General features: G+C 42.3%; 1 protein-coding gene across 3 annotated transcripts; it reads right to left on the bottom strand.

Annotated features, from left to right (window-relative positions):
- Positions 1–119,445: 119,445 nt before the first annotated feature.
- SH3GL2 (SH3 domain containing GRB2 like 2, endophilin A1) lies at positions 119,446–262,298 on the bottom strand. Of its 3 annotated transcripts, XM_074953442.1 has the most exons (10): positions 262,039–262,298; positions 217,407–217,540; positions 151,983–152,051; positions 147,911–147,983; positions 133,954–134,097; positions 131,774–131,907; positions 130,086–130,244; positions 128,483–128,586; positions 123,360–123,490; positions 119,446–120,941 (listed from the first exon to the last, which is right to left on the bottom strand). In XM_074953442.1, exons 2-10 carry the CDS (start codon positions 217,452–217,454, stop codon positions 120,742–120,744), a joined length of 1,062 nt encoding a protein of 353 aa, XP_074809543.1. In that variant the 5' UTR covers positions 217,455–217,540; positions 262,039–262,298; the 3' UTR covers positions 119,446–120,741. The 3 variants fall into 3 exon arrangements, with proteins under 3 accessions (XP_074809543.1, XP_074809544.1, XP_074809545.1); XM_074953443.1 differs by lacking the exon at positions 217,407–217,540 and having other exon boundaries at positions 262,039–262,297; XM_074953444.1 differs by lacking the exons at positions 217,407–217,540; positions 262,039–262,298 and adding an exon at positions 256,508–256,637.
- Positions 262,299–288,358: the final 26,060 nt, after the last annotated feature.

Below are 288,358 nucleotides of genomic sequence, written 5' to 3'. Positions count from 1 at the left end.
GTATTTACAGAACTTGCTTTAAATATAGCTCAAATATTCCATTAAACTATACACAGGTTCCACTGCATGTTTTAAACTATGGTGCTCACTGTGCATTCTCAATCCTATGCCAAATGATTAAACCAAATCTTTTCTCTCAATGAATTTTTGTCATGATTATTAGCTTCCTGATGTCAGTCGTGTTACCAATCAAAGAATATTTTTGGCATTAGGCAAACAGAAAGCCTACGAGAGAGGGCTGTTAATAGTATTTTCATGGGCCCCTAAGCACAAATTCAAAGCGTTTTCCCCACGCTTAGACAGCTTTGAAATTAATTTTCTCCAGCAAAATGGTTATTTTATATGGACGGATTCCTGCGACATCTGGGAAATCATACTGGTTGATTAACAATGTCATGATCTGTGTAACCAAAAGCGACCACAAGATATCCCAAGAGTTCAGGAAGCTGTTCCGTTTGGTTGGTCTGATAAACCCTACGTGTACACACACGCACAAAGACAGTCATTTTGCAATTTAAAACTGCTCCTCCATTCTGTGATTTATTTTAATGCAAGGCCTGCTACAATGCAATTAATTTCACTGAGACGAAATACTGGCTTTAAGACACTGGACTAGGCCTAAGAATACCTGGATTCAGTCCTGGCTCTTTCACTGTTTTCCTGTGACACCTTGAGGAAGTCATTTCATCCCCTCTGTGCCTTGGTTTCTCATCTGTTAGATGGGGTAACACCTGCTTCCCCCACCTTTTGGCCGTCTAGTCTATTGAGATTGTCAGGACCTTGAAATAGGTTTACACATTACTGACAAGGCATTGTATAATGGGGCCTTGATTATGGGTGGGGCCTCTGCTTCAGCAAGAGGGAATAGGATACTACACATTTTGGTTTTTTAAATCTGGGAATGCATCCTAATATGGAAAGGGCACAAAGACAAGAATGCACACACATACCAGGAGACACAGATTTCATAGATACCAAGGCCAGAGGGACCACTGTGATCATCCTATAGAATACAGGCCACAGAAATTCCCTGGATTAATTCCTGTTCAAGCTAGAATCAGAACTTGACCTGATACAGTAAGCACAGCAAATCCATTAATGAAACCAATGAGCTGTATCTGTGGTGGCCATCTTAGCCAGCACATTGGGGAATGAACTAGGGACCTCCAGAGTTGAAAGCATATGCTACTACAGTTTGTGCTAGAGAGCCAGGCTCTATAGCAGAGGTGAGCAAACTACGGCCCACAGGACCGTCCTGCCCGGCCCTTGAGCTCCCCACCGGGGAGGCTAGCCAGCCCCCAGCCCCTCCCCCACAGCCTCAGCTTACCATGCCTCCAGCGCGGGAGGGGGCTGCACTGCGGGGGCATGGGAGAGCAGGGAGGGAGGCTCACCTGCAGCCTCAGGGGAGCAGGCAGGTGGTGCAGGAGCATGGCGAGCGCGGGTGGCGGACTCAGAAGGAGCAGCGGGCGGCCGCCCAGCCGCCCGGAGAGAAGCGGAGCTTTGAAGGAGAAACCGCCGCTCCTCTCCGGCTGGGCAGCTGCCCCTGCTCCTTCTGACTCCTCTGCCCATGTTCACAGGGCCACATTCCAAAAGAGGCTTTAGAGGGGGGGTTGGATAGGGGGTGAGGTCCTGGGGGGGGGGGCCTGTCAGGGGGTGGGGGTGTTGATAGGGGTCGGGGCAGTCAGGGGATAGGGAGTGGAGTTCTGGGAGGGGGTGGTCAGGGGACAAGGAGCAGGGGGGGTTGGATGGGTCAGGGGTTCCAAGAGGGGCAGTCAGGGGGTGGGAAGTGGGACGGCGTGGAGGCACAGCCTTCCCTATCCAGTCCTCCATACAGTTTTGGAACCCCGATGTGGCCCTCAGGCTAAAAAGGTTTGTCCACCCCTGCTCTATAGCTAGGAACTAGAACAGACTCTCATGATCAGGCAAAAAGGAGACCTGTAACACACACTGACTAGTGTGTTACATCGGCTGGTGGTCTGACCCTTGCTGTCTAGTCCAACAGTGGGCATTTGAGTTAACCGTGATTAGATTAATGTAACTAAGTCAAAAAAGCAGCAAAAGTTCTTGCGCTTTAGTGTGACCTAAAAAGCACTGAGAAAGCATTATACTTATTTGAAAAGGCCAATTTCTATTTTTACCATGTTTTACTTGGCATATAACTCCTATCAGTGTCAGCTGACCAGCTAATCCTTCTCTCTCATTAGGTGAAAACTTTTTCACATGTCTAGCAGACAAGATGGGCTCCCTATTATGAGACACTGGATTATCTATTAATGCCTCCTACAGTTCTGAAAGATCTCAGGCCTGGTCTACACACACTAATTTTTACCAGTATATTCATTTCATTTCAGGGCGTGATTGACCAAAATCGTTTTGCTGGTAGAGTACTTAGTGTGGATGCAGTTATACACCAGTACAAGTGTGCTTGTCCCAGTATCGTTTATTCCCCTTGTTCTAAGGGACTAGCTATATTGGAATAACACACATTGTACAGGCATAACTACCCACACTGTGCGGAGGCAGGGAGAGATGGGTGTCATACCACTAAATACACTGGCATTGTTAAAGTGGTACCACGTGTGTGTAGAAATACCCATTGTGAAAAGAGCATAGGTTTTCCCCTCTCTCACGAGGAAGTAACATGAATGAGCACTAGTGGACATGTCCATCTAAGGAAAGAATATATTAAGACTGCCCAATGCCAGACATGATCACCACAGGTGAAACCCATATCTCAGTTTCCTGCTTAAACTCCCTCCTCTCCCCCATAAAATTAGTTTCTTCTTTGGGGGAAGGATCCTGGTTTGGGTGTGGTTTGGTTTTTAATATAACCTTCATGGATTCTGGACAGAGATGCTCACTTTAATTCTTGCACCACACCAGAGTACTTCAGCATCGCATTTAGTACTTTTCAGTCGTCCTTCCCCTGCCCCCGCGCCAACTTCAAGCTGCTACCTCTTTATGAGAGAGACATTCTTCCCACCAATAAATGATCATCCATCTTAAACAAAACCTCAGGTACCAGCCTTTGAAAAGCTGCTGGGGGCATCACAGGACATTTAGTATTATTTATTTCTGTTTATGTGACAGGACTGTGCGCACTGTGCTGGGTGCTGTAAAAAACACACAGGAATGCAGGGTGCCAGCCACAACAGAGCTCAAATGCAGAATTATCTGGGGCAAGTAGCCTCCTGTGAAGATCAGTTGTTAAGTGGCTAACAACCACTAACCTGACCAGAACTGTATCCATGCTAGACATGGGATGTCTGTCAGACACAGCAGTATTCCATATATGATGCAGGCAGACCAGGTGCAGTCTCCTGCCAAAGCCCTGGGCCACTTCACATGTGCATCAGTACAGGTCATAATGATTGTTACGTGTATAAGAATGTATTTGGTGTTTAAACTTCATGAAAACTAATGGTATGTCACTTGCATTGTCTTCAATTACCTGCATTCTGTTATAATGTAACAGCAAACATTTACATTATTTACAGAAGTATACACAAATAACCCATCAAATGAGAAAGAAGCCTTTTGGAATGCAAATGAAGAACTAACAGAAAAGACCTAATTTCAAAGCAAGTGCTCATTGTGTGTGATGACTGGACTTAAAGACTCAAAATGCATTCCTCACTCTGTCATCAAAAGGAAAAGCCCATGTGGGTAGTTACACTGTCAGCTTGTTTTCTGTGAGAAGCAGCTATAAGAATGGATTCAAAAAGGATCCTGCATCTGTGGGCTGTTTGGACTCTTACAGGAAGTGTACCAAATGCAAAGCAGAGATCCCCAGAGACAATTTGGGAACCCTGAAAAGACTTTGGGGAAACAGTTTGTTATATCACTGCCACTATTTGGAATTATGAACTCTAACTCACCTGTACATATATTTCACCTGCTTTGACCTCTCAATAACTCTCACATCCTTTTGTTAGCAAAATTACTCATGGGGGAATTCTGCACCACTGCGCATGCATAGAAATTATGTCCCCTGCAGATGTCTTTGCTTCCCCGCAGAAAAATGGCTTTCTAAAGGGGAAGCAAAGGGAAGCCACAGGAGCGGTCAGGTGACTCTCCCAGCAACGTGTTTTGGATGGCCAGGGCAGCCGGCAAATAGGTAAATCACTCTGGGGTAGGAGGCGGGACTGGGGAAGACCTGGCTGGTGGATCCTACCCTGCTCCGGGCTCAGCTGGTCCTCCCGGATGGGCTGGGGAGGACAGGACTTCCTCTTCCCCTGAACGGCATCTGGGGCCAGGTCAGCCCCACCCCCAGATTTCTACCCGAGCTGCATAAAGCTCTGCAAACTCCCCCCTCCCACTTCCTGCGCCCATTGCTCCTCAGCTGCAGGGGGAGGGGTCTCTGTACAGGGAGCTGCTCCCCCATCCACCAAACCCACATGCATCCAGACCCCCTCATACCTAGACCCTCCCACTGAGCCTCGCCTCCCACAACTTAGAAACCCCCACCCCTCCTGATGAGCACCTGGACCACCCCAATGAGCCATCCGCACACAGATCCCCACCCCACTGAGTCACACTCCCCCAGCATCTGGACCCCCCCACTGAGCCCCACAGACCCAGACCCTCCTACCAAGCACTATCCCCCCACACCCAGAACCCCTCCCTGCTGAGCCCCAACCACCTTCACCCCCCTGCCAAGTCACATTACCAATGCACCCAATCCCCCTGCCCCCAACAAGCCCCCATGCATCCAGATCCCCCACTCAGCTGCCTGCACCCAGATTGCCCCACACAGAACCCCCTCAACCCACACCTGGATCCCCCCACACTTCGATCCTGCCTGACCACCCATACCTGGTGCACCTGGCATGGAAGGGCAGGGCTCTCGGGCGTTTCTGGGGCAGGCGCAGTCCTTGCACTGTCTCAGGGTTGGGTTCAGCCTCACCACTGAGTCCACGTACCCAGGGGGAGGAAGGGGGGAGCTGTACAGTGATCTCCCACCTCTGTGCAGCAAGTGGCCTGTGATCCCCAATGCCATACTGGAACCTCCACATTTATCTGACAAATAAAATTTGCAGAATTTTGCAAAATTTTAAAATTGTATGCAGAATTTTAATTTTTTGGCACAGAATGCCCTCAGGAGTAACACTAATAAACCTTTTGTTAGTTTACTATAGAATTGGCTACCAGCGTTGTCTTTGGTGTAAGATCTAGAGTACCAATGATCTGGGGTAAGTGACTGGTCTCTTGGGACTGGGAGCAACCTGATGTGGTGTGATTTTTGGTGTAAGTGACAATTTTATGACAAAGCCCAGTTTGCCTGGGTGGCAAGATAGACTGGAGAGTCTAAGGGGACTGTCTGTGATCCCATGGTAAGACTGCTATAGTGATCCAGGAGTTCACATTTCTCACTGATTTAGTGAAATCTAATTAACACACCTCCAGCTTGGGGTGTGTGTGTGTGTGTTTTCTGACAGTCTGCCCTGAGGTAGGCACTCGCAGTCATGAACCATTCCAGACAGCGTGATACCAAAAGGAACACACACACACACACACGAATGACAGAATTTCTAGATAATTCCTCATTCCAACTCATTTTTCAACCATTGCATTCTTCGTACTTTTTGCAACTAATCTGGGGTTGGGCTGGGTCAGGGGAGCTCTAGACCCAGCCTCCTCCTACAATTAAATCAATTAATTCTAGTCTACCCAAGATCTCAGCACCAGGCAACAACTCTTTCCTGAAATGAACCCTTTATGCAGGTTTCAGCTGCTTGGAGCCAGACGCATACAGACAGACTACATGCATAAGGATCACCTTTCTGCTCTTTTCAAGCAGATTCACTGTCCCTTCCATCTAATTCCACCACACAGCAGTAGAACATAGCTGATTGTGTCCGATTCTTGTTGGACAGCTCCAGGACAATTTATCTTGTTCACATGTCTGATCACTCAAGAGGATCTTCCCAACCTGCCTGAATCTTATTCTATCTGATGGGAATGAGCACCTTCATGTGTGTTTCTGATCCCACATGAGAGGGCATGAGCACTATTACCAGAGTAATGTGTGTCTGACTGACACAATAGGATTGTTTTGAATTTTTCATATTAATACCATGAATTTTTCTTCAGGATTTCAAACTACACTTAACAAACAGTATCCTTTTGTAGCAATTATGCCTTCCTATAGTTCAAGTCCCCTGTCTGTTGTTTTTAAAAGATATGCAACAGTACATTTGTATATCAAAGCAAAGTATGAGGTGATTATACTGTATGGATAAAAATCTAAGAAAAAATATTGTATCTGAATTATTCAAACAGCTAATTCAGTTATCCAAAGATAAACTGCCATGCCAGCAAGAAATGATCGTTATAGCATACAAAAATCTGTTAAATATTTTTCACTGATAAGACCTAATTTGGTGTTTAGAGCTCCTTGACAGTAATGGAACATCAGAACTAAATAGAATGGTAACACAATAGAAGTGGTGAGTTCAGACATGGAGAGAGTTATTAATAAGCCATTTCCTACCACTAATAAATAATCAAATAAAGGCTTGACCCTTAATGGATACAAATAATTCTTACTCTCACAAGTAAGGACTGTGGGATTGGGCATTTTGAGTAAGATTCAGATTCCAGTTTTAAGTTGATTTTTGATAAAGGAATAGGTGGTGGATATTAGAATGCACGTACAGAAAGCTATCAGTGTGTGACAAATGACAACATTAGGTATGAAAATTATGTCAAGTTTATTTAGGATTCAGTGTATTCAAACATATCAGATAAGGGATCTTAGCAGTTAAGAAGAGAAATACTAATTAATCATAATCATTTATAGGAAGAGGTTGGGCATCCACACTATCTCGAAAATAAAAATTCCTTTACCCTTTCGAGAGGTGCAAGCCCATTTAAACAAAAATATGCACATATAATTAGGGTAGAAATTTCAAGCAAACTTACATTGTCCTTGCACAAAGTACGGTGCTAATGATCTCTTTAAGAACACTGGCTTCATCAACAGCCTCCCTTTGTGCATTACACACCCTGTCTCAGAAGAAAGTATTGTTTGCATTAAATTGCTTTCTTTGTAAGCAGGCTTTATTCTTGAAAGCACATGACAATGTTTCAGCTTGATGGCCTTCCCCAGGCTTGAGGTATCCCCTTTTAGTTTGGAGAGTTCTAACTATACTCTTAAAGTGTCTAAGATACGAAGAAACCAAAATGATTCCCGTGTGTGGTTGTTGTTTTTTTAAATAATTATAGTTAGCTTAATTGAATAAAGGTGAATCCATACTATGGAATCTCTGAGAAGGGTTTCAATTACCAAAAACAAACCACCCCTCACCATACTACACCTAGCATTGACAAATTTGTAGTTCTCCCATCACCGTAGTTTCTAGGCTCCAAATCATTTCTTCATTCGTTTCTAGCTGATCAAGTAGAACATGATACATTTACACTCATGCACGCACATATACATACACGTGCACAATTTGTTTCTCTGTAAGCTACTGGTCTCCTTTCACTGAGGACTGGGAGTGGTAACACCCTTTTACTGACTAAATAAAAGGGGAAGTAAAATCATTAACAGATGTTAAAAATTTATTTGGCTACTTCTGACAGGTGAAGTCAGATATTTTATTTTTAAAAATGATACTTTTGGCTTTTTCATTCAATAAATTGATTTAACAAGGTAAGGACTGATAAGGGCGTTTTATATATTATAAACAACAACATATGGCCCTAGAGTGAATACTCTTGTGACTGATCACGTCAGCAAAGTCCCTTGAGTGGCTTATAGCATATTCAACCTGGAACCATCTATTGTATTATTCCACCTGTTAACTAGATAACTATATAAGCTTTCCCACAGTGGGAAGTTAAGACTAACAAAACCAGTTATGTAAGTTACATCATCTCTGCAGTGAGAAATAAATGTAAAAGTGCAGCAACATTGTATGCCTTGCATTGGGGAAACCGCTACAAAGTTTGAAAGCTCCAATCCTCTAAATGTAGAGGATAGTTCTGATTTCAGTCAGAAAGGAATCTGCACAAATAAAACAGTACCTACAAGTCACTCATATTCTTTGCCTGCACCTGTCACTTCACAGTTATTACAGCACATGACTTCCAATGTGAAGTACTGACTTAAACATCAGAATGAAGGGACCCAATAATTAATACCAGATAGTGAAGATTCAGAGACATTGAACTATACTGATAGGCACTACAGGAATTACCATTTCAGTAGCCCCAAACACACGTGTAATTTAAGTAGAGATTCAAAAACACAACTCCAGATCCCTAATGGAAATCTCAATAAAGATTAGCTTGCAAGCCCTTCCCAATTAACACAGAGGCTATTTGCAGGTAAACCAGTTCCAAGAGCAACCTGGGTTCTAACTCCCAGTGGCTAAATCAGCACTTTGTTTTCACTTTTCAATAGCAAGTTTATGGAACTTGACTCTACTGATGTGTTCTACAGAGAAAAAGGAAACCGGTCCATAAAATTCCCAATGGCTAAAAGCAAAACCAGAAAGGTTTGATGGAATTAAGAGCAGATTGCAGGGTGAGTTCCACAGCAGGGAATTCTGTAGTTGATCAGCCCTGTCCTTACCAAGTATCACTTGACGAATTATTTCCAAGCAGTTCTCTGGGTAACTGGGCCTGCAGAAAAAGGAAGAGAGCTGCAGCTTGGTAGCCCACTACAAGAACAACCAGAATGTCCATTGTTAACCCTCTTCAGGGCGAAAAATGAGACCGTTCCCCTCCTTGTTACCACCTGTAATAGGAATCTGTAAAGGATTAGGCCTATTTTATAGTGACTTTCTCCTCTTGGACCAAGTTCTGATCTGCCAGTTCTACTCACTCCTTAGGCTAATTCACCTGAGATACCTCAAGGAATCCAAAAGCCACTTTCAGCAAGGGTATTTCCTTTTAATTAAGCTTTAAACAATATAATTAAAGACTCTTTCCTCAAAGTCTATGTAAGCATAGTATTCCCTCCCCCAAATCTCTCTCTCTTCAACTTTAACTTAACTATCAAGATTTCCTGGCCCGTACCTGAGAATCTCAGCAAAGAGCTCCCAAACAATCTCTCCCTCTTATCTGTTTGGTTCTCTGGAGCAGTTCCTCTCAGAAGTAACTCCAGTAACAGTCCATCAGGTTGACCAACTCAGGTCCCTCAGCTTCCCAGAAGGTGCTACAGCTTTTTTCTTCTGCTTCCTCATTTCCTGCTGCCCCGACCCCTTTTTTAAATAAATAAGCAAGTAAATAAAGAAACAAAGAACTAGATAATAAAGTTCCACCTCTTTTTTTTCAAATGCAGTGGGCAGGGCTACTCAAATAGGTAGGCCAGCTCAAGTACTCTGACCCCAGAGATACAGTATCATTTGCTCTTTCACAGAATCATACATTTTAGATGGTCAGAGTCCTCCATCTATACCCTGCCTGTAAACTTACTGTTATTTATGCAACTAACCACTCTTTATCCACCTACATTACAGTGAACTAAGCTATTCTCTGGGTTACTCCACCAATTCTCCCCCTTTACACATCCATTTTTTCATATTTTAGCACATTGTTTACTTTTATAATCTCTGCCAACTGTGCTGATGTTAAATATATTCTTAGGTAATGTTTGCACCCAGATAACAGTCTTTAAATCCAGTCATCTGTCAAGGGAAAAGTCAAACACTGGTACTGCTTTCACACCTGGTGCTTGAACAAATCCACTGTACTGTACTTTTACAATGCCACACCATGAGTAAGAGTTATCGTTTGCTCGCACAGGAACAGTGATGGGAGAGATCTCACTGAAAAGTCCTCCATTCATCTTTGTCAATAGAGAGACCTCTGCACAGAGTTTAAGATGTGAAAATGGCTATAACCCACCATTCCTACCTAAACTGAAAGCATTTCTCATCAGGCTGTGTCATAGTTCGTTTCCATCCCACCCTCAACAAATACTTGGAAGGAATTTACACCAGCATTTACTTACAGATCTACTGACACTATCTACCTGTCCCATCCCTCTTCACATATATTTTTATGGATATCTATTAGCTGTTCTCCCACAGTTTCTCACTATTTCCCCACTCCATCAGTTCCAACTGCAAATCCTCCATCTACTCCTACCAGCCCAATGATTCCCTCTGTTGACTCTCACCTACCATAGCAAGAAACTACAACAAGAGCAACCAGTTCAACAAATCAGGATCAGTAAGAGCCCTTTAAGCACTGCAAAAGGGCCAATCTAGCACTAATTGGTGTACCAAAAAAAAAATAAATAAAAATAAAGGCAGCATTACTAGGCTCCTCCTTTACTACTTTAACAGCTTCTCAATATCCTCAGTATACTCCTGAAAAGTATCAACTCCTCACTCTCAGAGAGGAAAAAAATAAGAAGGTCACACGTACTTAATACTAAGTTGAAAAAGATAAGAACCCTGTTAATAAGGTAGAGCATTCAAAGAAACCAATATTTATTTAGATTGCAAATCCTCCTCAAAACTGATACTTTGCCACCTCAACACTGAACAGCAAAGATCAGTAGAATACTACAGCAGCCTGGATACACTCTACTCAGGTGAAATAAGAATTTGGTTTAATTTTGATTTCTTTTAAATAGACAAGTAAAATAAGATTAGCTTTTTTCATTTTGATCATCAAGGCACAGCCTGAGAGAAATGCTTCCAGGGCCAGGCAAATAGATCATGTCCTGGGATGAGTTGCAAGCACTTTGGTGGACAAGATTAGAATTCAAAACTATGTTGACAAATTGGAGAACTGGTTCTGAAATCAACAAGACAAAATTCAGTGAACACAAGTGAAAAGTACTAGACTTAAGAAAAAAAAGCAAATGCACAAAGACAAAATGGAGAAGAACTGGATTGGCAGTAGTGCTGCTGAAAAAGATCTGGGAACAATAATGAATCACAAATTGAATATGAGTCAACAGTGTGATGCAATTGTGAAAAAGGCTAATGTTCTAGTGTGTATTAACAGGAGTGTCATATGTAAAACACAGGATGCAACTGTCTCACTCTACCTGGCACCACTGAGGCCCAAGCTGGAGTACTGTGTGCACTTCTAGGTGCCACATTTAAGAAAGATGTTAACAAACTGGAAGAGTCCAGAGGACAGCAACAAAAATGGTAAGCTGTTTAGAAAACTTAAAATCTGGGCATGTTTAGTCTTGAAAAAAGATGGCTATGGGGGGACCTGGTAACAGTCTTCAAATATGTTAAGAGTTATAAAGAGGATGATGTTTATTTGTGCTCCATGTTCACTATAGGTAGGGCAAGTAGTAATCAGCTTAATCTGCAGCAAGGGAGATTTAAGTTGAGGCATTAGGAAAAAACATTATATAAAAATAACATTCAATATAACATTAAATTTTGTAATACTCTTCCAAGGGAGGTTGTAGAATCTCTGTCACTGAAGGTTTTTAAGAACAAATTAGACAAACACCTTTCAGGGATGATCTAGGTATATTTGGTCCTGCCTTAGCGCAGGAAGCTGGACTAGATGACCGCCTGAGCTCCCTTCCAGCCATAGATCTATGATTTTATGCATCATATCAAACAAGTACTCTGAAGACTCATCATTTCTCCATCTGATTTTGTGACTATATGCTCCTTTGAAGTGTGTTTTCTTAGAAAAATTATTTATCAGAAAAGTTGGATGGTTGGAGATTCTTTTGGTTGGTTGGTTGTTTCACACCCTTCCTCCCTCCCTCCCCCCCCACCCCCACTTTCTTTCTTTTCTTTCTTTAAAAAGAGCCTCCAATGAATTCTGAACAAGTCAGGCCACAGACCATACAGTACACATTAATCAGGAGCAGAACATTGCATAGTATACCATACACATGGATTTTGGCATCTTGGTTCTAGCAAGGACTAGAAAAGCAAAGCCTAATTGTTGCTGCTCTTAACTCACACATCTTTCTGATACATGGACAGTAGTCCCACTAACATAGTCAGAGACCTTTTCAAAAGAGTGTATACACTTATTTTCTAGTAGTAGCTACTTTCACTACATCTTTAAACTTACTGCTAATGCAGCTATTCAATGCCTACTTTCTATAAAGCCTCACTATAGCTACAGATAGTCTCAAAATCCTGCACTATTGAAATCAAAGGGAGTTTTGCCATTGACTTCAGTAACACCAGGATTTCACCTCAGACAGCTATACTCTTGACTTAGTTTCCACTTATTCCCTATGCATTCTCAGATGATTCCCAAGCAGAAGCAACATTAAGAAAGTTGTTTTTCTGGCTACTTAAAATACCTTACCGTAGTGCTCAAAATATCACGCAGCTACTGGAATGCGTGCTTCGTTAGCTCCATCACCTCCATCCCGTTGTGGTAAGATCTCTCTCTTGGTGCTATAGTCTGCCATGGGAATGGCTTCACAGAATCCCTAAGACCTTTGGACATCCAAAATCATTGTAATGGGTTCCTCCCAGGGGTTACAGTGCAACACAAGCCATCCCTCACACCACGTGGCAATGCTAAGTCTTGCTGTACACCATTTATGCATTTATTTTGAACTACAGATGCCGTTCTTTTTTAACTATTCTTTAGGCAGTGTTGTCATACAGACATTCTGCTCATCTAAACTCAAAAGTCCACAAGTTATTGCTCTAGATGCAGAGATCACTAGGTGAAATTCTATAGCCTATGTTAAGCACAAGGTCAAATTTCAATGGTCAAAATAATTTTTTCTGGCCTTAAAAAAAAAAAAATCTGTAGACCTAATAAAACAGTCAAAATTCCTGACAAGTAGGCACATACTCCCAGCACCTAGGCACCCTACACCCCTTTCTGAAAGCAGTGGTACTTATGGAGGCCAGAAATACAAGTCAGGAAGGTCCAAATCGTTAACATTTTAAGGGCACACACCCGTTGTTTAAAGCAGTGGTTCTCAACCTATTTACCATTGTGGGCCACATATGCAGCTCTCTCTGTGTTGTGGGCCATGTCTACACAATATATATACTACCTGTATGGCCCTGAGGATATCACATGGGGCCACAGCTGCGTGCTGATTGAGTCGCTGGTTCCACTTCCTAGTACCCAGATTTCCAGGTCTTTGCACTGAAAAGCCTGGACACCTGAAGAAGCAGCTGGAAACAAGGATGACTCCATAAAACCAGGAAGCTCTCTGCAGATGACTAGTATGATCACACTTTGGGAAGGGCTGATCTATACTGTCTTTTTAATATATAGAAATGGGGCAAGGGGGTTGGGAAGGGAAATATGGGATGATTATACATAGAGTTTTTTGTTCCACAGAACCTCTGAATAACTTTGTCAAAATGCCGGTAGAACTCCTACCTGCATAAGGGACCAAATTAATCCATGATTTAACTCCTTCAAACCCAATGATGTCACATCAGGGATGAATTTGGCTCAACTTGTTGCATATTCTGGTGGTTCTAGCATAGCAAGAGAATGTTTAGATACAGAATTAAGCCTTCAGATAGCTGTCTGGCAGTTCCTGATTAACAGGGCAAAAAAACTATTTTAAACCACAAGCCCACACATTAGGGATAATAAAGAATTTGTTCCTGTCAGATGAGGAGATAAATGTGTCTTTTACAAGCTGAAACACTAATTCCTGACTAGGAAAATTCTGACTTGATGCCCAAACTATATTTGGTATATTGTGTCTAAAAGCTTTCTATTGGTTAAAATGCAATGCACTGGAAACAGAGCTCTGATGATACAACCAAATAAAAGGGAAAGATGGACAGTGCTCTGAGCCTCAGGTCTGAACTGCCATTAACCCAATCAATCAAACAGAGCTGGGCGCCTGGCCACCAACCGCTGCTCTCCAGCCACCCAGCTCTGAAGGCAGCACAGAAGTGAGGGAGGCAATTCTGCAGCCACCCTAAGATAACCTTGTGCCCCCCCTGCAACTCCCTTTTGGGTCAGGACCTCCAATTTGAGAAATGCTGTTCTCCCCCGTGAAATCTGTATAGTATAGGGTAAAAGCACATACACACACAAAAAACAAACAGATTTCAGGGAGAGAGATTAGATTTCATGGTCCGTGATGCATTTTTCATGGCCGTGAATTTGGTAGAGCCCTATGTATTAACTAGTACATAGTTTAGTGAGCCCAAAGACATCTGTAGGTGGAAATCTGTCCAATGCATTCACAAAAAAATAAAATTGAGTGTTTTCTTCAAAGGAAAAGTTAAATTGTAAGGTGATGGTCCAAAGTGGGGGTAAGCTATTTGTTTGGTCTCTCATCTGGCAGACTAGCAGCGTTATTCTGGGAAGCAGAAGAGTGAGTGGAGCTGGAAAACTGACTCAAGGTGGGTGGCAGGGAGAGGAAGGGAGATGCAGGGTATAGAGAAGCTGTGGGAAGACAACTAGGGCCCTTCAGCTTGACTTGAGGACCCTTTCTCTTTTTGGGGATAAACTGACAGCCACAGAAGCCCAAGTAAAGTGAGAATTCAAGGTGGGGGGGGGAGAAAATAAATAAATCAAGATTTTGGCAGAGCTCTGTTCAGAAAGATTTGACCAAAAAAGATAAGGAGCAAGAGGAGGAAATAATGACTTATAACAAAGTTCTATTCCGCTTCTAAAGCAAGTGTTTCTGGGTCTATATATTCCTCCCAAGCCACCGTTCCATTCAGAATGCAACATATTGTTTCATATTATTACTCAAAATGCCTCCCATGAGATCAGAGATTCTTTTGCCTGCTTGTTAATGTTCCAAAAGGGCTTGATTAACTGAAAATACAGCTCATGGTCTATTTCATTTTCACAATTAACTCTAAGACTTGTATTTTGGCCTGCTAGCAAGGATGTTACATACCACTAATCTGCGGATAACCTCAGCAGATCCCTGGGTTTACAAAACATTTGTAACTGGCGGGTATATAACAAGTAATTATATATAAATTAGGGCCCTACCAAATTCATGGCCATGAAAAAAAAAAATCACGGATTGTGAAATCTGGTGTCTCCCCAGGAAATCTGGTCTTTTGTATGCTTTTACCCTCTACTGTACAGATTTCACGGAGCCAGAGCAATGTTTCTCAAATTGGGGGTCCTTCCCCAAAAGGAAGTTGCAGGGGGTTGCAACGTTATTTTAGGGGGTCGTGGTATTGCCACCTTTACTTCTGTGCTGCCTTCAGAAGTGGGCAGCCAGAAAGCGATGGCTGTTGGCCGCCACCCTTACTTCTGCGCTGCTGCCTTCGGAGCTGGATGGCTAGAGAGCAGCAGCGGCTGACCAAGGGCCCAGCCCTGCAGGCAGCAGCGCAGAAGTAAGGGTGCCAATACCATACCATGCCATCCTTACTTCTGCACAGCTTCTGGTGGTGGCTCTGCCTTCAGAGCTGGGATCCCGGCCAGCAGCTGCCCAGCTCTGAAGGTAGCACCATTGCCAGCAGAAGTAAGGGTAACAGTACCACTACCCTTCCTACAATAACCTGTGACCCCCCCACAACTCCTTTTTGGGTCAGGACCCCCTACAATTACAACACTGTGAAATTTCTGATTTAAAATAGCTGAAATAATGACATTTATTATTTTTAAAATCCTATGACCATGAAATTTACCAAAATGGCCTGTGAATTTGGTAGGGCCCTCTATATAATGATATAATGTATTAAGGATGCCTCATCTAGGGAGTTTCTATTTTGAAACAGTATTGTATGTATCCATTTCAATCACTGTGTTACACACAGCTCTGTTCTAAATGCCATTTCTTCTCTTATAATGCTCAAACACACACTTCAGTGGAATTGTGGTTTTAGCTAAATAAACCAAACTAGATTGTGATTGTAGTTAATCAAAAATTATACAAATTGGCTATATTCATTTATTCAGTTCACATGAATTATTTACACAAACTGACATGCTTTCCAATTACCTTGAAACTAGACAGTTTTATACTGACTACCTTTAAATAATGATAAATATGTTTTAAAACTTTTTACATACTGTGGTCATGGGGGAAACAATGGAGAATTAACCTACATGAGCTATAATTGCCTCACAAGTTTGCCAGCTTGTTACTCCCAAAGCTTCACATCCATAAACTCATTAAGGAGTCAACTTATTCCGATTTTCTTCAGGTATACCTCAAAGAATATAGTTTTATTATCTCTCAAAACTGGATTGTCAATGTCATAAATATAAAGGGAAGGGTAAACCCCTTTAAAATCCCTCCTGGCCAGAGGAAATCTCCTCTCACCTGTAAAGGGTTAAGAAGCTAAAGGTAACCTCGCTGGCACCTGACTAAAATGACCAATGAGGAGACAAGATACTTTCAAAAGCTGGGAGGAGGGAGAAAAACAAAGGGTCTGTGTGTCTGTCTATATTCTGTCTTTGCCGGGGATAGACCAGGAATGGGGTCTTAGAACTTTTAGTAAGTAATCTAGCTAGGTACATGTTAGATTATGATTTCTTTAAATGGCTGAGAAAAGAATTGTGCTGAATAGAATGACTATTTCTGTCTGTGTATCTTTTTTGTAACTTAAGGTTTTGCCTAGAGGGGTTCTCTATGTTTTGAATCTAATTACCCTGTAAGGTATCTACCATCCTGATTTTACAGGGGGGATTTCTTATTTCTAATTACTTCTATTTTTATTAAAAGTCTTCTTGTAAGAAAACTGAATGCTTTTTCATTGTTCTCAGATCCAAGGGTTTGGGTCTGTGGTCACCTATGCAAATTGGTGAGGCTTTTTATCCAACATTTCCCAGGAAAGGGGGGGTGCAAGTGTTGGGAGGATTGTTCATTGTTCTTAGGATCCAAGGGTCTGGGTCTGTAGTCACCTAGGCAAATTGGTGAGGCTTTTTACCAAACCTTGTCCAGAAAGTGGGGTGCAAGGTTTTGGGAAGTATTTTGGGGGGAAAGACGTGTCCAAACAGCTCTTCCGCAGTAACCAGTATTTGTTTGGGGGTGGTAGCGGCCAATCCAAGGACAAAGGGTGGAATATTTTGTACCTTGGGGAAGTTTTGACCTAAGCTGGTAAAGATAAGCTTAGGAGGTTTTTCATGCAGGTCCCCACATCTGTACCCTAGAGTTCAGAGTGGGGGAGGAACCCTGACAGTCAATTTCCCCATTAAGCTGATGCTGAACAAGATCTCTCATTCCAAATGTTCATATTCCCTTCCACTGTATAAAAGCACTTTTCCCTTTAATTTGTGTTAATATACAGTCACTTGTTGGAGCCCTTCCGCCCCTCTGACATGGCTTCTTTAGCAGTGGCCCCATACTGACTTACCACTTTCTAGATTTTATGGAAAGGTGAAGATACACCTACTTTAGAAGGCACTATGTTCAATCCCACAATTGTTAATTTGAAGTTATCTAATCAATGAGAGCATTCAAGGATGTTTTCTAGGTATTGATGACCTCAGTAAGGCCAAACTTGTGACTGCCTGATCCCACTCCTAAAAACTAGCAAAAGAACCTGCCAGAACTATGTCTGTCTAGAGACTTGACGGACTGCTCCATTCTTTATGGTCTCACTTCAGTTTCAAAGACAAATCTAGACATGAGTTATTCTCTTGCTTCACCTTCCAATACCATTGAACCCAGAAACGGACTGCACCTACAACCCAGGTGCTCTCTCTCTTCTCTCCCAATCTTTCAGATCATTCCCTCAAACCATGGATTTTCCAAACCTCACTCAACTCTGACTTCAGAGGAACCAAGTTAAACCATGGAAAAGGAGAGATCGCAAAGGCAACGACAGGGAAAGTCACCTTCATACCTTCCATAGGAAATAGGAGGCTCTAGTTGTGCCCTTCAACTCTACTTCTCTAGTTCCTTCAGGAGACTCAACAGCATTGACCACCGTAGAGCAATGGCTGAGGTAAGAAGCTCTTGGTTACTGACTTACAAGCTAGCCAGTTTAAAACATCACCGTTCTTTTAGAGTAGCCCTTCTAAAGTAAGAGGTATGGAACCTTCCCTTGTCAATGACAGGCATGCTGAAGGTTTGTATTCAAGTCTAGGAATGGTTGTATCACCTTCCAGCCATTCTACAGTGGGTTTCAGAGGGGCTAAAAATAGACTTTTCTTTTTAATCCAGTACAAGGTGTTCATTTTTCACAACATTAAACGCATATCTCAGGTTCTATAGGACACACTTCAAGAGGGTCAAATAAGTTTGTGATAAAATGGTCTTCATCTCCCCTGGAGCTTTTACAATGGCAATCCCTTAAGCCTTTTTATGAATTCAGCCTTTCACAAGGACATTCTGAAAGACTTTTGTGAACAGAAGGGATAGTCTTACAAATAATACAACTAAATGCTTCTGTAGTACAAGGGAAAGACAATGGAGCAAATAATCAATTTGTAAGCAACTAGAAGACAAGACAATAGGTAAGTCAGCATGGATTTGTCAAGAACAAAACATGTCAAACCAACCTAATATCTTTCATTGACAGGGTAACAAGCCTTGTAGATGGGGCGGGGGGAGGGGGTGAAGAGGGAAAGCAGTAGACATGATAATCTCAACTTTAGATATGGTCTCACATGACCTTCTCATAAGCAAACTAGGAAAATATAGCCTACAGGACCCTATGATAAGGTGGGTGCACAAGTGGCTGGAAAACCATATTTAGAGAGTAGTTCTCAATGGTTCACAATCAAGCTGGAAAGATAGCTATTGGGATCCCACAGGGATCTGTCTGGGGTCCAGTTCTAGTCAGTATTTTCAAAACTGATTTGGATAATGTCAGAGAGTACGTGTATAAAGTCTATGGATGATGCCAAGCCGGGAGGAGTTGCAGGTGCTTTGGAGGCCATGATTAGAATTCAAAATGATCTTGACAAACTGGAAAAATGCCCTGAGATAAATAGGATGAAAATTCCTTAAATGACAAATGCTAAGTACTACTTAGGAAGGAATAATCAATTGCACAAATACAAAATGGAAAAGAACTGCCTATGAAGAAATACTTCAGAAAAAGATCTAGGAGCTAATTGATCACAAACTAAATATGAGTCAACAATGTAATACTGTTGCAAAAAACAAAAAAAAAAACACCACCACTTCCCCCCACATCATTCTGGGATGTATTGGCAGGAGTTTTGTAAGCAAGACACAGGAATTAATTCTTCCATTCTACTCAGAGCTCATAAGGCCTCAACTGGACAATTGTGCCCAGTTCTGGGCATCACACTTTGGAGAAAATGTGGACAAATTGGAGAAACTTTAGTGGAGAGCAACAAAAAATATGAAAGGTCTAGAAAACATGATATATGAGGAAAGATTGAAAAAAAATGGTTTGTTTAGTTTGGAGAAGAGAAGACTGAGGAGGGACATGAGTCTTTAAGTATGTAAAAGGCCGTTATAAAGAGGAGGGTGATAAATGTATCTCCTTATCCATTGAGGACAGGACAAGAAATAATGGACTTACATTTCAGCAAAGGAGGTTTAGGTTGGACATTAGGAAAAAATTCCTAACTGTAAGGGTAGTTAAAAACACTGGAACAAGTTACCTAGGGAAGTTATGGAATCTCCATCACTGGAAGTTTTTAAGAATAGGTTCTACAAACACCTGTCATGGATGGTCTAGATACTACTTAGCCCTGCCTCAGTGCAGTGGACTGGACTAGATGACCTGTGAGGTCCCTTCCAGTCCTACATTTCTATGATTCCTATATATCCAAGTTACAAACAAACCCTAACATTCTTCTGGAAAGCGGTATTGTAATAGTGGATGACTGTTGGTATGTGCACTGTTCCCAGGATATTTACCAGAATTGTGAGGCCAATTGTTTGTTTCCAGGCATCTCAGACTAAAGATGCTAATTCATGTGAATGACACTTTCATTGTTCCACAGAAATATTTCACAGAGCAGGGACTTGAACCTGGGTTTTCCATATCCCAGGTACGCGCTTTAACCTCTGACTTATTGGCTATTCTGAGGCAGGTGGATCTCTCTTGAATTTTTTGTGAAAAAATAATAAAGGTCTCCATTTTGTCCTAATGCAGAACAGGAAACATTTTGAAATCTCATTTCCGTGGGATGGGAAAACAGTTTACTGCCCAGCCCTAGTCAAGAGTTCATGTTAGAGGAATTGAGCAAGGCAGTTCCAGTCCGATAAGCCTTTGAATCCACTTCTCTTAGTTCAATCTTTCTGTATTATAGGAATAGACAGAGGTGTCTATTGCATACAGAAGGGAAAAACCCTCATATTTGCTTCTGATTTATGTATTTATCTTTTCAGTTTGCCTTCCCAAACCTCATATTGGTGCAGGGAGAACCTCAGTGTTATTAGATCCCACTGCTTTCTAAATTTTCACACTATACAAATCCCAGGCAGATGTCTGAAAAACAGGCTAGGGCTTATTTGATTACCAAAAAGCAGACAGGCTGTGGGACCACTAAAGGTACTTGTTACATTAAACAAGATAGATGTGCATTGAATTTTGAAAGCTGTCAGCGGGTTATGGATTCCTCAGGGCATTACTATGTCAGACAACAGTGCTGTAGTGTCTTACCTTACAAAGCTAGGGGGAAGCAGTTCAGAGAGTGAATAACCAATCTGACAATATAACTCTTCAAGTTATGCCAAAATAGGAAGTACAGTCTGTAGAACACAAAACCTTCCTGGGACAAAGCCTGCAGAAGCCAGTGCCTTGTCCAGATGCAATGGCCTGTGGAGAAAAGCCTCTGTAACACCAAGTTATTCTTCAAGTTGAGTCAGCTCCAGAGCTGGATATGCTTGCCAGCCTTCAGACTCACAACAGTGAAATTCTTCATGAGGTTTAAGTCTACAGCAGGAGGGAATATGCCTTGTTTCTGTTCCTCTCTCTTTCATTCCAACTATGTCAGAAGGTGTTGGCAAAAGCAATAAAGCGCTGGCAAGGAAAGTGCCCCTTGACTCTACCCCATAGGCTTTTTCCCAGATCATTGTTTGACTCAATCTTACAAAGATGACCATCAGAAATTGTAGTCTTGGAGAAACTGGATATAGTGACAAGTCAGATAAGAGTGAAGTAAAAACTCTGGAGTGAAGAATTTTCTGATCATAACATGATTGTTAGGGATTCTTTGCAAAATGCAGAAGTTTGGGAGACATTAAATCTTGATCTTGTAAAAATGCAAAATCAACAGATCCTACAACAGTGAGATTTGGAATGGTCTTATGGGCAAAAATCTAAATCCAGAAAAATCATTCTTAGTAGTTAAATGTCTCATCCTAGAATAGTTGGCCAGCAAGGAGGCAGATTGCAAATATACTGCCATTAACACCTATGCTTCTACTTGCTTATTAGTTATTTTGATTACAGTGTAATCTAGAGGCTGCTGCCAAGATAGAGGTTTTCATTGGGCTGGAAACTACATAAATAGATTAAAAGACAGGAGAAAAGATACACTACTATCCTCATTTTACTGGGGATAACAAGAAGAAAAGTTCTGAATGGGAGCCAAAGCTGCCTTCATGACTTGATTTCTGGGTCTGAAGGCTAAAGCAGGAATACATCCCACTTCTATAAGGCCTTTGACTGTGCACGACTTCTGGGACTTCCAGAGACACAGCACAGGACTTGCAGCCCAACGGCAGGGGACTAAAGCGCAGCCACACTGAACCCACCCTTCCCACTCTGTACCCCACTCTCAACACATGCTATACCAGAACTTGCAGAGGGGTCCTTAGAGAACTCTCTTGTGCTGATGGAATTTTCCCCAACCAGATACAAGGATTTTAAGTTCCCTTCACATTGCTCTGGTCTTCTTACCTGCTGTAAAGGACAAGAATCTCAACCATTGTATCTACACTAGAGGAACAAAGCATCTTTCCTCTCTACTCCTTAACATATGTTAGGAAAGGGATTAAGCATATGAAACTACCATATTAGTGACACCTTTTCTGTATTGGGGCTATTAAGTTTAAAGTAATGGAGGAAAGGAGAAAGTTTGTTTTCGTGCATGCATCATTTTCTAAACAGTTTCTTCCGTAGGTGGGAGGAATTTGCAGTTACATCCCAAGGTAACTTTTCTCCCTAACCCATCATCTTAAAAGCAATAGGTAATAGCATTTTTCTACAACTTAGTTTCTCTCTCTCTCCAACAGAATTATCTGTTCTTAAAAATAAAAAAAGATCTGTTTAAACACATCCCAACTAATTGAGGTCCTTCCCCAAAATTCTGCCATTCCCCACTATGGCACTACAAACACTTTCATGCCCTTTTCCACCCTCTGCATCAAATATAGATACATGCTAGTTATTGGAACTTGGTCCTTTGATATCCTCTCAACCTTCTACAGTTCTTGCTTCTTTACTAGAAAAAAGACAAAAGCTTTCCTTCGGTTGGAAAGCTAAGGATTTATCTGTTTCTGGCAGATTAGATAATGCAACTGTGTGGGAGTGGGGGGGGGGGGAGGAGAATTTTCTATCCCTCAGCTCTGGCTTGTCTAAATTTGATCCCTGACCATTTCTATTATGGGCAGCCACTATTGTGTATTCATATCTATTACTAAATCAAAATACTTTAGGTTTAGTATAGCAGCTTTACTAGTAGATATAGTTATAGACTTAGCATGACCAATGTTTCTGTGTTGATTACATTGTTTAGATTACATTACACTGGCACACCTCAGGCGATGTTGAATTTCTGCATCAAATAGTGCAAGTGTAGCTTTTTCTTGTTTATGGCACAGGGTTTTTGAAGCTCACAACATTCGGACAGACACCAAGCTTCTTGTTTATCAAGCTGTTATTCTCCCAACACTGTTGTAGGGGTCCAAAACTTGGACAACCTATAGACACCACTTGAAAGTCCTTGAGAGGCACCATCAATGCTGCCTTTGTAAGATTCTGAAGATCAAATGGGAAGACAGGCACACCAATATTAGTAAAAAGAAAAGGAGTACTTGTGGCACCTTAGAGGCTAAAATTTATTTGAGCACAAGCTTTCGTGAGCTACAGCTCACTTCATCGGATGCATTGAGCTGTAGCTCATGAAAGCTTGTGCTCAAACAAATTCGTTAGTCTCTAAGGTGCCACAAGTACTCCTTTTCTTTTTGCAAATATAGACTAACATGGCTGCTACTCTGAAACCAATATTAGTGTTCTGGAAGAGGCAAAGACCACCAATATCGAGGCAAATGATCATCCGTCAGCAATTCCACTGGACTGGTCATGTTGTCCCCAGATGCCAGACCATCGCCTCCCAAAACAGGTCCTGTTCTCTCAGCTGAAGGAAGGGTACTGTAACATGGGTGGACAATGGAAACGTTATAAGGACTCGCTGAGGGACAACCTAAAAAAGTATAATATTGACATTGACACTTCAGAGACAATTGCCCAGGATCACTTATAATGGAGTGAAGTCCTATCTGATTGTCCCCTGCATTTTGAACTTGCTCGACGACAAGCTGAAGAGGACAAGAGGCGCAAAAGGAAGGATAGACTGGCTTCCAGTCATGGTCAACAGCCTCCTGCTGAGCCTGAAAACATCTGCCCTCATTGTAATAGAGCTTCTGGTTCAAGGATTGGCCTTATTAGCCACTTGAGGACCCATAACTCCCATGGAATATGATCATTCTCGGTAATGAGTGATCGCCCATCTTCATCATCAGATTACATTAACAAGTTTTTTCTCTTTGTTGGCATACTGAACATCCAGAGTAAGCACCTGCATAGGTTTGGTTGATGTTTTTATGTTATGTTAATTTTTTATTAGAGGAAATATTTATTTTGTTTAAACAATAAGCAATGCAATATTTGACAAAGAAAGCAGAATCAAACACCTACACAGAATTCTCTTTGAAACGCTGGCAATGAGTCAAATAGCCCATCCTAAGAATACTTTAACCATCATACTCCATCAGTGGCTGATTTCTAACTAACAGCGATACTTTTTGTGATGAAATATCCTCTCAAAACCTGGTGTACATTCAAGAAGTGACTGAACTATTCTATTATTTCTTCTAGTAAAAAATACTTTAATGTGTATTTAGTGCAATACATCTTCTGAGTGCTTTACAAGTCTATTACTTCTCACAATACTTACTTTAAGTAGGCACAATACCAGCATTTCACATATGGACAATCCAAAGAAGAAGTTTAAAATGATTTACTGAAGGCCACAAAGGGGGACAGTGAAAGCTGGCATGAAATTCAGTTCCTGTGCTCAGATCATTAGTCCATTGTCCCACATATTTCTCCATTTCAATTCTTGGATTGCATTTAGAATATGTATTACATAAATAAAAAATTTAATTTAATTTACTATATTTTCTTTATGGAAAAATGGTCTTATTGTATTTACCTATTGTTATAATGATGCAGATCCTCAGCTGATGTAAATCTCACCAGGTTGGATCTATGCAAATTAAAAACAGCTGAAGATCTGCCCCCCATGAGACAGATGTTTGGAGACAGGGTAGATAGCCTTTAAAATGGAGTGATAACCTATCACCTATAATGTACTTTAGATGGACATCTCTCGATTGTGCTGAAATTGGAATCTACAAATCCATTTCCAGTCAATAAATATATCTATTATTTAACACAGTTGCAGTGAATAATAGAAGTTATAATCAATAGCTATACTGTCTAGTTAATCTTACACTTTGGGTACAGCTCACTGGAGGTTCCAGTGAGTGAATGAGAATCCTTTAGAAATATATTCCCAAATATCCCTTGAAAAGACTTCACGGAAGGGAGTACTGTATATCAAGTTTTCTTCCTAATTAAAACACACCACTACCTTTCCTTATTGATCTAGACAATTACAGTTTAGTACAATTCTAGCATACAACATGCCTTTACAGTTATACTTGGAAATGTGTAAGCAGACTATTAGCCAATTGTGTTCCAATTTACCTATCATACCTGATTTGATATCATACCTGAATGGCTATGGACAGCCTCTCTCATTCATGGAACAATGTTTTTGTAAGGTGTCATTTAATATAATTATGAGGATGTTTAAGAATGTATAAAGAGAGGAAGATCTCCTTCAGATTTAATATAAGAGATAAAATGGCACATGTCAAATCATTACTGCTTGATCCAATAATTCAAAAATCTATTCAGTTATTTACCAGTCCTCTGTTTAAAAACAAACATAAAACACTCATACTCATACTCCTCTTTGTGGAAGGATTATAATAATTAGGGGTTGGCTAGATTAACCGCATTTCCTCAAACCCGTCCTACCGCAGAGGATGTATCACTTATAACAATTACAGAAATGTGTTGTCAGAACTGATGTGCATAATCTGATTGCAGCAAAACGTGCCAGAAGCAGCACAAACTGTTTATAGTTGTCTCCCACTTGAGTCCCAAGTGTACTGATGCTGCTCGATGATCCTGCTACAATTTGCCAATTTACATTAACTTGAGCTAACTTTAGCCTTATTTAAATATAAACCACTTCAGGGAGATCATCACGTACAAAAGGATAAAAACTATTTAGACTTGTTCTGAAACACAATTTAAATAAATGTGCATTGTTGGTAATCTGGAGGAATATAATTTGTAACCCTCAGTTTTGTCCACTCTACTTGAGGCATCTCAGTTTGAATCTCCTTTAAAAGTATGTTTGCTACGCACACAGTAAGGAAAATCCTGTACAGCAAGTCTGCCCAAAATGTGTCTCATGCCAAGTGTGTCCTGAAGAATCCTAAAATCCAGCCCACAATCCACCTCATTCTGAGCAAATCCTTAATAAAGAGTTGCAGCTAGCTGATTCTACATGATTCAACATATACTGCTTCCTTCCTAGCAATTTTCCACCCCATTAGCATACCAATTCATCACAGGATGTCTTGGTCAACAGATGATTATATATATTTGGATCCAAAAATCAGGCCTCCAGAGCTGACTCAGTAAGTGCAAATAAATACATCTTTGGGGCTTCTTGGATGACTTTAATAAAAATGTTCCCATCCACATGTGAGATTTTTAATTCCTGCCTATGACTGAACTATTTTAAGGTCATCATTTCATCCCATCAAGGGGGAGTGTCTGCTGCTTAGAGACAATATCTTACAATACTTTGCATTTCTCTAGTGCCTTCAGAGCTTCAAGTGCTTCGCAATATTAATTTCTACTCATAACAATGTTGGGCCACAAGACCTTGTATGCCAATGAAGGCCACAAGACCTACATTGATGACATCTTCATCATCTGAACCCATGGGAAGGAAACCCTGGAAGAATTCCACCATGATTTCAACAACTTCCACCCCACCATCAACCTCAGCCTGGACCAATCTACACGGGAGGTCCCCTTCCTAGACACCATGGTGCAAATAAGCGACGGTCACGTTATCACGACCCTATACTGAAAACCCACCGACCGCTATGCTTACCTTCATGCCTCTAGCTTCCATCCCGGACACACCACACGAACCGTTGTCTACAGCCAAGCGCTGAGGTAAAACCACATTTGCTCCAACCCCTCAGACAGAGACCAACACCTACAAGATCTTCACCAAGCATTCTCAAAACTATGACACCCGCATGAGGAAATAAGGAAACAGATCAACAGAGCCAGACGTGTACCCAGAAGCCTCCTCCTGCGAGACAAGCCCAAGAGAGAAACCAACAGAACTCCACTGGCCATCACATACAGTCCTCAGCTAAAACCTCTCCAACTCATCAGTGATCTACAACCCATCCTGGACAACGATCCCTCACTTTCACAGGCCCTGGGAGACAGGCCGGTCCTCGCCCACAGACAACCCGCCAATCTGAAGCATATTCTGACCAGCAAAGACACACCGCACCATAGTCATTCTAACTCAGGAACCAATCCATGCAACAAACCTCGATGCCAAGACTGCCCACATATCTACCCCAGCGACACCACCACAGTTTAACCAGATCAGCCACACCATCACCGGTTCATTCACCTGCATGTCCACCAATGTAATATATGCCATTATGTGCCAGCGCTGCCCCTGCTATGTACGTCAGCCAAACTGGACAGTCCCTACGTAAAAGGATAAATGGACACAAATCAAATATTAGGAATGGCAATATACAAAAACCTGTAGGAGAACACTTCAACCTCCCTGGACACACAATAGCAGATTTAAAGGTAGCCATCTTGCAGCAAAAAAAACCTCAGGACCAGACTTCAAAGAGAAACTGCTGAGCTTCAGTTCATTTGCAAATCTGACACCATCAGCTCAGGATTAAACAAAGACTGTGAATGGCTAGCCAACTACAAAAGCAGTTTCTCCTCCCTTGGTGTTCACACATCAACTGCTAGAAGAGGGCCTCATCCCCCCGATTGAGCTAACCTCATTATCCCTAGCCTGATTCTTGCTTGCATATTTATACCTGCCTCTGGAAATTTCCACTACATGCATCCAACAAAGTGGGTATTCACCCATGAAAGCTTATGCTCAAATATGTCTGTTAGTCTATAAGGTGCCACAGGGCTCTTTGCCACTTTTACAGATCCAGACTAACACGTCTACTCCTCTGGTACTTGAAATACCTTGACAACCTGAGCCTAAGTGACTTGCTCAAAGATGCACACAGGAAGCCCAGAGCAAAATTACAGATAAAGTCCAAGTTTTATTACCCAGAGTCCTTTATCTCAACCACCAAGCCATGCGACAGAAGTTAAATACTACTAATGTGAAGACTGTTGGGGACAATATTATTGTGCTGAATTCTAAAGCAAAACTTAAAACATTGCTTAAACTCTTTGATGGTGTTGATGATCTTAGAGTGTTTAATTGTTGGCATTTTAGGATTCTACTAGTAAAACTTCCAGGGTGAAATTTTCAAAAGTAGCCTCTAAAACAGCATCTGTGACTATACAGGTCTTACTTTTGTACCTGTATTTGAATGCCCAATCATCTGCTTGTTTCATGTGCAAGTTAATTTGCATGCACAGCTCAGTTAGTCAAAAGTTTATCCCTATAAATATTGTGCAAGCAAAAACTTAAAACATGAGACATTCCAGACACAATTTTAAAGGCCAAGATGAGGCACCTTAGACAATTTAGCCCCAGTATTATCATCATCATGTTCCCATTATGCCTCTGGAGTTTAAGGCAGTGACTCCACTCCTGTCTGTTTCTGGCAAGTTTTTCAGTGGTTCCCTCCCACCCCAAGTATTGTATTCATTGCTTTAAAAAAAAACAAAAAACACACTTTGCTCAAAGTTTTTAATTGACTAAAAATGACTCCAATTGAGTTAGCGAATAAGCATTTAAACAAGTTTTCACACACACTTTTATGGCAATACAAAAGTGCACAACTATGAACAGAATGAAGGCATCACATCACTCCTTTAATATCACCAAAATCTGCCTTTTCCTATCATCCCTGTCACTAATGCCCTTACCCATACAGTGAAACTCTTGCCTTTACGGCACTGATTTTGCCTAAGTCTTACCTGAGCTGCCTCCAGTTTATCTAAAATACTGCTGGTTCCTTCCTGCCATTCTTTTCACTGACCTCCTTACCTTTAGTGTATTAATGCAAGCTCCTGATCCCCTCTTCCAAGACCTATTCACAGTCTTTCATTCATGTATATCTTTGTTCTCATATCCCTCATACCCTTCCCAGTCCTTTTAACATGGACCTCTTTCTCCCATTTTCAGCTTTTCTGTCATGCCAATCCTTTTGCCTCCAGCAGTTTCTCCTGTACTTCTCTGCCAAGTGTCCTCCCTTCAGCACACTCTTTAGCAATCCTTCCGACGGACTGTCTTTCTAGAACATTTCAGTGTAGGTTTTTCTTAACTCATCCAAGGACTATTCATGAAGGCAGGAAACATGTCTTTCTATATATTTGTAAAGCACCACTGTACAAGCAATTCTTAATAATGAACAGGAGTAATGTAGGTTTCAGAGTAGCATCTGTGTTAGTCTGTATCTGCAAAAAGAAAAGGAGTACTTATGGCACCTTAGAGACTAACAAATTTATGAAGTTCAGTAGTAAATAATATTTCCACAAACCTTTTTTAAATTTAGCCCCCACTGTATGACAGTATGGCTATCAAAATGACAGCATTACTTGGACCAATGGTTTCGCTGGTTGTGGAAGATTTTACTTACTTTTTAACTATCATAGTTTTAGTCTACCTTTTAAAAAAGAAATGCTAAAAACAAATCAATGCTAAGGATCAGTGCTAAAAATAGAATAGAATTAAAAATCAAGACACCACTTTAACACAGCCCGTAGAACATTACAACATAATTCCCTTAGTAGGTCATATACTCTCAGACTGCTATCCAACGTTACATATCATCTGTACTCCGCTATGGGCCAAGGATGTTACAGCAATGTTTACCAGGCATTTCTTCATTTAACCTTAGTGAATGAATACTTTAACAAAGGTGTCTGTTTAACTGCTTTTTACTGTCCAACAGTTGTATCTTTCTGGAATTAATGGTAATTAAGCTGCAGCACATTGTCCACCACATGCACACATGGTTTTATGTAAAAACGAATAATACTGAGAGGCCGTAAAGAAATACATATAGTGCAAACAATATCCCACTATCTTTAATCAATATCCTGAATGCACTTAGTCTAAGCATATTCCTGCATATATTTCACCAATTTACCATGGTCCATGGCTTGCTTGTTTCTTACACATTCAAGCCTAGAGACAATTATTTCCTTTAAACATTTATTTCTAGGCAGAATTTCCTTTTTATTCTGAACTGCAGCTTTGGTTTCCTTTGTGAATTTGTTCAAAAGTACTGGGGGTGGAGAAGCTATAGCTGAGAACAATCCTCTTACATCATAAAATATGCATAAAGGGTCAAGATACATTTGATATGATGCAATATGAGGCTATAAAATACCCCAGAAAGCAAAAACAAGTATCAACATCTAAAACAACAAGATCTAATCTATCACCTTTCTTTAAGACCACACACTCCTCAATTTCTAAGATTTTACACTTTAACCAAATATTTTAATGGCCAAGTGCAGATTTGAATAGAAATGCCTACAGTAAGGCAGTGGGAGGAGAAGGGAATTGACATTTGCCCAAGACTGCAAGTTTCATATCTTTGGCGATTAGGAAAGGAAGTTTCAGAAGATGGGAGGAAGTCGAGTAGGAAATTCAGCTCATCGCCAGACATATACAGATGGGTGAACTGCAAAGACTTAAAAAGAACAGGAGTACTTGTGGCACCTTAGAAACTAACATATGAGCATAAGCTTTTGTGGGCTACAGCCCACTTCATTGGATGCACAGAATGGAACATATGGTAAGAAGATATATGTGTGTCTATATATGTATATACACACACAGAGAGATAAGTTGGAAGTTGCCATACAAACTGTGAGAGGCTAATTAGTTAAGATGCGCTATAATCAGCAGGAGAAAAAAACTTTCGTAGTAATAATCAAGATGGCCCATTTAGACAGTTGACAAGAAGATGTGAGGATACTTAACTTAGGGAAATATATTCAATATGTGTAATGACCCAGCCACTCACAGTCTCTATTCAAACCCAAGTTAATGGTATCTAGTTTGACCTAATAGCAATATCAACAGCTGGGAAGGATACCAGAGCTGCAGAGTGAGCTGGGAGCCTGGGAGAGTGCCACAGCTAGAGATCCCAGGAAAAACTAAATATAGATAACAATGATAGGAGGCAGTGGTGAACAGGGGTAGTGAGATGGCAGAGACTAGCTAAGAACAAGGGAGTATAGCTCACAGACAGCAGGTGCCCATATTGAAAGAGAAAGATACCTGTGTACAAGGTTTCACATCGTTAGGGCTCTAGAGAAAAATTGAGAGGAAACAGTCTTTTACTGCCATCTTAAAGGAGCAAAATCCCTAAAAAGGCTGCTTCAGGCAAATGCAAACAAGGTATCGCAATTTTAGCCTTGGGGAGAGCAGACATGGGTAAACCTCATGGGAGACCCATTTGGAGAAAGTTTGAAGGGGTTGTGTGTTTAAGAGGGCAGCAGGTGCACAGACCTTAGAAAGACACTAAACTGCTGACTAGGGGGATTCCCGTTTGGGGCAGTTCTTAATACAAGTAAAGAGAAAATGTACACTAAAGGCTTGTGAATTGAGCCATTTGGCACTCTGGCCAGAGAAAGCTACATGGCACCATATCAGATGTGGAATTTCCATGGTGAAAGTTGGGAGATGCTCCTAACCCATTGGGCATAATCTCAAAGAGAAGATGGGAGACTATTCCCTATGCTATATTATACCGGAAGAACAAAGAGAGGTGCTGAGGAAAACAAGTGGAGGACACCCAGACAACAGACTCTGGGTTTAGCTACAGGCACGTAAAACCTAAGGACCAAAGACTTCATTGGTCTCTCGACCATGATCCAGCAAAGCACTCAGGGATGAGTGCAACTTCAAGAATATCGTTCGTGCCAGTGTCATCCATTAAAGTTACGCACATGTTTAAGTGCTTTGCTGGATCAAAGCCCACCAATGGGATGGACTGGAAGTATTTCAAGTACTAGACCTGATAATACTTGTGGGGCAAAGTTATCCTTGCACCTGCCCCTTTTGAAATACTAGGACTTAATCTGTGACTAACCTTTTCTACAACTATAAATGGAAGAAACACTTCTGCAGGTGTTTTAAAAAACATTTTAGATATTTCTAAAATTTATAATATGAGTGAAATTTGAGTCAAGAATTTATAGACATTTGAAAAAACATGTAATACACATATATACATTTATTATGTCAGATTTTACATTAGTATGTACTTTATCAAATACATCAGATTTTTCATATATCCTATGTATTTTAAATATTTCAAAAGGGAAAAGGGCAACTGTGTAATATTTAAAATACTATTTAAAGGTTGAAAATATCTTTAATATATTTTTAAAATATGTTTTTTCCATATGGGTAAGAGTTGTATTCAGAAAGTGAATGCACCTGGTCCTCTCTACTAACCAGAGGTTAAATAGGAGGGATTGTAGCTCCCCTACCCTGCTAAATACTAAGAAGCAACCCCCACTCCTTTTTCTTGCTTGACAGAGCAGGACTCCCTCTCCTTTCTGGAAGGTGACGTAACTGCACACCAGGGAATAGAAATTAAGATGGGAACTGCTGGTGTCTGGCTCAAGAACTTTTTGGGGCTCCCAACCTTTCCCACCAGTAGATGGAGCCGCAACAGTGCCTGATGGGGTAAATTAGACATCACTTAGAGAAGAGGAGATGAATAGGGAATAACCAGGGAAAGAGTGAGAATGTCATGTGGCCTCAGACTCTACCTTCCAAGAAAGACTTTACTCAAAATCAGTGGATATCTCGTGCATGTAAAGGGTGGCAGATCAGTATATAAGGAGAAGTATCTGGTGCACTACCATCACTTACAATACACAATATTCCTGTGAAGGAATCATTTAGCCTTTCCCATTACAGTTTGAGGTTTGTCCTGTGATTCAGTGCTGCATGATGGACTTTATTTTATTCTCAGTCGATGTGAGTAGGTTAGAGGGAAGGAAAGTGCTAATTTTTTTTATATGGGGTGACCAGAACTGCACACAGTAGTCAAGGTGTGGGAACACTATGATTTATTCAGTGGCATGTCTTAATTAACCCTTGGGAGGTATGGTATCAATCTTCTTATCTGCATTTTAGAAATGAGTATATTCAGCACAAAATGGTTAAGAGCTCAGTCTTTCACACATATGAGTGCTATCACACATTTCTATGACTGCAGGATCCAACACACAGCAAATCAGTGGGACACCCAGGAACAAAACACAGGAATTCCAACTCCCAACCTCATCATCTTATTTTTAGAAACACATTCAGTATTCCACCATAAAATGGAAATTCCTGAAATGATTCTTCTGCAGATTTACTTGTATTGGTATTCGGTTTCTAATTGTTTCAATGGGACAGAAAAAATAAACAAAACTCCTGAACAGCTCTCAGATAAAACATTAGCAAAACAATTAATTGTCTCACGGCGGGAACACATGCATCTCTTTCATGCTTATAAGTGCAATTTGTTCATTTAATTACATGATTTAATTACTATCTCAGGAAAACAAACAGTTCCTAATCAAATTGTTTGCAGAGGGTACAAGAACATTTTTCCCCTTTACTCTCCTGGGAGACATTTTACCAAAAGATAGTAGTCATCTAAGCTGCTTCATTGCACTTGTATCAATCACCTAGGTTAGATAGCGGCAAAAGAGTCCTGTGGCACCTTATAGACTAAGACGTATTGGAGCATAAGCTTTCGTGGGTGAATACCCACTTCATCGGATGCATCAACATTGCATCCGATGAAGTGGGTATTCACCCACGAAAGCTCATGCTCCAGTACGTCTGTTAGTCTGTAAGGTGCCGCAGGACTCTTTGCCGCTTTTACAGATCCAGACTAACACGGCTACCCCTCTGAAGCAAGGTTAGATAATCAAACTGCAGCAACCTCCAACAGCAATTACATCATGAAATATTTTTTGGTCCTATGAATGCTTGATTAACCACCCACTAAACCATTTTGCCAAGGATCTTGGCAAACAGTTTTACCTTGTACTACTATGTGTCCAGGTTAACCCTGTGATATATCCATTATATATAGCTATGGTTTCTGATGCAAAGACAATAAGACATGTTTGGATTAGTTACACATAATACAGAATCCTGATGAGGGTTTAAACAAACTTTTTATACAGCTTTATATTTTATCTTTGTTCTATGTCCCCTCTTACTTTCTATTATCTTTGGCTGCTAAGATTGTCTAACAAACCTTAGAAGATCTCAGCCTTTAGCTTTTACAAAAAGTACCAACATCAAAATTAGATCCTGTTCCACACAATCAAAGAGCAATCAGCTGCGATTTAGGCATTGTGTGGCAATAGAAGTCACTTAGTATACCAAGTTCTGTATTGAAATAGGCTGCTTTCTTCTATTAGGCTGTGTCCACACTGGGAAAAAGGTGTGTTTTTGAAAACATGTTAACTAATATGTTAATCTTATTATAGATGGGAGTTGACCCCCTACCAACTAAAATATTAGAATACAAATGGCCTTGTTAGGGTTTTGACATGTTTTTAAAACACGTATCTGTTTTCCTTGTGTTCACACTGGAGCTGAGCAAATAACTCATTTTTCAGTTTGCTGGCAGTTCCAACAAAATAAAAAACAAGGTTTCTGATCAAGGTAAACAGAAACTGAAAAGTTTTGCAATTTTCAGCACATTGAAAAAGTTTTTAAAAAATTGTTTCATTTCTCGGCATTTTTAACTTTTAGTTTAATAGAAACAAAGGAAATTAAGGGCTAGATTCACAAAACCAATGGGTGGCGATTGTGGCGGCTGCCCTCTGATTACACTCTCTGGTTGAAGAACTTGAGCCCCTCAGAGGTGAAGGTGAGTGCTCTGACCACCAGACTATTGGTTATTCTGGGGCAGGTCTCTCAATTTCTTCTGCTGAAATTGATTAATCTTTGGAGCAGGAACTTGAACTTGGCACTTCCTCATCCCAGATGAGTGCCCTAGCCAATGGGCTATTGGGTATAAGGACAGCACAACCACCAGCAGTTTTGTTAATGGTATCTAAGTTCTTTAGGAGATAAATGCCATCCAAAAAAGACATCTGAAACTATGTGGCAAATTTACCTAAATTTGCAAACAGTTTGTTGATCTAAAACTGCTTGTTTCAGCAAATAAACTTTTCATGCAAAATATTTTGCCCAGCTCTATTGGACACAGTTTTAATGTAGTCTCAAATTCCACTGTGTCCAGAACAGAGCTGGGAGTAAGAGGAAATCTTTCTTACCCACCCTTGACTGCACATTTTCTTGCTTTCATGGCTCTAATTCAAACCCTTCAAGTTATTTTAACAAACTCGTAGGTTTTCCTTTTTATGTTTTCTTCTAGATATAGGCCCCATGTCACAGAAATGGTATGGCTTATAGATGGAATATACTTTGCAGTAGTAAAACTGCTTGAAAAGGGATGCAGTAAATATTCATGTTAACAGGGTTCCAGCATAGAGAAGTATTTAGAAGTAATTTGTGTAAACACATTTGCAGTGTTATTGTAGCCACGTTGCTTCCAGATATTAGTGAGACGGTAATATCTTTTTTTGGACCAATTTTTTTCTGTGAAAGAAAGAAACTTTCAAGCTACACAAAGCTGTTTGTCAGGTCTAGGAAAGGTACTCAGAGTGTTTAACCATGAAAACATGTCAGTCCATAGTCTCGAAATCCAGGGGAAAGGCTGTGCCACACCCCACAGTGTTTTAAGGATTGTGTTAAAATATCAGATCTCATTCTGTCCAGTGAGCTATTTCATAGGAAAAAGTGCCAATGCTAAAAGTGTGACAGTACAGAATAGCTGTAGCTGCTCCATAATAAAGGTTGAAGGTTGTTTCTCACTCTAATCCTGAGGTCCAGCTTCACCAGAAGAGAGAAATCCCACTGGAATATCATTCCCCATATGTTATGCCAAGGTAGAATTTTTCCTGAAAGTTTGGGGGAAGTTCAAGAAAACAAATATGAAAGTGGTAGTGTTTAAAAGTTTTTGACACTTACCTTAAACTGAAACAAATTATGAGCTTAACCTTTGTATCCTCCCACTTCTTGCATGCAATACATTCTAGATCATCTACTCGAGTTCTGCAAGGACCATTCAATCTCATGGACAAATTATTTGATCTCACAAAGTACACTGGTCAGTTACCCTTTAGAGTTTCAGTACTGGTGGGAGGGATTTCACATACTCCGGGATTTTGTAACACTATGATGGATCTGCTCCAGAGCACATTAAGATGTTCAAGCAGCACACAAGAGAATTCAAGAGAGACTCATCTTCACTGGAACAAGATAAAGTGTGGGGAACGAGCCACTTAGTCTAATCTTCTACAGAAAAGCAAGCCACCATAGTAGTCTTGGAGAAAGCCAAATATGAAAGCATGGGAACAGGACACCCTCTTGAGGGGAGAGACAGTCACTGGAAAGAAAAAGTAAGATAGCTGCCAACTTTCTTCCTTTAAAAGCAAAGAGATGGTCAGTGGCTCACTAAACTTCACCATAAAGATGAGAGATTTATGAGGAGGGGCCACAAAAGTTAAGTAAGCAAACATTAGTAAACCATCACCATTACAGGTATAGCCTCCAGGTAAGGGCCGAGGCTGGCCTAGCAGGCCACTGTAGAGAATCCTACATCGCTGTGGTCCCTGCTGTACAAGTTAGGAACATAAGAACCACTATCTTGGATCAAACTCATGTTCCACCTAGTCCAGTATCCTGTCTCTGACAGTGGCCAGCACCAGATGTTTCAGAGGAAGGTGCAAGAAACCTCACAGTAAGAGCATGTGGGATAATCTGTCCCCCATGCAAGTCTCAATCTAATCCCTAATAGTTAGAGATTATTTTAAGACCTGGAACATGATGTTTTAGAGCCTTTCCAAAACTTTCGTTTTAACATTAACTATAACAACAACAACTCTGGACATTTTTGCTTACCAGATAGGCGCCCAGTACCTCTTTAAATCTTGCTAAATTCTCTGCTTCAATGACATAATATAGCCAGGAGTACCACAGTCCAGAAGTATTGTAAGTAGTATTTTGTTTTATCAGTTATGGACAGAGGCCTTCACTCTCCATGGTCTTGTCTACCTTAGGAAAATTAGCACCCATTATCCACCCCACTGCCCTTCACAGATGGTAGCAATATTGGGGCTACAGCCTGGGCAGGGTGCAGTCATTTTTCTCATGTCACCTCATCCTAATCCTAAACACACACCTAATGCACATGCCTCAGAGAAGCTAGCACAATGCCAACTACAAACTCATCTAACTGAAGCTAACATTCTAGACTCAGCACAATTTGGATTCAGGCTAGGACACAGAAACAAAACTGCCTTTGTGGCACTCATAGATAAATGTCCTCCTATCAGTGGATGGAGGATAGACACCCTTTCATATCCTTCTGGACCTCTCTGCAGCTTACGAAACTACTGACCATGAGATTCTGCTTTCTCACGTGACACAGAGGTCCATGGTAATGTTCTAAAATGGTTTGAATCCTTCCTGGAGGGATGCACCCAATAAGATGTAGTGGGAAATTGTGCCTTCACCACTAGACCCCTCATTAGTAGAGCTCAACGAGGATAAATTCTCTCTCCAGTTTTGTTAAAAAAAAATCTACATGCAATCATTAGGTGAACTGGTCAGACAACATGGACTCAAGTGCCCATAATATGCAGCTGTACCTACCCTTCACCACATGACCACACCACTATCACCAAGGTGGTCCAAGATGAGATCAGCACATGGATGAAGAATGACTGACTGAAGGTGAACCTGAACAAGACAGAGGTGATGCTGGTGGGCACAGAAAAGTTGTTCAAAGAGTTTGCAGCCACAGTGCAGTCTCCATTGGACAAAAATACACACCCAGAATTGGTCAGATCAGTCCATATTCTAGAAATACTCTTAGATTCCTTGCTAATGCTGAGCTCTAACATAGCAGCATCAGCAAGTAATGCTTTCTATCCTCTCTTCTTGGCTAGGAAACACCCTCCCATCCTGGCAAATGAAGACCGGCACCAGTTATTCATGCCTTCATCACATCTCAGCTGGATTACAGCAATGCAACAAACATGGACATAAAGCCTTCAGCACTTTGGAAACCCCAACCAGTATAAAATGCCGCAGCATTGTCTCCTCAGTGATACACGTCACAGTGAACATATCAAACCTGTCCTCCACTCTCTACATTGGCTTCCTGTAGAATCTTAAATCAAAGTTCAAGGTCTCAGTTCTTATCTTTAAACCTAAATTAAAGTACATCTTTTTTGAGATGAGGAGACCACATCTGTATGCAGTATTCAAGATGTGGGAGTACCATGGATTTATATAAGGGCAATAAGATATTCTCCGTCTTATTCTCTATCCCTTTTTTGATGATTCCTAACATCCTGTTTGCTTTTTTGACTGCCGCTGCACACTGCACAGATGTCTTCAGAGAACTATCCACGATGACTCCAAGATCTTTCGGTGCAAAAAAATAACCCGAACTATACATACAATATGATGGGAGCTAATTTAGCTACAACTAATCAGGAGAAAGATCTGATTTTTAACAGAAGTTGGGCACATAGTCCCTCAGACCCCTTTAAATATCCACTGAATTACTAATTAAACCCTTTCTACACTATAGCCACCACCATTGCTAGCAGTGGAGGAGTTGCAACAATAGGGAGCTACAGATTCTAAGTTCACCAGCGGAGATTCAGCCCAGTTGAGTCAACCCAGCACCCGCCACAAGTACTGATTTCACTTTAGAAAAAAAAATTCCCCACCTTGATATCTCTTCCTTGACACAGAGAGAAATGTTCACAATTCAAAATGCCATGTTCTGTTTTACAAGCAGCACAAATTAGAAGCCAAAGCAAGAGGACATCCTAATATGGGATTCAACTAGGCAGAGGCCCTATGTCTCAGAAAGCAAAACATAATAATGACCTTTTTCCATAGTGCCAACATACACTACTGTCAAAAGAATGTGCATTGGCATGGTTCCAGCTTTGGTGTGGTTCCAGGGGAAACCTCACTAGAGGTGCTTCCCCTGGAACACTGTAGCCTTCGTACCCTGAAACAAACTGAACAAGCGTGCATACACACACACACACACAAACACAGCATAGAGTGGGCATTGATACTAAGAGTGCCTGAGAACAAACACAGGATGGAGAGAGGGCATGAACAGTCTCATAATAAAAATGTAGATACAGCATCAGCACCTGGATAAAAAGAAAAAGTACTTTCCTGCATGCGTGACACCTGTCAGGTGACACTTTTAAACCTATTGCTTTAAACACACACACACACACACACACACACACACACACATTAACTGTATGTCATTTCTATTTGTACATAGCTCATCTCAGCACAATGGTCTGCTATCGTAAGGCATTCACTACCTCCTCAGTTCTCCGTCTATAAAATGGGGTAATAGCACTTCTCTACTTCACAGTGGTGTTGCAAGGATAAATATATTAATGATTGTGAGGCTCATTCAGATACCATGATAATGGGGGGCATGTAAGCTCTAAGACAGAGAGATAAATTCCACCTTATTGCACTTGCAGTGTGGCTGCACTTTTTTCTGGCTGCAGCTCTGAATGTCAGGTTTCATGTTAATAGTTGTCACATTCCACTCTGAATGTATATGTGTTCCCCATATACATTCAGAGTGGAATGTGACAGCTATTAACAGACATTTTAAGAAACCATCTAGTGAGAAAATTTTGGTTACAAATTTAAAAAAAAAGAAAAACTAAGTGTACATAAAACTATGCAACACAAAAATGGTAAAATTAAGTTAAAACAAATATTTCACCATTTAATTATCTGAGCTGAACTACGGTATCAACCTCTGAATCTGTAGAAGTGTGCCAGTTTCATACAAAGGGCAGCATTCTCCAAGATGATCAGTTTTCAACACCTTGAAGTATTCCTCTCAAACTTCTTCATTGTAGGTACTCGGCCCCTCTCGGGACTTGTCCATATATATGGGGCAGATGTAATCCATTTATGTAAATGGGTTGATAAGTATAAAGCTGCCTGGAACTTGAAGAGGATCTCAGAGAAACGGTATGAATCATGAAGTCTGAAAAGCACTTTCCCTCAGAACAAACACTGCCTTCAATTAATCATTCCAGCATGGTATAGAAACTCCGTAGATAATTTACTAGTTTACTTTAAGTAGCTTACCTCTTGGCAGCCATCTGCCACTAAACAGAATCGATAAATGCACTGTACAATTCACAGGTGAAGCATTGTCCTAACAATCAGGTGCCTCACAGTAAGCCAAGCAATACCCAGTGCCATTACCTAGAAGCTAAAGGTTAGAAGTAAAGAGGCATTAGAGTGAGCATACCAAACATGGGACTTTTCTTCCAATACTTAGGACTGTGCAGACTTCATGCTCAGTGCTGCAAACATGTAAGCCTGTGTTTAACTGTACTGATATGATTGGTTTCATCGACCTTGCTAGGATCGTTCAGGACTGATGTTACACTCACACACTTCATCATTTGCAAGATCAGGGCCATAGTGATTTGGGGGCAAGGAGAAGGAAGGAGGGTTTAAGAGAAGTTAAGCCTGGAATTAAATTCCAGGCTTTTTAGTGGCCCCATCTTTTTCTGTGTGTGATGTCAGATCACACCTGCTGCAGAGCACCCCTTCGTGTTCTCCACATGCCATGCATGCAGAAGGGCCAGGGCCCTCCAGCCAGGCTCTCTGTAATGTCTGGCTCTTTAGGTGTTACAGAGTCTTTAATGTCTTTCAGCTCATCTGCTCAACAGTATCCCAGGGGCCAATCTTTCAGTGACTGGGTTCTTTTTAGTTCTGACCCTTCTTTCATGGTCCAATTTCCTTCAGACTTTCTTCCAAGGCCCAGTTTCAGTGCAGTTTTGCCCAGTGGGGGCTCACTGCCCAGAGATGTTCCTCTCCTCTACATCCTACCTTTCTCTTCCAAGCCTCCTCTCCTCACTCACTACCATGTCTCCTAACCCCTTTTAATTCCAGCACTTCCTCTTCTTGAGTGCTCTCTCCTCCTGAGCCACACCCGCCCTTGGTGATGGTCAATTACCTTAACCCTTTTAGATGATCCCCATGTCTTAATTACCAATCATTAATCCTTTATTAGCCCCATTCCAGGCTAACTTCTCCCCGTCTCTGGGAGACAGAACAAGGCCCTGTAAAGGGGCCACACCACCCCACATTTTGCAAAATTTGGATTTCACATGGAAACATGCAAAAAAAAAAAAAAAAAAACACAAAAAAAAAAACCCCAACCTTTCCTAATGTCAGATGCTTCCAATTTCAAAAAAAAAAAAAAAAAAAAAAAAGAACGCTATCAAAAGTGTCACATGAGAAGGCTAACTTGTGCCACGCAAAGTTGTCATAGTTGCCACTCACATCCTTCTTGTTGAGCAAGGAGCCATGACATTTGAGGTATTTCATGAAACTGGACCCGTTTTCACAAAACTTAGAAGAAACATGAAAAAGCGTAGTCATTTTATAAACATGCTGTCCATTTTCCCACCAGTAATTCCCCAGAATGAATGTGTATTCATTTACACATGCAGGACTGTCTTCTGCTCTGTGTTCCACTCACCAACCAATCACAAAACATTAAAGCTATAAACACCAATTTTTTACAAATCTAAAAAAAGCATGTCATCATCCATCCATCCAAAGAGTCTTCTGCCTAACTCCCCACCCCAGGATGTAAGGCCAGATATTTATATGGAAAAAAGGGAGGGGTACTTTTCACATTTATGTAGCATAACCCAGATGTTGGCCAGGCATTTCTTTGGAAGTTAATACAGCTTAAAGCTAGACTGACTCCCCCACCTTTCTCTAAAAAATTAACGATGGAAATAAAAAGAAAATGTGTACAGCCATGGAGGGCCAATTTTCACTATTGGAGCTACACAGACGTAGTGAAATTCATTTAAATGAAGTCTGTCTTCTGTGTCAGCTCTCCACAGAAAGACACCTGTGCAATCTAAAGAAAGGATTCTGCAGGCCGTGTGTTTTAGACACAATGGAGACATTATAATCACATCAAAAGCCACAAACAGGAAATTCAGTTCATTCACATCATACATATAAAAATAAATGCAAAGCTAAGTGAAATAATTATTGGCACTTTGCATAAAGCCATTCTCCCACTATTAAATGCCTCATTAAAAGATCTCACATTTATGTGGTTAGTTTTAAAACAGTATTTGTATGGAAATTCTGGAAACATTTTGTCAAATCAAAAGCAATGGTATCAAGCTAGATTCCATGACCCATATCTAAGACTGATGTAATGCAGTCATTATTTATAGTACGCAGCCACATAGGACTGAACAAGCTGAAGCATGGATGCAAGAACAGGATTTGTTTTCCAATATCCATCAGAGAAATTAGAGAGGAGAAAGGCCAGATCACCCAGTCCATCCCCCTGCCATTCTAGAATTCTTCCATACAGCCTAAATACTACTGCTTTATCCAGTGTATATTCTAATAGGTTTAAAGCAATCGGTTTTCCACTACTTCCCTTAGAAGGGCTACTCCACAGTGTAATAGAGCTCAGTGTTTGAATCCAACCTATATCTATCTTTGTTGTCTTAATTCCAAATGACACAAAAAACTTTCTAGTTTTAGAGAACCTCATCACGAGTGCGATGATTTGGGGGATCGGTCTGTACAAATTATGAATCCTGGCTGATTCTGTGAAATTACTACTATGAAAATTTCTGTATCATAAATGCACCTCTGTACATGTATCCACCATGAGTGGGCAGGGCTGTCTCACTTCTCTGCCAGATCAGAGACCATGGCGGTCATTAGAACTCAACAGCCATCTATTCAAGGTAAAGTACCTTGGAATGATGGGTCTGCTACAGCATGGGAAAAGACACTCTCTTCTCCTGTCTGAAAGGAAGAGGAGGGAAGTAGAGACCAGTGGAAAGTTACCAGAACAGGACAAAGGCAGGTGACCAAAGCAAAAGGTTATAAAAGGACCCACTGGACATTTGGGCAAGAGAAGGTGAGAGGACAGACTGGCCAAGGTTAGAGAAAGCAAGCTGACCTAGGAGAATGGCTCCATGTTTCAGAAAAGAAGTCATGTGGCTCCAGAGGAGGGATTGTGAAACTCACAGAAGGTCCTATCCTCAGCCTAAAAAATGCTCTAGTGCGGTGAGGAAACCGAAGCAGGGAAACGCATGTAAGGTTTATTATTTTTTGTATAGATCTGTGAATTTCTCACGTGATAAGTAAAGTGCAGCAAAGTGTTGAACTTCTTTGCAAACGTTCTGTACCTTGTGGCCCCCTGAAGAGGTAACTCAGAAGGCTCCACACTTTGGGTGGAGTTCAGGGAAAAGGTATGCTTCAGCCAGATGCAACTCAAGACAATCTGCTGCTGTAAGCAAAACTCCAGTGTGCTACCCCCATGGGTGAACCCAAATATAGTGGGCTAGGTTGTGTGGTACAGTGGCCAGAGCCCTACAGTTCACTGGGCAGGGGGGTGAGATACAATGTGCGGAGCTCTATACAGGGTCAGAAGAGAGCTCTGTGCAGGGGGCATGGCACTGCTGCTGTGGCTGTTGAAGTGAGTGTGTGCGCTGGTGATGGGGATAGCTCAGAGCAGGCAGTGCTGGTGGTGGCAAGAGAAGGCTGGGCCACAAGCATTCAAAAATAAATAAATACAGATTTTTTTTTCAAATTGTTTCTCCCAGCAATCTGCCTAGTTTGCCTATAGCTAGAGCAGACCCTGGCTTAACCTATGGGAGAGTCTGAGCGTCAAGCACTGGTTCCAGGGGCTGGGTAGGGAACTACATGGTCTCTGTACCCCAAAAGTGCTTAGGGATCCCAAGATAGAGAAAGTTCCTGTGCTCTGTTCAGACTCCAGAAGCTTCAAACTCATGGGATCCAGCAATGGGTCCCCTTGGCAATCTGGTGAGCTGTCAGCAGGGGGAACCCAACCAGATCTGTGATGGTGTCTCAAATCCAAATATGAAGCTATTTTCCAAAGCAATTTAAGATCCCCAGAGCAGACCTTCCTGGTATATTTCCTAAAGATTCTATTTTGTCTCTTCCCCACCTCCATCCCCTTCAAAACATCTCCCTGAGCATACAGTAGGACAGTTATATTGACTGCACAATATCCCCCTCAAAGGACATACAAAATACATAAACACAAAAGTCTGGGCTGACTTTAAAGAATGATTCTTTTGATAGGATCAGATTTCACTTAAATAAGATATTCTTCACTGGCTGTTGTGAACTAATGTTGTATCATTGCTATGTGCTGTTAAAGACATGTCATGTTTCACCCCAATGGTGGCTGCATTTCAGATATGCAAAATGCTTCAAGAAACATGATGAAAGAAGCTATATATAAAGTGTAAGATAGTAAATGAATATTTAAAATACCTGCATGTTTGATTTACTTTTTTGATCATATAAGGCAAAGCTGCATGAATACTGTATATTTTATGCTATTTTGCAGAGGAGCTGCAGCCTTAAATTATGGACCTACTTTGGAAAGTCACTAAAAAATGGCATTCCACATTTATTAGGTCTCCATATTAATTTTCTACCTGCCAGAGCTACAGCCACTACCTCAATCTGATCCAACAACCAAGCTGAATTTGGTCTTCCTCAAGCATCAGCAATGGTAATAAATATCCCTCAGAACAAACTATGTCTTCAATTGTACCTGTGCAGCCGCATTAGATGTCACAGGGCATGTAGAGATTGGTCATTTTAAAAAAGAGACTTTTTCCCCAGAATAGAACTGCAGTTTAATACAAAGAATCTGTTTATATTCATGAGAAGATTTGGGTGGACAAGAAATTGGGTGGAACAGGGCAGCTGGCTCATCACATGAAACTGGGCTTAGCTTTCCTGTTCCACACTAGGTGCTCCCAGCTTGGTCATTTAAGAGGATGGAGCAGAATGTAGGCTATACAAGATTAGTTGGGAGTCACAGCAGACTGAGTCAATCAGGAGAAGGGCAGGAGCGGAGAGCTTCCTGAGACAGACAGTGATTCATGGGAGAAGACTGAAGGCAGGAGAGCAGAAAGAAGGGGTTGCTGGATGGCTCCAGGCCAGAGAGGGCAGAAGGAAGTGGGGAAGCAGTAGATGGACTTACCCACTGATGACTCCATGCTGGAGAGCTGGACCCTGAGGAACAGTGACCGGGCCAGGGGAAGCAAGGGGTGCTCCCAGCAGATAGGCTGTGGGAGTTCCCAGTGGGAAGAGCAGGGTTGCACCTCAGAAGGAAGGGCTGGAGTGGGTTTCCTGGCAGATTGATGGAAGAGACTGGATAAGGAATCTAGTTGTGACAGAAGACACTGGGGGTATGGTGAGCACAAGGATTAGGTGCACTGGGATAATATGGAGTATATTTTGGGACTGTTATGGATTCTTTGCACTATGTTTTGTTAATAAGCTGTGTAGATGGACTAGAAGTCAAACTTGAATGGAGCTACTGGAGACCCAAGAAAGAAACTGAGGCAAGGGTCCACCTGCATGGCTGCCATGAGTGGGAGCCTGGGAAGAGGTCACAAGTTTACCCTGGGCAATAAGACTAACCAAACCTAGGTTACCAAAATTGATGTGGTCACTTTTGACTTCTGAAGAGCATGGTCTTCACAATCAATGCTCCAGTTAACACTGAGAGAGATAAGATATGTGCGGATTCAGAGTGCTCTATCTGCGTGACAATATTGTTAACCCAGCTACTGATAGAAATAGAGAAGAGCAACACCACATACTATACCCTTTGCTCTATGGCACTGACGTCTTGAAATAGGAATCCTGAAGATACTAGTGCAGAACCAAATCCGGTACACACATACAATCTGCTCCTATGCCAAGGAAATTAGACAAATATGATAATATCCTTGCAACAGCCACAATTCACTTGTCTGACAAAAACTAGAGACCGAAGACCAGGTTATGATGTATGAAAAGTGTTTGAATTTAGTTTTTGCATACTTTCTCTGCTGTACAAAAATGTGATCCTTGTAATTCTGTATAAATCATGCACGGTCTATGGATCAGATGTGCATGTTGACCATAAAAATTTGATATTAAATTTACACAAATATTTCCCCCACTGTATCTATATACGGTCTCTCTCTCTCTCTGTGTCAAATTTGGGTGGATTTTCACAGAAATGGCAAAAGGCACATCCCTGACACACGGTCACCATGTTGCCAAATTTCAAGGCCTTGCTCCAAAGCATGGGAGCTTCTCAAAGAAGAGTCATCCGAATTTTTTTAAGTGACAAGACAATTTATTTCTTCTTAACCTCATTCTCTGAAATAGTTCCATTGTTTTGGCTGAAACTTTCAAAAAAATCAGCCTGAGGCAGACACCCCTTATGGAAAACTTCAGCTCAGTTTAAGTTTAGCAAAATTATAAGCAACTAAAAACAGTCTCATGGTTGAAATCTTCAGGTTTCACACATCCTTAACAGGAAGTGTTACTAGCACCGCACACATTAATGGATGTTGCTGTAAAGAAAATATTCTCCCACATGGCTCACACCTTCATCACATAGTATAACAAGATCTGCAACTACTATGCAGTAAAGCTCAAAAAGAGAGGTCATCTATTAAAGAAGACAAACATCTAATTAGCTTGTAAGCTTTCCAGGGCAAGAAGCATCTTTTTATGCATTTGTACAACACCTTCGTAACAGAAGCTTGATCCAGGCCGCAAAATACTATCATAATTCACATAATACACGTACATCAAATTAGGCAGATAGATACTAATGATTTCCGAGGCTATGTTGTTTTGTAATAAAGATTTTAAAAAAATCAAGAGGGACATTTTGATATTTGACTAGATAATTTAAGTTTGCTATCCTCATAGGATTCTGTCTCCAAGTCATTTTTGGAGATAAAAATTGTCTTTACATCCTATATGTTTTAAGGCTGAAGTTGTTTGATCTTTCAACCCAACTAACTTCCTAATTGTAATGTGAACCTAGTCTTCAAAATGTATGGATCGCAAAAGCATCTCTATTGACAGTGAGTTACCCTACTTAAAATTGGACGTAGTTTTTAATTATGTCATTCTTCTGTGTAGTGGAATACAAATCAACGTGTCCTTGGAGTAGACTAGCATGAAGTAAATATAGCATGGAAAAGAAGGCAAAGCTAGATGTAATCTTCTGTGGCTTTCAATGGGTAATGTTACTACACTACAAACATGTTTAGCAAAAGGATGTCCTTCACTCCCAAGAATAGCTTCCTATGCCACTTGTTAATATTTTATTATAGTGCCTAGAGGCCCCAATAGGGATCAGTGTATTGTGCACATTTAGCACCTAGCACAAAGCGAGATGTAGTCCCTGCAAAGAGCTTACGATTTAAATGCACAACACAGAGAGGGGAAACAGGAAGTATAATGACAACATCAAAGAGATTAAGCGGCTTTCCCAAAATCATATAGGAAGCCTGTAGCAGAGCCAGAAATTGAATCCAGATCTTGAGTCCAGCACCATCAGCGTAATACTTCGATGAAATTAAAGAGTCAGTTTAGCTTCTTGATCCCAAAAATTCAGGAGTCAGAAATCTGCTTTATTTTCTGTTATCTGACACTTCTAGCCTTCATAATTCCTGGGGGAATCTTATTAAACCCAATAAACAGTTCAATTTTATTTTCATATCAATGTGGGGAGAGAGAGGGCTTTGCATGTTAACTTTTACTAAAACATGATATTTTAATGCCATTTAAACCCTTGGTTCATGGTCAAGATAGAATTTAATGCAGAAAAACCCAAATATTAATATCTACATTATTTATGCAATGCCAAGAAATTGTAAACTCTTCAAGGCAGGGGCCATCTTTTAATTGCGTGTGTGCTCTGTGCCTAGCATAATGGGGCTCTGATCCTCACCTGGGGACTCTTGCTAGCACTTTACCAAAAAAAAAACAAACAACACTGTGCTGGGGTGGCCCCAAGAAAAGTTTTTCACCAATGCAAACCATCTAAATGTAAAAATTGAAGGCAGCCATACAGTGAAGAGGCAATGCCAAATTCCACTACTTCCATTGTTACATTGAGTATCTAAACGAATTTCAATTTAGAGTTAAATATTCAACATAAGAGCCAAAGAAAACTTCACTGCATTTCTATTGCAGCTCTAACCCAGCCCCTCTGTGCCCTGTAGAACTACTCCACGGACTCTGAGACATGATTGGAATAATCTGAAAAAAAAATCCTTATACAAAAAGCAAGGGGTTACTTTGATCCCCTCAAAGAAAAGTTGCTTTGGAAGCAGAGGAAAGCTGAGACCCAGATAAACAGAGCGAGAGCAGGTGTGCAGAAGCAGGATAAGTAGGGACAGAACCCAGTGTCACAAGGCAGATCTGATTGGTGTAGGGTCAGGGCTGAGGAGGGTGATAAGGGAGGAGTAGGCAGGAGTTCCACCAGGGAATCCAGGCTAATGTGGCTTTAATAACCTGTGGAATAAGGTGCAGGGCTTACTTTGTCTCTAAAAACAAGTCTCTTCCAGCATCAGTTTCCATATCATGGTGCAATCTGAAGACATTTACCAAAGCAGCCTAATATGTAAGCGCACCAATACTATAATAGTAGTATTTTGCCCAAGTGTACTTTGGTGATGCACTTATGAGCCAGTCCAGAGAGGATCATACTTCTACATCTACACTTCCATTATTTTGTCTGTAACTATGATTTTCTTCACAGACCTCAGTGTTATTTCTCAAGCCTGGGAAATTAACTGATACCTTAAAAACACAATGATCAAAGATTCACACACACAGCTGAAAGTGATTTCAAAAACTGTTTGTCCCAAGAGCACTGAATGAGGATCCCCTAACTACACTCCCTGAAGTAAAATCTCTGCAACAGTGAATTCATGACTAAGCAAAGTAAATTACTTTGAAGAGCATGCAAGTGAGTGTAAATTATACTCATGAGAAACCCGTTGACACAGCCCACTTCAGCACACTACTCTCAGAAAATGAAATACTCATTTGAAAACACAGACAGGATACGACCAAAGTTATTCTATTTCTTGGAAACATTTCCTCCCCATAAGAAGATAAAAACCTGCACTCCTGACATTCAGCAAAGCTTAATAGTACGCAACTTTTATTATAAAGACCCTCCCATCCTCCCTTCCTGAGAGTTATAAAACTAACCTCAATTTGAGTTTCAAAGACCTTTGCTAGGAAAGCATGACTGTAATACAGGGCCATTTATAAAAAGTGATTGCACAAAAATCAGCCATCGCTGATGTTCATGTTAGTGTGTCTGGCTATAGATCAGGAAGGGAGGGGATAAGACTGCAGAAGGTAGTGTTCTGTTTTGGACACACAAGTTTGTAAGAACTGACTATTATTTCTTCTCTGTAGTTTGATGAAGGCCTTTTTGAGAACTGGGGAACCCATTGTGGCACCATACCTAGAACTTAAGATATTTGGTACAGGGACCCTGTCTATCTAAGCTCTGTCCTATACAGGTTCTTGTATCACTTTCATCCAAGCAGTATCCACCACCTTTCAGTAGGTGCATTAAGCAACCTTACTACCATTGGCCACAGGTGGCTCATTTGCGCTCCCCATTGGGAGACCTGTGTTTACAATCTAGAGTTAGTTTTGATGGTGTTTCTTGGTTTTCTTGAACAAGACACGCAACATATCAGCAAAATGTTACATATACAAATACAAAACTAGTTAGCTGCATGCTCACCTTTTGTTAACCCAGGGTCCTTTCTGCCTGCCTGCCTCCCCACAACAACAGCTCCCCTCTTTCACAGGATGAGCCGAGACCTGATGACATCCCACCCGCCAGCATGCAAGTTTCCAGCCCCACAGTGGCACTTCTAAAGAAAGCCTCTGTAGGTGCCCCCACTTACGCGCTGCTACAGGTGTTTCTAGCAACAGCCAGGAAGCCTGTCTACTCCCACGCCCCAGGTGAGGCAGGGGCTCCTGCCCTGCATGGTACATTTGAAGAGGATGGGCCACTTGGCGCCTGGGCTGGAGGCAGGGTGTGAAAGGGGTGCTGCTACTGTTGTCCTGCCTCGGGAGGAGGGCACCTGCCCCAGATGGTGCCTGGAGGATAGCATAGGCCTCCCAGACCTTAGTCAAAGCTGAGGGGCATAGCCTGACCCGGATTTGCCTGCAGAGGTTGTGACCCTGTCCCCAGGAGATGTGCGGGGCTCCTGATCCCGCGCGGTGCCCCCAGAAGTAAAGAGTCCCCGCTGGGGCCAGGTGTGAGGAGAGCGGGAACCCCAAACCCGGCTGCTCCTCCCCCCATCCCAGCTGCTCCCGCGGCAGCTGCCAAGAGGTGCCGGCTGCCCAGCCCACAAACCTGCCGAGAAGGCAGCCGCTCGGGGCACACGCGGGACTTGCCGGCCGCCCCGGGTGGAGGAGGAGGAGGAGCCGCCCCGGCCGGCACAAAGCGCGCGCGGTGCGCGGGGGCTGAGCGCCCGCGGGGGCTGGGCGCGCGCCGGACTCGGGTCGAGCCAGCCCCGCAGCCAGCAAGAGCCGCCCCGCGCCCGCCCTGGCGGGGAACCTGCTGCGGGCGGCGCGATGCCCCGCGGGGAGAGGCGCGGAACAGCCGGGCGCTGCGGCGGCCGCCCCTCGGTAACGGGGGCGGCTGGAGAGAACCGTGCCCGGCCGCCCACGGGGGCTGCAGAGCGAAGCGCAGCGCGCGAGAGGCTAGCCGAGGAAAGGGGAAGCAACTTCTCTTACCTGCGTAGCGGAGCACAGGAGCCACAAGGTGGCTGAGAGGATGGGGGTCATAGTAGCCCAGCTGCGCTGCCCCCCTGGCGCGGACATCCTCTCCCCGGCCCCGGGGAGAGGGGGTGAAAAGCTGCCAGGAAACCCCTCCTCACCTCGGACCTCCTGCCTTAGTCCGTCCAGAGGCGACTGCAGCTGCTCCGGCTCACGCTTCCCTTCTGGTGGCGCAGCTCAAGCTTCAAGTGGCTCTCCCTTGGTGGCAAGGCACTCTGTCCATGGGGCATAGGCAGGTTTGTGGGGGGGGGGGGGTCGGGGGTGCTGCTTATCCTGGCTCAGGAGGGCAGGATAACGTGTTGAAACGCTTCCCCCTGCTCCTCCCCTCCTCGTGTCAGGGCTGCTAGAAGGCGGAGAGTAACAGACACCGATCCGCCCGGAGCTGCTGCAGCGGTGTTAATTTCAGGATTCAAGCGCCTAAAACACATTGTTACTAAATTTATAAGTTTGCTGAGCGGGCGGCTGGCTGGGGAGGGACTGGCCCCACCTTGCGCGCCTTAAAGAGACACCGCTGCTTTCCCTGGAGGGCTGAGGTTTTCATCTCACCCACTGTCACTCTCCTCCACTTCAGCTCTGGAGGCTTCCCCCACTCCCCATCTCTCTCTCTCCTACAGCTGAGCTATTCATCCTATTGCCTTTCAACTGAAAAAATCTGAGATTCCTACTGGATCCCACAGCATTCCTAGCCAGACACCGTAACTAGGATTAACCCCAGATCCAGTAGGATTTCGGGTGGTAAGTAAGGGGATTCCAAGTGAGGAAATTCACCAGTCCTGTGGTATTTGAAATGAGAAACTGCAACTGGAATTTCAAAAGGAAAATCGTGTGATATTGCTGTCAACAGTCTAACTAGGGGCTCCCGTTTAAAACAAACAAATAATCCCTAGTTTGAGATCAATCCCCTAGACCAGTGTTCAACTGGTGTGGTTGGGTGGGAGGAAAGCCAGGAGTTTAAAGTCATGCAGGGAATCATAGCCCAGGAAATTATTTTAAATTAGCTGATGCTTGGTGCAAAGCAAAGGCCAAATATTTCCTATTAAGTGTTTTTATGAATCCACGAGAACGATGTCTTGTAAGGAACATTTAGCAGCATGCAGAGAGAGGTGGTGAATTCCCATGGGAGGCAGGGAAATCCCCTGGCTGCCCTGCCTGCAGTCTGGTAATGGAATTTTAACAAGGGTCTGGCAGGAGCCTCTGAGAGCCAGGACCTTATAGTATTTCAGAAGAGAAACTTGTAATTGGGGAATCCACTGACCCTGTAGTATTGTTTCTATGAGCAAGGGAAATGCATATTAAGCTAGAGAACAGTTTATCATCCCTGCACTAATTCACACCTGCTAGTTGTCCCTATGAATAGAGGCAAAGGCCCTATTGTTGTAAGATACAGTACTGTCATCAGTATTGTGTTTTGCTCTCCAAACAAAACTCACATTTTCTCTTCATCATTACAGCAGACCAGGAGAATCCCTCTTTCTCTCCTAAAATGTCTCCTCTTGTAGATATTTTTTTTCTGGTATATTTCCTCTGGTGGTGGTGGTGTTGAAAGCTCTCTACCACAGAGTACATTTTTACCCAGGAAGTTTTCTAGAGGATTACAACATTTGTCTTCCCATTTCTTGGCAGGATGGATATAATAGGAATCTATCATTCAACAAAATCTCTCCTTTAGCTAGTATACAGTCTCATTAATTCCAATGAGTTCTTGAGCTAATTTGGTCAGACAAATATTTAAAAAAAGAGTACCAGTCAGTTAAGGAGGACTGTGATCCTGCAAACACTTACACAAGTGCTTAGCTTTAAGCATGATGTGAGTAGTCCAATTGAATTCATATGGGACAGATAATAAGCACAAGCCTAGGATAGGCTTTGGAATAAGATTCTCCTGATCTGTTCTCATTGGTCATACTTTCATAAGAAGCACTCTGATCCCCAATCATCACTGCCTGCTCCCTGTGGAGTCTTTTGCACCTGTTCAACATGGTTACTAGATCAGAATGGTAGTTTTGCATGCTCACTTTACACTGGTGTAAATAACTACACAGCATGCAAGACAATGGAGAATCTGATTCCCAGATGGCAGTCTAAAGTCCCAGGCCTGCAACCACTTATGCTCATGCTTAACTACAATTATGTGAGCAGCCTTGTTGTCTTCAAAGTGCTTATAAATATACATATTTAGGCACTTAATTAGACCTGGTCTGATTTGTAGAAGTGCTAATTAGCCTCAAATCCCACTGAAGTCAGCACAGCAGTTGCTCAGCACCTCTGAAAGTCAAGCCATTTCTAGTCAGGTGCCTACCTATGGATTTATTAGCCTAACTTTAGGCACTCAGGTTTGAAAATGTTGGCTTGAATGTACAGCCACACATCTGCCAATGGAAAAGTCACAAAACAAACTAGCAATCAGACAGGAATATCAACCTGGATGAATTTGTGTTGGCAGCTTGTGAAAGGTTCAGTGTATCTCCCATAAGTCTCTTCCAAAACCACAAGAAACTGTATTATTATTATTGTGCACATTTCTAAAGCTGCCACCATGTGTTTATGTGAATGCTCCCATAGCATCTGGGCATATAGTATTTACATACTTGGATTATCCCTGGAAAATGCACACCTCATCGAGGAGCCAAATAAATCATATGGGAATCCTAACTAAAACTATATGGTGATGAAGCAGCATGTGGATGTGGATTAAAGACTGCCTCATCTTTCTTCATCTTTTACATATTATGTCAGCCATTGTTGAGACATATTTTTGCCCCATGAAGAGAAAGCAAGATGGTTTTCATGTTTAGATTTAAATGTGTATTCCTAGCAACTATTTTCTATTGGGATTCATACCTTGTTTCATTTAATAATTTTCTACAATCTGTTGTTAATATGATAAACACCCCCCAAAAATACAGTAGCTAAAATTAAAAATAGCAAGTGCTTATTCAAATACACCCACATAAAATCCACTAAGTGTGTGTACGGTGAATAAACTGCTAGCTTCCCTTGTTTACTTAAAAAAATACTGTTGAGTGAATATGTAAACTTTGTTTGCAGTTCTTATTTTTATTCGCACATAATTCTTGAGGTTGAAACTCCTACAGCTTTGGAATAATGTGGATAGAAATATGCCATAGAAAATGCATGGTCCAAGAAAAGTGATTTGGCTGAACAGAACATGACACCTAGTTTGTTAGGAATGAGCGGTTTACCTCACTAGCAGATTTCATATTGCCAGATAAGCTTATCTGCTTAAAGAAATAATGACCAACAGAGAGGGCATTACCTGGCATTTAAATTACTGGTTGAAACAGGGACTGAGGCTTCAAGGCAAAACCAAGGTGGACATTAAATACCAGGAAACTCCTTCTTTGTTGACAGTTACTGATGTTATAAATAATGTGATAATAGCATTGCACAGGCGCTGTTACCAACTCTCACATGTAACCTTTTGGGGAAGGTGACTGAGATTGCAGTGGCTATTCAGGTGCACTTAGACTACTTTGGCTTTCATCGGGAGCTGAGACCACCCTGATTAGGGTCATGAGTACATTTCCTGTGGATAGTAGAGCTATAGCTACCGGTTATATTGGCCATGCTGGATCTCTCTGCAGCTTCTGATACAAAGGACGCTGGGCTCTTGCTTTGGTGACAAAGATACATTGCTGCTGTGCCTAGAACCACCCTCCATTTTTTCCAGTGATACACAGAAGAAAAGGTCACTGTCTTGCCTTCTGTTTTTAAATCACACATGAGGCCACTTGGCAAGATGATTTCTAATAATGAGATAGAGTAGGAAGATGCTCATTGTTCATATTCTGTGAAGTCTGATCTCTGGGAATGTTTGAACAATATTGCCAACTGAATGTATCAACGCTCCTTCAGCAGCAGCCCTTGAATCTGGGAAACAGAAGGTTTGGAATTAAGTTTGAGAACCCCCGATTCAGGATGGAATGAAGTTTGAGAACCCCGGATTTAGATAAAGAGGCTCATGCCTATGTGACTCCTCTTGTTCAGGGGAACTGAGTCAGGTTAAGAACTATGATGTCAATTTCGGCCAGACCTTTAGCTTGACAAGCCATGTGGTTTGGCATGGTATTAAAGTGCTTTTTTCCCCCACCAAGTGTGCCATTTGTGCAGGCTGCACTCTTATTTAGAACACAATAACCTTGAGCCCTCATGATGACCGTGGTAATTATAGGACTGTCAGTCTGACATTGATCCAGGATATGATAATGGAACAACTCATATGGGACTCAAATAATAAGGAATTAAACAAGGATAATATAATTAATGCCAATCAACATGGGTTTATGGAAAATAGATCCTGACAGACTAACTTGATATTTTTATGAGATTATGAATTTGATAGATAAAGATAATAGTTTTGATGTTATATACTTGGACTTTTGTAGGGGTTTAACTTGGTACTGCGTGATATTTTGATTAAAAAACTAGCATGGCACACCGTGACACTAAGCATCCCTGTATTCACACCCTTCATACCATTGTAATAATCTTTGAACAAAATGTGCCTTGAGGGGTATCATTTGAAAACTAATAACTCACTGATCATTAATATTCTTGTGATGCATGTACTCAATGGGTATGAAGGGTTATGGAATTATAACTATCAAGTATGTCAGGGAGTTGTTAAACAGGTCTGTCCTAAACAAAACAATGTGTGTTTACCTCAATTTTCATATAAAGCAGTAAACAGACCCATCCAGGTAACAAGATGTGGAGGCCAACTTCCCATTAACAAGAGGGGGGCAAGATAGCATGGCATCTACATTCAGCAGGACAGAGAAGCTTGGTCTGGGTTTTACTTTTCAGAAAAATCCGTTTAAAAGGTTTACTGGTCTATAAAGATGGGGTTGAACCTCAAGTGATAAGTAATTGAATCCAGTGGTTGTATACAATATTATTGTATTATAAGAGTGCATAGTGAGGTCGTTTCTGAAAGCTAATGACACAGTGGTGATTAATATCACTGTGACATGTTTGTATCACCACCATATATTGGAATTATGGATACTCATAGATATTAAGTTGTACAGTTTGCCCAAACTGGAGAGAATGTCACAGCTATCTACCAGTCTCCTATGTAAATTAAGCATGATGTGACCAGATACACCTGAAGCTTCATTTACCTACAAATCAACAGGGGGATAGGAAGCCCAAAGGAAGTGAAAAACACCCCTGCTTCTTGAAACAAGTTTCTTGGGCGTTGGAAAATATAAGCAAGGACAGAAACCATCTTTGTCATCCATCCTAGACAGAAAGGGAACAGAGCCTTTACAGGCTGAGAAAGATGGGACTTTCAACCAAGGGGGTGTGGGAGGGTGAAGAAGTGTCTGGAACTGAATATAGATGAGAAACCTGCGTAAACAAAGATCTTTCACCTAAGATGACAAGGGAAACCAACAGCTTGTATTTGTAGAAGGTCCTGACTGAGGGAAAGTCAACTGTGGCTGGGAAGAAAATGACTGATGAGAGAAACCATCTTGAAAAAAGCCTGTGTTTTACTAAATTAAGTTGTAGACTTTTAGATGCATGTTTTCACTTTTATTTGCTTATAACCTTTTCTAACTTTATTCCTTTTACTTAGCATCACTTAACGTATGTCCTATGATTAATAATTTTGTTAGAAAGCAACTCAGTGTGGTATTTAAAAGGAAGGGTGTATTCACCCCAGTTAAGTTAATAAACTGTGATGTGGTTTTGTTTCTTTACAGGAGCAATGAACCATATGATTTCTCTGAATTGTCCAGGAGAGAGCTGGACATTGCAGAGCACATAGTTTTGGGAATATGCAGGACTGGGAGTGTATTAGGGTCACCCTGCAAATAGTAACCGAGGCTGGTGGAAGCCAGAGAGTTAGCCAGGCTATTGGGGTTACTGCTGATGAATCAGGGCTGTAGCACACAGACACTCAGGGTGTGACCTGCAAGCTGGTAGGCTGCTTGAGTGGCCTGTGTGGGAGCTGCAGCAGCAAAGCATTGTGAGATTCCCAAGGTTACAGGGTATGTGGTGACAACCCCGCATTGTTCTGAATTTGCACCACAAAATATATTTAGACTTCTATAGGTGTTTGACTTGGCATTGCATGACATTTTGATTAAAAACTGGAATGATATAAAATTAACATGATACACATTAAATAGATTAAAAGATGACTATCTGATAGCTTTCAAAATGTAATTGTGAACAGGGAATCAACATTGTACAGGCATCTTTCTAGTGAGGTCCTGCAGGGATTGGTTCTTGGTCCCATGCTATTTAACATTTTTATTAACAACCTGGAAGAATACATATCATCATGACAAATAAAGTTTGCAGATGTCACAAAAATTGGGGGAATACTAAATAATAAAGAAGACAGGTCACTGCTACAGAGTGAGCTGGATCGCTTGGCAAACTGAGAGAAAGCAAACAACATATATTTTAATATGGCTAAATGTAAAGGTGTCAAGGTTCCTCCCCCACTCTGAACTCTAGGGTACAGATGTGGGGACCTGCATGAAAACCTCCTAAGCTTACTTTTACCAGCTTAGGTTAAAACTTCCCCAAGGAACAAATTAATTTTATCCTTTGTCCTTGGAATATCCACTGCCACCACCAAACTCTAACTCGGTTTACTGGGAAACGTAGTTTGGACACGTCTTTCCCCCCAAAATCCTCCCAACCCTTGCACCCCACTTCCTGGGAAAGGTTTGGTAAAACTCCTCACCAGTTTGCATAGGTGACCACAGACCCAAACCCTTGGATCTGAGAACAATGAAAAAGCATTCAGTTTTCTTACAAGAAGACTTTTAACAGAAATAGAAGTAGATAGAAGTAAAGGAATCACCCCTGTAAAATCAGGATGGTTATACCTTACAGGGTAATTAGATTCAAAACATAGAGAATCCCTCTAGGCAAAACCTTAAGTTACAAAAAAGACACAGACAGAAATAGTCATTCTATTCAGCACAATTCTTTTCTCAGCCATTTAAAGAAATCATAATCTAACGCATACCTAGCTAGATAACTTACTAAAAGTTTTAAGACTCCACTCCTGGTCTATCCCCAGCAAAAGCAGCATATAGACAGACCCACAGACTCTTTGTTTCTCTCCCTCCTCCCAGCTTTTGAAAGTATCTTGTCTCCTCATTGGTCATTTTGGTCAGGTGCCAGCGAGGTTACCTTTAGCTTCTTAACCCTTTACAGGTGAGAGGATTTTTCCTCTGGCCAGGAGGGATTTTAAAGGAGTTTATCCTTCCCTTTATATTTATGACAAAAGGCATATATCTAGGAACAGAGAACATAGGCCATATTTACAGCATTGGGGACTCAGTTCTGGGAAGTATGATTCTCAAAAAGATTTGGGGCTCATGGTGGATAATTAGCTCTACATATGCTCCCTGTACACTCTGTGGCCAAAAGGGCTAATGCAATTCTTGGGTGCATAAACAAGGGAAGTAGAGAGGTTATTTTACCTCTGTATTGGTGCAACTGCTTCTGGAATACTGTGTCCACTATTCAAGAAGGATGTTGATAAATTGGAGAGGATTCAGAGAAGAACCACAAGAATGACTAAAGAATGAGAAAACTTGCCTTATAGTGACTGAGCTCCTGGAGTCTGTCTATTTATCTTAACAAAGAGAAGGTTAAAGGGTGATTTGATTACAGTCTATAAGTACCCACCTGGGAACAAATATTTGATAAGGGGCTCTTCAATCTATCAGACAAAGATACAGCATTATCCAATGGTTGGAAGTTCAAGCTAGACGATTCAGATTGGAAATAAGGGGTACATTTTTAATTATGAGGATAACTAACTATTGGAAGTGGTGAATGGGTGAATTCTCCATCAATGGCAATTTTAAAAGGAAGACTGGATATTTTTCTAACAGATATGTTATTTTGGGGAAGTTCTATGTTCTGCGTTATACAGGGGTCAGACTAAATGATCACACTGGTCCCTTCTGGCTTTGGAATCTATGAAACAAAATAAGCTCATGACCATAAGACATGATTACTGTAATTCCCTCTTTCTCAAGCTGTGAGCAGGCCTTTTCCATCACTGCTGTTTCTGCAGAATGCTGCAGCATGTTTCCTCACACATTTGCCTCTGTAAATTTATTATGCATACCCTACATTCTTTACAGAGGCTGTCTGTAAAATGGTAGATTGATTTTAAGTTGCATTGCTGGGACACACAGCTCTTTGTGGTATAGGCCACAGCAACACCATGGCACAACTGTCCAAGTGCCCCTTAGTACCATAATGCCAATGGGAGTTGATATTCCTGAACACTACGCCTGAGGTTCTCAGAACTTTGCAAGATCAGATTTTTACAACCAGATTTTTCAATTGCTCAGAAGAGTGCAGCTTCCATTTAGCATTTAAATAAGGGACCAGAATTCAAGAGATAATCACTCAGCAGCATCCATTGTGGACACTGAAATCTTTTAAAAATCTGGTCTCTTAACATGATGCCTAAAATGGGAGCTGAGCTCTTTTGCTTCTGCTTGTGTGCTCTGAGCGTTCTGAAAATCTGACCATTAGTGTCTCACCCAAGGTTAAACAGAATGAAGCCCTGCTTTCCTATATTTCGGATGACTACTCGCCATGGACATTGAAGATTGCATGGCAATTTTTGTAAGAACAGAGTTTGCCCTGCAGACTTGTCCAAATTTTCCCTTTCCCTTATGGTTGATAGCTAAAGGGCTGTTTGCAGGTTGATTGCAACCATCTTCCCCAAAAGCAGTGGCATTTCAGATGTGCACTGGGGTAGTTTGAGATGAACGGCACTTAGTAAATGTAAGTTATTATTGGTTAATGCCACTTCCTCTAAGTCCTTGAAAAAGGCAAACCACACTGGTTTCTTTACAGTAAGATGTTCAACTTTGAACTAATTAATTTAAAAATCATATTCATAAATGTTCTTCAAATTTCTATATTCCATGTTTATTAATTTCCCATTATTTAACATAATTAATGACCAGCAAAAAAGGCATTTCTTGGCAGTTAACATCTGCTTGGTTTTGGCCTCAGCCTTCTGTCAGATGTTAAATAATCAAACAGAGAGGGCATTTCAGTAAACAACCATAACTTACAGTATGAAATTTTTCAGTGAGTTAAAGATCTCAATCCTGACAAACTGGATATCATTTTCTATTCTGCCAAGTCATCTTTCCTGTATTAGGCTGTCTCTGTGGTATATTCCCGTCCACATTATTCCACAGCTGTAGGAGTTTCAACCCCTAGAATTATGTGCTAATAAAAAGAAGAATGTTTACATCTTCACCCAACCATTTAACATAAACAAAGGAAGCAAGTTGTTGGCTAAACACACATCTCCTGGATTTAATGTGGCTGTATTTGAATCCGCACTTGTCTTTTAATTTTAGCTACTATATATATTTTTTCACCTGTCCATTGTAGCCCTGATCCAACACCCAATGAATTCAGTCATAGTCTTCCCATTGACTTCAGCAGATTTTGGAGCATGTCCTATATGAACATCAGAATGTGGAATAGGAATCCCAGCAGAAAATAGCTGCTAGGAATTCACATTCAAAATTTAAACATTAAAACTAAGTCTTTTTCACAGGGGCAAAAAAAAGTCTCAATGTTATCTGTAACTTATCAATAGGTTATCTTTTCATTTTGCAATCTACAGTTTACTTGAAGAGGTCTAGAGAGCAAGCCAGAGAGAAGGGGGCTAAAATGAACTACTAGCACTCACTAATTGGATAAAATATTAGTATGTTTGGAACATGTACACTTAATCTCTTTAAGTTGGCTTGGCTAAATCTCAAACTCAAAGTGTGACATTTGTTTTTCTTAAAACATTAAAAAATGACATTGCAAACTGTTAAAAGGTTAAACAATATAGTGCAGCTTCAGTATTATTTTTTTTTTAAATCCTTGCTTGCATCATGGAAGAAAACCTGTTCTTTATATAAAAGCTCCCAAAAGGGACTGCATCTAAAACACTTAACATTCCAAAGTATAACAACATATATAAACTGTGCTGGGTGAGGCTTTCTGGGTGAGGCTTAACCAGCCACATAAAATCTAGGATTAATAACAATCAAGAATTGTTGAAATTGTCACTCACTGTGTTTAAAGATCTCTCCAAATCATAGTCTTGGACACAAATGGTGAGCGTTGGAGGTATGCAAAGTATTAAGGTATGAAGTGCTTCAGTTGCAGGTACAGTATTGCAAGGTTTTCTTCTAAGATTCTATATTGACATATCTGGGTAACTAGGATCCAGTTTTTAGAAAACAGATATAATGTACTGACCGATAATTATTAAAAAGCTTGCACTTTATCACTGGGGACCACATGACTACCACAGAAATCAGATGGCAAAAGGGACAATAAGTGTCAAAAGCTACATACTTAACATAGAAGCAGAGTGTGTCATCAAAGTATCTCAGAAAGAATTGTCCTAAGCCGTGATGACTACAAAGCAGGTGCACAGGAAGGGACACCTTAGAAATACCAGCGGAGATCCCGTATGTTGCTGGCCAATGGTAAAAACACCAACAAGTTCCCTAAGTATCAGGTGGGATTTCCAAAGACAACTAAGGGAATTAGCTATCCAGCTCCCATTAAAAGTTACTGGAATTTGGGCACCTAACTCCATTAGGTTCTTATTAAAATCTCAGCCCAGATGCATTTTAGCTCTTCATACGTGCACAAAAAAGCGCTATTACAGATAGGAAACTCAAGACCTCCTCATTTCAGGTCAACCGTACGAGACAGCATGATCCAGCGGATAGGACACTGGACATCAAGTCTGGACAACTGAGTTCTAATCATGGCTCTGCAAATGACCTGCTGTGTGACCTTGAGCAAGTCTCTTCACCTCTGTGTCTGTGGTTCTCAGTCTGTCTTCTCTGTTTAGATTGTAAGCTCTTTGATGTAGGGTTTGCCTCAGTCCATGTGCCTGCACAGCACCTAGGACAATGGGGCCTCAATCTTGATGGAAGCCGCCAAGTGCTAGAGAATCACAAATAATATCAGCACCACCATTGCTATGAGAAACTCTGGTGTGGCTTATTAATGTTTCTTTAGCTCATTTAGAAACTTCTGCCTGTAATATCCATGAGCAGTTTGAATCATCCCTGAGTATAGTAGGATGCAGGGACCCCAGTAACAGAAAACCTGCTTGGATGGGAATTGTGGTGGTCCAAGGTACCCCCAATATTTACTTCACTGAAGTCCTACATCTAGCCAGGGCAACCCCAAAAGTCAGTGGTGGGGGCAAGGGAGTGAGTGACCAGCCAGGAGATATGTTGATTATGGGCATTTCATGAGCAGCCTCTGGGAGCAGAGCTTCACTGTCCTTAAAGCAGAGGGAGGACAGGGGTGCAAGAATTGCCTGCCCCCACACAGGTGGATTCCTTTTGGTATTGGGATATGAAATCAACCTCCTTAACCAAATGGATGAACTCAAACAAGCAAGACACTATTGATCTGCTTGTTAAGAGCCCACTGCAAGGGGGCAGAGCAGAGACACCCCAGGGGGAGCATTAACACACATCGTACCCCAAGTAATACAAACTCTCTCAGGGATGCTCCATGCACGCAGAGTATAAACATGCTGTGCCATCCATTAGGGAGTGCAGCTTGATCTTCTCCCTCCTTCCCTAGTACACTGGCCTTGTTCCACATGCTGGTGTGGGAACCTCTCCTCACGCTCTTTCAAGTGACTTTCTCAACCAGTGGAGGACAACACAAGCAGGACTTCTATTGTGAACAACCCTGTTCAGGCCACGCAAGGGGCAGCAGTGAATAGCCTTCCCTCTCTCCTACTTGCTTGCACAAGGCCACTTGCAATATAGCCCTAAGTGTTTTAACACAATGCATGATATATCCAATACAGGAAGTTTAAATGGCATGGGAAACATTCTAGTGATACAGTAGTTCTCAGACAGTTATACATTCCAGCACAAAAGGCAGTTTTCTTCTATATTAGAATGGCATTCTGACATGAGCCAAATATTTTTGCATATTTTGGTATGTTTTCCTTCATTACAACATCATCCAGGCATAGGAGTAACTAGTGCGAGTGTGTGCGCTTACAGGCATACCTGGAAAACTCATAGTTGAACTACGGTACTTATTCCAAAACAAACAGCTGCAACTCCTACACTCTGTGTCAGAGTATCTGGAATATGCCCCTTGGAGCTTGTTTTTGAATGTTTCTTAATAGTCTTATGTCTCACAATAGAAGCAGGCAGTCCAATTTGCCTTCTAAGAAACTTTTCAATATTATGAGCTTTTACTTATATTCTCACCCATACTTTCTATCTGGTTGCAGTCAAAAGCAAAATAGTCTTCCTTACTTTGAAGTAACTTATCTGCAGTTTCCTCTTACAGCACCAAAAGATGGCAATGACTTCTTTTAACCTGCTGTTTCAGCTCCTTTTAGAATACTATCTAATAATCTGTTGCATATAATCTAGATCTATTTGTTTTAAGTCAGTAAACAGACATTGCTTAAAGACAGACAAATGATGAGGACATATTTATAAATTAAACACACCAATATGTCCTCTTCATTATTTATCACTCACCCAGTCTTTGTGTCCTCAGCAAACTTTATTAGTAATGATTTTATGTTTTCTTACAGGACATTGCTAAAATGTTAAATAGCACAGGGCTGAGCACTGATCCTTGCAGGACACACCCGCTCAATGTTGTTTCCCCATTTACAATCACATTTTCAGACCTATCAATGAGCCAGTTTTAATCCATTTAATGTGTCCCATTTTGATTGGGTCACTCTAGTTTTTTAATTAAAATACTGTGCAGTTCTAAGTTAAATGTCTTACAGTAGTCTATTATATAGTACTATTACCTTTATCAACCAAACTCGTAATCTCATCAAGAAAGATAAAATTAGGTTGACAAGATTTGTTTCCATAAACCCATACTGACTGTCTTTAATGCTGATGGCAATAGATTTCTTCTTATGTCCCTTTGTTTCCCTTATCAATTTTCTACAATAACCAGTTTCTTTTCCCATTTGTTCTAATATATATATCATGCTGCTCTCTCATCCCGTCTGAGCCAGTGTGGTGGGGTGGGGTTTCTTTAAGCATGAGAAGCCTGTAGTATTGAGGCTTTTGGGGCATCTAGTAAAAATGTTCTTAAACAGTTCTCAATAATCATTCAGATTTTTCTGTTTAAATTCCTTCTCCCTTCTAATTTGACTTATTATTGTTTCAGCTTTGTGAAATTGCCCCTTTTGAAAAACCAAGTACATATAAATATTACTGGTTTGGACTTTATTCTGTTGGCACATAAGAAGCATAATCAAGTAGAGATCATTTGCATCTAAGGAACCACTAATTTTTAGTTGAGTACCAGCAGTTCATTAAGAGAATCTTTTGCCTTGCGTCTTCTTTTGTCCATGGGACAGGAAGGACCTCCAGGAAGACCATTTGGACATTCTTCTCCTTTAATACCTTTCAGAGTTCTCTGAAGTCATCTATAATCTGTGAGATATTCTGCAATCATGCTGACCTCCTAATACTCAATGTACCAGGCCTGATCTATGAGAGGTGCTGATCACCCACTGCTCCAAATGAAGTTAATGGGAGCTGTGAATACTCAGTATCTCTGAAAATCAGGCCCATCAATGCTGTTCATTGGCCTGATTCTCCTCTCACACCTGAGTAATTTAAATAACTTCAGTGGAGTTACTCCTGATTTGCAGTGGTGCAAGATCAAAAAGTCAGGCCCAGCACATGTACCTTTACCAGATTCTGTCATTTGAGGGAATGTAGAGATTCTATGGAAAAATTGTCTGCATGGAATCTCTTTTAAGATGTGTTTCTTTACCTAGCATGTACAGTGCATGCATAGTGAAAACATTTACCTTCATCAATGGCATGAAGAAATAACTGAAATGTTTTTCTTTTTGCCAGTAATAATAGAACAGGGGCTTATTTTAGTCTGAAAAACCAAAGCAATCTGAACAGTTTAGACAATCTTAAGTAACCTTCCTTTGGAACTGAGAAGCACTTCACAATTCTGTGTTAAAATGCAAAAGTAAAATAAAGCAGAAATCCTGTTATCTGTACTAATTCTTGTGAAAACGGAAGCAGTAGCCAACAATAATGCATGTTATATCTTGATAGTTTGAAGCAGGACGTTATGAAATTCTACAGGTGCATTTGACTTTCTGGAACAGTGCTTGGAAAAACTTTATCTCTTCCCTATTAGAGCAACAATAATAATTCTGCATTAGTGATCATGAGCTGATTCGCTGAGGAGTGAGCTGCAGATTGGAAACACAGCTTATGCTACTAGTGACAGAGCGCTGTGAAAAAGAAATCTATTTCCCTAATTAATATACTGCTTGTAGATCCCTGTTAATTTGCAGAATAAACAGACATTTCAATGAGAAACTACTTTTAGAACTGGCTGCAAGTGCTTTGGACAATAGGATTACAATTCAAAATGATCTGGACAAACTGGAGAAATAGTCTGAAGTAAATAGGATGAAATTAAATAAGGAGAAATCCAAAGTACACCACTTAGGAAGGAACAATCAGTTGCACACATACAAAATGGGAAACGAGTATCTAGGAAGGAGTATTGCAGACAGGGATCTGGGGGTCATAGTGGATCACAAGCAAAATAGGAGTCAAAAGTGCAACACGGTTGCAAAAAAAGCAAACATCATTCTGGGATGTGTTAGCAGCAGTGTTGTAAGCAAGACACGAGAAGTAATTCTTCTGCTCTATTCCGTGCTGATTAGGTCTCAACTGGAGTTGTGTGTCCAGTTCTGGATGCCACATTTGAGGAAAGATGTGGACAACAGTATATTAATGAGGCCAAGAGCATACTAATGGCTTGTCTCCAAGGAGAGTCACTGCATGGGAAGCCAGAGTGTGAATTTACAGTGCACCAGCTTGCACAGTAACTCGCCACATTCTGGGATTGTCACTGTGCTGTAGCAGTGTCCACACAATGAGTTACTGCAAGGCAAGTGGATGTGCTGTAGCTTCAGATCCTGTCTTGCTGTGCAGTAACTTGCCTCATAGACATACTCTTAGGGCTTGTCTACACTACATGCTGGATCAGCGGGCAGCGATTGATCCAGCAGGTTCGAGTTATCGTGTCTAGTATAGACGCGATAAATCAACGCTGAGCGCTCTCCTGTCGACTCCAGCACTCCACCAGAATGAGGAGCACAAGTGCAGTCAACAGGAGAGTGTCAGCTGTCGACTTACTGCAGTGAAGACACCACGGTAAGTAGATCTAAGTACGTTGACTTCAGCTACACTATTCATGTAGCTGAAGTTGCGTATCTTAGATCGACCCCGTGTGGTGGTGTAGACAAGCCCTTAGAATCAGAAAAGGGCTAGACATTTTACGTGGAAAATGAGAATATCTATAGTCCTGTAAGAATAGGATACAAAAAATTATAAGGGATGTGTGTCTTCATGCGTTAGGGCATAAACAAAAAGCAGAGGAAAAATGAAAGGGTGAGACATGAGGAATAAGGTATCCACATTGCAAATGCTACCCCTACCACTGGTATTAACACCCTTCTTGATAGTCTCAGCAGAGAGGCAAAGGAATAGTTATAGATACTGAACTACCCTCTCACTCCCTCTATGGTCAAGGCAGAGATATATGAATAGAGCTGTGTGTGGTAGCTGGTGCTACTGTCTGTCCAGTGAAAGCATTTCTGACGAGAACATTTGAACAATGTTTTAAAATCACTTGCATCTGATAAGAGCACAGTTTTGATTTATGCTAATTATTTAACCTACTACAATAAAATAAGTATAGCTTCTGTTTGTCAGGGTTTATTAATTTCATGGAGGGGGTGTTATTTTAAAGAATTTTTAATTTTTTATGTGTATGTCCAAAGAAATCAGGGTTTTTCAAAGCTTTCTTTTACTGTAATGAGTAACGTGTATTACACTAAATACCACTGTAAAGAGTAATGTATTGAGTAATCTCTTCCCTAGTGTGCTTTCACGTAGTACAGTTTCAAATAGAACTATGTTAAAGTACCCTAAGAAGCCTTTAGTGCACACTAGCAGGGTCCACATGAACCAATTAACGTGTAACACTTTAGTGCACTTTAGAAATCGTACCCTTGTAGTCCACAACACTGTTCCAAGTACACAAGCCCTTAGAAACAAATAACCATTTCTGATGTCCTTCCGATATTTACTGGATAAATACCCTTTTTTTAAAATCTGGGTGTTTTATCAGAAGACCGCCTTCCCCCCACACTCCACCCCAATAAAAGCACAAACAGCTCTATTTTCAAGAATAGTCAAGCCATAAAAATCACACCAGCTTTTGATGAACTGTACATGAACATTTGCATGTTCAAAGCTCTGACATGTTAAAAAACAATTAATCATAAGTTCCAAATAATACAAAATAGTTCTATTTATGTAAGAACTTTACGTAGGAATTTGTACATGTATTTTGATTGATGGTTTGGAACAGAAATTGCATGTGCACATTCTTAGAATTTTCTCAGTAACTTTTCTCTTTGTGCTCTAAGTACATCAAACATACAGAATGGACTTTAACAAAACTCCAGACATTAATGGCCATGCACTGCCCTCCATCTGCACACCCAACTCCGATCAAAATTATTATATGTACTATGGTAGCACCCAAACTGGAGATCCCAATCTGGATTGTGGGCCCATTGTGCTGGGGACTGTACAAACATACAGTAGAAGACAGTTCCTGCTTCAGGAAACTTACATTTAGTCCATGGGACTCTTGCATCAGGAATGAGAAAAATTGCATTGACCTTGGGTTGTAGGGGACATTGACGCACTCACACCTGGAAAGAAACAAAATATTGATCTCAAACATTTAGAAGCAATTAAAGCCTACAACGATGAAGAACATTTTTGGTGCAAGGTGTGTGTGTCTGATCACACTGAAAACTTATCCACATAACAGGTAAAGCATGAATAATGGTGGTGCTGCCTTCCCCACCACTATGCCTGGAGAAACCTCTGCTGGAGTGAGAAGTTAGTTCAAGCTCCAGGGCTCATTCAGCCTTTGGTCTGTTGGCTGAGGGTGCCTACAAATAGCGTCAACTTCATTCTGGACACTCGCTTATTTGAAACAGGAGTCCCAGACTAGTGCCATAAACTCATTGCACACAACAAGTCAATAAAGAGTAATCATACAGCAACAAGAATAGTCCAGGGTGCGTAGGAAATTTTGGAAAAATGAACCACGTTATAAACTATTTCCCTCTTCTTTAAAAGAGAAAAAGCCAGAATCTGGACCCCTGTGGAAAGCTGGAGTAAAATGGACCTTGCACAGGAAAACTATAAATCTAGAAACAGACTTCTCCACCATGGAGTACCAGTGCAGGTGCTGCACAACCCATACATGGGTCCTTTGATCAGTGGAGCCACATGGCTGTGGATCCTTTGGCCACATCTCACTTTTCTCCCAGGCCTCGCTTAGCTGCATCAACTCCCTACTGCTGCTACATAAACAGGTTGCGGACATGTAACAATCACATGCAATAGGAGAGGTCAATGGGAGATGCAGGTGAAGAGCAAGTGCTTTGTACTTCTGGGGATGTGGCTATACATTTGCAGTTGCCTATTCACAAATACGTAACATTCAACACTGCAATTTCACATACAAATATTCATCCATGCCACCCCTCACCCACTTTGCAAATGGCAATTTTTGCATGTACAATGAAAAGTGAACTCTAACTCAGATTAATTAAAAATCTCCTGCATGCAAACATTGCAGCTAACAGGAATTGGCACATCCAATAACATTTGCTAAACTCTGTGTTAGCCTTGCAAGCTAAATGTGTTTTTTGGAAAATTTGCTCCTGAGATCACACTTTGAAATGTCTCCAAAAGCTGAAATACCCTTATCAAAGACTTCACTACAATGGGACTACCATCCCACTTAAATGAATTGTATATTTCATTGGGGGTGAGGGGGAGGAGAAGTGTGGGAGGGAAAGCTCAGAGTTCACTTGGAGTGTTAATCTTAAGAGTTAGAGGGTCTTTGTGAATTTACTTGTTTGTGCAGCATTCCACACTTTCCTAAGAAAGCCTATTGTGGAAGATGCCTAACTCCGACATGAACGGAGCCCTTCAGGGCTAAATCAAAATCAATACTCAGACTGAGTGAATCACGAAAGACATGTTTCATTATATTGCCAAGAGATATTAATTTCAAAATATATTAAAAGGCTACATCTACATCTAAAGAGACAATTTTAAAGACTCAGTTTTCCCTTTCTTTTTAGACTTAACCAATTATGCGTAACTTGCTTGCCAGAAGCGATTACATTTTTAGATGTAATGGAACAAAAAGTTAAAGGACCTTAAATGGTTAGGAATATATTGAGTATTACAGATAGTGTTCACATATTTTCCATAGATAGTCTCCTCCTTTTATCTGTACCCAATTTTATCAAAAGAAAATGAGCATTGCCAAATCATTTCTTATAAGATCTTTACAACAATGAAAAACAACAATTTAGAAAAAGAGATGGCAAAGGACAGATGGAAAAACCAATCTTTTTTAAAAAAAGAATTCAAGATTTTACATCCGGAAGACTACAGGAATATTTTAGCACTGATATTCTGCCAAACAATTACATGATCAACTGTACTACTCTGACTTTAGATTCCACTTCTTCCTAATCACTATGAGAGTGTGTTAAAATCTGTCCCAGACAAAAATTTATTACCCACTTACACTTATTCAGCAGGCTTTGAAATATACTAGTGGACCGTTTTTGGAGAGCAGGTGTCTAACATCAAAAATAAAAACCAAAAAAACCTCCACAGCCATTGACTGAGAGAGACAGCAGAGGGACTGAATGAAATGAAGGCTAAACTGTACTTATAGTAGGCTGACAGGCCCATAAAGATCAGGGTTGACGCACATTGGCAGAGTAATGTATGTGTCCTGCTGCTGCCTGTGCTGTACTTCTTCTATGGGCCGCACTTTCCAATGCCGTGGAAATGGTGCCTGTCAGGAACATTGGTCACAAATCTCCTTCTGATTATACTGGTGTAAATCTGGAATAACTCCTCTGACTAATGAGGAAACTGGTGTAACCAAGAAAAGAATTTGAGCCATTAAATGAAAAATTAAAATAACTAGAGAAAGAGCATGTATTAAGATGAACTGGTTAAAAATTTAGTAACCTAAGGTGTTATGTTTATGCATCTTTTGTACATGTTTTATAATTTTTCTTTTAATACCTAGCTCTTATATAGCATTTTTCAATCAATTGATCTCAAAGCACTTTATAAAAGGAGGTATGTATCATTATCCCCATTTTACATATGGGAAAACTGAAGCACTGAGAGGTGATGCAATTTGCCCAAGGTGTAATAAACCACTGAAAATATGGGATTAGAATGGATATGCTGGCAAATGTTTAACCATAGATGGCAGCATTGCTATATACAGGACCAGATCCTAGCTGGTGTAAATCAGTGTAGCTTCACTGACTTCAGTGGAGCCACGTAAATTTATGCCAGCTGAAGATCTGGCCCTATACTTTTACAGTTTTAAACCATGTTTTTAGAATTAAATCTAGTTTTGGAGCTGTCAGGTCTCATTTCAAGAAAGTACTTTAGTGCTTGCTTAATAGAGCTGGTTGGAAAATAGGAAAAAAATTATACTTTATCAGGAATTCAAATTTTGATTTATTTTTATCAGCTACAAGCTGGCTGAAAAAAAGGGGTGATTGCTTGTGAAAATGTTTGAAAAAAAGGTCATTATTTTCGTGCTCAAAAACTTTAAATTTTTGGCCAGCTCTCATCTTTAATGTTAATTGCACAGTTAAATCCCATTGACTTCAATAGGATTTAAACACATGCATAGCTTTAACCATGTGCTTAAGTGCTTTACTGAACAGAGATACTTTCCTGAATCAGGACCTCAGTGTGGGGGTAAAAAAATGCTTTTTAAATCTCATATGCTTGTCCCTGATCCTGGGCCATCCTTGTTCTTCATGTCAGCTAGAGCAGCCTTCAGGCCCTTCTAAATGGTGCTGACTGCCAAAGACCTAAAGAACCATTGCAGGAGCAAGTGATCAGCCAGGCATAAAGGAGCTGTGGTTACACCCTTTATCCCAGCCATAGAGGCATCTCAGAGGAGGTTGCTTTAGTGCCCTGCTGCAGGGGAATCCTTCAATGACTGTGTAAGCAGCTTGACACTGGCAGGGTGGTGTAAAGCTGTCCCCAAAGACTAGAGCATCAGACCCCGTTGGCTTTTGTGTCAAGGTGTTTTTAAAATCATGTAAGCTGTAGAAAGGGGCATCTGAAATCCCTTGGGCAAAACAAACTACACGTCCTAAGGGAGAGTAAATTTCAGGTAATGAACAAGACAGGAGTGATCAAGAGAGAAACTTGTTGGACTGAAAACAACAGCTTTAAGAGCACAGCCTGTGATTAGTGCACAGGAGTGCCCACATACCTTACTTGTGTATGTGATTTCAGAGAAATGCTGAAAGTAAAAAAAAATGACCATCTGCCAGTAAAAATGACTCTGAAGTGGTTGGCAACCTCAGCTGTAGCCATTTCCCATTTACTTAACATTATAAACATTTCAAAAGATTTAAACTATTTCCTGTGCTTCATGGTATGGCCTCCCACACCCGAACTACTTTACATCATCATGCTAGAATGTACTACAGGGAATATTCACTATTCAGCAAGGATCAGTTTTATTTAAGCACAACTGCATGGTTTTTAGGAAGCTTCTTTGTACATTAATTTTACATTCAGACACTCCTTAAATCGCTGTACTTCAGTTCGATAGGATATTTATGGCCTGATTTTCAAAGGCGCAGGGGCACCAGCTGCTGCTGTTGATTACAACGAGAGCTGGAGTTGTCCAGAATCTTTGAATAATCAGGCCATTTAGCATATTTTATTACTGTAATTTTGTTACAGCCCACTTATTCTTTGATATAAAGGACGCTTTCAGGCAGTATTGTACTGTATACCATTTGCAATATACAATTATGTACATTTGTTTATAGTATGGTAGCATCTAAAGGGCCTCAAATCAAGATTGGGGCCCCATTGTGCTGGATTGCTGTATGAACTTGACCCGATTGGAAAATGGGTTTTCTTTCCTGTGAAAAAAGTTGAGTTTTTGGTGAAAAGTTTAAAACCAAAATATTGCAGCTCTTATTTCAATTCTGAAATGCTGCTGCAATGCCTCATGGGAATTGTAGGTTGGGTGCTTCATGCTGCCATTCTCATCTATAGGCTGGGCTCCCTTGCTGAGCTACATCTTCCATGATGCACCACAGTTTCCCCTCCTGGTGAGGGCAGGCCATGAATCATGACAATACCGTCATGGCTGCAATGTTTTATGGGAGATGTAGTTTGCCTTGGGTTCCCAGAATCAAAATATTTCTGGTTTTGGCTGAAAACTCCCTTCTCCTCCTCCCCCCATCCCCGAGCATGCAGAGTTTTTGTTTGTTTTTGTTTTTGTTTTAAAACAGAAACTCAAAATTTTTCTCAGAAAACTTACGTTTAACAAAGCTGCGTCCAAAAGCATTTCACCAGAGAATTACAGCTCACAAAGCAGATTTTTTGCACACAATTTCTGTTACTCAAAAACCTAATTTTTCATTGAAAAATAGTTGACATAAAATTTGCTACCAACCCTTGTATAAACTTAGAAGAGACAGCCCCTGCCCCTGAGAGATGGTTCTAAAGGTCTAATTTTTTCTCCTTTTTTCCTTTAGTTCCAAAGGCCTAGTACATCCCACAAATCATCGTATAACCTGCTTTGAATAAAAGCATCCTGTTTGTGAAGAACATTGGACTGTCACCTATTTCAAGTAATTTCACCTGAAGATAAACAATGCAGTCCAAAGATATATGCTGAAATAGATGCTACAGGCGCTATATAAAATAAAATAGCTAGTCTAGTAAATAAATATGGCATGAACCAACACCCCAGATCAAAGCACTTCTGAACTTCAGATCCAGATCCAAACTTCACAGCTTAACCTCTCTGCTTATCTCTACTCATGAAACACAACAACACTTGTATGGTACTGATGAAAATGAGAATAGCAGGTTTAAGTAATCAGCTGTCACATTCTCATAAGATACTGCAATTCACTCATGTAAACCCTAGTGTAACAATAATAGGAATTATCCATATTAGTCTCTGTGCACTAAGGCATGAATCCATCAGTAGAATAGCACCTTGTTCATTGTACCACTTGATGTTTCTGTTTTTCCTTTTTGATCATTTAAACATAATGTCAATGGACTCAGTCCTGGACCCTTTTATACAGTCTTATATACTGTGGTATAACCAGTGGTTCATGGACGTCAGAGGGCATGTAAATTGGCTGTGCACCAGGCCAGCTAATCCTAGAGAAGTTGACCTACTGAGAGGCAGTAAGGGAAGAGATTCTGCACCTGTGCTGCAATCTGCAGGCACAGACCTGCTGGGGTATTACTAATACCTACCTAATAATATCTCAGATATTCTGAGAGACCAACCATATTCTCCAACTGGCAAAAGAGCAGGCTGGAGGCTTGTGGTTTTGGTGGCTCTATCTCCAGGTGATCAGAAACATAGGTACCCATAGGTCTTCAAGGGCAACTTATTTGCTTGCAAGTGCAGGGATTAAGGACCATCACATAAGGATAGATGTTTGGTAAAAATTACAAGGTTTAACCAAGTTGCAGGCAGAAACCTGTCACCAAAAAAAGGCATCTGGAGTTTTGCCAGCATGGTTTGTGGGTTAGCACTAACACAATGCTAAAACAACTACAAGATATGACACTACAAAAAACAAAAACACCACTCTATGTACCAATAACCAAGGCTGTCAACCAGTGTGAACCAAGCACTATAAATCACCTCACAGAGGTGCTTGAGGCTTCAGTAATCAATGTTTGTAAACACACCAAGTTTCTCAAATGAAAGGCTCTATAAAAACAAAAGTTAATATTATGAATTTCCAAGATTACATAGAAAAAAGTAGTTCCATAACTTACTAGATCTGCGCTCTGTAGGAATGTTCTCCATGTAGAGAACCCACACACATCCTTTTAACAGCCAGGTCTTAGCAGCCCTACAGGTGATGTTTTGCCCACTGGATGTTGAACATGCTTGCATGTACCGTAATAGGAAGTTAGTGCACGGACACATGTCAATATGTCCAAATGGGGTCCATGTTATTATATAGCAGAATCTGTACCTTACACAGCACTCTGGCACAAAGAGGTGTCTCTCTGCCAGTGAGTAACATTCAGTGTTATAAGAGTGCTCTACAAAAGATATACAAAATAATAATACGGAGAGATGCACCAAACTGTTGGTACTCTAAGAATATGCAGCATTGTTAATGAATGTTCAAGTCCTCAAGAGTTACTCACATTTATAGGAAATACATGGCAGATCAGCCTCAGCACAATACTCAGTCCTAATTCTTTCATTTCTATGTTCTGCATTCACATCCCAAGCTGTGGTGGTCGGCTGTGCCCATGTCCACGCTGAAGAGATGGAGCAAAAGGCATGCCAGAATCTTAGGCAGAGATGAGGCTCACTATCTCTCTGCCTCTGAGTTTCATAGCTAATGATAGGAAAGAATCATACATTTCTTATTAGCATTGAAACATTAACGAGGATCTCTCCAAAAAGATGTGAGAGCGAAACAGGATCACACAGTGTTTCAGACCAGAGAGACAATGTAAAAAGCACATATGTAGACAATGGGATTTTCCGTGTAGGTGCTGAAGTCTTCAGGCTCCTTAACCTTTCACTACTTGCTGTGTCTTTACCAGTATCAGTCAACCTTTTGGTAATACCTACAGGTTTAGTAGCTTTTGCTTCCTTCTCCCTGTAGTCAAAAACAGATTTGTCTTTTGAGAACAAAAGACAGTGAATTATCCTGAAGACTTCTTAATATCTTAAATAAATCAAAGTTTATTAGAAAATGGAGAGAAATCAGATGAAATATAAACAAGATGAAAGATGCTTAGGTCTAAACCTACCCTCAGACTTCACTCAGGTAGGCCAAAACTTTTGGGAACAGAAAAAAATCTTGGGCTATATCCTCAGCTTCAGTAAAATGACATAGCTCCCATTAGGGACTCGTTTATCTAGAGTTCCTGTCTTTGTGTCAGCCTTTTATGGTGGGTCAAAGTCTTTCACTAGCTCTTAGTTTTTGGGATGCTGTGATGCTATTTCAAAATCAATGACCAACCTCTATATCATTCCCTTCCTATACTCCTGATAATCTTTCAAATCAAAGCATGAATCTGAATTTCCATTTTAGCCCTGAAGTCCTATGTTGGATTCATAAAATGTTTGCTCATGTCCAATACTTTTGGAAAGCAAAATAATCCTTGATCCCTTCCCCATACAATAGCCATGACATAACATTTATTGAAAGCTCTCCTCTCTGTAGTTATTGTTCCAATTTCCTCTCGGCATTTCAGAAGGCCCTTTATTATATTAAGATGCTTGGATACTGTGGTGAATGGAGCTATATAAGTACTTAAAATAGATAGAAAGAAGAATAGCCAATATTGCATAGCCCTCCGTTGCACAATTCATTTGCATATTATCCCCTCATGTGCCTATGGCACCCATGGATGTATTTTCTTGAATGGTCAGACAGCCATTCCCTTTCAGCCCCACTCTTAATGGCAACTCATAAGCCACTGGTCCGCATCGGGAGCAGTGTGGTGCCACACTGCACCAGCTGGAGCTAAGGGCAGCATTTTGTCTCCCTGGTATCCCTGGTTTGGAGTAGGAATGCTCCCATGAGCTACTATGCTGACAGGAATACAACGTGCACTCTGCCAGCTGGTCCAGGATGAGGTGTGCTACAAGGGCATGACTCTGTCTCCTCTCCACCCCTTTTAAAGGTTCTAGCAGTTTATACTGGTGCAGTCCTTGCTTCATGGACTGCAGTTGTGGCTGGACCCTGTATACAGGGTGTAAAGGGAGGAGGAATTTCCTTGTACTTTCCTCCCTTGTATACTTGTGCTGGCAGAGTCAGGTCCAAAGTGACTATCTTTCTTTTCAATTCCTTATTCTTAATAGCACCATGTTATCTCAAATACAGTTTCTGGTTGGATGGTATCCACTCCACTAGAGCAGCCACAATAACTTAGGTTTGTTGTTGTGGGAGGGAGGAAAGAAAGTAAGGGGGAGAAAAAGAGAAACACCAGCATGCTTGATGCAGGAGGAAAGCCTGCTTGTGTTTAATACATTGGAGAAATTGTTCAAGAACAGCCCATCCATGTGAAAAATATTACCCTTATATTGCTGCCAAATTCAGTAAGGCCTAGTCTGATCGGCTGTGTAAGTGCCAATCCTATGAATTAAAACTGCCGGGATGTGGTTTCAACTTATACACCCAATTTTTCCAAGACTATAGAACATTTGGGAGAGAATAAAACTTGCTTATTTAAATCAGCTCCTTTACTCTTGTCTATTTGCTCCAACCAAATTTTTTTAAGGACATTGTTATTTGGCAAGTTCTACAAAATCAGCACCTAATTCCAGGAGCTGGAATACTGACATCACATAATCAAAAGGGACCTAACAGTACTTTAAAAATTACATGAGAATTATGTATTTTCATTCATATTGAACTCTCCTTCCCAAGAACCACTGCCCTCTATGCCCTCACCTCCCCAAAAATATGTTTTCTAATAGGAGGGTTACAGCAGAATTAAAATACTCTACTGAGCAACCACCTCTCCTGCCCCAGGCTGAATAGCAACTCTAAGTAGGGGGGGAACCATTAGGGACCTGGGTATTTTTGTAATGTGGTGACATGCATGACATGATATATGAGCTATGTATGCATGTAGGTGACAGGTATGCATGTTGTGCCATGGTGCTTCTTGTTTAAAAGCAGACAAGATTGGAAAATACATGAGAGGCATAGAGGAAAAATTTTTAGTTTACTGCCCTGCTCATCAGAATGGAACCAGACAGAAGACTGGAAGCACAGTACAACGTGAACACACCTGTGTAGCAAAACACAGCTGGTACAGGTATCCATTGGGCTACACGTCATGGCAGCACCCTTTAAACAAGAGTGCTGCATAAAGCATTTTTTTCCATTTGAATTGGACTAAATCCCAAGCTATATAAAATGTTGACATGAAATCAAAAAGGAAACTTTTGTCTAGTAAGCTGGGCGCATTCTGGACAGGTTGAGTGCATGCAAGTGCTTTGTAAGGAAGTGTTCTTTTACTATAAAACCTTAAAATATATATTCCATAAATGTAAATAGAAAGGGATATTCACTTACAACATGCCTTCCCCCTCTCTAAAAATAAAAGTATTAAAAATAAACTGATGAAAGCAGCAGCAAGGAAGCACTTTTTCTTTTAAAGCGAATCCACATCCATGCCATTCTGTCATAAAAGAATAACGCTTGTCCAAAACAGACCAACTGGGACACTAATATACATGGAGCTTGCTCCTACTCCCAATGGCAACATTCCTCTTGACTGCAATAGGAGCAGGAGCAGTCCCAGGGTGAAGAGGAATAGGAAGATTCAAGCCTCTTCAGATCCCCAGCCTAGAATTAAACATATTCTAATTAGCTTATAAAAGTTCTCAGCTGCTGAACTAAATCAATGCACACGTACCTCTTTTCCTTTGGGGTTTTGGGCAAAGTTCCACTGAGGTCTACTCCAGGAAACTCCTACTGCGATTGAGGGTAGACTAGGGTCATAAGTCCTGCAGGTTTATACTGGCTTGGTTTTGATTTCTGACTACATCACCTACGATTTTACATACCTAATGTCAACTCTCATTTCTGGCCGAAAAGTTCTCCATTGCAATTGGTAGCAAGTCTTGATAATTCCCTAAAACCTTGCAAAAACACTAGCAATAAGCTCAAACAAATTTTGAATTGCCACTAAACCTAGAGAAGCTGGTGGTCTGAAAGTGTTAGATTAAATAATCTCCCTAGATACATATCAAACCAACGTTTGAGCATATATTATTTGGAATGAACTTGTATATTTTTGTGAGATATTTAGCCATTCAAACTAAGTAATCATTACTAATGGGGAAGTTCACAAATGACAAAAAAAGGGCAGGGTAAAGGTTTTTGTTATAAGAATGCTTGTTCCTTGTTTAGATATTCACTTAGTCATATCAATTATACTCTCATTAAAAAATAAAAATGGGAATAACATTCCATTTTTGGAACTAAAACTTACTCAGAAAGCAATCATATAGCACACAGAAGACCTAATCAGGGCGAGGCTGTTGGTTTGGTCAACAGATGCAGCATTTCAGAAGAAACAAGAGTAACATGCTTCATTTGTCTACTGTCATCCAGGTTCTCATCACACTGGTGAAACCAGATGCCAAGCCAAGAACTCACATAGGCCTCTGCCACAAGAGGACTAATGAATTCCCATCCAAGGCAATGTTATGTTCAGAGAAGTAGGGAGGGCCATATCCTCTTCTCATGTAAATGGGCACATCTTCTTTGAATTAAATGGAGTTTTGCCCCTTTACACTGACAAGAATTAGACTCTGAAACTACCTATTCCATTATCTAGTCCATCCCCCAGCCAATGCATTGTCGTTTCCTAATCCAATACATTTTGCAGTACTTGATTCAGCCTAATGTTAAAAGTTTCACACTATTGGGCTTTCACTATGTCCCTTGCCCTTGGGAGTTTCTTCCCCAGTTGGTCAATCTATTTTTCCCTTTTTTCATTTAATCTCATTACTTTGAGATATATCGCATGGTGTCACCCAACACAATTAACTCTCCTGACTTACTGTTTATTTTCAACAATTTCAGGGAATTTCCTTCTCAAAATTTCAGAGAAAAGCAGGTTCCTCTTTTCACTGTGTTAACCTGTACATATATTATTGTTCTGTAAGATGTCTCACACTTTTTTCAAGAAGGGCAGAATTAGGCAAACAGGTGTCTTTGAAGTACCTCGTGTAACATTTGATATGGGATGGTGTACCATTCATGGTGTAGCCCTCTGGTGCATTGTGCGCTAGATGGAGAGGACAGAATTTCATCTTGACTGCCCCTTTTTATGCCTCTCTGTTACAGCTGTGTGGAGGGTGTGAGTTCTATTTTGCCAAAAAGATTATGAGATTTCATAATCTGACTTTGTCATGAATTGAAACAAAAGCCAAAGATATCAAAATTCTCCATAAAAGGAAAATTAAAAAAAGGTTGATCTAAATATTTTGTTTTGACTATATTATATTATACATATAATAATATAATAAAATTAAAAACAAAAAAAGTCTTTTCAAGATGAAAATTGAAATGTTTCATACTGAAAATGTTGAAATGGGACCTTTTGACACTGTTGGAACTTTTTGTCTCTCGTTTTCTTTCAAAATGGAATTGCAGCGAAGTCCTCTGATCAAGCCAATTTCACAAAGCATTTCAGTTTCAATGGATCTGCAGATTCTGATGGAATAGGGTTCTGTCAAAATTTCTCCAACCACAGATATACTATTTGTGCTATGGGATTTATTGTTTCATGAGCTAAAGAGGTTTTCAAGTTTTCCTATGTGGCCAGAGAGCGAGTTGTTTCTTGTTTGAATTCTCACACATGCACATTGTGGGCAAAGTTCTCTGCATCAAGCTGGGCCAATTTACATCAGCAGAGAATCTGGCCTTATTTAATATCTTGCTAAATCTTAGTTGCTCCAGATAAATATTTTCAGCCTTCTCACCATCATTAGCATTAAGACCTTTCTTCTTCACAAACACTAACAAATTTATCTCAACAACACTCCTGTGAGGTAATTAAGTATTATTAGCCCCATTTTACAGGTCGGAGGACAAAGGCATGGAGGAGTTAGGAATTTGCCCAAGTCACAGTGGAAGTCAGGTGTCAGAACTGGTATTATAGAATTAAGGACTTCCTGCCTGCCAGCTTGATACTTTCATTGCTAGCTGACACCTCTGCCATACTCTCTGAAAGTAATGACCATCTGTGATCATTTAAAGTCACATTTATTTTTTGTGAGTGTAAGAGTATCAGCTTTGATGTTCAGGTCAAATTCAAATGTGGCCAATGCTTTTTGCCTGCTTCAATTCTCTGAAGTTCCAACTGGATACAACAGCCAAAATTTTGCTGTCTTACACACTCCAAGTCAAATACATGCATTTCTTATAAGTCAGGACACTGCCAGCGGGGAATCACACAGGCTCTTCTACTGCTGCTAACATGGCTGGCCAGGATTCTTTGAATGTTCCTTCAAAACTTTACTGATAGATACAGGGTTTTAACTCATTTTGTTTTTCTCCTTTTCACTCTGCCCCTCTCCCAGCATCTAGAAGATTTAAAGGGCTAGTCCTACCATGTTGGCTACCCCCTCCTGCTACTGTCACCTAGCCCTCTCATCTGCATGTCTTCCCCACAACAGTAGCAGCCTTCACAGAAATGCAAAGTGCCTCTTGCCGATGACAAAGACAAGAGTAAAAGGAGAAGGGAAGACATGCATCCTACCTCCACACCAGAAATCACTACTCCAGCAGCAACCTTCATCAACTACTTCTGCTAAAGGACCATCCTGCAAATCTTCTGACCTATAGCACAGCACTGCCAGACCCCCAGGATCTGGAGAAAGAGAACACCAACCCCTTCACAAGGATTTCAAACTACATTACCCCAGCCCTTGCCAAACCCCAGCTATCACTGGGTTGAGGAGACTTTTCCCATGAACCAGGATAAATTCTAGAACACCACACTCTAGCATAAATCCTAAAACCACGCATTCAAAGCCAATTGTTCAATTAACAACAATGTGAAACAGCAGAGTACAAGAAAACAACAGCTGGAAGTTGCTGAATGCAAGGTCAGTCATCAAACCAGCAGTGTCATTTTGGACAAAGTACCTGACCTTCCTTATATTGCTGAGATATGCCACCTCCAATTGCACCCTCATACAGCTAGTCCACATGGGATACCCTATGTCACAAGTCAAGACAGATTCCAGAATCCAGCAGAAAAAAAAAGAAAAGAGGAGGTGGAGAAGTAGTTCCACTCCAGCCTCAGCTACAGAAGACATTCCATCTCAGGGGAAAATATTAGAGTATATCCATATGATTTGTGAGGTGGAGGACAAGAGACACCTATAACTGCTAATGATGTACAGACCACCAGATGGAAACCCTGTCCCCCAGATTCCTTGTCCTCAGTGACCTCACCTTTCACATAGACAATCTCAAGATCACAGTAGTACTTGATCTCATGGCCTACAGGGAAATCATGGGATTCTCCCAGGCAGCCACTGGATCTACACATGCAGCCAGATATATGTTGGATCCTAACTTTAACCTAGGTCTGGATATTGGAGAAGTCATCAGCATACTAGTCTCCTTGCCTGATCACCACCTCATCCAGGCAAAGATCAAAATCTTTCCCACTTCTTATCAGGGGGGTGAGCAACCAAAGCTGGTTTGCCCTGGCCACGTCAAAGACTGAATTTTGATTGATGAACCACCATAACAGCTGAGCTTCTCTGGGACAGTGGGGATCAGAAAGCCCAGGATGAAGCACATGGGAGCTTAGGACAAAACAGTCTCAGTCAAGGGAATCTTTCAGAGAAGATTAAGTGAATCCCGAGGCTGACCATCTTTAGAAAACAATGCAAAACCTTCCTGTTAGAGAAGATCTTTCCATCACAGAGAATGTCTTTCCATCGTAAGTGACTGTAACATGGCACACAGTCTCCACACTCTGATGTCCAGAAATCTCTTAGGCTCACTAGGGAGTGGCTTCTCCATATTATTTATTTATATTCCCACCACCAATACAACCTTGTGCAGCTAAGTATTTACAATAGTTTCTTGCTCTTTTTCACAGGGCCAGAGAAGAACAGATTTCCCTCCCTTAGGACCTCAGAACATGCTGAGATTAGCTAACCCAATCCTCTCTCTGCTACTTCCTTCCTATCTTCTTTTATAGCCCTCAGCTGATGGCTAATTGGTTCATCAGCCCCCAGATTGATCAGCTAATTAACCACATATTCCCCAATCAGCCTTCTCCAGGGAAACTAATTGGTGCCTAACTGATTAGAAGACTGGCTCACTTGTTAACCTCCAGCACTCAATCACAAGGATGCTCACAATATGGATGGATACCCCTTCTATTGCCTAACTCCTACCATCTCTCTCCTGCACCCAATAATAAACAAACTATCCCAAATATAGCTTTGACCCTGAAAAGAGGGAAGAACGAGACAGACTCCATAAAGTCCACTAGGGACTTCACTGTTGCTATTGTCTGTATGTGGAAGACACTCTGATGCTCCCATACAAAACCATTGGATTAGATTCTGTCCTAAACTGTTGTGAAGCATTATTGTGCACTGTTAAATTGCATGCTGAGTTGTGCCCCAGAGGAGACCACCTGTTTAGTGCTGTGCAAAGCTGATTCCTGCAAGCAGTATATACAGTTAACACCATCTGCTGGAAAAGTTTGTAAATCATTTGAATGTGTTTTCAGACACAAAATGTTTTAAAATAGAAAATCATTGCTGTAGCATGCTGGAACTTATGTTGTGTGAGGAATGTCCAGTATGATGGTGGACAAAGCTTATAAAGTACAAGATCTAGGGATACTTAAAAACTGACTTAGTACAACAAGTGAATAATGAATGGCTTTTAATATAGGACTAGCCTTAAGCACAAGTCCCAGAACTGCAGCCCCTGTGCAGAGGGGAGTACAGAGACTATTACTGGGATGTTACCATGATCACCTTGCCTGAAGTGGGAGGGGAGTAGGTGGAGGCATGGCTCTTCCTTCTACGTGCTGACAAACGTTGAGGGCCAGCTACACTAGGAGCACACCTTAAAGGGGTGGTACAGGTTGCACTCCTCCCAGTCCAATTGAGAAGCCTCCTGCTTCTCCTCAGTGGCCAGTGCAGCTCCATGCTTCCCCCAACAGAGCAGTGTGGCCAAATGCCACAGATTGAGCTTGCATATATAGATTAGAATGGTGGAACTATAGAAGAAGACAAACAAGTCCCAGTTCCCACACAGGACCGTTTACCTAATCCACATTCTTACTTGGAGTCCCCACAAATTGTAAGGCTGGCCCTCCTTTACAGCCCAGTTCTGCTAACCTTACTTACTTTGAATAGGTTTCAGAGTAGCAGCCGTGTTAGTCTGTATCCGCAAAAAGAAAAGGAGTACTTGTGGCACCTTAGAGACTAACAAATTTATTTGAGCATAAGCTTTCGTGAGCTACAGCTCACTTCATCGGAGTAACTCATCATGCCAGTATCCCCACTGAGTTCAATGTGACAATTTGTGAAGGAGGGCACTGCTCAGAATGAACGGGGTGGCTGAATCCAGCCCTATCAAAGAGAACAGTGTGATCCTGAACCAGTTTTATTAAATGTGTGCACAGTGCAAAGAGTGCAGTAGGATTTTAACTACCACACTCCCATTGCAAGTAAGTTTTCAAATTACTATACTAAAACAAAAAGACAGGTACTGCTTTTTCTCTCCCTCATTAAATATCTGCTTTACAGACATACGTATCCCTGGTTAAACAATACAGGACATTGCAAGTAGATGCTTAATACAAAACTGGGCTCTATAAAGCAAGAAGTCAGAATGTTGTGGTTTTGGCTGTGGAGCCTCACCGGACTTCAGCAGTTCAATTTCTGGAGCCCAAGCATGATTCCGGTGCCAAACATTTGTCTGCACACAGTTCCCGTTCAGCTCAGACTCAGTTTTGTCTACATCCCTGTGACTTAGAGGAAGGCACCCGTCCTCCTAGCCCCACATGTGGAAAGTGTCCCATGTGAATGAAATCATACTGACTGGATTTAACAGGCTCTAAGTGAACACAGATCCTCGGACACGGGAGACACAGAAAGAATGAAAAAAAGCAACCCACCATTCTACAGCTAATGATTTTCTATTGGGAAAGCAAAGTCACAAGTGTCATGGCTTCCGGTATTCTGCTCACAGGTGTTTCCAAATCTGGCTCCTGATTATTACCACCTGCTGTTTGTTTTTGCAGGGGATGAGTATGTTTAGAGATTAGATAATACATCTTCTCCATTTGTTTATGTCCCACATGATGAGGAGTGTTTTTCATCTAGACCCTCTTCCTAGATGAAAATCCCCACACTACATAGCCTCAATCAAAAGAACAATTACTTACACATTTATTAGCTATTGTAGCATACTGTATTTATTGTTCAAATTCAATATGTTGACACAGAAACACACACCCACATTTTTGGCTTTCAGGCCCTCATCAGGGGGATAGTTTTATTAAAAAACAAAAAAAAAACCAAAAAAGCCTGGGTTTTTTTGGTACAGCTAAGACAGGTGGTGATGTCATCAAGTTATCCCATAAGGATTATTTTTCCCAGGCTCATTTTCATAAAATGTTCAAACTAGGTATCTGTCAATCAAAGATAACAGCACATGCAACTCAGTTGCAATTATTAATGTTTACAAAACAAGCAATAAATCAGCCACAAATGATAGTTCAACAACTCTAGTTCCTTGCCCCCCTAGATACCATGTCCCCATTCCTGTCCCAGTCTACTCTCTGGTCCCCTCAGCTCCACATCCCAATTCCTTTCCCATTATGCTCCTTATTCCCCATATCCTCCCTATCCCCCCTCAGCTTTTCATTCTAGATTTCCCCCCCCCGCCGCTCAGTTCCTTTTTCCAGTCTCCCCTGTTGTCACTCTCAAGGCCTGGCTCCTTACCCCTATGCATTCCATTCAGGCTGCTCCTCTTCCATACCTGACCACCATCTTCAGCAGCATTGTGAGCACAGGAGAGAATCTCCCTGCCCTTAATTCCTGTGCCCAGAGCCACATCAGTCTCCAGAAGCTAGGAAAAGCAATTTCAGGGAAAGTCCTGCAGCCCTGGGCTGAAGCATGTTCAGTGCACATGGAATCTTTGGAGAATTTAACTGCCAAATTCCAACAAGTCCCTGTTGAACATGTGGAAGATGAGATTATCAGAGGCTCATAATTTATCCAAATTTGGGCAGATGTTCACAGTGATGGCAAAAGGCACATCCCTGACACCAGAACAATTGTCCTGCCAAATTTCCAGTCCTTGCTCCAAAGCATGGAGGCTCTAGAGCTTCTCAACAAAACACATGAGAATTTTTAACATGAGCAGAACAATATATATTTCCCCTATCCTTGTTCTGAGTACCTGCACTGCCTATACCATCCATGGAAGTTCGTACTTGTGAGCAGAAGACTGAAGTCAAGAGCTGCCCTGTGGATCTGAGAGGAAAATACAGCCTATAAAAAGTATTGCATGCACAAATGAAAACAAATCCAGATCTGGAGGCAGTGTACAACTGCATATTCAACACAATTCAGTGCTGTATTTGGCACCTGAGTTTAATGAACATATTTGTTTATTTCACTACTGAGGGCTTTTTTAGACAGCGTGACAATGTGCACTCTACAGGGGTGTTGCGCACTAACTGGCTCATGAAGACCCTGCTAGCATGCGCTAAAAGTTCCCTAGTGTATGTTAACATACAACTATGTGCATGCCAGCAGGCCATGTGCAATGCACAACAGTTGGTACACTTTAGAATTCACCATCCTCTAGTGTGTATTGCTTCATCATCTAGAGCAGTGGTTCTTAACCTGGGGTGCACGCACCCCCTGGGAGTGCGAGATGCCCTTTCTGGGGGTGCGAGACATGCAAGATTTTTTTAGAAGGTAAATCATCGAAAACACAAATTAAGCACAGGCACGTAAGTACAACTACTTTGTTTTATCAAATCTATATATTTATTAACATTATACATTTTTTTAATGATCACTGTAATATAAAAACAAAAAATATATCTAGGTTTAAAGAACTGACCTACTTCAATGATTTTTGGTAAGGGGTGCAAGAACATATTTTGAGAACCAAAGGGGTGCAGGCTGCAGTAAAAGTTAAGAACTACTGATCTAGAGAGACAAGCCATAAGATGATGATTTACTTGGAAAGAACAGCTGATAAATTATTGCAAATTGAATTACCCTGGAATACATTTAAATTTCAAGTCAGAATGAATGAAAATGAGAGATTTTCAAACTAACAAAATATTATTTTAAAACCTGTAAAGATGGGCAAAACACCCCTCATGTCTCAAAAAACACATATATAAGTGAAATAAACAAAACCAAAGTATAAGATAACATAAAAAGTAAAGCAGAAGAATTCTAATTAAACATAGGCCCAAACAAAAATCCAACATCTGGACACTCCAAACCCTGAGGAAGTTACAGTATCAAAATCCAGACTTTGCAGCTGCCTTGTAACAAGTTGAAGCAAAACCCTGGATCTGAAAACATATGAATTTTAAAGACATTTGGATCTGGATTCAAACTTCACAGCTCTGGCCCATCTATAACTATAATAAACATGTTTCAGAGTAGCAGCCATGTTAGTCTGTATTTGCAAAAAGAAAAGGAGTACTTGTGGCACCTTAGAGACTAACAAATTTATTTGAGCATAAGCTTTCGTGAGCTACAGCTCACTTCATCGGATGCATCCGATGAAGTGAGCTATAGTTCACGAAAGCTTATGCTCAAATAAATTTGTTAGTCTCTAAGGTGCCACAAGTACTCCTTTTCTTTTTATAATAAACATGTTTTCGACATGTCTGATCCACTAACACATACTTAAGCTTTGTGGGGCACAAAAGAAAGGTGTTACCACACCATTCTCTTCATACCGGTAAGGAACTCCAGAAAATTAGCCCACTTTGTTTCTGCTTAAGTCGCAATCATGCACGCACCTACATATATTTGTAACTTTTCACACTGTGAGTAGTCCATTGAAACTAAGCTACATAAAGTAAATCACATGTGCAAGTGTTTGCAGGATCTGTTCTCGGTTACAGGTCTGTATATGCATAAGAGTAGAGCTGTCTGAATAAAGGCTTTTTTGGTTAGCTAGCAACTCTGGGGTAGGAAAAATGGGGCAAAATTGTGTAGGTCAAACAAACTAAATATTTTGTTCTGACAAAAATTTAAAAAAAATCATTTTGATTTTGACCAATTGTTTGATTTTTAAAAAAACATTAAAGCAAATTTTTAAACAAACTCATTTTGATCCAAAAACTCAAAATGTTTTATTTTGAAAGAGTAAAAATGAAATATTACAATTTTTAAAGTTTTTTTTCTGCCAAAACAATTTGCCAAAACCAAAACAAATTCATGAAACATCTGTCTCACCGAAACTGTATTTTTTGCCTAGCTCTTAGTCTCCTATATTTCTGAAGTAACCTAGTGCTTCTCTCACTCTGGTATGTGTATAGCAGGACGCATTTGCTAGGCACAATGGAAACATTGAACGTCACCTATTGAATTAAGCGTCTCTTTATAGTGTGTGTTTTCTCACACAAGAGTCAGAATTCTCAACACTCTTTCTAAACTTTTTCAAAAAATCTTGAAGATATATGGTATTCACCAAAATATTTTCCAGTTTAAGATAAGAACCTTTTCTGTTTGAACAGAAATATGAGCAAAGAACACTTCCTTATTTCCTTGTTTACTGTCATACAGATCCATTCATCCTGTCATGCTGGAGATGAAAACAAAGCTTGTTCAAGTGTGGGTGGATTCTTTTTAAAGCCAATTATTTCACAGAGTGGGTGAACTACAATCGTGCCATAAAAAATACTTCACAAAACACAAGAGACTGACCACAGAGCTCAGAGACTAACAAATTCTGACCAAAAATTAAATCCATAAGACCTGAACCCCACTGTAATATGTGTGGGACACACAGGTACACTGCTGAGAGAGCCTGACCTTTATTATCTGCCCCAATCTCCTCAGAAGGATGACCCTAGTTTCAAAGGGGTGATACTACTGTCACACAATGGGGGTTAGTATCCACCAAATCCAGTGGTTGCTCTTCCCCTGCCTCCACCCCCACAGCCATTCCTGAGTATACAGAAAGGTATGCCTGGGATTCTCTTTGCAATGCTTTGATCTCTCGTATGGAGAAAACATGCCAGTCAAAACCATGGAGACCTGCCAAGTATTTTTGGTATTTGGAGGATGCTTGGTGTTCGTCTCTGACTTTAAAGTGAAATTCAGTCCCTGTTGCAGATGGCTAACATACGGCCTCATGATGCTCACGTTGGCCCAAAGGGTAAAATTCACGTTGGTGTGGAGAGACTGCATTTAAGCTTGTGGGGGCCAAATCCTGCTCTTGTTGAGGCAAATCTCCCATTGACTTCAATGGGAGCAAAACAGGATTCTTAATGTGGGGGATTAAGTAGTATGCAAACAGTATAAGGACTATACATCACTGATGCCCTCGTGCCCAGCTCAAGTGGGACTTAAATTGTGCGTGGGCCTTGCTCTGGCATTCTCCACAGGAATGAATTTCACCTTAAATGCAGAGATGGGCTTTGAAGACTATCCCAAATGCTAAGAACACTCCGAGGGTCCTTGCTTAGATTGATTAGTGTAGAGAAAACAAAGAGCAAATAAGAAGGAAACCAATTTTCTACAGCCCAAAAAACATTCACCCCCCCCATTGAAGCATATGAGAAAAGGCTTTAAAACACAAACACACACACACACACACACACACCCGTAGAACTTGCTTTAAGAGGGTTTTTTTTAATGCCCGTTGAGAAAGATATGCATCAAGCAGTAATGCCAATCACTCAAAAATCATGAACTGGGCCTCAAAAAGAAATCTCATGATTTTGGCTTTTACAATTGTGGGATTCTTCTATTTTTTGAGGATGCACATTTTTGGGTCACATTTTCTAGCTTTTCTCTGATGCTGAGAGTTGGCGGCACTAATTAAGTGAGCCAAAACACCAGCAGAGAAATGATCTAATTCCTGTAGTCTCACCATATAGCACTGAAATCATGTCAGAAGTATCGGCATGGAGAACCTCTTCTCGAATGTTGATTCAAAATGGGATTAGCACTGAACATAATATCCCCCTCCCCACCATCCTTTGGTTTATATAATAAGAGCTGGCAGCAGGTGCAGCACCAAAATAGACTTCAGATCATTTAGGCTGAAGTTCATGTCAAGGCACAGGTGTGTAAGTAATTTAAGTTTTGAGGTTTAGAGGAGGGCAAGGAACTAGCTATTGAGTGTTAGTCCCAAGGGTCCTTTTACATTGGCACCAGTATGTTCAACCAAGTCAGCACAAAGGGATTGGATTATTTCAGAACTGAGGAGAAGGAGCCAGGACATTACTTGATTGCACGAGGCGAGACTCTTTTCACTGAAGATCAGGTAAGACGAGTGAAATTTAGATCCTCAGTAATCATGATTAAGGTAATAGGATAACGTGCATCTGCTCCCACTGGAGTCTGCTACTGTAGCCCTTAACTATCCTTTGCCCATTGAAACATGAAGCAAAACATAGGGTTACTGTTCTATGTATTAGTAGTTAAATTGCCTACTTTTCAAACTAGCAATGCTTCATGAGTGATGTGGAAATTAGGGGAGGGGGAAATGCCTCCTTTCAAATGTATCACTCACCCCTCGTATCTGCAGCCATTTCATTTACAAGATGAATAGATGCAATTAAAGTGGATAGCAGACCTAAAGTTTAAGACAGTGGCAGCAGAATGGATGCCAATTCATGTCATATAATGAGTGATATCTCAGAAGACTGGTAATGAGATATGGTGCTTTTTACGTTTAGCTCAGTCATCTCAGCCCAATTCCAAATGGACAGACTCCCTAGCATAAAAGCTATAATAACTGGCAATACTAACTGACATCCTTGTTAGCAGTTTCAGCAGAGAAACCTAGAACTTAATGATCCTAGAGACTGAGCTACCCTCTTACCCTTAGAAGTGATCCGACAGTTTAGGATTGAGAATAATTAATAAGGCAGTAAGGGGAAGTTTGCTCCGCCATTGGATCTGCCTTTCCACTACTGGTACCGCTCATGAGCACTCAAAGAAAATACATAATAGTGCATTATAGATGTCTTCACATTTTTTTAAAAATCAGTATTGGAGCTTGGAAAGTGACAGAAAGGCCAACATGAAACCACAACAAATAGAACAATACAGACAAACAAAATGTAATACACTCAGGCATTTTAACCATGGTGGGCTAGTGACTAGAGCACTGGGGACTCAGGAGACATAGGTCCTATTCACAGTTTTGCCACTGGCCCTGGCTAAGTCACCTCTCCTCTCTGTGCTTCTGTTTCCCCATCTGTAAAATAGCAATGATATTTACCTTCTTAGTAAAGCAATTTGAGGTCTGTTGCTTATCTAGCTGTTCAAAGCTAAGTATTACTAATTGTTTACTAGAATATGGTAGCTGACTCTTATTCCAGACGTTGTGCCAAATTTCACATTGTGTAATTAAGGTACAAAAAAATCTAATAATTCAGTGTATCCAGATATGCAGGACTGGCTGAGCAATGCTCAGTGCAGAGCTGGCTTGAAGAAGTGCAAATCTGGCATTATGCCATTATTGTGGATCTCTGGTTGTGGGGGCATTCTGGCCACCTTTGTAAGTTAGTGCAGCTTCATAGCTACTCTAAACTAAAAGCCTGGTTGCTTATGGTCCTAAGGGTTGGTTCCAGTAGCTGGGAAAACTTGGAGCACAGATTTCAGAGGCTGTAGCCATGTTAGTCTGTAGCAGTAAAAACAACGAGGACCCAACCACATCAGCCACACCATCAAGGGCTTGTTCACCTGCACATCTACCAATGTGATATATGCCATCATGTGCCAGCAATTCCCCACTGCCATGTACAGTGGCCAAACTGGACAGTCTCTACGTGAAAGAATAAATGGACACAAATCAGACACCAAGAACTGTAACATTCAAAAACCAGTAGGAGAGCACTTCAATCTCCCTGGACACTCAATAACAGACTTAAAAGTCGCCATTCTTCAACAAAAAAACCTTCAAAAACAGACTTCAGTGAGAAACTGCAGAACTGGAATTAATTTGCAAACTTGACACCCTCAAATTAGGCCTGAATAAAGACTGGGAGTAGCTGGGTCACTACAAAAAATAATTTTCCCTCTGTTGATACTCAAACCTTCTTGGCAACTGCTGGGAATGGGCCACATTCACCTTGATTGAATTGGCCTCATTAGCACTGACCCCCGCCCCCCCTCCACTTGGTAAGGCAACTCCCATCTTTTCATGTGCTGTATATTTATACCTGCTTACTGTATTTTCCACTCCATGCACCTGATGAAGTGGCTTATATCCCACGAAAGCTTATGCCCAAATAAATCTGTTAGTCTCTTAGATGCCACAAGGACTCCTCATTTTTTCTGGAGCACAGAGATGCTCCAGCCATGGCCCCTATGCTGGGCACTGTGAGGAGGGGTTAGCTCACACCAACTGGAGATTCCACTTAGGGGGTATGATCCTGCACCACTGGAGTCAGTGGTAGATTTGCTATTCATTTGAACAGAATCAGGATTGAGGCCATGCTGGGGGAATTCCCAGATAGCTAATTAAACTGGATTAATGATGCCTTTGCTCTGTCAGTTCAGCACAGAGGGAATTTAGCAGACCCAATAATTGTCCCAGAGTTGTTCTGCATGTTAAAATATTTATCTTATTTCATACATGGCAAGCTGAAAACAAAGTAAAAAACACTTATTAAAATAAATACACGAGCAAAGTCTGAGTAGTTTGTCAGATTTCTAATTGTAATCACACAAACCAAATGGGATTTATTACTTCTTTCAGGCTAAGATTTTGGCTGCAGTGTTTACTACTCAAAAGGTGCAGAAAAGTAAGAAAAGGAACAGTACTGCAATGAGGTTAGTGCTGCCTTGCTAAATAACCCTCTTCTAGGGAAACTCTCACGGATTCTGTACAAAGGACACCTGGTCACAAAGATCCCAAATCCACACCTGAAAGATTCCTTACAGGATTGTGTTGTGAACAATTTCATAGCATTCCTCAAGGTCAGTGAGAGTTAAATTTAGTAAGAGAAATTAGTCTGGATTAAAAAAAATTCCCCTTCAAAGTTCTTCTGTTAAAGTGTGATTTTCATACTGGAGTCCCTCAATAGGAGACTATCCTGCCACTTGTCTCAAGGATCCATCCCCGAGAAAGAAGCCTCCTACCTTAAGTGACCACTTTAAAAAGTATCCCTCAGCTTTCTAGTGCAGTTTTGTTTGACTGGCAATTAAAGGCATCCACTGCTAGGAGACCAATCTTTGTTGATCTCTTGGGTGGTCACTTCAGACCGGTTTCTCTATATTTATATGCAAAATAATTTAGCTGGCCCATCATTTTCTATATTTCATTTGTAATTTATTATCTGACGTATTTCTGCTTAGATAAGAACTTATTCCCTGACAACCATAATCCTACATTTGTGACACTGCATTGTGTTGCCATAGAAATTAACATAGTGTTACAAATAAAGGTTATTACAACTTGATCCAGTGATCTAGCCGGAAGACGCTATGGACTGGAAAGGAGCAAAGGTCTATTAAACACAGATATCAGTAACTAATAAACAGGGCAAGAACAGTTTTGAGAAAGATGTGACTGCATTGTAAGTGGATTTGGGTGATAAATTTGACACAATTATAATGTTTCCTCTATTATAAGTTGTATTTTATCGCTTGATCCTATTCTGGCAAAAATCCCACTGATTTTAATAATGCAGGATCAGGCCTTTAAAGAAAAAAAGGTCATATTTCAAGTTGAAAGAGGATTTGGAGAGACTGTGAGCAGTGGAATACGCATTAATGGTCCTTTGGGTAGCCTACATCTCCTAGAAAACTGTCACTGTCTTATGTGTATGCATATTGTTGAAAAGCACCCAGATACAGTTGATACATCCATAATGATCCATCAACTCAGACATGAGTTCTTGGAAGGGGAGACAAAAGACAGTAATGGGTGGAGGGAAGAGATTAACAAGAAGTAGGGTTGCCAACTTTCTAATAGCACAAAACCGAACACCCCTGCCCCACCCAATGCCTCGCCCCTTCTCTGAGGTTCTGCCCCCACTCGCTCCATTCCCCCTCCTTCCGTCACTTGCTCTCCCCCACCCTCACTCACTTTCATCGGGCTGGGGTAGGGGGTTGCGGTGTGGGAGGGTGAGGTGAGGGCTCTGGCTGTGGGGGGTGGGCTCTGGCATGGGGCCAGGAATGAGGGACTTGGGGTGCAGGAGGATCTGGGCTGGGGCAGGGGCTTGGGGTGCGGGGGAGGTGAGGGCTCTGGGAGGGAGTTTGGGTGCGGGAGGGAACTCCAGGCTGGGGCAGAGGGCTCTGGGGTGGGGCCGGGGATGAGAGGGTTGGGGTGCAGGAGGGGATTCTGGGATGGGGCAGGGGTTGAGTATGGGGGGGTTGAGGGCTCCAGCTGGTAGTGTGGGCTCTGGGGTGGGGCCAGGTATGAGGGGTTTGGGATGCAGGAGGGGGCTCGGTCCAGGTATGAGGGGTTTGGGATGCACGAGGGGGCTCGGTCCAGGGATGAGGGATTTGGGATGCAGGAGGGGGCTCAGGGCTGGGGTAGGGGGTTGGCCTGGAGGAAGTATGGTGTGCGGACTCTGGGAGGGAGTTTGGGTGTGGGAGGGGCCTCTGGGCTGGGGCAGGAGGTTGGAGTGCTGGAGGAGATGTGGGGTCTTGGCAGCCTTACCATGGCTCCCAGGAAGCAGTTGCCAGGTCTCTGTGGCCCCTAGATGCATGGGAGGCGCCGCAGCACTGCATGGTGCCCTCACACCCCCAGGCACTGCCCTGCAGCTCCCATTGGTCACGGTTCCCAGCCAATAGGAGCTGCAGACCCAGCACTTGGCTGGGGGTAGCATGTGGAGCCTCCCTGCACCTACGGGCCACAGGGATCTGGGAGCTGCGCAGACCCAACGCAGGTAGGAAGCCTGTGTTAGCCTCAGGCCCCCGCTGTGCTGCTGACCAGACTTTTAACGGCCCAGTCAGCAGTGCTGACCGGAGCCACCGGGGTCCGTTTTTCACTGGCATTGGGCATTCTGGTAAAAAAATGGACACCTGGCAACCCTAGCAAGAAGCCCTGAATATGGTTGAAGTCATTTCAAAATGGAACTGATGGGTGGGGAGAAGGCATCCCAGGAAATATTATTTTGCAGTGAAACGTCAACTTCTAACCTATTCGCAAAAAGAAAAGGAGTACTTGTGGCACCTTAGAGACTAACCAATTTGTTTGAGCATAAGCTTTCGTGAGCCACGAAAGCTTATGCTCAGATAAATTGGTTAGTCTCTAACGTGCCACAAGTACTCCTTTTCTTTTTGCTAATACAGACTAACACGGCTGTTACTCTGAAACCATTCTAACCTATTGTGGGCTAAACCAGACTGCTGTGCAGTGTAGTATCCCTTTCAACGAGCGAAGCAATAGAACGCTAGAGTTAGAATGTTCTAGAAGATTCTGAAAATTTCCATTGAAGTTAGGATTTGACAGTTGGACTTCAAATGTTGGTTCTTAGAATGTAGGGCCCCTGAAACCCTGCCAATTAGGGCAGAATGTATCCAACGTGGCCTTGAGGAAGGAAAGTTCTGAGCTAAGAGAGAGGAGTTTTGAGGGTTAGTTGACTCTGTGTGAAATAACACATGGGTTGTTCTCAGGTGGGAAAGGAAAGGCAGACCAAAAGAAATGGGAAGGATAGGACAGAAAGTAGCTAGGCAAAGAGAAGACTAAAAAGGCAGAATGGAGAAAAAGAGTTTAAAATGTATTTATTTGCCTGAGGGAAGAGACTACACACTGAGAAAATGTAGGGATGGAACCAAACAGGCTTTTACCTGCAGAACACTTGAAAGAAAAACTAATGGAGACAATAATTTATTTAGTCCTGAATTCTGTTGTCATTAAAAAGGAGCTCAGAGCAGGCACATCGCCTTATAGATATGCAGTTTTGACACTTGCTAAAGTTATATCAGACATTAGATGTGGCCCTCCCTCTGGCACAGAAACATAAGCTCCTGCAGACTCCTCAAGTCCAACACATCAGGTGAATTTACAAAACACTGTGCCAACTAGGATTGGCTGCAGAGCTGAACTGTATTGTCACATAGCTTTGAGACCTTAAGACGAAATGGAACTAGATGAATAAATGGCTATTCAGGAGCTCAATAACCCGGTCACACAGTGTGATACAATGTAAAACAACAAGAACAAGGATGTGCTGTACGCCTGTTAGATTAAACGTGGTCAGTAAAAACTATTCTCCACTATGTTACAGGGGATGTTCTCAGAGTGGCATGCTATTTCATGTTCTCTCGTCATTTCCAGCCAGGAGGAATGCGTATAAGCAGACTAAACAGGGTTTAGACTTTAATATTCTGTCAGACTCTCTTGCAGGTAGTGCTCGGTGTGCCAGGCAAGTATTTCGCTAATAACAGGCATAATTGGAAAAGATCTATTAGAACACTGAGTCTAGGATGCTAAATACAGGATTTAGGGACTGACCCAAAGACCACTGAGGTCAGCTGAAAGATGTCCATTGAGTTTAATAGGCTTTGGAAGACATATCAAATCCACACTTTGTCTTAGGGCTAGTCTACACTACGGTGCTACATTGGTGCTCTCCTTTCAGGATAATTACTCCCCCTCAACGAGACATGAAAGGTATGTTGGTGGGAGAGCGTCTCCCACTGATGTAGTGTGATGTAGACACCACTTTCAGTAGATGTTACTGACGTTGCTCAGAAGGGTGGCTTTTCACCCAAGATGAAGAAAATAAATAAATGGAAGGATTATTCTTTACAGGTACAACAGCTGTGTTATTGTTCAGCCATGGAGGACTCAGATGCCCATTCATACATAATGGTCAGAGTTGGAGCAAATTGGCATTTAGAACTAAGGGAAAGAAATGATAAAGTAATTAGCATGCATATATAGCAGCATTCCTTAGTAGCTCTTAAAGTGCTTAACAAAGGTGGGTGGCATAGGGAAACCGAGGCACAGGGAGGTTAAGTGAGTCAATGCCAGAACCAGGAATAGATCCCAGGTCTCTTGGTGCATAGTTATTGAAACATTTGGCAAATTATGTAAGCCATTTGTTGACCAAAAGGAGATGCAGAGAAAGTAGATAATAATTTAGGGTGAAGAATATAGATCAATCACTGAGATGGGTAGGTCTGTTGTATGCAGGTGGATTACATATTTTGTAATATTTCTTTTTTTCTACAATGAAGTATTTCGTCCCTGATCTAGAGAATCCCAGGGTACAGGGCCTATTTACAGTAATCACTTACCATACTGGTATAATGTGGAAAAAATTGGAATAAGCAAATTCAGGAGAGATGAAAACTGTGTCATGAATGCCTAATGGACAGTATCAGAATCTATTGGCCAGATTTTGAAAGATCTCAGTTATATAAATGTAAATTTGGAGAAACACAAGTGAAACTAATTGTTATTCTGGATTTACTTTGGTGTTACAGAGATGAGAATCTGACCCAGTGTAAATGAATGATCCCTCTGAATGATACAGAAAGTGTTTTTAATTAAAGAGAAACCAAAACTGGAACAAACCACTTGTCTGGAGACCACCTCCCCTACTGGAATTGTAAGGGTGTGGATGAAATACAACATGGTTTGAAACCACGTGTGGTTCTGGTTTTGCAAAATCAAAACCCAAATAAGGAGATTTTGCAAAACAAAAAGCACGCCTGGTATTAGCACAGAATACATATGATTGACTTACCTCTCTAAAGGTATGATGCCTAGGGATACAAATTACTGCAGATTTCTTCTTGCATATTTTTTAAGAGTAGGCAATCCACGAATGAAACATTTTAGGGAAGAAAAATGAGAGTTAACTACAGGACTATTAGAAAGTTTAAATTCTTATTACCACCTGGTAACTAGTAAGATAAATTTGTAGTAAATGGAATTGTGAGTATAATGTGGAGTTTTGATTTTACCTAAACTAATGTCTGTGTAACGTTTGGGAAATGTAAAAGCGCTATTTTAGTGCCATTTATAAAATGAACAATTAAAGATATGCTGAATGTCTAGATATTAGATAATACATTACAGTACCTGGTATATAGTGTGGTGTAGCAGTTAGACTAAACAAAGGACTTGAGACAAGGGTTCACTTCTCAACTCTGCCAATGACACAATGTGTGACATGGAGCTCTGATTTCTGCCTCAGATCTATCCTCTGACGGGTTACTTTGAAAATCTTGGGGGGGAAAGCATAATGAGTGCAAAGTATTAAGGCTAAAGTATTACAGCCACTCATGAAAAGTGAATACAACTTAGATTTTTCAATAGTTAATAGGTGCTTTCATTGGAACAAAGCAAAAAATGAAACAACATATTAAACACTTCTTAGTGCAAACAATATTTCCCTCTTCATCTCTGAGAATCTTGCAAGGCAGTTTGACTGGATGGCACGTAAGCCTTTCCACTGCACTAAGGTATGTGCAGATATCTATTCCTCTCTGCCTTGGCCTAGTGCCAATGGCTTAAAATTGTTAGTAGCAAGGAGGAAGACAAAACCTACCTAGTTTTACATGAGAATGGGCGTGATATCATTTGTTAAAAGATCCCTTTTTCTTCCTTTTGGCCTTCTTGTCATCCCTCAATTGTCATCGCCCCAGCCAAAAGCCTGTCTGATCTTTTACATTATATTCTTTTCTCATTTACACTTACTTAAAAAATGGTATGCAATACTCTACTTCAACGGTTCCCCACACTTTTGTCTCTTTTTTTATACTGGGTAGACGAGAGAACGCATTTTTCTTTCCCTTGCTACATCAAAAAGAACTAGGACAATGGAGCTTCTTTTATAAACCGAAAATATGCAGAGAATTCAGAAGGTGTGCTAATGTTGCTTGGACTAGGAATGTTTCTTATAACAGAAAAATGAGAGCGCTTACACATGAGCAAGCCAGAGATCCTAAATATGATAACGTTAAGAGTTATTCCACTGTGCAGGTAGAACATAAGGTTACAAGGTTTCCAAATATTGTGGATGAATTTAGTGCAGTTCCAGTTAATGTGCTGTAGCATTCATTAAATGATTTTAAAGGTATGTTCTGTGTGGGGAATAGATTTCCTGGTTCCTCAGTTACAACAGAAACTTTTATGTCAGAAACTGAAACAGATTGAGCCAGATACATTTTCAGTTAAGAATATGGGGGGAGAATACGATGCTGAAAATGTTTGCATCCATCATGCCAAATGGCTTTTTTCCATGTTGTAACCTCTGCTAGAAATGTACATTTTAAAAAAGAAGAAAATATAGCAAATTGACATGTGAGAATCTGAGGCTCACAAAGCACTGACTAAGGCTAAGTATTTTAGAGGGAAATTCAGTGCAAGCTTTATCAACAATGTATCTCAGTCCTGCCCCACATCGCCTTTGTTTTCCAAGCTCTTGAGCAAAGGTTGCCAGTCACAGTCAGTCATACTGTAGCAGGGTAGACACCTGGTCAGGCCCAGAAGGATTTAAATCAGCTCTGAGAGAGGGCTGTTGCAGAAGAAAGGCAGCAGGGCTGATTGGGGAAGCAGCCTCAGCTGGGGGTCATGCCCCAATCAGGGCCCAGCTGGCTCTATAAAGGCTGTAAACCAGGAGCAGAAGAGTACTCTCTCTACCTCTGAGAGGGAGAGACTTGGCTGCAGAGACCTGAATAGAGGACCTAGTTTGGAGCAGGGCTGAGGAAAGGCCAAGGGAGCTGGGGAGCTCTGGCCTAGGAAAGCCCCAAGTTGCAGGCCTATTAGGCATGGGGATTGCAGGGATAGGCAGAGGCAGCAGGTCCAAACCCAACCTTGCCGGTGATGAGTGGCTCATACTGCAGTCTGCCCCAGGGCATGGGGGCTAGCTGGTGACTGGTAGGAGCCTGTGACCTGAGATGAGGTAGGGATAGTGGGTGGAGGGTTCCCCTGGGAGGGGGAGACCCAGAACTGTGGGGTACTGCCAGGGGGCAGCACCCAGTGAAAGGGGTCCTGGGGTCCTGGGAGGGACATGGGTGCCAGCAGCAAGGTGAGACGCTGGCTTGAAGAGGGCGCTCTGGAGGCTGGTGAGCTAATTCTCTGAAATGACCAGCAGGAGGTGCTGCCAGTGAGTCTGTGTCCGGTTACACATACCATATTAAATTATGTAGGTGAATGTGTAGTTAAATGCTAATTAGGGGGCATGGTAAGGCATATACTTGGGATTGTTTGTGTCTGAGTAAATGCAATTTTTTTATTAGAGGATACTTGTCAAGTAGTGGGACAGATGGTGCATAACAGGAGTTAATGGTGGCATAGTTTGCACCAATACAGTGAATGTGTAATATGAAAACCTAGACAGAACTTTACCTGCACAAGTCTCCTACTGCACAGACCGCTTCTACTCACTCCCCCCTTTCCCTGCCATCTATTCAGCCATGCCACAGAGCTCAACCAGGTGATGTTCACATGAACTGACTATTGCAGGCTTAAACAGAGTGGGAGACCCATTTGTTTTCCTCCTATCCTTCTGAGATATTGGGATCTCACTACTCTCATTCCTTTGGGCCACTGAGCAGAGGAGGTCTGACCTGATCCTGGATCTACATACCCACGTGAAATGATTCCAAGAGCACACCTATTCAGGGGGAAAAAAAAACTCATCTTAATTAGCTTAGCTATTTCATGAGTTCTGTTCACACTGAAAGATCAACCCCCTGTGCATATTTGCAGACAGAAAAACAATCTGGCAATTTTTGGAAAACTAGTTAAACCATATCCACTGTGATTTAAATTGCAAGTTAAAACAACTTAAAAATCGGTATTCATTCTGGATTGAAGAGATACATCTTCTTTATCACTAAGAAGTTCTGCCTTAGAAATGTTCATCTGTAGCTTTTTAAACATTCCTCCTATAGCTATCTATTTAGTTTGCCTCCCACTCTCAGAAGTTAAACTCTAATATTGTCACTGCAAATTGGTATAAAGGCACTATGCCTATGATACGTTTTCTCTGTGACATTCAGTAGATTGTTATGACTGCTACTATGAAAGGCAAGTTTGGGGGAATCTCACTTGACATGCTTCATAATATATTGCTCCCAGTGTGGAATTACAACAGCACTTTATGTTGGCTTTCCTATTACTGCAGAAAATGTCAGTATGACAACTTCAGAGAACATAAGGGAAAAAGATGGAGAAATTAAGAATTGAACAAAGGATCCTAAAGTTGGAATTATCAGGGCAGAATTATCCATCTTCTCTAGTATCCAGCCTTACTGTGGCCAGATACTTCTAAGAAATCCCATAAAAAGACATTCTGGAATAACCTCTAGTCCTTATTACTATTATTTGTGTTACAATAGCACCTAAAATATGTGGGAAGGGAGTGAAAATTGTCAAGTAATTCAAAGTCAGGTCCTCGTTTATATATATATAAAAAATAGGAAATATGCTTTAAAGTGCATGAGATACACTTAGTGAGATGGCCTCTTTCTAGCATGGTGGGAAACTATTTCCCCAATTTTCCTGAGCATATAATTTAAAAAAAGGGGAGGGGAGCGGTGTCTCTAGACTTGCTCAGAATCATTGAATTGATAATGTAATTAATGGACCTGGAAAATTCCATTACAGTTAAAAGAATAAAAAATAAATTTTACCTTTCATAGGCTCATATTTGCCCCTTAAATCCTACTGGCATTACCAACCCTTCCAAGCAGAACAGCGTGCCTGTCCATTGCACCTGTGGAAAAAAAAACAAACCCCACTACAGCACCAGTGAACACTCAGACTCTTCAACAGTGACTGACCAGCCCATTCACCAGCACTCAGACTTCTCAGGCAAAAAGAATTACTCCAAAAAAGTCAACTTCATATGACAGGAAACTCAGTGGCTGAGGAATTGGCCAGTCCCTAAGCCTAGGGAGACAACAGCATGTAGAGCAGGGGATTTCCTTAACCAATCTGGTAGTGTGGGAGCAATGCTATTTATTCCCAGGCAAAAAGAAAGCTCCAATGGGCCACATCATGACTAGTAGGCTGCAGATGCCAGAAAGAATGTGAGCCACAGAAATTTGCCCATGGGTTGCTGGGTGGCTGCTCTATTGCAGCCTTTTGAGAGCATGACCATATGATTTCTATGCACAAACAGAGGCAATCTTCTCCTGTAAGCCTGCTGGGTTTACTGAGTTCACAGCTAGGGAATGTTCATTCTGAGGCAGATAAATCCTATCCCTGTTTAGTTTCTGCTACTTCCATGTCATCCAGTCTTAATTACTTTCTTGGAGTTTACCAAACTCACACCAGGAAGGCTATATCTAGTTACGTATATTTTATTGTTGTTTTACAAAAACACATGAGGAGGTGACTACATACCTGTGGTGTTTAACATGCCCTACAAGTTCTTATTCCTGAGTATTCCAAACTCTACCCCAGCACACAGGTTGAATCAAATTGATAGAAAACAACTTGGTGTCCTCTAAGGACTGAAAGATGTTAATCTTTTAGGGACCGTATAACAATTATGTTATGTCAGACACTTTATAACTATACCAATTACCCTGGGTGGTAGGATGGATAAAATAAGAAGTAGTTCTTAAATGAAGGCTCCTAGAAGGTATGAGAAGAATGCAATCCAGTTGCAGGAAATTCTGGGGCTCACACAAAAACAACTTCAGTCCCTGTCTGTCATAATAAAACCATGCTACTTGTTAAATAAATAAATAGTTTTGGCAAGGATATTAATGCAATTGACTTTGGCAAGAACCACCCAAACAGAAGAAATGTGGTTTGAACATGTGGGGGAGAATGGCTCTCCTATCATTAGTCTAAGACTTCTATCCCATCAAATGAAAACTCATTAAATACAATTTATTGAGGGATCAACTTTAGTGGTTACATCAGGGGACCAAGAGTGAAGAATCCTGAGTTCTATTCCTGATTTCACATCTAGCTTTCATCTGACTTTTGAAAATGTCACTGATGGCCTCATCTTCAGAGGTGTTGAGCAGTCAGCTGTGGTTGTGGATGCTTACCACCTCTGAAAAAAATTAGGCCATTAGAGGGGAATTTTCTAAGGCCCTTTGGGTGCTCTGCAGAGAAGTAGTTGGTCAGCTTTGGGTCTTCAGAACGCAAAGGGAAGTTTCAGAGCAGAACACGGTTAGTGCTCGTTCACTGAAAACATGCTCACTTTGCAGTCAGGTCCTTAACACCCCGTAAAACTTCATGGGCTCTTTTGAAAATCCTGGGAGCTCAGCCAACATGGGTACAGCCAATTGGTTATTTAACTGGCTGCCCACTCCTGGGATTCTCAGATATCACTACTCTAGGACATTGCTGTCTCACTAATTCAAGAAGCCTCAGTCTTCCCCCTCCCTTTCTAAGGTCCTCAAGACACGTCAGCACCTCTCTGATACGGCATCTGCACACCTGGAACAGGAACAGTGCAATGACCTCAGCAGGTCTTGAACTGGTGGAGAAGGCTCAGATATAGATGGGGCAAAGGGAACAGGAATTGGTCACTGTTTTTGTTAAAAAGTAATAATAAGGCAAGTTCTCTCATTCTGTAGTTGAGTGTGACAGAAATAGGATTAAACTACATAATGGGCAGATGCAAATATGCACTGTGATGCCCATCTAGGAGCTCAGGTGGGAGCTGCACACCCAAAGGATTTTCAGAGCTAGTGATTGGCTTTACCCAAGTTGGCTGAGCAACCTGGATTGTCAAAAAAGCTGATGAAGTTTTACTGGGTGCTGAGGGCATGATGGCAATGCATATGAGGTGCACATTATAGAATCATAGAAATGTAGGACTGGAAGGGACCTTGAGAAGTCATCTAGTCCAGTCCCCTTCACTGAGACAGGACCATGTAAACCTAGACAGGTGTTTGTTCAACCTGTTCTTAAAATCCTCCAATGACAGGGATTCCACAACCTCCCTTGGAAGCCTATTCCAGCCCTTACCTGCCCTTATAGTTGGAAATTTTTTCCTAATATCTAATCTCAATCTCCCTTCTGCAGATTACTACTTATCCTACCATTAATGGACATAGAGAAAACAATTGATCATCATCCTCTTATAACAGTCTTCAAATATGTTAAGGGCTGTTATCAGGTGTCTCCCCCCCCCCCCATTTTTCTTTTCTCAAGCCTAAATGTGCCTGTTTTTTTAACCTTTCCTCATAGATCAGGTTTTCTAAACCTTTTGTCATTTTTAGTAAAGTACATATGCAAATAGGGCAATGGTAGGTAAGAGGTGTAAAAAGGACTATTTTCAGACTTCATTAGAGAGTCAGGGTTTGGGGCAGATATGGGTGATGACAGAAGATGAAAGGGCAAGAGCTAGCCTAATTGCGTAGAGCCAGAACTTGATATCATAATTACAGAATTGATCCTCCTCTAGGAAAAGCTACTGGGCAAATGCTCCAGGCCCATATAAAGCAAAAGATGTGGCGTTAATGTGTAAACGGGATAAGTGCTGTGGTAGCAATGGCATAACAGAAGAGTTGTGGCATGATCTTGGATTCTACACTGTGCTATTTGTGTGCAGTCATTAACAGAAGAGTATATTTTTGTTGACTTCCTTCCCCACACTTTGCCATCTCTTTGTTTACTTGTCTATCCTAGTGAGGATAGACAAGGCACGGCTCCTGCAGCACAGCCTCTCATTTCCCCTTCAGATACATTGCAAAGGGGCATGATAGACTCTAGGGACTGAAAAAAGAAAAGAAGTACTTGTGGCACCTTAGAGACTAACCAATTTATTTGAGCATAAGCTTTCACGAGCTACAGCTCACTTCATCGGATGCATGTAGCTCACGAAAGCTTATGCTCAAATAAATTGGTTAGTCTCTAAGGTGCCACAAGTACTCCTTTTCTTTTTGCGAATACAGACTAACACGGCTGTTACTCTGAAACCTGTCATTATCTAGGGACTGAGTCTATCGGTAGCGCTGTATGATATGTGTCTCTGTAATGTTGGGGAAAGTCCCCTGAGGCTCCTAGCCCATGTTGAGAGAGTAAGGACTCCACTTCCTTCCCGTGTCACTTCGTGACGCATGCAGTTTACTCTTTTCTGCCTTCCCTAATCTAATCCTATAAATCCTCAGTAAATCCACTCACCCCCACACTTTCTCTCAAAAGTATGTGTGGGGTGGATCCTAGTCCTGGGAGTTGTCAGTTTTAAGGATGCACAACAATGAGGAGCTGCTGTTTCAGCAACTTAACTTGTGCCTCCTGGTGTAGATATGCCACGGACATGACTATTTTAGAGTACTCCTTGAGGCTCCTTGTGCATTTATCCCCAAGACCAAACCCCCACCATTTGGAAAGCTTAAGGCAGTGGGTGCTCAGATAACTTGGGCACAGCCAAAAAACAGCATAAAAAACCCGTGGGTGCCCAATGCCTTCTTGAGCCTTTCGATAGCTACCTGAATGAATATTTGAGCCTATCCCCAACCTTTTGAAAATGTTGATCTCAATTGCTCTATGCCTCAGGGGCCCCACTTGTAAAGTAGATATAACAGAAATTCTTCCCTCCACAACTGTTTTAATTAATATTTGCAATTAAGTGTGAGGCTTAATTAATGCTTGTTATATAAGGTGTTATATACATGCAAAGTACTAATGTTATAATACCTTCTGGGCAACAGTGACTGGAACACCCACAACTTTCCTTGTAAATGAAGGCTGATGAATGCATTTCATGATGAATACTTTGCACTTGACCAAATAGTTGCAGAAGTGATTCCTATTATTTATCTCTTCTGACAGTGAGCATCTGCAATTCTGTTATCATAGCAGGGGAGGAAGAAAAAAAATCCACCAAGCATGTGTGCGCCTGACTAAAATTATAAAGCTTCAAGCTGGAAGGGACTGTGCTGTAGCAGCTACAGATAACTAAATGTAATTTTATTACAGCAGATGGATGGTCTTAATAGCAGGGTGCTAGTCAGCTGCCCCATTTCCTGTCTTTTTCAACTGTTAAATGGATTGCATTAGCTAATGCTCAAAATGTATATGTAAAATGCTTCCATTCTGACACTGAGTACTACTATAGTAAGTGTTAGCCATTTTCATGAGTTGTTTATTTAAATATCCGCGTTTCATTCAGCAAATGCAAGAGCAGTCTTTGTTGCCTTCCTACATTTGACTTTGCACAGTAGCCCTTGGAAAAATTAGTGAGACCCCCTGCTTTTGTTAATAAAAATCTATTTAAAACTTTAAGCTAAAAGAAAATATAAACCTTCAAGTTAAATCATATTCAAATAAAATGCCAGAGTGCCCTCTACTGGCTGTTAAACACCAAGCAACAGGAAAATGAAGATTTTGTAACCAATGTAGAATCGTGGGCTGAATGTTAAGAACTAAATCGCAGGTGCTTTTATGGTGAAACATTGTGTAACAGTTACACAGATTTGGTTCCCTCTCATTTGTGCTCAAGGAGTGGAGAAGGGAAAGGCAGCATGTAGCTTGAAGAGGTGACTGACTGTTCTCCAAAGACTGCTGATAGGGTCTGTACATGAATCATATGGATCTTGCAGCAATCAGAATTTAATCATTATGCAGCAACAACTGGAAATATCCTTTGTAGGGTATGAAAATAGAAATCAAGTATGTCCCATTACACTTTATAAAGCTTGTGGGACTTCATCCCCAAAAATTCATTGTGACCTTCTCCCCCTCCCCGATCTAAAGCAATCCCACCCCAATCCCATTCCCTGGGGATCAATGATAATTATGGGCACTAGCCTATGGTTAATTTGGTAAACAGGTTTATAATTTGAACACAGAAAGAAATCTCCTCAGACACCAGGCTGAGGTCCCTGACATAGCATGTAATTTGCTGAAAATGGCAAGTGTGCTGTTTCTCAGCACTGCACATTTGCAACATGGCATAAATTTATAACAGTGAGTAATTAACCATTGGAACAATTTACCAAGTGTCTTGATGGATTCACCATCACTGACAATTTTTACAAAATTGGATTTAAAAAATAAAAAAAAAATACTCTAGAAATTTGGGGGAAGATCTATGGGCTGCATCATACAGGAGGTCAGACTAGATAACCACACTGGTCCCTTATCACCTTGAAATCTATGGCTGGGGAGCGTTTTAGAAATAGACTGCAGACAAGGCAGTCACTGTGCTGCCAATTTGACCTACAAGCAGTCTTTTACTGAGAGAATGACAACTTGCTTACAATGCTACAAGTTAGGTTCTCTGCAGGTATAGGTGGAACCTGTTTATTGTAAAGTTGCAACTAGTAGTAACCCCCCCTCCCCCCAGAATTTATGGAACCCTTCACTTGTAGGGAGGGAGGGACACTTATCTTTCAACTTAGCTTTCCCTCAGTAACATCTTTATCCACTCTTTCAAACCAGAAATCTACAAACAAATGAAATCTATTTCTATTTTTTACATGCTGGGAAGAAGGAAAAAAAGACATTGTTGCTATTATTTATATTTTTAAACACTTGCTAAGTATTCAGATATTGACGGGTGGGAGGGCTACATTTGTACCTAAAGACAAACAATCCTATGAAGTTCATTCTCTCTCACACACACACGCTAAAGCAATGGCTTTGAATCCAAGTCTTCTAGAAACCTACCAGATACATTCTTAATTTGCAGGGCGTTAGTACCACCTGCTGCTCAGCAGTCTCTAAGACTACAATACAGGAAAACCTGCAGCTTGATTTCATTTGGGGCCCTCTAACCTTTTATTACACCCTTGCTGCCTAATATTTCTATAACCTTGGTGAAAGAGCTGAGGTAGAACTTGAGCCAGGTTTCTTGCCTAGGGCAACTACAGCAGTTTTTATTTATCTGCATAAATAATATTTGCACAGAGAAAATGGTCTTCAGAGCCTACCAGGGTCACTCCCTGCAGGTGTTTATCTGGCTCCCCCCATTATTTGAGTGGCGTAGAAATATTAATTTATTTCTCACTGTCTCTGTGAGGCAGGGAATTAGTAGTTCCATTTTACACCTGGTGAACTGAGACACAGAGAGATTAAGTGACTTGCCTCCCACGGTCACACAAACATTTCTCTGTTACCTCAGGGACTTGAAACTATGTTGCCTAAGTTACATGCCAAGTGCCTGGGCTACATCCTTCTGCTACATAGTATCAGTTTGTATAGGGGCAGTCTGAGGCTGAGTGACCTGAGGTACATCCTCTGCACCAAGAGACTCGCAGGGCAGCCCACATATTAACGTTTAAATGCTCAGAGATGAAAGCAAATGGTAGCAACTGAAAGGAAGAATTTCAGCTAGATCATGAGCCCATAGCTTTCTGCAGCTCTCAAAGGCTTCTCCTTCAGCAGTATTCCCAGGATCCAAACTCTTCTCAGCCTTTCTGCAATCTCATCAGGTTACCATCAATGTTACCTCTTACAGGGAGGTGTCTGGTCCTGCCTTTATCACTTCTCCTCTTGTGTCCTAGATACCTCAGACAAACAAGAGGGTGTTAAAATGCTGTCAGGCACAGTCAAACTCTCTCCTATTTCCTCAATGTCCATTACTTGTTCTCCGTGGGCACTGGGTCTGACTACAATCTGCAGACTAAGTGAGCTGATGAGCCATCTTGTCATCACCTTTACTTTCCCAGTGCTCATCACTCAGAAGCTGAACTCAATAGAAGGCCAGAAGGTCACTCTGATATGTGAATATGCTGCACTTACAGACTCATTTAATTCAGGCCTCACTGTAACAGAAGAGTGATATGCTGCAGTCCAAGTCGATCATTCTCACCCAGATAGTTTCACTCAATAGTTCAAGTCTGCATTATTTCGAAAAATAACCCAGGAAACATCCCAGTCACGAGCTGTTTGTATGCACTGGAATGCAAGTGCCATTCTAGTGCCTCAACCACAAGACTATCCTTCCTTTAGGTGCTGAGAAAAGGGAAGAGGGGTTGTATTGCAACTTGTGTTTTACTCTACTGTGGAAGTGCTGAGATAAACAGAGTGCCTGATTCTGATTTCACTTTGTTTAGGGGTTAAGACAAAAGAAAGTACAGGAGAAGCACAACTCTGGTCCCATTGTTAAAATGAGATAAGACAAGTAAGAGCTTCCCTCCTAGGATTCCCCTTGGTCTTTAGCTGGTGAGGCAGGGGCATCTGAAGAGAATGTAGTAGAAAAAGATGGAGCCTGGTTTGGGGGAGTTTCTGGGTCTTGAAACTTTCCTCATCAGCTAATGGAGCAGCAGAGGGATCTGATGAAGTGTCCTAGGTGGGAGTCCTTTATCCACCTCCTTCTCCCAGATGATCTGTCCCCTTAGGTGCCTGTCTTCACCTTTTAGGTGCCTAAACATATTTTAAAACCTGGCCCTCAGAGTACAGTGATCGGTGTTGTATAAAGCCATAATTAGTCCCCAGATTGTTCCCCTTGCTGCAGGCTGCTGTCAGAAGGTAAAAATGACACCTCATTCCCATATGATTTCAAGACCTCTGACAGCCACTATAAATTTAAGTTCTCCTTGTATGTTGATGTACTTTAATCACTAATTTTACAGCATCAGAACGCCATTGATCAGTAAAAGAGCTCAGGTTGTTTAGGACCGCTGAGAATTTTTATTTCACAAACTACTTAGGGCATTAGGAGCCCAACTTTACCTACCCAAATTTGAAAATTTTGGCCAAAGATACTTAGCCACCTTTGTAAACCACTTTCAGTTCTATGGAAGAAAAGGTCTGAATAAATGTTTGATTATTATGGGTATCTGGGCTTTCCTCTGAAGTATCCTATGTAGACCATTCTCAGACAGGTTACTAGACTATATGGATCATTGTTCTGTCCTGGTAAAGCAAATCCAACAGTTCTGATTATAGGAAGTTCATGCATGAACAGCTAGTGTGGTAGTTAACAGGATTTTTGAGCACTGAAAAGTTCAATCATAAAATAAAGGAAGCATGAAACATACAAGAGGTTATTTACACACAAAAAGTTTACATTCCTTTTGGGCTAATTTTCACATTTTGCTTTAAATTACATGGTGTGTACTGTGAACTTGAAAGAGAGAGTTTAATAAAATGGCATTCAGTTGTGTCCTGTTGTAGACCTGAAATCAGAATTATACATGGATTTATCAAATCAACAAAACAATATACTCAGTCAACACCAATAGTTTGTTATACAGAATTAAAAAATAAATTAAAAAAAATCAATACCGGATGGAGAAACAGTTAAGCTAATAGCTGACTCAAACCAGTAAGGAAAAGCTTTCCTGTGCACTAAAACCTGTGGGCCAGTTCCTTAGCTTGTGTCAAGTGGCATACCTCAATCGACCCTGATGATGCTATGCCGATTTCCACCCGGTTGAGAATATGACCCAATGTGGTTAAATCTTTGTAACTAGGACAGAAACTTCAGTCTTCATTCTGCAGCATGAGAAAACGATCAGTTAAAACAAAGAATATTTTTATGTAGACATTAGTTTTGCCACTAGAGGGCAATCAAGTTTTCACAGTGTGAAGTATATACTCCAGCATTAATTCATGCCAGATGCAAGCCCTTTAAAGGCAATGTGGGATGTATTTCACTGTATTTGTCACATAAAGGACTCTGACAGCCTTGCTCACAAGGAGTGGCATTTACATGCTCCAGTGGTCCCACTGACTTCAAAGGGGACTCCTGGAATAAGAATGTGCTACTCAGTGCAGGGTTAAAGTAAAGTGGAGCTCCCCCAGTCTCATCCCAACACACAATTTGTGCTTAAAACAAAGAGTGCACTCCCTCTTCTCCCTGTCTTGGGATAGCAGCACTCCCCGACAGCACCCATTCTTTCATGGCTCCTGCTAAGAGAGCTTCCCTCCTTATTTCAGTTTGCACTAACCACTGACTCAGTAGCTTCAGCACAGGGCCCAAAACATTGGTAACAAACTACCTTGGGTCTGCAGAGATTCTCAACCCCCCCATCTTTGGGGAGATAAATTGTAGAATTAGCCCCAGGGGGACTGCTGCAGCATTTTTTAGTTTGCTCCCCTCGGTGTGTCTGATCAGGAGCCAGTATGAGGGAAGGCAGGGGCACAGCCCTATCTCCTCCCTAACCCTTTGGGATAGGTGCACTGTCAGGGACATCACTTGTGACTGGTTGTGTATGAGACAGAGATGCACTCAATCTGGCCCATTGCAGGGGTGTGTGTGAACTATTTAGAGTTCAAAACAAAATACCAAGCAGGAGTAGTATGTAGTGAATACAATATAGCTGGAAAAGGGCAAACATGGGAAGGAGGGTGCCAGTTCACACCCCAACAGCCATGGCTAAAATAGTCACTAATTTCATATTATAAGGGCATGGCTCCCAACGTTTTCCTGGGAAGGGCCCCTGTGAGGGGGCCACTTGTTTCCAGTGAGAGCCTCCTGTTGGGTGTGTCTGCACCTGTACTCTCTGCTCACAGGGTCCCCTGTTGGCAGTTAAGCTCTCAAGCAGGTTTCCGCTAACTCAGCCCTCCGGCCAAGCCACACACACTCTGTAGGTGTATAACAAAACAGACTCCTTCCATGGTACACACTGTCTCTTACAGTGCCCTTAGCTATGTCTCTATTGCTAGCCCTGTACCTGGGCTCAGTCCTCAGTCAGTCCAACAGCGGCCTATCCCAATACACTCAGTTAGCATCTTCAGCCCTCTCAGTTCAGTCTCCTTGTGGGTGGTATTAAAGTGCATAAATGCTGACCCTATTTAGGGTCTTCAGCCTGCTCCATGGGCCTGTTTAGATCCCCCCTCTTCAGGACTTTGGCCACTCTACCAGTGGGTGGGTAGACCCAGACCCACCCACTACTCTGGGTCCTGACCCAGTGACCCTATAAATAGCAGCTCCATGCTGCATCTCTCTTAATCTGCAGCTACTGTTTCATGGGCCACTTCCCCACAACCCCTGTTTTACCTTCACCCGTAAACTAGGGCTGAAGAAGCCGACCAAGAATGCCGTCCTTGCTCCAGCCAGCAACTGCTCTGTCTAGGTACTGTGGCCAGCCAGGAACACCATCCTTACTTTTTATAGGAGCCTGCTGGGCTCTGATTGGCTGCTCCCTGCAGCCTCTCTAGGCAGGCTGGAGGACCAACTCTACTGCTGTCTTTTTGGGGTAAGGTGTGGTAGGACCAGGATTCCTCCAGCAGGGGTTCAAAGGGCCTAATACACCCTGTCACAACTCCCCATGGGGTGGACTGGTCAATGGGCATCTCCTATCTTCCCATCACCCTTCTCACCATGTCCTGATACAGTGGCTGCCATCTCTGCTTCTTTCTATGCCATTTCTCTCGTTTCTCCTTTTCTGTCGTCCTCCCCTCATCTTTTTCTTTTTACTAGTTTTTTCCATGTGGTTTTTATTTTCCTTACTCTTCTCTTCCCAGTTTGCCTCTGGTTGCTCCAGTTCCATCCTAGTCCTCATTCAACAAAAGACTACTTTTGGCCACCCCGGGATGATCTGACTGTCAGAGTAGTGCTTATTCACTAATATTTCTAGTTCTTCTTGTTTATTCCCCATTCTTCTTGCATTAGTATACAGACATCTAAGATACGGATTTGATTTCCCCTCTATGTTCCCTATTGCCTCTGCTATGATTGCCTGTGCTCCCCTCTGTCAGCCCCAGATTCCAACCATTCTCCCAGGTCTCCATGTTTTTTTTTATTTACCTGTGGGCTTTTGTCTCTTGTCCCCACTTAACCTAATTTAAAGCCTTCCTGACTAGGTTAGCCTGTCTGTATCCAAAGATATTCTTACCTTTCCTTGATTGGTGCACTCCTGCCTTGAGTGCAGGGGCCTGGACTAGATGATCTATTGAGCTCCCTGTCAGTCCTACACTTATATGGCTCTATGAATACTGTGGAAGCAGAAAGGAGAAGAGTGAGCCAGCAGGTTCTTTTCTAGGCCTCCAGCCCTGTACATGGCAGCTGTTGCTACCACCAGCTACACTGGGGGTCAAAATAGCAGCAGGAAGGAAAGGACTTCCAACTGCCTCACCCAATCACACAACAGCAGGTTTGAACTGTGTGCGTGGGTGGGATGGTATATGGTGTCTTGCAGTCTCCTGCCCCGGTTTTCTTTGCCTCTCCCCAGCACCACCCCCCTTTTATTCCTCTGGCATCCCCCAGCTTGGGAAATACTGATTTAACACACCCAAGAGAGAATTGCAGCCATTTGGACAAGGCTAGCAGGGAACTTGTCATTTAAAAGTCTCAAGGTTAAAGCTTGAGGCAAATGTAACCCATAGATTAATCAATCACTAATGGATGGCAGAAGCATCTCTGATTTTGAAAGTGTCTTTCCTATTTGAACCTCTTCCCCAAAATGAACACATTTCCCATAACAGGCTGGAAATCAAAGCTGAAAATAAAATAGAACTGGGCAAAACGTAAAGTTGGAGGCTAAATCCAAAGAAGACCAAAGCCAAGAAAAGTCCCGCCAGCACTCCAGTGATCCACGTAAGCAGGGGAAGATACAGAATATTAAAATTAGAAACATTTATATAAGTTTCTGCAAAAGCAATGTATGGGGGGGGCAGAAGGTGGGGTCATATGCTCCCCCCTCCCCGATTGCTCGGTCACATGATGTAGAAAGCCCCCTCCCTGCACTGGAGCTGAGCCTGCGAGCTGTGCTGAGCAGGGAGAGGCAGAGGCAGGGGCAGGAGGAGCCAATGCTTTCCAAAAAGGGGTGGGGGGGCTGCTTTCTGAGGGGGAGGGGAGTTGCCTTGGGTGGCATGAGTCAAGCTGTTTGAGGGTTGTGCCCCCCACTGCCAGGAAATATTATTAAAATACTCTCATTGATTTGCCCTAAATTCATGCACAGCTAGCCAACCTACTGTCAGCCATTCCACCCTAGCCTAGCTTCTGCAGTAACTGCCTGGCCCACCTTTCCAAACTAGCACTAACAGCTTGAAGTGCCATTAATCACAAAATGATTTTCCAAGTTACACCTATTCACAAACTAGTCAGATACATGAGTAACTTTCACACTGAAATTCACTGGTAGTCTTACTTTCAATAGACTCTGTGTCTGTTTGTCTCTCTAAGGTATTTCTAAGGCACCCATCACCCTCTGTACAGCTACCACAGTGTAAAAAACAATGTAGAATTATTTCATTCTTCCTTGATGTCATTTTGTTCTCGCTTGCTGTCATTCACTAGCTGATGTGTTAGCACATTGGATTCAAATATAGATCACTTGAGAAATTAATTAGAGGGATGTCGAGACAATTATTAACTTTGGATGAATTTTCAACCAAATACTCCAGGATTAAAAACAGAATGAAGACATATAGCAAATATGATTATGTAGCTGAGCAAGACCCAGCTGTGTAATTCTAGCTAGGGTTTCATTATTAAGATTGTCAGAAGCCCCCTAGTGTGATGTCTTTACAGTTCCAAGTAAGCTATTCATTAATTTGGGGGTCTGTTAGTACTGGACACTTAAAGGTAAACAACATGGAGAACACACCACAGTGCACAGCCATAGTAAATCGTAACAAGGCTATTTACATGTTCCATTTGCATCCAAACTCCCCAGGCTTACATCAAGAATACACTTGGCCCTTGGAGGGCAAGTGTTTGTTTTATTTGAATCCTACTCTTAAAAGTGTTTTGGGAACTGATAAGTTTGTGAGGTTTTTAATAACGAGGAATAGAAGGGAAAGGTGAAAGCCCCATTGTGACCCTACGAGCCCCTTTATGCCAACTGGCAAAGGGCACCCCCAACATACTGTTGTCAGACTATTTAACCAAACAGTGTCTTCTAAGGTATCAGATAAAAACTGGTGACACACTGGTCATTAATATTACTGAGTGATGTATATACGGTTAACATGTAAAGGATTATGTACATTTCTAAAATATGTTCAGACCAAGCAACCTCAGTAGAGCAGATAAACAGGTTTGTCATACAAAGGAATGTTGTTTTGCTTCTTTGCCTGCATCTCTAATGTAAATTAAATTAGGTGAGGCCAGAGCCAATGGAAGTACCTTTACATCTAAGGTAAACAACTGATTAAGCCTATCGAAAAAGCACATTGATCAGAGGATAGGGAAGACAGCTACACACCAGCAGTGCAGAGGAACTTTGTTTGGGTTTACTTTTCCAAGAATATATTTCAAAGGTTTACTGAACTATAAAAAAGGGCGGGAGAGACCCCCTTTGTTGTCCATCACTTACAGAACAAAGGCAACAGCACCCTCTGATTCTGATCCTCTGGGCTGAAGGTTTTGGTATGCTAGTAATTTGATGTGAGAACTGCTTAGGCAAAGATTTTAACTTGCTAAAATTGAGTTTTAGTCACTAGAGAGCATGGGTTGTTTTGGTTTTGTTTGTAACTATATGTAATAGGGTTTACAAATCCCATACTGAACACAGACAGAGAGGGAAGGAGAGTCTCTTCTGTTTACAAGCAAGCCGCTGCCAGAGCGGCCAATCGTGGAGGCAGGCCCCCATAGCTGCAACTATTAGAGGAAATAGAGCCTGCTATAAAGGGAAGAGGAGGCATAAAGTCCTGGGAGTAACAAGGTGGTGACAGCCCTGCATCAGGCTGCCTCCAAGAAAAAAGCCAGGTGACTGGCAGAGATGACAAACCTAGAACACGACAGGCTAATCTGTTAAGCAGGGTGATGGTCCCATCACTGACAGCATACTAAGGGGGGATAGTCTAGTGAAGCTGAGAGACCCAAGAGGCTGTGACACCATACCTGTGCCTTTTCCTCTTGCTTAGTATCAGTTAAATCTGTGTTCTTTGTTAATAAACTTTGTTTTACTATAAACCATCTAACTGCAGTTATACTGAAATAAAGACGGACTCCTCTGCTAATTTAACAGGCTGGTTTGTGTACTGTCTCTTTGGAGGCAGCAAACGTAATTTCTGTGAGTGGCCAGTGAGACGGATGGGCCACTGCAGAGAGATGTCTCTGGAGAATGTGGGCACTGGGATTCATTCATTGTTACCTGTGAGACAAGGTTAAGACCAGCAATGTCTTGAGGAGTTTGCTGGTGTGGCGGATAGACTGGCATGTCAGAGCTGACAAAGTTTAAATTCCAGCAAATCCCCCACCCCCCTGTTAAGGCAGAGGGGTGACACTGGCTTATGGTTCTGGATGTGCTGAACAGAGCCTGACACCCACATAACCTCAGTGTATAACTTAATATGTAAGGACATTTTGATACATTCTGCTGCTAATATTTCAGTTTCAGGATTTTCTATTTCCCTCTTTGAGGCAATGCATTCATTGAAGTGCCAGGTCCGGCAATGAGGTATTATGAAATGTTCCTTAAGGTTACATGTACCCTGCAAAGAAAGGTGACAACAGAAGTCGAAGTCTACCAGTTACTGCGGAAGCCTTTCTCCAGCAGTAGAGGATCAGGCATGCTTCTGGAAGCTGACAGCCATGTGGTTCCACACCTAAAGCTTTGAAGTACCTGAAGCAATAATGAAAGAGGAGCAAGCAGCTTCTTGATTTAAGTGTCTCTTCATCCTGCCCATGAGCCTCTGGAAGACATGTGATCTCTTATTTCATCCAGGAAAGGTACTGGAAGGACTTTAACTCTTCACAACCCATGATAATCTTTGAAGCCTAGAACCCTGAAATCTGCCTAAGCCTCTTAATAAAGGGCTTGATTTTGCCACCCTTACTCATGGACTAAACTGCATCTTAGTGTGAGTAAGGGTAGCAGTGTGGGGCCTACAATGGCTGGCAGTGCTGAGTACTAGTTAGCCTTCTGCTGGAATCAGATGCAAACTTAAGTCTTTCAGAATATCGCCTTACCATTGCACCATCTGGAGCAAACATTGCAGCACAAATAAAAAAAAGGTTTCACTGGCTGAGATCCCAACATTGAGTAACACCTGACTTCAAATGGGATCACTTGTGCGGTAGGATACTATTTCCCTTGAGTAAGGGTATCAGCATCTGGCTCTTTGTTTTGGGTTAGAGAGCTCAGCATTTGCACTTTTCTTTTGCCAATAACCACCAGCTTAAACACACCATGTTACTGATGTAAGTTCACCTGTTATCAAAGATACTTTGTTAAACTGCACATCTGCAATCTACAGCCTCACAGCACTGCACCATGGTCAAACCCTCTGCAGTAGACTCTTCTCATGCTCTCTATCATAAATGAAACAGGGCATTAAAGAGGTTTCACTTTGTTACGGGAAAACGTAATCTACTTCTGCCCTGGCATGCAAATAATGTATACTATGTATTGATTGCTGATTGCTTGGCAAAAAAATTATATAAAAAAAATTGAGTCGTCTTATAAGCCAATCCTCAGGATTGAAACAACAGCTGACCGATTCTCCAACCCTTACTCACTTTCAGTAGTATTTTACTTCGAGTCATCCCAGGTTTTAGGAAGGGATGAGAAGCTGAGGATGTGTATGGCAAGAAACCACCCTGGCTTAACCAGGAGATCTTCACTGATCTAAAAATCAACTAGTCCTACAAAAAGTGGAAACTAGGACAAATTACAAAGGATGAATATAAACAAACATCACAAGTATGTAGGGACAAAATTAGAAAGGCCAAGGCACGAAATGAGATCAATCTAGCTAGAGACAAAGGGTAACAAGAAACCATTCTACAAATACATTAGAAGCAAGAGGAAAACCAAGAACAGGATAGGCCTGTTACTCAATGAGATGGGAAAAACAATAACAGAAAATGTGGAAATGGCAAAAGTGATAAATGACTTCTTTGTTTCGGTTTTCACCAAGATGGTTGGTGGTGATTGGACATCTAACACAGTGAATGCCAGTGAAAATGTGGTAGGATGAGAGACTAAAATAGGAAAAGAACAAGTTAAAAATTACTTAGACAAGTTAGATGTCTTCAAGTCACCAGGGCCTGATCAAATGCATCCTAGAATACTCAAGGAGCTGACTGAGGAGATATCTGAGCCATTAGCTATTATCTTTGAAAAGTCATAGAAAACAGGAGAAATTCCAGATGTCTGGAGAAGGGGCAAATATAGTGCCCATCTATAAACTAAGGGAATAAAATAAGGGAATTACAGACCAGTCAGCTTAACTTCTGTACCAGGAAAGATAATAGAGCAAATAATTAAGCAATCAATTTGCAAAACATCTAGAAGATAATAAGGTGATAAGAAACAATCAGCACGAATTTGTCAAGAACAAAATAGTCTCAAACCAACCTGATAGCTTTCTTTGACAGGGTAGCAAGCCTTGTGGATGGGGGGGCGGGAAGTGGTAGACATGGTATATCTTGACTTTCGAGTAAAGCTTTTGATACTATCTCGCATGATCTTCTCATAAACAAACTAGGGAAATGCAACTGATGGAGCTACTATAAGGTGGGTGCATAACTGGCAGGAAAATTGTTCCCAGAGAGTAGTCAGTTGTTCACAGTCATGCTGGAAGGGCATAATGAGTGGAGTTCTGCAGGGATCAGTTCTGGGTCTGGTTCTGTTCAATATCTTCAATGATTTAGAACAGGGGTCAGCAACCTATGGCACGTGTGCCAAACACAGCAGGCGAGCCGATTTTTAATGGCACGCTGCTGCCTGCCAGGTCCCAGCCGCCAGCCCAGCTCAGCTGGCTGCTGAACCCAGGCCGGGACCCCGGCAGGCAGCAGCGTGCCATTAAAACTCCTGCCCACCCCGGTCCACTCTTCTCTGCCTCCCTCCTTGCCCCGGAAGGGGCAGGGTGAAGAAGCTTGGTCCTGCCAGCTGCTGCTGCAGGGCAGGCAAGCTCCCCCTTCCCCTGCCTCTTCCCCCAGCGTGCTGCATTCCTGCCCCATCTCCTCTCCCTGCAGCCGATCAGCTGATGGCCCTCGTGGGGGAGGGGGAGAAGCAGAGCTGCAGCACACTCGCTGCTTCCGGGAGGAGGCAGAGAAGAGGTGGGGACGGGGCCTTGGGGGAAGGGGGTGGAATCAGGGCATATCCCCTCCAGCCACCTGCCGTGAGCCACTCTGGACAGGGGGCTGGGAGCACCCCCATGACCCCAGCCCACAGCCCCAGCCCTCTGCCCTGACTCTTGCACCCCCTACACCCCCTGCCCTGACTCTTGCACCCCCCACATTCCCACCCCCACCCTGAGCACCAAACGGGAGCTCCTGCACACACACCCCCACATTCCCACCTGCACTCCTTGCACCAAATGGGAGCTGCCCAGGTAAGCGCTCCACACCCAAACCTCCTGCCCCAACCCTGAGCCACCTCCCTCATTCTAGCTCTTGGCCAGGCCCTACACTCCAACCCCCAGCCTACTCCTTCACCCCCAGCCCTGTGCTCAGTGCACTCCCACCCTCAGCTCAGTGCAGAGAGAGAGAGAGGAAGAGAATGGGCTAAAACCAGGGAGAAGGTATGTAGGCAGGGCCGGGATCCCAGACTGGCAGCGGGCTGAGTCTGGGGTCCCGGCCGCTGGCCCCGCTCAGCCCGCTTCCAGTCTGGGGTTCCGGTTGCCAGGGTCCCGGCCGCAGGCCCTGCTCAGCCCGCTGCCGGCTTAGGTGAACAGAACCCCAGGCTGGCAGCGGGCTGAGCGGGCCAGCGGCATAAGATCAGCATTTTAATTTAATTTTAAATGAAGCTTCTTAAACATTTTGAAAACCTTGTTTACATATGACAATAGTTTAGTTATATAAGATATAGACTTATAGAGAGAGACCCTCTAAAAAACATTAAAATGTATTACTGGCACGCAAAACCTTAAAATTAAAGTGAATACATGAAGACTCGGCATACCACTTCTGAAAGGTTGCCGACCCCTGATTTAGAAAATGGCATAGAGAGTATACTTATAAAGTTTGTGGATGATACCAAGCTGGGAGGGGTTGCAAGTGCTTTGGAGGATAAGATTAAAATTTAAAATGATCTGGACAAACTGGAGAAATGATCTGAAGTAAACAGGATGAAATTCAATTCTGACAAACGCAAAGTACTCCATTTAGGAAGGAACAATCAGTTGCACACATACAAAATGGGAAATGGCTGCCTAGGAAGGAGTACTGCAGACAGGGATCTGGGGGGTCATAGTGGATCACAAGCTAAATATGAGTCAACAGTGTAATACTGTTGCAAAAAAAGCCAATATCATTCTGGGATGTATTAGCAGGAGTGTTGTAAGCACGACAAGTGAAGTAATTCATCTGCTCTACTCCACGCTGATTAGACCTCAACTTATGGCCAGTTCTGGGTGCCACATTTCAGGAAAGATGTGGACAAATTGGAGAAAGTCCAGAGAAGAGCAACAAAAATGATTAAAGGTCTAGAAAACATGACCTATGAGGGAAGATTGAAAAAATTAGGTTTGTTAAGTCTGGAAAAGAGAAGACTAAGAGGGGACATGATAACAGTTTTCAAGTACATAAAAGGTTGTTACAAGGAGGAGGGTGAAAAATTGTTGCTCTTAACCTCTGAGGACAGGACAGGAAGCAATGAGCTTAAAATTGCAGCAAGGAAGATTTATGTTGGACATTAGGAAAAACTTGCTGTTAAGGTGGTTAAGCACTGGAATAAATTGCCTAGGGAGGTTGTGGAATCTCCATCACTGAAGATTTTTAAGAGCAGGTTAGACAAACACCTGTAAGTGTTTTGCAAAGCTTCCTTATTTTTTCAGTGGGGAGTCAGTGGGTGTAGGAAGATTGGTGAAGGATTTGTATGATGTACCTTTGTTTTTATTTAATTTAAAAATGTCCATCATAAATGCAACGCCTGAGATGAGTTATACTAACTTGACACCAATTTGGTCTGCATCATTCTGTTTGTGGGCAGCTGATCTGGTAGCACAGATGATGTAGAAGCTGTGAAACGGAGGGTACAATTATGAATGGGAACATATTTAGAGATGAATTTTGCCCTTATTTACTCCTAAACTATTCCTAGGAAAATTAACGAGAGCTGCATCCGAGAGGAGGAGTGAGCCGCTAGCCTGTAAGATTCTTGTTAGCGTGCATACAGATATATATACACAGCAAGCAACTGAATAAAAATAAAGACTATTAAAAATAAGACTCTGAAACACAATATTGATATAAAAGAAAGAAATCAGAACTCACCTTGTCTTTAAGCCTTAGTAAGTGAGTTGCAATCCGCAGCCTTTAATGATAGGTATTGTGTCTCCAGAAGATTGCAGGCTGATGCATCACACTGAGCATGACATTCAATTAATAGGCTGAATGCTTGTCTTATCCTGTTTACTTGGATCACTCTAGTTATGGCTCTGACCCTGCTCTGACCACGCTCCCATTGACTTTGATAGAGGCAGTGTTGGGTCTGATAATACTAAAATAAAGGGAATTTTATGCTTTAGGATCGCCGCTCACTTTTAATGAATACGCTTTCTGAAATAAGACACTGAATGAACCAGCACGTAGCACCACCATTGTTCTTATACAAAGAGAAAATTAATTCACAGCATCATTCTGGTTATTCTGTCAGCATTATTTATTTGAAATATCAATACTTTCCACAATATAGTTTATACATCAAGCAGTAGGATTGCCTTCATTTCATGGGATCCAGTACGGAAGTGGCACATCCAAAGCAGCACATTCAACCTCTGAAAGTGTCTGTACAATTTAGATAAATAGAACTCTGGATAACTAAACTAATAGAACTTTTACAACTGTTACAAAAAGAATGCTGATAAGCTAGGCACAGCACTGTACACACAAAATGCAGGAAGGGTGGGGAAGATTAAAGAACGAACTAAACTTATGGGAAACATTTTTGCGTATACGGCCACAAGTCTTTAATTGCTCAGCACAAAAATTAATTTTATTTAGTCCTCATTGAGGGCAGAATATGCACAAATGATGTTCAAAACACACAAAGTAGACAAAAATAAAAAGGACTGTTGGTTGTTGGTTTTTTCCCCGTGTATGAGTGTACTGAAGGCTCCCAGTGCTTGAATGGTGTGATTTTGTGCCAAAACTTTACATGAAATACATAACAGTTATGATAGTTTTATTCCCCACCCTGCCCTCTTGCTGGCATTTTGTTTATTGTGTTCAAAGTTTCTGAACAGCAGACACATTTGGCTTGTAACCCAAGCTCTTTATTACTGGCCTTTTCTTTTTATAGTTTGCAATTTACCTGAAGATTGAACAGGCCTGTTATTAACAATCCAGAATATAAAACCAGTTGCAGGTAGGCAGCACATACAGTACAATGGTAGCTCACTTTCAGAGAAACTGTAGGGTCAACATTATACTGGCTCGCTGAGAACAGTAACTGATTCTAAATCATTTTGATCAGAAGACACAATGCTGGTGAGTCAATATTAGACCTGCGTGAGCCGTATCCTTGTAAAGGGAAAGACGGAATGTAAAGAACTTTTCCCCTCTTTTTTATCAAGAACTAAGACTTAAAAGTAATACAGTGGTGATAGGCATTATCTTCCCAACAACATACTGGATTTCCTCTACTTCACTGAGTCATCACTTTTGCTTGCCATTGTTTCCCCAATACTATACAAACAATGGCTCTGGTTACCGCGGGCTGGCACACCATAGTATACAAATCCGCATGCCACGTTGTGCTGCCTCAGAAGATACCACGCATCACCACTATGCCGCATGACAACACGTAAACCCAAGATGCTCAGTGGGGCTTGATGACTTCAACCACTGCAGTTTGCACTTGTGAGGTGTAGTAAGCAGCAGTTTGAAAGCAGTGGTATCAACATGACTATCTGGGTCAAGAGGTGGTGAGTCAGCGATCCTAATGGGGCAAAGGTACCAGAATATCCACATAATTGATAGGGAAGAAGCCCGACTGGCCATGAAGCATCCCTTCATACCAGTTCTCATCAATCTGGTTAGTGAGGGTAATGACATCACCCTCTTTAAAGCCCAACTCCCCTTCATTTTCAGGGTCAAAGTCATACAGAGCTCGGCAGCATGGCTGATCCATTGGAATACCTAAAAAGAAGGGACACAATGAAACAGTGCTTAGAAATCTTGTTAACTACAGACTCTCCTGGTTATTATCATTAGCATGTTTCACCATTTCTATTACAATTCCCATTGCATTTACGGCTCCTTGACATCATCCAAAACTAGAACCAATAAAATGCCCTCAACGCAGAGATCAATTTATGGTACAGGTACTTCTCAGACTCCCATATCTGAAGCTTTGTTAACTGGGTGTTCTAGAACCCCGAAAATAACAAGCTAAGCCAGGTCTACGTTTAAGTGTTGCCAACATAAATCTGTCAGTTTGGGGTGTGATTTTTTTCATGACAAAGCAAAAGTCCTAATGTAGATGCAGTTATACTGACATAAAAGTACTCTTCTTGGTATAGCTCAGACCATGTCTACACTACAGACTTCTGACAACACAGCGATGCTGGTCAGGAGTGTGAAGAGGTGTGATCCCCAGGCAACATAGTTATTGCAGCAGAAGCCCCCAGTGTAGACACAGTTATATTGGCAAAACTTCACTTTTAATAGCTTGTTTCACTCAGGGCATGGGGGGCGGTGACAGTTGGTTTACTATACAGACACAAAGCACAGCTTTGCAGGGGTAGATATGTCCACACTAGGAGCACTTATATGGTACACTGGTGTTCCTCGTGGGCATGGATCATCGTTCCTGTCACACTCACCATCAGGACCCAGCCCAAGCTGGGGAAGCTAATGATCCAACCAGCAGACCAAATTCAGTGATGAGTCCTGGTCATGTGCCACCTGAAGCACGCTGCACATACGCCAAGAAGAACTGGGATTCCTATACCAGTAGAGCATTTTCTAGTGTAGACATGTCACTGAGGGAACTAGCATAAACAATACAAGCAAGAGCACTTGTTTTTTTGCTGGTACAACTGTATCTACATTAGGAGGGATGGCAGTATAGATACACCTGTACAGCTATAGTGGCAAAACTTTTAAATGTAAACAAGGCCTAAGTCCTTGAGACTCTTTTTTTCCAATTCTCTCCCATTCTCATTTTTGTGGTAAGTGGTTTCTGAAGAGCCTCTTATTCTACAACTTTCAAAGCATTAAACTCTCTGGAGGTGCTCAGCAATTCACATGATGGGGCTCCTACTGAGGAACCGTGGCAACCTATTCTTAGCAAAGTGTCCGAGTGAAATGGCAGTATCTACCATGAGAGAAAAATCTAGTTTGTGGAACATACAGCATCGTCTGCATTTAACTCTTTTTGTATTTCTGTTTCTGTAGCAGAAAAGAGGTAAACTTACATCACATCAGTCCTAGTCCCAGCACAAAAAAAAAAGTGAAGAAAGAATAGCTGGTGTCGTGACTGGAAGAGCATTAGTAAGTCACAGGCTGCACTCACGCACTAGGAATCCGTATCTCATCCCCTCTGGCACTGTGCGGGTGAGGAGGGGTGTTTGAAATTACAAGGCAGCTTCTAGCTGCTGTTACAGAATACAAAATGGAAGTGATGTTGTGCATCCACACTGAGGATGTCAAACATGCACATCAAGATCTGACGGGGAGGAAGGAAATCCTGATTACAGAACTAGGGGGAGTAAACATCCAATCCTGCAAGGTGGTGTGTGCTTGCAATTCCCATTGGTGTCAATGGGAGTAGAGGGTACTCAGGGCCTTGCAAGATTGGGTTCAGGGAGAGAGAACTCCCTTTATCATAATGTGTGATGACAAAGTATTCCTGTAAGGAGCAAAGTGATGTCATCTTAACATGTGAACATTTTAAACAAAGCGATTACTTAAGTTACTAATAAGACATTTGTCACTGTTTATGCACTTTGTTTAATTTGCATTTCTCTCATCTGAACAATGAACATCAGTTCCACTTTTGTTCATAGTCATTTTCACTTTCAAGATCGGCTAAAATATCTGAGTTTCAAAGACTGCATAGGAGTGCTTTTTGGGTGGGGGAAGAAGGGGGGAGCAGCGTGATACATGTTCATGGAAATCTTTCAATTGACCTCTAGGTTTTCTAAGTATCCATTTTTACAAAATCTAAATTTTAAGGAAAATTTTATGTGACACCATCCCTTTAGGATGCTGTGATTGATGGAATCACTGGCCACTAAGCCACATATTTAATAAAATGGATCATCCTCCTGTCTAGGTGCTTGTACTATACCTAACAACATAGTATCTGAGCCCTTTATAAAGAGAACAGTGCCAGAGTTGGCCATTGGAGTAATTCCTTTAGTGTAATTGATAGTTTAGTTTCAATAGCTTTGCCCTCTTCTCCCTTATACCTTTACCCCCTCCACCCTTCACTATGGCTGGTTGTATTCTGGTTGTGGGAAAGCTAAGTTGAAAAAGTGAACTACATGTTTTTGCATCATAGCAAAAGATTCAGACAGACAAGACTACATTCTCCTTCCTCCTTCCTTTTACCTGTTGGTTTTGGGGTGCTGGTCTGGGATATCCCTCCATTGTACTGGGTATTCTCACCACTGGAAAAATCAAGACTCATACGGGGTTTTGGCTGGTATTCTCTTCTGGGCTGAGTTGATGCTTCTTTTATTCTGAAAAATGTGAAGAAAGTTAAATATACAGAGCTAGTTTCTTGTCAACAGACCACACACTGAGATTAGTAAAAGATGGAGGTTTTTCTTCCTTTACTGCAAGGCTGAAGTTCAGGCTCAGTATTGGGCCACACTAAACAGAGTTTGGTATATGGAGTGGCCTCCAGCTGCTAGGTTAGTCTGCACTACAAAAAGCACATCATTTGACATCACTGTGTGGGGCTGCTAATTTTCTCTCCCACTATGAATTAGCATATTAGACTGGTTTGCCTTTGACTCATAGGCCTTGTCTTCAATGGCTACAAAAGGTGCATTTTTTAGCTCCAGATAACTAACACAGGTGACCTATCCTGAGGTAAAAACACAGAGAAGACCAGGTACTTTCATTTTTGCTGTGAGGCAAGCTCACCAAGGTCAACCCCTGCAAGCGGTATAAGGCTGTTTATTTCACTGTAAAACTGAAGTGCCTATTCTTCACTGTGTTTTCACCTCAGGATAGCTCATGCATGTTAGATACTTCCAGGTTAAACACACACATTTTTTTTTTTTTAGCAGTTAGGACAAGACCATAGTGAAGGGAGGCTCTTATGAAAGGAAAGGACAAACAACATAGCCTCAGGGATGTATAGTGAGGGCAGGTGCTGCACAAGCATCTCTAGCCAGCTCTTCAGCTTGATTCTGACCCACAAGATCTTTGCTGTTCCACTCCTGGGCCTCACCTGAACAAAGGTGCTGCTTTTTGAGAGGAGAACAAGGGTGGATAAGGGTGAGATTACCATATTGATTTTCAGGACCAAAGTAATTTCATTTGTAAATGGGGACAATTATCTCACAGAAGGGGCCACAACTGCAATAGATACCCATTCTCCCAATGGCAATGTTATGCATTGTTCAACTCAATTAATGATTCTTTTCATTATAAGGTGATAAGTAAACAGTCTACATGGATTTGTCAAGAGCAAATCATGTCAAAACCTTATATCCTTCTTTGACAGGGTAACAAGCCTTGTGGATAGGGGGAAAGCAGTAGATGTGATATATCTTGACTTCAGTACAGCTTTGAATACTGTCTCACAACCTTCTCATAAACAAACTAGGGAAATATAGCCTAGTCAAACCTGCTATAAGGTGGGTGCCCAACTGGTTGGAAAACTGTCCTCAGAGAATACTTATCAACGGTTCACTGTCAAGCTGGAAGGGCATGTTAAGTGGGGTCCTGCAGGGATCTGTCCTGAGTTCGGTTCTATTCAATATCTTCATAAATGATTTGGATAAAGGCATAGGGAGTATGCATATAAAGTATGTGGATGATACCAAGCACTTTGGAGGACAGGATTAGAATTCAAAATGATCTTGACAAACTGGAGAAATGGTCTGAAATAAATAGGATGAAATTCATTAAGGACAAATGCAAAGTATTACACTTAGGAAGGAATAATCAATTGCACAAACACAAAGTAGGAAATGAATGCCTGGGAAGGGGTATTGCAGACAAAGATCTGGGGTTTATAGTGGATCACAAATGAAATGAGAGTCCAAAATGTAATACTATTGCAAAAGGCAGCAAACATCATTCTGGGATGTATTAGAAGGAGCATCATAAGCCAGATACATGAAGTAATTTTTCCACTCAGCACTGTGTCATTAGAAGTTTTTAAGAACAAGTTCGACAAACACCTGTCAGGGATGGTCTAGTTAATACTTAGTCCTGCCCCAGTGCAGGGGACTGGACTAGATGACCTTTTGAGGTCTTTCCAGTCCTACATTTCTGTGATTCTGACTGCTAAAAATAAAAATCTCTAGAAAAAGAATTTCAAATGGCAGGGGCTAAATCCAGGAAGATGGTGACTCAATGGGAGCTGCATATGCTATGTGCCTCTCAGGAGTTAGCTCAGAGACTTCACTGGGAACTATACCTGAGTAAAAACCTTTGGATAGGACTCAGTAAGAGTTTTGTTTCAGTAATGTTGCTCAAACTTTGGTTTGAGCCAGGTTTGCTGCCATTAGTGCTAATGGTACAAAGCACATATATTAATATGTCTGCTATATGGCTTTTGTTGAAAATTCCTCTCTCACTTATGGCAGTTCTGATTCTTATATCCAGGGTCTGATCACCCTTTAAAATATTAATAATACTCAGCCCCAGATAGGTCTTTTCCTCTTCAGAGTGCTATAAAAGCATTAACTAAATAATAGAGGTGGTCAAACATTTGATGAAAATATGTGAAAATAGTCATTAAAATGTTTTGCTCTTTTTTGACCAGTTTATAGAGAGGAGTTAATATTTTGCAAAAATTCAAAGTTTTGATGAAAAATTCTCAATCAGCTCTACTAATTAATCTTCACAAAGCTTATGTGAGGGAGGCAAGTATCATTTCCTCTCAAATTGTGAAACCAAGGCAGACAGGTTTAGTGACATGTCGAAAACCACACAGAGCCAGCATCAGAGCTAGGACAAGAACTCACAAGCACTGGCTCCCAGAGTGATGGCCAAACCACTCTACCATGCGAGTGTCTTCAAAAGCGTGATCTAAGCCTGTTTTTAATTTTTTCATTAAGATTAAAATGAAAAGACCAGTCCAGTATTGTAAACTCTCATGATTTTATTGCAAGTATCATGAGGTTCAGTATTTTTCTTACAGCCCCAGCTCCTGGAATGATGTCATTTCATGGAAATCTCAGCTTTCATTTAAAAAACAAAACAAAAAATACACATTTCTAGCCCACATGGTTGCAGCAGAAAGCTTGGAAATGTGACCTGTGTGTACCCCAAAAGCTCAGAAAACAGGGCAAATAAAAAGAATGCAACATTAAAATCTCATGATTGTTTAAGCCAATATCATGACTGCTGGGGACTTGACTCATAGATTTTGAACTCTTGGGGCTAGCAATACTGGGAGACCTGGGCTGGACTCTCAGTTCTTGTTTCAGGCTGGAAGAGGCTGGGAGTAGAAAGTGCACCTTGCCCCTAGAGGTAGGAAGGGCCCGCTTTGCATTCTTCAGCGCCAATACCTCAGGTTGATTAAGAGGTGGTAGCGATGGGATCTTTAGGAGCCAGAAGGTTTGTGGCCATGAAAAATGAGTGACCTAGGGGAGGCAGATGGGTGTCATTCCCAAATGAAACCCTTTTCAATGGGAAGTGCTGCTATATCTTGAAAAGTGACTGTAAAATTGGCATTGAGAGATTACATGTTTGTCTCTCAGTGACTGGGTATCAAATCAGCTCAGTTTACAAGTAAAAAGCTTTCCCCCCATCGTGGTTGCTTTGCAGTGTACAGGAAATTCATTTCAGTTCTTTGCTACTTGCATAACACCATCAGTAAAAAAATCACGTAGGTCCAATTCTGCCATTAATGACACCTGTACAAGCCTATGGGTGTGAAGGTTGCGCAAACCCAGGTGTAATCGAGGCATAACTGCTAGAAAATGTGGCTGGAAAGGTGTAATCAAGGCATAATTTGTTCTGCAGAATCTTTATTACTGGTGATGATGAACAGTAACATATTTAAGCCATTGCTGCTGACCAGACTGATGCAAGGAGCTCGAGATGCTGAAAGCATCCTGACCAGTTATATAAACAAGGTAAAAAATTGAGACATTTACCAGACATGTGAAGAGAGCAGAGGGGGACCTGCACTGGGCTAGAGGCTGGCTGGCTGTGGGTCTTAAAGGGAGAGGAGGCATGTCCACTTTGGCATGTGCTTGTAACATAACATCTGGACTGTGACCCAACATGTCTGATCATTTTAATGCTTCTACACAATGCGTGAATTACGGTATTCATTCAGAATGGCTTGGAAATCCTTCTTTGCTGGCTGCTTACACTGTTCTGCAAACTGCAGCCAAAACCACCCTGCCAAGCAGTCTAACGGCCATAACAAGTTCTGTACATTATGCTCAAGCTGCAACTGAGCTAAGACAAATGTAGGAGTCAGGACAGTATAGGATGTGTGTGCTAGCAAATGTGTGCGTTAGCAAATAATGAAATGGCAAGGCCTAGTGTTACTAGAAACTAGACTTATAGCATTGATAGCAGAAAATAAAAAACATGAAGACTTTGCTTTGTATTAAGTTTACTGAATGTGCGAGAACACTATATTAACATTAGCAGCTGTTCAGATTTATGGTCACTTCCTTCCATGTCCAAGATTTTAGGAGAAGAGTCATTCAGGATTAAATGGAACCAGAGAAGGCAAATAAATCCCTTGCGTTATTATCTGACTTTCTCTCAGATCTGTTTTCCAAAGTGTGTGTGGGGGGGGGGGGCCGGGGGGTGGATGAGAGATTTTCTTTTTAAACAGCAATTGTCCTCTTTTCAAATGGAACCAATCTGTTTAATCTAGTTGCAAAGAACTGCATAAGTAACAACAGGTTTGTAACATTAAAAAGACATGGTCAGTTCTGAGAGGATATGCACAGCCACAGGGGAGTAGTGGAACGGGGCAAACTCAATGTGACAACTCCTGTACGAATGGTGGCAGATCATGGGGATCCTCAAGACCCCTTTTGGGTCATGGAGTTCACTGTGTGTGCAGGGTGATGGGGAACAGGATAAAAAGATATTGTCCTTCAATTAGGATAATTTACAACCCCTTTGTTTTTTAGAAAGCCAATGCAAAACTGATACATGCCAAGGCTCTGATTCCTGAAAGCAGATTAAGTCCATCCATCCAGCAAAGCACTTAAACATATGCTTAACTCCCATCACTTCAACTGGACAGAAGCACATGCTTTCAGTTAAGCACATGCTTTACTGAATAGGAGAGTTTTTTCTCTGAATTGGGGCCTAAGTCAAGGAGCACTTGAATAAAAGTGCATAATTTTACTTACTAATGTCTCCAGCCAACATGAACATAGACTTGCAACGGTCTTAAATGACAGCACTATTATGATTGTAAAATGGAAAAGATCTTTTAAATGTCTTACATCCAGCACATATTTTGCCTTTGTAAGAAGAGTAAATTCCAGAGTCTGATGAGAAGTGAATGTTACCTCTCTTCCAACTTGGCAGTAACTTGCTGTAGGATCTGTGTTGCCTGTCTGTGGTACTTCAGCTGGGCTTCTACAAGAGCAGAAAGCTGACTCACTTGTTCAATCTGAGGATCAACATGAAAAATCAAGTCTTAGTTCAATACTGTTGAGCAGCAGTATTCAAACAGCTTCCACGGAACATTACTGCGCTGACACTGCAAAGGTACCTTTCCTTTCTCTCCCTAATCTTGGCTCCTCTTTGTAAGTCAGATAATAACTAGGGACCAGTTAAGCTTGGCTTATCTATTTGTTACTGCATATGGTTAGGCCACATATATGGGGCCTGCAGCTACAGCTCTTTCTCAGCTGATCACCTCCATGGGCTTAGTCACATGTGCAAGGGGCCTCAAGACCTACCTCATTCTGAGAATTCTGCGTACAGAAGAACGAGAAAAGGGCAATACGGAGGGAAGGCAGAAGGAACCTGCCCTCACATTGTGCAGCCTGAGTTTGAGGCATGCAGAATGACGAGGGCCATAGCTCTGCTTTCCTTACACACAGGGCAGTAGAGCTGGCTGGCCACATAGGGAAAGAGTAAAGTGCCCCTCAAAATGGGGTGTAAGTAGTGGAAGTGCAGTCACTGTCTCTTCCTTAGGGAGAACGCCTCCCAGTGCTCCCTCTGGGGCAACGTGACTCCCCACAGAACTTCTTGACAGTGTCAGAATGGTACAATCTAGGTCAAAACAAACTAGCCAAGTGGGGCTAGATAGAAAAATTAGTGAAATAAAAAAAAGATATCCAGACTGTATTGTGCAGTTACCCTTTTCACTTGTATGCACTCCAAGACAGCTATATTTATTTTTATGTACATAGTTTCAGTTATATTAAAGCTGCTTTCCACTGCTCTGGCAGTATACAGGGGCCTTAAAGTGGGTATGAATTTAAATCTAAATAAGTCCACTCATTTATTTATTTCACTTGAAACACTGAATCTGTAGATTCAAGTGCATAGAAAATAAATAGAATATATTTCAGTTTAGAGGAATTCTTTCCTCCAAAAGAAGGAGTAACATTGACTTCTTTCGATTTTGCAGTTTTCAACCTTATTTATGAAGGGAAAAAAGACTCCAGTCTCTTTGGTTTCAGTTAATGCTACTAATTTTTCCAGCATAACGCTCAAGTCTCACCTATTCTATAAGCAGAAGTTACATTGCCAAGCCATGTTTGAGTAGTCATGTACCAGAGTTTATGGGAAATCATGACTTGTGGACAAGCATTTATATAATTCTGATCATGGAAATACTCTTTCTTTTGCCATAAATAACCTTAAACTGTTAGTGAGAATGAAATATTAACAGTGGAATAATTTCTCTCTCTCAGGTATTTATATGGCCCCCTTTAGCATAATATCTGAGTCTCTCACAATCCCCTGTGAGGTAGGAAAGTGCTATTATTCCCATTTTCCAGATGAGGAACTGATCAACAGAAAGGCTGAAAGATCGAAGTCACACATGAAGTCTGTGGTGGAGCAGGGACTTAAAGTCAGTCTAGTGCCCTCACCACTGGACCATTCTTCCTCTCATTTCAAAACTCGGTTCAGAACATAAATAAGGGATTTCCTTACATCCATCTCCAGAAGGTTATACATGCTTGACTCGGCTATTTCTTTGGACTCATCAAATTTCTCCAGAGCTTGGCGTAGCTCCTCATCAGGAAGCCTGCCTTGTCTTTTCTTTTTGTAATCAAAGTCCAGGCGTCGACCTTCCATTTTCTTCAGGTGGTGCTGAAAAATATGAAAGGGAAATAGTGTATATATGATGGAAACTGTTTCCCAACTCCTCTTTCTTTGCTTTAAGTCCACTACATTCAGTCAGTCAACAGAGGTTGAAAATATATGCTGCCAATCTACTATACATCACACTTTTACCAGAGTAAAGGAGTACAGAAAAGCGAGGTAGGTTTACACTTCAAAGGGAGCACCATGGCATTTCATGTCAAAACATCAAAGCAGCTCCATCACAAAGTAATTTATAGAAAGAGTACACAATGGCAAATTGCAGTGACGCCTGGAAACATGAGAGCTGATAGTAATTTATAGTTTTATTTATAATCTAGAATTATCTGCATATTGTGCATATCCCCCAGGAGTTTAGGAACAATTTTTTCTTTACATTCTAGTTTTCTTTCCCTGTACAGATGAGGGGATAATTTTCGCAGTTCTCACAAGATCAGCAGTGCATCTTAATTTCTGAGTGATTTATTAACTTGCCAGACATCGCTGCTGTCACTATACGTAGTTAGCAAATTCCATATTAGGTTCACTAAAGTATTTTTTAAAAGAGCAGGTTAGAGAAACACCTGTCAAGAATGGTCTAGATAATACTTAGCCTTGCCATAAGTGCAGGGGACTGGACAAGGTGACCTTTTGAGGTCCCTTCCATTCCTATGATTACCAATGCCACTGCTGGCCCAGGGGCCGAGAAAGTAAAGCACTAAAGCATGACTATTTTAGGTTTTCATTACCAAAATACAAGAAATAACTTGTGATCTGACATGATTCACTCAGCAAACATTAAGCAAACTTTTAAAACGTCAAGGTACCCTTCTGAGGCCCCAATTCTACACTTACACATACGCTTAACTTTATCCCGGGGGGGTGTCATTGAATGCACATGTGTGAAGTTACACACATGTGTAAGGGTTTGCAGAATTGGGACCCAAATTTATACCGACAATTGTGTGTGTGATATCACTTGCACCAGCAAAAAACAAATGTGTGTGTATATACAGCATTTGCACCTGCAAATAAAGTAGCTGGCTGACCACCTAATTTGCACATGCAAATGAAGATTGTGTTTCAAATTCTGGGGAGTTTGTGGGTGCAAATCGCCAAGCATATAAAACTACAAGTGCAAATTCAGAGGCAGCTATTCAAAATCTGGATCTTAGGTAAGCCATCATTAACACTGGCCTAAATTATTTAAATGCACACTAGAAAATCACTTATAATTTGTAAGTGAATGTTTTATGCTAGAATTAGAATACAGCAGCAAGGCCTGCACAATAATGGATTTTTCAAGACAGACAATGTAGTTTGGCACTAAAAATAATGTTGGCATTTTGCTCCTGAACATTTTAAAAAGCCACTGAATGGAAGAAAATTGATTTGACTTTTATTATTCAAAGAGAAAAAATGAGGCCTTTTAGAGATTTACAAAGACCTTGAGCCTCACAGCTGAAGCAAGAGTCTTGAAAATATACAGGGTGTTTATCTGGCTTTCCAAAATCATGCAACTCCATCTCTGGCAATACCTGTATTTCTCTCAGATCTTTATCATGGAGATTCTGCAGGGGATCTATGAAGTTCTGCTTCACTTCAATGTCCAAAGAATCTTTGACTTCAGAAAGCTCTCTCATAGCTTCCCCAACATCACCAAGGGCTGGGCCTGGAATAGAAGAGTATGTCTAGTTTACCTTAAATACAAACAGTGGGATGTGGTGCTGCATTAATACAGAACAGAGCCAAGACATAGAGCTCAATTAAGAATAAAATTTAATCTTCAGTTTTAAATACATGGCAGAAAAATGAGGCATTGTGGGAAGGCCACAATTGATGTTACAGTTTTGCAGCCACAGAAATCGAACTGTACTTCAGAATCCAAGCTCCTTTTAAAAAAATAAATAAATAAATCAAAGGCCCATATGGTGGTAAAAGAAAACCTGCCAGAGATAAACTATCTATACCTGATGCAGTGTTGTCTTCGGTAGCCTGCAGATTCTGTGAAACAGTCATTCTACAAGAGGTCTGACCAGCCCTATTAATTTTAAATGGGGTGTGTTGACTCTGACCATTTATATGTCAAAATCGTTAGCAATGTCACTGCTGAGCATTTTATCAGAAACATCATACTGACAATCTGACAAACTGACTACTTATCCTGTAATTTACGATATCCTAGTGACAAAACCTCCAGAAACAACTTCTAAAATGCAATTACTCACAGCCCAGTAAAGAATTATTCAGTGCTCTGAAAATTCAGATTTTAAGGACAGTGCAAAATAAAATTAATATTAAAAGCAGAGGGTATCCCCTGTACTGGCTATATTATTGATTTTTATATTTAATTCAATAAATTATTATTATTGCTGGGAGAGATGATTGTCATTGCACACCCAGTGTAGCCACCAAACACCAGTGGTTTTGAACCTCCCCCACAACTGTGGTCCACAAAAACTACTCTTCTGATCTGTCCCATGAAGCAGTAGCAGAGAATCCAAACCTGGTTTGATACTTGGAATGGAGGAAGAGAGTCGAATTTTAAATAAATTGTTTATGAAACTAGGACCTGCACACCAAAAAAAGTAAGCCTGCCGAACAACAAATCCCAGTCATTAGCTTTGTCTTCCAAACAGAGGACCTCACCAACATATCATATAACCAGAGAGCCTGCTCTAGGCATTCAGAGGAATGATGACTAATACCTAGAAGCAGCATTACTAGGTAGGACCTATGGTATAGCGATGCTGCCTTTTGCCTACATAGCAGTTTGTTAAAAAGATGGTTTGAAATTTAGCATGAGAGAGAGAGAGCTGATTTTTAAAAAAGCCAGCACTGTTCAGCAGAATCAGTCCATGGCTGCTAAATTAATTAGTAGGTAATTTGGGTCTAGGAGGTTTAAACCAAACCAGAAGATACCTTTCTTCTGCAGATGTCTTCATGTCCAGGAATAGAATTTTATTAAAGCTTAGAATAGAAGAGAATTTTCAAGCTGTTGCTAGTGTATAACTGACTGCACAGAGCTCCACACAAATGGGCTATGGAGATACAACGAGAACCTGTTGTGGATGTGAGCTCACTGATTAGGCTGAAGATGACCTCCACTGATGAAAAGTATCTTCAGTATTCCTTACCCAGCAAAACTCCCAGTGACTTCAATGGGAGTTTTGATGGATAATGAATGAGAAAAGCGTGTGGACTAGTACCCTAAAATGTAGCAGCAGAAAGACCAGGTAGAGTGAGAGGAATTAACATTTTCAACTCATTATTGTACATTGGATTTTTATTTGTTGTTAGCCTTTATTCCATATCTACAGTGAAGGTAGGGACATCCTCCTGTAAGGAGTCTGAGGACAGGCGAGCTTTTAGCATGACTGTAGGAGGACATGAACTCCCTATAATAGTATAGCTTCTGACCATTCAACTCTTTTGGTCACAATGCATCATTACAATGTACACAGTAAGGCAGTATAAAGCCTATCTAGATATCACCCCAAATGAAAATGGCTTGGCTTTCACCAGTAAGAAAACAATCTCTACTTCCCATCCTGGGAAGACATTGGATCTACGTCATCTTGATTGACATAGGCCTGCTCGGAATTGAACAGTCTGACAGTATCTGGGCTTTGCATTTATTGCAGGCTGTTCTTCAAAGTTCTTACTCTACACAAGCACTAATATACTCGCATAATTTAAAGGGAAGAAACCACATTACCAAAGTTGCATTCATCTCCGAGTTCTCTTCCAAACTTCAGCATAGCTTCTGCCAATAAGGCCTCAGCCTGAGGGTAGCCTGGTCCTTTTTCCTGCCCTCGAATTTTTGACATTGTGTTGATCATGTTGAGTTTAGCTCTGGAAGCTGCAAGCAGACCAATAACAGAGTTACCAAAGGGCAGTAAATGGGGGTATAGACTGTATAAGTACTGCATCTTAAATTGCAATATGTAGAGTATGGGAGAGCTCCCTTGTGTTCTCAAAAAAAAAAAAAAGGAAGAATTACTAAGCTACTTGTAACATGTTCAAAGTACAATAGAAGTTGCTACTGAACATGTATGTTAGATAAATTGAAGATTCACTCTCAATGTTCAGCAAATTTTTGGAGAGGAGGGGTGAAATCCTGGCCCCACTGATATCAACAGAAATTTTGCCATTGACATCAGAGGTGACTTAATTTGACCTGGGATGTTCACTGGATTTCAAGAGAACAAAAAAAGCCCCAGGAACAGTCTAGAGACTAGTCCCTGTTACCCATTGCATCTCAGGGTTGGGGAAAATGAAGGAAGCTCTAAACCATTTACATTCTCCCAGTCTTCAGGTCACTGGGCAACAGTCCAGTCTCATGGTGCAATCTAGACTCATTTACCAAAAGGCTGTTACAGCAGCTGGGAACCAGCAGGGTATGCTAACTCCCCTGTCACACTCCCATATGCCCAGTCATATGCCCTATACTGCAGCTGTGGTGGTGAAGAGGGGGCATAGAAACCACTATGTTGGCCCTACTACTCTTGGGAAATCCTTAGACAGCCAGTTAAGCCATCACTGCAGCAGCTTTGCACCAGTGGATGGCCAAAGATGATGCAGTAGGGGCCAGAATCTGGTCCTCCATATTTCCTAGATGTAATATGTTTTTCTCTCTTTATTGAATATAACATATATCAAATATTATCTCAGAATATATGGGCATATAAAAGCCTGCAATCCCCTCGTTATTTTTACTAGGATTTTGGGAAGACACCTGGGTTGATATGAAAAAGAAATTGTGTTACAGCTCATATTTCCCTCCAATACACCGTTGCAAAAAACTCCCCCCCCCCCCGGCCCAAACAGTGATTGTTTAATAAGACACCTGGATTATCAGAATTGATAAAAACAAAAATAAAGATGAAGAAATTAACTAATTCAATAGCCCATATCGTGTGGTGAATGCTGCCACTGCAGAAAGAGTTTAAGAATGGCATATACAGTGTGCTTTCATAGAATCATAGACGATTAGGATTGGAAGAGACCTCAGGAGGTCATCTAGTCCAACCCCCTCCATCCCTCTAAGGATGGAGATTCCACCACCTCCCTAGGGAACTCATTCCAGTGCTTCACCACCCTCCGAGTGAAATACCGTTTCCTAATATCCAATCTAGACCTCCCCCACTGCAACTTGAGACCATTGCTCCTTGTTCCGTCATCTGCCACCGCTGAGAACAGCCTAGCTCCAGCCTCTTTGGAACCCCGCTTCAGGTAATTGAAGGCTGCTATCAGATCGCCCCTCACTCTTCTCTTCTGCAGACTAAACAACCCAGTTCCCTCTTCATAAGTCATGTGCCCTAGCCCTGTGATCATTTTCATTGCCCGCTGCTGGACTCTCTCCAATTTGTCCACATCCTTTCTGTAGTGGGGGCCCAAAACTGAACACAATACTCCCAATGTGGCCTCACCCAGTGCTGAATAGAGGGGAATAATTACTTCCCTCGATCTGCTGGCAAGCTCCTACTAATGCAGCCCAGTATGCTGTTAGCCTTCTTGGCAACAAGGGCACACTGCTGACTCATATCCAGCTTCTCATCCACTGTAATCCCCAGGTCCTTTTCTGCAGAACTGCAGCTTAGCCAGTCGGTCCCCAGCCTGTAGCGGTGCATGGGATTCTTCTGTCCTAAGTGCAGGACTCTGCACTTGTCCTTGTTGAACTTCATCAGATTTCTTTTGGCCCAATCCTAAAATTTGTCTGGGTCACTCTGGACCCTATCCCTACCCTCCAGCATATCTACCTCTTCCCCCAGCTTAGTGTCATCTGCGAACTTACTGAGGGTACATTGTATTATATTTCTAATGTTGTATTATATTTCTAATTTTGTCAACTACAATAAATAAGCAATTGTACCATTGTAAACCATTGCACAATAGGGAAAAAATTTAAACCAGAAAACAAACCTACATTTGAATATTTCTATGCGTCTGATCTGATTTAAATTCAGAAGAGCAAAAGCAATTCAAAATTAAGGAGGATATGCCATCTGTAATCCTCCCTGTTGTGCATCAGTATTGCAGCACAGATGTCAGATTATTCAGTATTTGGACACCACAGCAGTACATAAGCACAATGGATCCAAGAAGTTTTTACTCTTCGCTTAATTCACTCTTAGTTGAAATACTATGAATGAAGATCTGGAGACTGCTGCTTATCACATTGTGCCATTTATGTGCTAAAACCAGGAAATTGCCTGTCTACATATTTTGCCTGTGAAGAACATTATGAAAGAGTAGTGTATTTTTAGCATAGTGTATGTTTTTGCAGAGTCCTCTCACTACTCAAAAGTGCCACTGTACCATGCTACTCTGAATTTTTGATGCTTTCTGGTCCCAAACTGTACAGAACTACAGGCAGAAGACTGACAATCCAATGAAAGAGACTCAATTTTAATGAGGTGTCCACAGCACACTCCACCTCTATGCCGCAAAAGGGAGCATTCTTCTGCTATTGCTGGGTTGGAAGATGTCTGACACTTTATTCTCTTAGGGCCTGATCCAAAGTTCATTGAAGTCAATGAAAAGATTCCCGTTGTCTTCAAAGGGCTTTGAATCAGGTCCTTAAGATGCAAGGGTACAAAAAAAAAGAGCAGTCTGCTAGTCCTCATGTTACCCCCTGGATAATGATCCTGAGATGGGTGAGGAGAAGAAAAGAAACTGGGGAACTATGGGAAAGAAAAGACGAGGGCTCTGACAACTGAACATAATGGAGAAAACAGAAGGGGGAAAAGATAAGAGAGAAAATATTGGAACATGAAGAAATAAAAAGTACAGATAGCCGAGAAAGGGAAAGACAAAGAGGAGGCAGTAAGGTGTATTTAAATGGGAAACAAGGGGAATATTTTTAAGAAAGAAAAGGAGAAAGGAGACACGAAAAAGGGAAAAAACACGAGAATAAATAAAAGGAGGGGGCACACTCTGGCCAGATAGGAAGGTAGGGGGAGGGGGATCAAAAGCAGAGAAGAGAAGAGAATTGTCAAGGCTGATTCCTGACTCCGTTACTTCGAGTGCAGAAGCTGGGGGCCTGCAAGGGTTCTAAAAATTAATACTGGCCACTCCAGGTTTGTATTAAACTCCCAAGGTCACAGTTTCTCTCTGACCTTGGATGGGCAGATGCTGCCACCACCCAAGTGCAAAAAACCCCTTTGGACCCAGGAAGGAGCACTTGGGAACTCCTCCCTGTGGGATACCCTCAAGCCCCTTCATTTTCTGATCTACTTACAAATCTAAAATTTCAAATGAGTAGTCTCTAGGTATGATCTGATGGGTTTTCATACAAGTAGAAAACTAACAGGGATTTTACAGTTAACTGGCTGGCTAGGTGTTCACAAAAGGGAGCTACACCCCTTCATTTATCACAAGAATGATGAAATGTGGAGATGAAAAGGAGAGTAGGGGAAGGGGACAAATAGATGAACAACAGAGGAAATCAAGCATGACAAATACATTAATGAATTCATACAATGATAAAGCCAGAAAGGACCATTGTGATCAAAAACATGTCACCTGTAAAGGAATTTGAACCCTGGATCTGCAGATTAAGAAATTGATTCTCTACCAAGAGAGGGATCCATATTAATCCATGTTCCTACATTTCATAATCTGCTGACATGATACTAAACACAAACACAGTCTGTGTCTGCACAGTGTTTAACACTGTATTCTAACACAATGTAATTTTCCAGTGTGTATAGACCAGTTCTTCACATCTCATTCACTTTGGCAGAGAACTCACAACACTGAAATATATAAATAAGAACAACAATTAGTTTAAAAAGCTGCCATAATAGAGTTTAAAACAAACATTGCCAGCGGCTTCAATTTCTCACTGTTTATATCTGATGTCACATTCCTTCTGCATTACTGTTTTTTTAAGTTAGCCACATTCAACCCTGAACTTTAATTGTATTAATTTTTTGTCCCCTTCAATCTCCCATTAGGTTATTTTCATGGTTAGGCAGTTCTGTAATTATTTTTTTCATTTGTGATATCTTCAAACCCAACTTCCCTTTCAGTAAATTCATTGCTCTTCTGTTAACAATATGCTCTCTTTTCCCTGGAGTGAGAGTTTGTTAGCTTTCGAGTAAGGCTGATCAGTAATGCAAAATCAAGCTTGCCCCACCCCCAGGCAAGACTGGGCTACAACAGGCCAGAGTGGCTGCATGGAATGGCAGCCAATCAGAGAGAGCCTGTGGGGGAGCCAATCAGTGCTGAGCTGAGGGAACCCAGGAGAGAAGCCATCAGTTTCTCCCAGATCTTCAGAGGGGAATGTCTGTCTCCTGAGCTAAGGAGAACAGCACCTTGGACAGCGCAGTGTTGGGCAGGCTCGGGGGAGCAGAGGAACGCTCCAGCCCGATACCTGTCAGACTCTGGGCCTGACCGGAAGGGCCTAGAGGGTGCAAGGGGTCAGAGGGGACGGATAGATGAGGGGAGAGAAGGAGGGTGGAGAGGCTGCCACCAGGGTAGTGGGTGGGGCTGGGTCCCCACCCTTGTACAGCACCTGGCCGTGGAAGAGTGGCCGTGATAGACTGCAGCCAGCCCTTGAGCAAAGGGACTAGACCTTTGGGGGTTGTGGTTGGCCACTGAGGCAGGAGCGAACCGGAAAGACTGCTGTTAACAACCCCCCCTCCCTGTGGAAGGGGGGCACTGCCGGAGGGCAGTGTCCTGAAGTGGACATCGCTGAGTGGGGAGCAACGTGAGTCCAGATACCAGCACAGCAGATGATGGATGGGACACCACCAGCAGAGGGAGCTCCGCAACGGACAGAGTTAATTTCCAGATGTGCCAGTAGGAGGAGTTGCGGTGGTGAGCCTCAACCCCGTCACACACAGCATCACGAAAAGCTTGTCCTATTTCCCATTTCTTCATTCCAAGTATATACCAATGTCAGGTAAAAGATTTTTTTAAAATTTGAAATTAAAAACTAACTCTGTCAAACTGAAGTTTTGCTAAACTCTCACATCCCAGCCTGCAGAATCAGATCTCCTCAGGGTGCATCATATTAATCAGTAGAGCTCTATTTCATCTCAACCTTCCCCCCCTCCCAGCCCCAACAAAAGATATTTTATTGAAGAAAATAAGTTTGTGCAGAAAATGTTTGTCTCCTTAGAAATTTTCTGAATTTTCAATCAAAATCCAAACCAAACAGGAAATGTTTCTGTTTACAAAAGCCCATAAACCTTTGTTTTGTTTTCTGAGAACTGGCACTTTTATGGTATCTCATCAAAAAACAAAAACAACAACAAAAATCATTGTAAGAGGAAATTTGGGGAATTTTAAAAAAAATTCTGGGAGAAAAAAAATAGTGTTTCTCAACCAGTTCTATTTACAAAGCAGACTTCCAATGAAGCCATGGCCAGATTCATTGTTAGCTCCAGTTGCTTTATGCCTCTCTTGCTTTGCAAAGCAACTGTAACCAAGCAGTTAAGTTGGGTGTATGGCTACCTTTGCACTGCCAGATAGCTGCAGAGCAGCTGGAGCTTGTGGCTGAATCTGGATCACACTGTTGAATGCCTCAGGCTTGAAAGGGGAGCTAACAATTTTACTACTATGTCCATAACATGTATCAAGCTTATTGCTTTCTCTGCAGAGTGCTTGTTGATGATGATGAGCAATGAAGCTTTGGCCCCTATAATAAACAGTGCTCCATCTGTTGACATAAAAGCCACTTTAATTACCATTGCTTTCTGTTTAGTGCTTCTTAAACTCATAAATATCCTTCTCTCCTGTTTTCATCATCAGCGGCAGTGCCATTAAATTATCTTCGCTACCGCTGTGGTCTTACACACAAATATCTCCAATTAAGCTGTGCCAGTCACATTCTTTGATTCATCAAATTGGAGGGAATCTGTATCATGCCAATTCAAGTAATTTTCCAGTAGTTAGAAGACCGACAGTGATGCAGCATTCCTGGTCACTGTATTTGCACACAATTGTATGTCATTAACAGAAAACACAGGGCCTAATTTTCCTCTTGTGCTAGTTTTACACTGGCATAACTCCATTGACTTCAGTGGAGTTGTCACTGATATGCACTGGTGTAAGTGAAGGGAGAATCAAGCCCTTAATTTCATGGGTTATTTTGGAAATCTTTGAACTGGGTTTGAATTGTTTAAGTTACTGCCTCATTTATGACTGCACCATCACTGACTACTTTCTCATGTTTGGCAACTACGTTCTGAAAGGCCTTTCAGTGGTAGCCTTCTATTCTTTTAATAGTTTTGAAATAATGTCTGCTGAGAGAGAGATCAAAGATAATTTACGGCCTAGCTTTGCAGACTCCTATTTTTAGGATACTCCACTTCCAATATCTGCTGCACTATGGCGAAGTTATGCCCAGATCACTGCCTCTGGTAAAAGTGGTGTTGGTTTAGCATGAAAGAGGGACACGCTCCTCCATGAGTCTTGTCAGCAATCCTTCCTGTTCCCCACTCTTCGCGAAAACCAACTTTTTGGGTTCTATTTGGAAGGTCGAGCTCAGTCACTCATGATCCCATTTCACTTGCTTATCTTTGAACAAGAAGTTACTGCAAGCCTCTGTTCCCTTCCCCAATTCATTGCCAGGGTCTCTTCCCTCCTCCCTCCCCCCCCCCCCGATGGCAGTGACTGTAGTAAGGAAGAGCAGCTACCTGAACACTACAGGACAGCTTCATTACACTGTCTCCTCTCCACATAAGCTCATTGTAGGGCAAAAAGAGCTGCTGTAGCCCCTTGTCCCTTCTCCCAGTCCTCTGCAGGCTAGGCTGGCCAGCCCTGCATCTTCCTTTTTGCACTCAGAGCAGGAAGACCTGAGAAGAGGGAAGAGGCACGGAAACAGATAATTTGCCCCATTCACAGGCCAGGGATCTTCACCCTCTTCCTTCAGCTTGGAGGGCCTGCAATTCTGCTCTGTTGCATTCCCCTCACTTGGCTGCACTAGCTGGTCTCTGTCAGATACTGCCTCCAATTCCCAACTGTTCAATTGTGCTGACTGCAGCCTCTGAGACTGTGGTGGCTCACATGGAAACAGCTCCCAGCCCCACAGAGAAGGCAGCACTTCATAAAAAAAATAACTTTCCTATTCTCCTCACAGCACAATTTGAGTCAATACTTGAACGTGAGTAGAATAGAGGCATCTACTTTGTTTTTTGCAGGTTTTTTGTTTGAACCAAAAGTAGTGTCAGCCGGAGTCATAGCTCCTCACCTCTCAGCAGCAGGCAGCATGGTGAAGTAAAAACTGACAGTACTGACTGCAGCACAGATTGGACTTTCTAGGAGCTAGGGATGTTATTTATTCAGGTTATGACTATAACCATAGGAGTTGTGTTAGCAGCTCTCCCTACTGCTAGCAGAGAACTACCAGAAATGCAGCTGCTAGAAGGATAGGGTCCTCCCTGGCATAACTCCTCACCTTTGCTGTAACCACCAGCTATGCCTTTCCCATCCAGTGTTACAGCGGGAGGCAGGCTCCTGCAAGATTCCTGCCTGTGTCACGATGTGAGGCAGAGGAAAGGAACCACTGAAACACAAGCACACGCCTGTGTCATAGTATGAGAACATCTGCACACCAACCCGCTGCTGACTGCTTCTGTGTCATGGTAGGAACACAACAGGAAGGAGGAAAGGTGGTAGCAGGGAGACCACTCCAAATCCCTCTGCCCCCTCCTGTGCATTTCTATGGGGAAGAGACTTCTGTGACTATATAAAGTTGAAATAAAAATTTGTGTGTGGGGAGCTGCCTAAAGTGGGAATTGAGCACACAAGTGAAGACTGCACTGCATAGGAGCACCCAAGAGATCTAACTGCTTTTGTCAGTAGATTTGCTAGCTTTCTCCAGCAAGCCTCATGGCACGGTAGGGGCAGTCAGAAGTAATGAAAATATGTTAGCTGTCTATTAATTATACATGTTTACATCACTGTTAGATTATTGATCTGTTTCACACAGCATATGGAATTCTTACAGGATTCATATATAGTGTTGATACATTACATATGACTCAAATGTTCCAGCTCTAGAATATTTAAAATAGATTTTTATGATTTTGCCTTGGTTCCTCTTGGTTAAGCTGCCTAACTGTTGCAAGTGCTGTCTGTTCTTTCTGTCTGATCTCTGCAAGCCAACCATTGCAACACTCATAAATGGACCATTCTATCACACTAGTCCAGTGTTTCTCAACGACCAGTCCCTGGACCAGCACTGGGGCTCCTGAGATCTCCCCGACACAGTGCAGGAAGGCAACAAGCTGGTCCCTGATAGCAAAAAGATTGAGAAACAGTGCACTAGTCTATCCTTCCACCAAACCTGAGTCTTCTGAGTGCCTGTAGCTCCAATCCAACAATGAGCTCCATGCTGGCAGATCCTGTGTGAGCATGGAACCTTACTAAAGCACTGTGCAGCACCAAGGCCCGAGGAAGGAATCCTGTAAGGTGCGGAGGCCATGTGTGTATTTTTAAACACTGAGCTAAGATTTTCAGAAGTGACTTGGGGTTCTTCAGATTTTGGGTGCTCAACTCAAGAGATCTTTAAAGGGACTGATTTTTCCAAAAGTGCTTGGCATCTCACCTCAGCAAATTGGCCCCTTTTAGATGACTCAGGTTGGACCCCCAAGAGACTGAGGCACCCCAAATCATTCGCACTGCTGAGAATCTTGGCCAGGATCCAGAATATAACCAATGTAGGCTCCCATTCAGCAAATATTTCCAGAACTATGTTTTAGAATCACATTTGTAAGATCTGATTTTGTTTCTCTTTTCTGTGTATATATGTTACCAGTCACATTTGCATGCTGCAGAGGTAAGACCCACAAAAGAGGAAGATACGACACCTTAATACTTACTCACTCAAGGAGAAGGAAAATTGGCCAATTACCCTGATAAGAAATTTGTCTGGTTAATGGCCTTTTATTTTATTTTATGCTATGGCAGATGTCTACACACTTCTGTAGACACACAAACCCATTCAGCTGTTAGCTAATTATTGCACAATATGCCTCAAAGAATATTATTTATTCAAATGAAAGCAACAAGACCCAGGGACTAAGTCTTATGTCACACAAACTGGTTTTATACTACTGCAACTGACTTCACAGTTACTCCATGGTGATTTCAGTGGAGTTACAACTGATGTATACAAGATCAGAATCAGCCTCTAGGTTCTTCTACAATGCAGTCTTTTTAGCAGGGTAATAAGAGAGTGGAAGGGTAATCTGATGGCTAGGGCACTCTAGGACTTGGGGGACCTGGGTTCAAGTCCCTGCTCCACCACAGACTTTCTCCATGACTTTGGGCAAGTCACTTAGGCACTCTGGGTCTCAATGCCCTGCTTATCAAATGGGGCTTATAGCACTTCCATACCTTACAGGATGTTGTAGGAAGATGCATACATTAATGATGATGAGGTGCTCAGATAAGATGGCAATAGGGGCACATAAGGATCTAAGATAGAACGAACAGGTCTTGGCGCACTAGTTAGGGAACAGAGGTGCAAAGACTACATCTACACTGGAATAAAAGACCTGTGCTACAGCTGTGGGTGGACCAGGTGAGCTCGCTCAGACTTGTGGGGCTAAAAATTGCTGTGGGTCATTCAGGCTTGGGCTGGAGCCTGAGCTCTGGGACCCACCCCCCTCACAGGGTTCCAGCCTGAGCCTGAAAGTCTATACAGCAATTTTACAGCCCCGGTCCAATGACCCCGAGTCAGCTGACCTGGGGCAGCCACCGGTGTTTAAATGCTGTATATACATACCCAGAAAGGCTAAATGACTTGCCCAGGATCACACAGGAAATCTGTGGCAAAGCAGTGGTTGGTACCCAAGTGTCCCAAGTACCAGGCTACTGCTTTAACCGGTGGACCACGTTTTCTCTCAAGACTTCCTTCCGATTTTATTCCTGTCTGGTATTTATATATCCTTTAAGACAACCCACTAAAGCTAAGCAACAGCTTTCCAGACTAAATTGAACTTGGATAAAGGTAAGGTAACTCACGTTGACAAAAACAGCCAAACTTTTCACATGTACTGGCTTGGCCAAGTTCTTCTCATAGTAAGTCATTGGTGTTACTGAGAGACTGCTGTAGCTGTGTATGATCTTATGGGAGCCTCTGATGTAAAATGTTTAAGAGTTATGAAGCCTAATGGAAATACTTTGACTATCCCCGTGAACAGTTTGGCTTATCCCAGGTAGCTCAATAGAGATATCTGCTCAGAGTGCAGTGGCAGTTAGAAAAGGAAACTGGATGTGTGAGGTCTGTTAAAAAAATGCAGTTTGTCTGAAGGCATTATAGTGGCAATGGACCACTTTTTTGACACTGCTATGTTCACCTGAATTTAAGAAACATGTAGGCTGGAATTTTCAAAGAAGCCTCATGAATTAGGTATGTGTGGATGAGATGGCTGCCCCCCTGTCCCATCTTGTGGCTGGGTGTCTCTGTTCTGCCTTTATTCTCCCTCTTCCATGCCCTTTTACAGAGACCCCACACACTTGCTTGTCCAATTACCACTCTTATAGGGGCTTAGGTTTATTCTGATAACTCAAAAGTAGAATTCAGAGTCCAAGGCATAGCTCTTACCTCAGAGCCTGGTGAGTGAAAGGGTTCCTTCATCTAGCCTTTTCCCTTTTTTCAATGAGTTTTAAGGGGATGATTCACCTGGGTTTCAGCTTGCCACTAACTCCCCTGTAGACTTACAGAGTCAGCTCCCTCAAGCAACTGCTTCAGCTCTCTTATAAGGAACCAGCTGCTTGTGGTTCCCTCCCCTCGCCAGATGTCTCTGGTTAGCTTGTCTGGCAAGCCTACCCCACCTTCAAGTCCCCTGCAGGCATCTCCCTCTCCCAGTGCTCAGAACCCCATCAAATTTCAATGGGAACAGAGTGCTGAAGTCCCTTTGAAAATCTGAGCCATAACTGAGATTGAAAACAGTCAGATAAGAGCAACAAAGATGGTTTATGTGAAGTACAGTGGGGTTTACATATGATGGGAGAGGCAAAAATTAGGATTATTCAGTCTTGAAAGAAAAGGAAGAGTTAGATGGATTGATTTAATGGTAAAGTTCAAAGGGTTTGGCTTTTCAAATTTGTTTTAAATCTCCAAGATTCCAAATGTTGATAAAACAATATGTAGCCATTGCTCACAAATGTATTGAGTGCTGTAGATGAACAAAAAATTACCCTAAAATATTTGCTGCCTTGCTAAGGGCCCAAGATAAAACCCTTTGATCTCAATGGAAGTCTTTCTACGGACCTCAGTGGGCTCTGGATCAGGCTGTAATGGTACCTTTTCACAGGAACAGAAGACCTGTGACATGGCCACGGCTGGCCCAGGCCAGCTAACTCAGGCTCTGAGGCTAAAAATTGTCGCATAGGTATTGGATGGAGCCCAAGCTCTGGGACCCTCCATCCTCGCAGGGTCCCAGAACTTGGGCTCCAGTCCAAGCCCAAATATCTACACAGCAGTTTTTCAGCCCTGGAGTCTGAGCCCCATGAGCCTGAGTCCGCAGACCTAGGCCAGAACGGGGTTTGTTTAATCCATGTGTAGACATCCCCTAGACAATGAAAAATTTAGAACTGTATCATTCCAGGTTTCTCTGTCAACCCAGGTTTGAAATAACTTTCCCATTCTAAAGCCCTATCTTGATTTCCCTCACATATAGTATTTCTGATGCCACTCACAAGGTAGGAGTCTCAGGTTCTTTTTGGGAAGGGTAATTTTATTAAAATACAGTGACAGCTATACTTTAAAGTAACACTCACTCAGTGGGTAGCACTAGACTATAACTCAGGTTATATGGGTTCTAGTCCCAGCTCTATCATCATTGTAGGACTCTCAGCAATCGCTTTCCCTCCCTATGCCTAAGTTTTCCTATCTATAAAATGGAGATAATGATAGTGAGTCCTTGATAAAGCACTTTGAGATTTACAGATGAAACATCTTATGCAAGAGGTAGGCATGATTAGCATCTCCTTTTTTGCATTCTTAAAATCAAGTTTTTAAACTTTCAGCAAAACCTTTTCAGTTCACTTTTAAGATCCTGATGCAAATATTCATCCGTTTCTACTTTCTAGATTGTTCCATAATATGAGAGTGGAGGATCAGTGAATTTAATTATAATCAAATCTCATGCTCAGACACTGCAGTAGTCAGCAGAAAGCATCTGAAATGAAACCAATACAACAGATTAACCTTCCTGGGCAACCTCCTTTTTTAAACAACTATGCAAACCATCCTGAAATGTATTGAGTGCAACTCTATTTTACCTATTTTAGGAAATTACCTCAATTAAGCAAGTAATTTTTGTGAAGTCTTTGAATGGTCACATGAGAGAGACTTCACCAAGCTCGGCTGAAAATTCAGGAGAACCCCACACCACTTATTCACCCACATTTTAACTCCCAGTGTAGCCTACATTGATTAATTGCTGGCTACTGGGAAGGACAGAAAACTATACTTTATAATTTGAAACGGATGGCTGTAATTCTGAATAATCTGATGCTACTGTTGGCACAACTGGCCTTGGTACTAGAGAAACCATCACCACCACCTGATCTCATTTAATGTAGTTCACTCCAATGTAACTCCATTAACTTTGTGTTAATCCTAATTTACACCAGCATAACTGAGATCAGAATCAACACATGTATGTGCAAGAGACACATACACACAATACACTGAAACATACTCCACTGGAATATACCAAAAAAAAGCCTAGTTCCCAAGAGAAGTGTAGTGACGCGGTGTGGTGCCCCACCACCCCACTGAGGGAAGAACCTCCCCAGACACAAAAGCAGGCTGAGCCAGTGGATCCTGCACCCCCCCCAAAGAGGTTGAGGCTCAGGACAGGAAGTAGAAAAACCCAACCCCAGAGCTCAGTTGGGCGACAGCAGCCGGAGAGGCCAGACACCCGTGGCCTGGCTCCGGCTTGGGAGACCCGGTAAGCCGCGGCCGACCCGAGGACTGGCCGGACCGGCCAATGCCGGACGCTGACCGACGCCCAGAGGAGTGGCCAAGTCTACCCCTCGCCAGCTACCCAGAGGAGCGGCCAAGTCTACCCCTCGCCAGCTACCCAGAGGAGCAGCCAAGTCTACCCCTCGCCGGTAGACCCAGGTACCCTCTAGAGGGAGTCCGGAAGTAGCCCGGGGGCAGCAGACCCCAGTCTGGCAGCAGCACTGCCAGAGCCAATGTCAGTGTGTTGTGGCCAGGATCCCCACTGACACAGCAGCGAGTCTTCGACCACTGCTAGGACCTCGGGCTGGGACACAGTGGAGTGGGTGGGCCTGCATCCCCCTGCCACCCACCTCGTGGGTGGCAGTCTCCCCCTGGTTGCTAAAGCTAGGAGCCTGGTCTTATATTGACTATTTGCTCAGCCTCTGCCTGAGGGTCTGAGCCCCTGACTGTTTCTTTGCTGCCCTGCCCTGTCCCAGGGCATGGGCTTATATCGAACTGCTTTCAGGACCCAGCCTGAAGGCCTGGGCCATAGACTGGGTATTCCCCAATCCAGTAGAGAGCGTAGTGAGGCGATGTGTTGCCCCACCAAGCGACAAGCCCCAGCTGAGTTCCCTTACAAGAAGGGTGGTTAAGCAGTACAGTGGCAAAGGCTACTGACAAAGTATTCTCTAAACTAGAACAACCAAGAAACGGTAAACATCTTTAAAGCATACTGCGACTCAGTTAGAAGTTTCATTACCTGGGTTGGGCTGAAGATATTCTACTGTCTTGGTCATTATTTCCATCACAGCCCTGCTGGTGACGTCTACTTTCTGAAATTATAATGAGAAAAATACAAAAAAGGAGAGACACACAAGACAGACAAAAGTGAAATTTTGAAGAAAACTCATTTTTCTTCTTCTTAGGTTTATTCCTCTGAGGATTCTTGTTGGAGAAGGTGAGTGATAAGTGTAGCAGCGGTGCTGGGCGGGGTGATTATAAGATAACACAACTGGTGAACTGTTATACTGCACAAACAAGCCATCTCCTGAGCTGGAGCAGAACCACATGTTTGTAGGCCCAGCTCCCAAGGAGATTCCAAACCCTAAGCAGCAACAAGAGCGAAGCAGTGGTACAAGGAAAAAAGAGATATCTTTTTCTTCAAGGGAGAGCTAGCCATGGTAATCCATACCTTCCTGCTGGACTACTAGTTTCTCTACGTCTGACCATGTAACTCCCTGCAGTTGGTCTCCTGAGAGGGCCTGACTGGTGAGCTGCTATCACACCAGTACATCATACCCTGCACAGGCTTCCCAGCCAAAAGCCGTTTTTCTCTAGCCAGTGATGCCAGACTCAAATACCCCTCCTCATTTTACAGTCAGCTGAATAATCTGCCTCTGGAGATGAACTGAGGCCATATTACAGAAATCCAGAAAAACATGCTGCCCTTCTTTAGAATCAGACGACATGTTCTCACTTGTATGATGGCAGAAGTTTGTTACTGTGCAAAGGTCCCGAAGCGTCAATATAACCTCAACATATTGGCTGCTGTAAGAAGTCTGCCATGCACCTGGGGTTTTGTGGCTCTTTGAGGTTCTCTTTGGATACGAACAGTAAGTTATCCTGAGTAATCTCACTTTCTTTTCACAACAGCAGCAATTCACAAACTACCAACATATTTATTTTGACTTTATAAATACACCTGTAACACAGCAAAGAACAAACGATAGGTCATGCTCAAAATCATCTCAGAAATACCTCTCCCAAGCACGCTTTCACCTTCAGTTATGTTGGGACTCTGGCTTTGTTTCCAAGAGTATAGATTTGAATTGGGTTCACAGTAAACTTCTCTGTTACAATTGCTCATATTGTTGGAGTCAGTGAGTTCTCATGTACCTTTTTGATATCTGTTCTTGCACCCATTTTCTTTTTAAAAACTTAATTGTTTCTCATGTGATGGGAGCCTTTTTTAAATTGTAGGTTCTCCATTAGCTTTTCAATAAAGTTATATTGGGAAAATGTGTAATGATATTTTATGTTTAAAGAAATACTTATTTTATAATTTATTTCTTTAACAAGAAGAAAAGAATGGTTTGAGATCCCAGATCCATAAGGGTCAGATATATTTGACTCTGAGCATCCTCAAAACCCACTATTTCCTTGGGTGTTCCAGGTAGTCAGCACTTGCCAGGGGCTATGCAGCACCTCTCAGGATCAGGCCCAAACAGAAATATGTTGTTCTGAGTCTGCTTCCATAGATCTGTGGTTCTCTATTACATATTGTGCATGCTGCACTTACGCAAATACATTGTTGTACTTCTCTACAGTACATCTTCTGTCCTGCAGAGTAAATTTCTCCAAATACTACATTTTTATTTAAAATTTAAAAAAAAAAAAATCACCTGAGATGAGCTAGTCACAGCTTCCTCTGCCTGCCCTCCCTCCCATAGTATCTTGTCTTTATCATCTGCCAGCTCTGGCTCCTTCCCAATAGTGAAGGGCAGCATGGATTAGCTGACCTTCCTGGTACCAAGCCCAGAAGTGGCTCTGTGTTGAAGAGCTGGGTAGCAGAGCATGTAAAACAGGCAGGGACTATGCATCAGGGGAGAGAACATTTCCAGTGTTTACTGAAGGGCTGGAAGCGAGCATCTTGGATAATGAAGACGGAGAGGAGTTTTCTCCGCTCCAATCCCTCACTTTAGCATTCTCAAGAAGAGTAATCTCATCCTTACATTTCTAAGCCTCACAACACTTCTGTGGAAGGTAAAGTTGGTGAACAATTTTGTTTTTAAAATGTACTTATTTGTAATGTTTAATTCCACCATGCTCGTATGGAGCCTTCACAGCTGAGAAGACTGATCAGGGAGTACAGAATCTCACCTGTTGACCATGTGTTGCAATCCAGATAGATCATAACACGTTAGTTACTGTGGCATATCATGGTAGCTCAGTGACCTATGGAATACGAACTGATGATCCTTTCCTAGCAGAGTGCTGTCCATATGAACAAACACCTCTAGATTTGGCTCTAATTGGCAACCATATCAGCAATCTTTGCAGAGAGCATTGAATGAATGGCCATGGGGACTGAGCTGGTCACTTCTAGAGCTGGTCCCTCTATGTCAGAGTTGAAGAACTATGGTGTGGGTTGGTGCATATGACTTTGCTGTTCTGTGGATAAACAATAGATTTCATTCTCTGGGGGTGCCAATCTCACACTGTTCACAAGCATAAAATGGAACTCACCCTTAACTAAAGCATTGTCCTAGTTTCCATTATAAATCTCCCACTAGTTTTCAACTGCTGAGAACCTTCTAAAACAAATTCTGTTTTTGATGATAATTTCTATGTTTTGCCTCAGTGCAAAGCAGGAGCAAAATAAATTCTACAGATGTTTAGTGATGTGAGCAAGGAAAGGCCCCCACTTATGCTTTTCCTCTATGTTCAGGATGACATTTTTGCAGAGAGAGGGAGAGCTAAGCATACAGGTGTGGAGTGTTCACCCCTCTAGATGAAAGATTGTGTGTATACACTGTCATGGGATACATCACTCACCACTGGTCTGGAGCCTCCTCCTGGTCACTCAGGGGATTAGCTCTTGAGGCAGACTCCTCCTTCCGCAGTTTGTACACCATTGCTCTGACTCACACTATAGTCTGCTGACCCTTTCTCGCTCCAGAAACTGCAGTGTGCTCTTCACAGCTTAGCCCTCTGGCTAGGTCACTCAGCATTTCCCTCCTTCTGGGGTACAGTCCTTCAATCCTCTGTCACTCCCACGGTGACCCAGGCAGTATTCCAGTTCACTGCCCCACTGTTCTATGCCACACCCTCAGTGCCTTGTAGAGGAACCTGGGCCTACCCCCTATTCCGGGTTCCGGTCCAGGGACCCTCAACTCAGCAGTTCTGGGCTTTCCACTGTCACTGCTTCCTCCGTTGACTGCTTCCCTACCCCCCGTCTCCCCTCCTGTCCCTGGGTGTATCAACTCCAACCCCTGCTTCCACTTTCCAGGAAGTGACTGCAGCCTGCATGCCTCTGAAGCCTCCAAATACTCCTCTGTTTTCCCAGGGAGTGACTGGCCTTTCCCAGCAGCAGCCCTGTCTGTTACCAGCTACCTGGCTTTATAGCCCTCCCCACCATTCCTGCCCAGCTAAGCCTGCTTTCAGTTAGCTTCCTGCTCTCCTCCAGGTGCAGTCTGTAGAGGTAATTGGCCTACCTGGCCATCTTAACTCCCGTCAGTCCTGTGTTGGGTGGACTCCCCATTACATACACCCACACAGTATTGTAATCCCTTTTCTTCCAAGAGGGATTCACAGCCATGGGAAGGCAGGTGCTGTTGTCACTTTCAGCCTCCGTGGATTTTCTGATGGGGGAAGGTATATCTTAACTGCAGCTCTAGATCCAAAGGAGCTCTGCCCAGTGAAGGCTGCTTGGGGGGATGCTCTGAAATTGCAAATATCCTAAGCATCTTGGATACATTCTTTCCTCAGCCAGCTCTGCCCCTCTTGACTGGCCTCAATGAGCTGAGGATTGTGGGATCTTTGTGCCATAAGAATATCCATCCATCCAGGCAAACTTTCTGCTTCCAGGGGTCCACTACAGTGGATTAACTCAGGGCTAAATTGAGGCAGATATCACTGATCTCTGCATGTAATATTTGTTATTTATATTTCTTGATTAGAAAGTAAAAGGGGGTAACAGACCATAAGTGCAACTCTGCTGTATAATGATTTAGGAATATAAGTCAGGAGACTCATGCTGCTAAATCACTTATCTTTTTATGGTGGATGTAAAAACAAAAACACAAAAAACTAATACTTATGTTCAGACTTACCCTCTCCATTTCTTTGAAGTCATCATCTAACTTAGTTCCTTCTGCACCTCCAACCTTCTCACTGACTTTCTGTGGATTAAAAACAAAAGGTAAGATCAGAGATGACTGAAGATCTACCCAGAATTCTCATATATACATTGGTTTCCAGTGCAAAGGTATTTTCCTATAAGAAACTAGCTGGTATAGTGTGACCAGATGCATCAGCCAATCACCTCTGCAGAACTGAGTTTAAATATATGACCTATGTCAGGAGTGAAAAATAGCTTTGTGGTCTATTCTCTTAGGTCTCAATCCTACATTACTGTCAATGGGATTACACATGGTGTGTGAAAGAAAGCACACACAAGTCTTTGCAGGATTGGGGCTCTACTCCTTTACCTCTCGGGGGCATGAACCCAGGATCTCAAAGAACAAGTCTTTACTGCTTGAACTAAAAGGACCATATCCATTACCGCTGAGCAGAATCAGCCTCAGAATCCCCTATAAGCACTCTAGCTACTTGAAGGGGGCAAACAGCCACACAGCTTGTTAGGATGAGTTGCACACTCCCCCTGGACAGGGATGCTCCCTCCTGACCTTCAGATGCATACCTGGCTCAAGCCAGAACTCAGCCTCATATCATTGGAAATCAAATTTACATCCCAATTTTTCCCTACATAAAAGAAACATCCATAGAAAATCATTCTCATACCATGCCTGGGCTTGTAGTAACTACATGAACCAACACTTATATCAGAAAGCAGTGGTGGTCATATGAGATATGTATAAAAATATTAAACTTGATGAAATTTCAGTTGAAATAAGGAATAAAGTGAACTCTGGTGACATAGCTTTGACAAGTCTTCATTTCTCACAAAATGCTCAGTGTGGAGATGATTTGGAAATGATTTTGTGCTATCCTTTCATTTTCCTGATTCATGTTGGAACATATTAAATGGAGTTTCCCTTTCTCGTCAACAATACGAATGATAACGGATTGTATTGGTGACTGTTATACAGCACCAGTCACCAATGAATCTGTAGGAAACTCACTGTTATAGCACTGTTTGTCACAACGGGCTAAATTTATGACTGGTGTCACAGAAGTCAATTAGATGGATTTGACCCACTGCCTGTTCTCATCATACACTGTGTCTGCATTTCTCATACTAAATTACACACTATTTTCAGTTTTTCACTGTAATTTGCAATTCATTATACTGTACATCATTTAATTGTACATATTCTTCTATGAGTCTGATTCTGATCTCTCTTATACTGGTATAAAACAAGTGTAACTACTGAATTCAGTAATGTTACTCCTGTTATACAGGTGTAAATGAAATCAGAATAACACTTGTGTTTCCACTTGGTTTCAACCACTCTGTTTACTTTTTGGCTAGCTTGGCACTAAGCAGAGGGAGACCTCAGGGGCGGTGCAGTCTGGCATTTTACTGTTTCATTAGAGGGGGGCACAAGTCCCCCTTTCTATACTTGCCTATGGTGAACAAGATCCAGAAATGTGATTAATCTCATCAAGTTCATTCATTCTTGTAAATCAGCAGTGCTGCAAGGTACCCGCACTTGAGCACTTACTAATGCAGAGCCATTGCACACACAACATTACCTACCAAATAGGAAACAGTTGTAGCTTCTCTGTTTATTGTCAACTCCTCATTGAGTAGTAGCCAAAACCTGACTAGTACAGCTTCATTCAGCTCTGTTAATCATGCACCAATACTAGGTGGCTTCCACAAAAAAAAAAAAAAAAAAAAAAAAAAGGAGAGGAAGCACTTTACTTATCTCATTTCCCCAATAAAGACTGGATGGGCAGAGCTGAAAAGCTTCCATTCAGACACACTCCTGCTGTTACTCTGAATGCAGATGATTCTGTGTGGTCTGCACTACTGAATCGACATGAACAAGCATTCAAATAAGAAAAAACGGTTACCTACCTTTTCGTAACTGTTGTTCGAGATGTATTTCTCATGTCCATTCCATTCTAGGTGTGCGCGCGTCCACGTGCACAGTTGTCGGAGACTTCTGCCTTAGCAGTATCCTTAGGGCCGGCTGTGACGCACTCTGGAGTGCCGCGCTCATGCCGTGGTATATCAGGCACACTGGCCCTACACCCTCTCAATTCCTTCTTGCCGACAACTCCGACAGAGGGGTGGGAGGGCAGGTAATGGAATGGACACGAGCAACACATCTCGAAGAACAGTTACGAAAAAGTAGGTAACCGTTTTTTCTTCTTTGAGTGCTAGCTCATGTCGATTCCATTCTAGGTGACTCACAAGCAGTAGCTACAGAGGTGGGCTCGGAGTTCATCGCTTGGTGGCTTGCAGTGATCAGGGCCTGCTGGGTCAGTGCATAGTGGGATGTAAAGGTATGGACCAACAACCAGGTGGCCACCCTACATATGTCCTGGATAGGCACTTGGGCCAAAAAGGCTGCCAAAGAGGCCTGCACCCTGATAGAGTGGGTGGTGATGATCACTGGGGGCAGCACCTTTGCTTGATCATAGCAAAAACGAATGCAGGCAGTGATCCAGGAGGAAATTCTCCGAGTGGAAACAGGGTGACCTTTCATCCTGTCGGCCACAGCAATGAATAATTGCATCGACTTATGGAATGGCTTCGTCCTTTCAATGTACAAGGCCAGAGCCTTCCTGATGTTCAGGGCATGTAGCCTGCGCTCCTCCTCTGACTAATGCAGCTTTGGAAAGAAGACCAGTAAGTAAATGTCTTGGCTCAAATGAAACTGAGAGACCACCTTAGGAAGGAAGGCCAGATGAGGTCTTAGCTGGACCTGTCCTTGTAGAAAATCATGTAAGGTGGCTTTGAGGTGAGCATCTGAATCTTGGATATCCAGAAGGTCGATGTAACCGCAAGCAGGAATGCGACCTTCCAGGAGAGGAGGAGGAGAGAGCAGGAAGCCAAAAGCTCAAAGGAGGGACCCATGAGCCGTGATAGCACCAGATTCAAGTCCCACGGAGGAACAAAGGATCCCTGATGTGCAGGTAGAGGTGCTCCAGGCCCTTGAGGAATCTGGCTGTGGTATCCTGAGAGAAAACTGACCTGCCTTCAAGTGGTAGATGGAAGGCCAAGATGGCCACTAGATGGACCTTGATGGATGAGAGCAACAAGCCCTGAAGCTTGAGGTGCATACGGTAGTCTAGAATCACCTGCAATGGGGCTTGCTTGGGACAGACCCCCTTATTTACCATCCAGCAGGTGAATTCCTTCCATTTGGCCAGGTAGGTGCCCCTGGTGGAGGACTTTCTACTGCCCAACAGAACTTGCCGTTCTTGCGCATTTAGCCATGCAGCAGCCAAGCCGTCAGATGAAGAGGTGCAGAAGACTGCCATGGTTCTGGAACAACAGGTCTTCCCTGAGCACCATCTGTGATAGGGTTTTGCCACAAAGAGATCCAGCAGCATGCTGAACCAGTCTTGGTGCGGCCACACTAGCGCTATGAGGATGACCTTTGTCCTGTCCTGCTTGATCTTCATGAGGACCCTGGGCAGCATGGCACTGGAGGGAAGGCGTACATCAGAGCCCCCAATCACAGGAGCAGGAAAGCATCTGACAGGGATCTCCTGTCCCTGCCCTGGAACGAACAGAAGACGTGGCATTTTCTGTTCTGCCTAGATGCAAATAGGTCCACCTGGGGAGTTCCCCACCTGCGGAAGATAGAACTGACCACCTCCGGGTGAAGGGACCACTCATGAGGAGAATGTCCTGCTGAGGCTTTCCGCCCAAGCTTTCCTGGCCCCCGGGAGGTGAGCGGCCACGAGATGGATGTCGTGCTGCAGGCAGAAATCCCAGAGCCGGAGCACTTCCTGACATAGGACAGACGACCTGGCTTCCCCCGCTTGTTGATATAGAAGACCGTGGCTGTGTTGTCCATTAGGTGTTGAACCACCTTGCCTTGTATGTGAGGCCAAAAGGCTTGGCAGGCTAGGTGAATCACCTGAGTTCCCTGATGTTGAGGTGCAGGGATTGATGACCATGAGTACTGAGATCGCCTGAGTGTGCTCCCCAACCCAGGTCTGAAGCGTCAGAGACAAGAGTCACCGACAAGACTGGGGGAGTGAATGGGACTTCCTCCAGTGCCAGTGTAGGATCTTTTTCCACCAGGTAAAAGACAGTATGCTATCTGGAATCCTGATCACCCGGTCCATACTGTGCTGGTTGGGGACTGTGCTGGATGATGCCAGCCACACCTGTAGGGGCCTGAGGCGGAGTCACACATGCCGGATCATGTAAGTGCATGCTGCCATGTGACCCAACAGTCTCAGGCAGGTGTGGGCAGTGGTGAGTGGTTGGGCACGCAGAGACAAGATGAGGTCCACCATGGCTTGGAACAGAGTCTTGGGGAGGAAGGCTTTGGCTCGAGTGGAGTCAAGTACAGCCCAAATGAATTCTCTACGTTGCACTGGGGTGAGGGTCAACTTTTTGTTGTTTATTATTAGGTGCAGGTCGTCGCAGGTGGAACAGTCCAGATTGAGATGCCTCCGCACCTGATCTGAGGACCGGCCCCTTAGGGGGAAGAGTCAATGGAGACGACACCAAATATGAGTCCCAGGAGGATACAGGATGGGTTGAAGAGGATTATAAGGGAGAATAGGAATGGAAAGAATTTGCAGCCAGAGGGAACAGGGGCTAGACTGGAGAATAGCACAGTCACCAGGAAAAGGCAGGTCTACGTGATCGGGGACTCTTTACTGAGGAGAATAGACAGGCCTGTAACCAGAGCTGATCCAGAGGATAGAAGGGTGTGCTGTCTTCCAGGTGCTAAGATACGGGATGTAGACCTGAGGTTGAAAAGGATCCTAAAGGGAGCGGGAAAGAATCCCCTAATTATCCTTCATGTGGGAACAAATGATATGGCTAGATTCTCGCTGGAACGTATCAAGGGGGACTATGCTAGGCTGGGGAAGACGCTTAAGGAAATCGAGGCTCAGGTGATCTTTAGTGGGATTCTGCCTGTTCCTAGAGAAGGGCAACAAAGTTGTGACAAGATTATGACTATACAGATGGCTTAGGCAGTGGTGCTATAAGGAGGGCTTTGGGATGTATGGCCACTGGGAGGCGTTCATGGACAGAGGACAGTTCTCTCAGGATGGACTTCATCTGAGTAAGGAAGGAAATAGACTTCTAGGATGGAGGCTGGCACAACTGATTAAGAGAGCTTTAAACTAGGAATTTGGGGGGGATGGTTGGGAGATATCCAGGTAATCTCCATGCCGGATTTTAGCATTGAGAGGAAAGAAAACAAAGTAAGAAAGGATACAGCCGTGGGTAGGAGAATGGACATAAGGAGGAAGGGCAGTGCGGATACCAGTCTAATTGGTCATACTGGCTATAGAATGACCGTGTCTAATCAGGTACAGAATGTGAGTGAGGCCAAACAGCAAAAATTAAGATGTTTGTACACCAATGCGAGGAACCTAGGTAATAAAATGGAGGAACTAGAGCTACTGGTGCAGGAAGTGAAAACAGATAGTATAGGGATAACAGAAACATGGTGTAATAGTAGTCATGACTGGACTACAGTATTGAAGGGCATATGCTGTTTAGGAAAGACAGAAATAAAGGTACAGGTGGTGGAGTAGCATTGTAGATCAATGATGAGGTAGAATGTAAAGAAATAAGAAGCGATGGAATGGATAAAACAGAGTCCGTCTGGGCAAAAATCACATTGAGGAAGAAAACTACTCGAGCCTCCCCTGTGATAGTGCTTGGGGTGTGCTATAGACCGCTGGGAATCTAATTTTGATATGGATAGAGCCCTCTTTAATGAAGTAAATACTAATGGAAACTGCGTGATCATGGGAGACTAACTTCCCAGATATAGACTGGAGGACGAGTGCTAGTAATAATAATAGGGCTCAGATTTTCCTAGATGCGATAGCTGATGGAGTCCTTCATTAAGTAGTTGCTGAACCGACTAGAGGGGATGCCATTTTAGATTTAGTTTTGTTGTGTAGTGAGGACCTCATAGAAGAAATGGTTGTAGGGGACAATCTTGGTTCAAGTGATCATGAGCTAATTCAGTGCAAACTGAATGGAAGGATAAACAAAAATAAATCTGCGACTAGGGTTTTTGATTTCAAAAGGGCTGACTTTCAAAAATTAAGGAAATTAGTTAGGGAAGTGGATTGGACTGAAGAATTTATGGATCTAAAGGCAGAGGAGGCCTGGGATTACTTTAAGTCAAAACTGCAGAAGCTATCGGAAGCCTGCATCCCAAGAAAGGGGAAAAATTCATAGGCAGGAAATGTAGACCAAGCTGGATGAGCAAGCATCTCAGAGAGGTGATTAAGAAAAAGCAGAAAGCATGCAGGGAGTGGAAGATGGGAGGGATCAGAAAGGAAAGCTACCTTGTTGAGGTCAGAATATGTAGGGATAAAGTGAGACAGGCTAAAAGTCAAGTAGAGTTGGACCTTGCAAAGGGAATTAAAACCAATAGTAAAAGGTTCTATAGCCATATAAATAAGAAGAAAACCAAGAAAGAAGTGGGACCGCTAAACACTGAGAATGGAGTGGAGGTCAAGGATAATCTAGGCATGGCCCAATATCTAAACAAATACTTTGCCTCAGTCTTTAATAAGGCTAATGAGGGTCTTAGGGACAATGGTAGCATGACAAATGGGAATGAGGATATGGAGGTAGATGTTACTATATCTAAGGTAGAAGCGAAACTCGAACCGCTTAATGGGACTAAATCGGAGGGCCCAGATAATCTTCATCCAAGAATATTAAAGGAATTGGCATATGAAATGGCAAGCCCAGTGGCAAGAATTTTTAATGAATCTGTAAACTCAGGTGTTGTGCCATATGAGTGGAGAATTACTAACATAGTTCCTGTTTTTAAGAAAGGAAAAAAGGTAATCCGGGTAACTACAGGCCTGCTGGTTTGACATCTGTAGTATGCAAGGTCTTGGAAAAAATTTTGAAGGAGAAAGTAATTAAGGCCATTGAGGTCAATGGTAAATGGGACAAAATACAACATGGTTTTACAAAAGGTAGATTGTGCCAAACCAACCTGATCTCCTTCTTTGAGAAAGTAACAGATTTTTTAGACAAAGGAAATGCAGTGGATCTAATTTACCTAGATTTCAGTAAGGCGTTTGATGCCGTGCCACATGGGGAATTATTAGTTAAATTGGAAAAGATGGGGATCAATATGAAAATTGAAAGGTGGATAAGGAATTGGTTAACAGGGAGACTACAGTGGGTCATACTGAAAAGGTGAACTGTCAGGCTGGAGGGAGGTTACCAGTGGAATTCCTCAGGGATCGGTTTTGGGACCAATCTTTTTATTACTGATCTTGGCACAAAAAGTGGGAGTATGCTCATAAAGTTTGCGGATGATACAAAGCTGGGAGGTATTGCCAATTTAGAGAGAGACTGGGCTATCATACAGGAAGATCTGGATGACCTTGTAAACTGGAGTAATAGTAATAGGATGAAATTTAATAGTGAGAAGTGTAAGGTCATGCATTTAGGGACTAATAAGAATTTTAGTTATGAGCTGGGGACATATCAATTAGAAGTAACGGAGGAGGAGAAGGACCTTGGAGTATTGGTTGACCACAGGATGACTATGAGCCGCCAACGTGATATGGCCGTGAAAAAAGCTAATGTGGTCTTGGGATGCATTAGGCGAGGTATTTCCAGTAGAGATAAGGAGGTTTTAGTACCGTTATACAAGGCACTGGTGAGACCTCACCTGGAATACCGTGTGCAGTTCTGGACTCCCATGTTTAAGAAGGATGAATTCAAACTAGAACAGGTACAAAGAAGGGCTACTTGGATGATCTGAGGAATGGAAAACCTGTCTTATGAGAGGAGACTCAAGGAGCTTGGCTTGTTTAGCCTAACCAAAAGAAGGCTGAGGGGAGATATGATTGCTCTCTATAAATATATCTAACTACTAAACTTCAACTAACTAAATCACTGACTGACTAACAAAGGAGAATGATCTGAACAGTGACAAACTGCTAATGCTCTTGCTAAGCAAGATCAGGAGTTCCAACTAGCCGTCACAGGTGGTAAGAAAGAACTGAGAGGGCATAGGGCTGGCAGTGCCTGATGCACTGCGGCAGGAGCGCGGCCCTCCAGTGTGGATACCGCTAAAGCAAAAGTACACCGCACACACCTAAAATGGAATTGACATGAGCAAGCACTCGAAGAAGAACTACTGCAACAAAAGGGTGTCCCAAGGCCCAATTTGGATCTGAACATAAATCAACAGTAACCCCACTGAAGTCAGTGGAACTACGCACCAGATCATAGCTCTAGTGAGATCGGATTTGGGCCCTATACTTTTAACTTGCAACTGTGTTTTTGATAACCTGCTCTGACACTTGTTTGCCAACTGCAATGGGTGCTATGGAGGAAGGATAGTGACAGCACATTTTCTCCACAAGCAGAGCCCATACTATAGCCATTATCATTTCACAAAGTAATTCAGAACTGTTCTGTACAACTACGCTACACAGAATTCGCAAAGACTATAACATGACATACTGTAAGCATCCCTGACTGTAGGCGTTGCATATGTGAGACTGATTCCATAGGAACACTGGCTTGCTGAAGGGAAATGAAAACGTCTTATTTACAACATGTTTTTTTTTTATTAGCAGGACGCATTACGAAGAGTTAGGATATATAAAGAAATTAAATATGGGATGCTTGCCTATATTAGCCTTTCTTACAATTCACTTGAATGCACAAATCTAGATGAGTTTTTTTTAATTAAAAAAAAGAGAACAATGAGGCTGCTATAAGGACACAGATCCAGTTTTTAAAAATCTAACTGGAGGGATTTGCATCTGTTGATGTAAATGAGCCCTTTTACAACAACTGAGGATCTGAGCCACTAGGAGTGAATTACACACCTATCTTAGGGCACTCAAGAAAAAAAAGAGGGAAAGAGGTTTCTTTGAAAGTGTAAATTCACTAACTGCCCTTTTCCTGGTTATATTCTCCATATTGTTTTACCAGCATATAAGAATACAACATCACCATAAGTTGGTTCTCTTTTATACAGCCTTATAATTCCATTTGATTCGGTTAGCCAAAGCCAGTTAATGTCCTTTGAAAATATTATGCCAATTAAATCAATTGGCTTCGCAGGCTCATGTACAATCTTTCCACTTTCATCTTAAATTGTGCCAGTACCCTGTAGTTGAAAAAAGGGCCAGTAGAAAAACATGCAGGTAAGACATGGAAGGGATGGTATTCATGTTTTTTTTTTTACTCAAACTAAAAAATGACATGGACAATGAAAGTACACTCCACCCCCGGCTGAGTGCATGAGAAAGCCATTCTACAGAGCCTGGCCTGATCTCACTTCCATGGATTATAACCTTTATATCCCCACTATCTTCAGTGGAATTACTCCAGAATTACACTGGTGCAAGCAAAAACAGAAGCAGAGTTAGAAAATGGATCCTCATCTTTTTTATGTTTGTCATACCCAAACAATGCAAAATGTATTTGCTTCCAGTCCAGAGGGATGATTTCAGATCAAAAAGAAAGAACAAAAGAAGAAGAAATGCAAAATTTCCATGAAAGAAAAAGCGAAGTCTCTCTCCCACTCAAAAAAACTTCTCATGAATCCTCTCACAGCCCTGTCCCCATCAGTCAGACATTTTACTTTTAAAGTAGTAGTATACAAAAAACAGAATCACAGCTACATGCTGGGAGTAATAGTCACAGCTCAGGAAGGTACGCATGAGAATATAGTTACAGTAGAACCTCAGAGTTACAAATACCAGAGTTACAAACTGACCAATCACACACCACATTTGGAACCGGAAGTATGCAATCAGGCAGCAGCAGAGCCAATGAAAAAAAAGGCAAATACAGTATTGCTAAACGTAAATGAATAAAAAAAAACAGAAAACTAGCATTTTTCTTCTGCATAGTAAAGTTTCAAAAGTTGTATTAAGTCAATGTTCAGTTGTAAACTTTTAAAAGATCAACCATAATGTTTTGTTCAGAGCTACAAACATTTTGGAGTTATGAACAATCTCCATTCCTGAAGTGTTCATAACTCTGAGGTTCTACTGTATTAGTATTAAATCATCATCTGACGTGGATAGCAACCTCACACATAAAAGCACATCTTCAGTCAGCCTGATCAGAAATGTACCTTTGTATTCATCAATATACAATTATCAAGATATATAGTTTTTAATTGAAGTACTGTGTGGAATTTTTCTTGCATTTGAGAAAAAAAATCTATTGAAAAAGCCTTGTCAAAATAACAGGCACAAATTGCAGGAGGAAATAATTCTCCCCCAAGCAAATCTTACAAATAGTTAGTCCCACATTTCAGAATGTAAATATCCTGCACTCTGCAGGAATGTATATTCACTGGGGATTTTAAACTACACAGATTCCTTTGTGGGAGTTTGCTAAAGAAGTTTGAGTCCTAGAAAGTCAATGCAAATTTCCCTAAGAATTCCATAAAAACTGAGAAAATGTTCTGAGTAAGAAAATAACCAGAACACTTGATGGGACAATGGGAGAGAGAGTTACAAATATACAAGTTCCAATACCAAACTTAGGAAGAAAAAAAAGGGGGGGGGGGCCTTTGCAGGCTCACAAGGCTAGCTACATCCATACCTGTCCATGTGTGCAGACAGTTACTCAATGAAACACATTAAGCACCTGCATTTGTGCCTTTGAAAATCAGGCTCAAAATTCCTCCCTAGGTTTCAGAACCTGTGATTTGTCATAAGAACAAACTCTTAGTTTTCAGAGAAGAACCATATGGATGAAGGAGTATTAAATATTATACTCCATCTGCACAAGAAGCTGTTTAGCAGTCTAACCTAATTATGCAGGGGAAACAATCCCAACCTCCAAAATCACAAGTCTTGATTCTGTCTCTTACATGGTTACTTGTTTTAGAACACTGTTTGATTTAGTTTCTGAAGGCAATTAAGCTGAGCCAGAGAGGAATAAGAGTCATACAAGAATGCGATCAGTTTAAAATGTACGGAAGATTCTTTGCCAGAACTGAGCTGTCCTAGTGAAGTTCAAATCTAGAGAAGATCTTAGATTACCTGGGACTGAAAGGTCACTGAAAGGCAGAAAGCCCTAGCATCCGTCACAATGCTGACTGCAGGCTGCTGATGTACCAAGGAACACAGAGGTTTCACTGCTGGCAGCTTATCAAGGTGGTTGGCATTCGATTAAACATTTAAAATGAATTTCTCTTCACAGCATTATAGAAAACCACAGAATGCATTTATTGCCTGTCTAGAATTCCTACACAGAAAACTCATTTTTAAGACAATACTAAAAAGGAACAGTGTACTACATCAAGTGGTCAAATCAAGGCATCGGCGGTTCTCAAACTCAGGTCCCAGTTTTGCACTTTGTGCTGTGGCTCTGTATAGCTTTTGTCAAACCACGATAAAATTAAATAGACCTAACTTACAATGGCATACAGCCACCAAAGTAATTACGTCACTTGTGAATATCTATACTTCGTTCCTTGTGTCGGCGGTGCACATCCTCACCAGGAACGCTTGCACGGATTGAACTGTCAGTGTGGAACATGGTAGGCTGGCTTCTGAAAGCCTGCAACTGTTGATGTAAGCAACACAGTGTCTACACTGACGCTATGTCAACCTAATGACATTGACTCTACGCCACTTGTGGGGAGGGGGAGGTTATTACGTCAGTGTACTGGTCGAGTTACGTTGGTGGGAGTGAAATTTTAGCGTAGATACTTACAGAGTTAGGTCGAAGCAAGGCTGCTTACATTGATCTCTCTTTGTAGTGTAGACCACTTACTCCGTTTGACTTGTATCTGAGGCCAGGTCTACACTACAGATCTATATCAGTATAACTATGCTGCTCCACGGTGTGAAAAATCCACAGCCCAGAGCAATGTATTTGTACCGATCTAACCCTCAGTGTAGACAGCACTATGTCAATGGGAGAGCTTCTCCCGTCAACATAGCTACTGCCTCTCAGGGAGGTGGATTAACTACGCCAATGGGAGAAGCTCTCCCATCTGCATAGAAGAGTCTTCACTTAAGTGCTACAGTGGCACAGCTGTAGCTCTGCATGTGAAGACAAGCCCTCAGTTTACTCATGAGCAGGATTCTGGATACTTCACAGGAGTAACAAGGCAGCTTAGTTATCCAGAGCCAAATTCTGCCACGGTTACTCATTTATTCCAACTGGAGTATTTACAGAGTACAGTTCTACTTAATAGAAAGGTAGCAAAATTGGGCCCTTACTCTTTGTAAAGTGACTTCATATTCTCAGAAGAAAGGTGCTATGGGCCTGATCCTGTCCCATAGAAGTCAATGGCAAAACTTTCATTGACTTCTCTGGTGCAGGATCAGGGCCTATTTACCGTATGTGCAAAGCAGTATTACTAACATTTTCTTAAATGAAATCTGAGAGCCTCATACGCTGTACAAGCTGGAACAAACCAACTAGCCAAGACTTACCACAAAATCATGGGAGTTGGCGACATTGCACTAGTTTCAGACTTGACAAAGGGTGACAGAGGGAATTAATTAGGATGTAGACATTATATTAATTTATACAATTTTGCATGTGGACATTAAGGTATTTGAAATGTCAGTATGTCAGAAATTATTTATGCCAATTCCAGTGATAATGATAGGATCTGAAGATCTGCTCCTTAGTGACTTGCCTACCTTCTCTCCAGTTTCCCCAACTCTAACCTACGCAAACATAGGTGAAATTTGAATTATATTGCACAGGCAGATATTATTTACTCCTCATACTAGTCCTTCGAATTTAGCGCAAAGGGTTGATGGCACTATGGAATCCAAAAATGCAAGCAGCTCCCCATTGTTAACAGAAGTGATTATTTGCCTACCTATCTGGCCAATCTCCATTATTACCTCTGTTAATAATAGGGAGCCACGTCCACTTTTGGATTCTGTATTGCCAAAATAACGTGTTGCTAAATTCTGTGCATGATGCACTAAGCTCCTAATATAGTCACTGAAATCTGTATGAATAACAGCAAAAATAAAAACTATACAGGATTTAAGATGTACACAGCCAAATGCAAATATATAAGTATGTATATAGTTTTTGAAAACAGAGTGCAGGAAATGGGGCTCAGATGTTGACATAAATAATATCTAACCTGTGCAATATAATTCATATTTCACCCATGTTAAACACCATTGTGCCCACTATAGAGTTGGGGAAACTGGAGGAAGGTAGGTAAGTCTTGTGGTTAAGGCACAGAGCTGGTAATCATTTGGAGCTCTGGGTTCCAATCCTGGTTTGCCACAGGCTTCTGGTATGACCTTCTGCAAGTCACTGACTGTCTCTATGCCTCCCATTATAAAAAGTGAAAAATAATACCTTTTTCTCTGTCTTCTCTATTCAGACTGTACACTCTTTGGGACAGAGGCTTTTACTGTGTGTATGCACAGTACCTGCCATTCTTTAAACATCACAGTCCTCTTGTTGGTAAAGACCAGAAATGTGATTTCTGTCTATTAAAACAGACCCCCAAACTCTGAGGAACTGATATTTTCATGCTACTTCTTCTGTGTGAAGCATGTGGCACACTAGTTCCCTTTCATGAGAGGGAGTGGGCATGAGCTGGGAAGAGAACTAGAAGTCAATTGTGCTCTGCCTTTTGATTATGGTGGTCTGGTCTCAGACATCTGAAAATAAAGTCTGCCACCTATCCATTCACACTTGCCCTGCTAGCCAATTAACAGGAGTCATGAAATGCCAAGAGACTCATCATTTAAATTAGGGAACACCTTTTAAAAAAAACCCAACAAAACAAACACACACACCCCCACCAGAGGTAAAGAGAATAATGCTGCTTATATGAACTCTCAGGCAACCGGACAGTCAATAAACACTTGTTATGGGTAGGTTTACTGGTGCTTCTCTGCCTAGGCTTATCAGCCTCTCGTGCTTCAGGGGTGACCTGTTCTTGCCACTCCTGGTTGATATGTGGTGTGAGATAAGGCTCTGACTACTTGTACACTGGATGTGCTGGGGCTGCTACACGAGTGATGAGAAAGCAGGCAGCAGTTTACTTCCTTTCCCCTACCCCTTCTCTGGCTTGACCATTACAATGAAAGTCCTTCTAGGCAGTAACTGTCTTTTACCATGTGTATGCACAACACCTAGCACAATTGAGCAGGGGTTTGGACCAGATGACCTCCTGAGGTCTCTTCCAACTCTAATCCTCTATGATTCTATGATTAGGCTTCAGTCTAGGTCAAGGCCTGTAGGCACTACTATAGGCATGAAGACTAATGAAAACCATATGTATAGGGGTTAGTGGACACCATTTAACTAAAAATTTCATTTTACCAGGTAAAATGCACCAAAAACAGATTCTCATTTCCAAAAGCAAACTGGCCAAGATAATTGATAAACTCCCACATGTTAATAAAAATAGCCCTACAGAAATTGTTTGTATAGGACTATCCAACATTCTGTATTGTATATCGGTTATGAGACCTACAAATGTAAAACAAAACAGATCACAACACTACATGTCATGAACAATCATCAGGAAATGACAACTCCAATCTATGATTAAATAGATCAAATTATACCAAAGGTCGATAGCTTCAAATCCTTTTTTGTAGTCATTTCTTGCTAATAGCTCCTGAAAATTCAAATGCCCCTCTTCTCAAAGGGAATCAGCCTTTTAAAGAGCCAACTGTTTAATAACGCATCAGATTGTCAATGATGCACTGATGAGGAAAATGTAAGTAGATGCTGATGAGAAGTTGGAACTCAGCCAAGCAATATGCTATAGCTAAATATGTACCTCGACTAGTGCTCCAGACATTGTGTTTAACAGCCAGTTCAACAGAGTATACATTCCAATGATGAGCATGAAAACTGCTCACTCATCTACATGTCAACTCCATATCATAAGATATTGACAATACTTAGAAATACGATGTTGGTGCTATTTAGTAACCCGAGGTAGGTAGATTGCATCATAAATACAGAGTGCTAAGGCCAGCACATACTCCCATCAATACCACCACCTGGGCCTGTGTGACACAGTGGCTGATTGGTGGTTCACTACTCTGTCATTAATATTCTTGTGGGATACACATACAGGGTGCGTACAAAGAGTTATGGATATGTGCTAGAATTATGTTCTTAAAATATGTTTGGCAGGCAGTGCATAAACCCAGTTTGCCCTAGAAAAGGAATGTGTATTTGTATGTCACCAGGCAGACTACAACGAAGGCACATTTATATAAAATGGGAAACAAAGTCATCAACCCAGTGAGTGAGGGAGATAGCCTCTTGCCGGGGTCTGAACCTCAAATGATAACCAACTGACTGTATACAATATTACTGTATTATAAAAGTGTATCAGGTACAGTCTTTTATGAAAGCTAATGACATGATGGTGAATCATATCGTGAAATGTATGTATTAACACTCTAGGAGGAAATATTGTTACTTAAAGATATTATGCTTTAAAGTCCACACCAGAGAGAAGACAGATATCTATCAATTAAATTAAGCAAGATGTGTCCAAAAACCATGGAAGCATCATTTACATTTGAATCAGCAGAGAGATGGGAAGTCCACAGGAACGGAACACCACCATGAGGTCATCCTAAATCTGGAGACAAAATAGTGAGTTGGGGAAGATATAATGAAAGAAAAACCATCTTGATTTCCATTACTGGACAGACTTAAGGAGCCAGAGATCTTGCAAGCTGAGAAATATAGGACCTTCAACCAAGAGGGTTGAAATCTCTAGGAACTGAATTTATGTGAGACCTGCTTAGGCAAAGATCTTTCACCTATAAAGACAAGGGAAACCAGTATCTTGTACTTCTATGCCTGGTCTTGACTGAGAGAGGGTCAGCCATGGCTGGAAAGCAATGATAAGAAACCTACCTTGAACCAAGGCTGTAGTTTGTCGAGTTAAATCCTCTCCCTTAGAAAATATATTTTACCTTTTTTTTTTTTGCGCTTGTGACAGTTTAATCTTTATCCCTTGTATTTGAACTCACTTAAAACCCCTCTTTTTTTGATGGAATGAACTTGTTTTAATTTTACCCTAAAAGAACTCAGTGCTATGTTTGAATTAATGTAATCGTTAACACAAATTAAAGTCATAAGCCATGCTTCTGTCTCTGTAAAGGAGCAATGAACCTTATTAATTCTCTGAGTGGTCCAGGAGAGGGCAGCACACAACAGGGCAGATGGTTTGGGGAAAGTCTGCAAGTGGGGGTGTGGTGGGGTCACCTTGCAAGTAGTAACCAAGACTGATGGAGACCAGGGTGGAGCTGCTGTGTTATAGACAGGCTGCTGGAATTAGAGTTGCTGAATGAGGACTGCTTAACACACCTTCAGTGTGCTTGCATGCTTGTATACTGGCTGGGAGCATCTACACAGGGAGCTACAGCAGCAGAGCATTTTAAGGGACTCAGGGTTACAGGACAATCTCTCACTAGTCTGGGTTGCACCTGAAAACATCACAGCCTGAGTCACCTGTCATTTACACCAATGGAACTTCAGCGTTATTTCTGTTTTATAAATGTACCAAGGAGAGGTGTAAGGACTTTGTGGGTGTATGTGAGAGATTTTACATGGCAAATTTAAAAAAAAAAAAAAACCTTCCAATTAGGGAACTACCCTACCAAACATAGTAAGAGGACCAAAAAAGTGTCACCGAGGCTAAACAAAGTAAAAGAAGCAGTTAGAGGCAAAAAGGCATCCTTTAAAAAGTGAAAGTTAAATCCTGTGAGGAAAATAGAAAGGAGCAAAAACTCTGGTAAGTGAAGTGTAAAAATATAATTAGGAAGGCCAAAAAAGAATTTGAAGAACAGCTAGCCAAAAACTCAAAAAGTAACAGCAAAAAAAATTTTTAAGTACATCAGAAGCAGGAAGCCTGCTAAACAACCAGTGGGGCCACTGGATGATTGAGATGCTACAGGAGCACTCAAGGGCAATAAGGCCATTGGAGAGAAACTAAATTAATTCTTTGCATCAGTCTTCATGGATGAGGATGTGAGGGAAATTCCCAAAAATGAGCCATTCATTTTAGGTGACAATCTGAGGAACTGTCCCAGATTGAGGTGTCATTAGAGGTGGTTTTGGAACAAATTGATAAATTAAACAGTAATAAGTCACCAGGAGTATTCACTCAAGAGTTCTGACAGGGCTCAAATGTGAAATTGCAGAACTACTAACTGTGATATGTAACCTATCAATTAAATCAGCTTCTGTACCAGATGACTGGAGGATAGCTACTGTGACGCCAATTTTTAAAAAGGGCTCCAGAGATGACCCCAGCCATTTCAGCCTGGTAAGCCTGACTTCAGTACTGGGCAAATTGGTTGAAACTATAATAAAGAACAGGTTTATCAGACATATAGATGAATATGATTTGTTGGGGAAGAGTTAACATGGTTTTTATAAAGGGAAATCATGCCTTACCAATCTACTAGAATTATTTGAGGGGTCAAACAAACATGTGGAAAAGAGTGATCCAGTGGATGTAGTGTACTTAGATTTTCAGAAAGCCTTTGACAAGGTCCCTCACTAAAGGCTCTTAAGCAAAGTAAGCTGTCATGGGATAAGAGAGGTGGTCCTCTCATGGATCAGTAACTGGTTAAAAAAAGAGATAGAAAACAAAGAGTAGGAATAAATGGTCAATTTTCAGAATAGATAAAGGTAAATAGTGGTGTCCCCCCAGGGGTCTGTACTGGGACCAGTACTGTTCAACATATTCATAAAGGTTCTGGAAAAGGGGATAAGCAGTGAGGTGGCAAAATTTGCAGGTGACACAAAACTACTCAAGATAGTTTAGTCCAAAGCAGACTGTGAAGAGTTACAAAGTGATCTCATAAAACTGGGTGACTGAGCAACAAAATGGCAGATGAAATTCAGTGTTGATAAATGCAAAGCAATGCACAGTGGAAAACAATCCAACTATACAGATAAAATGATGGGGTCTAAATTAGGCTAGTTCTCTGAAAACATCCACTCAATGTGCAGCGGCTGTCAAAAAGGCTGACAATGTTGGGAATCAAGGAAAGAGAGAGATAAGACGACAGAAAATATCATATTGCCTCTATATAAATCCATGGTATGCCCACATCTTGAATACTGTGTGCAGATCCGGTTGCCTCATCTCAAAAAAAGATATTTTGGAATTGGAAAAGGTATAGAAAAGGGCAACAAAAATGATTAGGGGTAAGTAACAGCTTTCATATGAGGAGAGATTCATAAGACTGGGACTTTTCAGCTTGAAAAGAGACAATTAAGGGAGGATATGATAGAGGTCTATAAAACCATGACTGGTGTGGAAAAGGTAAATAAGGAAGAGTTATTTACTCCTCAAACACGAGAACTAGGGATCACCAAATGAAACTAATAGAAAACAGGTCTGAAGCAAATAAAAGGAAGTATTTTTTCATACAACGCACAACCCATGGAACTCTTTGCCGGAGGATGTTGTGAAGGCCAAGACTATAACAGGGTTCAAAAAAGAACTAGATAAGTTTATGGAGGATAGCTCTGTAGCCAGTGATTTTAGTTTATAATCCATTTATTGTGTCATGTTATGATTAATCTAGGTTACAGTACATATGTTCATTGTATGTTAGAGTTAATTTGTAGGATTATAAAAGTGTAAGATTGATCAGTATTTAAAGGAACCTAGTATTAGACTTGAGTAAAACAAGCTGAAATGCAAGAAACCATAGGCTGACACCTGCAAGACTTGAGCTTAGCTATTTTAGGCCTTGAAGACAAGAAATGATTACTTAAACCAATGACCAAGGAATAACCCAACGCTCTAAGATTATGGGAAAAGAGGTACCAAGTGGTAATATTGCACAAAATTACCCAGAAGATTACTATTAGATGATAAAAATACTGTAAAAGTGCATCTTGTCTCAAATGTGTCTTAACTACAGGATACAGGTTGTGCTAATGAGAACAAAGAGAACCTATACAGCCTATAGAAAATTGGGGTCCCTTAAGTTTTCAGATGACAAAGACCAAGAAGAGAAAAGAGGCTTGACACTTTTATGGACATGAGTCAAATGTAGATAAAAATCACTTCATAAAAAGACGGTGCTCAGAATGGGAACATTGAGCTCCCTATGGGAGACTCCAGCAGGAACCATCTCTCTGCTGATGATCAAGCCATGAGAGACCCATCAGACCCTAACACTGTTGTTAAGGATGTGAGTATAACTATATTTGTAACTGCATAGAATTTCTATGCGCTTCGGTAATCATAACTTTAATTGTAACTTTAATAAAACTTGTAAAATAGACTAGACTTTGTACTGGTGAATGTTCATGTGGTCACGACCCTTGGTCTTTATGTGTTCCCAGAGGCTAACTCTGAAGCAAGTAGCGGAAGTGACTTTCACTCTGTTAAGCTTGAAACAGTAGCTGCCAGAGCCAAACCCACGGTGGTGTAATACCACATTACAAAATTCACTTTAAAAGGCTACAGGTCCATCAGTGGCTATTAGCCAGGATGGGCAGGAAATCAAAACCATACTCTGAAGTGTCCCTAGCCTCTGTTTGCCAGAAGCTGGGAATGGGTGACAGGGAATGAAGCATTTGATGATTACCTGTTCTGTTCAATCCCTCTGAAGCACCTGGCATTGGCCACTGTCAGAAGACAGGATAGATGGACCATTGGTCTGACCCAGTATGGCCATTCTTAAGTTCTACACTGTCAATTAAATAAATAAGCCATTAATCTATACATAACTTTTGTGAGGCCAGATAATCAATTCTGCTTAGCCATTCAAGGACATTGTGATGTTCAGTTTAAATGTTTCATTGTATAATCAACTGTTAAGACTTAATAAGCTTCCCTCTCTGCTAGAGGCAACCAGGAGTTATAAACTAAGTTATTTGATTGCACTGTAATGAGATGTTTGAACTATTCCACAGCAGCCTGCTGCACCTAATAAAGGGTTTTTACTGTAGCAACTTTTCCAAATGATAAGGTAAGTGCCAATTACTCACTGTGCCCTTTCAGAAGGAATGCTGATTTTTCAATTACCCATGTCCATCTTCTCAATAGTGAAAGTGGTCAGAGATTTTCAAATAGGCCTCTGTAGCTTTTGGAGAAATATTCTGATGCAGCACATGGCGTTGCTATTATCTCTGCTCAGTAGGTTCCATGATTTAAGGTGAAAAGGACTTATTTTGTTATTTAAAAGCCATTTGTTTTCTATGTTTTCTGGCACTAACCGATCATTGCTGGGGCCAAAAAGGACCCAGAATCAGATTTTAAAGGTATTTAGGCACCTAACAATGACAACAGGCGCCTGGTGATATTTCCAATAGCACTTAGGACCCTAGGCACTTTTGAAAATCCCACAAGGTGCCTATACCCCTCTTTGGATGTCTAAATGCTTTTTAAAATCTGACCCTAAGTAAAAGCCTTTGGTGATTTGAGAGGAAGAATGGTTCTGTAGTTAAGGTACTGAACTGTATCAAGAGATCTGGGTTCAAATTTCACTATTAGCACATGCTTCCTTTATGACCATAGACAAGTCACTATGGCCCAGAAACTATTTAGGTTTTGCTTCACTCAGAATTGCAAGGTCTCAATGGTTTAGGAACCTAAGACTCATTTTCAAAAGTGATTTAGGCACTAGGCTCCTAAATCCCATTGACTTTCATCTGGGCCTAAATCTCTCTGTACCTCAGTAGTCATGATACTTTCCTTGTTAGTTTACATTGAGAGCTCTTCAAGGCAGGGAGTGGCTGTCTCTCCAGCTGGGCACTGAATGTCTAAGTGCTATCGTAATATAAATAATTAATAATAACCCAGTTCTTAGCTTATGCAGTCCACATATAATATGTAGTATTTTTAAAACAATTTCCATCTTCTAATTTTTTTCTAAATTACCAGTTTGTTTACAACATTACATTTATCTTAACATTTCTGGTTTGGGACAAAGTCTTGGCTTTGTCTCTAACAAGAATGTGCTGGTTGGTTTTAGATGTCAGAAAAAGAACTTATGCTTAAGAATCCATTTGTAAAGAAAGCAAATCTTAAAAAAAAAAAGAGAGATCTGAGTGATTACTGGTGCAAATTAAAAAATAAACTACAGAGCATCTCAGCATATGTGAAACTGTTGGCATGACAAATCAACCAACAGCTTAGGAAGGTTTTCCTGTATGGTTTGCAATTTATCTGCAAAAAACTGGGAAACAGACCTTATAATTTTAGGGGGAAAAAAACTGAGTCTTATGATCAGTTTCACATGCATCATAACTTATGCTCACAGATCTTATTGTAGCATATGCAAATATGCTGGGACCCAAGTCAGAATCTTTTAACTTAAGTATGCATAGTTATTCATAAACAGTGCACCTGGATCTCTAAAAATCAATTGTGTTATATCAGAAGTAGGAAACAGAAGAAATCTTATAACTGCAGAAACAAAATGATGTGGATCAATGCAATTAACTTGCAAGCTATGAAGGAAATAACGGGCTGTGATGACCTGTGGCAAAATATTTCAGCACAGATGGACACCCCACTGATGACATAAAAGTGCTGCATGTATCCATGCTGTGGAAAAGACAGCATGAATTTTTCATTAGGGGTGAATACTTGAACCTCTCAGGATTTATACTCTCCATAAAGGAATCCAATTAAACACTGTGTGTAAGTAATGCAGTATATTATACGGTACAATATTCAATACAATCTAATACAATTTTAACAATCCCTCACAACTGTGTTTTGGTTTATGTTCTGGTCCAAGTCAGTCCTTACATTCTTGACCTGAATTCATATTATACGTATAATTGTGCTCTTGGAGCTCTATGTATTTACTACTGAGTTACATTTGTACATTTTAAAAAAAAAATCTTTCCTTAAAGATGATGAACATAAGCCTCCTTTTTGGTGTAGGGCATTGTTAAACTGACATTTACTTGTTATTTGCCACTACAGTACTGATACATGTCACATGGATTTTAAACGTGCTGGTAGTGCTCTTGACATGTGAGCTGCAGAGCCTGCTGTTACAAGTAAGCAATGGGAAGACAGACCTATTTGCTGCCTTCAGTCTCCTTAATCTGACTTTTGTATTACGCCAATTCCAAGCTGGAATTTCAATGGTACCTGGCTCCTAAATTAGCCCAGAAATAAATATTCAGAGAAGAGAGGGTTTTAAGGGAGCAGGGCATAGCTTTGCAATGCAGAGCCATAAAAGTGCCATCTTAAAATATGTGCACAAGTATATACGTTGACTTCACATCTGATAATTTTCAAGCACAATGCTTCATACACTACTGGTTTTTAAAAGGATTTTAAAAACAGTGTTTATGTATCAAAAAAGCAAATCTTAGGACTCTCAATTGTACAGTAATTGGATGAGCTGGCACAATTGAAAATGAAAATTGTAGCTGGCACAATTGAAAATGCAACCTTTGCTACTACATAGTGCTTGTGGTAATTACTGAAAGCACGGGAAGATAGCAGCAGCAGCAGCACAGTTCAACCAATGATGAGTATCAACTTTTTATAGCACCTGTTGCACCTATTACTTCAGGCACACAGTGCCTAATTCATCTCAATTAAGACCTTGATTCTCAAAAGAATCCCTGTTCTTGAGCACATGCAGAGCTTGAAGCACATACTTCAGTTCAATTGATTTCACATGCTTAAATGGTCTCCTATATTGTCAGAGTTATACAGCAATGAGTTCTGTGTTCTCCATACCTAGATCTTCCTGTAATGCAGTATCTCTGACAAGCTATGGGACAGAAATCACGGTAGGTGGAGCATTATAGGAATAATTCTGAAGACATATGTAAAGCATACGGTCTTTTGTAGGAGATTAATTTTTTTAAAGATCCATTATGCTATTGTACAATTTTAGGCATGACAAGAATCTCTCTCTCTGTCAAAGAAAACTACTACACAGAAATAGCAACAGAATCCACCCCTCACCCGAACACTGCAACCTATACCATTACTTAGAAAACAATTCTTTTCTGCAAGCATTCTCTTTGGCAGGTAATTTAAAATGTGATAACACACATGGATGGCTGTCAAATTTATTTCTCAAAACATGAATGTTTGTCAAAATCTATTATAATTTATTATTATTACATAAGACACTCTACAACACACTGAAAACTGGTAAATATGCTAGCTTTTCTTCCATCAGTATTAAAGAAATGTTCTTTTCAGTTAAGATCATATCACATAGTTTGTTTTGGTTAATTGTCTCCGACTCTGTGATTTGTGCTCTAAATTCTGAACAATATTTTATGCCCAGAAATGAATCTTCCAATTAAGCTCCACATTTCGTGTTTCAAGTTCTGAATGCTTAATGAGCAGTACTGTATAATATTCCTTGTGTGAAGAACTCCCGCAGTATTACAGAGGAAAAAAATTAGCAAAATCAACTGGTCAGTCCCCAGGACAGGAATACATTTAAGGAAGAGAACAGACTTCCACATCTCGCTGGCTTTCACTATTGTTCAGTCTTTTTCCTTCAGCTTACACAAATGTGTAAATGTGCACACCTAACAGATAGCCTGGGGGAGTGAACTCAGGTCTACAATTCACACAGGGAGCATTGCTGAAGTCATAGACCCACAAGAGCACAACTGGAAGGGTTATGAACAACAGCAGGGTTTCAAAAATGAATTTGGCCATGTATTCATATTAATATGGTCATCTAGAGTCCTGACCCGTCCCCACTATTCACCCTTCTGAAAAACCATCTCAGATAGCTTGCACTCACTCTCCAACCCCCAACACTCCCAAATACTGCATCACACAAACAGGGCTGCAATCCTACCAGTTTCATTACTGGCTCAGCCAACATGATGGTTTTATTTTTGACCATAGGGAAGTCAGATGGACTGAGTCAGAAACCATACATGAACAAAAACAATACCAGACTTGAAGGAGAGAAAAATAGAGGCCCTGTCTCTCTAGATGCTTTTTAAAGTATCCCAGAATAGTCCTAGGTCTGAGACAAAATTAAAGCAACCACAATGTTCCTGCAAAGCATTTGCACAGAGATGTTTTCACCAGTTAGCATTAAGGTAACTGCTGCCCAGGCCAGGAGACAACAGGGGTGAGTTTATTTTGTCGGGCGTCAGATGTAACTGGGGGGGGTTGGGAGTGGGAGAGAGTTAGGCACTACAGTAATATGATTACTTGGTGGTGCATTTTGTTTTATTTCTAAATATGGGGAAGGAACCCAGCCCTAGCCCTAGAATTTTTGCACCCATAGGCAATCACCTTTTCTGCCTGTATTGTACAGCCAGCTCCGCTGGAACATAGTCAGAGGTCCAAGTCCTGTTTCCCTATGCTATACCCAGAGTTTTACAGGAAAGATGCTTACCACAGCTCCCTCCCTTTTCACAAACTCCCCACATCTCAGTTAGAATCATAGAAGATTAGGGTTGGAAGAGACCCCAGGAGGTCATCTAGTCCAACCCCTGTTCAAAGCAGCACCAACCCCAACTAAATCATCCCAGCCTGGGCTTTGTCAAGCCGGGCCTTAATAACCTCTATGGATGGAGATTCTATCACCTCCCAGGTAACCCATTCCAGTGCTTCAGCCTCCCAATGAAACAGTTTTTCCTAATATCCAAGGTAGACCTCCCCCATTGTAACTTGAGACCCTTGCTCCTTGTTCTGTCATCTGCCACCACTGAGGACAGACTAGCTCCATCCTCTTTGGAACCCCCCTTCAGGCAGTTGAAGGCTGCTATCAAATCCCCCTCACACTTTTCTTCTGCGTACTAAATAAGTCCAGTTCCCTCAGCCTCTCCTCATGTCATGTGCCCCAGCTCCCTAATCATTTTTGTTGCCCTCTGCCTACCATATTTGCTATTCTTTCTGCACATCAAGATGGTTTGTTTTGCACCCTCAATAAGGCTCTTTAAAATACAGTTATACTCTTGTATCCCTTCCCTTCTCACAAGCACCCTATGGGCATCTAATTCCCTCTCCAAAACCCAGCATGCTGGTATCTCCATTCCTCCTCAGGACAAGCTCCCTGCTCCTGTCTCCCTCATAGGCCTCCCTCCCACCGCAGGGCTGTTGCAGTGTCCAGCTACAACTCGGAGACATCCCAGGCGCTGTGTTTGTAAAATCTTGCACTAGTTGGTGAACAGGGCCATGGGGGAGACAGAATGGCACTGAGGAAGCAGTAGGGTGCTACAGAAACTACACCACTCAACCAAGTGCCACAAAGTTTATGAGGTTTGACAGGAGAGGTATTAAGATGCCTCACAATGAATTCTCAAAGGTTAGCTTACTATGGGGAGATAGGAGATAGCCATGAGGGGCCATGCTAGATGTAGCAGGAAAGGCAGGCATGAGAAGCCTCCAGTTCTTTGGTAGCTTATGACTGAACCTGCAAACTGATCACTAATTCTGATTTCCTATGTGTGGTGTCAATTTTTATACATTCAAAGTAGGAAACATGCAGTGCAGTGACAGGCAAAGATTGGAGTTTACTGACTTGTGCATTTCCAATCTCAACCATAATGTTGCTCCCATATAATTTTTCTGCAATTAATTGCTTGATTTCTTAAAATGGAAAAACAAAAAAGATGAAGCATATGGCTGCAACATATTTATTTGCCTGTGCAATGGTTCGGCTGCACATTTAAAAGTGTGCCTGTTAGCGCAAATTCAAACAATGGTACATATCTGACTTGATGGTTCAAAGGCATACATCAGTACTTGCAGGTGTGCTGGTGCTTCCGTTCACTTCCTCCTCGATTCAGAATTTAGATGCAGTTTGGGGCAGGAAGGGGTATTTCCATTTACATCCAGAATGTGACCTTGTATGGTTATTTTAAGGGTTTAATTTATAAAATACTAATAATGGACATAGCTTCTCAGTAAGAAATCACTTCCTTGTGGCACGGGGACAGATAATGAACCAATGATCTGTTATAAGAGATTATACAGTTTAATCCCTTCAGGAAAAATAGTCCCTTCAATATGATGGTACCATTACTACTAAGCTTCAGTGGAGCCAGTTCCTTAAAATATCTCCAGTGTTGACTAAACTTTAATCACACATAACGGGGGGGGGGGGTTTAGACTGTTATTGCTGTTGTCAGTTAATCCACCTACTCTCTGCATTAAGTAGATCTCTCAGTTCTTAGGTGAAATGCTTAATATGCAAGACTTAATCATTTATTCTGAGAACCCTGCCCGTGTGCTGTCTAAGTTCCACCAACATTTTTTCCCTGTTGTTTTGCACCATGCTGAGCTGTCCTGGGCTGCAGCTATTAGCTTTTTTCCAGGTGCAGGAAGGAGCATTGTCTACATTCAGGTCAGAGTAAAATGCAGGATTAGAAAAGTGATAACAGTTTAACATTGCATCCTGGCAGCTTCTCATCCTACAACAGGGTTATCCAAGTCATGAGCAAATGGGGCTAAGCTGATGGGACTTTCAAACCAACAAATAAACGCTAAACAAAACAACTGTAAAGGCAAAATGACTCATGAAAGCATCTGTGTATGATTTCTATGCATGTGTCTTTTCATAGCTTTGTCTTTTGCAGGAGGATTTCTAATTCCTAGAAATTGCTAAACCTCTTGGACAGGCCCTCTGCATCTGTAGTCTTGATTATTGAACCCGCTTCTTCTCTGTCCTCCCCCTCCCACACATTACCTCCTTCTTCAGTCCACATGAAAAGACACCACTAAGATTATCTTCCTTGCCCATCATCACTTTGAACACTTCAAAAATAATTGGTACTGAACAAAAAACTCACAAAACCATTTAAACTCCATGGGACAGGGATGATCTTTTTGTTGTGTGTTTACACAGCATGCAGCACAATGGAGGTGCTGACCCAGGATTAGTACTCAAAGTACTACAGGGTTACATATGACAAATAATAATTTGGCTTTTCTACTGGGGTGAAACAAGCTGTAAATCTAGAAAGAATGGTTTATTTAGTTATACACTGGCTAATATTTTGGCTCCATCAAAGGGAGAAGTTTTCAAGTCAGTTCACAAGACAGCTCTGGCTAAACCATTCTCTCATATGGTTTTGCCAGATAATGTATCTGTAGCTGAGAAATGCTAGAACTTCATTCAGAAACCTATTAGACATATTTCTGAACACAGTCTAGCTCCAGCTACATCGTCTGGCCAAACTGTGGTAGACTATGGTTCAGTAAGTGCTATGTTTGACTACATTTTAAATCTAGGACACAATTTCCTCCTCATGCTGACAGGGGCTTCAGAAACTTCGCTCCTGGACATGCCATGAAGTAATTGTAACTGCATCTACTCTTTGATGTCAAATGCTACCAAACTGAGGGCTAAGTTATTAGGATTTTATTAAGCTTTTTTCAAATAGTAGCTATAAACAAAGATGGAAAAGGGTGATATTTATACCTTACTGCGCAATGGACAATAATGAAGAGTCCATAGTCTTTGTGTGTTAAAAGAATCTTCTTTGGGTTTAGTTTATGCAATGAGCTAGTGTGTGTGCTTTCACCTCTCAACACCTGGTTTCAAATCCTGCTTAAGTCGACTAGTGAGAATGTGTTTGGTGTCAGTCTTATCCCTAGAGACCACCTGTCTATATCATCAAACCACCACCGAGTTCAGAACGGGCAGCACTCTCCATCTGAGAAAAGTTCCTAGAAGGGGCTGAAGTGCACAAGCAGAACTGGAATTTACACAGGGCCTGTTGCTTTATGCTTATTATAATCCTATTAATCATTGACTGTCATGACTACAAAATGCAGCAGGCTGATTAGGACTCTCATTCGTCCAGAGGGTAGAAGAGGTGATGTGGTCTAAAATCCAACAGACTTAGAGCTTTTCAAGTAACTGTAACCAATCACTAAATTGCCAGATGTTATTATGCTTTTCCTACCTCGAAGCTCTTAACAAGACAGAAAAAAAAAGTCATCTTCTAGGTGCAAAAGGCAGAGAGCACACAGTTACCTGAAATGGATCAGGACAAGGTTCAGTCAGGCTCTTGGAAGTAAATGAAATAGAGAATTTATGGCTACATTCAGCATTGATTCCCACTTACATCCTCTTTCCCCCCACCCTCCACCCAAGGAACACAATTGCTGGGAGGGATTACTTACTGAGACAGCAAAACCTCTACAAAAGACTGCCCTTCATGGGTCTCCTTCCCTCTTGAAAAAATCTTTATTAGAAGTCTCCTTCTGTTAAGCAGCTGGTTTTTGTCAGCTGAGCAGTTTCTTGAGCCAGCTTTTACTGTATATGAATAGGTCTAAGTTATTCTGATTTTTGTGTGTGCATATAAACATCTGATTTCACAGATCTAGAATTTTAGCCAAAGTTACTGATAAACATACATGTCAGAGACAGAAATTAAGATTTGACATTTCCAGTCTTCTTATAGACTGTCAAAACATTTCCATTATGTTTTTGTTCAGTACATATATTTTAAAGTATTAACTATCTTTCACGTTACAGCCAACAATGTATGGGTATAACAGGCACTTGGAATTTTAAAAATCAGACAGGATTAAGTCCTAAATATGTACTGCAGGAAACATCTTTGTTGGGAAGAGGATGGGCTAGTTGTGTCTTTTCCATCCATAATTTCCACAATGCTACAAAAGGTAATATTGATTCACCCTATTCCACGCTAACATTTGTAGATGTAGAGTTACAGTGTGAGTACAACCCCTTAATAGAAGTGGTAGAAGACGAATATCCCTTGAACAGCATGAAGGAGTTGCAAGAAGCAGCAGAGACATCCAGTGAGAAAGACAAGGTTCAAAAAGGGAAGCGGAAAGACAAAGAGCTGAAGAAATGGTGGCAGCCATAGGAAAAAACAAATGAAAAGATCCAGAAGCAGAAACAGAGGAAAGACAAAAACAAGAAAAATGGAGGAAAGAAAATAATGCAGAAATAGAAAATGGAAGAGGAAGTCGTAGAAAGAACCATGAGTAGCAAAGTAATTATAAGGAGAGAGCATGAGAGAGAGAGATAAATACCCCGGCAAAGGGAGCAATTCTGAATCCCACAAAACCCAGGATAAGAAGGAAGTCTGGGACAGTGCAATAAGGACAGCTCATATTCACCAACATGTCAAATCTGAGCCAGATGAGCGATACAGTAGGAGGAAGAGAGCCACCAGACCATGAGAAATGACAGTGAAATGACAGATGGAGCCTTTCAAGTGTGGAGGGAATACAAGTGAGGTCCCTGTGAGAGAGAGACGGTACAAGAGATTTTCTTTAGGCTGGTGGCTTAAATTTCTGCAAAACTGCATAGGGGAAGGTTTATAGTACCCTCTTGAAGGAGTCTGGGCCAAGTTCTTCTCTCTTAGGGTGAAATGTACCCCTATATAGAGGGGCACAAGTTCTGTGCACCACCTAAGACCTACAACAGTGCTGAATTCATCCCTGCACCAGGGAGCTTCTCTTAGAGGCAAGGGACAGAAGGAGCTGAAATGTCATATTGTTCAACATCTTCATTAATGATCTGGATGATGAGATGGATTGCACCCTCAGCAAGTTCTTAGAGGACACTAAGCTGTGGGGAGAGGTAGATACTCTGGACCCTATCCCTACCCTCCAGCGTAACCTAGACAAATTGGAGGACTGGACCGAAAGAAATCTGATGAGGTTCAGCAAGGACAAGTGAAGAGTCCTACACTTAGGATGGAAGAATCCCATGCACCGCTACAGGCTGGGGACTGACTGGCTAATCAGCAGTCCTGCAGAAAAAGGACCTGGGGATTACAGTGGATGAGAAGCTGGATATGAGTCAGCAGCGTGCCCTTGTTGCCAAGAAGGCTAACGGCATATTGGGCTGCCTTAGTAGCAGTGTTGCCAGCAGATCGAGGGAAGGGACTATTCCCCTCTATTCAGTACGGATGAAGCCACATCTGGAGTATTGCATCCAGTTTTGGGCCCCCCACTACAGAAAGGATGTGGACAAATTGGGGAGAGTCCAGAGGAGGGCAATGAAAATGATCAGGGGGCTGGGGCACATGACTTCTGAGGAGAGGCTGAGGGAACTGGGCTTATTTAGTCTGCAGAAGAGAAGAGTGGGGGGATTTGATAGCAGCCTTCGATTACCTGAAGGGGGGGTTCCGAAGAGGATGGAGCTAGGCTGTTCTCAGTGGTGGCACGTGACAGAACTATCAACATGAAGAGAGGGGGAAAAAAAGCTGTGTTTGGACAGGAAGACAGTCCAAAAAAGCAATCTGGTAGCAACAAAAGTATCTCTCCATATTATGAAATATGTACTGGTATTTGTAGTAACATGTGGAATCATAAAATCGTCAAATGCATAGGCTACATTTAGTTCTCCTCTACTAGTTAGAGCATTTACTGTATCTCTCTGGTAGCACGTCTTGCTGAATCACAGAGAAATCTAAACTCTTGTAGAGTCTTGAACCTCAAAAGCTCTTGACTCATTTGCAGTCTTGTATTCAGTTACACACCCTGTAATGTTCTCACATTCTAACTTGTTTTGTTTTACCGATTCCCTAGCAAAAGTTGTTTCCTCATAACTAAAACACTTAACAAGCAGAGAAATATCCCCATTCTTCAAGGAGGAAAGAATTCAATATTGCACTAATCTAAAGTGTATAGTGGTTGCCACTAAAGTGTCAACTTTACCCTCCATTGCCACACAAAGTAGCGTGCTAGAAACATTTTCCTCTATTAACACTGTGTGGTAATGGATTTCAATGGGAGTTAGACACCTAGCTACTTTCAAAAATCTCTTTAGGAACCTATCTGCATCTATACATGCCTCAGTGCCTTTAAAAATCTGGCCCTAGTACCTAATCCCACAGCCTTTACTCACCCAAGTAGGCCCATTGGAGACTACTTACTTGAGTGACCAGTGCAGAATTGGTCTCTAAATCCAAGAGTACATATCATAAGGACAGTACACCAAAACAGATACAATAAAAAGGACATTTGAGTAATTATACTGTTTGATCAGAATATGGAAACTATGTAGAATACTTTATACTTCCATATGTTTCTCATAGTAAGTTTGACAACTGCTGGTTTACAGACCAATTAATCCAGCCAGAGTCTGTTCTAACCTTCGGCAAAGAAAATCAGAAGAAGATCTATATGGACAATGTACAGGAAAGCAATTTGTTCTGAACACTAATGTTTTTACCTGAAAATTAATTTATTTTAATACCTAACAGATCTGTTATGTACAGGGATAGAACTATAAAAAAGTTTCAGTGTAACAATTTACCAAGCTAGTAAATTGGGTGAGTAACCTGAAAAAAAAATATTACTCTTATCCAAGAAACACTGAACTAGAGGAATGAGAGAATTGTATGCTTGATGGGAGAAGTCCATTACACTAGCAAATCAGTGTCACAGCCAGCACAATGATGTGTTGGTCTCAAACATGCCACAGAAATCAAATAATTAGCTATTTCAATTTTCTAAATTTCTAACACAATACAGACAAAAACCTTACAGTGTTCACTCCATCAAAACATATTGCTGCCTGACTACATCACCTCAATTCCCTACAAGAAGAACAGAACTATTACAGTGGACTCCTTATTGTTATTACAGTGGAAGGGCTCAGTATTATCCTAATTCAAAATATGAAGGTGCCCAGTACAAAGAGAGAACATTTTCTTTTCTTTTAATTAAGGACTCATGAAATGTAGGACTCTCATAAATTGTCAGGTTGACAGCCCTGGTAAAAAAAAACCCTCTATACATAGAATGACAGTAAAACCTTCCCTAAAAGTTGCCATCACACCTGTTTCTGGCAGCAACAACCCTAGAAGTGAAAGATGAATTAGATCTCCTTACAATTCTTGTTCTCCAAGAAGTCTGCCAATTAGCACCAAGTATGCTGAGAGATTAGGAACTGGACTGAAATAATTAATTCCTGGTAACAATTTTTAGTTCTTCTTACCGACCTGATCACGATATGAACTGGTGACTCAGAGTTCGAAGGCTCTGGGTGCAATTACCAACCCCATGAACTATAACTACCTTCAATCAGTGCAATTTTATGGTTGTAAGAAACTCAGTCACAAGATTCCATGTGAGAACATGTCCACAGCCCTTACCTTGTCTACATGGATAGTTTCATGTTAGCAATCTATTGCAGAACTGTTCAGAAAATGGGTGGGAGGCATATTGTGAAAAATATATTCCTGTTTTTCCATCAACATTTTCCAGCAGTCTTGAAATAGTTGCTTTTCCTTCTCTTGCCTAAATATTCTGTAGCCCACTTCCTCAGATAATTCAATGTGGTGTAGTAGCTCCTAGGATTCCCTAAACACATCTCTTTCTCCTGAGGAAGAAAGTGGGCAGATTTTTCTTTCACTAATATCAGAGGAGGACCTATAGCTAGCAACCTGAAAAGTGCACCCAGACTGGCCAGTGAACTATTTCCACTCCTCAACTGTCAGCAGCCCCTCAAAGAGGACATGTTGTTTTGCACAAGGGGCCAAATTAATTCTTGGTGTAACTTTGCAGAAGTCAGTGGATGTACTGAATGCAGTTAAGTCAGCGGTTCTCAACCTATGGCCCAATTAGCACACAGCTGTGGACCAGCTCAGCTGTGCGCTAAAGGCCGCGGAGTCCAGACTGCCAGCTGCCACGTGGCCCCACACAGCGGGGTGCGGGACTGTGTCAGGGTCTGGAGCTGGGGTCCTGAATTCCCCCCTGGCCCCGCACGGCAGGGTTCAGGGTTGGGGGTTCCCACGCAGCAAGGTTCAGGGTCCCTGCCCTGTGCTCAGCTCTCTGCTCCTAGCCCCACTCTGTGGAGGGGTCTCTGGGTGGAGGTTGCTGGGCATAATGGTTGGGGGAGGGGCTAGCTAGGGGGCACTGTAGTTCTCAACCTGCGGCCCAAGTAACATTTTGTGGGCTGCGTACGCGGCCCACAATGATAAATAGGTTGAGAACCACTGAGTTAAGTCAGTGGAAGTTGAAGGCACTCAGGACCTTGCAGGCCTGGGCTCATGATTTCTAAAACAGAAGATGCAGCTACATATACTGTAGACATCTAGAATGGGTGAAGAGAAGAATTAGATAAAGAACAGAAATAAACCCTGCCAAGTAATGACATAGGAAATGATACCCTAGAAAAACTGTAAGCCCTGTCTTGCAGGCTAAATAGCTGCCTATACCCAAGAGAGGCGAGAACGTGGATCCAGAGCATTCTAGATTTTCTTGTTGTTGTTGCAACCTCTAACGACTTTCAGGTAGCCCTCAATCTAAAAGATAAGCACACGTGCCTGCGGTGTAAATACAAGGGATGTCCTAGAATGTATGTAGTAGGTCATTGCTTGACAAAGTAGTTGAAGCAGAGCAGTGACTATTTATATTAATAGCCAATCCAGAAATGCTACACACTAGTGTTCTGTCAAGCAAAGAGGGAGATGAAACATAGCATGAGCCTGTTTTAATGAACTGAAGCCCCAGGGGTGTACAACAACCAAAATCAGCCTATAAAAATAGATCAGAGTGTTGGTGAGAACACCCATCACATAATACCTGCTGCATATCAGGATTTCTCCTTCACATCCAAGAAATAAATTTAATAAAATCTCAAAGTAATTATTTTCATCACCCTTGGAGGCCTCATTGCAAACTGCTCAGCAAGTCAAAACTCAGATATTCATTGATAAGATTTTCTGTGTCCCCCTCTAAGTGGGCAGTACCTAAGGCCTGGTCTACAGTACACAGGTCAAAGTAAGGCAGCTTACATCAACCTAATTATGTCAGTGTACACGCTACAGCCCTCCTCCCACTGATTTAAGTGCCCTACTACACCAACATAATTCCACCTCCACAAGAGGCGTAGGACTTATGTTGATGTAGTTAGGGTGACACAGTGTCTATGGGATGGGGAGCTGAGAGTCTGGGGGTCAGCTGGGCTCTCAGCGGAGAGCTGCCCTGGGTCTCAGCCCCCACAGTGCCCCTCCTGGTGGGGATGTGCACCACTGACAGAAGGAGGATATTGTGGACATTAACCACCTCAGTAATTACTGTGGCGGCTGTAAGTTGACCTAACATAGGTCAACTTACGTCTGTAGTGTAGACATGTCCTAAGTCTTCCAGTCATAATAGGTCTTATACTGATGTTCTAACCTCCTGCAAGATACAAATCCACTTGCCACAGACCATGGAAGCAAAGATTTGTACTACAAGAGATTTATTTATTCTCTATTAACATGCTTTGCAGCTCCATAGCACCTTCCATCAAAGGACCATTAATGACCTAAATCTCAAAACACTCCTGTGGATATTTGTCATTGTTATCCTTATTTTATAAAAGGGGTGTTTGAAGCACAGAGAGGGTGGCTTTCAAAGGCACAAAGGGCAGCTAGGCACACAACTCTCATTGAAAGTCAAGGATGGCTAGGTGCCTAACGCTCATCTGAAACATTAAAAATCTCCCCTGGAGGGATTAAGAGACATGGCTGAGACCACATGAGGAATCCACGGTAGAGACAGGGAGATCTACTGATCCTCAGTTCTGTTCAAGTCCATTTTCCTCCCTATTTCGTGTGTGTGTGTGTGTGTGTGTGTGTGTGTGTGTGTGTGTGTGTGTGTGTGTGTGTGTGTGTGTGTGTGTGTGTGATTATATACATACATATAATCTATCTTTAAGCTAGATTCTGCAACCTATATTTGCATTGACTTCTGCCCTACCCCTTGAGCAGTCCTACTGATTATTGACATGACATCTAACACACAAGCATAGATAGGTGATATGGTACATGTGTTCTGAAGTCATTTTTCTATATAGATTGTCAGGGAACACTTGCCCACTTTAGGATATGGGACCAATTACTGTGGCAGCTATAATGGGCCAGATCCTCAAATGGTGTACATTGGCACAGCTTTGTCGAAGTCAATGGAGCTACACTAATTTGAACCAGTTGACTCACTAGATATATCATCTGTCTACTTGTTGCCTTGCGGAATGCAAACCCCATCTCTTTAACATAGCTTTCCCACAGCAACCCTCTCAAACGTATCAGCATCCTTGCCCTTTATCTCCTACTCTGTGCACTGTGATTTACCCCAAGGCTACATGAGTAAAATGCTAGGAAACCCAAATGATAGTGTTTTACACTCACTTTCCAATGGTGAGTCGGAATCAGGATATACATATGTCCCAACTATAATCTCAAGATTATTTATGCTGGCAAGGATGATAGGAAAGTATTGTTGTACTTATTCTGTGGAAGGCTACTCTGATACCACAGTGACCTTATAAAAGCCTAGTTAGACAACTCAATATGGCCTTGGCTTTCAATCTTAAAGTAGGTCTACTCAGTTCTTTCTGCACATCAAACAACAGTCTTGGGTCCATTGAATTGTCTTGGAGACCCTCACTCTTGGGTGTTGTGCCTCTTTCTAAAATGTAACTCTGGCCAACAAGAAGTGCTATTGATGGAGCTGGTTCATGGGGTATGGGGGGGGGGAGAAATTGTTCTCTTTCTAGCAATCCTTTTGATAATGATCATATAAAAAAAAACTTTCAAACCTGAGAATGGTAGGTGTCATTTTGGAACTGGAGCTATTTTTCACAGCTCCTTTAATGAGCCTTGAACAAATATTTTAATCACTTATGGAATATGGCCAGGCTGAGGTGCCTCCTTGACAGGGAAGTCCTGGAGATGCTGATTTAATGACATTGCTATTCTTAGGTTCATTACTGTAATTCATTATTTGCAGGGCACACAGAGGGTGACCTCCACAAACTCCAATTAATACAGAATGCAGCTAATCAGCTTCTCACTGGGACCAGCAAGTCACGCTTAATTCTTATCTGTCATCACTGGCCCCCACAGAAGTTCTGAATCAGCTGTAAGATTTTATTGTTACATTTTAAAAATATCAGCACTGCAGATCCAGGCTGTCCTTTGGAACTTTAAAGATTAATAGGAGTCAGACATATATCAAAGGAACATTATAACACTAACAAACATATTACATGCTTGCTCACTCATGCAAGCTACTTCTCCACAGTCCCATGCAACTGCAAAATAAACTTGCATCCATGAGGATATATTTTCACCAGATTCATGACAAGAACAAGTAGGTTCTATTGAGTGACAGGAAATTTTGAAAAATAAAAATTGCTTCTTGTCCCAGCAAAGCTTGAATCTAAAGAAAAGACAAGGAGATAACTTCCGGTCTCCATAAGCCTATTTCATTATTGCGGAGGTAGTTTTCTCATATGCCAGTGAGGACAGGAAAGTAGAAATGTTGAATGCAGTAGATTCATCGAACTAAAACAGTGTAGATCCCTACATTACCAGCATTATCATCAGCGCTTACTCATCTAGTACCTTTCCCAACTCCCTAAAATCTGTCACTGTCCACCCCTTGACTCTGGCACTCTAGCTCGCCTTTTCTCAGCAAGAGAGAAGGGCTTCTCTTCAACTACAGGAATATTCTCAAAGACAGTTTCATCACCTGTAGTCCCCTTCTCAGCTCAGACTGCTCATTTCCTTCCATCATCCATAAACAAAATCCTGACAATCATCCTTGTCCCAGAATTCTCTCTCTCCTCCCACATCTTCTATGTCTAAAAATCTGCCTATCATCACTACCACAAAACTTCCTGTGCCCCTTGCTGACTTGACTCCACCTCTGCTGCAATCTTCACCTCACTACAGATAGATTGTTCCTGCAGCCTCCCTAAGTTCCATCTCGCCAGTCAAGAGCATGTCCAGAACACTGCTGCTGGCCTTTTCACACCTACAAAGAAATAGGACCACAATTCTCCATCCTAAAACATCTTCAAAACCCTCCCCCTCTGCATTAAGTTTCAGGATCCAATTCAACACAGAGATCCTTAGACAAGACTCTGTTCTGCCTCTCTCAAGTGGTGCACCGTAGAAGACAGCACAGAAAAGGGCAGGTCAAGGTGGCTTTAAGCCCCCTTTATGCATCTTAGAAGCAAGTATGCTCTGGGGGCTAGTGCTACCCACTTCATATGCTAGAGGAAGCATGGGGAATTGCAGTCAGTTTCCAACTTTCATTATCCTAACTTCTCATTAATTCTTAATGCTTTAAATTGCACATTTTCTGGAATTTTTAGCTCAGGCAAGACAATTTCGTACAGAACAAGTGGCACCAGAGGCTCTAAAAAGATTAGTGTTCTGTTGCTTGGAAACAATTTTGCCACAACTCCCTCCCAATCCATCCTCCAACGGCAAGTTAATTCTAGCTGTAATTCTTACTGTTCAACTGAAAAATGGATACAGCCTAAATCACAATCCCATAGAATCTCCAGATAACTAGTCACACAACTACCTTAGAGTAAGAGTCATATGTTAAAAGAACATTAAGGTTGCAAAGTCAGGCACTCAAAAGTTAGGGAATGCCAGAATTACAGTTGCCCATGCAACCTTAATTCAGCCCCCTTTGTGCATATGCATTACTATACAGTCTTTTATTACATGATCATGTGTGATTTTTTCTGCTTCATTCAGTGCATAGGATGGATGCTCACTTAACGAGCAGCTAGTCAATATTTTGTTTTATCCTCACTGTTTGCTGTGTGGCCCCAGGCCTTATTTACTTTGCACTATTCAACCCCAGTTCTGATTAAGTTCTTCGTGGGCATGTCTGTGGCACTCCTCACTATAGCAACTGCATATTTCGCAAACATTATTTATTTTTACAGCACTCCTGTGAGGTACAGGCAACCTTAATTCTGCCATTTCCTCTCTCAAGTACTAGACTTTACAACCTTAATGTTCTTTTAACATTTTTTGTGTGTGTTTTGTATATCTACACACACAAAGAATAACTGAAGTGTCCTAGACAGAGTCCTTCATTGAGCATGTCCTCATTTTGAAATATTAAGAGGTACACGCTGTCAGACACTTGGATGACTCCAACCAAATTTAATTGTAGCTATGCAGCTAAAGGTCTATGCAAATGTAAAACGGTCAGGGCAAAAGATACAAAATTGAAAAAGCACTTTGGCCTCCCAAGTAAATTTTTTAAATAGGTTTTACCACCTTGATTTCTGCTCTGAAGTCACAGGTCTTGTTGAAAGGTCTGCTTGATGGATGGCAGGTCTTTCTGTGACTCCCAGATGTAATTAAAACTGTATCAAGTTGTTGTAAGGCTTAAAACTACAAGACCTGCCAACAGTCATTGGCACAACCTTACCAGGTCAGCTGAAAATTTCATTTCTTTACTATAAAACGTGTGCAGTAATTACATGGAGAGATATTAGAACATTGTGGTTCCAGCAAATTTATCAATTTCTGATCCTCCAAGAGTGAATGGAGTGGCCAAATCTGTGGTCCTTATAATAATTAAACTCTTAATGCAGTCCATTATATTCATATTTTATTAAATATGGATGCACACCAGTGTTTTTATAGATTTATTCTTTTTAAGTTATACTAAAAGGGATTGTCTTTAAAATATCTACATTTGCAAATACATGAGAGTTTTACAGAATGAAGAGAGAGTCTGGCCCAGTGAAACTAATCTAAAAAGACAAGAATATAAACAACTCAGATTATTTTTCTACAATTGTGTTTCATTTTTCCTTAAGGAATGGGACAATTTCCTTATAGCTTGGGCATAAGGCAAAGTTCACTCATGCATGGATAATCTCATAAATCCCTCCCTGCTGAATTTTCCATTTTTTAGAAGCCTTAATTTCATTGTAATGAAATATCTAAAAAAGTTCTCTCCTCACTAGAGCAAATGGGATATGCGACTCCACCCTAGGACTTGACCTGATTTTTCCCTCCAACTCTTTGTTCAATTCACATGTATTTCAGTTAATGACAGTGACTGGGCAAGTACAGGTAGATGAAAAGTGTGTTCAGATGCAGAGAGCTAGATTTTCAGCTGGTGTAAATAGATGTAGCTCCAGTGAAATCAATGGAGCTATGCCAAATGTACACCCGCTGGGAATCTGTCCCTCAATCAGCAACCAAACCCACTTTTTGGCCTAAAGGTTAATATACATCACCCAGGCTTGTTCTTGCTGAAGCTATGCTGATTTATAGCAGCTGAGGATCTGGCATCCAGTGCAGTGAGGCTCCTGTGTGGACACATTCCTGTATTTACTTTTTGGGCACAAGGTATGTTTTTTCCCTCGTTAAGATCTTCCTTCTCCCTTGCCCTGCCGGCAAAGAGATGCCACTTCAACTTTTCCAAGTCCCAGTGAGATATTTTCCACACTAAATCATTATTAAGCTGAAAGCTTGTCTACCCCAGAGAGTTGAGTTGGTGTAACTTAAGGTGTGATTTTAAAAAGTTTACTTAAAGTGACTTAGGCTAAGCTGAAATAAGCCTGGTTTAAACAAAAATAAGAGTGTCCACACAGACTTTTGAACCAGTTCAACTGTGGAATCCAGGCATGCCCCAATGAAATGGATTATCTGTGAAAGGAGAAGCACAGATATCTCCTAGTTGACATAGATGCTTAGGGAGGCAAGGAGTGAGCAGCAACAGCTGCCATCATTTTGGCGAGGGTTGGTGCCACCAGGAGCTAGTCATCCAGGTAAGAGAACACAGAGCGTCCCAGGTAGTGCAGGTGGGCTGCGATAACTGCAAAGACCTTGGTGAAGACTCTTGGGGACATGGCAATGCTGAAGGGGAGGATTCTGAACTGATAGTGATAGTCACCATGTGGAAGCAGAGGAATTTGAGGTGGTCTGGGTGGATATTGATATGGAAGTAAGCATCTTTCATGTCCAGAGCTGCAAACCATGCCCCCTGGGAAGGGAGGGAATGATTGATGCTAGCGTCACCATATGGAACTTGGTCTTCCTGATGAAGATGCTGAGTAAGTGGAGACTGAGGATAGGGCGGAGGCCCCTGCCCTTCTTTGGGATGAGAAAGCGCGGAGAGTAGAAGGCCTTGGCAACGAAGAGGGTGGGCATGAGAGCGGAAGGTGAGGAACTCTATAGAGAAGGCATTTTGCATGATTTCCAGGATCCAGCAATCTGTGGTGATCTTGCCCCAGTGGGCTGAATAGGGCAAGATGGCCCCTGAAGTTGGGGAGCAGGGCAGAAGTGCTGATGCAGAGGTTCACAGAGCTCAAACAGATGCATCAAAATTGGGCCTTCAGTTGGTGCCGTGCCGTGATGGGGGAGATTATGGTGGCCAACGGGTGTGGATGCGGGGGCTAGGGAACCATGGGGCATGCTCGTCATACCGGGTGTAAGCAGGGTGGTATGGGGGAGGGGTAGGAGTGTGGGCTGAAAGGTGGCTTATGTTGCTGGTGACGGGACGGGTGGGTGAGGGTTGTAAATCTTCAGACTGCAGAGTAGCTCTAGAGTCCTTCAGGGAGTGGAGGGCCTCATCCATCTTAGTGAAGAACAGTTTGTCCTCATTGACATGAAGGTCCTGGATGGTGGATTGGACCTCCCTGGGACAGCCCGAGGATTGCAGTCAGGCCTCTTGGCGCATACCACCACCCACGGCCAGGGAGCAGGAGGATGTGTCTGCTGCATCCACTGCTGCCTGGAAGTAGATCTTGGCCATCAAGCGGCCTTCTTCCACCAAAGGCTTGGAACTTGTGCTGATGGTCTTGCAGAATATCCTCCAAGAACTCTGCCAGCTTGGCCTAATTATTAAAATCATACTTTGCCAGCAGAACCGGGTAGTTCAAAATGCGGACTTGCAGGGCTGTGGAGGAGTAAAGTGCGTGTCGGAGCCGGGTCCAGGCACTCTGCTGTCTTTCCCGGCGGGGTGGAGGTGGGGGAGTCCTATCTTGCCCATTCTGTTGCCAGGTGTACCACCAGCAAGGCCAGGGCAGGGTGGAGAAAAATGGAAATCAGCTCCCTTGGACAGCACAAAGTAGTGACATTCTGCCCCCTGAGGCATCAGGGCGCAGGATGCTGGTGTGTGCCAGACTTCTCATGCAGGGTGGAGCATGGCCTTGTTAATGGGCAGAGCCACATGTGCTGGTCCACAAGGCTGAAGCATGTCCAGCAGCTGATGGGATTGGTCCTGGACCTCCTCCAAGGGATACCCAAATCCAGGCCCACCTCCTGCAGCAACTCCTGGTACTGGTGGTGATCACTGGGAGGTGAGAGGGTTGATAGAATCAGGACTTCATGCAGATAGGAGGACGCTGCCTGCGGGACTGGTGGCACTGGATCATGCTCTGGTTCTGCTTCCAGGTCTGAGATGGTTCTGGTGGAGAGGCCCAGATGGAAGGGTGAAAGACCTGTGAAGGTGGGTACAGGTGGTGGTGCAGATCTTATGTGGGCCATTTCTGCCATGGAGCTGGGACCGGTGGGTACTGTGGGCCATAAGGATACCACCATGGTGGGACCAGGGGGATAGCCTGTCTAGTGCGGTGAACACGCCCAGGAGTCCAAGCTGTGCCAGTACAACAAAGAGAACAACATCACTTCTGCTGAAAAGCCCTCTGAGTCCAAAGACGCCTCCAGCAGTGGCAGGGCCATTAATGCAGGTGGTCCCACGACCGTTGGGTGTGGATCCCGGCCCGGAAGCAGTGGTGCATCCATCAATGTAGGTTGCCACCAAGCAGAGATGAGTGTGAGGGTGGGTACAACAGGTCGAGTTGTGCCATGAGGATCAGCAGTTCAACTCATCTGAGCATCCAGGGCACATCCTGGTGACTGCTGAAGTGGGGGAGAGTGTGGGGCCGCCTGTTGAGATGGAGGAACACGCCTTGGAGGGTTGTCAGGGTGCATGGCCAGCATGTGAGACAATGGTACCAGTGCCGCCTCCTTCCCTCTTGGCCTTCCCCCTCCATGTGTAGTATCAAAGGAGGCGGTGCATAGGGTTCTGCATGTGATGTCTTGCCCATCCAGCCCTGGCTCAAAGAGGTAATGCTCTGCATTGCAGCAGTCCATGATAGGGACCTGCTGTGAGATGTCCATGGGAGCGCATTCAGCTCTCCTTGGCCTTGTCATGCTTTGGCAGTGTCGCCGGATCCGAGTGGGAAGTAAAGGGTGGGATGCTCACTGCCAGTGAAGGGCGGTGCACTGCCAGCTCTGCCAGTCTGGGGCTGGACACCACACAGGGCCCCAAGTGCTTCCCCCATGAGGCATCTGTGGAGACAAAGGAGATGAGCCTCGAGGGCAGAAAGGACCTGCAGACATCGCAGCATGCTGCAAGATGTGCTTCCCCCAGACAATAGAGGCAACAGCTGTGCTCGTTGCTCGCCGAGAAAGAGTGAGGGCATGAGGCACAGTTCTTAAATCCCAGGACATGGGCATAGTCCCCTAACAAAGTCGGGGTGGGCCAATCTCCACTAACTACAAGCTATGTACACAACTAAGAACATAACTGAACTAACAATATACAGTGGACAATCGTTCTTGTAAAGGCTATGAGCAGTAAAAGGGAACTGAGGGAGCGTTGCTCTGCACGGCCTCTTATTAGCTCACCTTGAGCACGAGGGAATGTAAGACACACATGCGAGGCAATGGACACTACTGCTGAAAACTTCCAGCTCCGGCACATGGCACACACATGCCGCCACATTTGAAATATACATATAGGAACCATCACTTGAAGTGGTATTAGCTTTGGCAAGAAAGCACTCTCATTGAGAAAAACACTTCAGCACATGCTTACGCACTTTCCCTGTTATAGCCTTAAATCACTTGAGTCCATAGTCGTTGTCTAACTGATCGACTCTACCTGAACCATATGAATTCAGAGTGGAAAGAATTCAAAGGTATACTTCTGAATATGGAATGTTGCAAGCTGATGAGCTGAAATGGTTTTTAGATTATTTGTACCAGTAGCATTGTTAAGCAAGAAGTACTGGAGGCTGTTTTGTACTGCTCAAGTGTCAACATGCTTCCTTTCTCAAAGGGGAAATATGTTATTCTGTGATTTCAGTTTTAGAGAAAGCTTCCCTTAAGCACAGATGATATATGGTTCCATAAATTAATAAATTAATGGTTTTAGCATTTAGATTGCTTAACTGGAAGGCTGGGTGATTTCTTTTTTTTCAGTACACACCTCTATGAGTTATGATTTTATATGAACGGTTTTATTTTTGAAAAGGGCTAGACAGTTATTGAGACTGTCATAAGAGCAAAATGTCAATGGTGTCTAGTCACTCACTTGATTAGTATTAATGTGAGCTGCCCTTGTAAATGTTCCTCCCTTTGACAGGAGAGGAAGCTCCACAGGGCTAAATTCTACCCTGATTTACAACCTGTGGCTTTAGTGTAGTGGCAAATGCCACAAAGAGAGGCACATTTTGACCGCTAGTACCTCTGTAAGGTCTCAAACACACCCAGGACGTACAATGTTTTTAGAGATGTAGGGGGAAAAAGTTCTCACTCCTCAAGAAATTTGGCCTGAAAAAGAGGAAGAAGAACAACTCACTTATATTTTACTGTTGCACTGAAAGCCTTGAGCTGAATAGCAACACTGGGACAGGCATATTTGTGAGACCACTTGAACCTCAATATATAATTAAAGATATTTTTCCTTAATTTATGTCCCAAGGTATCCTAGAAATTGGTGTTTTTTCTCTGAAGGGGGAAAAAAAGAAAGTGGTGCACAATAGATAACATGAAGAGAAACTAGATGGTTTCTAAGGAGATTAATATAGCTGCAGTGAGAGCACTAAAGTCTTTCTGTGAGTTGGAAAGTTTAAAGTTGTCTCTGGTAATAACTGCACCTCCCCTAGTCTTTGCCTTTTACATTGTCTCATTCTGAAATTAAGACACAGAAAAATGACATTCAAAGGAGACACCTGATGGGCTAAGCCTGTGACCAATTGGTAACACAATGGATATTGACTCAGAGTTGATGGGCTTCTTTTTAGGAAACACACATTACCTCTCCAAGGTGGCAGAGATTGGGATAGAGTACTTCATGCCTCACTCCAGTGACCCACAGGCAGATAAAGGAGCAAACACGCTAATGAGATACATATTTGTATACCTTGCATGTTACTGAGAATCAATGTTGGCCCACCAAAGAGGAGGGGTTTGTGGAGGTGACCATGCTAAAACTTGTTAAGTGGGAATCTCACCTTAAGTGCAGTACACCAACGCTCTGAGATGTCTGTACCTAGTGGCTTCCAGGTGAGTTTAAAGTGTTAGCTGTGACCTATATAGACCTAAATGATTTGGAACTTGCTTACTTGAAAGACCACCACCCTTCGTCAACCCCATACTTGTTTTTAAAGGGAGGGAATTAGTGCCAGGGGATTCTCTGTGAGGGCCCCTCAACTTTGGAATTTGTTCCCCCGCCTTAGTTCAAAACAGAGTGCAAAAACAGTACAAAAACAAGCCCCAGAAGTCTCGTTGTAATTCATGGACGATGGCTCCAATCTTTTACCCTTAGGGTATATCTTCACTGCCGAATTAACAGGGGTGAACAGCACATGTATGTGAGCACTTAAATTGGTTTAGCTCAGGCAACAGCCGCCACTTGCAAAGTCACATTTGACACTAGTGCTATAGTTAATCATGTGAGGCGCGAGCCTTCTGGGGTCATATCCCACAGTACCTTGCAAGGCACTGATCTGAGCCACTCTATGAAGGTGGCTAGAAAATACAGCTCAGGGTAATTGTGGGAAGGCATTGGTCTTTCAGCACTTGTATGACTTGGGCCTGCGTCCACACAGCAGAGTTGTCAGGTTTTCAGTTAAAGTGTCAACAGCATTCATGCTTTTAACCTATACCCCTGGAAGAACCAGCTAGGTTAGGTACAGAGCACTCCCACACTCAAGATAGAGGTGTGTGTGTGTGAGAATAGGACTCAGGTTAGGAGCAACACCCAAGTAAGAACTTGAGTTAACTTTGCAGCAAAAACAAGCCTAGCCCACATTATGTTGTGCCTCATGAGTAAAGATGGCAGAATTGGAGCCAGTATTTGTGATGTAACCAAATGGCATACCCTGGGATAATTAAAGTGAACCAGGGAGTCAAGAGAGGAATGTCTTAACAGAGGGGAGTTTCTAGGTGCTACAAAACAAATAATATACATTAAGAAGGTTAAAAGCCATCAGTTAAAATTTAACTGTATGTGGCTTCGGTCTGGTACACGGTGATAGTGAGAACAGAAATTGATACTTGATTCAATTTGCTTTTGGCTTTTTAGTTCAGTTCTTTTCTTTAATTCTAGCTCATAGCAGAGAGATGCATCTTATCTTAGCCAACTGTTTTAGAGAGTAAAAAAACTTAAGTGTTTGTGTAATTCCAGGTATTCACTACAGTGAGTATAGAGACCTACAAGAGCAAGAAACCGAAATAACCTTATTTAAGGTAAAAATCAATACTTTTTAAGGTGAAACATTATATGGTGACGTTGCATTGTAAGTGACGGGTATTGTATACATACCCCAGATATACATATTACACTGATTTCCCCAGAATCCCCACCCCTAGTCCCAAACAGATGAATATTACATAACTTAGGCTGCAAAAGGGTTACCCACTCCAGTACTGCATCCTATAACAAGTTTTAAAATAATTCATAAAAAAATGCGAAGAGCAGAGAGTAGATGTTAATGAGCCAGGAAGACTCAGAGAAAATACTAGCATTTTTTTTTTAAATTATTCAGTAACGTGCAGGGCTCAATTCTTCCCTGCTGTAACCCCAGTGACATTGCATCCGATCAGAATTGGGCCCCTAATCTTCTTAGGAAGATGTTTTGTGTATAAGCAGCATGTATGCACTCTATACATGATAGTACTTTGCATTAAGGATGCAACTTACACAGTCAGAAAAATGGTTTTTCAGGCCCTGGTCATTTTCCTCATAAAAAAACCCACAGACACAGAGGCAGTTGGTATTCAAGGTTGCCTAGCAACTAACGGAGTGGGGAAAAGGGCAGAGGAGGGTGGCTTAAAAATTAACTATAGAGTTAGTTAAAGGAGGCCAGCTACTGTTTGGCTTTGCCCAGCTTAGTTTTCACTTAGTCAGCCATCCGAAATATTTTTTAAAAACAGGTTTCAGAGTAACAGCCATGTTAGTCTGTATTTGCAAGAAGAAAAGGAGTACTTGTGGCACCTTAGAGACTAACCAATTTATTAGAGCATAAGCTTTCGTGAGTTACAGCTGTAGCTCACGAAAGCTTATGCTCTAATAAATTGGTTAGTCTCTAAGGTGCCACAAGTATTTCTGAAAGAGGTGCACGACAATCCATTTAAGCCATCTGCACCTTCCTGAAAGTGTCCAGGATATTCATTCTGCATCCTGCTGGAAAGGTTTGTTTCCCTTGGCTGATGGGCTGGATTTGTTAGATCAGCCCTGACTCCCTCACTGCACAGGGCAATTGACTGTCAAGAGACTGGATGTCTGCTATCACTGCTGTGAATGGGAGGAAAGGGGAAAGCGGTCAGAACCATTTACAAAACACAACCCAGTAGGAAAAGGATGACTGTTAGAAGGAATAGAGAAAACAGAACTCAGATCGGTATTGCTCTTCCTCCTTTCCATAACTAGAGAGAAGAATTTTTTAAATACGGAACTGCATGAAAATGTTACCCGAGTGGGCATGCCCTGGCTTTTCTCCCCCTCACATTCTGAATTTATATTTATATCTATCTATACAATGTACTAACCTCATGCATGTCTGTATGCAAATATGACTGTATTAACAGCACCAATGGAGTCAAGTAATTTTTACTCCAAATATAACCTGTCTGAAAAGTTATACAACAGGAAATATGCGCCTTACTGCAATTTGGCATATGTGGGGGTGACAAAATTAGGCACAATAAAAAAAACCCAACACTTAATCTCTGTCCTAAACACAAACAAAGCTGTGTGTATAACATAATGGCAGATGTTCTTTCTGTACCTGTTTACTCGCTCCGCAAGCGCTGACATTTAAATTTAAAGGGCGTGGGGGAAAGTACACCTTGCTCCCATTCAAATGGAGTATCATAACATGCTGCACTAAAGGAAGAACAAACATCTCCAGGGATGCATATCAAAGTGGGAGATGGTAAGAAAAGAACACCAGCTAGTTTCTTCTGATTTGTTTCCAAAGATGCATTTTTATTTTATTCCTGAACTAAAATGGATGCCAATTATCTTTCAAAGACACTTCCAAAAGGAATTACAAGATATTGCTCAAGTTTCCCCAACATTACATTTGATCAGCTTACTAACTTTTGGGAAGTTCAGTCTGTTTCAGCATTTAAAAATCAGATTAAAGAAATACACTCATTTCTGCTCATGTTAACTGGATACCTAACTCCCTTTGGCTCCTTTGAATACTCCCAGGCACAGTGTTTAATTTCACACCACCAGGAGACTCTGGGGAAGCATACTGTAGGATTGGGATATGTTTCTGCTGTGTATAACTCACAAGATGAAGTACTATGGGAGGAAAAACAATCATTTCTGGTTTACAAGAGGCTGCTTTCTTAGTCTGAACAGGACTAAGGTGACAACAGCTGATTCCAAATTAACCTCTACATTAGACAGATCATGGGAAGGAATAAGACACACACACACAAAAAAAAGACAGAGGCCCAGTTTCTCAAAGATATTTAGAGACCTAAATACCACTGAGAATCTGGGCCAGAATGTCCCCATGTTACTTATTGAATGATTATTCTTAGAAAGTTTCAGGATATGAAACTGCCCTATTAAGAGGCTACAAAGGTTGTTAAGGACTGTCACTGATTTATTGCTTCCTTTTGTACTGGATGACATATGGATAAATTAAGTCTAAGGCTAAGTACCTGTAGATTATTAATAACCCCAACACTAGCTAGGTAATGTCAATAGTGATTTACTGTTGCTAGAGAGACAAGGTGGGTGAGGTAATATCTTTTATTGGACCTACTTCTGTTGGTGAGAGAGAGACAAGCTTTCAAGTCACACAGAGCTCTTCTTCAGGTCTGGGAAAGCTACTGACAGCATCACAGCAAAATGTGGAGTGGAACAGATTACTTAGCATAGGTAGCGAGTCCATATTGTAAGGCAGTGGTTTTCACAGTTTGCTTCACGACCTGGTACTGGGTTGTAACATGTAAAGCACTGAGTCGCCTTGCTCAGCGACCCAGCAGCTCTGGTCAGCACTGCCATCCGGGACATCAAAAGTCCCGTTGGCGGAGCTGCCTGGCTAAGGCAGGCTAGTTCCTACCTGCTCTGACACTGCACTGTGCCCCAGAAGTGGCCAGCAGCAGGTCCGGCTTCTAGGCAGGGGGGCCACAGGGCTCCGCACTCCCATTGGCTGGGAACCAGGGGGGCTGGCGCCTGCGGGTGAGAGCCGCATGTAGCTGCTTGTACACCTCGGCCTAGGAGCCAGACCTGCTGCTGGTCACTTCCGGGGTGCAGTGCGGTCTGAGGTGCCAGGACGGAAGCCTGCCTCTGCACCCCGGCTGCGCTGCTGACTGGCAGCCCCTGGAGGTGAGTCCACACCCCAATCCCCTGCCCCAGCCCTGAGCCCCCCCAAACCCAGAACCCCTTCTTCTACTCCAAACCCTGCATCCCCAGCCCCACCCCAGAGCCTGCATCCCAGCCCAGAGCCCTGACCCCCTTCCCACACCCCAACCCCCAGCCCTGAGACCCCCCCAAACCCAGAGCCCCCTCCTGCACCCAAACCCCTCATCCCTGGCCCCACCCCAGAGCCTGCACCCCCCAGCGCAGGGTTCTGACCCCCTCTTGCACCCCAACCCCCTGCATCAGCTCAGAGCCCCCTCCCATACCCTGAACCCCTCATTCCTGGCCCCACCCTACAGCCCTCACCCTCACACCCCAACCCTCTGCCCCTGCCCCTCACACACCCCAAACCCCTCATCCCCAGCTCCATTGGGTCGTGGCCATGAACAATTTTCTTCAACTGGGTCCCCAGAAAAAAAGTTTGAAAACCACTGTTGTAAGGGACCATTCAAGGTAGAGTGACCTGTTAACAACTCTGCAATCATAGGACAAAAAGAGGGGATTAGTGATTACAGATGGTTGCAATAAGCCATAAATCCCATGTTTCTGTTCGGTCCATGATTTTTAGTGTTTATCAGAGTAATGAATTTAAACTCCCTCACCAACAAAAGTCAGTCCAATAAAAGATATTACCTCACCCACCTTGTGTCTCTAATATCCTGGAACCAACATAACTACAACTACATTGCATTACTGTTACTGACAGTCATTGGTTTGTGTGTTTATAAAACACATATACATTGTCTTGCAAAGTACTTATGAGCGATTACACTGCTCCACTGATTTAAAGAAATAAAAGTGAAAAGAAAAGGAATGCGGCTTTCAATTAGCAGCATGATGTTCTTTTCTTAAGCTCACCGTCTGTTTGGAAGAGGAGCAGTCTTATTTGGGTAGTTTACAGAGGATTTTTGACTAACACAGATATTAATAGTTGTAAGATCATTACACCCCTGCCTTTATAGTCACCTCTCTTCCCCATTCCTCTGCAAATAGCAGTTATGTCAACACCAGTCTTTAAATAAAAATGTTGCAAGAATGATCCTGCCTATTGTTCATTTCTTGTACTTTCCAGTATTTAACAAGTAACAGGCATGTATGTAGGAAATATCAATGTGTTTGAAGGGATAGTATCCAGGCTGACTAGCTCAACATTTGAACAAGCTCAGTAGTTAACAGTTTTTTCCTCCAAAACATGGTTTTTGGTTCTGGAAAAGCAAGGAATTAAACATTATTAAACTGTGGGTTTCTCTGCTGGACAGCCTACTGTACTACGACAAGTTCAGGGTGCTGAATTTTATCCGATATTAACTTGTAGGACTTTCCCTGTCATTACTGTGCTTGGTGGCTCCATTATTGTGAGGAGTCAGGGTTTTGAAATTTATAAAAGTCCTTTTCTCAAACCAAAAAGAAGCAGGTGAACATCTACGTTTGGGCCTAGCAGACCTGATAGTGCCTTATTTTGATCTATGATTATGTGTCTCCTGGGGGTGCTACTAACATGTGTAAAGCTGGGTTCAAATCTTGGAAGAGCTCTGTAGTCAATGGCAAAACTCTGACTTTAGCTGAAGCAGATGCAGGTACCAAAAAAAGAGTGAGATTTGCAAGGGAGTGTGGTCTTGTTATGCGAGTTTGGGCAAGTTACTTCATCCCTGCCTCAATTTCCCTATCTGTAAAATACGGATAGGGTATCCATTACTGTAAAGCACATTGAGATTATCCAGTGAAAGGCACTGTAAATAAAGGGTTATTACTGTGTAAGTGAGGATTTAGCTAGGTGAACACCAAAGAATTTCTTGAGGCCTCTGTCCCCTGCATATTTTAGCACAAGATACTATATATCGAATATGGCCAACAGGTCAGATTTCAATTGCTGAGCACCCACAATTCCAGCTGAAGCCAAATGGAAGCAGCAGGTGCTCAGCACCTCTGGAAAAATCAGGCGGCCTATGGGTGAGAATAAAAGATTCAGAGCAACAGATGCTATGCCACCAGCCTCCATCATAAACGATGAAGCAATTGCTAAGTTCAGCTTTGTGGAACATGGCTGGTGGAAACTGCGTGATAAGATTGTGATGCTGGCAGGCCAGATGCCAGTTCCTGCCCAAGCTGCAGGCATTAGCTAAGAACTGACAAACTCATAGCTGGAGACCAGACCAGTTCACCTTTATGCTAGTTTTGCTCAAAATAGGTATTAGCCGTGTAAGAATGTATTTAGTGTTTAGACTATGAAATGCTTGTAAATTGCTGCACACATTAATCTCACTTGTAATGTTTGTATTTTGTGCTATAAGAAAATGTGTGTTTTGCTTTATAACTTTGAAAATGTTTGCTCTGAATTTGTGAGCCTACGCACAGGAATTGCCCCTCCCCCCCCAAATCCAGGAGGGCTATCAAAATTTCAGTGGGCCAAAGAAAAAAAAAAGTTTTGTTAATTGCCCCATCTGACCATGGAGAAGTACGTGCAGATGGCCTTGTCCCATCACTCTGAGTGCTGGAGGAGGGGGAAAAAGTAGTTGATGAGAAGATTTTTCATCTCCTTGCTGTCTGAACTCTCACAGGCCCAGAGACACCAAACTGAAGCCAGATATCGCCAGGAGCTGCTTCCTGGGTCCTCACTGAAAAACACTTTGAATTGACAGATCACTACAACTGTCACTCAGGATTTAGATTACAACTCATTTGTGCATATGTTTGCTTGCTTTAACCTGTAAATAAAACTCGTATTCCTCTTTCCTAGTTAATAAGCCTTTAGATAGTTCATTACTAGACAATGTCTGTAGCCAAAGATCTTGGGCACCCATTAATCTGGGGTAAATTACTGGTGTCAGGACTGGAAGAAATCTAACTGTGATTTTTGGTATAAGTGACCAATTATCACTTAGTCTAGTTTGCGTGGGTGGCAAGATTGACTGGGGAGTCTAAGGGGACTGCCCATGACTCCGTGGTAAGACTGTTAGAGTGATCCAAGAGTTCACATTTGTTACTGGCTTGGTAAAATCTAACTAGAGAACATATCCCCAGTTCGAAGTGTTGGCTCTGAGGTAGGCACTCACGGTCTTGAGCCTCTCCAGACAGTGTGACAAAGACACACAGGTTTTGCTTCAGGACTACCTAAGAAACACAGTCAGGATCTCTCATTGGTAGCAGTATCTGGATATGGTAAATCAGATTTTGCTACAAACCTGTCATAATTTAAAACTGATCTCCCTCCTCCAACTCCCTCTGTGCTGCAACAGATGTCTACTAAATCTGTTTGAATGGATTTATTTGCTCTAAACTCTCAGGACCACATCCAACCCAATTTACACCAGCTGAGGATCTGGCACAGCACACATCAGTCATTTGGGTAGCTGCAAGGAAACCAAAACATTATACTTTAAATTCTTCACTCCAGTTCTTGCTAAAAATATGTTTTGTTCCTAGGGCTGCCAGCAGGTTCCATTGTCCTGTGGACTGAACATTAATGATTCTTTCATAAAGAGGTAAATGCACCAGGTCCCCTCATATGGGGACAATTTACTCTAATAGCATCTAAGTTCCATTAACCCACATGTACCAGAGTGAGCTCAAATTTTCAGCCTTATTTATTTTTTCTTCACATATTTCACTTTCCATTTACAGCCAGAGTTCTGCTCCATAGCAATGCTGCAGCCCTCAGAGAGAGGGAAGACAGAAGTAGTTTTGATACATTGCACTTTTCTGGATATTCATTTAGCTCTTCATAAGGACCATAACTTTAAAGAATTCTAGAAGTGAGTGTTAAATTAGGCTGGGTTACAACTGCAAAATGACGTGATGCAGCTCACTGCTGTTATCCAGGGAAAGATTTTTTTTTAAATTTAAAAAGAGGGGGTTTATGAGGCAAAGAGATTGGAATACCCCATTGAACGCTGGGGACTAGATGACTCAGGCTCAGTGGAACTACAGGTACTCACATTCATAAAGTTAAGCACTTGTGATTAGGATTCAGGTTGGTGTCAGTTACCATCTGCTAGCTCTTTGGTGACCTCTGTTTAAACAAGCTGCTGATTTCAGTCCTGTTCCTAGTGTTGTCATTTTTAAAAGCAACCACCACTATGATAGCCTTTTGTAGGGCAGCCAAGGACTTGAATGAATATGGAGACTGCACTACTCTGCTTTTCCTGTACATATTCTTTGGACAGAGGTCTTCAAACCCCCAGTTATAGAATGATAGAACTGGAAGGATTTCAAGAGGTCCTCTAGTCCAGTCCCCAGCATTCAAGGCAAGACTAAGTATTATCTAGACCATCCCTGACAGGTGTTTGTCCAACCTGCTCTTAAAAATTCCCCAATGATGGAGATCATCAATCCAGCCCCTTTCAGAAGTATTAAGTAAATGTACCTAAAAAAGGCTCTCCTTCTGTTACTGGGAAGGACTGTGGAGCTGGGTTTCACCATATTTAGTAGGGATAATTAGTTAACCAAAATGACAACCAAATGTGTACTTTTTACTGCCTCTACCATAATGGTTTAACAGCATCATGTTACAGTTGTATCACATTATCCAGTAAGAAATGTCATACAACATGTCCTTTGGGTAGGGGTATAACAACAGAGGTTGGCAGCAGCCCTGTTTCTACAGCATAAAGTAGCAGCCAAGGCATGAGGGGAAGATTCAAAGACCACAAAGCACAGCACAAAAAGCAGACTTCATACAACACCCTAGTAAAATAAATAAGCTGCATTAGACTTATTGTGCAGATAGGGAAACAGAGGAACAAAAAAGGGTAAATGAATTGCCCTGAGCCATATAATAAATCAGTCGTACAGCCAGTAATAAATTCTCATTTCCCTGCATTAAGCATTAGACAAAACTCTTCCTTATCTGCACTTTTTTTGTGGCATACAGCTTGTGAAGTGATGGTATCTATTTTGTGTGAAGTGTACCATATCAGTAGGATTTAAACCACTGGAATTCTAATATACACACAATTTTGAAAACTAGCATTGCATTCTCAGAATATCCTGGCTTCGGTAAAGTGAATTTGCAAGCAATGGGATATAGTCCCATCTCAGTGTGCTGGGAGTTAGTTACATAAATACCAATTGACATACATTCCTCCACGTTAAGAAGAATATCTTGTACCCCTCAACAGTTAAAATCAAAACTATAGTGTAACTGGATGGCACTGACGTTGCACTCAGCCTATTTTCATAAAAATCATAAATGACTGAACATAACTGGAATATGCTTCATGCAAAAGATCTCTTGTAAGATATTATTACAAAGTTTATAATATACTGAGTGTGGTCATCCTATTTGTATAAATGTATCACTCCTATATATGAAACTAGAAATATGAAATAACTGAGCTCCTATTGTAATTATGCAAAGTGTGGGCCATTGACGGTGGTTTGGAATTTTGATGGCTCCCATTAACCAGGACAATTGACTGTACTTGGCTCTGTTTACTTGTAAGTGTTCCTGTAAACCTGTGTGCTGGCAAGTGGGTAATGAAGTCTTACAGTGACGTAATCATGTCACCTGAACTGGAAACCATCTTTAACCTGGTGCTTTTCCATTTAGAAGGAGAGGTGGGAACCTAGAGAGGGACAAAGGATTCCCACCTTGTGCAAAAGATATATAAGGAGGTGGAACAGAACAAAGGAGGCTGCAGTCATAAGAAATCCCCTAGCTACCACCTAAGCTGGAACAAGGACTATATCATGGGAAAGGATTGTGCCCAGACTAGGAAGGCATCCAGTCTGAAAAAAAGCCTATTAAAACATCTGAGGGTAAGATTTACCTGTATTCAGTTTTCTTACTGTATTAGGCTTAGACTTGTGTGTTTTATTTTATTTTGCCTGGTAATTCACTTTGTTCTGTCTGTTATTACTTAGAACCACTTAAATCCTACTTTTTGCATTTAATAAAATCACCTTTTACTTATTAATGAACCCAGAGTATGTATTAATGCCTGGTGGGGGAGGCAAACAGCTGTGCATCCTCTATCAGTGTTATAGAGGGTGAACAGTTTATGAATTTACCCTGTATAAGCTTTTTACAGGGTAAAACAGATTTATTTGGGGTTTGGACCCCATTGGGAGTTGGGTATCTGAGTGCTGGAGACAGGAGCACTTCTTAAGCGGTTTTCAGTTAAGCCTGCAGCTTTCAGGGGACGTGGTTCAGACCTGGGTCTGTGTTTATAGCAGGCTAGCGTGTCTGGCATAACCAGGCAGGGCACTGGAGTCCCAAGCTGGCAGGGAAAACAGGCTCAGAGCACATCAGGTGGCAGTCCCAAAGGAGGTTTCTGTGACCCAACCCGTCACAGTGACCTATTGGGTCTTTCAATTTCTATTTCCGATGAGTATAAAAGAGCTTGCTGTGTCAAGACTAAGGACAGAAATGACAGTTGCTCCAATCACAACTCAGATTGTGATGTAGATATACCCTGCATAAACACTACAGCATTCGGCCCACACTACAGCATTCAAATACTTCATTTGTACCTTAAACCACAGGACAGCTCACGAAAGCTTATGCTCAAATAAATTTGTTAGACTAAGGTGCCACAAGTACTCCTTTTCTTTTATGTAAGTCTGAAATTTCTTAAATTTTTCATGGGAACTTTTGCTTCCATATCTTTTGAACTTTGCAAAACCTACCCAGTTTTACTAAATAAAGGTAGCTTTTATTACTACTACTAAAGATAGGTATAATTAGCAAAACTAGATTATTATTAGATTACAAAGGAGAAATGTCCTCTCCCATGATACTAGCCATGATCTCTTGCGAGTTGTCCACATCTTACGATTCTCCTGAAACCTGTGTTCACATATGGAGGAAAGATCAGTAGGTAACTTAGTAACAAGGGGCCCAATCCTGCAAATGCTATTTAAGTATACTGCTTACTATTAGAGCTGGTCAGAAATTCTCTTTTTTTCCTTTTTCTCCCTATGGAAAATTTTAACTTTTAGAGAAAAAAGTTTACAGATTAAAAAACAACAAACAATTTTGACCCAGAAATGCCACTGAGCTGTAGTTCTAATGCCTTATGCCCTCATTCTCTTCTATAGCCAGGGCAACCTAGCCTAACTACCTCCCTCCCATGATACACCAGGGTCCCCCCTTCTTGCTGAGCCTCTGTGGTGCATCATGAGTGCTATGGCTGCAGTGTGTGGACCCCAGCCTATAGAAGAGAATAGAGGAATTTTTGTGGTGGCATTTCTTATAAAAGCTCTGAAGTGGCATTTCCTATTCAGAAATTTGGGTTTTGGAGGGGTTGGTTTTTTTTTTTTTTTTTGATGAAAAGTTAAATTTTTCCACAGAAAGCAGAGAGTTTCCATGAAAAAAAAAAATTTAGAAGAAAACCCAATTTTCAGTCAAAAAAGTTTAATCTGAAAGTTTGACCAGTCCTACTTACTGTCATAATCAGCCTCACTGAAGGCATTAGGAATAGTCATGAAGCCCTAAAATTCCATGTTCCCTTTAAAATTAGATTCCAGTGACTAAACACTGATTTACCATAAAGGTAGTCCCTACCTACAGGACAACAGGGCTGCATTTATGGGATTCTTCTTATTGCTAAATACTGATGGCAAAAGACCTAATTAATTACTGTATTACAATTTTATGTGGGCATAACTCCCATTGGTTGTAGTGAAATTACAGCAGCATAAAAAAAAAAGGGATAATAGTCGTGAATTGGGCCAAAAGGTTTTATTTACAGAGGAGTAGTACATCATCCTCGCTGAACTCTAAGCACTTTCTGATTGAGTCAAGGATGCCAATTAACGTCTTAACATGAAGCCCCAAACTTTATTAGTATGAATTGGCACCTCTCAAATGTCCAGGACCTTATCAGTTATATTGGTACAAGTGCGATTAGAACCACACTCAGGGTCAAAGACAGTGCGAAGGGGAAACAGCATCTTAGGGCCCTGACTGACCTGCCAGTTGCAATCTGTAGTACAAAAAAAATTAAATAAAAATAGGAGGTGGTCAGAGAGATTTTTGTTAAGGAATCGTCACTAAATGAAATGGATATGGGGCTTAAGGCCATGGTAATAATGTGATTCCTGTCACAGAACAAAACAAATTCTTGAACTAAAGAAAGAACACATCTAAAGATCAACAGAACAATTTGACCAGCGAGAATAACATGTAGAAATCTTTTGAGTAAATTAATGCACAGGGCCTTAGGGATGACTCAGAAAAACCATTAGAGAAAAAAAAAGAATGTAAAAGAAATATTGCTTTCATTTGCCTGTCTCCACATGGGGGCAGTTAATCCTGTGAGGAACTTCTTAGAGACACGTACTATATGTTCACAATAATGTTACACCAGTTGGGCTAGTTTCGGATATGCTTACTCACAGTGAATAGTGCCTTGCTCCATGCATTGTCACAGTGACTTCAATGAACTAAGGTGCTACTCAGCACGAATAAAGATGTCAGAACCGGTTCCATAAAACCTTAGTTAGAATCCCATAGTGTCTACATTGTACAATATGGGCCAAGATATTCAGAAAGGACTAAATTATTTGGGTGCCTATCTTGAGAGACATTGGGCAAATGCTCAGGCACTTTGAAAATCAGGCCCTTTGAAGGCATCTCAAGTTGGACACCTCTAGACTATCATCTCTGGAATCTAAGTTTTCATTTAAACCCAGTTTATAGCCAACGCACATTACTTTGGTCTTACCAAGTCTATATCCTTCCTGCCTGAAAACACAGAACTGCCCAGAAGTTCCCCAATTCATCTCCACAAGACAACCATTTTGATAAGTCATTCTTCAGGGAAATTAGTTCTCAGTCCAGTCACCTAGACTTCAGCATTTAGATTATAATTTTCAAAAATGGCCACAGATTTTAGGTGCTCAAATTGATATATGCTGGACTGGCTTTTCCAAAATATTGAGCCATACCATTTTCATCTACTTTGCTGAGAGCTGTAGGTGCTCGGCACCTCTGAAAATCCGACCTGAGGTATATCGAGTCAGGCATCCAAAACCTGAGGTACCCAAAATTAGTGATCACTTCAGAAAACTTTGACCTTATTACCTGTAAGGGCTATATTTTCAAAGCATGGTTTCAAATGAGCATGCCAATGATACTATGCATAGAACTGCTGACCCAAAGTTAGAACCACAGTTCTTGCAAATGCACGTGTCCAGCATCTTGGGGCATATGTTACATATTTTTAAATGTACTATTCATTCCTGAGGAAGTTGTTGCCAGAACGCATGCCCATTCAAGCAATGAGACAGTTAAATAAGCTAAGACAGCTTGATTTTATTTAGGTTTTGATGCAGGGCACTATGCAACAAATAAATGAATAAAAACAACGAGCGAGCACTGTTACCCATATTTATGAACTGAACATTTCTAACCTTGTTTCTAGTTAGGTTTAGTGATATTAAGGAAACTGTAAAACAAAGTCACACTTCTCTGAAGCCTACTATTATTAGAAGTTACACCTAAGATAGTATAAATGAAAGAATGAAGGGGGGAAATTTTAACTTGTGCATTTGACAGCATTTTGTGCACAAATCAGTTTGCGTTCTCTGCAGAGTTTGTTTCCCTTGATTGTGAGAGGTCTTTCAAAAGGGAATGTTAAAAAAAAAAATTAAAATAGGAACCTGTTTTTGTAAAGATCATAAACCTGGTAGGGTGACTTAAGGGCAGGTGTAATAACTGAAGAAACATTTAACTCATTTTTTAAAAAGCTGAATAGATTTCAAATTGATTGTGTATTTAAATTGCGGTAAATGCTATTAACTGGATGCACATTATTTAACTGCATAAGTGGGGGAATTTGTTTAATCAACAGAAAGGGGAAAAAAACACAGATTCTTGCATATTTTCTATGTGATGATATTTCTTGAGCAACTGAGATCAAAAGTAGAGAGCGGCATATACACAAAATTCAAATCCAGATATAGATTTTGAACACCCTGAAATCCAGGTCCAGGGTTTTGGTTTAGCTGTCTCTTGTCCCAAAACTGAAATACTGAAGGTCTTTTGCTTACATGTTTACTCTTAGTAGTTTGGTTCAGAGGGTCCTTAATAAGAATTGAATCGCACATCTATAAAAGGTAACTGTTTTTAGAAGCTCTCTGCAAGAAGTAGCACACTGTTTTATTGTCGGGTTTGTTTTCTTTTTAGAATAAATTAACAACTAATTATTATTAATGACTAAGTTTGCCTGCTTGGCTAAACTCTAATTCTGCAACAACATGCATGAAGGCTGACTGCTGCTTCACAGAATCTCTTTGCAGGACCAGGGCTAACACTGAATCCCCAACTGCATGAAGAGAACTTTGGGACAAATAGTGCGGTCACATCCCTGAACATATATCTTGGGAACTTACATCTCTGTGATTGTTAATAACTCAGTCTACCTCATCTTTATTTCCCCAGATTAGCACTTTTGTAATTTTGGGATAACTCAAGTGTAAAATGCCCTGACTCACCTGCAAAAAAAAAAAAAAAACCACACACCACAAAAAAAAAAAAAAAAAAAAACAAACAAACCATAAACAACCACCCTTTTCATGCCCACACACTGGTTTGAAATAAAGGCTACCCCGGGGTGAAAGTAACTGAGGACACTTACCGGTACGGGGCAGGGCCTTGTTCAGAAGGGGCGGGGCTGGGGGGGGGGGGGTCAGCATCCACCAGCCAGCCCTTCCAGGCTGCCTGTCCTGTGCTGCCCGGGGCTCCCGTGTTGATTTAAAGGACCCCGGGTGCCGCTGCTGCTGCGGTGGCAGTGGCATCCGGAGCACTGGGCCCTTTTAAATCACCAGCCCCAGGGAAGCTGCTCCCTTTGCCCCCACATCAGTGGCCGGGGGAGGGGGGCGCACGCAAAAGGGCAGGGACATTAAAGCACTGCAGGGTCCTTTGCCGCGGTAGCGCTTTAACGTTGCTGCCCCTTTTACCTCCCCTGTCGGCGGCCCTGCTGGTGCGGACCCTACTGGCAGGGCCGCCGACAGGGGAGGCAAAAGGGGCAGGGACATTTAAGTGCTGCTGTGGCAGCGCTTTAATGTGGGCTGGGTATGGGCCGGTGCTGGTTCTTACTGGTACGCAGTACCGCCCCGTACCAGCTCACTTTCACCCCTGGGCTACCCTCTTTGTGATCAATTTCTGTTGCGTACTGGGGTTCCACAAATCTATACAAGCTGTGACAAAGTTCCTCCTCTGCCTTGGTGGGTCCTGTGTTTTTTGGTGGATTTGCTCGCCTCAGAGGTTCATGGCGATCCTCAGTTTGGCCACTTCTACTAGAAGCTCAAACCTGCCATTCACTCAGCTAACATCACTGGCCAGCATGGGGGAAAACGGCAAACAATCCCTGCAATCTGTGTCCCACCTAGTGGGTCAGGGACAGGCCAGATCCCTTTCCAAATTATACCTTTCCTTCTGGTGTTTCTCACAGACCAGATCAACTCCTCCTGTGTCCAATCAGAAGTTGTGGGGGATGGGGGAAACCCAGGCCCACCCTCTACACCAGGTTCCAGCCCAGGGCCCTGTGGATAGCAGCTATCTACAATGTCCCCTGTATCAGCTGAATGACAACTACAACTCCCTGGGCTACTTCCCCATGGCCTTCCCCAGCACCTTCTTTATCCTCACAGCAGGATCTTCCTCCTCAAGCCTGATCATGCTTGTACTCTTCAGTCCTCCAGCAGCACGCCTTCTCACTCCCTGCTTCTTGCACACCCCCCACACTAATTGATGTGAGGTCCTTTTTAAACCAGGTGTCCTGATGAGCCTGCCAAAATTGATTCCAGTAAGTTCTTAGTTGGCTCCAGGTGTCTTAATTAGCTTGACTGTCTTAATTGGTTCTAGCAGGTTCCTGATTGCTTGAGGGCAGCCCCTGCTCTAGTCACTCAGGGAACAGAAAACTATTCATCCAGTGGCCAGTATATTTGCCTTCTACCAGACTCCTGTACCACACTGGTCTGGGTCTGTCTCAAAGCCATATTAAACTATCCCTGCACTGTTTATGTCGTAAAGTTGCAGATTCTAATAATTGCATCTATTCAGGATTTAACTACAACAACAAAAAAAGATGCCTTTGCCAATAATCACAAGTTGTGAGGTCTGATCCTGAGAAGCAATTAAGTTTGAGTCAGCCTATGAATCTCGGTCTGTCCTTGTGATAAATTTTTCATCTTCCTCTCTTTCCCTCATGAAATCAGAGAGGCTTTCCCCAGTAGTAAGCACTCTGCCCAGTAGTATTTGCATGCTCAGGCCCTAAAACTGTAAGCTCTTCAAGGCAGGGATATTTTCTTTTATTTGTCTGTACAGCACCAGACATGTTTCATGGTGACATATGTAAATAAAAAATAAATTTAAATGATAGTAAATGTGGAGGCAAGTCCTTGAAGAAGAGGAATTAGCCCTGATACTGTTTAAGCATCTTCCTTTCCTGGTGTATACTAGTGCTACTGCAATCAAAATTTCACTTGTCAAAATGTAATTCAAAGTGTTTCTAATAAATCTGAAAGCCTTTGAGATCTTTTAATGTTTATGGAGGCTTGACAGCTCTCAATCTTATTTATAAACTAAATGGGAATGGCCTTGTAGAAAGTCTATGGTGGATATAATATTTGTCACTCTATTTGTAATTGGTTATACTGCTGCATATCTCCAGGTTTCTTTGTACAGTATTTCAAAGCGTTCACCACAGCATTCTAATCAATCTTTGAAGCACCTGTTGCTTTAGATTAGGAACAGGAAGATATGACTAAAGTGTGTAGGAAGAGGCCACAGATTTAAAGGGACAGTCTCAAGGCTGATAATTAAAATTGAACCTCTCTGCAAAGTCCATGTTTATTTACTGTATGTAGAGTTTTGTCATAACAGATGCTTTAATGCTGTTTGTAGGGTAACTACACCTTTGAAAGTCACTTTTGAAAACTGTCAAACTAGTGCACATAAAATCTGGAGAGAAAAATAAGAAATAAAGAAAAGATTTCAATTACAAGCTTCCTAGAGGGGGGGAATTCTCGTGACTGTCCTTTCAAGTGCCACCACTTATTTGTGTCACTGAAAAGGTAAGGTTTTTATATGTCGTTTTTTCGGGGAAAAATCCACTTTTAAATAGAAGAATTGGTGCTTTCTGAAAAATGATACATAAAAGGAAAGTGGGCAGCATGGATCCTAAAGACCTGCACAGTGCATCAGTAGCTACAAAATTAAGTGATTTTGCTTCTGTATCTTTAAAAGAATTAAACAAAAACAAAAAAACCCACAACCATTACCACACAAGCATTTCCATAAACCCTATTAAAAACAAACTGTTCCTTTGTAGGGTAACATTTTAAAAGAATGAAGTAAAACATTTAAGAATGCCAAGCAAGTGTTGCATGCTAGATAAATTTAAGTTAGCCTCTGGACACCTCTGATCTCAGTTACACTTTGATTACAGTAGAAGCCATTAAACATTTGGCAAATGTTACCAGAGGCATCTCAAGTGAAATCCTGGCCCAGTGAAGTCAGTGGGAATTTACTTCAATGGAGTCAGGATTTCCCTCTTATAAGTATGGAAGCACAAAGGAGACAAAATTTTGGCAAATGGTGAGCTTTTTTATCATCATTGTAAAGCCACTGAAGTCAATGGAGAGACAATCCATGTCTGCACTGGTACAAATGATAAAGGAATCTGGCCCCTAAGTCCTTTCTCATCACATGAAGAGTTGTGCCTGACAACCCCGAGAAAAGGTCACAAGAACTGGAATGTCTAGCTTCTAGTAAATGGGAAATTGTGAGTCATGACAGTGATGCTACAGAAAATGCTTCTAGTATATTTGCCAGAAAAATAGCCCAAGAAACACTGAGCTCCCAGCAAATGTTTCTGAGGCTGAGTGTCTGTAGATATTATATAACATTATGTAAGTCATATACAGTTTATCCAAGACCTTGAGTAAACAAAGCCTTCCTTCACATAAACCAAAAGAAGAGAATCAAAACACAAACAATTGTGCCACCTCATCTGGTAATAAATCAGTTTAAAGGGAAAAAGACTGTCCCACAGTTGCTAATTAAGCTGTAATTTCTCTATCAGTTGATCTCAGGTCTGCATCTGTCTCTTGGGAGACTGCAGTAATGGGTGTTATATAAGTACTGTAATGCTCTTAAATCAACTGGAAGAGGCCAGGCTGAGGGTAATATAGTTACCTTTATTCCTCCCTTCCCTCAGCTTTATAAGTAGCTATAACTGGACTGTGTCAGCAAGTGTCTGATCCCAATCCCATTGAAGCCAGTGGGAGACTTCTCACTGGTTTCACTGGGCCTTGAATGAGACCCCAAATGCTTTCACACTACGTGCTTTCCAGAAAGGGAAATCAACACTTAATATATTGTTGCATTAGTGTGATCGAAATGTATTGATTCTCTGGTGGCATTTGCAGTGGCTCAATATGAGCAGTCAAACACATGCAGGGAGAGCGTGTGCTCAGATTTACAAACCACAATGGAAAATATAGGATGCAGTCATAGGACACTATGCCAGCATTTAAATCAGGTATTCATTACTTTTCTAACAATTAACTGCAGGAACTGAACCTTTATTCATATTATTCAACACTCTGAAAAAGACCTCTGCAAACAACGCAGAGTATTCCGTGGTAAATGAGTTTAAATGGCAAAGATCAACAAAGTGCTTTCAATGGTGATGAGGGAGAATTTGATACTTAATATTATTGATATAAGTCCAACAGGGCATTAGACAATTTGGAGACAACCATGACGACTAGATAAGAACAAATGGATATAAACTGGCCATGAACAAATTCAGGCTGAAAACTGAAAGGTTTCTAACCATCAGAGGAGTGAAGCTCTGGAACAACCTCCCACAGGAGTTGTGGGGGAAAACAACTTGGTTTTAAACAGAGAGCTGGAGGAGTTTATGAGTGCGGTTGTATGACAGGGTTGCTTGTGATGGGGGGGCGGGGGGGAGCCCCACTGGGCAGCAGCCTTCGGGATAGTCTATTACTAAAATTGATGCTTCAGGGCTTCAGCTGGTCACTAGCAGGGGTCCATAATGAATGTTTTCCCTTCAAGTACAGTGGCTTATTTTTGGTCTCCTTCCTACGAAGGATCAGAGATGGCCACAGTTGGAGATGAGACACTGGATGAGGTGGGCCAGTGCTCTGAGGTGGCAATGGAGCATTCTTCCACATTTTTAGTTGGATGGTTCTTGCTCACATGCTCGGGGTCTAACCGATCACCATATGTCTGGTTGGGAAGAAATTTCCCCCCACATCAGATTGGCAGTGATGCTGGGGTTGGGCTGGGTTGTTTTTTGGGGTTCCCCCACCCTTCCTCTGCAGCATAGGTCACTTGCCTGGATTATCTGGGTATCTCTCACTTAATGCGTTGGCACTGGAGTGGCCTTTGGCAGGGATGTGTCTTGGTCCCTCCTCTTCTCTACCTCTGGCACATAATAGTTCAGTTTCCTGGGGGCTGTAATGGTTTGGTCTAATTTCGGCTGTGGGGTTTCATGTAAGAGTGCTGGGTGGTGTTGGCAGCCTGCAATGTACAGGACAGACTGATGATGATCTGGTTGTCACGTCTAGTCTTATACTCTGAGCTTTCTACCCCAAGGACCTAACGCTTGAAATGCAATGTAATAGAAGCAAAAAGCCACGACTCTGGTTTAAGGAACTTGTGCCTCCTCTCATTGTTCTAGGGATTGCACCCAGTTGAGCTCTTCCTCCTCCCTTCTCTCCCCCAGGCCCTCCAAAAAAGAGTGAGGTCTTTTACAAGTTGATAGAATTAGACATCTATCACTTACTGGTGTGTAGGGCACCTTCTCTGCCCAATCCACAGAGGATATGAATCTATTATCCCCCTCAATTTGGAGAATTTTAGCTCAAGCTATAGCAGTTTATGCCTACTGGGCCTGGAGGTCCTCCATTCAATGATTGGTGTGTTGGCCCTGACAGTGGCTAACGGGTTGCCAACCCTCCAGGATTGTCCTGGAGTCTCCAGGAATTAAGGATTATGTCTGTCATGAAGTCTCCAGGAATTCATCCAACCCAAGCTGGCAAGTCTAAATGGCTTTCATATACATAAAGGCCAGAGTCCAGGCTCTCTAGCAGAGACTGTAACATGTAACATTCAAATCCACTATGGATCAGCACAGAAGGGGACATGTAACTCACATTCACTAGTGCTCTACACTACACCATGAGAACTGAAGTGACTGAGCCATCAGAGTTCAGCAACCATCTTGTTCACTGATTTTTGTTTAGGATTTTTATTTTTCTCTGTTATAAACAAAATTATGAAATCACCTACATTATGCAAAAAGGGGGCCTTCAATTTTGTGATGTTATCTTGACTGTGCAGGTCATTTACTTACAGATAGACTATGACTGGTCCTGCTTTGGTGCAATGAGAGTCAGAGAGAGTAGAGAGCCCCTTTCCACCTGGGACATGCTTGCAGGACGCAGTCATTATCTGGCTACAAGCTGCTGGCAAGCACAAAAGCAGAACAGACAACAAGCTCCCACTTGGGTGTGGAGGAGGGAGTGCAAAAGACATTAAGTGCACCTTCCGGCATTCAAGAATCATATCATACACAGGGAAAGGACTAGAGTAAATATTTTCATTCCTCTGTTCAGGTATGAGAGGCAAGTAGAAAGTAATGTTAGAAGATAGAGTTAGTCGGCTGCAGTTCACTGGGGAATCTCCACTCATGTCACTATTTATTCAGCAGAGAGAATACAGAATAATGAGAACTCTTGGTTAAAAGCAATAAAGCTCCAATTCAAAATGATTGTTTGTCACAAAACAATTTTCAGACCACAACAGATGCTTGGGAAAGCCCCAACTGCATAGGAGGTCTGAATTACCCTGTCATACATGATTACACTGTAAACAACAACAGGGTCCATATGGCTGTAGAAGAAAGCTAGGCAGTGACATCACTCACACACACACACACACTATTTGTTCTGTAAATAGAGGACTTGAACCACCTATGAGCAAGAAATTCACTTTGTTACTTCCTACCACTCCCACCTCCACCTGGCATAAGATCCATTTCAGCAGCATTATATTTGCTCTGCAGAAATACTGTACAAGATCCAGTGATAAGTCACCTTGGTCTGAGGCTTTAGCAGTATCCAGAAGGACAGTGGCTCACCCATCAGGGGGCTCGAGCGCACCCCAGTCTTCCCTTAAAGCTGATGGCAGATTTTCAGACAAGGGATTCCTAGGCCAACCCTGCAGCACACTGTAAGTTAGATACACATTAGATATACAATCTCTCCATCAGAGGTAGAAAACAAAGCTTTGCAACATCTTTATCAAGTTTAAAAGGCTGCAACTCTACTCACTTCTAGTAAATGCCTTTTTCTAGGTACACCTCTACCCCGATGCAACATGGATTCGGATACAACACGGTAAAGCAGTGCTCTGGGGGGGCAGGGCTGAGTGCTCCAGTGGATCAAAGCAAGTTTGATATAACACGGTTTCACCTGTAACACGGTAAGATTTTTTGGCTCCTGAGGACAGCGTTATATCGGGGTAGAGGTGTATATGCTAAAACCACTACTGCATTGTTACTATTGCTGTTGACATAATTTGTTTAATGTTAGGGTCCAACTACTACAATGCTATTTTCATTATCAAGGTCTCCTAGCATACCGTCTAGCACAGTGGTTTTCCAGTGGGGGTCCGCAGCCTATGTCTAAGATTTCCAAAGAGATCTCCATCGTCATCTGAAAAATTTTTAAGGGTTCACAAATGGAAAAAAAGGTTGAAAACTAGTGGTCTAGAACAAGAAGAAAACATATGCAACAAATATGGTAGCAAATTTCTGCTTCAACATTTTCCTCTTTTTATTTAATATAAATAAACCAAACCATAATCAATTAGTTGAAGCTCTGCATTGGATTTCCTTTCTGAAACGAGCCTCTGTCATCTTTGAGGAAAATGGGTCAACAGATTACACAGTATCATTTTGTTTTATTGATATCCTTCAGTGGTTTGGTTTTATTTTTAATTATTTATATGGGGACATGCAGGAAGCGTAACATGCTGTCCAATATGTCCCTGTCTCATCAAGCAACATGATTTGTTATCATTTTCTGTATAAAAGGCTGACTATCTTTTGGTACAATGTTATCAGTGAATTGAATCCATCTCTTTTGTTGCTAAAAATGAGCATTTCCTCTGTTTACTTAAAGAATTTAGTCACCATTATGGAAGAATCTTACAAAATTTAAACCAGCCGGGTTCCACAGAAATGACTCTAAACACCTATATAATTGAATGAGGAATAATGCCCTTCCATAGTTTTTTTTTTTAAGATTCATTCCATAGAAAGGATCTCATACTTCGTTAAATTCTGTAGGATTTTTCCCTAAGGTCAAGAATTGTTTTTAAATATTCATGTTATTATACAAGAACTTGTTTCACTGCGACAGTTGCTAGACTTTTCAGGAACAAGGAAAAAAGCAAATGGATGTGTTGTGTAGCCACTTCCCTAAACCTATTTCTCCATGCCCCTCACATTAGACACCTGCCTCCTGTTGTGATGCTACACAAAACCAAGTACATGAACAGAACCATATTTTTACTCTGGCACCTTACTGCAACATGGTCAAACCCAGTTGATTTCCCCAATAAAAGTTAAATTTAATTATTTTATCTCCCCTAACTGCTGTTCATGCTTTGTTAAATTTTTTCCTTTTGAAATGCTGACGATTTCTACATCTGAAAGAGAGCCGCATAAAGCAAAGGAGAGAGAGCGCGCACAGGATAGGAGAATGGCGTTTTTCTTCATTGCAAGAATCATCTATTTTAGTCCAAGTATAAAGTATAATTCTGACTAGAAAAGGGATCGAACCTAAAGAAAGACTTGCTGGAAGAAATATACATGTAAACCATGAAGATAAGTTAACATTTCCCTCATAGGGCCCTTCCTTAGATAGTGAAGGAAAATCACCAGAACACAAGTGGATTTCCTTTAGGAACAGAATTTGTTACAGTGGTGCAATATGCTTTGGGAAGCCACTGTGTTACACGAGTTCTGTGTTCAAAACCATGATAGCACTCCCAACCCAACGAGACATCACTACTTCAGTGTCACCAATCTTTATTTGGACAAGCAGGGGAGGGCAGGAAAGTGGGCGAGTTATTTTTCCGATTGCCAGCGTTTTTGGGAAACCTAGAGGAAATATTTCAGAGTGACCTTGCAGCACAGCAGTGACTAATGCACTGCAGTGAATTTAAGGTCAGTGCTAGGATCTCTCATGAGCCGATCATCCGCTCCTCTCATTTTGTGCTTCTTGAACTGCCAAAGTTTTAGACATAAAAAGGCATTTATTTTAACCAGCCATAAACAAACATAACTGGGTTTTTAGCTATTTGAAAACTTCCTAGGGTGATAGATGCCCCCAAAAAGGTTTTGCAGCTACTGACTGGGATAAAACAGGGTGTTATTTGCTTAATAAATGGTAGTGACCTCAGGGGGGGAAAAAAAACCACAAAAAAAAAAAACACACACACACACGACAACTTTTCCTCAGGGAGAAGTTTCTGGATCTGTAGAGCCAAGGAACAGAGCATTTAGATAGGAATGGCTTCCCACTCTTCCGAAATGGAGTCACTGTTTATTCAAAACACTCTCTTCAGCAACTTCAACCATGAACATGGCTGCTGTGTTTTTGTTGTTGCAAGCAAGGCAAGTGTTATAGGACACAAGGAAGCTGCTAATTGACATGGTCTTCTGGGGCAGATCGCTCCAGGTGCTGTGCTGAGCTCCCACTCTGCCTTCTTCCCATTGGCCATCCCACCCCGCCCCAGCAGGGCAGTTTCAGTCATGGAGGGGACTCCAAGTAATACAGATTTTAGTGGTTTTAACTCCTGTTTGTTTGCATTTCAGCACTGATATCTGCTGGAGAGTAGACTGCAGAAAGCTGCTGCTCCACACCAACTGGTAGACCCTGAATTCAAGCACAATTCAAAACTTTATGGACTGCTTAAATTTGGATAAGCTGCTCTAAGAGGTGAAAAACCATGAGTGCTTTCATTCGATGTTCATGTTGTCTGTTCCTTTGGGCCCAAACCTGCCCTTATTTAGCCCCATGCAACTCTATCTCCTCTGTGCAGGCTAAACATTCGTATGTCCCTTCATGCTTCAGCCACCATTCCAGAGGACATGCTTCCATGCTGATGCTTGTTTAATGCATTTTTTAAAAAATTGTGACTGAACTCCTTGGCAGAGAATTGTATGTCTGTGGCTCTGTGTTACCCACATTCTGCCATATATTTCGTTTTATAGTAGTCCTGGATGACCCAGCACATGTTCGTTTTAAGAACACTGTCACTGCAGATTTGACAAAAAGCAAAAGGTACAAATATGAGATTTTTAAAGATAGCTACAGCCCTTGACCCAAGGTTTAAAAATCTGAGAGGGATGAGGTGTGGAGCATGCTTTCACAAGTCTTAAATGAGCAACACGATGCAGAAACTACAGAACCCAAAACACCAAAAAAGAAAATCAATCTGACTCAGATGATGAAAATGAACATGAGTCATTCTGCACTGCTTTGGAATTTTATCGAGCAGAACCCTTATTAGCATGGACACATGTCCTCTGGAATGGTGGTTGAAGCATGAAGGGATATAGGAACATTTAGTGCATCTGGCATGTAAATATCTTGCCACGCCAGCTACAACAGTGCCATGTAGACGCCTGTTCTCGCTTTCAGGTGACATTGTGAACAAGAAGCAGACAGCAGTATCTCCCATAAATGTAAAACTTGTTTGTTTGAGCAATTGGCTAAAGAAGTAGGACTGAGTGGACTTGTAAGCGCTAAAGTTTTGCATTGTTTTGGTTTTGAGAGCAGTTATGTAAAAAAACCCTACATTTGTAAGTTGCGCTTTTTGATAAAGAGATTGCACTACAGTACTTTAGTATTTTTCAGTTTACCTAATATCTTTTTTTAGAGTGCAAATTTGTAATCAAAAATATGAAGTGAGCACTGTACACTTTGATTTCAATTACAACACAGAATATAATATATTTGAAAATGTGGAAAACATCCAAAATATTTAAATAATTGGTATTCTATTATTAACAGCGCGATTGTTTTAATTTAATTGCATGATTAATCGCAATTATTTTTAATTGCTTGAACCAAACCTGGGAAAACTGTTTGTACCAACATTCCTTTTTGAATGGAAAGTTCTCATTTAAGATTCCCAAAACAGAAAATCAAAGTCAAAATTCTATATCCTTGCACAAAGCCAGAGTGAGCCAGCCTTTCACAGGAGACCACCATGACTGTACTGAATCCTCTCTATAGGCCAGTGGGTCTCAACTGTGGTCCACCGTTTGTTCAGGGGAAGCCCCTGGCGCGCCGGGCCGGTTTGTTTACCTGTGGCATCCACAGGTTCGGCTGATCGTGGCTCCCACTGGCCATGGTTCGCCGCTCCAGGTCAATGGGGGGCTGTAGGAAGGGCGGCCAGCACCCTCGGCCCGTGCCACTTCCTGCACCCCTCCCATTGGCCTGGAGTGGGGGGACCACGGCCAGTGGGAGCCACGATCGGCCGAACCCGCGGATGCCGCAGGTAAACAAACCGGCCTGGTGCGCCAGGGCCTTCCCTGAACAAACAGTGGGCCACAGTTGAGAAACATCGCTATAGGCACAGAGTACCACTTGACCTGTAGTTGCAGCTCTGTGTGACGAGTCACACAGCCATAGGGTTTTGTTCAGTGTATCTATGCCATTGCAGATCGACTGCCACACCGCCATCCTATGCATGTGCTACAGTTTCACAGCAGGTGTTGGAGGCTCCCAGTGCAGCCTTCCAAACGCCTCTCTGTTCTGCACAGCAGAACTACCATGGCATCTTCCACACTCAGGATCCAATCCTACCCAATTAAAATCAATAGGTCACTGACTTCACTGGGGCAGGCTCAGGGCCTCAAAGAGGGGGTAAGGGATAGAATGTGGTCCTTAATGCTGACAAAGAGGAGGCTAGTCTTTGGGCACATACTGCATTTGATAGCAGCTCCCTCTGTCTTACAGTATCATACCGCACTGGCCCACAGTCAGGTTTGAGGGGTGGCTTGCATTGCCACACGCTCACCGACAGCGAGTACACTGGGGCTTTGTTTCTAGCTGTCAGAGCCCTGTATTTCTAAATGATCTTTTCCACTCTAGGTACTTAAAGCTGCTTCAACAGCAGCAGCTGCCCATCAGTGCAATTCCTCAGACAACTTCGGCTTTTTCTTTTATCCTGCTGGACCCCAGACCATGAGTCTGCCACAAGGTTGAACAGCTCTGCCACAGCAGCATGGGATGTGGGGTAGTCAGTGTGTGGGGAAGTAGGGGGAGGATGTTCTGTTCCCCCCCCACCCCTGCAGAAAAAACAAAAAAATTATTCATCCCTCCCTATGAAAGGACCTACATTTTTACCCCACACAGATTTCATGCCCCCTACCTGACACTCTGAAGAGCCACCTCAGGCAAAATGCACCAGTGACTGAAGTCATAGCTAATAAAGACAGCTGCAGCAGTCATGCTCCCAGGCCGAACTAATGCTAGCGAATGGGGCAGGTTTCTCCCCACTGGAAGACTGAATGCATCACCATCATGAAGCTAGCCTCTATTGGGCTGTTAAATAAAGAATCCCAGAACAGTTCCCAAAATTGGGATTTTCCTCTGTGAACATGCTTAGCTCTGGCCTCCAGGTCAATGGCTTTGCTTTCATTTATGCCTTTAGCAAAGAGTGTATGGGTCACTTTTTTCTCAAGTACATCCCAGATTCTTCTCCTCAGTGTTGTTATATTGCAAAGGCCTAGAACTGCCTGTTGTAGGGATGAAACTAAGGAGATGGAATTACTGTTTTAGTTTATTTTAAACTTGTCTGGGGGCACTCATCGTTGTAGCATGCAAGTGCCTCACAAACATTCATGAATGTATCTTCATACCAGTCCTGTGCACTAGGGAGGCATTATTTCCATTTTACAGATGAAGGAACATGAGAGACTTACCCAAGAGTATACTTACAGGGAGTCTGAGGTATAGCTGGGAATGGAGCCCAGATCTCCTGCACCCCAAGCCAGTGCCTCAACCACAAGGCCAGATTTCCTTTCTATATCATCCTGCCCCAGAGTGGATTTTACTGCTGGCTATCAGCCATTAATGATTTTGTGGCAATTTGCTGGTTTCTTGGAGAAGCATACCACAGAATATTTGCACCTAGAGTCTGACCCCCATTAGACTATGTCCCTGCTTCATGCAGAGGGGCTGCCAGCAAGAAGCAATCCTACAATCTGATCACCTTCTCAATTGGCAAAGCCTGCTCAGACCCCATTTCCACATGACTCAAGCTGTTGCTCCCCTACACACGAGAGGGACCAAAGGGTCGGGGAGAAAAAACACTACATTCTGAATGTGCCACACTAAAGGCAGCAAGAAACAGTTGTGGTAAGTTTTACTGCTGCTCTTTATTTAAGATGCTGTAAAAGGCAATTAAGCACTTGTATTGCCCAAAACAAAGGAATATGTGAACCCCCTCTGCAATTTGAACCATCTAGGCAAAGAGGCCTTGCAGCTGGATATTATTCTGGCTAAGGGAGGGTGGAAGTATAGGAGAGACAGAGATGGAGGGAGACAGAAGGAATTGAAAGTGAGACAAAGCCTGAACAAGCTTGAAGGAAAGCCTAGAGAGAGTTTTTGGGCAATGCTGGATGAAAGAGGTTTGAGGCATGGAACAGTCTACTGTTGTGTGGTTCCTCCTTTGTTCAGGGAACTAGGACTTAGTAAATAAACAGGATTGCATCAAAAAGATACCGGACTCCATCCATTTCTCCTCCCAGTTGGAACAACCTACATGACCCCAAATTGTAGCAAGCTGCTTGGGTCAAAAAAAGGGAGGGTAATAGTGTTGAAAGATAAGGAAATCTACACATTTGATTTCCTTATATTGAGCACATCAGGTAAAAATTAATTTTCATGCAAAGATCAACAGCAGTTTTAAATATACTATATACCTCAGTATTTGCTTCCAGGCATATACCAGGCATTTGCTTCCAGTGATGCAGAAAAATTGCATCACACTGCTGCTGTCTTTCATTTCATAACTTCATTAATAAAGCAATGAGACTGCTGTCACCTCTTAACTTAGATCTTCTTGTGTCCTAAAGCTAGAAGTAGACTATCCTGCTATCACTTCACCATGCAGTGTAATCACTAGGTATATTTTTCTAAAACTGGTAGGTGTTAGTTTTTGCTACACTTCCCCCCCATATAGTTCATATCATTACTAGGTCAAATGAGAAAATATATTTGAGAATTCAATTATATAAAAAAAGTTCAAAGAAAATCACTGTAAAGAATGTAAAGTAGAAAAATAATCTCCCATTTTCCTTCCAAAAATGGACATATTACTTCCATGATGGAGCACAATAGATTACATTAGTAATAATTAAGATTAAGAGCTCAAACTCAGAGACCTTTTAAAAAAAATCAAGACTCCTGTAGTTGCAATGAAATACAGTAAGGAACTCTAAAAATTACCTACACAGATTCATTAGATGTTGTCTGTGCCAGCTTAACACACTACTCAACAACTCCTGTTAACTTCCAGAATATCTAATTCCCCTCTCCCTCTCTATTTATTTATATAAATAAAAGAGCAAATGGAACATAATTGTGCGGGAAGGATGAACTTCTCATTACCTGCACAAGGCCCCATTAACATGTTTTCCATGTGTGATCTGTGCAGTGTGGGGCAAATCATGATACACCAGTGCAGTCACTCTAAGGCTGCTGCTTGTATCCCCCCAGGCTGTACTAACTGCTTGAGCCCGCAATGCTGGTTGTTTTTTTTTGTTTTTTTTTTTTTAAATAGTCATGAATCATGCAGATCCAAAGTATCTGCTTTGCCCTTGCCCTCTACCCACATATCACTATCCCTCACTGCCATGCAACAGCTCTCTACAAGGTGCTTGGCATGTATAGCCTGCAGCCCCTGCCTAGTGCAGCAGAGCTACTGCAATGCTGCTGTGTTTCTGGCCTTGTGGTCCCAAGAGGGGCCCTGATTTTCCACATTGTATAGAACTGCAGTGACCTGTTTATTACTATATATAAGCATGGAGGATTATAGGGAGGAGGATTTAAAAAAAAAAAAAAAAAAAAACACCAACAAACAAAAAAACCCACACACACCACACACTTTGCAGGAGATTTGAGAAGAATATTCTTGGTGGCATATTGTACCTTGTTAATCTCAAGAACATTCAAAGGAGTTTTCCCCTCTGCTGGTTTAAAAAAAAATGGGGAAACCCTGTTATTATAAAATAAAGGAATGTACAGTAATTGATTAAAGCCTGCACTTATCAAATGAATCTGCCTGGAAGAGTGTTGGATAGAGTGCTATCCCTGACAAAGAAAAGGAAATGAATGAGACATTGCCCCTGATGAATGATAGGACACAGTTAATCCTGAAAAAAAAAAAAAAACCTAAAAGCTTCCAATGCAGCCAATTCTTTTGATTTTATCATAACTCATGATATTTGGTCTTTTTTTAAAACTCAAAGATCCTTGAACCCTGTAATTGGGGAGAATCTCAGCTTTCATTTTTTTAATGAAGTGAGTTTCTAGCCCTCATAATGGTGGAGACAGTCTTGAAAACATGAACCCTAAAAATCTCAAAAACAAGAAGGCAAATAAACATAATCCACATGTTTTTTTTTTAAAAAAAACCTTTTAATTTTTAACCTAGTCTCATGATGTGTAGGGGGACTGGCTCATGATTATTAAATATTTATGGTTGGCAATACTGTTCAGTGACTGAAAACTAGTATTTCTTGTACTGCAAAACAAGCATACACTTTACAGTGAGAGATAGATGAAAGATCACTCAATACTTCAAAAGCCACTTACATCTCTTAATACATAGCAGGGGTTCTCCCTTGTCAAGTTCTGTTAAACTAGCATCCACTTTTCCCCCCCTCCCCACTCCAAAGTAATCACCATACTCAAGAGTGATAGAATAATTTGTATTCAAACTTTATTCTGTTAAGATATCCAAATGACATGCACAGTACACAATCTTACTGTACTTTACTACAACCAGGCAACCTGGACACATACCACCATGGAACTTCCACTCTTAAAAATAAGATGAGTTGAAAGAAATTGCATAAGATTACAAGCCCAGAGGTACAAGCTGAATGGCATTTAGACAAGTGACCAGTCCATCTCAAGCTATGGGAGGTAGATTACTCAAATACCATTCATTTGACCATGTGTAGGTCTTCCAGATAAGATCCTGCAGCACTTTGTTAGGAGGATCGGTTTCCTCAAAAATCTCCTCCTCATAATGTTGTGTAATATGCCAGGTGCTGGCAAACGACATTTCAATGGATCCGTGTATATAGCACAATTTTCCGCATGCTTTGGGATCCTTCAGGATGGAAAGTGTCATACATGTAGAATGTTAAGGGCCAATAGATAAAAGTGTATAAACATCTAGTGAAGATTCAGAGACAAGTGGGCTCGAAAAGATCCTCTGAAATCCATCATAGTGAGACAATAGCAGCAGGTCCTTTAAAATATAGGCATACAGTAGAACCTCAGAGTTATGAGCACCAGAGTTACAAACTGGTCAGTCAACTGCATGTCATTTAGATCCAGAAGTATACCATCAGGCAGCAGCAGAGACAAAAAACCCACAAATACAGTTCAATACTGTCTTAAACGTAAACTACTAGAAAAAGGAAAAGCATTTTTCTTCTGCATAATAAAGCTTCAAAGCTGTATTAAGTCAATGTTCAGTTGTAAACTTTTGAGAGAACCACCGTAACATTTTGTTCAGAGTTAAGAACAACCTCCCTTCCCAAGGTGTTTGTAACTGAGGTTCTAGTGTATTACTCTTTTGACAATGCCTAAATGTTGAAGGCCAGCTGCACCAACATGCACTAGCTGTTTTGTGCCAACCAGGCATACAGTTGCTTTGTGTCACTGAAACAGCATAAAGCAGTTAGAGTTTACTAGCAAATCTGGCCCTAGAACCAGAAACATTTCAATTAGTTTGTATTGGCCAGAGATTAACTTGACATTTTTCCCTCCCCACAACCTCGTTCTAACTTTTCCCCCAAAAGATGTTAGATTCCCAGAACTGTGGTGGGGATTCCTACAAGTCTGCCATCCTGGCATTTGAAAAATGAGACAATAAAAATACACAATTGCATTGTCTGAGTATAATATGCTCACATTGCTTGCTGTGCGTGCTTACTAAATAATCATATACCGAGCTGTGGCAACACGATTCCATTCCTTGTAACATGTGGGGCATGTATAAAGGAGGAACTGGGCGCAAGAGAGGACTGTCTCCCCAGAGGGACTCTTATTAGATTCCAGAATTTAAATTCTTGCTCCAAATGCATGGGGAAAGGGAGTATGTGGTGATGGAAATCAAAGCCGTGAGATTAGCCATGGAAACGTTTCAAAGAGTTGTGGGTGGAGTGGTGGAAATAACCACTGCCTGTAAGCAACCAGATTTGTAATGCAAAAAACCAAATAAGAGCAGTGTAACAACTGCACAATTTACAAGCCAGAAGAGGAATTATGGGCTAGTTATTACCACACGTTCCTTCACCTTGAGAGGAGCACACTGCCGACGCATCTAAAAAATAACCTCTAAGCATCAAGCTTCTCCAGCTTAGCCACATCACAAGTGGAACCTGGCTGTGTAGCCATTTTAACCAGCCCAGTGAGGATCTTCCCACTGCATTGATGACCACTGGAGAGTGGCTCTCATACCATTCCCTTTCCTCCGCCAGTAGGAGGGTGAATGGGGCATGGCTGCAGGAAGCAAGGTGTGGTTGGCATGTCCCTGGGTTACACTAATCCTTGCAGCCATTTGTAGCCTGCTCTAATTCAGCCCTGCACAAGGCTGCATCAACATCAGGTGGATGCCAAGATGTAATACATTACCTTTGAGCACACATCTCTGAACTATGCTCTGTGCAGATCAACTGCCCCTCAGTATCTAGCCCCCAAATGTTAAGCACAACATTCATGTTCCATTCTGCCAATTTTGCAAGTGACCAGTTTATACTAAAGAAGAAAAGATGGCTTGCATCCCTACTTGAGTGGCCAAGAACCCTTCAGATTTAGGTAATATAGGGTACAGAAAACTGACATGAACCCTTAGCACAGCTGATGTGTTGCATGACCACCAAAAAAAGACAGTATGGAGTCCAAGAAACAACAAACATGTTAGAGAGTTTAAAAAACTGCCCAGTTTAGATTACAGGTATATTCATACAGTACTTTCTCATGATACAGTGTAGTAAAGCCTTGGAGTTTAGATTCAGGGACAATTATGTCTGTCTACAGATCATGGCAGAGTAGATAGCAAGGGCTTCCTAGGCCTACAGGGGCAAATAGTTAAAGACTTAATTTTCTGGGGTTAACTGCTGCAATTGGCAGCACCAGACCCCTCTGTTGTATATACAGATACAAATGCCCTGAAACAGGTTACACTAAACAGAAGGAAAAAGACACCATAACATTACAACCTCCCTTCTTTACAGCTTGTTAACCATTTTTTTTCCACTTCATTTATCAGTGTACCACAATAATATTGGTGCTCCAAACAGTGGTTGAGTTCTGGGAGTCAGTACCACCCACAATAATTACAGGCTAAAAACAAACAATGAGACATCTAATTGTTCTAGGATGAGAATATTCACTTTTAATGCATCTTGTTGGCACCATTGTACTGTTCCATTCCTGCCTACAGTGAGCAGGAAAGCTACGTGATTAATATTTAAATGAGTGTCTGAAGAATGTAACTGCAAAAGAAAATGCATCAAGACCAGCTGTGTTGTTCTGACATTATCCAGGGGTTAATTGTTTGTGGGTAGGGTTTTTGTTTCCTTTTATAAATCTTTTAATTGTATTTTTTCTTACTTTGATTTGGCCTTTCGTCAAGCCTCTCTGGCATGGTTGAAAACTGAACTCTTACAAAAGACAGTACTTAAAAGCATTTCTAATTCTAACAGGTTCATAAACACACATCCACACAAAAAACTGTCTCCAGTATGCATGAAACTGGAATAGTTCAGAAGAAGCTATCGCTACAGTCCAGCTGTGGCCTTTTGATATCTCCCAGAATCCACTGCTTCAGATCAGGGAGTTGTGCTGGGAACTGTGGGGCAGATGCATAGAGAGCATTGCAACTGAAACTGTATAATGCTAGTGTGGATCTGGGGCAATGCTGAAACTACTCAAAACATGAACACCACAACCAGCGAGGACACAGAGAACCATGTGTACTTAAAAACCATTGCAGCTGTACTGGTTCAGTAAGGAGGAGCTCTGTTTTCCAGTACAGACATGGCTTTAGGGCTTCATGCAAAAGCCCAGTGAAGCCAATGGACTGCTTTCCATCAATTTATGTAAACATTGGATCAAGTCTTTAGACCTGACTGTGTCTTTTCACATAGTTAGAAACATTATATAAATTGCACTTACAATGATTTCCACCTGCAAAAGGGTGACCATTTTTTAAAATCTGGGTTTTAATTACGCAGATTAGAATTGCATGTAATATTCTAAATCTGCCAACTTTCAAGTCCAAGACTTTACTTCTGCCAAACCTTAAGGACTGGATTTTGATGTGACAAACTCAGACAGCAATGTCATTTTGTTATAAACATGACAGAACACCAGTCCCCTCTCTAACTGTTCCATTTTCTATTTGTAACCATGCCGACAATCACACTCCTCCTGGGATTTTGAACAATCCCTGCCCTCTCTCAGTCCACAGCCAGCTTCCCTGGCTTTTGTCTTCTCAAAAGGTTTTGCTGTGACTCTGCCTAGCCCAGCACACCCTTCCTATTCTCACTTGTCTCTCTCCAGGGGTTCCTGAGAACAGTTATCCCTTATTGGACAAACTTCTGTTGGTGAGAGAGACAAGCTTTCGAGCCACACAGTGCTCTTCTGTCTCTCGCCAACTGAAGTAGGTCCAATAAAAGATATGACCTCACCCACCTTGTCTCTAATATCCTGGGACCAAAACAGCTACAACTACACTGAATGCAACAATTATCCCATCAGGTAATAGCCACTATTTCCAAATTCACAGTGTTTTGTTTTTTTATTAAAAAAGGTGTTTCTCACCCAAACAAGACAGGTGTAATCAATAATCCATCTCCCTGATTGCAGTCTGTCCTCGAGGAATAGAATGAAAAAATGACACATTTCAAAGTCTGTGTAGGTTCTTATACCCATTGGCTTAACATATGGCCACTTTGGAGCTCTTGCCAACTGGCCTTAGCTGTCCTCAGACTGGAGTAAGCAGAGAATGTTGATCTTCTAGGCACTCACACTTCCAAGCCACGAATGTACAGAGATGATGTACTCTCAGTCTAACTCACACAGCAGATACACATGCTACTCAACCCACGAGGTTCTTTTAGATACACATGTATTGCAGTGGGGGTAGGAAAGGCTAAAAGGCACTGTGAAAGGTAGAGTGGTAATGGAGCCAATGAGAGGGCTAAATCTTGCTTTTCTCCACTGATGCTGCAGGAGAGGCTGAGTGAAGAAAGAAATGGTAGTGCCTCTGTGATGATTACCAGAATCTTCGTGATGGTACAAGGCAAGATGTCCCAGGCTAGGTGAAACATGGAGCACAAAGTATTTTCTCTGTCTAGCACATGACAGCAAGAGTGCTGGGGGCTTCCCTATGCCCCATTGAAGGCAGGCCGCACCCGGAAGGGTTGGTGGAGCATCAACAGGTACAATAACTGAGACCTGCTTTGGAGTGCTAGATAAAGAAGGGATACTGTTGTTACATGGGTATGCTGAAAGTGCTCTATAAAATATCTTTCTTCCATCCTTCCAGCCCCATCCATGCAGCTCAGGACAGGATTTACCCCCAAAATTGTGTAACAACCCACCCACCTCCCCAAAAAAGGAAGGTAAAACATGTACACAAGTCAGGGTGATTGTCAGTGTGGAAAAGGCATAGAACCCTCCCTCCCCCTCCAGATACACAGACACAGCTAAAGCAAAATCAGAGGTGGAAAAGCCAGCCTGCTTTACCTCTGTACAGCAATCAGTCTGTTACTGTACTCTCTAAACAGGGAACTGTTTTCAAACTATATATTGAAAGAGTAACAAATTCCATGGCAGATTAAAACCTTATTTAGGAGAAGTGGAGTTTACTACAAGACACCAGTCTTAGATGAGGTCCCTGGTAAAGTGCAGCCAGGAATTTTAAAAGTTGGTGAATTAAGATCAGCTGGGTGTCGATGCAGGAGATTTTTCATCTCCAAATAATCTCTTTTATTCAAATCCCCATCTCTTTTGAGGGATTAAACGCAAGTCCCATAAACAGAGATGTATGGTAGAGGATGTCCTTGTCACTCTTGCACATACAGCTAAATAGCTGAAGGGCCATATTGAGGCTAAAAATTAAGTGGGAGTGTCACGCTGGGGTAGCAAGTGAGCATGCAGTGCCGGAGCAGCAGCATTGAAATATATTCTGCTTGAGGAGGCCAGGAGAAGAATTATGCCCGAGGAGGCCAGGAACAGGCATCCTGGTGCACAGATCACTAATTCACGGCAGCTCTTTTGATATCTTCTTAAAAGATGGAGCTTTTGGGCCTCACACCCCCATTGTCAGGAGTAAGGCCCTCAGGTGCACCTGCTCTGTACTCCGGACACCCTAACAAGCCAGCTATACCAAGCCCGATTGTCTGAGGAAGCCAGCAGGCTGGTTCTCAAGCCCAGCAGCAGCTTGCTAGCTGCTCAATCTCCCTATGCTGGTCTCTCACCAAGCCCTGCACCTGCTCTGCTCCTCCACAGTTCAAGCCCAGATCCTGCCCTGCACCCAGCCTTGTTCCCATCCTGTCCCAGCCTTGCTCCCGCCTTGGAACTAAGCCCGCTCCTGCCTTCTCCGACTCCTGGTAATCCAGTTCTTACTCTCAGCTCAGATTTCTGTCTTTATCTCGACCCTCAGCTTTGCCATTTGCCCTCTGACTATTTCTGACTCTCGGCCCTGCTTCATGGTTCTGGACTTCTCAACCCCTGGCTCTGGCATTTGCACTCCAAACACCAGGCCTGACTCCCATTCTAACCACTAGGCCTGACCACCTATGACCTGGTCTCCTGACACCCATCCCACTGGCCTCCAGGTACTCTCCTGTGCTCCTATCCCTATAGGGCACCCTACACGATTCCACAGGGATTTAGTTAGTCAGGGCTTCTAATAGAACATTGGCCTTGATGACAAAGGCAAAACTTCCACTGACATCGTGGGGAGCAGGCCTGGGCCCATAGTCTACTGGAAAGAATACTTTTAAATAATTGTACACGTCAATCACTGACCAGAGAAATTTTTCACAAAAAGTAGCTCCAGCCAATGACATTGTAATCACCTGAACGTACAACGTCCTGTGTCAGGGGGAACCTCCTACAAAACCTGAAATTGGGAAGCAAAATTCTTCAGCAGGAGAGCCAAGCCTAAGATCAGAGAAGTTGGTGCAGCACGTGTTCTGATGGCATAAAAGTTCCGAATCCCATCAAGAATGAATAGAGAGACACTATCAAAAATGCAACACTGACAAAACATTAATCATAGTAGCCTGGCAGCCACATCTCAAAGACCACCAGTGCAAGTGCTGCTAAACACGCAGAGAGACTCCCTCTCACAACCTTACAGATGGTCTTTCCAGGCCAGGGCTCTGCACATTGGTGAGACAGTGGGGGCATTAAGTCCATCAATGGCTATTAGCCAGGATGGGTAAGGAATGGTGTCCCTAGTCTCTGTTTGTCAGAGAGTGGAGATGGATGGCAGGAGAGAGATCACTTGATCATTACCTGTTAGGTTCACTCCCCTTTCAGGCATCTGGCATTGGCCACTGTCGGTAGACAGGATACTGGGTCAGACCAAAGGTCCATCCAGCCCAGTGTGGCCATTTTTATGTTCTTATGGAGAGATGCTAGCACTGCCAGTTTCCACATAGTAGATGAACAGAATATTTTAGCCACCAGGGCTATCCATCTGGCACCTTTCATAAGCACTATCACTTAGTGTACGTCTACAAAGCAACTAGACAACCCGCAGCTAGCCCGTGCCAGCCAGCTCAGACCTGCAGGGCTTGGGCCGTGTGTCTGTTTCATTACTGTGACTTCCGAACATGGGCTGGAGCCTGAACTCTGGGATCCTCTCACCTTGCAGGGTCCCACAGCCCCTGCCCAGAAGTCTACACAGCAATGAAATAGTTCTGCAACCCAAGTCCTGTGAGTAGAGTCAGCTAGTACAGGCCAACCACAGGTTTTTCTTTGCTGTGTAGAGATACCCTTAGGGACAAATACTGCCCAGCTCTTAGTTGGATGTACAGTGAGGGGGAGCAAAAACAGGAGACATTCCTCCACCTTCCCTGGGCCAGATAAGGCCCAGGCAGAACTACAATCCCCCAACAAAGGAGAGCATGGAAATTGCTCCCCAGCTAGTCCAACAGTGTTTAGTGCCCCAAAGGCTGCAAGGAGGGGTGGAGAGGCAGGAGAGCCCTGGCCCTGCCCTCGGTATTTTGATGAGTTGGGCTGACTAGCCCCACTGAAGACAAAATATTCCTCACCCCTTAATGGAAACGTAGCAATGCACATGTTTCATTCTGAGCACTGGGGAGCCCAAGGCGAGATGCTACCTCCATGAGGCAGAGTGCCTCTGCACCATCCCCAATTCAGCACGGTGCCTAAATGGCATCATCTAAATTGTAGATAGGAGAAATAAAGGAACTCGTTTCATAGACTTCCAGCTGTTCACCACTCCTTCCCCTTTGTTCATTTATAGTCTACTCCTGCCTTATTCCTAAAATACAGCATCTTTCTCCTTCCCCCACCAATTCATGTGATTTCTGAGTTCTCTTCTTTTAGTTATCTGCATTCCTCTGCACCAAGGGAGTTAGTGGCAGTCACGAGATTTGCTATATTTAAATATTAGTCAACACTTCAACAGAACAGACCATTTTTCATAGCTTTGTAAGAACTAGGCCACAAATATCCACCTCACAAAGAAAATCCCTCCTAGGCTCAGCTGATTTTATGCAAATTTTACAAAATAATTGGCGTCACCATTTCCAGGTAATGGAAATAAATTAGAGAGGGGCTTATGGGTTTCAAGTTCCATTTTTTGGTAGACATACAGATCAAAAATTGCTTCAGAGTAAGAAATTCCATTTGCAAGACACTTAGCCCATTACATGACCAGAAGAATTTCAGTAATTGGAGGGAGGTGCGGTGGGGAAGGGAATGTACATCCACCAAAGAATTGTCATGTATTTGCAAACAGACAGCTCCCAATGGAAATTTAGAAAGACTGTTAAGACAAAATTTTACCAACTTTCTGTGATATTATCAGGAATCTCATGATATATGGCATTTTTCTTAAAACTCCAACTCCCAGTGTTGAGATTATAAGAGAAAAATCAGCTGTCATGTTTTTAAAAAAAAATTGAAAACATGAACCCTAAAGGCTCAAAAATCAGAAGGCAAATAAAAAAAACCAAAATTTCATGATCTGAGGGCCCAACTTATGATTTCTGAATGCCTAGGTTTGGCAATACTGCAAAAGCACATAGTTCAAACAATACAAAAGGTCTGACTCAAGATGACAAATTAAAAAAAAAGCAGCAAAATCTGCAGAGTTTAGGCTAACACACTGTTCTCCCACTGTCATGCTGTTGTAGCACATAGGGCAGACAAAGTCTCCCATCAGCTGGGGCACCTGCTTTCTGTGCCCAGAAGTCTCAAGAAAAAGCAAAATTCTGATAACAGCTTTGAATGGCTTGGCTTTTGATGGCTTACTCACAGTCCCTTCACAATTATAAGACCTTTCATCATTATATTAATGTTACTTTCTGGTTTTAAATCAGGTTGCTTTACAATTAAAGATCTATGTGTTGCTGTTATATAATCCAGGGAAGTTATGTTTACATGGGGTATATTTTTTACTGACCACTTGCCATTTAACACATTCCTTGTGTACTGTACTGCAGTTCAACCTAGAAGCCAAACATTATTTATAGAATATCAGGGTTGGAAGGGACCTCAGGAGGTCATCTAGTCCACTCCCCTGCTCAAAACAGAACCAATCCCCACTTAAATCATCCCAGCCAGGAAAGTCAAGGGACTGCACTCATTTCTTCTCAACTCATTCCACTCAATCCCAGGGATTCAGGTGGTGCAAAGGGAGTGAAAACCAGCCCCAAGTCCCCCTCTGGTCTGTGGGAATCCCCAGTGGCCCTAAAGTCAGCATCGCTATGACCTGTGTCTTTATCCCCTTGCAGCATCTGGCACAGAGGTAGGTCAGTGCAGGGAGGGGTAATAGCTGGAGGATGGTGTACTCCAGCTATCCACTGTTGGTAGATGGCCCCAAAGGAGCTGTAGCCTGATGGCACAAGAATAGCTGTCAGGCTGGGGTAGAGAATCAGAAGCTGGTTGTTGATTCTCAGCTTCTTCACTTTCTCCTTTCCTGGACTGCCAAGTCATGGAGAGGAGCCATCCTTTGTGATGTGCTCCCCTGAAAGCAGGAGGAACCAGTTGAGCTTCTATCCTGCTTTCCCTGAGACTCACAAGGAACATAAGAACAGCCCTACTGGGTCAGACCAAAGGTCCATCTAGCCCAGTATCCTGTCTTCTGACAGTGGCCAATACCAGGTGCCCCAGAGGGACAGAACAGGTAATCAAATGATCTATCCCCAGTCGCCCACTCCCAGCTTTGGCAAACAGAGGCTAAGGACACCATCCCTGCTCATCCTGGCTAATAGCCATTGATGGACCTATCCTCCATGAACTTATCTAGTTCTTTCTAGCAGGGGGCAAAGTGGCTGCCACAGATACTGTCCTCCCTCCCCTGCAGTGCAGCAGGCAGCCAAAAGGGAAGCTGCTGAACCTACTGAAACAAAGTGACCCCAGCTCACTTCCTAGAGCTGTAGGGGAAATTGCAAGGATAGCTCCTACCTTCTCCCTGTAACGAAGGGGACCGATTCCAACACTTCACTTTAAAAATTGCAGACATGGCTCAGGAAGCAGATTTTCAATTCAGAATCAAATACACATTTTCTTCTTAACACAGTCACCTTCGAGGATCACAGTTCTGAGCCTTGATAGCCCCAGAATGGCCACCCCTGCTGAAGTGTTCTTTGCTTCCTTAATACAGAGATGCTTCTATAGTTTTCTACCCTGCTATGGCTATGTCCACATGGTGGCACAACAGGGAGAGAAGAGAAAGCACAATGAAGGAGCCTTCCTCGTGTGCTCAGGAGTGGAGTCACTGCTCCATTGTAGTAGTGAGAACCACCTCAAAAGGGGTTGAAGGAAGGCATGGCCCATAGTCCCACCCCAACCAGAGCTGCTGATTCAGCACATACTCCCAGAAGCTCCAGGACTCAGACACGATTTGTCCTGTAGCTTCCCTGGTAGTGCAGCCCTCTCTTCCCACACTCCCTCTCCACCACAGGGCTGTGCCTTGAAAGCACACTCTAACCTTCATCATCTAAGGATGATGTGTTACTCCTCTCCTAGCTGCCAATGTATATTCCCATGTTTAATTTAACTGAGGAAGTGAATAAATAATTCCCCAGAAATACTATTCTCAGTGACAATTTGTGATAAAGATTTGAAGAACTATTTGGAGGACTCTGCAGAAAATGGATCTATGCAAGCAAATGAGAAAGATGCAGAATTAAAATAGTCCACTTTATTGCAGCCTCATTAAATTTTCAAGCCTGTCTTGCTCTGATACTCTCAGCAAGAAAGAAACCTCCACAGAATGAGAATGAAAGACATAGTAGCACAACTCACCATGTTTCAAGAACCTTCTAAGTCTGCTTTGGAAACAGTTTTCTTTTTATACAAGTTGCTGCCAATCTCACTTACCACTTGATTTAAATGTACAACTACGGGACTGCTTCTGATCTCAAGAATACGAGCACACATCAGCTACAACTCCACTGAAGCCCATAGAGTTACATCAGTGTAAATGAAAGGAGACCGTGTCCTTTGTTTGGTTATTTTCTCCCTTGACCATCTTGTTGAATTCTCTCTGCTGCACCCTGGCAAATATTTTCAGAATAGAAAGCCATTCTAAATTCTCATGTATTGTTAAGTCAGTCATTTATTCAGTATTTGTATTTCAGTAGTACACAGGGACCGCAATCATAGACCAGACCCCATTGTGCTAAGGGATCTACAAACACAGAAATGACTGCCCCATCCCAAAGAGTTCACAAGTGCTCTAAACCAAGGTAGTTAAAAGTGTTACTGGTGCACGAAGATGCAAAATCAAAGTGTCTTCACCATGTGCAGCATGTGACCAAGTCTGAAAGATGAGGCTTCACCCATCCCTTCCACATGCAGAGGAGCACAGCTGGATAGCTGGTAAACCAATTACTATGTTCCATGTACGCATAAGAAATGCATGGAGATATATGCCTGAGATTCTGTGGCTACCACTGAACCCTGAGATTCAACAAGGTACGCTTTTAATAATGGGAAGCTAGAGTTCAAGGAAATATGCTAATACGGGAGCTCAGCATTTACCCAGTACCCTTATGTGCTCAGCTGCTAGTTATTAGAGTTGGTCAAATATTTCAAACAAAAGCTGCTTTTTTTTTTCTCCTTCCCAAAAAATGAAATAATGTCCGTTCCCCCCCGCCAACAGTCTTCAGTCAGGGGAAGAATGAGATGACAATCAAAGTGTGTGGCATTAAAAAGGTCCCCTCAGGACTGGGTGGCTGAAGACTGAATTGTTCAGATACAAAGTTGAATGGCAAGTTCCACTACTGGGCAGAGGGCTAGCACAAGGTTGCTTCCTAAATCCCATTTGAAACCTGTGTTGGGGTGATGATTAAGTGTTTTTTCTTAAAATAATTACACAATAGTCTCTAAAGAAGTAAAATAAATCAATTCCTTCCTCCGTCTCTGCTTTTCATGGTAATTCTAGGAGGTGGGTCTTGTTTCCATGAGACAAGATCTGGAACAGATAGGGTCAGAGACTGAGGAAGACAACAAGATCTCCCCTTCCCCATCATTTTAGACTCATCTGTTCCCTACAACTATCCCCTCTTGCCTTCACTACAAGACATTTTTAACCCAGAAAGGCTGGAACTTCCATGCTGATGCCAGAAACCATGTGTTGGGTGTTTAGACTGTAAGCAATTTGGCACAAGAATCATTCTTTTGTTCTGTGTTTCTACAACCCTTAGCCTAGCACAACGGAGTCCTGGTCCATGAGCAGGGCTCCCAGATATTACAGTAGTACAAACAACCACCAATGATAAAAGGCAGTAAATGCTACATGGTGGCTTCCTATTGGTGCATGTGATCCCCATGAACAGTAATGGGAGCTCTTCACACTCAGAGGGTGATTTTATTCTAGGCTTCACCTGATGAGGCCATGTCTAGTCATTTTCATGCCAAGCAATTTAATATAATCCCTCAGGTGCCCACTCTACAGTTAAATTAGAAAAAAGAGAATGAGCACTAGGAACTCTGATTTATAGCCATGCAGCCCAATTCCATTTCAAATTCCAATTTTCACAGGTTATCACTAGGCCAAAAAAAAAAAAAAAATACATCCATTTTGACACTTGACATGCCATATCTGTGTGAAGGCATTTTTTTGTTAAAAATACAAATTAAGAAAAGTCTGTTCATCCCTTTCAAATTAAAACAGTAAAGCAAAGCATTTACTATCAGGTCCAGGAATTTGGGGGTTTAAAAACAAAAAAAAACACAAAACAAAAAACAAAACAAAAACTTACTAATGCCCATGTAAAGTTCACATGGAAACCAGCATCTAGCTTTGAGTGATGAGGATGGACTTTTAGTCTGCAGTGTGCAGTCTACAGTGGGGATGGAGGAAGATGACCTCTCTGCAGGAAAAAAGTTAGATGGAAAATTCTCTACAGCAGAAGTGCCTATGCTTGCACATTCCCTCAGCATTTAAGCCATGTATGACCTTAACAGCATCCCAATGCAAGAGGTTCACTGAGATCTAGTAGTAAGTTTCAGCTGGTCTGAACAATTCAGTGTACCCCAACTCACTAATGTCATAACATGTATCTGGAACACAAAAGAATGGCCATATTGGATCAGACCAATGGTCCATCTAGGCCAGTATCCTGTCTTGTGACAGTGGCCTGTGCAAGATGCTTCAGGATGAGTGAACAAAATGGTCTATCCCCGGTCATCCACTCCCAGCTTCTGGCAGAGGTTTTAGGGACACCCAGAGCACGAGGTTGCATCTCTGACCATCGTGGCTAATAGCCATTGATGAGCCTACCTAATTCCATTTTGAACCCAATTATAATTTTAGCCTTCACTACATCCTTGGGCAACAAGGTCCACAGGTTGATTGCACATTGTGTGGAAACACACCTCTTATTGATTTCATCTGGTGACTCTGGGTTCGTGTGCTATATGAAAGGGTAAACAACACTTACTCACTTTCTCCACACCATGCATGATTTTATAGACTGCTATTATATTCCTCCCCACCCCTCAGCTCTTTTTGAAGATGGTCAGTCAGTCTTTTTAATCTCTTCTTATGGAAGTTCTCCATAATCCTAATAATGTGTGTTGCCTTTCTCTACTTTTTCCAATTCCAATCTTTTTTGAGATGGGGTGACCAGCACTACATGCAGCATTCAAGGTGTGGGCATATCATCAATTTATATAGTGGCATTATGATGTTTTCTGTTTTATTTATCTATCCCTTTCGTAACAATTTCTACCATCTGTTCGCTTTTTTGACTGCTGCAGCATGTTGAGCAGATGTTTTCAGAAAACTATCCACAATGACTCCAATATCTATTTCTTGAGTGGTAACAGCTAATTTAAATCTCATCATTTTGTATGTGCAGTTGGGATTATGTTTTCCATTGTGTCATGTAAGATATCAATAAAAGCTAACATACTGGTCATTAATATTATTGTGTGGTGTATGTACAGAAAAATTCAAAATTACCAGTGTATTGGGAATTATGTTCTCAAAGGGTGTCTGCCTGGCAGGGCTAAAATTACACCACCCTAGATGAAGGAATGTGGGTCTGCCACCTAGAATGTATTTCCAAGGTATATTGAGAAACAGTAGGAATGCAATCTACACAGAAGGTAAACATCAAGCCAACAAGAGGAGGAGATAACCACTCAGCATCATGGCAAAGAGATGAGATTGCCGGAAACAAATCAATTTGCATTTTAGCAAACACCAGCAGGGGAAGAAGCCTCCTTTCACAATCAAGGCTTCCTCACAGCTTGAATGAGCTTTACTTTGAGGGGTAACCATCAGAAAAATATATTTCAAAGGTTCACTGGCCTATAAAAAGAAAGGGGCAAAGAACCCCAAGCTACCTTTCACCTAAGACCACAAAGGAACCAAGCACTTTAGACTTAGTGAGAGATCTTGACCAGATTGGGGTGGAGGTTAGGGGCAGGGGGAGGGACAGACACCTTGCTGAAAGGTAGATTGGTAAGGACACTACCTTGAACAAACCCTGTAGCTTGTTTTGTAAAGCTTTAGCCTCTAACCAGTGTTTTTCCACTGAATTTGCTTGTTACCATTTCTATCTCTATTCTTTGTATATGAACTAATTTAAAAATCCTATTTCTTTTTATTAAATACTTTTGTTTTACTTGTAAGCTAAACCAATCCAGGGTAATGTCTGATTTAAAGTGAATGTTAACTCTAGTTAATGTAGCAAGCTACTGGATATAGTATCTTTAAAGAAAGAGAAGAGGACTCTCTCAGTGCTCCAGGAGAGGGCTGGACATTGAAGAGCATGCAGTTTGGGGAAATGTGGGACTGGAGCACCTTGGTGTTATCTTGCCAGGCGTAACCAAGACAGGTGGAGCTTAACACAGAGAGGCTCATTGCTTGTTCGTCTGCTGGCTGGAAGCATCCCATCAAGAAAGCTCCAGCAGCAGAGTATTTTGAGGCACCCAAGATGGCAGGCCAAGCAAATGATGAAATGCCTCACTGGTCTGGATTGCACCCTAGAATGTGACACCATCCTCCCCCCTACCTTGCAATGATGAAACCAGATGCTCTCCTGGCAAAAGCGGGTGCAAGCCCATTGCCTGCAATAGCGTCACACCCATTTGTGGCAGCAATGGATTTGACTTACATGTAGTCATATGGTTCTCAGTACTTTCATAGAAAGCAGAGCAAATCCCCTGTGGAGCCGCAGAACAACACGGTAACCGGTTTTGAAACGCATACTAATTTTTAGAAAGTCAAGAACACTAAAGATAGTAAACGCCCATTCACTTCAATGGGCGCAAGACCAGGCCTTAAAACACCATTTGCATGACAGCTACAGCATAGTTAAAGGAATGCATGTTCAGCTTGGGAAAGGGCTTTAAGAAAACAAACCAGAGGTCAACACTAACGCGTTGTCAGCATGGGAAAGTTTTACCAGTTATACGTGGATTCTCTTTTTTCATCCTGAGAGGGGCTTCCCAAGCAACATCTTTTTTTTTTTTTTTTTTTTTTTTAAAAAAGCCTCTCTTACACCAGAATAAGCATCAGCCTGGAGATAATAAGGCTATAGCAGTATAACTGTAGTGGTTTAACAGCAGACCTTAGGTTATGATGGTGTAACTTTTCCATATAGACAAGCCCTAAGTCGCTGACCTGAAGAATCAAAGCTATTGTTGACACCTATATTTCATGAATTGCTTCTTAGTGTTTGGGGCCTCCAGACTGGTTGAGGAAGCAAGAGAATTTTGGCTGTAAAGGGGGGATTCTGCTCACCGCAGATGCACCTCCTTAGGGGTGAGTCTGGGAATTAGCTCTCACCCAATCTAGCATCTCCTTCTGTTGGTTGCCCATGCAGTAGCCCTTCTCTTTCCAGGACCCAGGGTGCTTCTTCTTCATGACTCAGCCCACTAGCCAGGTCACTGTGTAGTCCCCACTACTTCAGAAGTAACAATCCCACCAGACGAGCTCTCCGGACATTGTCTCAAACAGTCTCCTATTCCAAGTTTAGATTCAATACCACTTTTCCAGTACTTGATAGGAGAACCTGAACCCACCTGCTACTCTGGGTCCTAGCCCAGGAACCCTAAGACTACATCTGTTCAGCCTCAGACCCTGCTTCTGTTTCCCCTGAGCTCCTTCCTACACCCACTCCCTAGGTCCTTGCCTGACTCTGGGACTATCAGTGGTGATTCTTCTGCTCCTCATGGCTACTTCACTTCTCTAGGCCTCTTGTAAGGCTATCTAGTCCAGGGAAAGAACCTAGGATTTATTCTCCTGCTTGACCACCTCCTAGTCCCTGGCAACTCCCTTTCCCTCTAGAATGCAACTACAGACCTCCTCCCTCTTACAGCCTCTTTCTGCTCACACTTTCTGTTTTATAATCCTAACCCTACACCTCCCCCAGCTGGGCTTCAGAAGCATTAGGCTTTATCACACCTGGCTTCCCTCCAGGTGCAGCATGTAAGGTTAATTGTACCCCTTCTGGCCTACATTAACCTGCTCAGGCCTTATGCAGGGTGGATATTCTGTCACATTAGCCAACATCCAGACAGATATGAACTATATTACAAGGGCTAGAAAGGCAATACTTTCGTAACATTGTCATAAGTCTGGATGTATCAGCTAATCAAAAAGATCAGGTCCTGCTCAGTAAAGGCCATAAAAGAAGAGCATGTGAGGGACAATTCCTGGGGAGAAAAATTCTTTTCAGGGAAAAGTCCCTTGGAGGAATATTTTATTTTACCTCTGTTGGCATGTGTGTTTGCTTTCATGTGTTAAATATTTTTTTTTTCAGGAGTAGGAGCAAGCAAGTCATGTCTGGCCCCCTGAGCCTTTTTTAATATAGTGATTAGCTGGGGTGTGTCCTGGTTCCTATAACATGCACATAGTAGCCTCAATACTGTACAAAAGTAAGGCAAAGCATTACTGGAATGTGGTATAGCAAAGTGCTAAGCTTAAGCATTTTTGCATTTAAAGCTGGTAACAACAACTGGAATTTAAACAATCCTATTAAAGATTAAAATAAAAAAGGGGCAGAAGAGGATGAAAACATTTTAACAGTTTCTGGTGTAAATAGCTTTTCTGACATCAGAGAAGAAAAGGGAATAAAGGAAACAATTCACTCTATTTTAAAACATCTGCTCATAAAGCACTCAGCATAATAGCTTAATTTCAGAGTGCTTACAAATTCAAGAAAATTGTGAAAGAGAAAATAAAAACCCAATGGAAATTACCTCCATCAAATGATGGCTGTTCAGTGGCCAGTGAAACCAACCGGTAGTCTCTGTCCATTTCCTAGTGGGCAGAAATTCACATTGCAAACTCACCAACTAATTATTACACGTTGGCAGCATTGTTAGCAGTATCAGCAGACAGTCCTTTCACGCTTATGAGTGGTTGCTCCAGGACAGGAAGAAGTCACCTAGACAAGCCAGTGACAGAAAGGCTACATGGGCTACTTCCTCAGCTGTACCTTTTCCAGGGCCAAATTATGCCGGACCCTCATATGGATGCTCTGGAGGGGGAAATTGGGGAAGACAGCAAAACCCTAACCTCCCTGCCAACTGTGACACCCACATAAAGCCAGGCACAAATGCAGGCCAGAAGCATGGGGGGCTCAGCTGCAGCGCCTTTCAAACAGCACAGAGACAAACTGCACCCTCACAGGTGTGAGGAAGAGGCAGGGACATGGCCTTTATATCCCTCTGCACTGGCCAGCCGAGTGGGATCAGCACATGTTGGGGAGACTATGCTGCACCCCATAAAAGCATGTAGCAGCGGGTGCATTGCCCATGTCCCACACAGCTCCAGGTGGCTCTTTCTGGGTGGGCCAGTTCTGCACTACACCAAAAGCTGTGCTGTGCTTTAAAGACACAACTGAGGCCTCAGTGAAGAACACAAGAACAGCCATGCTGCATCAGACCAATCGTCCATTTAGCCTCATATCCTGTCTTCCAATAGTGGCCGTTGCCAGATGCTTGAGAGGGAATGAACAGAACAGGGAAATTATCAAGTGATCCATCCTCTTGTCGTCCATTCCCAGCTTCTGGCAGGATTCAGTTGCCTGAATGGTTGTCATACCACCTTTTTTTGAGTGCTAAAGCCATTCCCTTTTGTTTTAAGGAATAGTAATCATACACATGAATATACAGCCCTTCCGGCCCCAACATTCATAGCTTTACTCTAATAAGCCATAGCATGTTGATCTTAGCTCTGTGTGAATGCTGGTATCCACTGGAGATAGAAATCCTTTGATGTGAACCAATTAGTGCATAGGGGTAATACTGTACTGATATCCTTAGCTTCAGAGGACAGAGTACAAGGAGCTTGTCAGCCTGGTTAGACCAGCGACTTGTAAAAACGACCACCATTGGCCATCTATCTATTTATCCAACTACTTATATGTCCCTCATCATGGGAGTATCAAACCACCATCCTAGCTGACACCTACAGAGTTTGCTGAAAATAGTGCAGGTAACTGGTATGTGCATCACCAAATCTTCATCACCAGCAAAGATCTTCTGATATGACTCATCTCGGGGAAGAAATTACATAAAATCCTGTTGCTACTCGAATAAGGGTGAGTTCTCTTTAAAGTATATAACCTGATGGAAACGGATGGGGAAAATACAGTCAATGAGAATTTCATCCTTTGGTTCAGAGTAATTCATTTTGCAGAGAAAATATATTGAAATGCTTTCAGTTTTGTGGCATGCTGGATAGCTTTCTGAGGCATCTGCCACAACACCAGGTTTTTAAAAAAAGCTACTATTTCTGTTCCAAGATTAAGTACAGGATTAGGTAAGCAATGTGAGGTTAAGTAATTCTGCTTGTGGCAAAGAGAATGATGAAAATACTTTATACTAGTGCAGTTTTTCTTCCTATGCTGGGGTCTCTGCACATTTAAGATGGGCCAGCACCACCATTCTCCAATAGGCAGTGCAAGGTAAAGAGAAAATGCTGAGACATATTCACAGAAGATAGCACAGAGAGGTGTAAATTAAAGGCCTTTTGCTCTAGAAGAATTCAGTAGGGGAAGGCAGCTTTTATTCCTGTTGAGGGTTCCACAGGAGCTGCGCTAGGAGAGGCTAGCTAGGGCTGTGATGGATCATTGTTCTTCCTAGTCGTTCTGGTCCCATCCCCTTTCTAGTCAACTGCAGCTACTTCAGGAGTCTACTGGACCCCTATGTCCTGTCAAGCTGTTTTCCACTGCAACCGCCTCTTTCCCTGGTGGACTTTCCATGCTTGGGACCTCCATCAGTAGGCTGTTGGGTTGTTGTTATTGATCTTCAAGATCCTTTCGCCTTCTTCCCCATAGTAAAGGAGAAAGACCACTCCAGCACCTCTGTCATATTTCCATTTGGGAGCCCTGACAAGCTACAGTACCTTCCACAGGGTAACCTCTGCAAAGTCTCTGGATTCGTTAATGGTGCTTCAGCACTTTTTATGAATACTATTAACATATAAGTCTCAGGGATGAGAGGTGAGTTAAATCGCTCAAAGACACACTTGTGCACTACTGACCAGCAGCAGTCGGTGCTTTATTTCATCTTGTTATGCAGTACTCTGGAACGACCTGATGACAGATGAGATATAAAATAAGACTCTGACACAGGCTATGTTTTGAACATTGCATCCCCATCTACTATCCCATCCCTGGCTGTTGGGGATATTTGCTTGTAGCAGTCACAGATGGGCCATATGACATTGTAGGGAATCTCATCATACCATCCCCTCCATGAATTTATCAAACTCGGTTTTCAAAAAAGTTAGATTTTTTGCCCCTGCTGCTCCCTGTGGAGGGCTGTTCCAGAACTTCAGTCCTCTGATGGTTAGAAATTTTTGCCTAAGTTCAATCCTAAATGTATTGATAGCTGGTTATTATCCATTTGTTCTTGTGCCAACATTGGCCCTTAACTTAAATAACTCTTTTTTCTCCTTGGTGTTCATCCCTCTGATGTATTTATAGAGAGCAATCGTATCTCCCCTCTGCCTTCATTTTGTTATGATAAACAAGTCAAGCTCTTCTAGTTTCCTCTCGTAAGTTTCCATTCTCCGTTCCTCTGATCATCCAGGTGAGATCTCACCTTATGTGATGGTAATAACACATTCCTGTCTCTCCTGGAAATACTTTGCCTGATGCATTTTCGGATCGCATTAGCCTTTTTCACGGTTTCAGGACACTGTTGGCTCTTAACCATCCTGTGATCAACCAATACAGCCAAACTAATACATCCCCAGTTTATAGCAAAAATTCTTGTTATGAGTCCATGAGTGCATGACCGTACTATTAAATTTCATCCCATTTTTATTAGTCCAGTTTTCAAGGTCATCCAAATCATCTTGTTATTAGGGCTGTCAATTAATCGCAGTTAACTCATGAGATTAACTCAAAAAAATTAATCACGATTTAAAAAATAAATCACAATTAATCACACTTATAACAATAGAATACCAATTGAAATTTATTAAATATTTTGGATGTTTTTCTACATTTTCAATACTGCTTTCAATTACAACACAGAATAAAAAGTGCACAATGCTCACTTTATATTATTTTTTTTTACAAATATTTGCACTCTAAAAATGATAAACAAAAGAAATAGTATTTTTTTAATTCACCTCATACAAGTACTGAAGTGCAATCTCTTTATTGTGAAAGTGCAGCTTACAAATGCAGATTTTTTTGGGTTATATAACTGCACTCAAAAACAAAACAGTGTAAAACTTTAGCGCCTATAAGTCCAGTCAGCCCCACTTCTCGTTCAGCCAATTGATAAGACAAACAAGTTTGTTTACATTGACAGGAGATACTACTGCCTGCTTCTTATTTACAATGTCACCTGCAAGTGAGAACAGGCGTTCACAAGGCATTTTTGTAGCCAGTGTTGCAAGGTATTTACATGCCAGATCTGCTAAACATTCATGTGCCCTTCCATGCTTCGGCCACTATTCCAGAGGACATGCTTCCATGCTGATGATGCTCGTTAAAAATAATGTGTCAATTAAATTTGTGGCTGTACTCCTTGTGGGGAGAATTGTATGTCTCCTGCTCTGTTTTACCTGCATTCTGCATAGATTTCATGTTATAGCAGTTTTGAATGACAACCCAGCACATGTTCATTTTAAGAACACTTTCAAAGCAGATTTGACAAAATGTAAAGAAAATACCAATGTGAGATTTCTAAAAATAGCTACAGCACTTGACCCAAGGTTTAAGAATCTGAAGTGCCATCCAAAATCTGAGGGGACGAGGTGTGGAGCATGCTTTCAGAAGTCTTAAAAGAGCAACACTCTGATGTGGAAACTACAGAACCTAAACCACCAAAAAAGAAAATCAACCTTCTGCTGGTGGCATCTGACTCAGATGAGGAAAATGAACATGCGTCAGTATGCACTGCTTTGGAGCGTTATCAAGCAGAACCCATCATCAACATGGACGCATGTCCTCTGGAATGGTGGTTGAAGCACGAAGGGACATATGAATCTTTAGCGCAACTGGCATGTAAATATCTTGCAACGCCAGCTACAACAGTGCCCTGTGAATGCCCATTCTCACTTTCAGGTGACATTGTAAACAAGAAGTGGGCAGTATTATCTCCTGCAAATTGTAACCAACCTTGTTTGTCTGAGTGATTGGCTGAACAAGAAGTAGGACTGAGTGGACTTGTAGGCTCTAAAGTTTTACACTGTTTTATTTTTGAATGCATTTTGTACATAATTCTACATTTGTAAGTTCAACTTTCATGATAAAAAGTTTGCACTACTGTACTTGTATGAGGTGAATTGAAATAAACAATTTTTTTGATTCTTAAAGTCAAATATTTGTAATGAAAAATAAATATAAAGTGAGCACTGTACACTTTGTATTCTGTGTTGTAACTGAAATTAATATATTTGAAAATGTAGTGAACATCCAAAAATATTTAAATAAATGGTATTCTAGTGTTGTTTAACAGTGCGATTAATCGCGATTAATTTTTTTAGTCGCTTGACAGCCCTACTTGTTATGATATTCTAGTCCTCCTCTGTATTGGCAATACCTCCCAACTTTGTATCATCCACAAATTTTATGAGTACACTTGCACTTTTTGTGCCAAGATAAGTAATGAAACTGTTAAATGAGATTGGTCCAAAGACACATCCTTGAGGAACTCCACTAGTAACCTCCCTCCAGCCTGACAGTTCATCTTTCAGACCTGTTGTAGTCTCCCCTTTAGCCATTTCTTTACCCAACTTTTGATTCTCAAATAAATCCTCATCTCCTCCAATTTAACTAATAATGTTCCTTAGGGAACTGCATCAAATGCTTTACTGAAAGCCAGGTAGATTAGATCTACTACATTTTCTTTATCTAGAAAATCGGTTATCTTCTCATAGAAAGAAATGAGGTTGGTCTGACATTATCTACCTTTTTAAAAACCTTGTTTTCATTTGCTTATCTTTTTATTTTAAATATTAAGCAGGAAAAAACTCCTTGTAACTTCTGTAGACTAAGCATATTTCACCATATCTTTTCTAGCTTCAGTGATTTACCATGTTCCTGTTTATCTACTGTGCTTGACTGTGGCTGTCCATCACATTCCAGTAGGTGCATCTTATCCACTAGCTTCCCATTACAATGCCTTACAAAAGCTTATAGCTAGGTATGTGCCTGATATCACTATGCTTCTGTCCCTCTTAAGGAACAATCATGTTTCAGCAGAAGCAGATCTAGACTAATACCCTTTGGAGGTTTGCAGCACAGTTTGTGTGTGGACTGAGCTTCATTCTATGACAACATGTAAAGTTAGAGTGATAATGATGGAGTTTTACTATATGAAAAATATGGATTCATATAGGAGTAACTGGAATTTAAAAATTCAGTTTTTCTAGAACACATTTGCTAGAAATTCAAGAACACATTTCAATGATTTAAAAAGACTCCCAGCTTTTATAAATAAAGCAAAAGTTTCTGGTTCTCATTAGGAATACAAGTAATAATTACTGGTGTATATAAAATACTGAGAACAGTGGTGAGAGCACAAGCTTAACCAGGTATGCAGTGCTGTGGGGAAAACCCTGTTTACATCAGTTTACCTAGTGTGCAGGCATATTTATCTTGTCAGTTATGCTACAGTTTAATTATGTTCAATATTATTTGAAATATATCCAGTCAATTAGAAATTTTAGGTATTCTATGTAAGCTGTCACTTATATAATATATACTCAATATATTTAATAGACCTTTCCCCCTCACACATGGATATATTTAAGGGGGACAATATATATTTTCATAATGATTTGGGATACCCAATTTGAGACACCAATAAAGGGGCCTGATATTCACAGGGCAGCTGTTTAGCACTTTCTGAAAATCAGATCCTTTTAATATGTCTCATGTTGGGTACCCCAAAACTGAGGTACCCAAAATCACTTGTCATTTTTGAAAATGTAAGCCCTAGCTTTTAAGCCAATGCACATTAACAAACAGAGCTGTTCAATTATTTTCTGCCCAAAGAATTTGGGGCTAAATCTTGACTTCCTTAACAAAGCACATTCCCACTTCTGTCAACAGGATGTTCCTGAATAAGAACTAAATCAGAACTTATGAAGGATTTCAGCATGTGGCCCTTAGATATGGCCTGTCAGTTCCTTTACAGGTATTCCAGCTTTTACTCAGTATCTTCCTATTACAAAATACTTGGCCCCAGTAAGTGTAGCTCAAATTTTTCCACTTTATCCCATACAACAGATCACAGACGGAAAAGACCTATTAGGTCACCTAATCCATCTGCAGTCAATGTGAGATTGTTTCCAATTTTGTATATTTACTAGAGCTCTGTCCAGTCTAATTTTAGATGTCCTAAGAGACAGTGCTTCTGGCACTTGCCTTAGGAGGATAGTAGAACATCCCACTGCAGTATGATGTGAAGCATCACATTGCAAATGCCTTAACAGACCAAGACCAAAATTTTAGCATGTCAGGTATCATCAAGAAGTTTTTATTCAAGATGGCATGATTTGTAATAAGCAAAACAAAGTAACAGCCATATTGGGAAGAATACTACATTATGTAGCTTCCAATACAGGCGCACACAGGTTGTGGAAATATAAAAACTCTCTTGTAATTTTTTGGGGTGGAGGGGTACACAAGGAAAGAGGACAAGATACATGCTTGTTTTGGGCAAGATGCAGCTCCCGTTGATTTCACTGGGAGTTGGATCAGGCCCTTTCCCCTTTATATCTCATATTATGTAATACTCAGGAGTCAGTGTGGGTTACAGAGAGGTTAGCAGAGGAATAGAATCAAGAGAACCAAGTTCTAGTCCTGGCTTTGCTATCGAGTCCCAGGGTGGCCTCAGACAAGTCATGGAGCCAACATTTTTAAACCTGATTGTCCAAAATTAGGCTCCTAAATAAAAGCAGCTTGATTTTTCGCAGTGCTAAGCACTCGCAGCTCCCCTTGGAGTCAATGGGATATTTGATTGCTAGAATCTCATATAATCAGGCCACTTTTATTGAGGCCCCTGAATATGGATTTAGGCACCCAGGTTAGGAAATGTTGGTATCTAACTCTGACTCAGATCCCTGATCTGTAAAAGAGGACTAACAATATAGTAAATTCCTTACCTACCCCACAGTGGTGTTTTGAGAATTAATCATGTGTGCAGAACACTTTGAATATGTGAAGGGTACAGCTTCAGTCCTTGGATTTCCTTTCCCCATCAGAACAAACAATATTACGCTGTGACCTTGGCATCTCTTTTTTTATTTGATCAGATGGACCATGATCTAGCAAAGCCTTGAAGTATGAGCTTAACTTTAATCACAGTTCAATGGAACTACTCATGTGCTTAAGATTCAGCATATACTTAAGTGTTTTGCTGGATCAGTGCCATGGAGCAGACTCTCTTCCAGAGCACTCACTACATGCAGAACCTAGCAGTCATTATTTCAGTCTTTACACCCACCACTCCTAAGGACCCAATCTTACAACTGGATCTGTGTAGACAGATCACTGAACCCACGCAGAATCCCTTTGAAGTCAACAGGGATTATGTGCCTCTTGAGTAGATGCAATTGAAGGATCAGAGCCTAATTTGTATGCCAATTGATTTTTGTTATACACCCAGTGTTACTTAGTTTAGTACTAAGTAAAATACTAAGCATTTTAACAGGCTGTTTTGTTAAAGAGAAACATTGTACTTACCATCCAAAAGGTCTGCTTCATAACAAGTTACTGAGAGCTATAGGCAAAGTGGCAACATGTATGACACAGTCAAAGTGGAAGTATTTTTCTTCAAACGTTTTTTCAGTAATAACCATATTTTTTTTACAAGAATACATACCCAAGTCTGCGTCAATCTCTACATTAAAAACAAACAAACACATTTCTCTCTTAAAGGGACATTGCCAAGTTTAAAACAATAGGCCAAATCCCGGGCCTTCTAGGATAACGTGACTCCCTTCACTCTGTCCATTTAAATGTCACTCATTTTCATTGACTCCTTTCAACCTCATCACTAGTGCCCAGGTGGGATGGAATGATGCACTCAGCTGCCAGTGTTTTGTTAATTTTTTTCACTATGGAATTATTACTTTTCTAAAAACTCAGTCTTGATAGTGTGTTTGAGACACCAGATTTCTTCCATACTATGCAGTACATGCTGCCATGAAATTATAAAGCTGTGGTTCCTTTGAAGCAACTCCGTTTTTTTACATGCTAGTAAGTCTACATATAAATCAATGCTGGCCAAAAACCAAATTTTACTCTAGTACTTCTTAAACCAACATAAGTCTATTCTCTCCTTGATACGAACATAATTCCCAATAACATTAATGAAGCTAGGCTTGTGCATCTAGGGGAGAACAGACCCTTTAGTGTGCACTGATGCAATGACATTTTATTTGCCCATTATATATTCCTGGGAAAATATCTGAAGTAGTCTATATAATTGCAGATTGTATTCACAGCAGATACATGGTAGCTTCAGTTAACATTTTAGTGGTGTTACGTTTGTTCGTCGGGTGCTGTGTGGGCACAATCGTAATGAATTCCATACTGAGCAGCCTAGATATTTTGTAATTCTGTATTAAACTCACTCAGAGGGCCTGACTCACCCTCATTTATATCATTGCTACTTTCACTAGAAGGTCGGTAACGCGATGTTCAGTGGCCAGTTGACAACATTGATACATTAGTGAACGTGCACAAAGCATAAAAACACCAACACTTAACAGGAGCACCACGTGAAGGTTGTCGTCTTGCAACCACCAGGTTTTGGTTTATGTCGGAAAGACTGATGCAGATTGAATTGCATCAGGACATCTCATGGGAGATGTGTACAAACCCTCTTTAAATGGAAAAAGAGGCAGACACCTGTATGCGACTGTGGTCATCAGGCACAAACGATGGAGCACATTATATCTGAGTGTCCTCTTCACTCTTTTGCCAGGGATCTAAAGGACATTCATCAGCTCACTGCTGTGGCAATGTGCCGGCTATCAAATCTAGATATAAATTTGTAATTGTTGCTACCTACACAAGCCATACAAAAGAAGACCCTCATTTATCTAGGTATAAATCTTGAGTAACTCCTCTGAAGTCTACAGAGTTACACTGCAGTCAAACTGTTGTGAGAAGAGAAACTGTTCCACAGAATGGAAAAACAATTGCACTGCTCCTCACTAGCAAGTGCTACATTTGCCCCCACTTTTCATTGACTAACTACTACTGCTCTTGATGCAAGGGCTTCAATATATAGGGAACTCTGCAAAATTTATTCCAATAAATACCCTATACACAGTGTGTAAAACTCTATAGATTGTTTTGTTTGTTTTCCATTTTACAAAGTAAAGTAGGAATGAAAAACAAAATGTTGAAATTGGATAAACAGAGAAATTTAATTCATGTGATTTTGAAATTATGGTCGGTATAATAAACTCCTTTGTATGGAAGAAAATGAAGTTAACATGATTTTTAGTAGTGCCGAAAAGCTTTATATTTTGTAACAGGGAAATATTAGTGTGCTTATAGTCAGAAATTGTGTATGTGTGTGTTTGAGAGAGAGAGTGAGACACACACACACACACACGCGCACATACACACACAAAGGGAAACAATGTTATGAACGAGTATAATAGCTTCAGAGGTGGAAGTGTACAAAAAGAATTAAATGCTGTAGAATGTTTCTCTGGACTGAAGGACACAGTAAGCCTAGAAAATTACTTTACAACTTAATGGTATACAAAAAGAACTGGGGTCTATTAACAAATGAAATGTAATCTTGCTGGTAAATATCTCAAACATTTCATTTCTCAAGCAAAATTTGCATATTTGCTGTGGTAGGGGATATAACATTCAGACACCTGTATGTATTCCGCACTGCTTTCCACAATAGGACCTAGCTAAAATCTAGGCAATAAAATAATTTGGTCCATGCAACACCCTGACACATTTAGAAACCAATCTTGTGTTTTCAAGAAAAAACAAACTATTCAAGAAAAAGCAATAGAAAGTACAGGTGTAAAAAAGAGAGTACTCTAGGACACAGCAAAAATCAAATGTTCCAAAGTTTTAAAACACTCCCTGTATGGTTTGGGAGTACACTGCAACAAAACAGGTCACTTGCGAGTAGGTATTCATAGATTCCAAGGCCAGAAGGGACCATTGTGATAATTTAGTCTGAGCTCTTGTATAGCAAAGGCTATAAAAATCCCCCAAAATAATTCCAGTTTGAACTAGAGCAAATCTTTTAGAAAAACAGCCAGTCTTGATTTACAAATGCCCAGTGATGAAGAATCTGCCATTAAGCTATCATAGGAAGTAATACCTACCAGGTAAATTCCCTACCAACACCAGACCCATTGTCAGCACTGAATCCAGTACTTGCAACCTCAACACCAGAGAGCCCCACCGACCCTGAACTGGCAGCAGCCGATAACCCGACACAAGAGGCTCAGCCGGAGCCTGAATCCCAACATAGTGCACCAGCGGAGAGTGGTTCACAGTCAACAGAAACAGCTCCATCCCCTATATCGCTTCCAGAGGGACCAAGCCTAGGTCCACAATCCAATGAGGAACTGATGTCTCCAGCATCAAGGGAACAGTTCCAGACCGAACAGGAAGCAGATGAAAACCTCCAGAGAGCTTGGACGGCGGCACGGAGCAACCCACCGCCTCTCAGCTCTTCTAATTGATCCAGGTTTGTTGTAGAAAGAGGACTTTTATACAAGGAAACTCTTTCTGGTGGACACCAGGAAGACTGGCATCCTCAGAGACAGTTGGTAGTTCCAACTAAATACCGGGCCAAGCTCTTGAGCTTAGCCCATGATCACCCTAGTGGCCATGCTGGGGTGAACAGGACCAAAGACCGTTTGGGGGGGTCATTCCACTGGGAGGGAATGGGCAAGGATGTTTCTACCTATGTCCAGTCTTGTGAGGTGTGCCAAAGAGTGGGAAAACCCCAAGACCAGGTCAAAGCCCCTCTCCAGCCACTCCCCATCATTGAAGTTCCATTTCAGCGACTAGCTGTGGATACTCTGGGTCCTTTTCTGAAAAAGACACCCAGAGGAAAGCAGTACATACTGACTTTCATGGATTTTGCCACCCGATGGCCGGAAGCAGTAGCTCTAAGTAACACCAGGGCTAAAAGTGTGTGCCAGGCACTAGCAGACATTTTTGCCAGGGTAGGTTGGCCCTCCGACATCCTCACAGATGCAGGGACTAATTTCCTGGCAGGAACTATGAAGAACCTTTGGGAAGCTCATGGGGTAAATCACTTGGTTGCCACTCCTTACCACCATCAAACAAATGACATGGTGGAGAAGTTTAATGGAACTTTGGGGGCCATGATACGTACATTCGTAAATGAGCACTCCAATGATTGGGACCTAGTGTTGCAGCAGTTGCTCTTTGCCTACAGAGCTGTACCACACCCCAGTTTAGGGTTTTCCCCATTTGAACTTGTATATGGCCGTGAGGTTAAGGGGCCATTACAGTTGGTGAAGCAGCAATGGGAGGGATTTACACCTTCTCCAGGAACTAACATTCTGGACTTTGTAACCAACCTACAAAACACCCTCCGAACCTCTTTAGCCCTTGCTAAAGAAAACTTACAGGATGCTCAAAAAGAGCAAAAAGCCTGATATGATAAACATGCCAGAGAGCGTTCCTTCAAAGTAGGGGACCAGGTCATGGTCTTAAAGGCGCTCCAGGCCCATAAAATGGAAGCACCGTGGGAAGGGCCATTCACGGTCCAGGAGCGCCTGGGAGCTGTTAATTATCTCATAGCATTCCCCACCTCCAACCGAAAGCCTAAGGTGTACCATATTAATTCTCTAAAGCCCTTTTATTCCAGAGAATTAAAGGTTTGTCAGTTTACAGCCCAGGGAGGAGACGACGCTGAGTGGCCTGAAGGTGTCTACTACGAAGGGAAAAGTGCTGGTGGTGTGGAAGAGCTGAACCTCTCCATGATCCTTGGGCGTATGCAGCGACAGCAGATCCAGGAGCTGTGCACTAGCTACGCGCCAACGTTCTCAGCCACCCCAGGACTGACTGAACGGGCATACCACTCCATTGACACAGGTAATGCTCACCCAATTAGGGTCCAACCTTACCGGGTGTCTCCTCAAGCTAAAACTGCTATAGAACGGGAGATCCAGGATATGTTACAGATGGGTGTAATCCGCCCCTCTGAAAGTGCATGGGCATCTCCAGTGGTTCTAGTTTCCAAACCAGATGGGGAGATATGTTTTTTTCATGGACTACCGTAAGCTAAATGCTGTAACTTGCCCAGACAACTATCCAATGCCACGCACAGATGAACTATTAGAGAAACTGGGATGGGCCCAGTTCATCTCTACCTTGGACTTAACCAACGGGTACTGGCAGGTACCGCTAGATGAATCCGCCAAGGAAAGGTCAGCCTTCACCACACATCTCGGGCTGTATGAATTTAATGTACTCCCTTTCGGGCTGCGAAATGCACCCGCCACCTTCCAAAGACTTGTAGATGGTCTCCTAGCGGGATTAGGAGAATATGCAGTCGCTTACCTTGACGATGTGGCCATATTTTCGGATTCCTGGGCAGACCACCTGGAATATCTACAAAAAGTCCTTGATCGCATAAGGGAGGCAGGACTAACTGTTAAGGCTAAGAAGTGTCAAATAGGCCTAAACAGAGTGACTTACCTTGGACACCAGGTGGGTCAAGGAACTATCAGCCCCCTACAGGCCAAAGTGGATGCTATCCAAAAGTGGCTTGTCCCAAAGTCAAAGAAACAGGTTCAATCCTTCTTAGGCTTGGCCGGTTATTACAGACGATTTGTACCGCAATACAGCCAAATCGCCGCCCCACTGACAGACCTAACCAAAAAGAAACAGCCAAATGCTGTTGAGTGGACCGAAAAGTGTCAGAAGGCCTTTAACAAGCTTAAAGCGACACTCATGTCTGACCCTGTACTAAGGGCCCCAGACTTTGACAAACCGTTCCTAGTAACCACAGATGCGTCCGAACGTGGTGTGGGAGCAGTTTTAATGCAGAAAGGACCTGATCAAGAATTCCACCCTGTAGTGTTTCTCAGCAAAAAACTGTCTGAGAGGGAAAGCAACTGGTCAGTCACTGAAAAAGAATGTTATGCCATTGTCTACGCTCTGGAAAAGCTACGCCCATATGTTTGGGGACGGCGTTTCCACCTGCAAACCGACCATGCTGCACTGAAGTGGCTTCACACCATCAACTAACAAAAAACTTCTTCGGTGGAGTTTAGCTCTCCAAGATTTTGATTTCGACATCCAACACATCTCAGGAGCTTCTAACAAAGTGGCTGATGCACTCTCCCGTGAAAGTTTCCCAGAATCAACTGGTTAAAATCATCCTTGAGATGTAGAAAATATTGTTAGTCTTTATGTACTTGGTAGTATATTTAGAGATGCATGTGTCTTATTAACTCTGTTTTTCCTAGAGCTCCAGGAAGAAATCCCAGCCAGTGTTTCACCCTAGCTGAGATTTGGGGGGCGTGTCATAAATATAAAGGGAAGGGTAAACCCCTTTGAAATCCCTCCTGGCCAGGGGAAAGCTCCTCTCACCTGTAAAGGGTTAAGAAGCTAAAGGTAACCTCGCTGGCACCTGACCAAAATGACCAATGAGGAGACAAGATACTTTCAAAAGATGGGAGGAGGGAGAGAAACAAAGAGTCTGTGTGTCTGTCTATATTCTGTCTTTGCCGGGGATAGACCAGGAATGGAGTCTTAGAACTTTTAGTAAGTAATCTAGCTAGGTACGTGTTAGATTATGATTTCTTTAAATGGCTGAGAAAAGAACTGTGCTGAATAGAATAACTATTTCTGTCTGTGTATCTTTTTTGTAACTTAAGGTTTTGCCTAGAGGGGTTCTCTATGTTTTGAATCTAATTACCCTGTAAGGTATCTACCATCCTGATTTTACAGGGGGGGTTTCTTTATTTTTATTTACTTCTATTTTTATTAAAAGTCTTCTTGTAAGAAAACTGAATGCTTTTTCATTGTTCTCAGATCCAAGGGTTTGGGTCTGTGGTCACCTATGCAAATTGGTGAGGCTTTTTATCCAACATTTTCCAGGAAAGGGGGGTGCAAGTGTTGGGAGGATTGTTCATTGTTCTTAAGATCCAAGGGTCTGGGTCTGTAGTCACCTAGGCAAATTGGTGAGGCTTTTTACCAAACCTTGTCCAGAAAGTGGGGTGCAAGGTTTTGGGAAGTATTTTGGGGGGAAAGACGTGTCCAAACAGCTCTTCCCCAGTAACCAGTATTAGTTTGGTGGTGGTAGTGGCCAATCCAAGGACAAAGGGTGGAATATTTTGTACCTTGGGGAAGTTTTGACCTAAGCTGGTAAAGATAAGCTTAGGAGGTTTTTCATGCAGGTCCCCACATCTGTACCCTAGAGTTCAGAGTGGGGGAGGAACCTTGACAACCACTAAAAAGGTGTTTGTTCTTAGTTGATAGACTTCATTCTATAGCAAATATAGGCCCATATCCTGCAAACCCTAATGAATGGGACTCTCATGTGAGTAGGGTTGGCAGGGATGGGCCCTTGATTTTTCAATCAGCAGCATAAGTAAATAAAGGGCCCGATCCTGTGACTCTTACTCATTAGTAATTTTCACTCATGCCAGCATTTCATAGCATGAGTATGAATTAATTGTATAAATCAGGGTTGGCCTCCAAAATCCCTAGGTTGTCTGTGGACAGGTTGCTAAATTTGGAATTGGACTGCTATCTTGGTTCCAGCTAGTTCAAACTCTTCCGACTTATAAATGGCAGCATCGCTGCTTAAAGGAATCCTCAGAATCAGCGATGTAGTATGAGAATGTCATCTTAAGGATAGCACAGTATAGGTGCACCCAAGTAGCATGCTCCATCCAGGAATGCTTCTTATTTACTCCTACTGTTCATGAAAGGATTCTCTTTATTGTACTATGAAAAGGAGACTGCGTAAATTTTACCATTACAAAGTAGGCTTCAGCACACCCTCTCCTTAGATTTGGCTAGTACAGCACTGGAATTTTTACATTGGGTACTAGATTTCACTGCAGTGATGTTGATTTTTTGGCTTCTAATATGCATTGGAGGAAATAGAGGGAAAATAATGGTTGGTTGTCCCAGGGACTTAATTGTAACTGCTGTGCATCTGTCATGACCATGACAGGTTGATGTGAAGGATATTTAACAAATGATGCAGCTCAGTATGATATGAATGACAAGATGCAATGTTTTGCTCTGTGCACAGTTGTCAATAAAGGTATACACCAATATACACCATTACATTCACAATCATAATGCCTTTTATTTATTTTTAGGTTGGAGGAAATCACAATTAGAACCAGAATTTGGGTGAGTCTTCTACTGGATGGAGTTAAGGAATTGTTGCATTAGATCAACAGGCACACAAAAACAGGCACACTTTTCCTAGAAACCTAAAAGAGATGAGAAAAGGAGAAGGCACAGGTTCCCAAAAGGTGTTATACCATATTGAATTTTGCAAGCCTACTTTTGGAGTCTATTTACAATGGCCTTATTCTGTTCCCTGAAGACACTTCACAATAAGGATTACTATGTAACATCTGATATTTTTACCCATTTTATATGTGAATCGAAGACAGAGTCAAATTTTAATGTCAGTCACAGCAGTGTAAAAGCAGAGTAACGCCACTGACTTCAATGAAGCTAAACTGGATTTCCACCAGTGTAACTGAGATCAGAATATGACCACAGATTGCATTTTAAGTACTATTTTAAGTTATTTTTTAAAATAAATTTGAGTTCGGTGAAACTTCCATCCTGCTCTCTCTAAAGTAATGTAGAGCACCTACAGGAGCTGTAGGCCGGAGACCTGGTTGATCCCCCACCCGCATAATAAACCAGCCATGGGTGAAACTCAGGGAGTTCACCACTAAAATTGAAAAGAAAAAAAAGGAATGTTTTGCTGCTGATAAAGCAACCCCACCTCAGGAATGTCCCTAACGAGAGTTATAACCACCAAGGCTGTAAAGTGGAGACACGCGGGTGCTAGGAAATTGGGGAAGATACAGAAAGAGACTCAATAAATGGTAAAATAAGCTCTAACCAGTGTTTTTATGCTGATCATCTGCATAAACAGAGAGGGTCACAACTAAGTTACAATTTAGGCATGAAAGATAACATGTAAAAACTTGGGCAGGAAGGAGGATACATAGGTGCCAGTGTGTAATTGGTTAAAATTTCTGTTATTTAGGAGTATGGGATAATGTGATAGGTTTAGTAAATTTGAAGGACGTAGCTAGTTTTACCTGTATAATGTAAATGAAAAACAATGTTCTTTGGGAACCATTTCCGGATTGCAGTTTAACATCAAGCTACTGGAACTCTGACCCCTCTGCATGACCGTGACCTGCAAAGGCATCACCAGGAACCCCCAGATGAGTGGATCCTGACTGGCCATCGGGTGAAATTTGTCTGTATATTGGGAGTGGTGAGCATAAGGGATTTGCTGGGTATATGTATTCTGTGTTGCTAATGAATAAATGTTTAGAGCACAGCTGTTTAAGGCTCTTTCACTGGGAAAAGGTTCTGCAGACCTGAGGAGCCCTGATCCCGAGGGAAAGGGCGGGTATTTAAATTGACCAGGTTTCTTCCTGAGCCCCATGGGTAAGGATAGGTGCCTTACACCCTGAGCCCTTGGAAGGGAAAGGGTGGGGGGTGCCTAAATTGATTGGGTCACGCCTTGTGCCCTTGGGAGGGTATAGGCAGGGTGCCCTAGATTTTCACAGGTAACACAGCTGGTTCTCCTTACCATACATCACACCACCAGCCAACATATTGGCTGTAATCTGAATATTACAGTATATTGGTGATTTACAAAAACAATGAGAAGAAATCCAAATGAAACCCAGGCTTGTGGGACCTGCAGTGTAAAAAGTCCCTATTTTAAGGCCAGATTTCTAAACCAGCCTGTATGTAACATCTAAAATCCAACAAGATTAATTCTTAAATTAGTGCGAAGCCTACTTTGGGATTCAAAGAGCAAGCGTGTCCTGAAATTAGTTTAACTGTAGATAAATCTGCCAGAGGTCTGAGTAGGGCTATGCAGTTACAGGACAAGTGAAACCAACACAGACGATCCTTTGGGAGGGTTAAGGGGGGAGAGAGAAAGCTAACCATAGCAGTTCAGAACACTGTACAACTGCTCATAGGATGGAGATTTCAGAGAGTGCTCCCAGTGCAAGGTCACAGGAGGAGGAGGACTTTACATAATCTCACAGGCGGCCACACAACGAGGCGCAGTTTTCACCGATGAAATCATACCCCAAGCAGCCCAGGGAGCAGTTGTGGCAGATGCACCAAAGCGCATCCCGGGGGAGAAGGGCGGCAGAGCGGGCCCTCCTGGAGTACAGTAATTCAATTGCTAAGCCGCTCTGCGGCGGCAGCGAGAAAGAGCAGCCCGCAGCGCAGGACCCGGCAGCAGAGACGGCTGCCAGCCGAGCCTGGGCTCTACCTGCTCAATAATGCAGCTGCGGCTGCCAAGCGGGGCTGGAGTGAGGGATCCAGTGACCGCGCTGCGCGCGCCTCCTCCTTCCCCAGGGATGCGGTACCTGCTGCAGAGCCAGATCCAGGGGCCCTGAGGGGAGCAACCGCCCAGCTCCCGCAGCCCCCCGCCCCACTCCCACGTACTCCCCAATTCCTCGCAGCGCGCTGGGTCCTGCAGATCAGCCGGGGGTGCAGGGGGCCGCACAAGTCAGGCGCGCGGGGCTGGTGGGAGCGGGGGGGGAGTCTGACTCCTTCCCTCGGCAGCTGTCCGCTTTCAAAGCAGCGGCACCAGCCAGGATCCCCCCACAACTTCCCTGAGGCGAAGCAAGTCAAGGACCCGCACACACACCCCCCCAGTCCGCCGTGATCGCTGGGTCCGATCACCCCGGAGAGCTGCGCCCTCCAGGAATTGCCTCTGAGCATTGCATCACCCCATCCATCCATCCATCCATCGATCCCTAGGGCTCCACACCAGAGCTCCAGCTTCCAGGGTCCGGCTGGTGCCCCCCAGCCGCGTGGCCCCCCGCAGAGCCACGCGCACACACACACACACACACACACACACATTCGCCTCTTGCTCCAACTTCCTTCCCCGCGCTGGGGGAGCGGGCGCCGCAGGCAGCCTGAGCCCCAGGGAGACACCAGACATTCCCCCCTCTTCCGACCCGGGCCCGCTCCTGTACCTGGGTGGCTTTGTGGAACTGCTTCTTCAGCCCGGCCACGGACATGGTAGGATGCTGCAGGGAAGCGCCCCGGCCCCGGGAATGCTGATGCTGCTAAGAGGGTGGGAGCGACTGGAGGACCAGATGGCTGATTGCTGCTGAAAGCGGGATTTCTCTCGCTCGCTCGCTGCTCTCAGATCCTCTTTAACCCAGCGAACAGGTTATCAGAGGCCAGTCTGTGGTGCAGAAACCCTGACGTCAAAGAGAGGGAATCCAGCCTCTTAAAGAGAAAGCTGTCCTCCCAGTCCTCCTTTCCTTCCCCAACCCTCAAGCCCTGGCCTCAGAGCAAGCGTCCCGGCTTCCCCGGCTTTGTTCCTCACAATATGACATACGCAGCCCCTGATTTCTCAGCTGTAGAATTGTTTAAATTAGAGCATGGAATTAAAAAGAAAAAAAACCAATCAATCAGACTGAGATCTTTATTTATAATGCGTGTATAGGATGGATTTCCAAATCCTGAGCGCCCTGCTTTGAGCTCTGCCCCATGGCTGTGTGCCAGGGCTCAAGCCCTCATTGGGTCGGTTTCTTGCGGCACTTTTTCCACAATTGTTTATGTGCCGGAGGCAGAATTCCGATGTGGTTAGAATGAGGCCATACTTTTCAGACCCCCTGAACCCCTAAGATGACAAATGAAAGTGACCCAATCTTCCTAGGGGCTCAGCATCTTTGGTCTGCACTCAAGTGAAATTGGAGTACCTCTGGAAATCTGGCCACTTTAAGACACAATCCCTCAAACGCTTATGTGACTGCTTAACTTTCTGCCCATGTGCATAATATTAAGTAGGTGTGTAAGAGCTTGCAGGGTTGGGAAAGGCTGTAGGCCCTCTCTGGAAGGAAGGAGGCATGTTTTGGGGGGCTGCAGAGATGAGTTGACTAAAGTTCTCCAGGAGAGGAGGGAATGAGGAAAGTTGCAAATCCCCAGAGGAATGGGGAAGGCTAGGAGACATGGAAACAGCTCAGGAAACGGACCTTGACTGCTGCGTAGAGGGCCCTGAGCTGGAACCCGGAATAGATGGCGGGTTCCCCTGGCAGCCACTCTGGGAGTGGCACTGTGAGGCAGTGAAAGAGAAGCCTGCCTGAGACTTCTGGAGAGCAGGAACCTGGATGCACTCCCCCTGGAAGGGGAAACCACATTAGTGACCTGGCCGGAGGACTGAGGCATGAAGAGCATAGTTGCGGCTCCTGTGAGTGAGAGAGAGGCTGCAGAAGAGAAACTGATGGGGGGTAATCACTGGAAGTGGCAGTGGCCTTGACTGAGCTAATTCCCAGAACTGTCCAGCAGTAAGCAGAGCAACCCATCACACATGGGTAATATTTAAGGAACAATGTATTTATATTCAAAGTAGGCTTTCTGGACTTGGGGTATGTCTACACTGGCAGAGTTACAGTGCCAGCAGTTACAGCGCTGCTCAGAGAGTGCTGAAGGGAAACTGCTGTTGTGTGTTCACACTGTCAGCTACCTGAGCAATTGCGTGTGGCACTTACAGTGGTATTTGGAGCAGTGCACTCTAGGCATCTCTTCCTCTTCTGCCATTAAGAGTTGTGGGAAGGAGGAGGGGGTCGCGGGGCATCCTGGGTCCTGTCCCAATGCCCCGTGATGCATTGCTTCGCATCCCAGCAATCCCTGTGCTTCCGTCCGCATCTTTCAACGGTTTGTCTACTGCGCGCTTTGCCTTTTCGGTCTGCAGGAATGGATCCCGCACAGTTGACCAATATGCTGCTCGCTCTGACTAACACGTCACGAGTGGCAGTGGAGTTATTCCTTAAACTATAAAGGCAAGAGGAGTGAGACATTCATCTCACCACGTGTACTATCTACGACACGAGATTGCTTGTGGCATTCACAGAGGTGCCAACCACAGTGGAGAGCTGCTTTTGGGCTCGGGAAACAAGCAGAGTGGTGGGATCACATCGTCATGCACGTCTGGCATGACGAGCAGTGGCTGCAGAACTTTCAGATGGGGAAAGCCATTTCATGGGACTGTGTGATGAGCTCGCCCCGCCCTGTGGCGCAAGGATATGAGAATGAGAGCTGTCCTGTTGCTGGAGAAGCGCGTGGCAACTGCACTATGGAAGCTGGCTACTCCAGACTGCTACCAATTGGTCACAAACCAGTTCGGAGTGACAAAGTTGACCATTGGACTCATGTTGATGGAAGTGTGAAGGGCCATTAATTGAATCCTGCTCTGAAAGACCGTGACTCTGGGCAACGTGCATGCCATTGTGGATGGCTTTGCACAAATGGGCTTCCCTAACTGTGGAGGAGTGATAGATGGCACGCATATTCCAGTTCTGACACCAGATCACCTAGCCACCGAGTACATTAATCAGAAGGGGTATTCCTCAATGGTTCTATGGGTGCTTGTGGATCACCGTGGGCATTTCACAAACATTAATGCATGCTGGTCCGGAAAGGTGCATGACGCACACATCTTTTGGAACACTGGCCTGTTCAGAAAGCTGCAAGCAGGGACTTCCTTCCCGGAGAGAAGATCACCATAGGGGAAGTCGACATGTCCATTGTGATCCTGGGAAACCCTGCCTACCCCTTAATGCCGTGGCTTATAAAGCCATACATGGGGAACCTTGACAGCAGCAAGGAGCAGTTCAACAACAGGCTGAGCAAGTTCAGAATGACCTTTGAGTGTGCTTTTGGCCATTTAAAGGCCTGCTGGTGCTGCCTATATGGGAAGTTGGACCTGGCCGATGACAATATTCCTGTGCTTTTAGCTGTATGCTGTATGCTCCATATTTGTGAAGGGAAGGGTGAAAGCATCACTCAGGGCTGGACCACTAAGGCTTAGTGCCTGAAGGCTGAATTTGAACAGGCAGAGACCAGGGCTATTACAAGGGAACATAATGGGGCCATAAGGATCAGGGATGCCTTGAGGCAGTAATTTGAAGCTGAAAGCCACTAATATTTGTTGCTATGCTTGGGAGTGCAGTGCTTGTAATGCTAGAAGGTGATTGTGATTGGTGCAGACAATGCGCTATGAAAGTTTAAGAAAATTGTCTGTTGCTTTGTAGGGCTGTTTGCTTTCAATTAATGGAATAAAGATTGCTTTCAAATCAAAACAATTCTTTTATTAAAAAACATCAACCGGAGGAGAAAGACAAACAAAAATACCACATCAGCACTGTGGGGAATGGGGGAAGGGAAGGTCCCAGGAAGAGGAGGGGTCCCAGGACAGTTAAAGATTTGTGTATGTCCAGGTATCATATGCAACCTTCTCCTCTGGAGTACAGTGCAGCTTGTACTGTACTTCAGCAGGGCTAAACTGCAGAGGGAAGGGTGTTGAGTGCAGTGGGTACTGGGAATCCACAGGGCAAGATTGTGATGGGGCAGGAGTGGAATGCAGTGGGTACAGACTGGAGCAAGGAGGTTGATAAGAGTGCGTTGGCGGTGTCTTGGGGAGGGGGCGCAGGGGAAAGAGTTTTGCAACAGCAGCTGCAGGGGAGGGTGGGCGTAGAGCTGCTCGGTTTGCAATGCTAGTAGTGCCTGGAGTGGGTCCACTTGGCGCTCCATAACATTTAAGAGCTGCTCCGTGGCTTCATTCTAGTGTGCTGCATTCTCCCTCTTCTTGCTGTCTCGCCACTCCTTCAGTTCTTGGGTTTTGGCCATGGAGTGCATCATGACATCAAGCAGAAAGTCCTCCTTAGTTCTTCGTGGCTGCTTTCTAATTCTGCACAGCCGTTCAGCCAGTGATAACAAAGAGGGAGGCTGGGCTCTCAAGGTCATCTCCGTGAAGCTAAAATGCAACATTTTTCAGAAGCAGTACTGTTTGCAACACAGACCACTGATTCAGTGATTTAAAACACAGCCACTATTCACATACCCGTTACAAACTGGCTGACCCCAGGAAAGCCCACATGAGCCACAAGACCCCCAAAATTCTGAGCAACTGCAGAGGCAGGGGAAATCAGTGTTCCAGGACAGTACTGTACACTGGGCACATGGCTCTTGGGGAGAGCCAGCACTGTAGGGGCGACCTTATAATCATTCCTGTCCTCACATTTTCCACATGTTGTGTTCATTATGGAAGATATCTCACTGCTGAGGGTGAGCAGGGAATCAAGGGAGGGTCTTCTCCAAGACTGCGGCTTCTGCCCGGGCCCATATGCAGCTCACATGTGTGCAGCAATGGTCCCCTCCCCAGTGATGGCAGAGTGGCATGGGAAAGTTACCCATAATGAGGCAAGAAACAAAGCAGCTCTGCCAAAGAACCTGTGGCAGTGGATTCCCAGTATCTCCATGAGAGTTTCCTGGAGATCTCTAAGGCAGATTCTCATGAAGTGAGGGAGTCAATCAACACCCTGTTCCACCGCTCAGACTAGGCATATGGTGGTACTCGCATCATACAGTCACAAGCCTGCTTTCTGCAACCCTGCACTGCAGTGTGTCCCAGTCATGGCCCCTTTCTATCATGCATTGTGAAATCTGTCCATAGGTACCATAATTCCTACGGCTGGAGCGCAGCTGGCACTGGACGGCCTCCTCTCCCCAAATGCTGATGAGGTCCAGCAGCTCAGCATTGCTCCAAGTGGGGGATTGCCTGATGCACAGAGCAGGCATGGCCACCTGGAAGATGTGCTGAGACCACTGCATGCATCACCGAGCAAACAGGAAGGGGACTTTCAAAATTCCCAAGGAATTTACGGGGTGAGGATGATGGTTGGTCGCCTGAAGGCAGGACAGTAGAGTTCAAACCGATGACCTGAAGGGCAAGAATAGGCATTGTGGGACACCTTCCGGAGGCCAGTTGCAGCACTGTAATCAACCAGGGTGTCCACATGGGCACCGCAGCGCTGTACCCCCCACGCAGAAAGCTATACACCTCTCGTCGGGGTGGATTTTTTTACAGCGCTGCTACTGCGCAGTTTCTGCACACTAAGTGGGTTGGCAGTATGTACACCTTGGGAGTTACAGCGCAGAAAGCTGCTTTACTGTGCAGAAACTTGCCAGTGTAGACAAGGCCTTGGAGTAGAAGTTAATCACCAAAGTCGTGTCTAAACTGCTACTTACAGCGCTGAAACTTTCTTCACTCAGGGATGTGAAAAAACACCCCCTGAGCGATGTAAATTTCAGCGCTGTAAAGTGGCAGTGTAGACAGAGCTACAGAGCTGGGAATCACACTCCCAGCCTGGGAACTCTTCCCCTCACGCAGGTGGTTTTATTACAGCACTGGGAGAGCTCTCTGCCAGCGCTGGAGCCGCGACTACACAGCCACATTAAAGCACTGCCGCTGCAGTGCTTGAACGTCGGCTGTGTAGACATATCCCAAGAGGTAATGGACCTCAGAGATGGCCCATCCGAGCAAGAGGGAGTTATCACTCCTCCCTAATCAGCTGGTGAGGTAATCCAAGGCTCAGTTGACCAGCTTTGCACCCTTCCAAAACTATCAATGGAAAAACCATCAGAGGAACGACCAATCAATCAAAACCACTTAGGAGTGAAAAAGGAACCTTAAGATAGAGAGTCACCCTGGCTGTGAATAGAAACAAAAGACACTCTTGATCCATTCACTGAGGAAAACCCTTTGCAGAAGGGGTACTTTCATGAATGGTTTCGATGATGTTTACTGAGAACCCAGTCAGCTCTGCAATAGACTAAACCTTTTTGTGGGGAGGAGGTCAAAATCTACTTTATTAGATAGGAAAGGTAACTATTGATAAGTGTAGACCCCAGTTAATATTTATGGTTTTGTTTTGTATTGTAACCATTTGTGTCCATCACTCTCTTATCTCCAGTAAAATCTTTATTCTTTCTTAAATAAACCTATTTTTGTTTTAATAAAAGTGCTCACAAGTCCTGCGTGGCTTACAGGAGTAGCGGTTTATGGTACAGCTGGTAAATTGGGGTACACTGCACCTTTGGATCTGGGAATTCTGTGAGTAGTCAGTCTCAGGGGCTGGATATCAGAGAAGTATAATTCAAAGGGTTTTAGGGTGCACCTATTCGTAACCTTCAAGGTGAAGGATGGGCTGGTATAAGCCCTGAGGAGGGAGCTTGAGTGGCTGAAGGGCTGGTAGTGTTGAGGAGCTAACACCCAGGTACCACAAGAAAGATTCCCTCTCACTGGAGGCCGGGGTTAACAAGGTGACTCTCAGTTTTGGGTAAGCTGAGACACATCATCATCCAAACACTTTCCCTATTTTTTTTTCCTGTCTCATCATCAAGATATTTGATCAGAAGGTTTCAGAGTCAGTCTCTGGAGGAGGATGAAAGGTAAAAGGAGGTGCTTACAAAAAAAAAAAAAAAGGGTGGGAGGAACAATTTGAGCTCTCTTCAGATCAGAGCTTTGAATAGAAATTGCTTTCCATTTTTTAAACTAAATCTTTCTCAGTTAAATGGAAAGAAATATTGCTTCTGAACTTTAAAACTGCACTGGATAAAGCACGAGAGAACATATCCTCGGAAGCCATGCTGACCTGTCAGGGAAATGAATTGGATAACTTAACGCATTTTTCACATTTTACCTCTATGATTAACTGGTTACCATATTCTGCCATTGGTTTTTTTTTTTTAACATATGATTAAAAGAAATCATATTTAATTTATTTTTAAATGAATACATATACAGATAACCAAACAAGCTAAAATATTAGAATCTGAAACTCCACTCCTTTCATATTCTTCTAAGAGGTGATGATTGATGGAGAAGAAACTTTTGCCCTGAGAGGAAGTTACCGGAATTTCCCATTGATCATAAGAGGTTTTGTTCCAGACTATACAAGAGTAGTAAAACAAATACTGTATATTATCTATATTTCAGTTCAGTAAGCCCTCATCAGAGATAACAGTACAATGTCAACCGTCAATGATTGATTCACAATTGTAGTCAATCAGAAGTTCAAACACTGTTAAGTCATTATTATATACTATTACCCCTCTCTTCCTGGCCTTCTGGGAGTGCTGGATCCCTTCTGTAGCTAGGGGCTATGCTGGGAAACTGTTTTAAGGCTATAGGTAACGCTAATTAGAAAAAGGATTTTATCTAATATGAAAGTATAAAGCCCTGAGATTGTGTCTTTACGGTTATTTTCTGTGTCATTTGTATATGTCTGCTTTCCCCCCTACTATTTTATCTTTAGATATGTGATTTTTCTATTAAATAACTTTTTTTTTATTTTTATGCCAAACAGGTCTCTGGTGTACAAATTGTGTGGAGCACATATGCTAAAGTGAGCTGGTAACTGGGGGGCTGGTTTCATGACTTTGCGGGTGATGAACCAGAGGCAAACAGTCAGAGTGTCTGATAATTAAGAATTTGTGCAGGGTGGATTTGGGGAGACCCGGGATTGGAAGGGCTGTTCATAGGATCATAGAAGATTAGGGTTGGAAGAGACCTCAGGAGGTCATCTAGTCCACCCCTTTGCTCAAAGCAGGACTAACCCCCAATGAAATCATCCCAGCCAGGGCTTTGTCAAGCCAGGCTTAAAAACCTCTAAGGATGGAAATTCCATCACCTCCCTAGGTAACCCATTCCAGTGCTTCACCACCCTCCTAGTGAAATAGTTTTTCCTAGTATCCAACCTTGACCCCGGCCCCTCAAATGCAACTTGAGACCATTGCTCCTTGTTCTGTCATCTGCCACCACTGAGAACAGTCTAGATCCATCTTCTTTGAAACCCCACTTCAGGTAGTTGAAGGCTGCTATCAAATCCCCCCTCACTCTTCTCTTCTACAGACTGTTGGCATCACCCTACAAAGAGTAAGTAGACTGGTGAGAACCAGGGTGAGACCACATGCTTGTTGGTAGGCTACTGGCGTCAGGGAATTGAGCCGTAACTGCAAAGCATAAAGGACACAAAGTTACAGGGCAGGCAGTGACAAAACCCGTTACTGATCTGTGTGGACTCCAAGAATATCAAACATGAGCACACATGCACGTATCTGGACACTTTAAAAAAGAACCTTCCATTTATAATAATATCTAGTTTATCAGTAGATCTCATCTTTTATCTCTTTCATCAATAGATCTCAAACCACTTTACAAAGGGGTCAATATTATTACCCCCAACCATCTCCCCAGAGCATCTTTGTGGACATTTCCCTCTTCTCTTTCCTTCTCCTAACCTGAGATTCCCTCCGCCCCTCTTTAGTGATCTGTCCTCTCACACTCTATTTGTTGTGGTGTCTCTCCATTTCTTCCCTCCATCCCTATACTGTATAGTATGTCTCCCTGTATGGTAGGTCCCTCCTTCCTTAACATCTTTCTGGGATATCTCAGCCTCTGGCATGGATTTTCACCCCTCAAGTATCTTCCTTTTTCTTCTTTCCCCTACCATATGTATATTCACTCCCAATGGCTCTTTCTGACAGTTGGATCCGAGCTTCATTCCCTTCCCCATGCTAGATACCCCCATAAAGAGTTCCCATTTCCTTCCCCTTCCCCCACTGCCACATGACCTATTCCCCATTGGTGGTCTCCCCATTCTCCAGTTCTTTCATTCTCTCCCAGTTCTCCCAGCATTGAGACACCCAGTATGAATATGGGAAGTTAGACTGGGGGAGCAGTGAAAAAATAGCATTAGAAACACAAGAAAGCAGCTTCTGAATGTCCATTGCAACAGGAGCAATATTCTCTTGCCACATGAGTGGGGAACTGCAGCCACATTATTTATTTCAGGCCTGATTTGCTTTGGACAGTCAGGAAAACAGACCAGAAACCTGAGGTTAACCAAGGCCAGGTGGGATTTTTAGCGAGCATGCAACACCTCCTTCCACAATGTCAGCATGACAAGTAGAACAACAATCTAAGGCTGGCTTGCTGGGTACTGGTTTACAGCCACAATCCTTACCCCCCAGATAAAAATCTGTATAATGTCCTATTGCAGTCCCAGTCTCACGGTCTATAAACAGTAACAGCACATTAACTGAGGTGACTGTCACTGTGTTGGCTCTGCCAACCAGGCCCTAAACAATAGAGCCAATTTAACCACAAGGCTAAGTTCTCCATCTAATGGCTGAACCACTGGCTCTCTGCGCATCCTACAAATTTCCACAATCAAGATTTATATGGACACCTGCGGGGCCACTAGGCAGCAGCAGCTCTATCAGAGGAGCTAAAAACAAACTCCCCCTCCAGCCAAGCTAGTAGGAGTAGTGCTAAGCATATTTCTGCTGGAATTGCTATTTGCATAGACCCATGCAATTACATTTCTATAAAAATGCACAGCAAGTTACTTGAGAATGGGTAAAATTATCAAAAGGGCCTAAATGATTCAGCAGCCTAAGCCCCATTTTCAAAAGTGAAATGTCAGAAGTGACTTTAATGGGATGTAGGCTCTCGAATGCTTAAGTCATTTTTCAAAATGGGATGTAGGCTCCTAAGTCACTTAGATACTTCTTAACATTTCAACTGAAATGTATATCCTGAAAGAGAGAAACAAACAAATCCCCTGCTCAGTTCAGAATGGGAGAATTAGAACAGCATTAGGCTCAGTGTAGTAACAGGATCTCACCCCCACCCCCAACAGCCTGATCCCATAACCACTGAAATCAGTAAGTCCTTTCATTGACTTCAATATTATTATTTAATATGTGTAGAGCAGTTGCACCGAGAGAGCCCAGTCAGAGAGCAGGGCCCCATTGTGGTAGGTGCTGTAAACGCACATAACAAAAAGCTTACACTCTAAGTAGTCTGTGGGTTAGGACCTTATACTGGATGTATGTGCAGTCCAGAGGGGCAGGAGCAGGACTCTGCTCGACTGACTATTTGGTAAAAAGCTCCTTGCTGTGACAACACCCACAAGTGTAACTATGTGTGGCCATTAGGAAACCACCATCAATGTGAATTTACCCATAGTATTGTCAGCTCTCACAATGTGATCGTTAGTCTCAAAACATTCGGTTATTTCCTGGGTGAAATCCTGCCTCCACTGAAGTCAATGGTAACACTTTTACTGACTTCCAGAGAGCCAGGACTTCATCTCAGCTTTGCTTATACAATGAAAGTCCATTTTCAATGAGCAATGCATCTTAAGCAAGATACAGTCACCGCTTGCAGAGGCAATAAAGTCATTGTTGTTTCAAATTCATGCATTCTTTATTTATTCGTCACACAAATAGGGGGATAACTACCAAGGTAGCCCGGGAGGGGTGTGGGAGGAGGGAAGCACCGGCTGGGGTGGTGGATGAGGGGAGGAGGGAAGGACAAGGCTACACTGCACTTCAAAACTTATTGAATGCCAGCCTTCTGTTGCTTGGGCAGTCCTCTGGGATGGAGTGCCTGGAGCCCCTTCCCCCCACACTTTCTTGGGCGGCTGGGTGAGGAGGCTATGGAACTTGGGGAGGAGAGTGGTTGGTTACACAAGGGCTGCAGTGGCGGTCTGTGCCTTTCCTGCACCTCAACCATATGCCAGAGCATATCAGTTTGATCCTCCAGTAGCCTCAGCATTGCATCCTGCCTCCTTTCATCATGCTGCCACCACCTTTCCTCTTGATCCCGCCACCTCCCTTGTTGCTCCGGCCATCTATCCTCTCACGCGCCCTCCTGTCCTTGCGTTCATTTTGTGCTTTCCTGGACTCTGCCATTGTCTGCCTCCACACATTCTGCTGGGCTCTTTCAGTTTCGGTGGACTGCATGAGCTCAGAGAACATTTCATCGCGAGTGCATTTTTTTCACCTTCTTATCTGTGCTAGCCTCTGGGATGGAGGTGCTTGTCGCAGCATTGAAACATTTGCAGCTACGGGAGGAAAAAAAGGGAGATTAAAATTGAAAAAGACACATTGGCCATTTAAAAGGAGGGGCTGATGTTTTTGGGTTAACGTGAAGCACAAACCCAACTAAACCCCCCCCACAACCAATTCTCTGGGATGATGGCTTCACCCCTCCCCGCACCGTGTGGCTAACAGTGAAGATGATTTCTTTTCAGCCACAGGCAAACAGCCGAGCAGGAACGGCCACCTCTGATGTCCCCTTAATAAAATTCCCCTTTTTCAACCAGGTGACCCTGAATGATATCACTCTCCTGAGGATAACACAGAGAGATAAAGAACGGATGTTGCTTGAATGCCAGCAAACACCGGGACCACACGCTGCCATGCTTTCTTATGCAATGATTCCAGACTACATGCTACTCGCCTGCCATGGTAAAGTGTCCTACCATGGAGGACGCAATAAGGCTGTCCTCCCCAGAAACCTTTTGCAAAGGCTTTGGGAGTACCTCCAGGACAGCTTGATTGAGATGTCCCTGGAGGATTTCCGCCCCATCCCCAGACATGCTAACAGACTTTTCCAGTAGCTGTACTGGCCGAGTATGCATCCCAAGTCTTCAGGGCAAATTAATCATTAAACATGCTTGCTTTTAAACAGTGTATTATATTTAGAAAGGTACACTCACCAGAGGTGCATTCTCCGCCTTCAAGGTCCGGGAGCCCAGGTTGGGAGGATATTGGCTCCAGGGTGATAAACAGTTCTTGGCTGTCGGCGAGAACGGTTTCTCCACTTGCCTGGTGTGTGCTATCTTCAACCCTCCCCTCCTCCTCATCTTCCTCATCCCCAAAATCCTCATCCCTGTTGTGTGAGACTCCCTTGCAGGAGTCCACATACAGGTGTGGGGTAGTTGTAGGGGCACCCCCTAGAATTGCATGCAGCTCATCATAGAAGTGGCATGTCTGGGGCTCTGACCCTGAGTGGGTGTTTGCCTCTTGGGTTTTTTGGAGGCTTGCCTGAGATCCTTAAGTTTCACGTGGCACTGCTGGAGGTCCCTGTGATAGCCTCTGTCCTTCATGCCCTTGGAGATTTTTTCAAATATTTTGGCATTTCGTCTTTTGGAACGGAGTTCTGATAGCACGGATTGGTCTCTCCATACAGCGATGAGATCCGGTACCTCCCATTCGGTCCATGCTGGAGCTCTTTTGCAATTCTGGGACTCCATGGTCATCTCTGCTGATGAGCTCTGCATGGTCACACCACGGTGGCCAAACAGGAAATGAAATTCAAAAGTTAGACTTTTCCGGTCTACCTGGCCAGTGCATCCGAGCTGAGAGTGCTGTCCAGAGCAGTCACAATGGAGCACTCTGGGATTGCTCTCGGAGGCCAATACCGTTGAATTGCATCCACACTAACTCAAATTCGACCCAGCGATGTCAATTTCAGCGCTAATTCCCTCGTCGGGGAGGAGTACAGAAATCGATTTTAAGAGCCCGTTAAGTCAACAAAAATGGCTTCATTGTGTGGACAGGTGCAGGGTTAAATTGATCTAACGCTGCTAAATTCGACCTAAACTCATAGTGTAGACCAGGGCTAAATCTGCAATAGTGCACACTGAAGCACACACTGATATCTATTTATTATGTTCATTGTTCACCCTCCATTCACTGGGGAAGGATACTCTTCTTGGTATCTATTAAAGTACTTATATGGTCCTTATCATTGCAGTATCTGAGCGTCTCACAATCATTAATGGATTTTATCCTCACACCACCCTTGTGAGATAGGGAAGTATAGGCCCCATTTTACAGATGGGAACTAAGGCACAGCCTAGATTAAGTTACTTTCCCACTCTCACCAATGAAGGATGAACCAGAAACTTAAGCCAGATTTCCTGAGTCCCAGTCGAGTGCCATACCAGCTAGATCAGTACACTAACAATGATGAGTGCATTACACAGATCATTAGATTCTGATAATCTTATTTATGTAAAAATCATGCTTATTTCAAACAATGGTGAGAAAGATGGAACTGAGGCATCCATTGTGTCCATATAGTATCTTAATTAAAAAATGTCTCTCTAATAATGCAACCGATTCTTCCATTAAAAAGAAAACACGGTAGCCACCTCTTAATGTAGAAATAAAGACAAGATACAGACAAGAAGTTCCCCACAAGAAAAGGTGGAGAAGTCTGTCTTGAGACAAGCAGGATAGAAAAATATCTTTAAACATCGTAGTGTGAGTTACTGGAGCTGTTTCATACAAAAAGAACAGAATAAAACAAGGTACATTTTGTCATTCCTAGCACTGACATTTTATTGCTCTCCCAAGCAATGTGGCAGAGAAAATAAATAGCTGTGTTTCTGTAACAAGCACGATATAAATATAAATCCCCAAAATATTTAACCCTCAAAAGCATCTGAATCCAATTCTTCATCTTCACAGCTTTAATCTTCTTTCTTAGGAGGTTAACAGATCAAGTGTACCCCAAAATAAAGGTCTTCTCTTTATAAAGGTACACAAAGCTTAATTGGACACAACACCAATACCTTAATGTTTCCCTCAACAAATGCACATTAAACCAGTGCAAGCTCTTTCTTACCAGGCTCAACAGCAAACAGGAGACATCAATACTTTCCTGCAGTACCCCTGAAGCAAGTCTTTATTTTATCTTGGCAGATAGAAACCTGCTGTCAGGAAAGTATGACAGGGCTGCTATCATTGGGCTTCCACTGCACTTGTTGTCCCTCTCAAAGGCACTTGTATCACTCTTTTCCATATAAAATGTGTCCTTTTCCTCTTCCTCTTTTGCAAAATTCTTGGGCTCCTCAGTTCCAACTCCATATGTGAAAAAGTGTTCCAGGACTATATCACCACGAATCTTATTGCCCAGGGGTGCAGTCTAACTTGAGCTGTAAGCTAGTACGGTACGCTTGTGTGTATGCTGAACTGCTCTATACACATAAAGCAGAAAGTACAGGTGATATAATTCAGAAGTCTCTTCAGTGTTGTTCTCTGCCTTCAGGCCAACATCACCAATAATCTAACTGGGTTGAGATTCTCATCCCTTGTACACTGTACACTGGCCAACCTGTTAAATAAATAGCTTGGTCCTCTAACCAAGATACAAATCTCACTGCTCCAGAACTCATTTTTAGTGTCTTAATTTGTTGGTCTAGCTACTTTTAGTGAGTATTTTCTATCTCATAATACCCTGTGACCGCTGCAGGAATAGGAGATTTAACAGTAGTCAAGACTTACAAGTCTTTGGCAGATAGATCTGATACCTGAATTTAGCCAGGACAGTCAGGTGCAGGGTAAAAAGGTAACAGTGATCTAAAACAGACAGAGGCTGCTTAGAAACAGGTCACTTTTGTAAGGCTGCTACTCAGTAGCATACAGATGCTGTCTCAGTCAGATAGGTCTGTTCCTCCTAGCCACTCTTCGAGCAATGAAACTCGAAGCACTCTATGAACAATAAACAGAGAACAGAGAGGAAGTAGTACTCAAGTACTACAGAGGGGATGCTTGCCTCTGTGCATCTGTGCGCGTGTGCACACACACAGAGATCATCTTGTGGCAACAGTGAAAGAGGAAACTCAGAGTTAATTGTTGGGAGATTCCCAGAATAATTTTTCTCCATTCTGCACTGGTGAACCAGAAGACTTACCAACATGGCCCAGAATGTGCCTGGCGCTTTATGGGTGCACAGATAGGGGAGGCTTCATGGAGCCTTTTCCCAACCCCCACTTATGTCACGCACAATGTCAGACTGTTGACTGCTCCCTGGAAGCCGCCCCAAGGACATTAGCCACCTCAAAGAGGGCCGGGGGGGGAAGTGCCAATGCTCCGCCCACCCGTAACGCTGGCTGGCCATTGAAGGGAGTGTCCTCTACATCCTCCTAAGGAATGGTGCAGTCCCCACCCCCTCGATCTATATAGCGGCAGATCCTGCCACCTTTCACCTGGCCTGCACGCCCCTGCACTGATTGGTCTTTATGGAACAGGTACCTTTAGCATTATGGCACCTTCATGGTGCCTTGGAGAGAGGGTGACTGGATAGCAAGTGTGAAAAATCAGGAGATGGGATGGGGGGTACTAGGTGCCTATATAAGAAAAAGCCCCAAATGTCAGGACTGTCCCTATAAAATCAGGACATCTGGTCACCCTACTTAGAGAGGCAACAGCCCCTTGATGTGATCACTTTGCTCATGCCCTTGCTGCATTGCTCCACTGCTGGGGCCTAAGTGGTGCATGGGGCCCTGGACTGCACATCGCCTCAAGCAAAGAGGGCTAGGGTTGTGCGATAACTGCAATGGGCCTGACTAGTTTTACACTTGATTTATCCCAGTGTAATCGGAAGAAGAGTCAGGCCCAATGTCTTACATTCAATTGCTTCTCTATTAGCAGCAGATCCTGAGCCCCTAAGCTGAACAGATGTTAGCACTTCCACGCTATCTACTCCCAGGAGACAGAGCATTGCAAAGAGGTAAGAACCATTTGTACATGCTAAAATTAACTAATGCTTCCCACAGCCTGTGTATCCATGGGCAGTCTCACAATCAAAGTCCTCTCTCAGAGTCTGCTGGGGAGAGAGCACTGTAGCAAGCAGTGGAAGTATTTCGGATAACTGCATGGGCTGCCGCATCTATGCATGTTTGTGTACCGCAATTCCTTGTGTTCGTTACAGATGAAGGACCTGCACAGATATTTCCTCACACTGATGGAAGCTGACTGGATGGATTGATAAATAAGCATAAACTAAAGATGTCTCTTGCTCAGACTTTTTTCTTTGCTTGTTTTTCCAGTTGAGTGAGTGAGTGAATGTTTCATTGTTCTATTTATTGTTGCTCCATTGGGGATATTCTTTAAACGTCTTTCAACCTGTCACTTAAAATCTAAAAAAACATACTTGGAGCTGCAACTGCTTCAAGCAAATCTGGAGCCCCTAGAAAATCACTTTATAAGACCCAAGGCCACCTTCCTCCCCCTTCCCCATCCCTACCATCATATCAGCTTCAAATTGCTCTGCTAACTGGGAAGGCCACGCAGGAGGTGCTGTTAATAGAGAATGTGTTCTGAGCTGTCATGTGCACTAGGGCAGAATCAAGTGAAATAGTGGATGGAGCAGGGGATCCTGTGAGGTGCCACACCCAGGGTCATTATGAAGGGGGAGATATCCTGATTCCCCAGAAGCTTCAGATTATCACGCAAGCCCTCACACAGGACAAAGTGGTTAATGTTCCATTCCACATGACACTGGAACACGAGCAGCAAACACCACACGACTATTTCAACCTCACAGCAAGAACTGCAGGCGTTAATAAATCCTGACCTCTGAGAGTCCTGTGTCAGAGATATTAGCCTTTCAGAACCCTGACCCATGTCAGGTGCATTGGGCTCTGGGGGAAAAAACCAGTCAGGCTCTTACGCGCATTCATGTGTGGCACACCATCATGACGAAGCTAGCCTTAGGGAGGCAGAGGCACCTTGCAACTACAAACTGAGGTTTGGCAGCACAGTCTGAGCCAGCCCTGGCCATTGCACTCTTGTGCCCCAGCGATAAATCTATTTAGATAATGTTAGAAACAAAATCTGCAATTACTCAAATTGGGAACAGCCAACCAACGTAGTACATTAACTGCTTATCATCTACCTCATTAACTACACATAGCAACTGCCTACGAGCAGCAGTATATTATGGTAATGCAGCTCAGGATAACTATCACCTATTCTCCAGCTCTGATACGTACATGAATGACATTGAGCCAACCCCAACTCCTCTTCCACAGGCCCTAACCATGGCACTATTTATTTTCATATTAACAAAAGCTAAAAACAGCTGTGTCGGCATTGTGGCTGGGGCTGAAACTTGGGCTCTGAAGCCTGGGGATGCCCTTAGGCACCTCTAATGGGTCATAAGCAAGGACTGAATCAGGGACGACCAACATAGAAGAGCCTCTGCTGCTTGAACCAAAGGACTAACGTGGTAACCTGGGTGGACAAAGACCTACACTGTGTTACATACTCCATGGTCATGGGGTTGAGGATGGCAGTTGCTTTAAAAGGCTAAGCTTCAACAGGAAACTGCAGGGCCACACTTTCTGTTACCACGCAATGCTTCCCTTCTCTGGACGCTTATATACAGAGACAGGAACCATTTGCAGAGACTGCAGACAGGCATCGCAGCATCAGTATTGTGTTTACTTTATAAATAAGTTCTTAAAGTTGATTAAGTTATACTAAAACTTATCTCAGTCATCAGAGAAATGCTTCAGGTTCCAATATATTTATATATTTATTTATTTTGTAACGGGGATGGCCCCAGACATCTGAGTATGGGATCTTCTTGCTGTTACTGTTGTAATTATTTAACTCAAGCTGCAGTTAGGTTTATACAGAATGGGAAAAATTCACCTTGGGCATATCTTCACTGGCTATAAGTAGTTACACCAGAGATAAAATTGTCCTGTTTCCTTGATTAAAAGCTACAATAGAGGTTAGCCATAGGAAGGAAAGAAAAAGAAAAATCACTGCCACTGCAAATAATAATGAAGTCTGATTCTATGTGTGATGCTGGAAGACTAGGTTCCAGCTCATGCCAAGATCCCCATGTCTCAGTTAGGTACTGACAAATACATCGCTGGAATCCGTCTGGCATACCAGTGTGTTAGGATTGTTAATATAGGTATTAGAATTATAAGAATGCTTTTAGTATTTAAAATTTATGTAATGCTTATAAGTTGCTATAGGCATTTATTTCACTTAAAACATCTGTATCACATAATATAAGGCAATATTTGAGCATTTGCACTGTAAAGGCAAGTCTACACTACATTAAGGCCTGGTCTACACTGGGGGCGGGGGGGAATCAATCTAAGTTACGCAACTTCAGCTACGTGAATAACATAGCTGAAGTCGATGTACTTAGATCTACTTACCGTGGTGTCTTCACTGCAGTAAGTTGATGGCTGATGCTCTCCCATCGACTCCACCTGCGCCTCTCGCCCTGGTGGAGTACCGGAGTCTACAGGAGAGCGCTTGGCGGTTGATTTATCGAGTCTAGACTAGATGCAATAAATCAACCCCACTGGATTGATCGCTGCCCGTTGATCCAGCAGGTAATGTAGACAAGCCCTAAGTTACATTGACTTACAGCCACCACAGAAATTAAACTGCTTTTGCATGTCCACACTATGCTCCTTGTACCGGCGGTATTCATCCTCACCAGGAGCGCTTACATCAATTTAACTGTCAGTGCAGGGCATTGTGGGACACCTTCAGAAAAGCAGCGGCAGTCAATGTAAGCAACACAGTGTCTACATTAACACTGCATCGCTCTAACTACATCAACTTAAGCACTACACCTCTCACAGAGGTGGAGTTATTAAGTCAGTGTAGTGGGCGAGTTACATAAGTGGGAGCTGCATTTCAATGTAGACACTTACACAGTTAGGTCAATGTCAGCTGCCTTACACCAATTATTAAAAATAGGTTTTTGTTAAATACCACTTCCTTTCTGCCCCACATATGAGAATGAATGTGATGTCAGCACATAGATAGGCTAGGTGAAATGTGTTGGGCTCAGTTAAAAACTGGCCAACTGATAGGTCTTGAAATGTAACTGTAAAGAGGAAATCATCAAATGGGAGCATTTCTATTGGGATCCAATACTATTTAACATTTTTATTAATATCCTGAAAGAAAACAAAATCATCACTAAGTTTGCAGATGACACAAAAATTGGGGGAGTGGCACATAATGAAAAGGACAGGTTACTGAAAGAGAACAATCACTTGATAAGGGGGCCACAGGCATAAAGATGCATTTTAATATGTCTAACTGCATACGTACAAAATGGGGGACTTGACTCTGGGAAGCAGTAAATCTGAAAAAGATCTGGGCAGTCGTGGTGGATATTCAGCAGAACATGAGCTCCCAGTGCTATGCTGTGGCCAAAAGGGTTAATGGGGTCCTTGGATGCATAAAAAGTGGAATCTCGAGTCAAAGCAGAGAGGTTATTTTACCTCCATCTTTGGCACCGATGTGACTGCTGCTGGAATGATATGACCAGTTCTGGTGCCCACAATTGGAGAAGGATATTGATTACTTGGAGGAGGTTCAGAAAAGTGCCACAAGAATGAATAAAGATTAGAAAACATGCCTAGAGTGAGATACTCAAGGAGCTCAGTCTATTTAGTTTAAAAAAGAGCAGTTTAAGAGGTAACTCAATCACAGTTTATAAGCAACTACAAGATATACAAAAAATTGATAATGAGCTCTTCGGTCTAGTAGAGACAGATACAACATGATCCGATGGCTGGAAACTGAAGCTGGAATTCAGACTGAAAATATGATGCAAATTTTGTAACAGTGAGGGTAATTAACCATTGAAACAATTTACCAAGAGTCGTGGTGGATTCTCCACCATTGGCAATTTTTAAATCACGATTGGATGTTTCTCTAAAAAATACGCTGTAGAAATTATTTTGGGGGCAGTTCTATGTCCTGTGTTACACAGGAGATCAAACTAGGTGAGCACAATGATCCCTTCTGGCCTTGGAATCTATGCCTCTCATCAGTGCACACTGTACTGAGAGAGGAAAGAGGCTCATCTACCCGGAGAAATTATGTTTTTAAAAGACACGACTGGCCTGATTTTCACGGGTCCTGAGAGTGTGTTGAAGTTAATGGCAGCTGCAGGTTCTCAGCACTTCTGAAAGGGAGGCCAAATGCCTTCTGGATGTGGTGGGGGAGGAGAGGCAGAAACAGAGCAGAGGGGATCTTGTTTGCCACTACAACCATCCTTCCTAATGCACACTGGGTATGGGTGGGGCCAGTATGGGTGGGGCCATTTTCCTGCCTCTGCCCCACCCAGAAAGAACATCTCTGGGTCCCATCTGTGCTGCACTGAACAGTGAGAGCCTCATCCTATTCCCCTCTGCCTGGGAATGACCAGGAGGAAGGGATTTCTGTGCCTTCTCTCCCTCTAGTGTAACCGCACAGGGCAAACATTTAGCCTATCGCTGGGTAGAAATGTCTTTGGAGAACATACAGTAAATACCCCATAAAAGCGAAATAGTAGTCTCTTCCCATATTCTGTTAAAATCAGAGCTTTAATACCCAACTATTCTCTGTTTAGGGCTGGGATTCTTAATCTTTTCTACCTGTAACTTCAGAATCACTGATTTTTCTGCATAAACACCCCCTTTCGTCCTCCTGTGACTCTGTTTGTTCAAAATTCTTGAAAATTGCAGCCTGTTTGTTAGTGTTTTCTGTAGCCACACTAAGGGTTTGGGATGGGGCATGAAGGGCTCTGGTATATAGAGTCCCAGGAGGGACAAAAGCTGTAAGGGGAGGATGTTTCACAAAAGATGAAATCATTTGCAGAAAGAATCTAAATTCCTCTGTTCTTGCACAGCCAACTAGATAAGAGTTCTTAACCCACAAAAAAATTGTGACAAAGAAGAGTCTCTCAGTATACTGACTGTTCATTATGCAACATGAAGTGTATTTTAATTGAATCAATGGCTAAAAGGTGGTTTCCTGAAATACTGTATCAGATACAGGTCTACTTGGGGGAGTAAATCCATTTCCTAAGAATATCTAACATTTTACAGATGGGAAACCAATGCAGAGAGAGTAAGTGTCTTGCCCAAAGGTCATACAGGAAGTCTGTGCAGAAAAAGGAATTGAATTTGGGTCTCTCAAATCCCAGGTTAATGACAACCAATGAACCATCCTTGCTCTGTTATATTATAATAGGGATACTGTGAAGATAATTACATGAAAGGTTGTGAGGTGCTCAGAGACTGCAAGGCCTACAAGACTCGGAGGCCATATAAGTACCTCAGATTCAAAATAAGCTTTTGATAAGGGAAATGTAAATTTTTAATCAAGATTTTTAAAAAGCCCTTGATATGTGGCCTCACTTCAAAGGATGCCGGGGGGAGGGCAAGGGTTTTATGATCTCTTCCCCCTCCCCCAGGCCAACTAGTATGTGTTTTAACCCAGCAGGGAGATGCAGGCTAATTACTGCTGACTCACTGAGGCAGGCGTAGCTCATTAGCTGCCACATGAGGGAGGCTTCCTCAGGGAGGAGCTAGAGACTGGAACAGCCAGGGTCTCAGGGTATGTCTACACTTACCATGGATCGACATCGACGCTGCCACGATCAATCCACCAGGGGTCAATTTAGCAGGTCTAGTGAAAACCCGCTAAATCAACCTCAGCTCACTCTCCCATCTACTCCGGTACTCCACTGGAATGAAAAGCGTAAGGTAAGTCGATGGGAGAGTCTCTCCCATTGACCCAGCGCAGTGTAGACACCGCAATAAGTCGACCTAAGCTACATCGACTCCCTCAATTAAGGAACTCTAAGAGCAGCCTAGCCCAGGGAGAAGGGTTCAGCTGGGATTCATGCAGCATTATTTTGGAATTACCTTTTTATTGGTAAGCCTTCCAAGTCTGCAGTGATTGGGTGGTGTTAGTTTGGCCTGGGTGGGGACTTTGGCAGCTTACTGTGTTTAAAACTGAAAAGATATGCCCAAGTTATTGAGGGATGAGCATTCATAGTGGTGCAAGGGATTTACAGGATACATAAATGGACTAAACCTCCTATCATCGCTCACATAAACTTGCCCTGGAAGGCTCTCAAAATAGCAAATATATACAGTGCTAATTGATAAACCCTAAGAGTAAAATTCATCCCCTATGTAGAGGGTCTGCACAAGCCCCTGTGGACAGCTTAAGTGGGGCTGAAATGGTGTACAGGCCCTAGCTAGGGCCCTCTGCAGTTGGATGAATTTCATCCTATAGGTGCATGAGATTATTACAGAAGGAATCCTAAAATCTCAGAATAGAAACCAAATGTGAAGAACTAATAACGACAAACAGGGTCAATTTTTATGTTACTTAATTTATTCTATTTTTGGCATTCTAGTCACTTATAAGTTCCTCCTTTCACATTTTAATTATTTCAAGTGCATTCCAGTCTGAATTACTGTCCCAGGCTATTACTTATTGAGAAACTAATTTGTTTCTTTAATGATTTCTCCTTTTAAATGAAGTGATTTTTTTTCCTGCCCATAAATTTAAAGCTTTTCCCTGTGAGTCCTGCATCTCTGGTGGAGGCAAGTAGGTGAGTCTGGGGAGGAAGTGTGGCAATCCAGGATGCTTTGGGAGGAACAGGCTGGTGAGTCGAAAGGGAGAAGGATTTGATTGGGATGGCAAGTACTGGGAAAGGGAAGGTCTCTGGGGCTCTAGTTCGGTAGAGAACTTAAGCATGTGTATAAATTGCACTGACGTCAATGAGAATTAAGCTGACTTGGGGCCAGTGTGAGCAGAAAAAGGAGTTAAATGTATGTTAATATTTCAGGCATCTTCTAATAGATGCATATTCAGTTTTGACAGGCTGCAAAGCAGAGTTCTTGGGCCTGCTTGACTCTCTAGAGTAAATACAGTGTTTGTAAGAATATGTGGGACTCTGGCAATATTGCTTTTTGGCCTGTGCTTTTTAAATGAATGTACAAGTTTAAAATATAAACCCACCTTGGGAGCCAGTATTCATGAACTGAGATATAAACCCCAAGCCACATTCAGCCCTTCCATAAGGGAGTTGAGTTTGCTTACACCGGGGTTGAATTTGGCTCCTGAGGTCTTTGTGTAAATAAAAATGGAGGGTCTTCAAATAATTCATCAGGGCAGCCAAATAACATTTTATTTTTCCTCTTCTCTGAGTGGTGACTAATACAATTCACTCTTAGGTCTTTTCTGAAGAGAAACGTCTGAAGCTCCTTTCCTCCTGTTCTTCTGCCTTCTCAGTACCCATTAGACATAGCACCATTCCAGGTGGTACCTCCCCCACATTAACCCTCACCACAACACTTTCAATAATACTGGAAATTGACGCTGGATTGCAGGTAATTCAGCTCTATGCTGTCATCAGAGCATAATTAGTAATGTCATTTTCAGTTCTCTGTCAACATTACTTTAGAGCATACAAGACAGACGAACCAACTGCTCCCAGATGTTAATGGCATGCCAAGAGAGCAGTTGCTACAGTCAGCAAGGTGCACTTGAGGGAAGTACTTATTGCCTTCTCATTCAACATCCAGGACTTCAGGCAGTGGCAGGCTACAAATACCTCAGCCCAAGCACCTTAAAGTGAATGGACTAATGCAGTTGTTAATGCACGAAACTTCCACATCAATGTAATCAGTGGACCTGCCTTTAAAAAAAAGATACAGGCTTACATCATTGTTCGGAATAAAATCTTCAGCCACAAATCACAATAGCACGTTCTGTGGAGAAAGGTGCTAAGGACTCAGCAGCCTTATTCTTATGCCTCTCAAGAAGACCCTGCTTTAGATCTCAATTTGCTTCTGTTCCATGCTACCTTGTGATGTTTTGCTTTGCAGAGCCACTTCTCATAGTCTGGTGGGGAGCCGACAAAACAATTGTTACCCCAATCAGACTACAAAAAAAACCCCCTTCCCACTCCTGTCCCGAGAGATCGCACCATATGAACAGGGCAGACCTCAGGAGTTGAGGTTATCTTCTGTTTTTAGCTCCAATTATTATACTGGAGAATCTAAAGTAGCAGAACATAACAGATATGTTATACTTACACTTATCAATATTCAGATTAGCCGTCCAACCTCATTCCCCAGAACTTGCAGTGCAATAAAAGAATCATAGATATTTTCGCAACCTAAAAGATATGTCTTGCCTGGCTTATTTCCTCCTACCTCTCATCCATTCTAACCAACCACAGACCACTTCCTTTCATTCTCATTTCATTCTCTTCCACACTGATTCTACCCTTGCATGTCCATGGTATGTTATCTTTCCCCTCTTGTGTCTCTTTTTCTGTTCTCCATCCCCTTTACTCCTCCATTCACATCACCCTCTGCTCTCTTTGCATAGCATTACCTTCTGGTCCTCCCACTTCTCTTTACTTCCCCTTCCCCCCACCATAAACAAATAATATCACATCATCCTCATATGATAGATAATATTACTTACATTTTCCATTGGGGAAACTAAGGCAGAAAAACTAAATCCATCATTTTTACAGCTGGGCCCCTAAAGTTAGGTGCCTAAATAACAGTGGCTTGATTTTAAGAGGTGCTGAGTACCTGCAGCTCTGACTGAATTGCAGATATTCACTGACTCTTGAAATCAGATCCTATTATAATAATTAGTCCCCCAGTAGAAGGGCTGCTCCAGCAGTCTTAAATCCCCAGCTCATGCACTTTGTTGGCCTGACGTAAAGAAATGCAGGCTACCCAACAGCTCCCACTGGTTTCCATAAATCCGTTTCTCTGTAAACCCAGACATGCGCATTTCCTCGTTTTCCTGGCTGGTTTGGTTTATGTCGTCCAACTGGGGATTTAACCAGACAGGTTTCCTGTTCTGTAAGGCTCAGAGAGCCGGAGTCTTGTCAGTTTCAATCCTCCACTGGCTCAGATGAGGCTTGACAACACTATGACATGCATTCTTGCGTCACCTCCTTGCACATACAGTCATGATACTGTCAGCTGGAGCTCCTTGTAGCACAGGCCTTATCTATTTTACCAGGAATGAGATTTCAGAAAAAAATTGGGGCAACTGCTCCCCTTTCCCCATACAAATGATCCCCCTCACACACACCCCTGTGGTACATGATAGATAATAAATAATAATTTAACTACCCAATCTAGGAAAATGGGACCATTGCAACTTTTATTTCATAGGCAGATAGTGAAGAATAGAAAAAATCATAGTGTCAGGTCTTGCAACCTTTTATGTCTCATTAAATGTGAGCTGAACAGGTATTACAATTCTTAGATTGCCTTGCAGGGAGAAATCACTTACCAATATCAGTATTTGGTAGGACGATCATGAGTCTTTCCCAAGGGGACATGAGATTCCCATTCTTTGTTTGCTGTGAAATAATTAGGGCCAAATTCTGGCTCTAGCTATGAAAGTGGCATAACCGTCGCCCAAAACAAGAACACATTAACGCTGCAAATTAAGGACCTAGTCCTGAGTGATGCTGTGAACCGTCTGTTGATATCCATAGGAATTGTGAAGGTCCAGCATTATTCATAATCAAGTCCTGAGTCCATGTTCTGGTGGTCCTCTTTCTTTGCCACAACCTATCCTATCCAGATTACTCCTGTTACTGGCAATCAGCCCATTGCATGCAACCTGCCCACGTCAACACCTCCTGCTGGGGCTCATTTCACAGAGCGTGTGAAGTGTGGTGTCTCAATGAATTTGGCAGAGAGAGTGTCAGAATTGGGGCAGGTAGTTGTGGGTACGCAAATGTCAGGATAGAATTTGGCCCTAAATCTTTTCTGGTGAGAGAAATTTCATTCAGGTTGATTACTTTTTCATTTCTTTATCTGGTTGTTGTCATGAGAGTCACACAAAATCAGTGCATCAAAAACAGTCAAAGGCACACAAGGAAAAACAAACACACACATCATACGTTAAACCAATAAAAATATGTAAAGCAATGTAATTTCAGAAGTAATTTATTATCTTTCCAATTTAAACTCTACTAAAAATTCATGAGCATCTATTAGAATTATTCCATGGAAAAGCTAAGGAAACATGTTAGGATTGATTTATTTCTCTCTCCCCCTTTTGATAGCTAACTGTGCAACCTATTTAGAGCAAATACCACAGGATCTTCTTGCAATGAGAGAAGTCCTTCTCTATTTGTCAGTCTACACTTCCTTTTGAATAGAGTCATTGTTTACCCAGGGGACAATAACATTGCCAGAAAGGTGATGCAGTTTTTGTTACTTGTTGGAAAGTGATCGTATTTTCAGTAATTTCCCAGGATTTACAGTTCCAACCTACAGAATAGAGCCAGAGGCACATTCTCCCTGGGTCTTATGGATAGCATGTCATAGCAAATAGCATGCAACAAGGAACTGCATGCCCTGACAATGAGTCACTGGTGTTTTGCAGCTCCTGGGGTTGCAGAGCTGCATTGCTAAAAATGAATAGTCATCGTTTTTCTCATGCCACAAAGCCTTCTTGGTGGGGAAAGGGAGTAATGGAGTGAGTCAGTGATGTCAGATTTTATTACTGGATAATTTAAATGCTATGTTAAAGTCACGCTGGCTTTTTGTCTCTGAATTACTGAAAGCTCTGCTGCATGATCAAAATCCTTCTCTTTAAACACCGTATTCGACATGTTTGTTGTTTCTGGAAGGATTTATTATGAATGACATAATATAATTAGCAGAAAGTGCTTCTCAGAAATACTCTTCTATCTGCAGAGTTTGCAATGAAATGGGTGTGAATGGGCACAGCCTGTTAGTTTATAACTCACAGAGCAAAAACAGAACAGGCATTTATAAAGCAAAACCTACTGCCACAGGATCGTTCTCAGCGGAACAGCATGGAAGGAAGGGGAGGTGGTATCAGGCAACATGGGGGCCAGCATCATAGAGTAAGCAGGTTACTCCTCAGGGGTCCTAGTAGGTTATAACCCGGTGGTTCCAGCACAGGGCGGGGAGCCCAGACTTCTGACTTTTGTTCCTGGTTCTGACAATGAATGACCCATTCTCTGGCTTTGCTGAATTATGGTAGGGCCAAACTCATCTTCTACTCAATCTAGAA

This window comes from Natator depressus, chromosome 5, assembly GCF_965152275.1.
Source record: "Natator depressus isolate rNatDep1 chromosome 5, rNatDep2.hap1, whole genome shotgun sequence".
In the NCBI taxonomy this organism is placed as follows: Eukaryota; Metazoa; Chordata; order Testudines; family Cheloniidae; genus Natator; species Natator depressus.
Note: the sequence above shows the minus strand (reverse complement) of the source record. Positions and strands in the feature narration are given on the sequence as shown.

What these genes read in the sequence shown, in the direction of transcription:
- SH3GL2 (XM_074953442.1), bottom strand. Translation starts at nt 217,454, where the DNA reads ATGGGTGAGCCACTGTCCTTCTGGATACTGCTAAAGCCTCAGACCAAG. An exon ending in ACTGCCAAGTTGGAAGAGAG is followed by an intron (nt 123,491 to 128,482) that starts GTAACATTCACT and finishes CACATTTTTCAG; the next exon opens with AATAAAAGAAGCATCAACTC. An exon ending in CAGCACCCCAAAACCAACAG is followed by an intron (nt 120,942 to 123,359) that starts GTAAAAGGAAGG and finishes CCTTCTTTTTAG; the next exon opens with GTATTCCAATGGATCAGCCA.